Source organism: Plodia interpunctella, chromosome 6 (genome assembly GCF_027563975.2).
Source record: "Plodia interpunctella isolate USDA-ARS_2022_Savannah chromosome 6, ilPloInte3.2, whole genome shotgun sequence".
NCBI lineage: Eukaryota > Metazoa > Arthropoda > Insecta > Lepidoptera > Pyralidae > Plodia > Plodia interpunctella.
In genome coordinates, this window is record NC_071299.1 from 11395447 (window position 1) to 11683804 (window position 288358).

Here is a 288358-nt window from a genome sequence, read left to right on the forward strand (position 1 = left end):
TTCAAAATTGTTTATTTCGATCTAGATTAGTTGACGTCAAAACATTAGCTCTGCACCTTTAAGATCAACTTAAAAGCAAAAATTGCTGTTCAGTGTTCCATAATTGTGTATTGTTTACCCATTGAGCTTCTTTTTGGAAACTACAACATTGAATAAATTATGAAGTTATCATGTATACTAGGTTTTAATAGTAAGTGGTGTGGTTTTGATTGTAAGTGTTTAATTTTATATATCGTAAATTGTTTGTAACTAGTAAGACAGTAAGTCCAGTTGGAATGGAAGGCTATCAGGGAGTTGACATCAGACAGGCTGCTGGTTATTGAATCATATTCAAATCTTCAACATAAAATCTGGAGTTTGCGGCAACACGGCTTTGAATGTAACTGGGAACACCCGAAAGTGAAAGAAAAAGGAGAGGAAAAACCAAAAACAATAATACATGGAAGATATTTGAGAAGACTTTAGCCCGATAGTGGGAAGTTTCATAAATAACATGAGAAAATTTCAAACAGAAAGACAGTGCGTGTGTTAATGTTATATCTCCAAACCTAGTGTCACACATGGCATGCGTAGGAAGGAAGTGGCGATGGCAGATACCTACTGCGTTGTTGCATTTGCATCTGATTTGCATATGGGGTCAGATGCACCACTTTTATGCGTCACGGTGCACGAGCCCAACGGTTTTCGGGATGTCAGGTGGGACTGCACGCAGTTGGAGTTACTTGGGACCTTTGGAGTTAATTAAGAAATATATGATCTGAAAATCAGCGTTATCTCCAAGAAATCATTTAGGTTAATTGAAGCTGTGACGTTCCGTTGTCATTCTACTATTGCAAATTAATTATCTCACACTGAACTAAACATAATGTTGAAATGTACTATGTACGCAGAATATGCTCAAAGTGATAAGGTCGTCTTTTGCGCATATCATTTAATTTCTGTGCAATACTCGTGGAGAGTTTTGTATAAGTACAGCAATAAAATTATTTATTTTATTATCATCTACTCAAGATCCTCCTTAAATCTCATCACACTTCTTATACTAATGTACCTGCACCTTAGGCCATGACTGAAAATTAATGTATTGCCCTAATGGTAATAAACCTACTGAGCTGTGGCCGTTTTGGATTGCTGTAACACACATATTTACTTATTAGAATTGATGTCCGTTTCTATTACCTAAATGATTTTATTTTTAGATTTTTGTCTCCTGTATTTTTGTTACGTCTTAGATTTTGTTTACATCCTGATTATACATTTATTTACAATCAAAACATGTGCGTTAAAAATATTATTAGGAAGTGTAATTGTTTTGATAATATCTAATTAAGAATTTCCTGCTTTAAATTATCCGTGTTTGAGGTTTAATAAATACAGAAGGTTTATGAAAAAAAAACGCCCGGGAATCGAATGGTTTCTACTCGATATACTCTTTGTTGCGGAACGTTGGTTTGCATGTTTGTCTGTACGGATTTTTTATTATTAAAGTGTTAAGAATTTGTGAAAAAACTGAGCTATAAATTAAAAACACACCTGGTTAAGACTAATGTCCATTCTACGCGGTACTTAGGAATGTTTTTCCTCATTATATAGGTACATTCAATTTTATGTTCTAAGCATTGATGTGAAAAAAGCAATTGGCTTTTTTTATGTACCTTTACTGTAAATATTTTTAAATTAAATCCAAAGTAATTCAGAAATTAGACCATTACAGACACTTTTTCAAGTCTTTAAATTATACTTCTGATATTTCCCTCAAAGCTACAAACTACTGGCATTTCAGAACGACTAGGTAGTTCTGAACGAAATGCCAAAAGAAACTCATTTAAACAGTATTGGTCACTATCATGCCAAATGTGTTCACTATTCTTGTTAAAAGGTAAGTTCTGTATACTCTGCTCTGATTTGAGTTACCAAAGAGATCATAGTGTAATTTCAATGTCAGAAACGAATATTTTACAACACCCTAACGTGTGAGTCGATTTACCTTTCAACCCACAAAATAAAGAGCAGGTGACTTTGCATTCCCGATCGCCAGCTCGGCAGGTCAACAAAAAAAGTAAACATGTAGGCGAGTACAGGAAAACTGCACTACAACTAGTAAAGTGCGTAACGCGTACATTGCATTAGTATTGGCACTGCATTATGCATGCGGTATAATTGAAATGGACGGTGACAGGATCCTGACAAAAAAACAGACTTTGATTTGTGGTTATGTAATTGTTTTGCAATGAAAAAACAGCGGTTTACGTGTAACACCACTTGTCTCTTTTGTTATACTGTGTTTGATTCACAAGAGGTATTACATAGGTAACCCAATTTTAATAGTACATATGTATTCAAACCGATTATTATTATATATACTTTAAAAGAAATAAGGGTGTCTATTAGTTATAAAATACATAATAATCACCATCTGCAGCACTGCTGTGTATACCATGTAGACCTTTTTCTGTCTACGTCAATGACGTCTCATGATGCTGTAGGAAGAACTACGTCCAGACTGTGCCGCTCCCACCTGGCCCTGGCTAAAGAACCCAAGAAATGCTGGTTTAATGTCATCAAGGATGATATGCGTGCTAATAGTCTGACTGTGAATAGGTATGTCAACGACCATGCGAACTGGAGAAGAAAATATAGGAAAGCAGATCTGAGCTCCGACGCTCCACGGCTGAGAAGGAACCGGGAACACAAAGCTGTAGGAAAAACATTTAAATTAATCCTAAATCCTAATTACTTGTATTGTTTGCGTGCCAACATAGGTAAAATGTTTGAAATTGTTAATATATTATATATACTATATGTGGATTATTTCACAACTAAAATGAAGTGCCCTATAAAGGTGCTATGGGTATATAATTAGCATTTGTATGTTTTATGCTTAGTACTCTCCCCGGTTTCTTTCATAGCCATAAATCGACGGAGCTCAGGGTCCGCCAAACCAATCAACTTTTCAACACAATTTCTATTTGTTTCAATTTTACCTATTGCACTTTGTTTATTGTTGCTGTTATTATTATTCAAAATATTATATAAAACTCCTGAAATAAATATATTTTTTCCATAGCATTACTATAACTGCTAAATCCATGCAAATCGATCTTACTTTATACAAATTGGTATGCTATACTTCGTTGGATATCCGCTTAGATCTTTGTCTTCTCGCGTGTTTACTCTGTGCAGTCCGCATACTAGATACCAATCATTTATTTGTAATGAGTCAATTTTATTAATGACTGCTAACGAGACATGCAAATCGATCTGTAAGTATAAATTTTAAAGTTATAGGTAGTATTTTCACATCGTCAAGGAATGGCAAATACGTGGCAATGGTCTGACAAGTAGGGAAATGGAGACGAAAATGTAGGAAAGCAGACCCTGCACTCTAACGCTTAAAGGCTAAGGAAGACAACGAACTAGAAGAATATATATATATATAACTAGAAGAAAGAAGATTATTTCATCGCGTTAAAAAGTAGCTTATACCACTATATAACTCCTCAAAATCTCCACCAAAAATCACCTCAGTCCAATGTTCCATTTCGAAATAAGGACAAAAAATAAACACTTTCCAATTTTAAATATTGGTACAAATAAATGTAGGCTAAACTCTTCAAAGGTGACGTCAACCTTATGATCGGTGTAGATGTGCCGTTCAAATTATTATCTATTGTGTCTCGATTAATCGCGATCGACGGGTTAAGGTAAATAATTAAATTTATTCATTCAAAAATTACGATTCACAGAAATGACAGAGGCATATTGTCACACACTAGACTAGGCCTGTATCATGGCCTATTGCTGACATGTTTCACTGGCAAAAACTCCCCAATTCTGCAATTAATACAGGTAAACTTAAAGTTATTAAATAAATACATGCTATATCTGTTCCAAAAGCTCGCTGACCACATGTGGCGTGACGTCATAATTTACCCCACAGTTTAGGAGATCCGGAGCGTGGCCACATCCAATCGCACAGGACCCTCCCGGAAATGTTAGCGGCAAACGAGGGTGCTTATATGAAATGTTTTGTTTCAGTATATAATGTAATTAAGTTGGTTTGTCTTTAATTGACATTGCTATTTGTACTGGTGCTCTTGACGTATGGTCAAAGTATTTAGTGAATTATTATGTACAAAATGTAACAAAACTTATTAATGTTTTAAAGTTGTACTCTTGATAAATGAAAATAGGAAGAGCAATGTTACCATAGATAAAAGAGATATTATCTATGAATGTTACTAATTAATGTAAAGAAGAACTCCTAAAATATGATATCTTTTATTTTATAATAGGTAACCTTTATTGCACACAATAATAATCACAAAAGCACGACCTGCTACAAGCATTATCTCACAGTCAACCTTTGGGTCATCCAGATAATTTTTTATATTCATCTACAATTAGATGTTTTAATTTTGATTTCTGCTAAAACAGCCATTCAAAAGCTGTAATTACACGGACCATAACTGTCACAAATTCCACATTATCAGTAACACACGTCATTCAAACACATAATGGACGTTTTGTTAATCGGCAGACAAATATTTGGCAAGACAATAGTTGTGGGAGGCGAAACGCGGTTGCGTCACTAGTTTTATATTGTTTAAATTATAATACACACAGGTACCTATGTCTCTCATTATATTGCTCGTTGGCGAACTAACAGAACATACCGTTATAAGTTTTACAAAAAAGACATTTTTAAAACAAGCTTTTATTGTCGTCAATGTGATCTTATTGCAGTAACTGTTGAGGAGTTCCCTCGTGAAGGCCTTATCCTGGGTGTACCTTTTGATCATACATATCATATTACAATGTAAACTTAAACGTATACATAAAATTTCAGATCAATCGGTTGAACTTAACTGCTTCAACATTGAAATGCAAGATTTAACGCGAATAAACACAGTTATCCTCATTACATTGCAGTTCATACATACATTAAATTAAAAGCTTGTAATAAAATAATATCTAAAAGTTATTATAACCTGTAAACTTTTTAACTGCCTAGACACGGTCTGAACCACTAACCAACAGAATGCTGAAATGGTGAATGCTAAAAGATATTGGTGATCGGAAGATCATAAAAATCTTGATAAATACATTTCAGACAGAGCTGCGATCCTATGTCATTTATTAATTGAAATTATTATAAAAGTGAAGTTAAGTTGGAACATTCAATGATCCACAACAATGGTAAATAGTTTTCATTATCACTATAAAACCGAAATCTACTCCAATGCTACATCTATTATACTCGAATATAAAAAATTGATACAATAATCTATAAACTGAAAGTTTTAGAAAACTAATCGGTAAGTAATTTCACTCATTCTTGTCTGGGTGTGACGTTACTGCCAGTGCAGGATTGATATGGTAGTGGATAGATTTTTAAATGCCTAGCATAGTAGGACATCATTGACGGAAAGGTCATAGAGCCCCAGGAAGGTACAGAGCTAGTTATATGAAACAGATAAGGGCAAAAGTAAACGTGTCGTCGGGTCGTGTCGAGTAAGTAGTGGCAAAGAAAAAAAATAAATGAAAGGAACTCCACCGATTAATTAATGTCTAATTATGAGAACAGGTTTTGTGAGCTTACAATATTTATATTAAAAATACAAAATGATGGACTAAATAACTTTCATTCAGTCATTTATATAGAGTGTGTTATTGCTAACACTGGTGTCAGATTTTAGTCAAGTCGCCTGAAAGCCTCTGACATGACTTGTATAACTATATTCTGCCAACTAGAGGCAAGCAGTCGACACTGGACAGGCCGGCGCTTCAATAATTCAAGAAGTCACTTGAATAATAAAATAAAAAGTACGGTATTTGCTAGATGGAATGTCAATTGAATTATTTCTGTAATAATGTTTAACCTACATCAACTTGCGTTTAGCTCATTAAACGGAAGATTTAAGTATATAAAGCAGCGAATACGTTGTAAGGAGTAAAATTTGCAAGATCAATTGGCGATTCAAGCAAGAGTGTCTCATTATTCATACGCGTTGTCCGACGCATACATTTGGTTGCATTACGAGTTAAGCTCGTGTTTTGTTCTATTGAACATGTAATAATTTGTAGCTGATAAAGAATCTTATTAATGTTCACACATTAGATTTAGTGGCGTATTGAAAACTGTATTTTTATTATAGTGACTTTTATTGCAAACATTATCATTTCAACCGAGAGGCATAGCACATGTCAACTATGTGTTTTGATATAACTAGATTTACATACGTACTAATTTTATCTTCCACTGCAGTAGGAAAGCTTTAAATTTGTTTTTGAAATTAACATCGAAACCTGTGTATCAAAATGAATCAATATCTAGCAAACTTTGCAATTAAATAATTTTCTAGCGATGTTAACTGAGAGTGGTTATATAAGTTTTTAGTACTAGCTCTTGCCCGTATCTCTGCACGCCCTAGTCAATGGATATTTGAACAATTGTAAGGTAGTTATTTTTTCAAAATCCAGAAAAGATTACAATCCCAATCACAAAGTCCCACAACACCGGCAAGTACTCGTTCGTTAGCGAGGGGTCCCACTTATAAATATGCATGAGGAACGAAATAGCCATATGACGGCAAGTCATGGGAATCAGGGGACCTCATCTGATAAGGAATATCGGTTTGTTGCGGATGGAGTAGGCAGATAGCCGTAATGGCTCTAGTGCGGATTCTTGCTAGCGAAAGACTTGTTAATTATTTTTGCGAGAATTTCTTTTCACCATGACACAAGAACGAACTTTGTTAATAACAAAGGGATCGTTGCAGAATTGTGTGACGGCTTTCTCTCTCAAGTTTCAAATTGCATTCTTTACTATGACGCTCGAAAGCGCGTAGTCTGCTAAAAATAGCTAAAACTTAAAATTTTGAAGATTTGCGTTGACGACCAAAGCGAAATGTCGTCAAGCTAGTGCGGCCAGTCTGAATCACAGTCAAATCTTCATAATTTAAAGAATATATTTTTCTTGGAGTATGAACATCTTATCCATAAAATGTGTTATGACTAATCTAATTTTTTTTTATATCAAGTCCAAACAAATCGCTATAAATATTAGAGAACTATCTTCCATCTAACGCTACAGAAAAGTGACAATTCCGTTGGGATTACAATTGCTTATCAGAATCATACAACCTTGGTGGTAATCTTCAATGTCACTTTACTGTAATCAATCCTAGTTGTTTTGTAGGCACATTTCAAATTTGGTGGCGGCTTGGTTTCATATGAAATGCATTGACTTCTGTAATAACTTTACCTGTATCATCACATTTATCGCAAAAATCTAACAAAAATAATATGTTGACATGGTTAAATGTCAATTTTCTTTATCGAATAAAATATATTTGTGGGGATTTTCTATGAATCTGCTTCTCGTTTATCTATATTTAGTGTTTAATTACACTTAATGCTTATACTTAAGCCTTTTAAATTGTGATTTGTTTATGTATCATGTAAATAAATAAACTCGATGTAACTAAAAGGGTTAATAATTTTGATACTAGTAGCGCCATCTAGTGTCAGGTAGCTTAACATTATTGATTGATTTGTATAATTACATTTCTTGGGTATTTCATGTTTCTATTAATAATCTTGTATATTAAAAATGTTTCTGGAATCACTTGTCAGAGATTCTCAGGATTGGCGCTAATCAATTTTATTTGAATAAGTTTTTATTGACGAATTGAACACGGTAATTCATACTCATTGAATTACCATTGAATACTCATTGAATTGTTTGCTATTTTGTGATCTAGGTTAATAAGTATTAAACTAATCATTTTAAATTCTAAATAAATTATGCTACAAAAATCACACAACAAAAAACACAGTTTCGTGCCAATAAACGAAGTTACAAAAAATTGTAACACAGCTTTAAAAAAATACAGGATATAATTGAAACAAAACGGCGGGTGGACCGTTGGAAAAGTCAAAAAAAAAATTAAAAACAACGGTTTGAAAGGGGCGCATGTGCGTCTAATTTTATTCCGTCGGTTATGAAATGTATGCAAATGTATGCGGCACGATCGCGGTATCGTCGGCGGCCGATGTGGGCCGATACGTGTGGTTTTTTACCTACGCATTGTTGGGAGTATGTCACGGGGTGTAGTTATCGCTTTTCTAGTCACTTACAGGCATAAAGATACACTGGGTAACAGTTCTTTTATACCAGACAACCGGCATGTAGCCAGAGTGATGGTTAATGATCACCAGAGCCTACATCGGGTGACAGACATGTATCCAAATATTATCAAAAGTAGATAAACAAATACCTACATACAAATTTACAAGAATTATTAATATATGATTACGATATTATATGCTTTTTTACAAGCTTTTATTTAGTTTCAACTGTGCCGATGTTTGCCTGTCTGTCTGTTATCAAATCATCTTTGCAAAGTGAGAATTCTAGTCGTCCTGCAGAGTTCAAATTTCCCACATCGGTTTTTCTCTCTGACGACAATAAAAGCTTGTGGTAAAAATTACATTTATATTAAAAAAGTACATATTCTTTGAGTGTTCGCTGTAATAAAAAAAATAAGGCTCAGACTTTTCTAACAATTCTTTTCTCTTTGCACGTGCATTATTAAAATTAAAAATCTATCTTTATCTGCGAACTGTCAGCAACTTTTCAATTTAGACTCCTCCACCTGAATATATTATGAAGGCGAGAAAATTAATAAATGGGACTAAAAAAGCCGATCGGACGGACAGACAAACAGAAAGTTTTAAAAATTACAGTAATATATTCAAAATTAAAAATTTCTCGAGCGTCTTCGGCCTGTCAATTTGCGGAGTTTGGACTCGAAATGGAGGTAGGTAATTAATTGTGGAAGTTGGATGAGGCTCATCTCCGTAACTTTCTACATAAGTAATGTTTTACAAAATGCTTCCACATATATTTTTTACATAAAAATCAATGTTTACTTTGCTGTTCGAACATTAAAGTTTCGTTCGGGATTGCATTTTCAATCACTAAGTACCTACATTTTTTTATTTATGAATAAAGAATATTATTTCCTACGTTAACTAACCAATTTCTGATAAAATACTATATTTTATCTGACATATAAACTAACTGCTGGACATATAAACTAACTGCTGGACAAATCAACCTGAAGTGATTGACCATTATATACAACACTACATTTTTAACACTACCTATACGATATGTTACAGATAGATTATCAGATACTTTATCAGTACGCGGTAAAACAGGCATATAATTTATCCACTCTCATTTCCACGTTATTTTAATTATAACGACACTTTTTGTAAACTGTCTAAAGTGATATGATTTTAGACAAAAGACATTAATTACGAGTTTGTCTTGTAACATCAATTGGATATTTCAAGCAAAATCTATTTTAGAACACGATTAAAAAGGAATTAGGAAGCGTGGTAGAAATCGTCACTTGATGCGGCCACTCCCCGCCAGAGGTCGCCGGCACATTACCATATCTCGGCAATTAGAGCCTTTGATTCGAGGCTTCTTGGGACTACTGTAAGCTTTTTGTTAATTCTTCCTAATTTCTTTCAGGGTTGCCACCGCACAAAATGTTGTTTAGGACATTTTTAAATTTGTAAATAAGGATTAAATGGAAATCATTTATGTTCGATTACATAATTATAATTTACATAATCCAAAACATCGTGAAGTACATATTTAATATAATTAAAATTCTTCAAATTTGCAAGAGTGTTAAAAAAACTGAAAAACGTTTAGTTGGGGGAGAGAGATGGATATATGTAAATAATTAGCAATGTTTAACCCAAAAGAAAACTGGTAATTTTTTGCCATGACAATTTTCTAAATGGCACAGCGTTGCGCATCATTACTAGGATACCTAACCCCAAATATATTGGGATAAAGTACCAGGAACAAAGAGAGAGATAATTTTCTCAACACTGGCAACCCAAAGAGCAAAGAGTCGGTGAATTTCGCGCGCTTTTTGTGAAGAAATGCAAATGTACGACATTAGCGTGTGAGATAAGATTAGGTAGGATTATATACTTGAGACTGCAGCAATCGACCGTTCGGGGTGTTTAGTCACTGATTTATTGGAACAATCGAAGAATCACATGCTTACATTTTACGGACAGAAAAGACCTTGACAATGATTGTTCTTTTAATTGTGGAAACGATAACGATAATTATGTATTTTCACTTTTCTTTACCGACTTAGAAGATATTCATTACAAATTCCATTTCAATTTTTGAGCAAAGACATTCCTACTACAGAAATGTATTACTAATAATAATAATTACCCTATTTTCTCCTATCACCTATTTGTTAGCGTTTTATATTGTGCTACAAAGTTTAAAATGACATGTTTTTTATAACCTGAATTGAACTATCGTAATATGTTTGTCTTCTATTAGTGGACAGTGGTCCAATAATAGAAGTTATAAAAAATAAGAGCAATTCCCCTAAGAAGCTAATCTTGAGATGTGTCCATTTTGAATCATGTCTGTTCTACATACAAACGATAGAATAAAATTTCATCGGCACATCCACCCTGGAATATTTTATCAATATACCGTAGAAAAATGGCGCATTGATAAAATGAAAGGATGGCAATAACAATAAAACATAACGGGCATTGGAGTCCGAAGTCTTGGAGTAACGCTATAGAGAGGGCGCGTGAAGACAGGAGTGGCAACAAGTGTTTAATGTAATAAATAAATAAATAAATAAATAGGGACAAATGACACAGATTGAGTTAGCCCCAAAGTAAGTTCGAAACTTGTGTTATGAGATACTAACTCAACGATACTATATTCTACGAGGGCTGCTATTTATGTATCCGGAATAACAAAATTAAACAAACATATATTATTACATATGGTTTTATTGTTTCTCGAAGTATTCTCCGCGATGATCTATGCACTTCTGCATACGATGAAACCAATTTTCAAAGCACTTTTTCCATTCTGATTGAGGTATGTCCAAAACGTGTGTTTTGAACGCATCATCGGCCTCTTCGCGGCTCGAAAAACGTTGACCACGTAATTTATTTTTAATGTTTGGAAATAAATAAAAATCATTGGGTGCCAGGTCGGGGCTGTACGGCGGATGACCAGTCAATTCAATCTTTTGACCCTCCAAAAAATTATTTGTTTCAGCCGACTTGTGGCAGCTAGCATTGTCGTGATGAAGTATGATTCTGCGTTGTGGGTTGTTCTTTCGTATTTTTTCAAAGACTTCTGGCAAACAAATGGTGGTGTACCATTCAGAATTAACCGTCCTACTATTCTCTAGTGGCACTGTAGCTACATGTCCGTTGATACCAAAAAAACAAGCGACCATTTGCTTTAAAGTGCTTCTCGCACGAACAACTTTTGTTGGATTCGGTTCATCTTGAAAGACCCACACCGTTGACTGCTGTTTAGTTTCAGGGTCATAAGCATAGATCCAGGTTTCGTCACCTGTGTAGATATTATAAACAGCTTTTGACGTGCCACGGTTGTATTTTTTTATCATTTTCTTACACCAGTCGACACGAGCCTGTTTTTGATCTACGCTCAAGTTGTGCGGAATCCAACGCGAACAAATTTTTTTAACAATTAAATGTTCGTGTAATATCGCGTGTATACTCGTCATACTAATGCCCAGAGACGCCTCTATCTCGCGGTATGTAACATGACGATCTTGCATTACTAATTGTCGCACAGCATCAATTTTTTGTTGTACCACTACCGATTTAGGACGACCCTCCTTAATTTCATCCGTGAGCATAGACCGTCCACGTTGAAATTCCTTAAACCAATAATACACAGTGGTTTTCGATGGTGCTTCATCTCCATAAGTTAAAATCAGTTGTTCGATGCACTGTTTTTGAGTTAATCCACGCCGAAAATCATAATAAATCATCGCGCGAAAATGTTCACGAGTTAAATCCATGGCAATGAAGACAAGCTATTTTCAAAATTGGCGCCAATTGAAAAAAACAAATGACAGGGACATGAAAAATATTTATTCTCTAGCCGAAGAGTTCTATTTTCAAATGTTGTAATTACTTTTTAAATATTCTAGAATTATTGGCCAGTTCCGGATACATAAATAGCAGCCTATGTATAACATATACATATATAGATAAACATCCAAGACCCAGGTCAATCTGAAAAAGATCATTTTTCATGTTGACTTGAGCGGGATTCGAACCCGGGAGCTCCACTGTAGCAGTCCGGCATGATGACCATTAAGCCACGGAGGTCGCCGACATAAAATAAAATAATTTGAATCATGTAACATAGATCCATAAATACTAGGCCGAAACTTATCTGCACTTCGGGGTTTTGTCGTAACATAAAAAATATTTATTGAAATTATAAATTACGTATCATAACAATAATTAAGAGTCTTGGGGCATTTATTACTTAGTTATTTTCTAGAATAATATAAATCTCGCTACTACTTATATGGTCTGACTACTAAACTAATAAAAATTATTTACGTTTAGTTAGTAGGAGTGGAATATAATAATTATTATAAATCCATTAGTATCATTGAATAAATGACCCCTTTCAACCGACAATTTAGTTTCACATTACAATTTAAATTACATACCTACTTGACATTCATAACCGTTCTGTTATTTTGCGATACATAACGCGCTCTATGGCACCTGGAGAAATCTAAACAAACTCTATGGCTATCTATAAATTTAGTTTATTTTTCTCTCTGGCCAGCGTCCAGCAGGGTGCATATAAAGCGAGTGGGGGACCTCTAATTTGGGAACAAGACGGATCGCTCCAGCTTGTAATTCATCAAGTATTGACTCCTTTTGTTTACGCAACGTATTGTTGGAGTTTTATTGAGGAAACCCGAGGGATTGAGGTTTAGAATGCGCGGAAAAATGTTGAGGTAAACGATTTTAGGGCAGCTTGAGTCGTTACACGTTTAAAATATCCTAGGTTCACTTCCCTTGTCTGGAAATGATTCGGAAACCGGTTTTACTCCGGATCACTAATTATATGTATTTAAAGTTTCATCAAAATCTGTCCAGGGTAGTAGTCCTCAATCCGTGACAGACATACAGACTTTCGCATTTATAATAACAGTATGGAATCCAAAAAAGATAACATGTTTGTCTGGAACTTCCCCAAACTACATAAATGAATCTGAAAATCGATCGTCTAATATCAAAGAAGCCATGAATTATTCGCATACATTTGATCCACGCGCCTACAACATTACAAAACATTAAAATCGCTTTGACCGTCCATCCATAGGTCCGCTCTCATCCGTCGACGTGTAAATATTTTTCTTCTGAATCTCCCCCTCGGTACCTTAGTTTTTTATAAACTTAGGTAGATACTGTATTTTATTTTTCGTAGTATTAATATTTAGTATTTGAAATCAGTGTGACGGCTAGGAAATGATTTTTGACTCGTAGTAAGCTATTTTGTGCCACTGTTCACAAAATGGTTATTAAACATTTTTTGCTTTATACTTAAATTAGGCGACGCCGAGTAATGTGTGCTGTTTGTGATAAAACAATCACATTAGAAACATTTCTGAAATTATTGCATACATTTCTTAAAGTCTGTCTTGTCAGAAGGAAGTTGGATTTCCTTCTTCAACTGTGAAAATGAATCGAATGCAGAATCATTTCAAATGATACATAGCAAAGTTGTAGCTAAATTATTTATTTTGTTACATAAATTGTATAAACGTCCAAGACAGTGTTGTAAAGCATTTAACGACTGCAATCCCGAAGGCGAGTCACGGATTAAATTACAACAGCAACATTAACCGAGACGAAACCAGACCATTTTCCTTTATCAGCCCATTCTTTCTGCTAATCTCAAACTCGTGTTGCCAAATTTTCGTAAGAAAACCAGGCTCATTACCCCGGGTCATCAGTATGCATAATAAATGAGATAACCGCCATCTAGCGGTGAACGACGGAACTAAATAATGGCGTAGCAAAACTGAGAGATTGATTGCAAGCCCGCCGTGACGAATGACCGCGCAGTGAATTGAAATTTATACTCGTTGTTATTAAATTATGCTTATCTATAGATTTATCTCCTAATCAATCAGATATCTAAACAATAAATCTTTGATAGCGGCAAAAACATTTAGGAACAGACGTAATTAAGTCACAAATTTATCATAAAGACGACATAACCACGGCCATTACTTGAGACTTGCAACAATATCTCCCCAGACTTTCGTAAGGTTCAAATTTTCGTGCTGCATTTTCCGTCCTTATTACTTGAGCGTTAAAGTTAAATATCGCGCGAGTTGATTGTTGAATATAGTTGGTCGTTCTTTACATAAGGGGACAATAACTAACAGACGCGAAAGATGTCGCCAGCGTCGATTTATCACGGGTTACTTATGATAAGTGCCCTGTCCAAGTCAGAAGATGCGAAGATGCTTTTTACTGCTCACCTACGTTACTTTCGGGCCACGGAGCCAGCACAGAGCACGTTGATGGAGACCCCAAAAGATATATTTTATAATATATCTTACCGAAGCTGATATTTCATAATAGATCAAGGAATTGATTGGCTGGAAGAGTTGTGTGTTCGAGTCCCACAGGATTCTGATTGTTTTTATTGATAAGGACATCAATAAAAACAATCAGACTCCTGCTCCAGGCTGTTGCACCCTTAGAAATTTCGGAATAAAACGTACCTTATGTGATATTCCAGGTTATATTAAACCCGTGTTCCAAATTTCATCGAAATATATCCAGCAGAATGTGCGTGATTGAGAAACAAACATCAAATATGAAGTTTCATTAAAATTTTATTAAAATTTTAAAAACCAAAGAAAATTAATTACAGACGTCATCAAATTTAGAATCACGTTACTAAAAAATAAAATAAATAATATATTCCGATTATTCTATCAATGGTGCAAGATAAATTAAGAACCCTGAATAAACAAACTGTGGCGTAGGTTTCTACGCGCAACGCACAGATTAAAAAAATAGGTTTCCAAAACATGATGAAATTGTTACGTACTTTTTAGCACCTTCCATTAAAACTATAAACTTTTAACTACTAACTGAACAAATTTAGCACATCCAAAGCGACAGTTTCTGACCTCCCGGCCCTGCCAGACTATGTTAATGAGGAAGTTTTTGCCCACTGCCATTTGATACAGTGACTCTGACAGGCCCATGGGTTCGCTTGAGGAACTTGGAAACTGGAGTCCAAACAAGCTTGTTTTCTATTTTATGCTGATGCGGACTATTGCAAGACTGTCAATGTTTGGACGTAAATCTGTGGGCAGTTTCGATAAGATGAAAAAGCTGAGTCTATGTCACAAATTAGCTAATAAAAGATGTTTTGTAAATAAATAAAGAAAAAAAAGCTTCACTCGGCACAGAACAAATAACAAGTTATAAACACATTACAATTTTGTTATCTATAAATTAACAAACAATAATAAGGTAACAAAAATGTGCTGTGGCATGAACCACGACGCTGATTTTCGGCTGAGCCTTTAAAATAGAAATAAAACAAAAAATAAACATATATCAAAATAAAATATAGGAAATATAAAATTAAATATATATAATATATATGATAAGTGGCTAATAATTTTTGCTGTCTTTAGAAAGCTAAGAAATATTCAATGTCTCCGTGTAAACATACCGTACTCTCTCTCTCATATGAACTTTTTCCTGATTTCTTCTACAGCCATAAAGCGGAGCCCAGGATTTTCCAACGTTTGCTTCTACACTTCGCACGTACGACTTCTGCATCCTCCCATAGTTAATTGTATCTTACATGGTACCAATATTTGTGATTTGTATAAGAAATTCTATAGTACAAATCAGGTATATACACAATACTTATACAGTGATGGAGGCAGCACACTATATCTACGGATAGTAAGAATAGACGACTGTTACCTCAGGTTACAACTACAAAATTACTCTCACTACACATCACATAATGAATTCCTTACAAAAGACCTTTCAAGCCCGAAGAAAAGCCAATAAATTTGAGTACCTCGGCCATAAAACCCTGGACGTCACATAAAATTAATCACAAAGTACGTACGCGGTCGTACAATTACATTAGCGGCGATATAAATGTGGATGATAATGTGGGAGGAGACATTGCTCGGGGTCGCCGCATCTCAACGAGGCACATGTCGTTGTTCAACCTCTAAACTTGGTAACTAGCCTCTCTCTCTCTCTCTCGCTTTGTCTAGTTCTAGACTTGACAAAGTTATATACAATATCGACAAACTCCGTAGATGTCAATGCGAAAGAACGTACATTGCTTCTTTAACACAAGGGAAAATAAGCAATGTATTTATGTTGAAACCGTCAAAACCAAACTACCGATAGTGTAACTTGTGACTTCGATCATATCTCGCAGACTAGTGTAGGTAACACTTATATGTTTTTATAGAGATAAAATTGTATATGTAATTAATGTTGATGTCCATTTTTAATGTAATGACGCATTCAGGATATGGGCACCGAAAAAGAAAGAAAGAAACTAACTTTAACTGCGCAGAAATTATCCATTTGTACGCATTCAGAACAAACACTACATCATTATCTATGAAAAAAAAACTGTCATAAGACAACATGGTAAGTTCCAAAAAAAAAAACTAAAATGCTAGATGCCGAGTTCTCCGCCGGACGCCTCTGTCAACGAAAGCTGGAGTCCCGCTCTGAAGGCGGTAAGTGGCATGAATAATCATGAAAACCTCGGCTTTCATTACTCGGCTCTGTTTGAGCTCTAACCGCCGCACTTATACTGCGCCGGTCTTCAAAACAGAGAATTACATTACAAAGAAAATACTAAGTAATCTAAACCATAATCGTTTAGTTTCCGCCTTAGAATAGGACTGGACTATTCTATATCCTCCTGTGGATGTCTTACGAGGCGACTAAGTGACACTTCGCTTTGACAGATAGGTAACAATCACCTTCCCAAAGATATTTGACCTGAAGTTAATCTTCAAAATTTTAAAGTTTGTATTTTACGCTAAGTTTCGCGGCTTCACAGCCCCGTGTATCCGGGGCTGTAAAGCACGCAAAGATCAGAGAGGTAACTCATAGAATATTTCAACATTTTTTTTAACATGATTACACAATGTGTTCCCAGAAATGCGGAACATAAATTGTTCCTAAACCTCAAAGTATTTCTCACAAAGAAACCGCCGTATTATATCTTTGAGTAATTGGAGTTGGCAGGAAAGCCGAGGAGGCAGGATCGGGTACATATATACCGGAGATATATAACGCAGTACATAATGGCTGGGCGTGGTGCCGCCTCTCGGAAACTCCCTGTCAGGGATGCACGGAGGATTTCCACCAAAATAAAAGAAAATGTTTAATATTTTCTATTCTATTTTCGGCCAGAGAATTTTGTATCAAACAGATATGTATCAAAGTACGGAAACAATCATATTCCATATTCAAACTTAGATGTGGAAAGTTACTTGACGTCAAACAAAAAAGCAGGCGAAATCTATTATTCCCGTGGGAATAAAATAATATGTTAGAATCTCTTGCGTTATTTTCTCGGTGTAGCTACAATGTCTTATATTATCCCAAATTTCCCATTTGAGCAAATGTGAATTATTTTATTTTCGACAGTAATCGATTTTCGGATCGACTCGAATATGATTGAACGAAATTTCGTCAATCTTTGTTCCATCAAGTGAATATTTTTGATTCTTCGCAATAAAAATGCGTCTGGTACTTAGTTATAGATTTCAGTACTAATTAACCAAAGCGAAATTAAAGTTCAAAAACCAACGTCATTTAATATCAGCGCCAAAATCTCTATAAAACAAAAACCTTTGACAAACTTAAGCCAACAAGCCTCATACATATTCTCCGACATTAAAAGCGAGCTGCGACGACCCTGTCTTAACGACACCCCCCCGGAGCGGACACCCCCTCTCCACAAAATGTTGTAAAAGAAGGAAAATATCCACCCCCCCCCCCGAAGCCCAAGAAACACTCGAGAACGCAATTGTTCATGTATGAATTCACCACATTAGGAGTCAAGTAGGATAAAAACAGAAAGCTTTGAAAAATATAGCGAGCGATCGAGTGATACTCTTTGCAAGTCTCGAGTGAACCTTTTTATTTTGCAGGGTTGGAGATCGGATGCGGGAGTAAAGATTGATAAGTAGATAGGCTGATAAGGGATGCGGGGATTGGCGATGGAGCGATTGAAACATGTTCGGTCGGAAAACGGTCAGTGCGGCGGGATAATGCGGCCGCGGAATGTGTGTGTACGTATGTGCTCACCAACAGTTTAGGGTATACGAGGACCTAGGTACATACAATGGGGAAGTCTAAAATTTTGCACATTTTCACAGAATTAAAACGAGTTCAATAAAATCTTGAAGGCGTAGTGTAGTTATTTGAAAACAGACATTTATGATGACTTGAAGGCATATGAAACCAGAAATTTTGGTGACATGTAAATAAGTGAAAAATTATAATTAAATCAATGAAAAATTTTCGATGACAAAATAATGCACCTTTCTTCTTTTTTACCTGTAGATGGCGAATGTATAAAATACCCTCTTGATCCAATAGTTTATTTAATAGTTATTTCAGATAAACAGCTGACACTACATGTTAGGAGGACAGAAACATCAACAAGACAACTTTTCGTACTAGTTTCTATTAAGGTGACGTCGTACAATATCCGAGAACTTCATCTACCTTTATTAGGTACATATAATATTTCATTTCATCACGTCGTGATGAATTTTCGACAATTTGAATAACATACAGGCTTAGACTTTCCCTTGTTCCCTTCGCGAAAACTCCGCCGGTAAATATTAAAGAGCTTCCTTCACCTTCAAATCTCTCCGCTTATGCAACTCATTAACATTTTTGATTTTTCTTGAACAACTCCGTTTTGCGTTGAATTTATTTATTTAAACTTTACCACAGAAATGGGATATTTAAAAAAAATTGCAACATTATAAGTAAGTAACAGATTCTTTTGAATAAGTCCTCAAGATGGATAGTATAAAAAATAAAAAATTGCTTCTTTTTCGAATCTTAAAAATTGTCTATTTTAAAAATTTTACTTTTGCTTATTTGACTGATTAGAATTGGCGCAATTATATCGATATTGTAATTAACTAAATGGTGAATTAAATTAATCACGATGTCGATCTCCATATATTTTTTCTTCTCCAATCAACAAAGCAAACACTACGAGACAGACCTTCTTTGCACGACAAACAGGGTGATTCTCAAGTATGAAAAATGTCGCGGTGCATAAATATGCGGCTCGTAATGAAAGGAAAGAAGAGGTGTTAATGTTAATAAAACTTTGAGGGATTCCTCTTTTAATTAATACAATCAAAACAAACAGCAGGGCCGCTCAACGGCTTATGAACGACAGGGCCGGATTTGAAAATATATTTTGCGAAAGCTATTTATATTATTTACTACATTTATTCATATTATTTCATTATTGCTAGTTATTTTGATTTTATTTAATCTAGATACGCACTTTTCATCATTGTTTTTAGACAGTCATACCGTCGAATTCATTACAAGGAATCTTTTTTGAAACTAGAACATAAAGCCATATACACAAACATAGGGTACTTATTTTTATTCCGACAAAGATCACCCACGGTGCATCTGTGTTAAGCAAAGACTTCAAAACTTACAAGAATAACATAAATCTCTGACGTTAACGTATGTCATTCCAAGTTAAATAAAGAATTTTGAATTTGAAGAATACGGTCCTGTGTCGTCCCGTGGCCGCCCTTGAGTCTTCGCCGACCGCGGAATTTATTAAAAACCTCACCTATTAATCTGAGAGTAAACTCATTTCCATGCTAAACCCGCTCCGCACTCACCTTCAAGAAAAAGTTGTTAATTGGCGAGGAAATTAATAAGATATTCTAATTTACAACTTTTATTTACCTCCGGCTGTTTGCATGTTAGAAATAAAGATACATAGTTACTTACTTTATTTTTCTTGTGAATACCAAACTACTACACTTTATTGTGTAAATCCTGGAAATTATTATTATTTCTGAGTCATCAAAAATTTTATTACTTTTCTAATTTTATTAAATTTCCATTTCGAGCTGAAACTTGCACATACCTATTATTGCAATTCCGTGAAGATCGAACGAAATCTTTTACGTTCAATATTATTACCGATTCGTTTGTCGAATATACTAAAACCACAAAAATATTATCAATTCTTAACACGACCTAAAAAATAAACCGAGGCAAGAAATGGAATAAAATTCGCGTTTATTTGCCACCCACAAATTCCTAAAAGGGTTATCTAAAGATGAGGTAAAAATCTCTCAAGTGAAACATTGTTATTTCATCCTAACCCCTATATTAAACTAAAGGCTGTCTATGAATACAAAATACAGACAGTGGCTGAAATACTGCCATCAAAATGGCCGAAATTTACATGAAACATTTTAATAAAGCGGCACCTGCGGTTTTTTCTCACGAAAACGCGAAAGTTGAGTTTAATGGCTCTCCAACCCGTTATATTGTTTTGGGAACAGAAAAAGGACTTTTTATGACACTCTTTGTGGAAAATTGTGAGTTTTATGACAGGAACCTAAGGACACGTGGCATATGTCTATTTAGATATAGCTGAAAACGTATCTTGTATTTTTTATACAACTTCCATACCCTATTCCAATGGATGGAATTTCCGAAATTTTGTTCTTAATGCTCATTTACACCACCACAAGGCTTTTAGTTTTTAATATACCTAATAAAGCGACAAACAAGCAAGTATTGGCACTTATCATTCCAAAATATTCTTTTATTTCCACTATATGTTTAATAAAGTAAGTACCTGATTTAATTACATTACGATGTTTTCCTTCACCAGAAATAGGTGATGATATTAAAACTACTCATGATTCAGATTGGTATGCATACAGCTCAAGTAGGACAAGGCACGAGTAGGGTTTGAACGTGGGACCTTCAAAATACAAGCGAGCGCCCTAACCATTAGACCACCACCACGCCCGTGTTGTCTTCTCTGCCGGGTCTCGGCTGCTAAGCAATGTGCATAAATTTGTTGAAGTGGACTCGCACCGAGCGAAGTCTGAAGTGAGAACATGTAGAAAAGTGTTGTTTTTCCGCTTTCTAGTTTGATTGTCTGGCTTAATTAATTTCTATTGCTCTTGTCACCCGTCTGTACTTAATTTTGTGTTAATTGGACGCGTGGAAGATTTTTTTTATTGCCAGTGTGACGTGCGTGAGGAAATAAATAACACGTACTTATATAAATGTGAAAGTATGTTTCGTTATTTATCTTAATTTCTAGTCATTTCTAGTCATCAACAGAACATTGGATTGAGGTAATTTTGTTGTGAAGATAATTTTGAGAGTGACTTAAGTGATTTAAAAATATAATAATAGGCATTTTATTGTTACAAAATCTGTCAGTATATTACAAGGCATGAAGAGACAGTCAACTCCCCTATATGCACTAAGTATGTGCCAGAACAGCTTTTTTATTTTATAACGTAATATTGGGTAGCATCACATCAGGTTCGTCTCAACGCAGACCAAATCCGGGCTCAGACAGGTCGTGTGACGCATGACAAAACTTACTGAGATTTATAGTGTGTTTACAGATCCATCACGCATTTATCCCTTACGGGGTAGACAGAGCCAAGAGTCGTGAAACTCAAAGAACACATTTTATAGGTATATAGATAGGTAGATAGTTGGAATTGATACTAAAAAAGTGACTGTCTACTTTCCCAAACATTTATAGATCTAATTCTCATATTCCAAATATGAGATTAGAAGTTTACTTAAATGCAAACATGTACTATTAGCAAGCAAAGAGGCATACTGGTCACTTGATGAGAAGTGGTCACCACAGCTTATAGGTGTCTGCAATACCAGGGGTGACACACAATAAAAAAATATTTGTACGCTCTTTTTGTAGAACTGCAACAGTCCTACAGCCAAAGGCTCTTAAAATAAAACAGGCATCTTTAGATAAATAAAACTTTCAGGACATCCACTTCCATATTTCCCTCCATATTAATTTATTTTTAATAGATTCTAAGGTCATATCGATTATTTGTAAAATTGCGACATAATTTGGTTATATCTTTTGATCGTGTTGACTCATAAATTTCATATTTTTATAGCTTGGAAACACCGTAAACTCGAGTGTTAGATATATTATAAATGTTGTCTTAATACTTTTACGCAAACTTTAGAAAATGGTTTGAACAAAAGACGGACAGACAGTAACTCCATAAGGGTTCCGTGTTTACCTTTTGAGGCATGAAAACCTAAAAACCTTAGTTGCAGTTTTACAACTGATACAGAGGAAAATATATGCAGCTATGTATGCAGGCAAGTGTAAAAAGTTCCCTTCCCATATTCGGTGAGACACCTCATGTTCCCTTCCAAGGAAACTAAAGGGTTTCCCCATTGATTGATTGCTCAATTTATTTGCAAATACGGTATGAGGTAACCACTTACCATATCGTTTAGGAATACTATAACTATTCAGGTGTAAACAATGCCTACTCGCGGTAGTCGCGATGTAAAAACGCATCGTCTCCTTATTATAGTTAGTGACATTATTAAGTTAGAACATTCACATGACACGTTTTTAACATTTAATAATATAACATTTTTTCCTAAGTATACAATATTGAACCATTGAAATAAAAAAAATTAATTTAATTTAACTAATTATGATTAAATTTAAACTTTTTTGTTCTCATTACTTTACTTTTATATAATTTTGTCTTAATTCCTGTCCTATTTATATATCACGAGTGAGGATGTTTATTACATAATCATAAAAAAGAACGACGGAGATCGATGATATTTGGGACACGTGTAGAATATAACCTACACATTTATACAACAACAAACAAACAAACAACAACAACAATACAACCTTTTTATTCCGAGATTTCTATACGAGAGAGAAACATCAGGCCGTAGCTAATACTGTGTTATTGTGAATATGAACACAATATGATCAATTATGAAACTATAACCTATAATCCTGTATGTATCATAAATTGTCAAATCACATAAGATTCGTAGACAAAACTACAATTCATAACTATTGAACTAAAAAAAAATGTTATCTTATTTCATAAAAGAGCGCGGCGCAAAATGTGCACGATTTTGTTATATATTTTTATTCGATTTTGAGGTTATCTAGTAAATTCACTTGATCGCCTACTTTGGTTGGTATGATGTAAAACCTGTTATTCCAAACCACCGTAATCCCATTACTACGTCGTTCAACCTGGAGCATTCGCGGGAATGTCAAAACAAAATATTCAGTTATTATTCAAATTAATTCAGCGAGGTGCGGACTGTTTTTGTTTGTGGCTCCTGTGATCATCCCCGATTTTACGTTTTGATGTTTTGATAAGTGCACGAGATCAAAAGAATATGGGCTATTGATAATAATTGAGTGTTATTTAAATACATCATCACATAAATAATATCTAACTAAAAATGTCATAATATTGTGGATAAACTGTGTGGATTTTTGGTTATCAATTTATTTTCTTTGCCTGTTTTACTTTCAATCATGAATGTAATTTATATGAATGTACACATCTTATATAATGCAATACACATACTAAATTCTGGCATCAGAAATTCAGTTCTAAGAAATAAAATTTTGACATGAAGCTGATAAGGTAGGAATTTAAAAAAATAATGGTTGTACTTTTTATTACTGTGGTGATTGTCGACCTGAATATAGATAGATACACCACCGAACCTATTTTATATAATTGTGATGTACTTATATACCCAGCGCCATACAATTTAAAAGTTAAAAATAATAATTCATACATACATGATAATTCAGATTTCCCAACAAGTACCTTTATTTATTTGATTTTCCCATCCGAAACAGAAGTATTGACAACGTTAAGAAATTGGTTTCCCAAACATAACATGTCGCGGCTTGGTTTTCGTTTTCTTTGAGGATTTTTCTCAAGAATACGGTAACTGAGACACCACCCGCGCCTCATTAGTGCTGGCGGGCCGGATCCTCAAATTGTGCCTCCATTTACATACCACTGAAGAAATAAAAACAACAGTTCCATTCATTTTCTGGCGGAGGTTCTGTAGGTTCAAACACATAAAAAAATGGTTTTCGATAAAATGTAATTTTAAAATTGCTTCTGACGATTTATAACAATAAACACACGGTGAAATTTATATACGTACTTATAAAAATATTCCAATCCAAACATAACTTGTTGAGAAAACATCACGCAAGAAGGATCTTAACTTCGAGTAAAATTTCATTCATACTATATGGATATGGTATTCCACTAATTAAAGACTATGAATACGTTTCGTTCGATCAACATTATCAAAGAATATTCTCTTGTAAGTATTTGAACAAAAGAACGAATTATGTTAAAAAAATTCCACGCATTTATCGAGTAAAAGATGTGTTCTCGATGGTTCAACTATGTTTAATATCAGATTTGTTTACGCATCCCTAAAATTTAGAAAAAATAACTTCGCCAAGCATCTGCGAGACACAGTTTCAGTTCATTTAGCCACCAAAATGTATATAAAAAGTTAAGGCGCTTCCCTTCGAGTGTTCTTAAGGCGCACTTTGAATAAAGGCGGGCTATTCATTACTAGACTTTGTCTTTAAACGATTTCATGTTTACGTAATAATTGGAAGAATTTTCTTGATTCCTGATGATTTTTAAAATATCTGATCTAATTCTTAATTCTACAAATTCCATTTTAAAAACTAAATAAGAAATCGCAATTTCGTAAAATATTCAAATTATAAACTTAAATTTGACACCTCTAGAATTATTTTCGAAAATCTTTATCTCAAAATCTTTATAAAATAAGCTAAAAAGGATGAAATTGTTAAAAAGTCATCTTCAGTGGGCGGTTTATTTAATTTTTTGAATAATGCGAGTGTTATGGCCCGAAATATGGTTCATTTGGCGCAGAAACTTGTTCAAGTGCGTGAGGAAATCATATTCATATTTTTCCGCTTCACTGCTGAAATTTGAATAAAGACTGTATTCTCTGCATTAGCATGTTGTGGCTGTCTTTTAAATTGATCAAGTTTTATTATTTTTTGCCTACGTTTAAAACTTCTTTCGAGAGAATATTATTTTCGTGTAGCAATTTTTATTACGATTCGACAATCGTATTCGTTATATGTTTTTAATATTCGACTGCTAAAGAAAAAATCTCAGTCCGTCGATAAAAACAGAATATCGATGTTTGATTGGTCAGGTAACATTGAAAATTAGAAACCATTTAAGTGATACGAGTACGAATCTTGTAATAGCAATATAAGTATTTTATTCCATTTGGATCTAATGCGGTCATTGATTCGTCCTTTCTCATGAGAACGTTTTCCACGACTTTGCATTGTATAATTATGAATCTAATTAACCTTATCATCGTATTTATAGGCCTTATAATAAATGTTTCAAAAAGTAATTAAACTTCATTCAATAAATTATTTTCTTATTGTCCTAATGACTTTTATATTATTTGAAAAAATATTTTCACAAGCTAGATCTGTAAATGGCTTCTAGAACAATTTTCCAATCCAAATTCGCTGCCTCCGGCTGAAAAAACTTATATATTTACTTAACGAACCAACAAAAACGCGAACAAACATTTGCCGAGACGATTTAATTGAATAAAACGCTAAAACAACCTCCAAATCAAATGAAACAATATCCCGATTGGATCTGGGAGAATTTTTGCGCTCCTTATTCATAGAATTACTTATGCATGCAGCAGAGAAAATATTACAAGATTTTAATGAAAGAAATATTAATTTTGAGGTAAGTTTTCTCAGCGAGGGCGAAGTTTCAGTAAATACTGAGTTTTCGCCGCAAAATATGCTTTGCTAGATTTTGTGGCGGAGTAAGTTCATACAGCGCTTTTTGGAGTCGTGATTCGAAAAATATTAGAAGTGTTATGACCGAAAGCCTAGATTAAGAAAAGTTTTTTCAATGGTCGTGTTTAAATTGTAAACTTCTCTGAAAAGGAAATGTTATTAAATTGATAACACAAGATTTCACTTACCGGAGGAGTCAGTGTGCCATCTGCCGAAATGTCCAAGTTCCTGTAAACAAAATCCTACAATGTAATTAGGTTATTTACTTGTACATAAAGTGGTTGAATTTAAAGCAAACCATTTTTTATATTTCATTCCACATAAGTAAATAACACAATTCAGAAAAATTTGTTTAACGACAGGTATTTTTCCCGGAAAATGTTACATTTAATCGTCGATAAGTAATTACTAGGTTCTCGAAGTATGTAGTGTTTCGTCTTCCGCGTGGTTTGTCGATATTTGGGCAAGTTTCCCGGACATCCATCATCTCCATGGCAGGGGGCCGGTTATCGTGACTCTAATCATATACAGTCGGGATGAGGTGAGGGAAATAAACGGAGTTACTCAGGGAATGATCATATTTTTTGGCACTAATGTTTTGGTAGATTTCATAGTAATATTTACAAACAGCTTTAAATTATTATTCCTGTAACGAGGAGCCCCTATGCTATCCATCGCAGCGCACCATTTAGCTGCTAATATACCTCGATTATTTAATTGAAGAAAAAATACATAAACATTAGTCGTTATGCATGGCTAAGAATTTGACAAAAGTTACATTATAACAAAACACTACTATCAAATAATATAGGAAGCATTTTGTATATTTTTTGCAATTTTCATGAAAATTACAACAACATTGTGGCGTATGGTTCCGCCTTGAATGTAGTGCGAGGTGGTTACCTTAGATAGCTTGGCAACTGATAACCAATATTCCCAAAGAGGGTTAACGTCAAGCAGGCAGCGGTTTGTAAAATCACAGCTGAGTCAAAATATTAATGGTTTATTTTTTACCTTAACCCCAGGCTTTACGGCGTCACAGCCCCGAAAGAAACCATGAACACGCGATCATGAGAAAGTAAGAGGCATTAATTGTGACGTGGAAGGAAAACTTTTTTAACAGGAAAGGTAAAGGAAATCTGTAATTGACATTAGCTTGCGCGCAACGACATATTTATCCATCGTCACTGGAATCAAAGGCCGTGAAATCAAAGCATGACAAATTCGATCTTCTATTTCCTGTCTGCGAGTCTCATTTAACTGCGCTCCCTTCGCATACATTACGCTATTTGTTTTTGCTGCATTAACATTTTTATGACTCCAGAATCACTTACTTACAACAAATTAAATTGGATTACACACAGCTATATTCAACTCTATGTCTTATGGATAAAGTTGGAATTTGTTTGACGGTTCTCGAGCATGGGTAAGGAGCAATGTTAGGAAAATTGTAAATGAATGTACCTCTGCTTTTATTTATCGCGTGTAACTTAAGTTACAGCTTCATTTCATCGCTTGATAAAGTCACTCGCTTGAAAATGTCCTGGAATATGCTTTCGTTGTGTAAAAACATTCCTATGTTTCAAAATAAGTGTATTTTTTTTTAAAACAATTGGTATGACCAGACCAGCTTGAAGCTCATTTCAGGAAGTTGTTAAGACTGACTAAGATTGGACATAAGACCCCTGTCAGGAGTACTTTTTACACCTTACTCCTATTTGCAAGATCGGTAAAGTTACACATGAAATTTTGGAATTATTCATCGTAATCGTGTAGCTACGGGTTATCCTACTTTTCAACTCGAATGAATTTATTTAGATTATGTTTTGTTTATATTATTTACATATTCTTGTACGAGCATCCGGCAGTTAGATGGATCGACAATGTAAAATAAATTGTTGACATCAACTGGATAAGGATGGCCCAGGACAGAGATGAGACCTACCCAGCACTATGATGATTCCGTAAGCATTTTATAGGTATAGTTTTAAGTACTTATTTGTGTCGCACAACTTCTTCAACAGCTACATGGGATAAAATGCTTTCAGCATTATATTCAGCAGTTTATACAAGTACGTTTTTATTTATAACAATAAAGTTTAGGTAAAAAAATAAACAAGTTCTCTAAAAGCTAGCCAAAATGTTCGGGCAAAATAAACAACAAAATTCTCGTAAATTACAAAAGACAAAGCCACAAAGGCTGCATAAACAGCTCTAACAAATGCCCACAGAATTCAGTTTGAAAACCATTTAAGACCAAAAATCACATTGCGAAGTTGGGCCCAATCTTCACGCATACATTAAAGGTGTGAGGGACTAAAACAAAATCATTATTCAAATCTGTGAATAATGTTTTCAGGAGACAGAGTTCCGTGCATCGTTTTTGAATTTTAATACGTACTCTAACAAGTTTTACGTCAAAGGAGATCGGCGCGAGGCTGCGAACACTGAAGAGTTGGGCGGACAAAATGGTGCCGAGATTTTCAGACGAATCAATTTTATATATACTATCCAATCCTCATTCTCACAGAGGTCTTCTAGTACACATCAATCGATTTTTAACTCGTTGGCAAACGAATGCTTTTCCACATAAGTCATAAATCTGCGTGACTTATCCAAATCAAATCAGAAATTAGACCGTGCCAGGCAATTTTTCACGTCGTATTCTAAATTAATCATGTCCCTATCATGCCAGAAGTCCATACGTAAGTCCATAATTATTAAACCCATGCGTTGAACGAACAGAAAGAAGTTTTATAACAAACAAGTAACTCAGTATAACACGTACATTATCACCATACATAATTTTCCTTACTTATTATCAAGCGTCTGTACAGAAACGCTCAAAATCAAACGGATTTTCATGCGGTTTTCACCAATAGGTAGTGTAATTCTTGAGGAAGGTTCAGGTGTATAATAGGGTCTTACCCGGCAAAGCCGGGACGGGCCGCATTTACTACATATATATTTGATTTCGTTGAATTTAAATGGCCATGTCCCCTGAGCTGCCAAGTACACAATCAGGGATCTCTTTGCGTCCGATCAAAGGCACAGCGTAATCAAAGGACGGCAGTGTCCGGCCGTAATTAGCTCAATCTTCAGCGCACACTTGGAACTCGCCGGGGAGGGACGCGCTGAATTATTATATTTCATAGAAAAACTATATTTCAACGATGATATCTAATGAAGAATATGCGTAACTCACGGATGGATCGCCAAATTATTTTTAATAATAATAATTTTAAAATATCTGAGGAGAAAAAAAATACTTTAAAAAAGTATCCATTTTTTGGGAAGATCAAGACTTCTTGCTGTCTCTACGCCTCGCAAACATCTTAAACTTTAAACATTTTCTAATATCCTCTACATAGTAGGAACTTTCCTACCGCCGGCTAACTAAACAAATGAATAAGATGATATTTAAGCTAGTCAGATATATAAAATTCAATAAACTTCACCAAAATGTTCTAAAAATACGAAATACTGTTATTTCTCGCAGTCCTCGAGTGGAGCCACATTTTCCATTCGTTTGGAGTAAATTTATACAATTTCATGTAAAAGCATTATGTTAAGCGTTGGTCTTCCTTTTTCATTTGGACTGATGCTTCGCAATCGTAACGAGGGGAGCATACGGCTGATATCTACACAAACAAAGATGCATTCTAATCATGAGCTGGCAAACGTTTGGGAGAATAGAATATTGTAATTGTTGTTTCGCTAAGTGACTCCAACATCCCCGAACATTTGGCTCAGATTGATGGAGTACACGATGACAGGAAATAACTGTGTGGCTTTAGCGAGCGACTGGTCGACCTCGGCGGAATGAGCCCGGTATATCCGTAGATTAGGGAGGCAATATCGAGCAATGATACCGGAGATATCGGCGAAGAGGCAATCGCGCGCGGTCAGTCGGTCATTACTGCCCTCTAGTCTATGAAATATTTATGACAACTCCCATAATAACGCCGGCGACGATATCATTATACTTTGTGATAGGGGAGTCGGGCGGGGCGGAATTTCTGAACGCTCCTTACCATTGCTAAGTCGACGGCGACGCAACAAATATGCCGAACTTTTCAACGTCTTCCGAGCAGGTGAACGCAAACCTGACGAATTTTAAACTCCATTTCATATTTTGATTTCCGAACGAAGCGCTGCATTTGAAATCGGATTCATAACAAATTTGTTGAAAGTCGGTCCGGTGTGCGCAGACGCGGGGCCCCCGGATAGCCCATATTACTTGTTAATTAGGTCCATAATACGACTTGCAGATGAGCTAGGAGTTGTGAAGTTGAATACATAAAAAGCCCTTTTTCAGCGATCGCATGCATTGTCGGTGGCGTGAGCGGCGGAGGCTCGCAGCCATCGGGAGGCCAGCCTATATTGTATTTCGCACGTCCCACCAGCCACCAGAAGTTTGCCTGTTCATAAATAAACGCGAACGGTATTCAACAGCCCTTGGTGCTGTATGCATAACGAATTTGAAGGAGGCAAACTTGGAGGCTTTGCTGACTGGGATGGAGTATAAAATTCAGTAACAACATGCTGGAGGTTTTCATTCGACGACCTGCTCTCGGAGAAGACATAGCTCCGTCAACGTAATTAGTGGCAGTTAATGACGTGTCAACGCAATCAGTGATAATGTCTGTGGTACTGAGTGTTGTCTGTGATTAGTGCGAGTCGGGAAGTGAGATATTATGCAAATTAGTTTTAAATTCGCGGAAGGAAATTGTGAATGCAGTTTTGTTGTGCTACGTGAAATGGAGCGAAAGCGCGCCGGCGTTGGAGGCCGCCATCTTGAAGTTGCTGTCAACACCGTGTGAGTACCGTTGCCGCTAGGCGGCGTGCGTGTCGCATTTGTCTCAATAATATGGCGACTTTGAATATTTTTGCATGGAATCTGCACATCTTTTACGATCTCTCAATAGGATTTATTGTATTTTGATTTGTATATAAAGGAGTATCATATAAATTGAACACGATATAACTGTAATTTGTACCACTGCCTGCATGTGACTTTCATTGTCTACTGCTATGTAACATAATTAATTTGAGAAAAAAGGCGGAAACTATACAAATTTTCAATACACAAAAGTCGAAAGTTTTATCTAGTAGCTTGTACCAAGCTAGTGAATTGACATTAATTTCCTTGGACGATGGTAAAACCCCAGGTTTTTATGACACACCAGCGCAGAATTCCATAAGTGCAAAGCCTCTCATGAAACTACCCTCATAGATCCTAAGCGCAGTTAACATAATGAACAAATATGAACAATAAATATCCAACTGATATCCCTTAGGATTTCCTATTTCGATGTATAACTAGGTCAAAGAGTACGCAGATTACATAGGTTCCTCAACTGTCTAAGATGATATGGAGTTTTAATGTTTTTTTTTCCAATTTAGGTAACTAGTTGCTACCTTACCTAAGTATAGTAGGAACATACTAAGTACAAATTATACCTATCAAAATAACCTCTAAGTTGTCTTTGGACTTTTGCTCAGCGACTTGTCTATCAAATTCCACAAGGAAATGAACAACATCGCAATAGAACTATTAATTCACTTCAGTCATATCTACATAAAGTTAGCCCAGCTCCAACGTGTCTGGCAAATAATCCTCGCCTCTTAACCCTACGTCAAAAATCGGGAATGCAGTATTAAATCAGACATCTGAATTTTTCCACGCGCGGTCGCTCTCGACAGCGGGTCTACCGTTGACACGTCATTTTCCACACTGCTGAATGCGTTTTCAAATTTGGATATGTCAGAATATACGACAAATTTCTCCATGAACAGATTACCAACTCTATTCCCGAGCAGCAATGTAGTTTTTGGCTTAAATATATGAAGGCTGAAGTGGTTTTTCTGTGACATGTTGTTATGCTGTCTCAATGAGTGCATGTTGGAATTCGAAAGAGCGAAAATTTGTAGTAATGCTAGTATTGGACTGGACTGGATGTTGAGATGAAAATAAGGTGGAAATATTATATAGTTATGGAATGGAAGCGTCTGCTAGCCTAGTATAGGTATACTGTTGAGTTCTAGTAAAATTATTTGACAGAAATTTAGGAGCAATGACCACTATATACTACAAAATATTGTACAATTGTGTGGATTTTTAGCTTAAATCATTATCATCTTTATATATCAAGATTTGTTTTTGCTTCTCAAACTACCTTCACACAAACTATCAAAATCAACCGAAAACAGGTGATTGGGATGAAGTGACAATTATTCACAACCGTATAATGAATGACCCATAATAAATTGGAATGGCAAGAGAAAAAAATATTTTATAGTTATCAACAAAAAAAAACTTCGGATACATTTCCGTATGTATATCCTGTCCTGTATGTTTACGTTTCATGAAATAGTAAATGAAACCGATTCTCGTAATAAAGAGTTTTGTTAGTAATTTGAAATAAAATGAAACTGCCTTTTTATGTAATTGTATGAAATACCTCATCACCATTAAGTGGCAGTGTGAATTGGGTGCGCACTGCGCCAGCCGGGGGCGGATCCAGACATTTCGCTAGGCGGGGCCCAAACGTAAACTAATGGGTTTCCTTGATGATTTATGTAGTTGGTAGTTATTAATTGTAAGAAAAACTTCGTTTGCAAAGTTAAGGAAAGCTAACGATGGTCGAAAAGAAAGAGAGAAGACAATTTTTGTCAACTTAAAATTTTCTTTTCGCTTTAGTTTGGAATACAGGTTAGGTTAATATTTTTGGATAGGTCTTTATGATAGTTATGATAGATAATCATTTATATATAAGAAAACACAACATAAACAACTACCCGTGATTGTATCCATCACCCGCATTTACTTAATCGTATTAAGGTTCACTATATTTATCTGAATCGAAACATTTACACAAACCTTCCGATTTATAGGTACCTAATATTATTTTGCAAGTTTATTAATGCACAGTTCCTTCGAAAGAAACAAAAGTATATTTATAAGAAACTATGGTAAAATATTGCACAGTATCTAAAGATATAAATTAATTAACTTGTTGACTTTATACACATCTAAAATCATGATTATAATGGTGAATAATTAAGCAGCTTTACTTTATTTCTAATTAATTTAAGAAAATCACGGAAAAAGTAACTGGGTCAAAAGCTCGTAAAGGCTAGAACTTTCGTGTTTAGATTTGAGTGGAAATAAAAAGTGAAATATATGATTATGCACTTTTGGTCGCGAACTTTCACGCGAGCTTACAAATGTGTCGTGATAAGAAAGCTTACGTCATGTCATGACCTAATGTACTGTATGCACTTAGCAAAAGTTAATTTGTTTTTAATTGTTTAAATTGTAATAATTTAAAACTTGGAAGGATTTATATATGAAAATGTTAAGGTTGGTTTCATAGATCATGTGTGTGTGTGTGTGTGTATAACCAAATTTATTTTCTATGTTAATAGCAAAAATGTCTCTGTAACGTATTGGTCACCAACCATCCGATGTCTGAAGGTTGGAATCCCAGCGAATATATGTGCACGTTTCTGAGTTAGTCTATCGGACCAACGATATAATATAATTATTTAGTGTGGACCGTTGAGTATCGTCCATTACTTTCGACGGACAGCAACTCTCATCACTCTTTTCGAAGGGGTTTATTTTTAAACAAAGCACTTTTTGTTTTTTTCAAAATAACCAGGTAAGTATGTAATTATTATTTTCCGACGGTTAGGCCGGAATTTCCTATGCTCATTATAATAGTAGCATCGGCCCTGACATGAATCTACTTAATTCGACATTATACCTACCTAAAATACGCTATTTATTTTTTAATTAAAGCCTAGACTTTTCAAATAAAGTGGCTTTATGGAATGGCTAGGGAATGAATGGCTGGCTATGAAAAATTAGTTGCTTTATTTCTAACGTTTAGTGGTTGGCATAAATCTTTTGTCATATTAATTCTTCGTTATTAAATTTTACATTTTCGTTTATAGGTGTTGTAAAATTCTATGTCATGTTATTGTTCAGTTTTTATTAATACAGAAACCAGATGCCGAGATAATTGGACAGCGAAATGACTTTTTACTTTGGGGCCAACTCAATGTGTGATTTGTCCCTATATATTATCATAGATCGAACGTGACAGTCCAAAATACGTCCGCAGCTCAACGATGACAACAGAAAGATCAATTTTCGTAAAAATCATAGTGTACGGATCCGTGGGATCGAGCAACAACCTCGGTATTTGTTTTGCCTGTTCTCATCAAGGCGTGTATTCCTACGGTCAATCGTCAAGCAATAGTGATGTGCACTTGAATCGAACTATGACAGAATATGTTCGCAGTCTGTTATCACTTCATAGTATAAAACAAAGTCGCTTATATCTGTCCCTAACTTAGATCTTTAGAACTAAGCAACGGATTTTGATGTGTTTTTTTTAATAGATTTCTAAGGAAGGTTAAGTGCATAATGGTTTAACTGAATGAAACCCGGAACATATGAGAATGAAAGATAAATATTGAGATAAACTTTAAATTTTCTAATAAAATACTTAACCTGTCTAATGTTCCTTAAATGTTAAGAATATATTTTAGTTTTCGCTAATCATAAAAGAAAAAATATTAAACATCTATTTAAATCCTATAATGAACTCTGTCATGTAATCACGAAGCAAATTTCAATAATATTGATACTTATCGATATCGACGTTCGACCAATCGCGTCACTAGGCGGTAATGCGCAGTTGCGATTGCCTGCGCCCGCGGCGTCAGAATGCGCGCGCACGCTCTACGTCAATATCCCACGATCATTTGTATATAGGCGGTTCAATATATCCATTCTTTGATCATACTTATATGTAATTCGAAAGTCTGTCTACCAGGGTCTCACGGCTAAACCGCTGGGCAGATTTTGATAAAATTTGGAATAGATTCGTAGATGACCCGGAGTAAACATTATAGGCTATCGCGGAGCTGCGGGCATTATACTAGTTTTTTTTGACGTGACAACGTCTTAAATTAGGTTGCGGCTGGGAGTCACTTATGAAAAAGTGTAACGCCCGGTAACGTTACGATGAGTCACCGAACGAGAGAGAGGCCCGCCGAATGCCTTGCGTCTCTCTCCCACTCAACTATGATCGGTCTGCCGCGCGCGTAAAAAGACGTTGTCACGTAAAATCTTCGCCCGTAAAACCGACTTTACAGGCAACCATTTTTTTTTAATGCGACTATATCAGCAATATAATTTCTTGTGTATGTTTTCCAATATCTAATGACTGCACTTTTCTTATGTCAAAAACAATAATATATGTTATACTTGTACAGTTAGTGATGTCCAGTGACGTTATGCTTTTGGAGTCAAGATACAATAACTAAAAATGATTATAATAAATATACTTTTTGAATACAAAAAAAAAGTAGGTAAATGACAAAATGAATCCTGATAATCTAATGGTCCCAAATTCGAATCCTACTCGTGCCACATGACTTTGTATACCAATCTGACTCATATAAGTATAGTAATTTTTATCTGCCACCACTTACTTCCGGCGAAGTAAAACAACGTAAGGAAATCTGCATACTGGTTGATTATTAACTTGTGTGTGTGAAATGAAGAAGACAGTGGTTTATTATTAGTACTATATTATTAGACCACGACCCTCAGCCGTGAAGAATACGACTATGAAGATGTCTTGCAAATAGATTACAAATCAACATCACCCTATATGTACATGACTCGAGTCGTGCGGATCGGGAGCGAGTGTTTGCACAGCGGCGATTATCGACAAGTTATCGAGTATCGACCGCAATCACGACCGGCCATTGTGCAGAACGGCAACCACTGAGCTACTGCCACACTATTTATCTTCTATTACACGACGGTCCGAAAAAGGAGTGTCATGTTTTCAGGATTCATGTATGATACATAGATTAACAAAAAGAAAAAAATAATAATGTCACCTAAAAATACGATATGGCTAAAGAAAAACAAATGAAATGCTTACCCAGAATTTTTTTAACCCCTGTTCAATGTAACTAAAGGAACCAACTACATTTGTACTTACCTACTGAGGATTATATTTCGACGACCTCGGTGGAGCAGTGGTAAAGTTCTTGCCACTGAAGCGAGAGGTCCCGAGATCGATCCCCGATCGGGTCATGATGGAAAATGTTCTTTTTCCGATTGGCCCGGGTCTTGGATGTTTATCTATATATGTATTTGTTATAAAATATAATATCGTTGGGTTAGTACCCCTTAACACAAGTCTCGAACTTACTTTGGGGCAAACTCACTCTGTGTGATTTGTCGTAATATATTTATTTATTATTCAGGCGATGGGCTACCAACCTGTCACTAAGTATTTTAGAATCTCAATAAATAAATTGTACCTAAAGGTTCCCGAAGCCGACCGTGACATGATATAACGAATCGATAGCCTGCCTTTCAATGTTTAGTTTCTCTTTATGTTTTTCTATCTTCTTTGTTCCATACTTAGATACTATCTGCTTCTCATCTTTGCGTGTTTCCTGTTACATTTTGGAGCTGTGACGCCTCAAAGCCCAGGGTTCTTGTAAACAAATAACTATAACATTTTGAAGACTTTTTTATTCGGTTGTAGAAGCTATGCTAACTCTTTGAGAATGTTTTAGTTACCTATCAGCTAAGGGCATATGTCCTTTAATCGACGACATACGACATACACAGAGGGATATGGAGTGGTTCTATTCTGAGGCAGGACCACACGCCTCAAACTTTACTTAAAACATAATTTGCCAACAATTCATGACAAGAGGACAATAAAAATGTAAACATATCGCAGTGTCTCCCAGATAAAGGGCACATAAATCTACGCAGCCTCCTGGCACTTTAGCATTTTGTACTTTTTAACAACTCGCAGTTAAGGAAACCGCATTTTTATTCAAATACCCACTTTATTACTTAAAATATGTCCGTAGTCGGGACAAAAAACAGGAGGTGGGTGGAGATGAACCTTTTTCCGCTCTTTTCTCCCTTTTAGGGACCCGCAGTTTGAAAATAGAAGCGAAAAACCTAAATAAACAGAATACACGCGCGAGCAACTATTAGGATACACTTTAACCTTTGATCTGAGGATTCCCAGTCAGACGAAACGCTTTGTTTTGAATAAATTTATGAATAAAACATAGAAGCCTCTGAAAATTGGGAGTATTGGGGATTACAGGAAATAATGAAAGAAGTTGAAATAGATAGGTACGCCAAATAGGAAAATGTCTAATATTTATGAAAATACACATATTTCTTCTTTTTATATATTTCCTTTTTTAATTTTTGCAAAATTTTTACAGACAAAATTATGAATCGTACACTAAGTACCTACGAATTTAACTTTCCGTGATTCCTAAAGTATGTAGGTATAGCATAGATATAAAACACTATAAATATTAATTATATGATGTTTCCATAGTACTATCTATAAGCCAATTTATTTTATTATTTCATAATTATAATACCTACACGTAAGTAATATATTGCAGAATTCCAAAAACTGGCTTAAAGTTATTAACTTTCTACAATTGAATTCTAACCTATTTTCATACGTAACTTTGACATTCACAAGAATTTAAGTAATTTAATTTGTCCCAAATTGTATTTGAGTTTGGATTCGAACGAAAAAATGTTTAGTAGACAACATTAGCATTTGTTTGGTCCACGCGGGACGATTTCCCTGCGTACTCTTTTAAAGGGTAATTAGTGCACAATAAATGAAAAAACGGGACTTCTTTTTGAGAAACACGATTCGAAAATTTAACAAACAACTGAGTAACTTTATTTGACACAGCATTAGCATAGGTATTTAATGGTTAAGCTATTCAGGTACCTAAGTACCTATGGATTCCTGTTTAAATAGTAATACACCATTTATTTCACAAATGCGTTTAAATATAAAATAAATGTAACGTAACCGTATGGCTATATGCATTACCTATTTAAATTTACGGTTTACTTTGAAGCTCACGGTTTACTTTGAAATTGAGCTGATATTATGTATAGTATAATATTGATAATATAAAATCATTTACTAGATAATACGTGTATGTATTTTAACTGCCTAAAATGGAGGAAAGTGGCGGGAACTGAAGGAGGCCGTCACGAAATATTTGGTTATGCAAGCTTGAAAAGAAAAAGTAGATACCTGTGTTAGGTGGGAGAATAGAAATCAGGAAATATAATTTCCGCTGCATTCTCCTGTCAGAAGCCAACGACAGCTAGATAGAATAACGAAGGGCTTCGTCTAGCAGCGGGGCAAGTCGATGTTAAGAATGAGACAAGTATGAATTATAGGAAAAATTAAGAGTACATTTTATTTCAAACATATTTTTAACGCAACGTGAATTTATTCGAGTTTAGATTCACGGGGATCGTTTTTAAACCTGCAAGGCAAACATAGGAAGTTGATTGTTTTACACATGTTTTACAATTAGGTATAGCTACACTTTTAGAACCTCTAGGAAGAGAGGACGGCTGTCCTACCTAATCTAGGCAAATAACTACTAACATAATGATTGCTGAAGATAAAATACATATGTTAATTTTGATGAAATTATTAGAAAAACGGATATTATAATAACCTTGCTTATGTCGGCAGTTAATAAAATACAGCCATAAATGAAAATGAGACGAACTAATGAATTGTTAATATACTAATTTGTGCAATAAAGTATTGTTAATACGAGCTATTTTATATTTTATACTATTGTGCACGTATTTTTGTTTATTTTGAAATACTATTATATAAGGTAAGGTTGGGCTTGGCTCCGACGCTTAACGATGGAAGAAGCAACAGAAAAAACTCTCAGATGAGAGAGGCCAAGGCAAAGTTAGGTAAATGGTAAGTTCATTTCAACATAATAAATGTCAGCATTGATTCATTTTATCGAAACACGGGCTTACAAAGACGAACTCATTAAATTCTTTGTCCACACGTAGTGTTCATTACGAAAACCTTTTAGGTAACCACTCCAACCAATTATGTGCTTTGACAAAATCCCAGTAAGTACATAAGCTTGGCATAAAATCCAGAAAAGCTTCGCCCCGCCCACCCGACGGGGCGTGCCGCCCGCCCACCGACCCGCCCCACGTGATAGCCTTTTTCTCTGAATCTTATATAATATTTTCGAAGGGTGGTGGTGGTGGACATTTGTCTTTACAGGGTAGCTTCGTTTATTAAATCTAGGAGGCTCCAAGATGGCCGCTATGTACTCTATATATAGACTATACATAGGTTGGATGTTTTCCCGAGATTTATATACGAGTTTTACGGAGTTGGAATTGTTTTGAATATATTTAGAGGTAGATGGAGCGCGCCGTCTCACGCGGAGCGGCGGAGGTCGTGAAGTAGCACAACGTAGCATGGAAATCGTATGTCTAGCTTGGTGATACTGTGGCCAGTTCTAATATTGCTTTATCTTTTAAGTATCTACGTATTTTAGTAAAATACAATCAAATGGCGTAATAATATATTTGTTTTTTATTTGTATAACATTTTTACAAAAATAAAACAATAGTTAAATGTACCTAAATATGCACAACTTTTCTATCTCATCTTCGCTTGTTGCTCACGTTCGGGACTGTGACGCCGCAAAGCCCATAGCAGCATAAAAAAATACCTTTAATAATTTGAAAATTCAGTTGTGATTTTACAACCGGCCGCTTGCCTGGCGTCAACGCTCTTGGGAATGATATTGTTGCCTATCCGCTGCCAAGGTTAAGTGTCACTTAGTCGCCTTGTACGACATCTACAGGAGGATGTGGAATGGTCCTATTCGAGGGTGAAACCAAACGCCAAATCGATTTCTTCCCGGGCTCAGCGTCAGCCAAAATCGTAATCGAAAAGTACAGAAACAAAAAGTTAGGTAGGTACTTAAATGTAAAAATCTCGACACCGATGACGATGTTCAGCAGTGCATCATCAATTTATGCTGAAAAGAATTTTAGCTTAAATTGATGCTGCTGAAGGAAATTTCGAATTGAGAAATTAACTAGCACGGCACTGACCTGGAAGAATGGATGGCGCCGCGTGGCAGCTTGCTACCAAAGTCCACTTTGAACACTATCACAACACCACTATATCAGTCTGCTTTTAATTAAAGATTTTTTTCACAAAGCAACGAGGCTTCGACGCCATTGCTAGAATCGCGCGCGCAACCATTGTGGTTTTTGACAATAGGTGATAGCACGCGCGCGAAGCACCGAGATTCTAAATTCAAATCTAGGTGTAGAGAAATTGGCTATATTACGAATAGTTGATTCCCAAAGCACAGAGCAATCTAGATTGGGAATTATTGTACCATATTAAGATATCTTTTTTAAGTTTCTTTTATATACCATGGAACATTTATTACGCTGCTCGCCAATCGAGACACAGGCCCATGCCTAGTTCGATGGCGGGTTTGCTGAAAAATGTCTACCGGTGCTCTTATTTAATTTATTTTGTAATGTAATGTAAGAAACTGACAATAAATACTTTTTATTTATTTATTTATTTATTTAGTCAAATCAAAAACTTTTTTCCAATTTCAAAAACAATTGGGTGTAAAATAAAATCTATAAATTAATTCACTAATAGATAGATAGTCAAATGTCACTTTAATTGATCAATAATTTTATCTAGGTATAATTAAATTAACTGAAATGAAATTATTTTATTTATAATTTTAACTCCAATATTTGTGACGTCACTTGTCCCCACTGTATTGGTACATCGAAAAAAGTATCTGGTTTGACTTGATGGCAACTACCCAATATCACAATTTTGGAGTCAAATACAAAACGCATTCCTAATATTCTTTAATCAGAACAATAAACTAGTTAATTGCATTAATAATAAAACTGATGATTAATAGTGACATGTAATTATATTATTTGATTATTTGCTTATTTATTTTTACCGAGTCAAATAACCAAGTATATGGAGGAACTCGTATAGCGAGTGATTTGAGCAGCTTTCAGCAGAAATCATAATTAGGTACTTGTAGACAGGACAAATTTATTTATTTACTTAGAAGCATTGTCCCTTGCAAATCAATGTATAAGTACATCGTGTGCTGTACATATATTTGCACCATAAAGTGTGTATTTTAATAGACAAGACAGATTGATTTGTTGCATGGCTGATTTTATGGAATGGAAATTATATGATTATTTTTGAAAATTTAGATTATATAAATTGATACAATATTTTATTTTAAATAAATATTACACGCTTTTATTTAACTTGCAATGTAGGTATGTACGGATGAATGAGGGGACCTATATTGAGGTTTGTTCGGTTGGAATTTTGCAAATAATTTTTAAGTAAGTACTTGAGCAGAAATGTTTTAAGTATATAAGTACATTTGTTTAGTTTTGACAATGCGTTATTATGATACGCATGACCAGGTGGTGTTCCCAGGATTGGCTCCTAACGAGAGAATTCCTGAACGGTTTAGGTATAGCACTATCGTGTAATTTTACACGAGGCTTCGTATAGTGGACCTGGTTCAGCTCCCTACGATGGATCTCATCAACAGTTCACGGCCACGATATTTTGTCATGAGTTGTATTGAATGAAATAAAGATTCCTAACGAATTTGAAATTACCTTATTATTAAACGCACACTTCCATTCAATACTAATATAATACACGCGAGACTATCCGTCCGTTTGTCATGCTTTCACGACTAAACCGCTGCTGAGTCGATTTTGATGAAATTTGAAATATATTTAATTAACGCTCGGTGCGCAAACATAGGCTACCGCGGGCGTAGCCACGGTCAACAACTAGTATCACATAAACCTAATGTAACCGCCACGACAAATTCACTCTGCACTCCTTCGTAGCATTTTGTAACCATGAATTAATGAATTTACCTATTTATTAAAGTTCCGTAAGTTCCAAATCAAAAGTACTTAATAGATAATTAAATAAGTAGGTACATTTTTAGTTGCGCACTTTTTATAACCACGCGAGAGGCTATAAAAGGCAAGATGCGCACGCGCCCCGCGCACTCGGTCGACGAGCGGAGCGTGAGTATTTATTTTACATCTATTTGAGTTTCCTCCCAATTCGCCATCTTGTCATGCCGGCCACGTGCTTTCAGATAAACCTTATTCTTATTTTAATCAGCTTAAGTTAATTGATTTGTGATCTATACACATAATTACGATCTTTGGCTACAAATTTACTTGTCAAGATTCTATTTATCTTTTAATCTATTGTCCAAAAACATTGATGAAATGTTATGTGATGAAATTAAAGCGATATTACTTCTTTCACAGTGAGCCAGGGCTTCTGCGGACTCCGTGACCTGTAGCTGAATGGTAAGTTGATTTTTTATTACTTTACACCCCTCTTTTACCAGAGCGTCTTCCTCAATCGCGACGCGTCAGGTCTTCTTTCCTACCATCTTCTCTCTATTTCGCACGGCCATTTGCATTCTTAGTAATCAACTCATACGCATGTCCTCCTTGACAAAATCATTATTTGGGTAGTTTTCTGTCTGACCCGATGGGAACGGCCAAGCCACGTGGTTTTCCACGTGTTATGAAGGGGCACAGCCTTTGTAGCTGATAGGCAACAAGAAAGTGTCTCAGCCAATATCATTCTATTTGATTACAACTAACTTGAGAAATAGACATTTTTCAAATTTTCTAGAATTACTTTTTATTTTAACACCACACCCTAATCGTACGTATCCAAACAAATATTATAAACGGGTAAGTAAGTTTGTAATCCCATCCTTCTTGAAATTTTGCTACAATAATTTATAATAGGTACAGAATACCTTTCATTTCGGAAAAACTACTTTTCCCGTGGGAAATTCAAGCGGAGTACCGCAGGCAAAAGCTAGTTGTAAACATTGTAAACATGTATTGGAAATAAATCAGATTTGTGACTGTCCTATAAGAAGGTAAAGGACATAAGGAGGCTGCTCCACCGACAAGAACAAAGATTGGTAATGTTTGACAACAATGTTCGGTTTCTCTCCAGGCAGGCAGGCCTGCCCCCGGCGCAGGCCCCGGGTCGCCGGGTGCCGCGGGCGCCGGCGTCGCGCGACGCCGCCCGACCGCACCGCTGGCCGCGCCGCTGCCGATCCTCCCCAGGAGATTCGACCACGTAACGCGCACCTTCTTCACTTTATTGTAAGTAGATATACGTTCCGTATCCACAGCCGTCCTTACCTTCCTTCAAATTCTAAACACCTTGTCTTCATCAGACATATTAACTATTTTACTTCGCTCGGGTGGACCACCCTTACCTATCACTAACAAAAAAAATCGATAACAAACCATTCTATGACCTACTGAACATACTTACATTTAAAATTGAATCAATACCGGTAAAGCCGTTTCGATGATCTGTTCCAGGAGCGTTAAATTTGTTTAAAATCAAAAAATCAAAATCAAATCATTTATTCAGAAATTAGGCCTTCACAGGCACTTTTTCACGTCATAATCTAAATTAAATGATGTTTACCAAAGCTACAAACTACTAGCATTTCGGAACGACCACTGCTGAGAAGAAATGCCGAAAGAAACTCATTCAAACAGTGTTGGTCCCTATTATGCCAGAAGGGCTTGCCATTTTTTGTATATAAATTCATGTATAATTTTTTATCAGCAATATAACATTAAGTACATAATAAAGTACATGGTCAAAAGGTATACTGAAACATATTATGATTGTGATCAAGTGCTGATGAAAGGAAAATATATATATACTTATATATATACTATAATTATACTATAATTTAATAATTGAATTAAGAAATGAGGGATAGTACCTATAGGTACGTCGGCCAAAATGCCCTAGCTTTACTGGATATGTCTCTCATCTTATATATCTCTTGAGAGCCGCTACATTTAGTTAAAATGAGGACTTAATAATATACAATCATAAAGAAGCTATAAAAGCGACAAGCATTTATGCAAAATCTCATATATTTTTTAAAGAATTCTAATAATTAGTCGATAAAGTTGTTTTGAAATAATCAATATTGCTTATCTTTTGTTTCAGATTTTTTATGGGATTATGACAAATTTGTAGCGGCATTCGAAAATCATGTCGTGGCATTCCATTAATTGACTTTACCTACTATAGTTTAAGATGTGTTACACGTTCACCAATTTTGCAAGACAATTCCAATACTTTTCCGTACATTGGGATTCATTTTCCGATACTTTTCCACAGAGAGTGGGAGAACATTTTCTATGCTTGTCCTAGCGATTGTAAGTTAAGTTAAATTTTCAAATAAGTTTTTGTTTTTGTCAGCCAAGTCAGCAACTCCATTTGGTTAAGAGTGTTTGAATTTTTCATTAGATAATATAAGGTTTTTTACTCTTTTTATAAATTTTGTATACTTTTCACTTTTTTTTTCAATAAAAATGTTCTTTAACTTTACCCCATATCTCGTTTCATTTTAACCTATTTTTATAAATTCTTTTATGCCAAGAAATATTTCAGTTTCCAAAGTATAGAAATATAAGAAGTCAATTTTTCTCAAGCATTTGTTTTACCATTACCGTCTAGTATTATCAAATGAATAAATTTATTTGAAAATCAAAAGTTTATTTTAATGTAATCGTTGAACAGTAACTTTAGAGATTGTATATTATATAATTATATAGTAGGTACGTTATAGATACTTAGTAGTAAAGGAAATATTTTTTCGTAATTTAATTTAGAAATTGAATTTAAATTGGGAAAACATATTTCCCTTTACTTATCAAACACTATCGCTATTTTTATAGAAATATATCCAGATAAAGTAAATTCTTGGTTTAGACAGTAATATTTATTTGCATAGAATTATAAAAGGTATATAACTAAAAAGATGTTTCGCTAGATATCGAAATGATTGAATGAGTGAAATTTTATGTTAATTTTTTTCGGACAAAAACATCCAATATCAATTCAATATTCGAACCAACATATTTTTATTTAAGACTACAAGAGGTTTCATTTTCGTTAGTTATCTATGTTACTTATCTTATGTTATGTTACGTCACGAAATGATCAGTCTAAAATACCGAATCACATTTTACATCAAAATCTTCCCAAAGAGGTCGAATTGAATTCAATCTTCGCAATATGAAAACTAAGGTGTGCAAGTTCCTTGGAGAGTAGAGGAGCACTAAGATAATTTTCTGGAATTCCCATAGTAGTGAGAAGAAAGGGAATTTTGGCGCGATACGAGGTGCAAACTGCATGTAAACACTAAGAAAAACACCTTTTTGTATGTCTTACTAACATTATGAAGTTCTTTTTACTTCTTCTATCTGTGCCCATTCATTACTGAATGCCGGCCGTCAGCTCCTTAATTTTTTTCTTATCCAGAGCTGATCTGTTTGTTTGACTTTTGTATTGTTCTTTTAACTAACATTATTATGAATGTACCTAAGTATTTTCTAGAAGAAAGAAATGTTTTGATTTAAAGCCGCGAACAAAATCTAGTATTGTACAAAACAAACGAAACACCTGAATACTATGTCGCCACTGAGATGTAGCAGGCTGCGAGGGCGAGGGTAATTCTTTCAATTTCATCATGTTTATTTAAATGAGTGCTGCGTCGACGGCACGCTCGCCGCTTTAATATGTACGAGAACATTCTTATTATCTTGTACGGTGCGGGTGCCCATTACGGCACGAATCTGTAGAAACATTAAAAGTCGTGCGGTAAATTGTCCGTCACCATAAGTTTTTTTAGAATAGACATTTCCTATCTATAGAATAAGTTCCCTATGTAAGTTACTATTACTATTCTCCCACTTTCGGACCTATATAGGGAACCCTAGGAGTCCGTAATGTTTGGCATAATGATGTCATGTATTAAATTTTTTTCTTTATACTCAAACTATTGTGGTCACAGAAATTTTAATTTTATATCAGGTATACTTGCTTACCACAAAACTTTTAGTAAGTACCTAACTGTACCTAAGTGAAACATTACTAAGAAGCGTTACAGCAAGTTAACTCGAAATTTTATTCCCGCTTGAGATGACGCTTAATGAAAAGACCAACATAAAGTCAATTTAATTCCAATAAGACCTATCCTCGCTCAATGTATAAATCGATTTGTTTAATTTGAGCATATGTTATTTATCCTTAAAAAAACTGAGAAAATATATATTGTGTCCTACAGGACAGTGGAGCCGCGGCCCGCGCACTTCATTTTTCCAATTTCTTGGGGGCGACGCGTCGGGAAAAATCCTCTTTTGATTTATTTTTTAATTCACCATCTCATTTCAATTTATGCGCCGGTTGGCTTTGTAAAGGTATTTGTACCTGTCTAATGTTGTCTCCATGCTAATGCGGTCGTAATGGAGCTAAATTGAAATATGTTTTACACAGATGTGAGTTACGATTGAGTTTTTGGTCTTTACTTCTTCAGATTATGATTTGGCAACTCTGAACAGTTATTTTGTATGTAAATACTTGTGATTATATTCATATTATGGTTCACAATCTACGAGTAAGTAGATACGATAATAATTACTAGCGTTAAATAGCACGCAGATAAATTCTTAGGCCCTTAATTTTGCATAGGTACTTCAAAACTGGGTTCATAAGTATCTAACTATCTTAATGATTAATATAATGTGATTAAGAAATCATAAGCAAAATATCGATTATTATTATATTGTGTGACTAATTAAACAACAAAATTGAAGCCTTGGGCTCAAAAATCTGTGGTTGACATTAGAGTTATCAAGAACCCGATTTGGCGAACTTGACATTTCAAGATTTGGCTGTGGGTATACATATATTTGATTTACCTACAGGGTACATATGCCTACGCTAAAACTAAAGGAAACTAGGTTGGATTGTTACAACATTGCCCAAGTGTCGGCAGGGTTAACAAAAAGCGCCAGCTAAGTGCTCCCGGCTTTGATCCGTATTGACTCCGGGCGCATCTCGTTACTACAACACACGGAGGGGTTTCACGTTTTAAATGCGTACAAAAATAGTAAGGATTATTTATACTATTATTACTAAATAATTAAATACATATTTAATTTGTTTTACCTCTCTCGGGTCTGATGGAGTAATTTCTTTAGAAATAAGCAGCACCTATACACAAATACTGTAATAAATATTGTAAATAAAAATATTATTATAAAAATATCGGTTGTCGAATGTCACAGACGTCATCGTAGTACAGTCTGCCACAGAGAAAACTGACCCCTAAGAGATGGTGTTCAAATCGCGGGGGGTCAGATTTCTCTGTGGCAGACTGTACTTAACGCGGTTACGATAGATAGTTTTTTTTAATCAAAAGGCATTTTGTACTTTAAATTTCAGTTTCTTAAGAAAGAAACTTAAAACGATGACGTACCCAAAACGTCAGATTGGTATTTATTTTTTTATTTAGGTATTTATATAAGCTTTATTGCACTACATTACAATCTGAAATAGTAAAATAGGCATACGGTCAACCTTTGGGTCAAACAGAGAAGGCTATATTACCATGATTATTTCTTTTTATTTTTTATCATTAAAAATATGACTAAATAAAATGTTTGTGTAAAAAAACACCTCGTGTAATTTTCCTCCAGCTGCGAACGCCCAGTGTCCCTCGGAAAATATTCAAATGAGGATCATCTGTTACTTCGCAGGCTCAAACATCGCCGCCGGAATATCGTTTTTGATAATATTGCTACACTTTAGCAACTTTGTCGATGGGTTAAAATGCATTGGTTTTGATTTATTGCCGGATATTTTTATTAAAATACAATCAAAGTATTTATTTTAATACAATCAAATTGTGAACTTAGGTTCAGACGCTTTATGGCTGAGAAGAAACCAAAAAATAAAGATCTGTGAATGTCAGAGACAATCAATGGCAATCATAATATTATGCCCTGTATTTTCTTAATTCCTTAAAGTTACTGACTTCTGGCATAAACAATTTGCAGCATTATTCATCCATCCTGGGTACATCTTTTGCTATAGTAATCTTACAATACTTTCAAATGGTGATAGATATTTTCCCAACGGAAATAAGTATATAAATTTAAAATCAACAAAAAAATAATGTAAATCTTCGTTACAGATACCAAAAATCTTATTTTTCAACATTGTTACGTACCTACTTATTCGTCGGTAAACAAGCAATTATATCTCAATCTCCTCCACAGAAACGGCTTCATAATGCCCAAAACACTTACCCTCATCTCCATAAAGCTCGCAAAAAGCTCCGAAGTACCTGAACAAAAATAATCCATCTCTTCGAGAGCCTCTTGACATAGTTCCCAAGCCCCGCCCACCCGCCTACCCTGCGACACGCCCACCAAACTAGGGTTGCCAGGCAATTTATAAAATACAGAAATACAAAAATGGAAAACCATTTGACTGCGATATGACAATAATGAGTTTTGTTCTCAGCAGAAGCAGTACCGACATATGATCTCACCTTAATTTTACCTTACTTGTTTGTAAGCTATTTAGTAAAACGTAATGACAAGGCAATTACTATGGCCAGATACTGAAACTCTAAATTAATATCTAAATTACTATCTATGCACCAAGGATTGGCTTCCGTAGGAATTGTAAATTCGTGCTATTGGTAGGTAGCACAAAAATTATGTTCTACTAGGATACCAAGTGTTCTCGAATATTATTCACACAGTAAAAAAACATCAAAATTTTCGCCATTCACATATTTTTAAACTTGAACAAGAATTTTCCTGAAACATCAGTTAACAAAACATATTATCACCCAATCCGATATCATTCCGTCGTCAGACTGGACGAACCCAAAAGAACTCTCACCAAAAGTCACGCATATGTATTATCTAAACTTATTACTGAATTAACTTTAAATACATATAATACGATACCTAGACTACAATATATACTTAGCCAATACATTATATAAACATTTTGTCAGGCTGTGGCAACCCTACCGCCTTCTCTCCGGACCACTACTTTATTACTTGGCTCAAGTGCGGTTGGATTTATGTCTAGAGTTTGCTTTAGTTCTGTTTATATAGCTTTTTATTGTCGAAATACCTATTTCTCAGAGATGATTCCAATAGTTTACCTAGGACTACACACCGTAGTAACTACACACAATGCACTATGACCATAACTTGATAACTTTAAATAATCTAACCTTTCAGTGTTCCACGGTTATCTTTTTGTACCCCTGGTTCACCTGCACACCGACATGCTGTTACTTAGTTTATTACTAAAATAATACTTCAGTTTATTTCAGTAACTAGATTTTGCCCGCGGCTTCGCCCGCGTGAATTTAATTTCTTAGAAGTAATTAAATGAAATCTCAGTCATTATTTCATCGCGTATTCTACTTAATTATTATTTATCTCATCTTTAGTTCAATTTCCCGTTTCCCGCGCGTGTACCTGAACCTGTTCCTGTATCATAAACCAATATTTAGAAACAAATTTTATCACATCAAAATATTTTTATTAAGAGCCTGTATCATTATCTACAGTCAACAGCTCATACACCTATCGAAACCCATTGCAAACTCACTCAAATTACCACGTCATAAAGATTCAAGGAGTGTAACTTGACGGCCGACTGTACCACCCAAGTAGACCGTATTCTCCAGTCATGAAAACTGCTATAAAACCATTCGGCACAACATCCGCATACAATCCACCTGCGGCTGCCATCAAAACCGAAACAGCCGATAAAGCGGATCCACTCGAATCGTCGGAAACAATAGCCGAAGGAAATATCTTCGCAGGCCGTCCTCAAAGAGATATCAAAAAATACAGCGGACGCTCTCGACGCTTTATTAAGAATAAATTTAGGGCGGACGAGGCTGCTGGGCGTGGGGCGAGTTAGAAGCTGACAGCAACTCTTAAACTTATAGACAAAAGTCAAATTCTACTTAACATAGTACACAGATCTGGTGCACGTCTCTGGTGTGAGATTTATCATGATGATGAATCTCAGTTAAGCGCCGACTCCAAAGCGCAAACAACACCGCAGCTATTTTCTCGAAGAAAATCCATTTAAACAACAATATAGGTACAGTCGACCACATATGAAGTTACTCTCTACATTGTTCAAAATTGCAATGAATTTTGGACAAATATTATTTTGTTATTTTCCGAAAACATTTCCCTATCACACTTGTGATAGATACGTCCCTAAGCATTATCGTATATCACCCACATGAACGCCTTGGCAGTTGGTCATTTGCTTGAAAGATTAGATGATGATAAATCTATTGCAACGATTATCATATTATCTTCACCGTCTTCTTAAATGCGTTCACAACGTCGAAAGGGAAAAACATACCTACATTCAAATTAAAATAATTTTGGTCGTTTTGAATGCGCATCAAACTGTGGCAGCTGGTGGCAACTTTGTTTTAGGTAAATTGTTATAATCGCTTCCGCTTGTGACACCTCATCCATAGAGCGAGGTGCCTATCTTCAGACTAATGCATTTATGCAACAGCGCCGATCGATACGAGCGTAATTTGGAGAAATATTGTGAGAAACTTGCCTTTATTTTTTACTAGCGCTTCATTCGCTGATAGTTTTTCTGGAATGTTTGTCAGGATACTCGTTTATTTAGTACTTACCTGCTTTGGTGATTTATGTATACTTTTTCTTGTTTTCAATTGAACTGGAAAAGAAAATTATAAAAACAATTTAAAGCTATATTGGACATAGGTACGAAGGCTTAGGCTTATTAAGTGAATAACATACAATAATAATTCTTAACTAAAACCACAGATTACATAACACCCGAGCTAAAACTAAAACTTTAGTAGGTAAATGTTATATTGTAAACCCACATAGACATGTACCTAATTGGTGCTACTAATTACTTAAGGTACCTATAGCGTTTGTCGTATTTTTTTTGACGTCAATAGGTGATATATATTGAATAAAGAGTTTGAATTTGAAAATTTGAATTTGAAAAGTTTGTGGACACAGAAATTAGAAAATCCTTTCGTGGATTCGAATGCTTCAAGATACAGATGAAAGTCAATTTTAGTGTCCGTAACGCAATCTATAATAACCTCACAAACACGTGTCTGAAAACAAGCACAATTTTGATGAACTTAAAAACTGATAATCAATTGACAGATTCCATTTATTAAGTTTTTATTGGCGATATTCCCTTAGCTGTAACATAAATTCAGCACAATCGTTAGTAACTTTTATTTGTAACAATAAACAAAATCAATGCACCGCTGTGGGGCTGCAACTCAAACACGGGACTTTAACTACTTGGGACAAATCCGATTTGCGAAGACATTTGAATAAGACGCAGCCACTTTGGACACTTTTTGTCTTTTTACGAATACTTAAAAAACACTGGGAAAATAGTAGCTGTTTTTGTTTGGAGGAGATTCAAATATCTACATTGATACAGCTGAATTCGGAAAAAGGGAATTCTGTCTCCCCTACCCTATGACATGATTATCATAACGTGGTGAGCGGAAAAACATTGTAATTTCTTTGCATGTTTATTTGTCTGACAAAGTTGCCCTCAATGTGCAGTTTGAAGATAATATAATAATGTTCTTGATATTTTCAATATTTTATCTCATTAGAGAAGAACCAATTCTTTAATGGGTTCTTAATAGTATTCTACTCAACAAATTTCGTCAAAATCGGTCAAGAAGATTTTCTGAGATTTAGTAGCCAACATCCAAATTGTCGCATTTACTTATAATGTTAGTGTTAAGTATAGGTAGCATTGTTTCAAGTCAATAGTAACGTACCCACGTGTTACTAACACGTAACGACGTCATGGCAACGTATAATGTGTAGCTATAAAACACTTTCACATTACAGGAATATTACTGGTGGAAAGTTTTGACGAGCTAATTCTTTTCGAAAATCATAAACTAGTGAAATGGAGCCATATTTTAAGCTACTAAAAGCTTACAGTCTGTGTGGGATACGAAGAAATACAATACACTAAATAATTATTAACAAACAAAACCGTTGATAACTTCACGTCAAACGGAAAATTATCAAGGCATGAAAGAATTTTAATTTATGTCAACAACATATTATGTAACGTCACAACAGCATGCATTATGATGATTAGCTACACGTGCCCTGTCCCACATCACGTTACTTACAGTAATGAAAAGTACACCCAACAACAAAGTAGCGCAGTCACTTCCGTTGGTACAGAACAAGTAGCTGGCACTGCATGTTTGTTTGTTACAGTTACTCTATAAATATTTTTTTCTGGTGGCCTTAGAAAAAGACCTCTCCATATTCTCCGGCGATGTCGTACAAGGGGATTATAGGGGCTATAGGCAACAATAGCATTCAAAGTGGGTTGCCGACAGGTCGGTTGTAAGATTACAGGTTGTAAGATTATTAATCTTTTAAATGCGATCACAAGTTACCAGATTCTAAAATCTAAATCGCGATTTGAGCTCTTTATTCGACTAAGCAATTATATGTATTCGTGATTGATGTGACGGGCACATTGGAGCGACGAGAAAGCAATCGAGTAAACCCAACATCGTTACCATTGTGGCCGACATAAAAGCTGCGGCATTTGTCGCGCAACAAATGTTCCGCGACAATGCTTCTGTCGCGTCACCTTTATAGGCGATTACCTTTTCTTCAATACAACACCGAGCTACGAAAAATTAAATTGTTGACAAGGCGCCCGTTACGATTACTTATCAAGCCATATTTGTAAATTAATTCTACAGTACCTTATATTACGTATTACCTACATTTTATACTACGTCGCAATCCTGTTTTTGTTTACTACTAAGTACAAAATGCTGAGGTCTGGAATTCTCTCCCCGCGTCGATATTTCCCGAATTCTACAATTTAAGAATCTGTGAGGTAAGAGTGAGTAGGCATTTTTTAAGTTTCCCTCTAATTTTCATCAGATATAGATTGAGGTCAAACACACTCAAATTATTAATTAAAGAAAAACATCATTTAGCACTGGAAGTATATTATCTGTGCCTTTTCTTTCTTCTTCATAGTAGTATTCCTCATGGCTGAGGGTCGTGGTCGTTGCGTGGTGAAACACACACGAAGACTTTCTTGGCATTATTAATGGAGATTGCCTTCTCCATTTCACGTACTAGTTCATAATCAACCAGTGTGCAGGTTCCTGGCGATGTTTTCCTTAACCAGAAGGAAGCGACGGTCGATGAAAATTACTATACATAAGCCAGATTGGTATACAAACTCACGCGGCACAAGTAGGATTCGAACCTGGGGCCTTTCGTTTTTGCTCATCAAAAGTATTTCATTATCAGGATCACATGCCCTTACCACATCAATTTTTCCAACCTCAATATGACACCCGAAAACCGCCAAATCACGTCGATTAGTGCTCGATACCACAATCGTTGTGCACACAATGATCCTCGACTACGTTACACAACTAATACACCTGTCATTATACCCTCAGCCCTTGGACTATTTAAGGGAAATTTCGGAAAAGTGCGCGACAGTTTTTCATGGAAATCCGGTGGAAAATCATACTTGAAATTAATTTGCGCTTTTAAAATTCTAGTGAAATCTTAGGAAAAGATAGTACTTTAGTGAAAATCGAAATTTTATTGGTCATCTGTTTTCTGTTCCTAATTACCAAATATGGTGCTAAAGCAAAAAGTATAGAATAACCTATTTTAAGAATCAAAAAGCTTTCATTAAACTCAATAAAAACACTTTAAAATAGTGTGTGGTTTTAGTGAAAAAAAAGTAAAAATAAAAATAAACGGGCGTGCCAAGTAATTATTCTGACACCAGTGTTAGCAATTAACACACTCGAATAGAAACAAAGTACTTACCGAGTATTTCTGCTACATGATTGAATACCATTACCATATGGCGATAAAAATTTAAATATATAAAAAAATATATAAAAGTACCCAAACTAGCGTGATTAACCCTTATCTGAAATAATGGAAATCCAAACCGAGCCTTTAGACCTATCAACAAAATCCTCCCCAAACAAATACCTCAACATTATCGACTTGAAATTCCTGGCTGGCCTGAACAACCACTTGGTGAAGCTTTACGAGAGAACCAACTTGTCGTGTAAAAAGGAGGGGTTGTGTTTACCGCAGCGGATGAAGAACGTGCTGCCGTGCCAGGTCTGCTTGAAGACCTTCGACAGACCTTCGTTGTTGAAGAGGCATATGAGGACACATACCGGTAATTTGTTTGTGACAAGAAAAAAATCTGTGTCAATGTACCAAAGAAATAAGTCTTGACGGTCTCAGGAAATCTGTGCATGAAATTATCAGAAATTGCATACGTACTTATAGCTTTTAGCGCACTCACTCCTGCAAACGAAAAGCACATTTTAACTTTATTTTCAGTAATGGGTGAAAATTTTTAGGTAATCTTAGGTATAATGGATCTCTTATTTAAGAACATTACTTCTGATGCCCAGGCACCTATTATTATGGATTCAAATGTGACGTCACAACCTGCCTGAATTCGATCCTCCTTTGAAATGCTGATGTTATATTGCCTATTAACTTTCAAAGATTTTTAACCCTAACCACAGATTTATAGTACCTATTAATGATAGTGACGATGGTAAAAGTAAATTTTGAGTCGATACTGAATACAATAATAGTAGACACTAGTAATAGTACAAGGGAAGTTGAACACGCGAGGAAGAAAAGTAGGTACCTAACCTACCTTGACCTTTATTGCTTGTCGACGCTCTCCAGCGATATCAGAATTAGATGTACCGTTGACAACGATCAAGATATACCTTGACCTTTGACCAATTAAGGCTGTGTTGTTGCAGGAGAGAAGCCGCACATCTGCAGCGTGTGCAGCAAAGGCTTCAGCACGTCCAGCTCGCTGAACACCCACAGGAGGATACACACAGGTCTTAATATAATATACAAATAAATATATTAGGACAAATCACACAGGTTGAGCTAGCCCCAAAGTAAGTTCGAAACTTGTGTTATAGGATTCTAACTCAACGATACTATATTTTTATAACAAATACATGTATAGATAAACATCCAAGACCCGGGCCAATCAGAAAAAGAACATTTTCCATCATGACACGACCGGGGATCGAACCCGGGACCTCTCGGTTCAGAGGCAAGCACTTTAGCACTGCGCCACCGAGGTAGTGTTCTTCTTTTTGAGTGTGTTACTGCTAACACTGGTGCCTTTTATTAAAGTCGCCTAAAGGCATCTGACTTTAGTCTACTTACTTACTTATCAGTGGCTATCATTATAGGTATAAATTAATTCCTTTAGGTGTTCCGAAGTTGCGAATATTTTCTGTAATATGTAATGTATGTTTGACTGGGGAGAAGCAAGAAATATAAATATTGTTTCGGAATATAATGACCAACATGGTTACGTGTATGTATTCCCATTGTTGCAGGTGAAAAGCCTCACAAATGTCCTGAATGCGGCAAATGTTTCACCGCAAGCTCCAACCTCTACTACCATCGAATGACGCACACCAAGGTAGGAGAATTTTCATACAGTGATATCAATGTATTGCTCAAATAACAGAAGCTATGTTAAAATCGGGCGGATATTAATAAAAAATACTTACCGAGTATTTCTGCTACACGATTTAATAACATATGGCGATAAAAATTGGAATATATAAAAAAATATATAAAAGTACCGAAACTAGCGTGATCAACCCTTATCTTAAATAATGGAAATCCAAACCGAGCCTTTAGACCTATCAACAAAATCCTCCCCAAACAAATACCTCAACATTATCGACTTGAAATTCCTGGCTGGCCTGAACAGCCACTTAGTGAAACTTTACGAGAGAACCAACTTGTCGTGTAAAAAGGAGGGGTTGTGTTTACCGCAGCGGATGAAGAACGTGCTGCCGTGCCAGGTCTGCTTGAACACCTTCGACAGACCTTCGTTGTTGAAGAGGCATATGAGGACACTATGTTAAAATCGGGCGGATATTAATAAAAATGCTAAAATCTTAGTGGAAAGTCACGAAGGACATCTATTATTGATGTCAGTGACCATATCCCATCAGGTGGGCCGCATCTCTGTTTGCCGGTTTGAAAATAATTTCAGATTCTGTGTGCGTATCCAAGTAAAGATGTAATTCCGGCTACACATTATCGCCGTACTCGGCCAGATGCCGAAGCGAATGCACGAACATTGCGTACAGTTTGTACGAAATCTTTTATTTACCGCAAAGAAAAACCAGCGATGTATATCATGTGTTTGGTAACTTCCAGAACAAGCCGCACAAGTGCAGCTGGTGCCCGCGCTCGTTCCCGACGCCCGGCGAGCTGCGCGCGCACCTCGCGTCTCACCCCCCCTCCCCCTCCCCGTGCCCCTCCCACTCCGCCGCCCTGTGGCCCGCGGGGGGGAGGGCAGTGCGGGGGATATTCTCCACTACTTAGGTGCTCTACTATGAATACTAGAAGAAATAACAAAATAATAAACTCAAATACATTCTGATACCAGTGTTAGCAATAACACACTCGAGAAGAACTTGAAGATCTCTCTCTCTCATCTTTGCATGTACCCGGTTGCATTCAGGGCTGTGATGCGTTGTGCCGTTCTCGAAACTTTCCAGAATGCACGGGAACGGTCAGGAAATATTCTCGGAAATTACCGAGAACGTCGCTTCGATTTCCATGACAATGTATTATCACGATAAACATGACTTGACAGTGCATCCGAAATTGTTGTGGCTCCCGACGAGAGACTCCTCAATGGTTAACTGCACGGACATTATTTTTTCACGAGTTGAATGGTACAATATCTCCCTAACAACAAAGAAACATTTTGCGTCAAAAGTGATTTTTTTGTAAACTTTTCTTTTTTCTAGGTACTTAGCTGGCTGGCACCTTTGAAAAAATGGCAGCTCAACGAAAGCCCGAAATCTTATTAAGCCTTGTATACGAGCAATTAATAAATAAACCCATTCAAATATAATCTCTATTTATTGGTTACCCGAAGAGTAATTTTCGCCTACACTCGCCTTGGTTTTCTTCACTTCCATTATATATTCGTCTTCCATTTTCCGTTTCTCCACTCCATTCTCGTTCTTATTGACTTCACTGTGATTTTCTTCATGTTTATCTGTGAAATACGAAATTCAATTTAAACTACTTGACTACTTAAACTACTGAACCACTACTACTCTTTGAACTAGTTTTTGCCCGCGGCTTCGTCCGCATGAATTTAGTTGCATTTAATCATTGTCAATATCTCGTGTTTTAAGCAACGTATCGCGATGAAACCCATACCATATTTGATGTTTGACCACGCGATATACAACTATGAAAAATAAACACATGAAATTCCATCCAACAGTTTTTACGACCTTTCAATCCTCAGGCGGGGGTCTTAACCATTACATCACCACCGCTTCGCCGTTAAATGATGTTGCCTAGGGCCTTTCCACAGTACCCATTTATGTCAACATGACATTATGGAAGCGGTGGTGGTGTAATGGTCAAGACAGGCGGGCGCCTGTGGATCGAAAAGTCTCAGTTTCGTACCCTACTCGTGCCACATGGGTTTGTACCTCATTAGTACTTTACTTTATTGTGTACTTACATTGTTATATTACTGCTAAAAAATTATACATAAATTTATATTAAAAAAATGGTAAGCCCTTCTGGCATAATAGGGACCAACACTGTTTGAATGAGTTTCTTTCGGCATTTCTTCTCAGCAGTGGTCGTTCCGAAATGCTAGTAGTTTGTAGCTTTGGTAAACATCATTTAATTTAGAATATGACGTGAAAAAGTGCCTGTGAAGGCCTAATTTCTGAATAAATGATTTGATTTGGTTTAGTACTTTTCATTGATCACCACTTGCTTCCGGTGAAGGAAAACATTGTGAGGACACCTGCACACTGGTTGACAGTTTAGTTCCCTAGTGTGTACGCGACTACCTGCCACTAAACGGAGGTAAGTAGTAGTCACAGTAAGTAAAGTAGTAAGTAAACAAGTCATGTCAGATGAGTTAGCACCGATGGCAAGCCCCTCACCCCCGTGTCCGGCCGCCAAGTGGTAGTTGTTCTGCGCGGCCTGGCTGTCGCACGAGGTGTCCACCTTCAGCAGCTCCCGCAGCGCCATGGTGGCGTAGCAGCTCGCGGGCAGCGACATCGTCAGCAGCAGCGCTTTGTACTTGCCGTCTGAAAACGTACTTACATTTTAATGTTACGAGGTCATTTTGCGAAAGGGACAATTTGCGAAAGAGACATTATGCGATCAGGGGCACTTTGCAAAAGGGCATACTGCGAGAAATCGGGCTATTTCAAAACAAATGAAATCAGATATTTTTTTCTAAATGGCAAAATCAATAATGTATACAAATAATTAAACTTCTACATCAGTGATGTTGGAGTGACGTCACTATTTTAGAGTTACAGTAATTAGTAGTGTGCATTCTAAAAAAAATGTTTTGTCTTCTGTTAGTCCCAGTTTTTTAATGAGGTTCTTCTTCATAGTCGTATTTCTCATGACTGAGGGTGGTTGTCATTACATGGAATGAAATGCACGTAACAACTTTCTTGGCATTATTTATGGAGTGGTTTGCCATTGCCTTCTCCATTTCACAAACAAGTTAATAATCAACAAGTGTGCAGGTTTCCTCACAATGTTTTCCTTCACCAGAAGCATATGGCGTTAGATGAAAATTAGTATACATGAGTCAGATCGGTATACAAACTTGTGTGGCGCAAGTTGGACTCGAACTTGGGGCCTTTTAATTCACAGGCGGTCTTAACGATTGCACCACCGTCACTTAAAAAAATGTATGTGTATGCTAACTGATCCTAATTAATACTATAAATGCGAAAGTAAGTTTGTTACCTCTTCACGCTCTATCTACTCAACCAATCTTCTTAAAATTTTGCATACATGTAGTTCGAAGTATGTAACCTTTCATCCCGATATAGGAAAATCTCACAGGCGAAATCTAGTTTGAGAAGAAATGGAAAGGAGTGTAAAAATGAACGAACGAACCAGGTATGATACCGTGGAGCTGGCGCTGGTTGAGCTCGTCCCAGTCGGAGCGCAGCAGGTCGGCGCCGGCGTCGGAGTAGCGCACGGCGCGCCAGCGCAGCGCCGCAGCGCGCGCCGCCACCGCGCGGTACGCGCCCGACATGCTGTAGCTCCTGCGGCACGCCGTACCATGCTTCGTTTTGTCAATGTCATTTCTCATGATGTCCTTGTGTGTTTTTGAGGATAATTTAGATAAGCAACTGATTAAAACAGTTTTTTTTATTAAAAGGACATTATGAGAAAAGGACATTTTGAGAAAGGACATTGTGAGAATAGGACATTTTTGGCCAAGACGACTTGTTACTAACCCCATATTTAAGCCACATTTACACTCAGCCCTGTTGGGCAGGGAAGTGAGCATCCCAGTGGGCAGCACGAGTATGTAAACAGGTTACCCGCGCTGTCACTGCCGCTGCCGGCGCTCCCTCGATTGTGGGTTTTTCGCGCGGAAGTCAGAACGACTATACCACCACAGGAGTGGAGTAATGAAAAACAATTACATTTTTAGAACTTTATAACATTGAGCGGGAGATATAGGATGACTTATACTGAGCAGTCATAATGCTGTCGAACCAGCAATTCATTCAATCATTTCAATTCATTTGCAAGTTCATAAATAAAGAAGTAAGAGAGAGAGAGAGAGAATAAAAATAATAGAGAGAGAATAAAAATTCAGCCGCTACCACTTTGCCTGCCGCGGCCGGAAATATTTCCCTAAATACTTTTGCGGCAATAACGACGCGAGTGAGCATTTACATTCAGCCTTCATATTCTTATTCTCTCTTTCTCTTCTTTATTTATCGGCAACAGATGAATAAACGAATTGCTGTAGTCAGGTAACAAAAGGTAGCGTGGCACGTTCTATTTTGATCGAATTGCGGCGGCAACGAGCGAGAATATAAACACCCGCTCGTGTTCGCGCTGCCCGTGCTTTGAGTTCCGCGCGGACCACAACCGCAGCGGCAGTGACGTGAGCAGCGACAGCGCGAGTGACCTATTAACATACTCGTGCTGCCCTCTGGGGTGCTTACTTCCTTGCCCAATAGGGCTGAGTGTGTCCAATGTGGCATAAGGTTTGGGTAGGTACGATGGCGCACGTCATTGTTGTAACCTTTTTTGGTTCGATATTGTATAAAACCCTGGTTGTTAACTTTATCGTTCCAAATAAAAACATACTTATAAACGAATGGCGAACTTAATGCTAAAAACATTCAGGACAAACAAAAAATTATGTGAGTCTTTTTATGACGCAACGGAGCACTGTGTGCCCGGACGCTATGAGAAATATATATACTTTTTTGTGATTTTTTTAAATCTTATTATTATTTAAAACTAAGACGTCGTATCCTCTTCGACTCGTGAACATAATAAAAAGTGAAACATTTGCTTTTAAATACTCTCTCTCTCTCTCTCTCTCTCATCTGAACGTATTCCCTGTTGCAACCGTTGAGTGTCGGAGCCCAGGGTCCGCTTTTCTACTTTTGGGACTCCACTTCCCACTATTAGCACGCATATCATCCTTGATCAAACCAGTCTTAATAACATCAAAACAGTACTTCTTAGGTTTGCCGTCTGCCAGGGCCAGGCGGGATGGCATGGCCAGACATTTATTCCCTACGTAATTTGCCGGTCTGCGCAAAACGTAGCCGTACTTTCAAATACATAAATATAGTAAGTAAAAATCAAAACTCACTTTATTTTATGCCTCAACTCCAACGTCAGATCATCTTTCTTCAACTGTTCCTCATAGAAATCCCTCATATTCGGCGGATACTCGATATTGTACCCTGGCAACGGTAACACAATGTCGAAAATCGTATAACGCCCACTATCTATGTCCTCTTGCGTTAGAATTTTAACAGGAACTTTGTCTGTCTTACTGTCCTTGTCTGATTTATCTGTATTAGGTGTTGCTGTCGCGCTCTGGTCGTCTTTTTGTTCCGCTTCGTCGTCATCGCCGTCAGATTCCATTCCTCCTACTAGTTCCTCAGCAAACACTATAGTAACACAAACATGATTAGCATGTATCATTCAACATATCCTGAACCCGCAATCATTATTTTGAAAAACATTTTTATGATTATCTTCATCATCAGCAATCCAATGCCAAAAGAAACCCATTTAAACAGTTCTGGTCCCTATCGTGCCAGAACAACAACTTTTACTATTATACATTCTTAGTTTTAATTAGCCTGCTAGTAACTCTTCGACATGTAGTCTCAACTTCGCCGGTTGACTGTAAGGGATCCATACATCGGATATTTATCGCATATTTACCGCAGTTTAAATAAATATAAATATATAAATAAATAAATATATTAGGACAAATCACACAGATTGAGCTAGCCCCAAAGTAAGTTCGAGACTTGTGTTATGGGATACTAACTCAACGATACTATATTTTATAAATAGATACATATATAAATAGACATCCAAGACCCGGGCCAATCAGAAAAAGATCATTTTCCATCATGACCCGACCGGGGATCGAACCCGGGACCTCTCGGTTCAGTGGCAAGAACTTTACCGCTGCGCCACCGAGGTCGTCTAAACATCGCAGTTGCACATGAATCCTTCTTGTATTCATTTTAATTTGTTTACTTATAAACACTGGACCGATTTTGATGAAATTTGGTATGCATAATAGGGCATATTACGCAAAGCTCAACGAAGATGGCGCTACTAGGTACACAAACATTGTCAATTGAGGCAAAAAGCGCCATTTTCAATATTGTAGCAGATTTACGACCAAAAATACATTTTACGCAATCGTGCAATTACTATAGGTATTTTTGTTTTAAATCAACCGGCTATATATATGAAATGATTATAATGATGGGTGAAAGTTTGTACGAAAATCTTATTTGTTCAGATTTCTCAGTGGAATTTACTCGAGCGAAGCCGCGGCAAAAATAATAATACCTTCATTGGTGACCTTAGTAAGGGGCACCAGGTCTCCGGCCACAGGCTGTTTTCCAAACTTCTGGAGTCGTTCCGAAACAGCCTTGTTCCACACCAGCGACTGGTACGAGTGCAGGTACAGCAGCCGGGTGTTGCGGGATATCTGGTGTTACATCAAATTACAAATAGTTATCGTACAAATGGTGGATTTAACGCCACGTGGCATTCTGTCAGTGAACCGTAAGACCAAAAAGACTACTCCTTACTCTTATCAGTAAGGAGTAGTAAGAGTATAGGGATAAGATAATGGTTTATGTATTATTAGTAGTTCATGGCATTTTAAAGTTCTGTGCCTCAAAAGATAAAAACCCTTCCGGATTACTTCGTTCAATTGCCTGCCAAGGCCTTTTTCGCAGGAATGTTTTGAGGTCCCAAAACTCTTGAGAAAAAGGTAATATCAAGTATACATTTATATAAATAGATGAGCTCTTTATTGCACCATTTATTGAGGAATCATAAGTTCAGAGACAAATGTCTTTCCTCTTTTTTCATCTGGTCTAATCCTGGAGTCGCGGGTCACCGGGGTCCCGACTGTAATGCATAAAAGGCCAGGGCTCATTTGAAAAACAAAATCTAAAAGTTTTGTAGATTAAAAATGGGAGGAGAGGCACGGGAGGATATGGAGTGGATCTATTCTAGTGGTCCGACTCTGTTTCACACATCATTAAATAAGCCCTGTATTTTTTTCGATTTCTTCCTAAAAAGTCCAACACGAACTTTGTTGATGGTCTAAAAAAATGTTTAACACGAATCCAACCTGGACGCTCACAACCCATTTGCTTATAGAAGGTTAGGTTGCATATGTTGCCCAAACAAAAAAAAACCAACCTTATTTAAGGCTCCCAGCAGATCGTTAGGAGCCTTAGCCAAAGCCTTCAGCAGCCGCACTTCAATGTGCCGGCCGGCGCGCCGCGGCAGCGCGCGCGCGGCGCGCTGCGGCCCGCTGGAGCGATAGAGACGCAGCGCTTCCGATAGCTCGCCCTCTCGCTCTTCCAGGATGAGCTCGATTGCCTGCACATTAATAGGGTACCTAGTACAGTTTAATGTCATTCATACATTTGTTCGACGGCCTTGCTGAACCCAAAAGTGACCAATTCAAATTCATTTAGTCGCCCTCCGCAACGTGACAGCAGATGACTCCGTGATAGACATAATTTGAAATTCATACTGTCGCATATTTATAAACACGTTTTATAAACACGTACGTCTCTAAAGTTCCCCTGCAGCAGTTTCCTGCCGATGACGTAGGTGGGGGTGTCCCTCCGCACCCCGAACCGCTGCAGCCCGTAGTAGTTGACGAACCCGCGGTCGCGGAGCAGCGCGCACGCGTGCTCTATCACGGAGTCGTCTGCTGTCACGTTGCGGAGCGCGATTCGGAACCTGAAATGATAATATTATTTTAGCTCTTCATAATAATTCTTTGGTCCATAGAATAGAAATTAGACGCTGAGGGAGATTGGAAAACTCTCAAAGAGAGAAATCTCCTTGGAATATGAGTACTCCATATCGTTATATATTTCGTGGATGATAGACACCAACAGCATTTCCAAGGACGGTTGCCGTTAGGCAGGAGTGCGATTGTAAAATCACCGGCGAATCTTTAACATTCATAATTTTATTTACGCTGACTTTTGGCTTCGTGGCGATAAAATGTATCTATGTAAAATATGATATCAGTATGTCAAATGCCATCGACACGTATATTCATAGAAGCATGAGCGTACTCATTGGTTTCCTCTCAACATGCAAATGAACGGGTCCACCTTGTGGAGGCTGAACATGCTGCGTCAGCTCGCACATGGGTTTGACTGTGAAACATATGAATCACTGGTATTTTTTAAATTTTGCACTTTTAACAAATAACTAGGTACATAAATTATATATAATGGAACTTCGCAGGAACCTTTTTTATTTAATTTACTAATTTCACCCCGGGGCTGCACTCCCGTGGTGATTTCGAGATAAAAAAATACCCTATGTGTTATTGCAGATGATATTCTACCTGCGTACAGAAATTTTATAACAATCGGTCGAAGATTTTGCGTGAAAGAGTAACAAACATAAATACACATCCTCACAAACTTTCGCATTTATAATATGAAGAAGGATATGACTCACTGGTTGCCCCGCAGCATGCCGAGCTTGAGCGTGGCGTGGCCGAAGCTGTAGTTCCCGAGGCGGAGGCCGGGCGCGGACGCCGCGGCCGCGCGCCGCGGGTCCACCTTGCGCAGGCTGAACCACTGCGACGTCTTCGCGCGGCGGTCCTTCGTGCCCGCGTAGCCGATCATCGACGGCTTTATACTGACAAATATATCGTTCCAGTATACAAACCCCAAATAATGTTCCGTTGACTGACATGTGGCCGTCCAAATCAAAAGTTATGGTCTTTAAAGAGTAGAATACCAAAGGTTGGCTGGATGAGATTGCTTAGTAATAAGTCCGCCGTTTGTCCATATGTATAAACTAGCTACGCCCCGAGGCTTCGCTCCCGTGGGAATTTCGGGATAAAAAGTACCTCATGTGTTATTCCAGGTTATATTCCACTCTATGTACCAAATTTCATAACAATCCCTCCAGTGGAATTTGCGTGAAAGAGTAACAATATGTATGTGTGTATGTAGTTATGTACTACACACACATACATCCTCACAAAACTTAATTTATAATGAATAACGTTGTTAGTTACAAAATTAGCCATAGATCAAAGTTTTTTTGTATTATTGTTTATGTAATGTTCATTGATTTCTAATAAATAAATAAATAAATAAATAAATAAATAAACGTACTTGAGCCTCAGTCGCTCGGCTATCCTGACGGCGGCGTCCATCGTGTCACAGTTCTCCTTGTACACTATAAAGTAGAGGTATTCACCGGGCCAGTTCCACTTCACTCTGTTGTCTATGCGAACTGAAACAATAAACATTTTTAAAATTGAAACTAGTTTGGGCTTGTACTAGAGTCCACACTTATGAAAAGTCCCAGAACTATCTCTCTCTCATCTTCACGTAATGCAAGGTTTCATTCCGGGCTGCGACGCCACAAAGCCTGGGATAAATGTAAAAAATAAACATTAAATTTTGTAGATTCAGTATTTAGGCAGAAGGAGAAAGAAGAGAACCAAGAAGGAAAGATGCAATGTCAAGAACATAATAGCAGTTATTCTGCATTTCCTTACCTCCCTTACGATACCTTTCAAATCGCACAAACTTCTTGTCATCAACCGTGACAGTACTGCCCACTATAGCATCCGTGAAAGCCTTCTTTACAGCATCATGTATCTTGGTCCGTTGCTCTTTCGTCATGCCTGTCACGTCTATCTGAAACAATGAACATCAATACCACTTCATCAGGCAAATATCAATAATATTTGCCTGATCAAGTGGTGGCAAGGGAATATCATGATAAAATATACCCGCTATAAAATATAGGACTAAAAGATAACTCACTTCAACTTTCTCATCAGTGGGCTGGGCAGTCATAAGCAGTTTGTTGATGTTATCCCAGGTCTCTATTGGCAGGATCTCCAGATTGTACTTAGAGAACAGCTCCTCATCTTCATCCACAGAGTCTTCCTCAGGAGGCTCGGGTACTGTCAAGTCTGTCAGCTTGGCTACCTCACCTTTCTCATTGATTTCTGACACTTGGAAGTCTGAGTACCTTAAAAGAAAGGTACTTTAATTATTTGGCTAATTAATGTTTCAGTTTTTTTTTAAGATGATTAGAAAATATGATAACAAGAGATTGACTTTCAAAAGCATTTACTAAATAAAATAAATTTATCATAAACTACAGTTGTAATGGATGATTGTTTTCTGAAACAAATAAATACCATATAATTTTCACTATCACAAATTTGAATAACTAGTTGAATGCAAGTTCAATTATTCCATACTGTCTGTGGTTTGTTATGTATTGCTATACTGTTTGACCTAGAGTTAATAAGTTATACAACTAAATTAAGTAGTATGAATATGGATAGAATATCAATTACCTTGACTTTATGATTCCATTAAAACCTTTATGATCGCTCATATACTGGGTAACGGCTATTTCTTCTTCCGATAGCCTCTTCCCAGGCATGTCTCTGTTTGGTTTGCTTTTCCATGGCTGGTTGTTACGGGGCACTCCTTTGTGGCCGCCCCGAGAACGACCCCAGAATCCACCGCGCGAAGACGCCCGAAACTCCCCTTGATTCCAACCACCTCCCCGATTTACACTCCCCCAGGTACTCTTGCGAGCCCCAAATTTTCCTTGACCGGTATTCATCTAAAAATTTCTAACCTAACGACACGCAGACTCAAACTAGTATACTTAATTAAATGTGAACTTGAAATAAATTTAACTAAGAACTAATATATAAGATTTCACCAAATATAATAACTTTATTGAGAGAATTAATTGAAAATATACCTATTTAAAATTAAATTGCACATTTGCTTTTCCATAGAGCAATCGAGCAGCAGACAAACAAACAAATATGCAATGCACGTAAACCATATGTAAAGTAAACCAACCAAAGGCAGGCAACATTGACGTATGACATTGATATCTTCAATCTTAATTTTTTTATCATTCTTTCTTCAATAGGGAGTATAGAGAGATTACTGCACATTTATCCGGCCAGTGTACAGCATTGTATGTTAGGTACACAAAAGCTATGTCAATTCAAACGTTTATTTTAGAGTACTGTATTAATCCTTTCATTATGTAAGCATTCGTTTGTGAAAATATACAACAATGTAGCATGTTCGGGTGCCGAAATATTGGGAAAAAATCGTTTTCCATAAGATAAAAAAAACTTCGAAAACTATGGGATTCGCCTCACGCTGTAAAATTTTCGAGCCAGTAACTGTCGAATAGAAGCTCGGAACACTTCACATGTGGTGACTTATTAAAATATGGACTTCATACAGGTAAGATCTTTAGTCAAAATCAAGTTTATATCAGTTTATGACCACAGTTGACCAAATAATGCAGAACATAACCTAAAATAGTGTTATTATTTTTATGATAACCCACTAAATCCTTCGTTTTTCCTTTAAACTCGCATCACGATTGCGTAAAAGGTATTTTTGGTCGTAAATCTGCAACAATATTGAAAATTTGCAATGTTTGTTATCTTAGTTGTACCAGTAGCGCCATCTGGGCTGAACTTTGCGTAATATGCCCTATTGTGTAAAATGTAAAATTATAAGGTAGACAGGTAGGTGTTTTTACAGACATAAAAAACATTACATTTTTAACATGTACAGATATAAAAACATTATGTGGGTAGGGTAGACTTCGTTAGTACAGTCAACAGCATATCAAGTTAGCCTCACTGGCGCAGTAATAGCGGCGAGTTTGCAATGAATGATGTGATGTTGACTGTGCTAGACAAATAAAGTTAAAGACGTGTCAAGGTAAGGTATAGAGCTTGCATTGGCACTGGCCTGTTTCATACAAAGCAGTAAGATAGGTGTTGTAAAACCAGGCACACCATGAGAGACAAAATATATTAGCACTCTTTTCTTCTCGTTATAACTGCGTGTTCAACTGGGAGATATTTGGGATCATTGACATATCTTTACCAGCTGTTAAAACCTTTATTCCTCGATTCGTAAGACACCTACGGAAGGATTATGCAGTTACCCTATACTGATAGGGGACTACAATATATATTTAGAATAATTGTATTGGATGATAAATAAAGTTTGAATACGTAAATAAAAACACAAAAGTAAATTCTTGTAAATGACATGTAATTTTTAAATACTGTAAACAAGAGATCTGATATTAAATTCCTTTATAATAAGGTACATTTAGTTACATTATAAAATTTAAAAAAAAACATGTTTGAATAATACAAAAGATCTGAAATTGTTTAAACTATTATTTATTGCTAAATAATAATTCTTGATGCTGAGATAAAATCTATAAAATATTAGAGATTGCACCATACCTACCTCCTACAACATACTTAATTTAGAATCGTTAGAAATTATTATTTATTTAGTTAGATAGTCACTTATGAAAACTTTTATTATTTCATAAAATATGGAGAAAAATAAAGTTTTACGGTAAATAGAATGCTCCTATTATGAAACAGAATTTTAGATTACATTAAACTCTGTTACACAAAATTCACGTCAATCAAAAGTAGGTATTTGTTATGGTGCAAACTCAATAATCTTCCAGGTCCTTGACAGAACAATATCAAAGTTATGATTATAATTACATCATACCAAATATCGTGAAAACTAAATTCTGTAAGTAAAATAATTACAGCTTTCTATCAAAGACGACAAAGGCTCAGCGTAAAAGGAACATCATCTATACAATACCTAAAGTTGATCCAAAGTAATCCGATTTATAGAATCGACAGAAAAAGAAAATCTATAAAATCAAATGCAACACGGACTCGGGACTGACTGACTTTTTTCATACTACCATTTTTGCAAACAGGCACGCAGCCCACCTGATGGTAAGTGGTCACCACAACCTATCAACGCCTGAAATTTTGCATCAAAGTTTTTAAAATAATTAATGTGATTGTGCGATTTTGGTAATTCCACCCCTTTCAATTTGCATTTGTGTTTTGTGGTTCTTAAAACAAAAATATAAAAAAATAGCAACTCTTGAGTCGGTCAAAAATAATACAAATCGGATTACTAAAAACACGTAAAAACAATACACGTAGCTCAGTACTAGACTAAACTACAGCTATCTAAATTACATAAATCAAAAACTAATTTCACTCTGATATAGGAAATTAAGTCTAAAAATAGCAAGTCGAAAATATTCGCAACATTTGTCCGAAAATAAATGCATTAAATTAGATTACGTACGATTGAAATATAGCACGCTTAGCAATGTACCGTAAACAAAATTCATTAAAAATATCTTCATAATATAATCTCTAACCTAGACAGTTTTTGTAAAAAATGATTGGGAGATAGATAACATAAGGCTCGAAACTGATCGACAAATATTTTCATTATTTAATGTGTAAAACTAGTCATTGAAATTATTATCTAAATTTAGTAATTCAAATAATAACACGCGTTGGGCCAAGAATATTTTTTCCATTATTTTCTATGTTGCTAATGACCGTAATTACGCATTGAGCTGGTTAAGCTTAGAGCGGCCATAATGCTTAAAATGAGTCACAATCAGTTTACAATAAATACATAACAATAAAAATTAAAATTAAGAATATAGTTTCGTAAAATAGAACCAAAAGATTGCACAGAAAACAAACTTAAAGTAAGATTCGATCGAAGTCGACTACAACCATATAAATGTTACACTATTCAGTTATCACTATAGCCCCCGGGTGAACCATGCAAGATGTAAACGCTAGGTCAAAATTGTATAAGGCTTTTCACAACATTACTAAACGAACTTATTTCTTTTCTTATAAAATATGCATTCTTCATTTACAGTCGTCTTAATGCTAAGGTATATTGAAATTGAGTAGACTATGAGCATCGCCATATCGCACAGTTCGCAGAGGGGGCAAATTTGAGATTTAAATGTCACATTAGGTACAAAAAATCTACGTCAATACATGAAAAGGTTTTCGAGTGTTTGGCAGTGACGGACGTTCTTCGACAGTGGAGAAGTGTGTAACTTGAGATCATAAAAATCGAACACTTGAGGATTCGTATTGTTAAGAAGCCATTTGAATTATTCAAATGAGCGATTTAACGATTTCATGTTTAAATTTCGATTTCAAACAGGTAAAATTGGCAACAATAAAATATAGCAATGTACAAAATCTCCCACTTTGACGTCTAAATGCACATATTTGTTCATTGTTTTAAAAACATTTTTAAAATACACAACCATTACAAACTATTCACTCATTCACACAGCATTAAACATTGGAATTCAGATGTCACCTTGAACATCTTTAGCTCAGAATGGCAGTTGCCATTGCTTAAAAAGCATTGGCAAAATTAGGTATATCTTTATTTTTATCTACCTTTGTGTCTTGCGATTGGGCCTAAACTAGAACAATCAAGACAACAATATATTGAGCCTTTAATTACAACAAAATTGAGTCAAAGAATTTGAATAACATTTTGAATTTGCAAGAATTCTGATGTGAGAAAATATGATCTTAAATTTAAACATTAACAGCTGAAGCCAGAAAATACTGTGAAACGATACTGTATTCAATATATTTGACTAGTGATATATATAGATGTCACGTCTCCATATTATCAATACACATGTAAACAGCTTTAAAGCATTCTATCAATATCAACCGCCATACAAAAACCGTTTGTAAAAGCTTTAAATTACGAGCTTATCGAGCTGAGAGCACTTGTTTTATTATCACATATTTTGTTATCAGTCGAATGCAGAACTAATTTCTGCATTGGGTCTATGATTATTTTAGAATTGTCTTCGTTCCTAATATCCTTGTCTTTACTTGTTCGTTCGGGCGACGGCATTTTCTCGTCGGTCTCAGAGTCATCTGCTGACTTATTGTCAAAAACTGGGAAGAAATCATAATGTTTCCCGTTACTAACTGGTTTGTTGGATTTTTCATTTTTTGAACACTTCTGTTTTTTGGCATCATCTTCGCTGCTTATAGAAGATATGTTTCTTTTGGAGAACTCATCCCAGCCTTCCGTCGTCTTCCCGTGAACAGGATTCCAGTCTTTTCTAAATGAGCTTGATGGTTTTGTAGTTTCATTTTGTGAAAATTTCTGTTGTATATCGTTGATTTGATTGTGATTTTCCCTAGAGGAAACTATTTGTCCATAAACTGGAGTGCAATATGTCGTGTCTGAATTGGGATTTCTATTGTCTCTGCTTGGGTTTTGGCTGAGTTGACAGTTGTTCATTCCTGAGTCAAACTCAGACTTCTGGCCTGCATTGAGCAGGATTTGCTTTGAAGATTTCACTGTATTTTTCCTGTCACCTCCTCTGCTTGGAGAACCGTTGTCACTTGTCGACAATTTGTCATCTTCATTCATCTCATCACCACCGATACCATCAATATCGTAAACCTAGAAAGATTAGAATAAAAATGAAACTAGAAATTAAATGTAATAACTAAAAATTAATACAATACCGGGGGTTGGCAATTAACATTATTTTTTGCGATGGGTTACACATACATGACCGGCATATCATAGATATAGATTTTTCGATATACTACAACCTCGATAGTTTTCATTAAACAAAACACAAAACAAAGCACAAAAAACCTGTTTGATGGTTGTAGGATTTATCATCATATCATCCTTACAAGACATTTATAAACAATGGATTTCTAATAAAGTGTATGAAATGTGTGTTTAATTAATAATATTATAAGAATTCAATAATTTGTAAAATGTAACAACATCTTTTTGGAAGTTTGATGTCCCTGTCTTTTTTATGGCAGAAAACTGAAGAACGCGGCATGACACCTACTACTTATTTACTCGCGCAGTGGACTCGATCTAGCTAGGAATGCACGCTTGCGTGAATCACACATTAGTTCCCACTTGGTAGTCATACTAGCGCAGAGGCATCCCTGGAGTAAAAAGACTATCTTTGATCAGGACATTCTGACCTGAGTGAGTCCCTTCTCCAGGTCGCGGTGGAAGCGACATAGCCAAAGTAAAGTAGGTACCTTGTACATGACGTCCTGCGGCTGCCCGCGCTCGCGCTCGCGCTCGCGCTTGAGCTGCACCGCGAGCCACACGTCCTTGAGCTCCCCGGCGAGGTCGCGGTCGCGCAGCACGCGCGCGCGCCGCGCCAGCCGCAGCCCCGGGTTCATGGCCTCCACGAACTCGCACAGCAGGCTCACCAGCGCCTCGCGGTCCTACAAGTTAAACGCCATTTTTTTTGCCTATGGTGTTCTACTACAGGCCAAAGGCCTCCTATCCACTTCCCATTTATCCATTGCATACAACTTCTATCTGTCACACCCATCGTCCGACCATCTTTTTCGTGAGGAAGCCTGCACACTGACAGTTCAAATTCACTAGTGTATTAGTGTCTACTCACCACTAACTAGTTGTTAGCCGCGAACGTATACCATGTGAATACAATTTTTTTTTTTACATATAATATAATGTCAAAATATTTCAAAACACCTTTTTCAAAGTTACAGTCTTTTGGTTTCACACGGCAGCGCGTGCCCTGTTCAACAATATTAGGTATCTACCTACCTACATACATATAAAATAATTTGTTTAATTCCAAGATATTTCAAAATCTATATCCAATTTATATGCTGTAAAGGACAAAATTTATCTTCATGAAATTATCTTGATGATGAAATAACTTTTAATCATAAGGATTAATATGCTTCTGTAGTAATAATTGTCAAAATGCACCTTTTAATTGACATTATCTTTTTATATATAAAAGGCCTTACTTAAAAATAGCTGTCTGTAATACATCAAATATACCTATCTACAGTATACAATTACAGAAATTAATCTATTACACACTTCATAAAATCTTACCGTACGATTAGCAGCATTTTTTCCATTAGCTTTAAGTATGTCTGGGTTCACCATGACAGCAAACACAAGGAGTGGAGGCTTGTTGCTGTTTGGACCACATCCTTGGGGCACCTGGATAGGTCACATAAGATAAACATAGCAGGAAGGTAGCTAGCAATGAGATTTAATTCACATCTTTCATATATTTATAGTATTATATTTCATTTGCTCAGTGACATCACTATGTTCTGACTAGAATTCCACTAATCCTTTGCCTGATTAATAGTACTACCTATCTTAAAATATTTTTCCGCTAAACAACGGGAACTTAAGTAGGTAATGAAATATATACCTAATTTCTTAACAAAGATGTAATTTTTACCAAATTATTTCTTGTGGAAGTAAACACATCTTGACCCATAAACGACTAAACTCTCACCTGCATGCCTCCGTACAATGGTATGGGATCCGAGTACTGCTTAGGATTCGCTATTTTCTGCCACCCGAGAACATTTATATACAGTTTTTCTGAAGTATCCTTTATTGTGTCTTGAATGCACATATGGGGCTGAGGTGGATTCTTGAACTGACGAAAGGCCCTCGAGCCACGCACATACTGTATCGGAACTGTTCGTTCTTGAGAATTTTGGTTTTCCATAGCAATGTAGATGTAAACTAACAAACACTAGATTTATAACGCCGAACATTCACAATGAAAATCTCCATTCAGTAACCATTAATGACATTTCTATGAAAGTCTGACGTTTCAAGTTTATTGAACTCTACTGAGCCGCATCTAATCGCGCACTATTAGTACTCGAATCCGGACTTAAACTTATCTTTCAATGCAAGTTCAATACACAAACGGTTTATTTTAATCATATGTTTATTTTAGAATAAGCTCTCACTTTGTAATAATAACATACATCTTGTAAACCTATGAAAAAGAAATAAATAAATAAGCAAGTGGGTACCCGTGAATTTGTGCGAAAGACAAGGACAGACGAGAGAGAGAGAGAGAGAGGAGAGGAAAGAGACAAAAACAATTGGGTTGCTAGTATATTTTTTCCTACACGTATTTGAAAAGTTTAACCACATAATAATAAACTAATTTTTCCGTTAGTTTACTACACTTTCACTGAAATTGAACATGAAAATTAAAAAGAGTAAAATAAATTTATATTTTATGTAGGTAAGTACCTACCTAATTAGTTTGTGTCATTATCGAATCAGTTTTGTAGGTTCCTATCTATTGGTAATAAGAATAGTAGAAAATGTTTTCGAGTGTGCTGTGGTAGAAAACTTAAAAGTTGTACCAACAAGAGATAGATGGCAGCAGCGGTTTATACTATTTTCATGGATAGGTACTCCGACCTAGGTACTAATCACAGATTACTAATTAGTTACACGTAAATACTAATTCCATGTCCATTTTGTAATTTCGCTGTAATGTTATACTATGCTAAAAGTATTGACTTTGATTTTATGCTCCGTACCTTTTTAGGAACACTTCGTTCTCTGTCTGTCTATTCTGTCCGTCAATTAAACTTTGAGTCAACTGGCGCTTGACCGGTTCTTCTTATAATTTTCCTGAGAACATTTCCTCAAAAATAGTATTTGATAGAGTATGAGAATGCTAAAATAATGGTTGAGTTAATTAAACTAAACAGAGTGTACCATGAAAGAGTTTTTCAGAGTTTGATAATCATGTTTTTTTCGTGTCGTAGGTACCTACCAGTAACGTTTTTTAGTAAAGTTGCACCGTTCGTTGCGGTTTCGCTCAGATTAGGTAGTCAAAAAATAAAAAAGCTGGCGACATCTTGCATCGAAACCTGTGTTAGGTACCAATTTTTTCAATTGATTGATTGTGAGCTGTTACTAAATGATCTAATTAAAAAGTTGATTTTGGAAACGTTTGAGACGAATTGATATTCTTGAGATTTTCTGGTGTTACTTAATGTTTTCATCAGATTTATTAACTTTGCTTTGTTTACTTTTTATGTAGGTACGTACAGCTACTACCTGCGCCCCAATGTTTTCCAGGTTAGCTATGTGTTTTCCAGGTATTCTACCCGTGTGCCAAATTTCACAATAATCATACATCCTCACAAACTTTTGCATTTATAATATTAATAGGTACTTAGGTAGGAAAAGTAGGTTTCAATGAAGTTTTTTTATAGACTACCGAAATGCAGTTAATATTTTGACATAATTAAAAGTAACAGGTACCTAAGTTATATCTAAAAGGTACAATCTTTATCCTTGCATATTATATTACAAAGTCCTCTGCCGCGTCTGTCTGTCTATCTGTTCGCGATAAACTCAAAAACCGCTGCACGGATAATTCACTAATAGATAGTGTGTTTCCTGGGGAAGGTTTAGGTGAGTAATTTATTATATTTTTATCTGAGCGAAGACGGGACAGAGAAAGTAAAAAAAGAGAGTAGATGGTTCACTAGACAAAGTTTATTTTTATCGCATAAATTGCTCAAAATATGTACTTATACAAAAACTATTTGTGCTCTGTACGTACCTATTTAGGAAGGTGCATTAAGTATTGATTATAAAGTGCATAAACAGGTATCGTAATTTTATTTTGTTTTTTCTTTTGGGACCTACTTAAGTAGGTACACAATAAGTGAAACTAGGTGCTTCGATAGCTATTACATAGAAGGTTTGCGTTCAGGTATTTCTTCAAAATATTTTGTGCATTATTTCCGTAGTATCATGTAGTAACTGTAGGCTCCTTTGAGAATCTGAAAATGAAAATACCAGTTGAAATTTTAAATAGGTAAGTAGGTATCTACCTACCTAACCTAGTAATAACAAAAAATATTATTTATTTCGGAAGGGACATCGAAAATGTAATTTATTTTCCATCAGCATAAAAGGAAGTTTAGGCTCTTAGTTTTTGGTAACTACTAATACAAATTCCTCGTGCAGGTAGCGTAAGAAGGGGCTCAAGGGGGAGTTTAGTCGTCCGCCCAGAGCGCTGAATATAAAAGAGCGCCTAAAGTTGCCGAAAAGGGCGTGCAAGTGCCTGATACCCCTGTTTGTTTGTGGAACTGATCCATAGATTTAGGCAGAGTATGAAGGCGAAGCTCTCGATTTCATTAAATCAAAAAATAATGATGTTCTTAAAAAGTCATGGATGAATCCTACCGCCACAAAAGTTGATAAAGTAAGATTGGAGAATGGGCCAGCAGTAAAAACGTGGTTGAGTCCCAGTTGCCCAGACAGGAGCAGCATATTCCTTTGTTGGCGGTTGTCAGCGGTCCACCACTGGCTGCAGAACGGAGCATACTGGAGGTGCTCGCTCTTTAAAAAAGAAATCAAAATAGTTATTTATCGTTGCTTCCAAAATCAAAATCAAAATCAAAATCAAATCATTTATTCAGAAATTAGGCCTTCACAGGCACTTTTTCACGTCATAATCTAAATTAAATTATGTTTATCAAAGCTACAACTACTAGCATTTCGGAACGACCACTGCTGAGAAGAAATGCCGAAAGAAACTCATTCAAACAGTGTTGGTCCCTATTATGCCAGAAGGGCTTACCATTTTTTAAATATAAATTTATGTATAATTTTTTATCAGTAATATAACATGTAAGTACATAATAAAGTACATGGTCAAAAGGTATACTGAAACATATTATGATTGTGATCAAGTGCTGATGAAAGGAAAATATATATACTTATATATATATATGTATAATTAACCAAACAAAAAAAAAAAACTTTTAATAAAAGATCGAGCTGACCAGTTCCCCCGGCAGCACCCGTTCACGAGTTGACGCGTGAGTCAGCCATCGCGAAGCTCAACCACAATAGAGGGAACCTCCCGACCCGATCCACGACGCCGCTACCGGTTTGACCATTTGAATGTGCATGACATACTCGATCTCCATAATCTAACATAATAGATACCTATGTTACTTTCAGACACTTGAAGATCACAAATCGTATATGTTTTACAAGTAAATGTCAAAATATATGTAATAAACATGTCAAGAAAATATATAAATAATAATAAAAAAAAAAATTAAAATCAAGTGTGAGAGGTGGAAGTTTTAGGAAGGGTCCAAGGTTTTTTATCATTTAAATAGTCGCTAATCGTGTAATAAGCATTAGCCATTAAAGCATTTTTAATATATGATTTAAATTTTGGCATTGGCAAGTTAATAGCCTCTACAGGGAGTTTATTGAACAATTTTATACTTTGACCCACGAAAGACCTTCCTTCCAGTTCGTTCAATATCTCGCGTTGAACATTTAGGTAGGTATATATGCCAGAACCGTGTCTGACCGAAGGCCAAACCCGAACTTCGATTGGGCCCACATTGGGTCCATTGCCGCCGTCCGTGTTCATTGCTGAACATCGTATCTAATGTACCTGACCTACTTCTTTGTCGTCTTTCCTAATTTGTGGTGATCTTTGGCCTACTTCAGAATTTCAGGGACAGGTGGTACCTATTTCGAAGATTTTTAGCTGAATCGGTCCATTGTATTGTTTCCAGGTTCCGGCTATAAATTCCAAAGTAATTAAGTACCAGTGAGTACTTACTCTGATCATGACATCGTTGCTGTGCCAGCAGAACATGAACAGCTGCGCTACACCGAACATCAGGTATTCGGCCACAAGCATTTTTTGAACTAGATTCGTTGTTGACTGCAAAAAACACAAAAAAAATCCTCTATACATTTACATATAATCCTTTGAGTATCGACTATTTTGTTTATTTCATCTAATAGTATTTTTTCTTAAGAAATGTTGTAAATATTCTTACTGTTAGCTGGTAAGTGCTAGCGCAGAGCATAAGTGAGCACATTACCATGTAGATGAACATGACTGGAGATAGCATCGAATCCAACAGCTTCATGTGTCTGGAAACAAGGTAAGAGGAACCTAGAACATCTGGTGATAATGTGAATCTTCTATGTTGCACATGACACTACAAATACATGACAAATACGCTCTATGGTTAGTATGCCTGCCGCGGATGAGAATTGCCTGCATGAGATGAGATTGTTGAGATGGATTGTGGTGTGCCGAAACTTGCCAGAGTAAGGAATTAATATGTATATTATAGAGGAAGTATGAAAGTTGTTCCGGTAGAAAGTTAAGAGGGTAGAGGCTAAAACTCTTAAGAGGGTTTCCGTATGCGGACCTCCAAACTTCAATTCCAAGATGGCATCCCATGATGATGATGATGAGGCTAAAACGTTTTTGGCATGTAATGAGAAGGGAAGAGACACAAAGGTCATATGAATGTGGACGGAGAGGAAGACCGAAGAAAAGGTGGAAGGAGTGCGTTAGGAACGATATGAAAGTCTTAAAAGTTAATAAAAGTATGACAGAAAACAGAAAGTTATTGAAGGAAAATACACTATGCACCGATCCCATTTAATATGGGATTTGGTGAGGAGCAAGAAGTAGAATCTTAATGTTTCCATTTACTTGTAAGTCGAAATATATATTGGACTAGACATTTCCCGGGACTTCGCTCCCGTGGGAATTTTGAGATAAAATAAGGTTAGCAATTAGCAATCTTGGATAATGTATCTTTTTAATGGTGATAGAATTTTTAAAATCGGATCGTTTCGGAAATTACCCGCCTCAAACATACAAACAAAGCTTACATCTTTATAATAATAGTATAGATAACTTACTTCATATGCAAGGTGTGCATTTTATGTATTTCTTGAACGACTTTTCTAGCTTCGTAATCCGACACACCTTTCTCGTCCGAACCCAGCATTTGCTTGCATCTCTCTTGTAACAGCTCCAATTTTCCTCCAAAAAACACCATCAACACCACGATGATCGTGTCATAAGAACACATACTGCATGCCCCCCAAGCACACAACAAAATGTGCCAGACAACAACAGACCAACATGCAGGGGAGCTATACTTATCAACAGGCACCCAAGAGCTAAAAATATGAGGGAATACTTCTGTCCCATTACGTAACTCTTCTCTAAAAGTTTCCGAGGACAAATACCGCAGCAACGGTGTACCAATCGTGGTCAAAAATGTCATAAGTATCAGGACCCAATAGTAATATGTGACTTTGCGACAATACTTTGTGTATTTATCCAAAATTCTGCCTCTGATTTCATCTTTGGTGTCCCTTTCATATTTATCGGCTTCTGTTACGTATTCGAAAATTTGGACCCACTTATCTTGCCAAATCAGAAAAGTACACCCCTTCATGTAGCATATGGTACTTAACATGGATATCTTGAGATTTGTCAAAACCAAGTCAATATTCAGATCTAGTCACATATAACTCCATATATTGGGAGACGACGAAGAAACCTACTGTTTGAACTATGATTATGCTTACAATTCGTTTCAATTTATTTGACGGTAATATCAATCCAACTTTGTATAGAAGCCAATACCTAATTTGGAGCAATCAGTGGTCGTTCTGGATCTTCCAGACTATCGAGAAATGATTTGATCATTTTTGAATTCTTAAATATTATAGAGAGTTGTAGGTATTTTCAAGGTATTTTCCGACCTGGGTTCTACATTGTAATAATTCTGTTATAATGTACGAGTAGATACCTAATTTGTACTTTTATGCTGACTCCCACTTACTTATTTATTATGTAAAAATTTTTCATGCGAGGCGTTGACAGTTGTGCATTTTTAACAAGAGGCATGCTTAGGGTAACCACCACCCGCACTACAATATAATATCGTACTTACCATTGCTGATATACTTAGGTAAGTAGTTAAATATATCTTTTTAGGTATAAAAAGTTGGCAACCATTGCTTGCTATTGCTTTTATCAAGAAATTATATGGATGGCAATCGATAGATCGGCCACGGCAACCAATACCAATCTCAACTAATATTACAATCGCGGAAGTTAGTTTTGTTACTTCTTTACACTCAATCTACTCAACCAATATTCTTGAAATTTTGCACACATGTAGTTTGAAGTACGGAGAAGGACAAAGGCTTCATCCCACGGGCGAAAGCTAGTACATTGAGTAAGTACCTAGTTAACACAACCGAGATAGCTTCATTTTAACCGATTCGATCTCTTGATCGAACGTAGAACATAGACGTAGAATACAAAGCGCATGATAAAACGGTCGGACGATCTAGATGTATCATAAAGAAATGGGAGAAGTTGCACGCCACCACAGATATAAAAATATTACATTGAAGCACGCCACAGAGAAAAATGGCGAATAGAGGTCATAAAAGAGTAGGTAGAAGTAAAACAAAATACTTTTTTCAGATTTCACAGTTTTATTCACGACCATGGAATTAGTAAGTACTACGGTACTTACTAATATAATACTATAATACTAATAATAAAAAAAACAAGTTCAGGACAAAAATAAATGTTCACTACACATGCTCCTCGAGAACCTGCGAAATAAAAGGATTTTATCAAACTGGTAAAAGAAACAAGAGATAGCCCTAGGAGACTATTAGGTACAAAGTTTTCTAAAATATTTAAAAAAATAGCGAATGAGGATGTAGCAAATAGTGATTTCATCAACACGAAACCCGGTTGATAATCATTTTATTCCAGCTAGCTCAGCTATGCCTGACAGGTATAACTAACAACAGTACATACTCCTATACCATATTATTCGTATATCTTAATCTAGGTTTACACCTTAATCTAGTATTTATAAGGTATACAGGACCACTACATGTATACCTTACCGTATTTCCACTCCAGTGGAAAATATGATTCAAGTGTAGTCAGTTCTTTTTGAAAGGGGTGTGTCCATAAATTACCATTTTGAATCAAAATTCGTTGGTTAATGTAGGTTAATTTCACGACTGTTTGAGCGCGGCGTGTAGCGTTTCATTAGTGTCGCATTTTTTTTTTAAATAAAGAATCTTTTTTTTTTTATTAAACATTTATAAAGTTAACATTGTACCAGTACTTTACTTATTTATAAAATAGGATAATGAAATTGATTACTGTGTATGGTACAATTTAATAAACACTAATGATAGCCCACGGCGGCGTTCAAAACGCTCGTGAAATTCACCAGTAGCGTGATAACAAAGTATCGATGTTATAGTTCTGTCCGTTATCGATAGAATATATTTGTGTCTGTTCTGTCTGTTATCGATAGAATATATTTGCACTATTACGTGCACTATTCGAAAACATCGATTTTAATTTAATAATTAGTATTTTATTAATAATGTATTTATGTAATAATTATTATAATTTTATTATGTATATGCCATGTAGGTACTATGTAACTAATTTGTGCAATAAAGTATTTTTGTATCATTAGATACTTTAACGACCTCGGAGGCGCAGTAGTAAAGTCCTTGCCTCTGAACCGAGAGGTCCTGGGTTCGATCCCCGGTCGGGTAATAATGGAAAATGATATTTTTCCAATTGGCTCGGGTCTTGGATGTTTATCGTTGAGTTAGTATCCCATAACACAAGTCTCGAACTTATTTTGGGGCTAGTTCAATCTGTGTGATTTGTCCTAATATATTTATTTATTTTAAAACAAAGTGGCTTCCCGCTGTCTGTCTGTTTATGCTTAGACCTTAAAACTAAGGATTTTGACTTTATTTATATGTAACAAAGGATAACTATAACTATGGTAATCTTTTATTGTTGGCCTTGCATATTATAAAAAGAAGTCCTCTGCCGCGTCTGTCTGTCTGTTTGCGATAAACTCAAAAATGACTGCACGGATTTTCATGCTGTTTTCGCCAATAGATAGGGTTCCTGAGAAAGGTTTAGCCGGGACAGGCCGCTAGTAAATAAATAAATAAAATTGGACAATTTTAGGACTTATTACCTATTTATTTTTTTGCACCCACTGAATTGAATGGTTGTTAGTATAGGACAAATGCGAAAGTCTGTGTATGACACGCTTTCACGGCTAAACTGTTAGGCCCATTTTGATAAAATTTAAACTGAGGTCAAACAGCTAGTTTTATTTAAATTTCAACTCTATACTTCTAAGCGTTCTAGAGAAAAAGGGTTTTGAGATAAGATGGATTTAAACATACAGGCAGACAGATAGACGGAAAACTAGGTGAAAGTTTTTACCTTTTGGAGCACAGAAGCCATAAACGCAAACCTATTTATAATTACATAGTAAACGAGGAACCCTTAAGAAATAAAGCTCACCTTATATTCCACCTCTTCTATTTATGAGGGTACTAAGTACAGAGTTCCCTGTGAACTCGATACCAAATCTGCAAGGTTGTGATAACGTATTTTCTTTCGTCTCTGATTATGAATGTTCCCTCAATAATACAAATCGAATTGCAATCCATGGCAACATCGGTACTTCTAATAATATCAATTTTATTTCCAACATCCGCATATTTGAATGACCCCAAAAACTGATAGCATAGTTGTTCATCCGCGAGGATTGCTGCATCGTCTTGACCATTCAATAATGTATCTTCATTAACGTTTGCTTCTTTCGTACAATCTGTGAGTTCATCCCATTTATTTCCTGTTATAGCCATATTATTTACCTTTGCAACGCTTGCATTTTCAAGTGTAAACTTTCCAGATTTATTATCAGCGCTGAGCACAAGTTCAATAGATGTCACAATCAAAACAGCAGAAACTATATCTGTGGTTATGAAATGAGCAAGAATGCTTTCCTGATAGATCACACTGCTATTCATGATAAAGAAATGGGTCCAAACAACATTCCACCACAAAATTTGACAAAAATAGTGGAAGAAAAATGAATATTCCGCCTATTTATACTTTCAATAACATCGGAGTAGAGGGGCCCAATATCCCCGCCAACAAAATAACCCTTGTTTCAATTTCAAAATACACGTATTCTCGTGCTTTAAATCACTACTTTGAACACGTGACTAAAATTTTATGTATATATTTATGTTTTTCTAAATATTTAACTACAAAAATATAACCAATTTGCATACTTCAGAGTGTACCTTATCAAATAAAACGTCAAATTCATAGGAATCTTTAAGGATACGAAGCAGTTTGAGACAGATACTAGATGGTTTTTCATTACTCATTGATGTAAATAATCATGTGAATTCACAAATCTACGCTAAAATTCATCCATAAATATTAGATAATACTAATAATGTGAAGGAGGGTTTGTTTGTTTGTCCTTCCTTGAGCTATAAATGATTGTGACTTTTGCATTTTTTATCCGGCAATGCATTCACCAAAAGGTTGGGTCTTGTTACTTACCTAAGCCTATGATTGCTGATGAAACAAGCATGCCGAAGATGCTACAGACCTACGGGAAAACAATAACTTGAGTTTTAATAATCTTTTTGGGACCGTACTGCACCTTGACCTGACGTACGGGAGTTTATTTTATAATTGAATCAAACCGACACCATGGAACAAGAGAACTCTGAAAGACTTGCATCAAATCAGATCATCTGCATAAAGTCCCACAAGAACTTATTCAACTTAGACCGTTTAGAAATGGCCTGAACACTAAAGTGTGATTAAAATAAATTTTACCAAAATATATTATTTTGCAACATTATCGACAGAATTTTCCAAGTTATACCTCACTATTTGTCAAACACTTCCTATCATATCATTACGCGACACCTCAACCCGTCAATTTGGACGTCTCTATTAGTCTGTTTCGCTAACCGTGGGCGGGGTAGATCACACCCCGTGGCGGCGGGTGGTAAAAAAATAATGAAGCCATCATTTGGCGTAAAATGGACAGAATGATAAGGGACGTAATTATATGTTTGCATAAAATAAATAGGGAATGGATTTTATAGTTCGAGTTCCCGCTTCAAGGTTATCATTACGGCCTGTTTTGGCATTCCAGATGGATCCATTGAGAAAATCCTGATCTGAACGAAAGCTAAGAAACATTACGTCCGTACTGTATATACATATTAATTTTTATTTTCATTCTGAAAGAAAAGAACTAATCAAATACAATACCTATAACATTTTGTTTGTTCTTGGTTTTTTTTATTCCACTTCCCAACAACTGGACCTAATTAGATTAAGATTAACATAATCTGTAGGTATGTATGATACATTTATAAATACAGTTTCTCATGCTGTATGGCTTTGATTCTAAACATCAGTTGTCATTGTCAAAAGATAGGCTGAACTGACAAATGACAGACTTTTAATGACAGGTGCTTGCTGTGTGTGTTTTGTTTTGGTGTGTTTGTTTTCGTTACGTTGTTGTTGCAAATTTTAACTAGGTTTGATTGAAGAAATAGGTCTACAACAAATAAAGGGAACGACTATATATGTATATTGATTTTAATTCAAAATTTAATGATGGTGAACTGTGCTGTGGCGAGCTGTAAAAACACGTCGGCCAAAATAAGTAAAGACAGAGATGGGATTACTTTTCATCGGTAGGTAAATATAAACATACGCCAATTCATTATATTTTATCAAATAATGTATGTAATCTTTAATAAAAATATGCTTTAAATATTTATTCAATGTTTACCATTAATCTTTTATTCTCTTTTAGAATCATTAAAAAAATATCTTAAAATTGTTATCCTTTGGCCCTTTTTGTAACTAGATAGGTATTTACTTAACCTAACAAAACAGTTTGGATCTTTATCAGATTTCCCCGAGACACGGAAAGACGCCGCCAGTGGGAGGTGGCGGTGAACAGGGAACAGGAGTGGGCCGCCACCTCTTCCAGCACGGTCTGCTCCGAGCACTTCTTGGCCACAGACTTCTATCTCACTGACAATGGTTTGCGAAGGCTCATTATCAATGCTGTACCTGCCATCAATATTTCTGTGAGTACTTCACCTTTATTCTGAAATATTTTTTATAAGTATCAGTTTTATTTCAGTTTGTTTTAGTTTCATTTAGTTCCATGGTCTACCATACTGTATGATATGTTTAGTGACAAGATGATGATTATAATTTTTCAGTTTACTCCAGAGATACTAATGTTTTGACTTGCTTCATTTAAATGTAGTTTGTCTTATTAGGACAGTGAATTATTTGCATTATCTAACCTAAGCAAACCAAAGCCATTATTAACTCAATTCCTCAATATTTTCCAGGTGTGTCAGGTGCCAGAGCCGACAATATCGAAGCTGCCACCAATAGACATCAACCCAGCTGACACAGAGGAAGTCATCCAACTGAAGCACAAAGTGCGGAGGCTGGAGATCATTGCGGAGGATAGGAAGCGGCGGCTGAACCTCATGTGGCAGCGGAAAAAGAGGCTGCGGAAGAAACTGCACCGGATGAAGTGCTTGCTCAAACATTTGGTTGAAGTCAAAAAGGCTAAAGAAGTTGAAAGTTGATTTTAGTGTATTTGATAACATTCTTTTGGTTCAGAGAAATAATGCTTCACTATATAAAAGATTTTCTTAGATAGTGTTATAGTTTTACATAATATAAATTGTATTTACAACAAGAATTTGGTGGCCACAGTAATCTTTCTAGTAAATAGTGACAAACAACAATTTTGTGTATCATAATTTTCCTGTTGTATTTATCATTTATCTTTTTAGTCTTTAGTCGCCTAACTCTGTAAGATATTAAGTTGTTAAAGTGTTTTACTTTAAGTGTTTACTTTAACGTTTTATGAATGGGAAAGTTTATTTTGAATTGAAATTATTTTAGCATATTTATTGATTTAGACAGTACATGTGTACAGTAGGAGTAGCGTGTTGTTAAACACTTTAATAATTAAGCTAAATGAAGCATTTATTAGAAAATATTTTTATTTAATATGTTAATTTTCCGAGTTTAATTTTTCGATTGTTTCGGATCGTTTTTCAATGTTTGGGCCTAGTGGTGACCTTGAAGATCAATTATTTAACAAGTTACATGACGACCTCGGTGGCGCAGTGGTAAGGTTCTAGCGACTGAACCGAGAGGTCCCGGGTTCGATCCCCGGTCGGGTCATGATGGAAAATGATCTTTTTCTGATTGGCCCGGGTCTTGGATGTTTATCTATATATGTATTTGTTATAAAATATAGTATCGTTGAGTTAGTATCCCATAACACAAGTGTCGAACTTACTTTGGGGCTAGCTCAATCTGTGTGATTTGTCCTAATATATTTATTTATTTATTTATTTATTTATACAAAGATGATAAAAACGCTGCTATTGTGTGAATGATTTGTGTTTCAAATATAATGCATGGAATGTAATTTTTTGTTTAGCAGTTGTTGCATAAAAGTCAAAGACAAAGCATTTATTCAGAAATTAGACCCTTACATTTTATATTAGATAGTAATTTCTCAAGCTACAAACGACTGATATTTCGAAACGATCACAGCTAGAAGAAATGCTGACTAACTTTTGTGATGTCACTTGTGCCCACTGTCGTACAAGACCCATTTATAATGTTCTATTTTGGCAGTAAACAAACTATTTCTGAGAACATATTTGTTTTTTTATATGAACCAAATAAGTCCTTTGTTCACAATCACAAACAAGGAAAGCAATCCTAATATTAATCCTATCCAACAATATTATAATAAATGCGAAATTAAGTTTGTTACCTCTTCACGCTTTATCTGATCAATCAATCTTCATTCTTGAAATTTTCCATACATGTAGTTTGAAGTACGAGGAAGGATATGGGGTACATTTCATCTCGGAAAAATTATTCAGTTCCCGTAGGAAAAACACGCGGGCGAAGTCGCGCGCAAATGATATTTAGAGTATAAATGGAAGATTGAAATAAAATGTGGTTTAACTGTTCCAGTTAATTAAATCTATTTATCTAAAACTGCATCGCAGGTGCAATTAGGTTCTACCACATATTTTCTGATAAGACTCTTATCTGCAAACCTTAGTATATTTATTGCCGGTTCTCGATAGCATCCATTGATCGAAAGCTACGGTTTATTTAGATTTAGTATGCACGCGAACTCTTTGAAGTATTTGTAATCCATTGCGCGCGGAAAATCTAAGAAAATTAGCCGCAGGCGACACAACCCAGTAGTGTAATTCTACCTAAGCGAATAGTTCTATGTCAAAAAATGGCAGTCTGCGTGCGCGCAACGGAGGGGCATAACATTCTCCCTCCACTACCGTCAGTACCTTCGCTATCGACCGAAACTGTGCGCGTGTTCACGTTCCATTTACAAATTCGAAAATCGAATTCGAAATCTGTCAACCCGAAATATTTTTCTTATCTGCCATTAATTCTGTAATATCATAATTTTTTCTTAGCCTGTGTTACTTTTTAGTATTTGAATGCGTGAAATAGTGAAATTTCGATGCGTTTTCTAAATAATGTTGATGTGCATGTATGTCATTGAATGAAACGCTAGCGAGTTGCAATCGGCGAAAATGTGACTGTTAGACTTCGTACACAGTTTTAACGAAATGGCTGTTACAAACGATTTGTGAAATGTTTAAAATGCGGGAGATTTTAAGGATTTTATTTGTTGTATGGTTCGCTTTTCTCCTGGTGGTGAGGTGTGACAATGTGGATGTGCCGGACAGCCCGGAGGAGGCGAGGAACGAGGAGGTCGAGAGGATTGTTAAACCAAGCATTCTATCAGGTAGGATTTGTTATTTTTCTAGGTGAATCAGATGGGAGGGAATAAATATTGATGGATTGTTAACCTATCGCCCATGGGAAGATCAAATGTTTCTTCCACCCACTTATTAGAAAATGTAAAAATATTATTGTTTTTCATTTTTACTCCTTGGGAATGCTATTGTTGTCGATCAGCTGTTAAGGCTGTGTCCCTTGGTCGCCTCGTACGACGTTCACGAGATGTTATGGAGTGATTTTATTCAGAGGGAATCATACGCCCCAATTTTTATACAGCAGAATCAGATTTTTAAAAGATCTCTTTTTGACTACTTTTTCTTCTTCACAACGCTGGTCAGACCATCGACATTGACACGCATATCATCCTTGACGATATCAATCCAGCAACTGTTGGGTTTGCCCTTTCTGCCAGGGCCAGGCGGAAGTAGAAGGCAGGACCGGCATAGCCAAAATAAAAACTTATATTACATGGATTATAACTGTTTGGAAAAAAAGTTTGTGATACCAGGTACAAATATTTGCCCGTGCCGGGAATCGAACCGAGGACCCTGGACACCGGAATTTTGTGGTGTGGTGAAGCCACGGTTTTTAGATAAATACCTACCGTGGCTTCACTTTGTAATGACGGCAGATAGCTTCATTACGTTGTATAAAAGAAAATCACTACTGGCTGCCTGTCCCTATAGATATGCTGAGAATTTTAAAACTACGTAATGGATTTTTAACACCCGACGCAAAAAGAGGGGTGTTATTGGTTTGCCGCTAAGTGCGTCTGTCTGTCTAACAAATAAAATTGTGATGCGGATTTTTTTGAATCGATAGTGTGATTCCTGACGAAGGTTTAGGTTTTAGGTTACAACATTTACAATATTGCAGTCATCAGTTGGTATCAAATGGTTGAGATTATCTGTCATTGAAAAATATAATTATCATTGCCTATTGGTACCCTACGTGGCTATAACATACGATTTCGCTCCCGTGGGAAATTCCTATTCTTGGGTATCCACTCCCTGTATATCATCAGAACATTAAAAATTCAAAACACAATGCAATAAAAACTTTTAAAAAACAAAATACCGAATATTTTCATTCATATCTCTCCACTCAATCTCAGCCTGTCTTTACTGCGATATTCGAAACACAGGTATTGTTTTCAAACACTCTTATCAAGATAAATCGTCAGCTCACGGCTGCCTATAGCGTGACGTCTAACAAAAACTCGAATTTTAATGACGTTGTAATGTTCTTATGATTCACAAATTATTAAAATATTTAACGTTCATAAAGATTTATTGGGCATGGTTAACTAATATAATTCTTAAAATAAATTATAACATTAACCTAACATAGATATATTCGGCTACCATTCTGATCTGGGAGCTATGCTTGATGTTTTTCTTTCTGCGAAGATGGTAAAATTAGAATAAACTACAATTTATTTTACAATATTTATGTACCTATACAATAGTCTATAAACTGAAGATTCTTCTCATAGGTGACGGGCGGGACGAGCAGCATGTCACTAATTCAGAATCTTACTATCAAATCCAGCTGCACTTTTCTATCGGATTTCGCGTCTTTTAGCTTTGTCTACCCCGTCACGGATGAAGACGTCATACTGTCTACCCGATCATATTCCTAATATTATGATGCAAATTAATCAAATGGTTCTTCGAAACGTTTTGATATCTTTTTTTGTTCACCTAACGTCAGATATAATGTAGGTACAATCATTCATTCAAACGTATTTTTAGAGATATTCAAATGAGGTTGTAAGTTTTGTTTTTATTTGAGACCGAATAAAAAAGCTGTTAAATCGCTGAACATATTTACAAATGATGATAAGGCGCATAGTTTTGAAATGATCCCGTCGATGTAGCATGTTGAATCGAGTAAATTGCATCGTGATTAGACCCTTCTCAATTTGATAAAAAAGGAGACGAAAGAAAAATCCTCAATTAATCTTGCTGACTTTAAAAAAAAAGACAAAATATTTTTTTTTTACAATTATAAATGTAAGAATAAAGCTTCTTCTGGCTAATTTTTTCTAAATATCTAGTATATTCTACGGCTTTCCTTTTGCGGCTATGTAACAATAATTCATACACACTGAAGATAAACCTTCAGTGAGTGAAAATAAATATAAGTTATAGATTGAGACCGATTTTATATGAATTTATGAACCTTTTCAGGTTGCTTATCAACAAGTTCTGTCATCAATTCAAATTCCAACACAACCCCTAATAGTTCATGGACATGTTGTAGGTATGTGTAATATAAATAAAATCAAATTAGCTTATGTCTAGAAACAGTAATTTCTCTAATATATATATAGTCGTACCAAAACCAACAGTAATTGATATGGTGGAATATTGAAACTCAATTTTTGAAGCAGATATCTTCAACCAATTGGGATGAAATTTTGTATAAACTTTTAATTTAAGCATGACCAATGGTGCACCCAGGAACGGCTCCGACGAAGGAACGGTATACTGCACAGACATATTTTTTTGTCACTCATAATTTATTGAATGAATTATTATCTCTGACAACAATGAAAGCTTGTGTCAAAAATGTTATTTTTGTAAAAAACTTATTTTGAAAAAACCATTGATGAATTTTGGAAATGACGTCATAGTTTATATTTGTTATCAATATTTCGAATACCTCGCCCACTCACAGTTCTCAGAAATGAATCTTCATTTGAATGATTAGGTACCTAATTGGAGATTAGCTTATGATTTTACTTTTAAAAAAGTAAACATGAACGAATTAAGATTCGATTAATTTTATCTTATTTTATTTTATAATATTTTATTTATTTAAAAAAGGTAGTTCTAATTGTGAAATGTTTTTGAATGCTCCTTCGGCCATGACTCCATGAAAGTAAATAAATAATAAAATTCATACATTTACGTTATAAAAATTTCTGTGTCATAATACTCAAGTTATAGAAAATGCAAGAAAATACAATTTTCCGTGGAATCAAACAGCGACAGGATAATATGAGCCGCCATATAATCGAAACCACCGTCGGTAAAACCTATTTTACGATTCGCAGAACCATAAACCCTGCACTAGCCTGTGCTTACGCAACTGTCACTAGAAAGATGGTAATGCTCTTCGCATGGAATATGGATATGGCTTTATGAGTACTGGTATTACGTAATGATATCATTATGTGTGACATAATTATACTGATGCTTTATATATATATATGTATGTAGTATGTACCTATGTACTGTACGAGGCTGTATGTCATTTTTCAACTCAAAGGTTGAGAAGTTTGTAAATATTATTTTTCATTTCATTATTCAAGTCGTTATTAGTTATAGGCAGCAACGTTCAAATTAGAAAATGTGGTAATATTATTGTACATATTATTCATGATTTCTAATTATTTTAGCCGTAGCTTGCGTTTATTTATGTAAATCACACAATTAATTTACTCGTCATACAGATTTTGATCAAATTGCGTCTTAATAGGCTGTGTAATGGAGACCCTTCGCGTCAGCCGCAAAGAAAACAATGGGAACACAAAGGGATCAGATTCAGAGTTTCACACATGTTAGCGTTCGCAAACAGCTAAGAACAACAACGAACGACACGCATTGTTAACGAATTTCTATCGGGATTTTGCAACCGCATTATCTATGGTTAAGCCATAGACTTTGCGGTCATCGGATAATAAAAATCAGTTCATCACTTCATTTTCATTCATATAGCGACATTTAAATTTGCAACGGTCACACTCACTAATGCAGTTTTGACGATAGAGATCTCAGGCGCGGGAACATCTAACCTTGTACTGTTTGGGCATTTTTCGGCGTTCGTCTTTGGTCTATCAACTTTGGCAACAATGAGATGTCGTAATTTGGTAATCAATCATCTATTGTTGACTGATACTCTGGTAATATGAATAGGAAGAGTAACCTCGTCCAAGTCCGATACATCAATATTTCTATTCCTTTTGCAGAAATTTCGACATCAGTTTCCTATGGCACCCTTCGCGCCTCGTCTATAGGTCAATAACTATTTCTTTGACAGAATTTGTTGCTCAATGATTGACTATTTGTATCATTTTGGGACGTCGTTTGAATGATATTTCGAAAACTTTGAGTGTTTGCTTTTTATTGAATTGGTACTTGAATATATTGAGGATGTTTTTGTTAGACACAGATGCGCACAATAATGTTGATGCAATCGATGTTATTTAGTAATTCATCAATAATAAAAACAAGAAGCTTGTTTTGGTTTGGTTTTTTTAATAATACAAAGTCGCAGTAGTTGTTTTTTAATGTAAATGGAGTTTCTTCCCGTATGAGGAAAATATAGAGTAATTTCCTAGTTTTATGTTAATTCAAACTTTTCACGAAATCAAAAATTCTAACCTTTACAAGTTGTCTAAGCAGTATATATTCATCATTGTCTATCAGCCATACGCTTCCTGCAGTCGGTTCACAACAACACAATGCGTTTGCGCGTTTCCTGCGCATGCGCACAATGGCCCATGGGAGCGTTTTCACTGGCCTTTACTCAGCATTGATTATTGCCTATACTCAGTGTATTGACTATTGATACAGCCGTGCTGGCTTTGTTTGGAGCTGATTCAATAACGGATACAATGCTTTAGTTTCGCTCGTACGGATATATTCCTGATAAACAAGTTTAAGGACATAAGTGTGAAGAAAAATAGATATTTGGTATTGAATGTCAGCTTACTTATTAGAAAGATACAATTTTGTCCAGAACTCCGTCCCTATGTCCGTCCTTATGGAAAATTCCTAAAGGGAAACTGCATGAATAATTTCAGCTATCTATAAATCTAAAGTCAATATTTGACGATTCACTTTGTTTGACTTCATTATTGTTTGCCTTGCCCTCGATGTCTTTGATGACTCTTCTATTTGAGGAAATTTCTTCAATAATTCTCTTTAATAGTTGTGGCCAAAGAAGAAATGGCGCGACTATATTGATGCTTGCCTGCGAGCGAGACAGGTCGAGCGATATTCGGACAAGTTGAAGCAAATATTGGTATTTTCTCAGGGAGAACATTGTTTGAATAAATAGAATCCTTATTGATATCTAAATGTACTTCTCAGCCTCCAAACTAAAATCAAAATCAAATCATTTATTCAGAAATTAGACCTTCACAGGCAATTTTTCACGTCATATTCTAAATTAAATGATGTTTACCAAAGCTACAAACTACTAGCATTTCGGAACGACCACTGCTGAGAAGAAATGCCGAAAGAAACTCATTCAAACAGTGTTGGTCCCTAAACGTCTGCATTTGCCTGAATGCATGGTATGTCAATGAAACATACGCATTACACAGGCGTGCTGTTCACATGCTATTACAAACGATCTCGCGGGTTACCTGTGTCGTACGCACATTGCCGTTTTAAAACATTACTTCTATTGCGTAAACTTTGAGCACGCTTCAAAACCAATCTTCTCTCAAGCACTTAAAGTTTATATTACATCACAGTGCGTCGATCCAGTAGCTCAACTCAGAACCTTCAACATGTGCAAGTTATGGCTACTATATTATGTGTTCTATTACGTTAATATAGAGTTTAAATTGTAATGCCTCAGTTACAGTTACATGAGCATTGGCGCAATTAAGTTGGTAATGGCGAACGGTTTCAGTTACAATTTGCATTTGGTAATATCCTTTTGTAAATTGTAGTGGAGTAAAGACGTTTTAACGGACAATGTGACTAAGCATTTTTGTTAAATTAAAATATGCAATTACTTTTAGTTCCGTTCGGACAGGCGCATTTTAGGCCAAGATTATAAAGCCAAACGGTTGTAATGTTCTATTTATCTTCGATATGTCGGAGATATCTAGTTAAACATTTTGAATAAGTTTAATATAAAATCCAACCAATCTTGACCATTCTATCTGGTATTGCAATGGGAAAAAATATAGTTCGTCAAAACTTCCTTTGATTCACTTTTTTGATAGACTGTGAGTAATATCTTCCTAAACGTAGGACTGGTCCCCAGCAGAAGACGTATAGCAGTAATAAATTATTATTACATTTTAGTTGTTTCATGATGATGATTGATTTATAACTCGTCACGAAGCCGACTTGGTCTATGTCCGATCCGTCAAATGATCTAGCGCCGGTGCGGGCAAGACGCGGCTGTTACAGCTCCGTGATGTTTTACTATCTACAATTCTTCTTATGTCTACGCAATGGATTCGATCCGGTGTTTATATAAAGGTATTGTTTCCGGAAGTTTTAACATTTCGTTATTTTCTTTTCTCGCTTCGTGCTTCCTTGTCGTGATTGAAGTCCAGGATAAATCTAAAATATTTTATTTGATCTCGAACCCTTTTGAACCACAAGTTTGACCCAATCTTTAAAAAAGTGCTCGTTATATGTATACATATATTAGCAACGCGTAAAAATCATAGTACCACTTTAGTCAGTAAATAAGTCATGTATAACTATGATACCCAAGACGCAAAGAAGAACATTTTTTGTTTGGCTATATAAAATATCATAAGTGAATATCTTGGAATGTGATACGGTTCGGTAAAATTCCGAAACAAGTCGCAAATCTGGTTCCGATTTGAGCGACACGTTGTAGCGTGCGGAGCGACGCGGAACAGCGCAGCAGCGACGGCCGGCTGGAATACACTTCGCTTGCACGTGATATTTGTTCTCTAATTAATTAAAATTAATGCAATGTAAAACTTGTAGGACGTGTAGTTTACTTGTATAACTTCCCTGACAATAGCATTGTCTATTTTCGTAATAGGATTGCCTAATTTCTATAAGTGTCCTAATCAGTATCAAATGAAAAAAATATATTTATTTTGTTTCCACTATCATTAGTACATAGTGATACATGTACTCAACATGATAGTATAAAACCCTCTAGTGGCAATAGTTTCTTAACAAAAAACCAAATTTGGGAGTAGCTCAGTGAGCGTATTTTGTCTAGTTCCTCGTTAAAGGAAAGGAAGTACTCACATGCAGAAGTAAGCATTTACAAAAAGTAATAAACATCACGAACGAGGAACTTAAACTTAATACCAACATAATTTCTATTAGACAAAATTGTAGTCTTTTTTAAATAATCTACATTTATGTTGCGACAAATATCTGATCAAATCTAAATGCTATACGATTTTGTCATTCGACTCAATACACACCTTGAACTCAAACGACGTTTTTATAGTTTGAATAATAATGACCCAAGCGATATTTCGGATATAAAAGGGTTTTTAAATATTTGAGTGTGAACTCAGCCCGACCTGATGGAATGTTTATAATCGCCTACACGGGCACAACCTCAGCCTTGCTTAATATTTTGTTGTCGTCGAGTTGTGGGCGAGGAACTTGATGATAAATTTGAGCGTCTTTTATTGTCTTATTTTTAGTGCCGTCGGTAAATAACACGTGCTTAGATAAAATTAGTAATCTGTTTTAATTTAATACTCTACTCATAAAATAAAATATGATCAGTAGTTTCCGTTGACATAGTTATTGTAAATAGACGATCGATGTTCTGACAATTAGGGATGCCGACGACTGTGCGAAGTGGAGACGAAAAAGTAGGAAAGCGGACCCGGAGCTCCGGCGCTCAGTGTCTGAGGAAGAAACTTAGAAATCGCTCATATGAGTGTGAAAAATAGACGACATATCAAGTACGTTTTAGGCAACAGCCTCAATGCCAAAGCCACTTATTCTTGCGTAGTTTTGTGAACTTGAAATATCAATGAGGTCTAAAGTTTCCGTTTTATTGTCTTATTATTATCCAAAATTTATGTAAATCTTTCATTAAAACCGCGTGGTCGAGTGTGATGTACTTATTTGGTAAACAAAACAATATTGTTCGTAGTTGTTCGTAGTAAACATCACAATTCTTTTTTGCCTTCATTAAAACATATTTGTAGTTTTTTTTTGGAATCTCCTTAACCCGTAGTATATCAGACCAACGAAGATCTAACCTCCACTCCATTATAACGAGTTTTCAAAGCACATGAAAGCCTTTGACCAGCCCCTCAGAAGCGTTTCTTAGAAACAGTAAATTTTTCGTTTTTGTGGCAACAAAAACCAAAATGACAGATACCGAATAATGTCCTAAATCTAGAAATGGTATTGCCAAATCTCGCTCAGGTTTCGCGGTCGGTCAGCAGGCACAGGATCGTGTCGACCTGAAAGGCTCAGATTCGAGGTATCGTTTGTCTCCGAGACAACCGCAGCTTATAATCAAACTAGCAAAGAGTTGGACGCAAAACCGCAAATAAATAGGACACTTACAATTTAACATTCTAGAGCAAGATGTTGTCATTTGTTAGCTGTGTCATTAAAGAAAATGCATGCAATATCCTGCCAAAGGTTGGCAGGCTTAAGCATAAAGGTAATTTTAATCCCGAAATTCACGCGGGAGCGCGACTCTAGTTTAGAGAAAATAATGTATGAAAATAAAGTTGAACGAACATGAATTTGTGTCAAGTTTATATAAAAGACCGTATTAAATTTTATGTTTATAGATAAATAATTACAATAATGATTTTCCGTTAGTTAAAGTAATGCTTTAACTGTCAATTACCGGAGATTAACGCGGTTTCTATTCACAAATAATCTAACAAGGTTAATTATATAATTGAGGTCGTTAGCGTTATACTCGAGGTATTCAGTTTTGGACATATTCAGATTCTTAAATTCACACACAAAAGGTTTGATTTTGAGATTGACAAGTTAAATGGATATTTGATTTGAAGTGAAAATAAATTAATGAAAAATTAATTGACTTATTGAACTCTCAAGTTTACGAAGCATTTTGAAACGAATGATACGTACACAAAAATCGACTATACTCGTACATTATACATATTATTATATGTGCAAGTACAGCTTCACTCGGGTAAAACCATAATAAAATATTAGCCAATGTTACTCCTGAAGGTTTCATCTATCTTCATAGCAAATTTAATCAAAATCAGTCCAGTAGTTTTTGAGTTATTCATTATAGTAAAAACACATTTTTTTCTCCTATTTTAGTATTGACGTAGTAGTAATACTCGTTGATGTCTTTTGCAAGAAGGAACTAGCATCTTTTCATGATACACATAGTATATTATTAATATTATATCAAACATAAACTACATACAATTCATTTATCAACAAAACGTACGATCGTAGAGTATGTATTAAAACTTATATGTACTATAAAGTATGTAAAAGTAACCTCAAGCATTGCACGTGCCAACCCGTGGTGCTCTGTAGATCACTTCGAATATGCACAATACAGATAACATAACTATTATATATTATATTAGTCATAACATAACTATTTATAGTAGTACAGCCGTAGTACATCTTCATTTTCCTCTGACTCATTTGCCTTGATAATAAATAAATAAAGATAATAAATAAAGGTGAATTACTAGCACGCAGTATGTTGGGGCTTGGATCTTGAAAATCAAAGATTCTGCTTCTTGAATATACTGTGTAATCTCGTACTTCAAGGTTTACAAAATTGGAGTAGCGACGATATGTTGCGCTTGCGACGTGAAATCGAAAAATGTAAAATGAAGGAAACGGATACAGTGCAAAGACAACCGCGCGGAGTTGTCGTATCAAAAATAAAATATGTTTGCGGTCTATGGGTTTAAGACTAAAGCTACCCATCCACTAGTGCTCCAACACAGTACAAGTATTATACTAGATTATATAGGAATATTCCAGAAACCAGTACAACTCTAATTCTACTCAATAGTCATGCAAATCTATATCTTTCAATAAACAGACAAATGGTAATAAACTGTATTTAAAACAAAATTAAAACATTTTGTTGACAATTTGGACTAGGAATAGGATCTACCCTATATATCTGTCCTGGTTGTATTCTAGCCGTGTATTAAGTTTCGTCGAAATCCTACATACAATACTATAATATATAGATACATACAATATTTTTAATGGGATAAGAAGCGTAAGCGTAATAACGAATTCCTTTAAGTAACGTTTTGCCAACAATTTATTTAAACAATTACAACGTAAAGCCTCCGTTTGAAGCCTCTGTCTTCCGCCGTCGCAGCCTTGCTGATAACATCAGAATGTACCACAACCACACAACCTCTATAACGGAGAGATAAGGTTCTGTTTGCTGCGAAAAACTTCAGGTTAGCTATTCAAAAGGCAAGAGCGATGAGCTGCGTCTTACAACGTTTGTACTTATTCTGTAATTTAATTCAGAAAATTGCAACACAAGTCGGAGAGAAAACATTGTTTCATTATCTAGCTAGCTCTGGTCTGCGCATAATTGATATATCTGCGTATTTGTTTACAAATATAAATGGAATTTATAATGAAAACAGAAGACCCCAATCATATCTAAATTTGTAAAAAGAAATCCATAGTGATTTAGTTTTTATTCGTTCAATCCATTCAATACTTTTCCGCGTTATATTGAGTAATAATAGTATAATCTTTCCATGGGAATAATTCGGACACAAGAGGCTTAATTTTGGGCCAATATTTATGTTAATATTTTAATTTTTTATTGGGCAAATACTGCATTGACAAACTGTCATTTGGCAAAGACAAAGATTATTTATTTGCATAAACATGAGTTTACATTTTTGAATGTACGATAAATAAGCAACAAGTGTTAGCGAGATCCATCCTTCGATAAATGCAGTATTTGCCCAATAGAAAATTAAAATATTTACATAAATATTGGCCCAAAATTAAGCCTCTTTTGTGTCGTGTCCGAATTTTTCCCAAACCTTCCGGCCATTATCGAGTCAATTGTGATGAAAACAAATTGTTTGTTTTACCTCAATCGGTGGGTAACTGGCAACACAATGCCTGGCATTGGCGATACAATGCTCCCAACCTGGCCTTGTCCGAGTCTCCTAGCTTATGTAACTTTATGTTTAACAGTCGCGTTTGTTCAAAATTTAGGCTGAGAATGGCTAATGATAACTTTATCAATGACGTCTTTACTGAGATATCTTTACACAAATGAATTTTATTATTTTAGTGTAATTAGCCCTGCTTTGTAACTGTTTCTACTGTCTAGAAATCGAAGTCACAAAAATCTATAAAAATAAAATTGATGTTTTGTGTATATTCGATGTAAATTCAATGGGATTTTATTACTTACTCTATAGCTTTTCTTGGTTTGATTTGAGATTTACACAATACATTGGATGAATTATTTAGTTCATAAGTTAATCGATACAGTGCATTGACAGCTTGTTATTTGTGCAGTGAGTTGCAGGTGTTCTTTGCTTTTTTTTTTTACAGTTCAAAGGCTTTTAGGCACTTTGCAAAGATTACAGTAAATAACAATGATAAATGGACAATATTCAATCAACGGCGCACATTAAACTCTAAAGGTGGGTTGCATCAATCAACTTTGACGTAAACTTTAACATGCGCACCGCCTTCTTTTAGATAACATACTTACTTTTAGGTACTTTGCATTTTTCTGCCCAGGTTAAAGTTAACATCAAACATTGATTGACTAAGCTTTTGTCATGAGTCCTATGGTCACAAACAGAAACGAGTATAATTAATCTTGCGAACCACTCGATACGAAATCTAAACCGTATTGTTTAACCACCGGATACGAGTCAAGAGTAACCACAACAATATTCGGTTTACTTTTAGCACGCCGCATCGCGCACGTGTCATTGCGCACGTGACATTGCAGCACGTGCATCTAGCACTGACTAATAGCACTTCTATCCAGTATTTTTATAGAATAGTAGGTAAATAAGTTGGTAGACGGATGGTAAGCGAAGAGTCTAATGGTCAGAACACGAACATTCTAATGGTCAACTTTAAAAAAAAGTGAAGTCGTATACACACACATAATAAACATTACATGAGTACATCAATATTAATCCATACTAATATTATAAAGGGGACATATTTGTATTTTTGTTTGTAACGAATTAATTCAAATACTTCTAGGACGATTTTGATGGAATTTGGCACAGAAATAGGCGAAACCTTCAGGGGTGACATAGGCTACTTTTTATTATGGTTTTACCGGAGCGAAGGCGGGGCGAGCCGCTAGTATACATATATTCGGCTATATTAATGCATTTCGCTTCACGCTGGTGGAAAATCCGCCATCGACCAATATTTGCACGATTGCAGCGTGATGCACTATCATTTAACCTAGAAGTTACATAAATCGTGTCTTTCATTTTCGTTCACTAATTTAGATTTCTATAGAAATTCGTTTAAATTGTATATTGTCGCTTGTAGCGAATTTTCTGTCAACCTGTTCATCGTTGTTCTAAATCTTAATATCAACCATGGTCAATGACGCAACAGAAGTTTGCCTAAAACTGATTACCAATATATTATATATATTGCTATTACTATAAAAATGTCACAACATGATGTGTAATCTGTGCTATATTTCGTTATCTAGTAACATTATAAAATTTATAATTTCCATATTATTTTTGAAATGTACAGTTTTTAGTACACGTTTATTAAACAACAATTTTGTTGTATTTAAAATACCAATCGTAGCAGATATTAGTTACAAAATGCACGTAACTACCTACCTCATCAATCTGTTACGATTATGAAATATCCAAAGCGAAGACAATTAAATCACTTAGGTTTTTCCAACCTATTTCACTGACAATCGAATTTGCACTCAAATACGTTGCATTACAAATTATTTTATCAGCGACTCAAACCGGGAAATCTACACAGGCTCAACATAGAAAAATAGGATCAATTGCATTAAAAATAAGGTAGATTTTTCAATAGTAGATATATCTTCGTGTCACAGTACTAAATAGTTACGTATCAATTAGACTGCGCCAGCGCTTTTCCCGACTTTCTCGGCGCGAGGTGCGTGACTGTGCGTGGAAATAACAAACATACATCTGTCCTATTCCTTCGTATATGGTGATCCCTTTTCAAATGTTACATGGAAATATTTCATGGTATATATTTAACGAATATTATAAAAAACAAAAACTACGCTGATACATTCAGTATTTCGATGTAAATGTTATTTTTGTATTTATGTTACGTATCTTTTATGGGTATCATATTGTTGAGGTTTACTTAATAAAATTGCAAGAATGTAAAACGTAATATATAATCGTTTCAAAATTGTATTTTCGTACTCGAAATAATTTTACTTTTTTATATAAAGCTGCCTACTGTGTGGCATTACGTTTCTAGTAGCATAATAAATAAGGTGCTTTAGAATCCCATTCACGGATTCCTTGACACATTTTTGCAAACAAATTTATCGTTATTTTAGACATGTTTTTGGATCCTAGATCTGCACTCGTGCTGGTCGTGACGGCCGCCATCGAGCGGCGGTTGCCGTCAGACGTCACGTTTTTACGTGTGTTTCTGATGTGATTGATGCTTACCGTTTTTCTTGTTATTACTGGTTTTTGTAATATAAAAAATATTTTACATTTAATATGTTACAATGTCGATCGATTCAGGTGTAAATTAATTGTTTACGAAGTTTCTGGGCTAAAAAGTGTAGTTTATCCATTTTTGCGGAGTTCACATTGTTCACATAGTTATTATCACGAAATCACCACACGGGCAAAAGATCGGGACGCTGGCTAGTATATTTTCTGTTCTATGATTTCATTCTTCTTCTTATTCTTTCTATGTGGAAGGTCTCCGACTAAACTGGCGTTACTGGTCACATGAGATCGTCCCGAGTCCAGGACAGCAGGTGCTCCATAGTTTACCATTAGTCACCTTTAAGTATCACACAGAAAAAAAATTATAAGGTAAAAACTGTATGCCAATAATACCTCTGTTTTCTGAGAGAGAGTTAAATACTACTTCCTGATAAAGTTAATTCATGAGCTGCCTTCAAACATAATTGGCACGCGTTTTGCAGAAATAAAGTTTATCAGTCAAGAGGGTTAACTTTTAACATGGTGAAGGCCACAAGTCAAATTAAACTCTTGAGGTTTCGTAACTGCAAGACTACCGGGAGAAATAAACAACGCGGCGAGAACCACAGACGTGTAAGATTTTAAGAGAATAGACTAATCGTATAGATACTTTGTAATAATTGGAACTTGTGTTATTCTGTTCCTCTGATTAGCTCTTAGGATGAGTTTCACCGTCAACATTGACGTTAACTTTAACGTTCGCAGAAAAACGCAAAGTATGACCTTTTTATCTAACGTCAGCGCCAATTAAAATCAACGTCAAATTTGACGGTGCAGTCATTTTGTGAGTATGCAAACGCAGAGGAATGTTGTAAGTTTATAATTGGGAGCCCTTTGTCTATATTGAAATCAATTATCTTCTCAATAAAGTCTCTAAATATTAATAATAATAAATAAATTAATTTATTTGCCACTTAATTTCGCACTGACTGTCAAGTCTGTTACCCTAAATGTCCGTGCTAAGGACCTGTTCACATTGACGACATTCCTGCGACCGTCGGCTTCTCAACTTTCAAGCGCAGTGGTCGCGCATACCTCATAATACCTGTCTTTCGACAGACGTTTATCTTTACTCAAATTGGCCAAATTTGAACAGGTAAATTGTGATGAGAAGGGAGATGTTTCTTTGACATTCAAAGACATTAAGTGAAGATTTTATTGTATGATTTTACCTTCCATATTACTACAAAGACTTTATTTTAATTCTCAAAACTGTAACCTCGTACTAAGCTTCAAGCCATCTAAAACTTGACTGACTGTGCTTTCTAACTTGAGCTAAGTTTCTTACCACTTCCGGAGTTATGTGTTACATTATAATCCCGACACTACAGTAATTATGAAAGCAAATTGTGTTTTGTTTTATAAATCTGGTTTTAAATTAAAAAAGACACGTCACACTTGTTTTCTTATTAACGTAAAATATACTTTTTGGCATTTGGACAGTCATAAAAAGACATAAAAAGTAAGAAAGGCTTAGTTTTGTACCGTAAAAGGTTTTTACACTTTCGATTTAGTTTGTCAGCCAAAATAACAGGTTGGTTATATCATAGTTCATATCTATCACACAACTGTAGTTATATACTCTGTTTATTTACATAAGCTACCAGAACTGTTTATTTCTGTGAGTATGTGCAAAGAAACTTGTTTGACTAGGCGAGATGACACATGTAAAACAGTGCTTATAAAACACTCAAGGTAGAGGTGATTTTTAACGCCATTCATAATGACAAGAAAGGCTTATAAAAGAAGAACTGTAGTGAAAGACTAAAAAAAAATCTCATATTGTGGTGGTTCATTAGGTTCCATTTTGTATATCTTCTAAAGTGTCGTTGATTCATTTCAAATAGTAAAGTGAATGTTAAAAATGTTAAATTACTAATAAGTTTGAATAAAAGTTCCTTTTAATACTGTGTAATATGTGACTAAACTTTCATTCTAAATGTCAAGATATTCGCACATGTATCAGAAGTACATAATCCAACAGATAAAAGCTAAATCATATAAGATGAATCATGACTTGCAACGAGGCTCGGCGCCTCGGCCTGTGATAGTGGCGGTTAAGACCCACTCACAGTGGTCGGTCATTGGATGGGTGACCAAAATTATCTTGAGCTCTCCGTGCTTCGGAAAGCACGTAAAGCCGTTGGCCCCGGTTGTATTTGCAGTCGTTATAACCCGCCAATCCGCAATGGACCCACATAGGCGAAGAGCTACTAACCTGTCGATTTCTGAATCTGAGAGCCCGCAATACGTTGCCTTCGAGTTTCGTTACTCTGTCTACTCCGTAAGGGATTCTGGATGTAGGTATCATTTGCGCCGCGGTAGTATTGACCGATTCCTTGCCCTTGGTACATGAGGTAACTGTAGAAAACACCGGGGTATTGCGAAACAGACAAACAGACACAGTGCGTGCTGTGGCGTAATTTGCGCCAGTGCGTAAAATAATGCAACCAATAGGAGAGAATCAGTTTTTGATGAAACTTAAAGAAAATGATTTTTCACTGACATCACGTTACATTGCGACGCTTGACAACCGCATTGTAATTATTATTTCATTTAGTTTTTGTAGTTTCTCATGCTTTTTGTTATAATCATAAGCCGTTGGTGAATTTAATTTATTTTTTGCCATTTATTGGTTCAGCAATAATCTTACCTCGTTGTGGCGTTTTGGGAAATTAGTGACCTGATAAAAAGCAATCAAAAAGTTAGCAGAGCATGTAAATTGTTGGATACAGTGCTGAGAGCATTGGATAACTACAACCGAAGATTATAATATCGTGCGTGAAAATTAGGCTGTTACTTTCAACACAATTTAAAATTACAACTGATGTATATTGTTGGTATGTTATAAATACTGAACTATATTTTTGATATTCATGAACGAACAAGTCATGTTTCAAATACTGAGATAAAACCTTAAATTAATTGTTCCATCTAGAATCTCCGACGCATTATATATTCCCTAGCATGTGACGTATAATTGAACACAAAGAAATTTTAGCGTATGATTAACCTAAAAACCAGAGAAAGTTACAAGATCAGTAACCGACAGATTGCAGTGATGTGAACTACATTCCTCAATTGATCTGAGACATGCGAACTCATCACGAAACTGATAGCGGCCGCTGGATTATGAGCGACCTAGATCACTTTATACGACAGACTAATGAATGCTAACCACTTGTGAACCGATGGTCACAGGGAGAATGAAAGGCCGAGGACGAAAGGGTCGGATGAGAAGAGAGTGTTGGAACCAGAGATCGAGATGCGTTGAAAGAAATTATAGAAAACTATCGCTCAGCAGCGAGACATTCAATCAAAATAAAGAATTAACGATAAATTATGCAGCAATTATATTCGAATATATACAGAGCATTGCGAATCAGAAATGAAACTACATACTGCCTACCAGAAGTATAAACTGGTTAATACCAATTTTAATATTGATCTTAATTTGCATGCGCAATACAAACGCTATTTATTTATTTTAGGTCTTAAATAATATAAAATTAGAAACTACTGTACGATTATTTGAGTTATCGGAGCGTATTAATTAATTTAATTTTAGTAAACATACAATTTGTTTACTTATGAAATAGTACACTGACTACATAACAGTGATTCTTTTGAAGCAGACACAAATGGCGTCTTACTTTGAAATATTTATAATAGGCTTTTTAATTCCAACTGGACAAGGAGGATGTACCATGCACAACCTAACATGCGGGCCCATTGCGCATTGGTGGGCCTCAACGACTGCACATACATTTACCCATTCGAAAGCAAAGAACGAATGAATAATTATGAAAGGCAAAATGATGAACTTCTTTAATAAAATTATCAAATAATAAAGGCAAACCTCGCGCCGGGCATCGAAATGTAACAAATAAGATAATCTCACTGCTCAACTTTCTCCGAGGAAAGTAAAAGTGACGGCCGCGCTGCGCCCGCGCCGCCGCCGCCGTCACGACTCGAGCGTTTCGCTGCATTGTGTAGAGACCGGCTGTTGCTTCTGATGTCATTTGGTGTCCATTACATATACTGATTGATATGTAAAAGTGGCGCCTGCAGTGTCAATCTGAATAATTTAATACACGTATATATAAATGTCTATTATTACAATTTCTGTGCTTTGGTGTCAACTTACCGTGGAGAAATTATATTTCTACCATGCATAATAACAATTGCGATACATGCTTAACGCAGGCCGTTGAGTATTTTCTACTAGTATTTCAGAAGGTCTAAAAGAAGAGAGAAATTCGGATATAGTTCAACTGGACGTCTAGAATTTTCGGAAATAGCTCTCTTATCAGATTTTAAGACTACGGGCGTTATTATTTGTAGTTGAAAGAAACTTCTAAGTCGTATTGTTTTTATTAATCTTTAAGTTATATCAGATGAATATCAATCGTTCTGAAATGGAAATTATACGTTTCACCAGGGCTTCGATCAGTGCCTTACATCAATAACAAAAACAGCACAGCGAGGTGTCCTGTACACCTCTATAAGCCATGACCCATTTTACAGTACGACGTTATAGGTTGTCTCCATACAATTTGTGCATTGTCGACGGACGTCGACACGATGGGGCTCTTTACCGGTTATCTATGTGTGGACCATTAGTTTGACTTCACATGATGGACCGTGTCATTTAGAAAGTTATCCTTTGTAGACGACGTGGATGTGGATGGAAGTGGTTTGGATGAATTGAACGCATCGGTCTCAGAGAAGTGGGAAACAAATGAGTGATAGCTTTTTAACATTAATCTTGTAAATTAGTTTAGATAGAAACTGTCTACGTTTACTACATGATGTTAAAGCTATTTCAGAATAAAAGCCTAGTTTCAATATTAATTAAAATTCCTTGATTTTTTTCTAAAATGTCGTATTGAGGATTAACCCAAAATATAATTAAAATTTTCCTACAATAAATCTGAATCAAATAATAAATAATGTGTTAAAAATATCAATCGTCCCCCGCCATCCTCGCTTCGTGGCGCAATGTGTTTACTTTAGTTGACATTGTTGGATTCTCTGAATGCGTTCGTTGACGTAACTCCACTCCACTGCTGGTTCAGGGTTCGATTCTGAACACCTTTAGAAAATCGCTGGAATTGACACACATACGTGACTTTGCGGTTGACTTTTCAGAAATCAAACACAATGCGTTTTCCCCCTTTACGCGAATCTTTTAACGGGCTCAATGTCTTTTCCCATCAGCTCCATAAACATAATAAAGTGGAGGTTAATAAGTTAAGGTTAAATAAAGGTTCCATAAAAGATTTTGGATTAGCCATAAATCACGAGGCAGCTGATATGCTTAAAACCTCGCTACTTTGAGGAAACCATCCTATTTCTTGGCCAGACAGAAGTGATGTTGATCTAGTGGCTAAGATTGCCCGGCTGTGATCGAAAGGTCCAAGGTTCTAATCCTACTCGTATCACATTAATTGTTATACCAATTTGACTCATGTATAGTAGTTTTCATAAATCAGCACATGCTTCCGGTGAAGGAAAACATCGTGAGGAAACCAAAGAAAAGTGGAATGGGACACTTAATCTTGTAACCTTTTTGTTATTAATGAACTTATTTAATGAACCACATTATAATGTATTGTTTCTTTTTTCACAGGTAAACGTTTACATTCAATGAGCATGCAGGAAATATTTGTAAGTTTCATATTATTTTGTACTTTCTTTCTGTCTTTATATCTTTGTCTACATTTTACCTAAATAATACTTGTATTATTAGCGTCAGCGCTGTACTTCAGTACACCAGTATCGCATCCATCTTTGGGATCCTATTATTTGACAGAACACCACCCATACGTTCTTTAGTCATTATCTATCTGCTATCAATACTCGTATACAATACAATAAATAACTAGTACCTGCATATAGTTCTCATGATGTTGCAACATAAACTGCTATGCACGGCTTTGACCCTAAGTTCATGTTGAATTTCAATCCACTGTACTTATAATTAACTCCAAACAATTACTGTACCTTCTGAGGTCATCTAATAAGCGTCGATTTTAAATCTATAATTATATAGATTCTATTATTAGAAGGAAGCGTACTACAGAAGATTTTGTTGAATAATTGGTTGGTTATTATTTGGATTCGAACCTTGATCGTACTGTAACGGAACACCGAAATTTAACTGTCAAGAAGTGTAGTTAAAGTAATTGTTATTGATTAAGTAGATTTGAATCTATATCGTGATATCGTATCAAATCTATCATTTCTTGCGGCCCTAACTTGCTAATCGGAGGCGCTATCTGTAAGTACACTATAATGAAATATTTTCAATAATGTGATACCTTTAACGTTTAATATATTTTGTACATCAGGAAATTATTTACAAATTAATTAAAAGTTATTGGAATTCAAAACTGCGTCATGTCAGATTTAAAATTAAATTTCATTGATGTCAAATTATTATGCATTTTCGATATTTTCATCTCATCCCGTCTTTTGTCTTGCAAAAAATACAGATGAAACTTTTGCTCTCTTTGTTTGTCCATGAATATGGTTAAACAAAGCGTGTGTCCACACGACATGCGCGGGCGCTTGAAGCGTCGTATGTGTGAACTCATTGCATATTTGCTTTGCCATAATGTCGGCGCATCATAAAAAGATATGAACGTGACTCTGGCTCAATGCCTTGGAATATTTGCAGTTGCTTTGATTGCTGAGTAAATGTTTTTAATGTAAGGAATTGTATTCTTAATATCAAAAACATTTACTCATAGACAATTATTTTCTGGTTTGTTGTAGTAATGATGAGATTTTTGAAAATTGTACGTAAAAATAATGTAAGAATTCCATGTTTCCTACATACGTGATGTGTGATTTACAGCTTAAACCAATCTTCACCGAAACAATTTGACACTTTATCAAATAAGAAAGAGTGATGTATTCGAAGTGAAGGTCTTTTTCCGCAGTTGCCTCAAAATGTACAAATTAATCATATTTTAGGCACGTTATACGTATTGCTGGAAGTCCTAGGCTATTGTGTATGACCAATCGATTAATTAATCGATATTTCAGAAGCACAAAAATCGTGTTTTATTCATTGTTAAATGTAAAGGCCAATTGTACATCTTCATTGCATTTTCAATGAACTATGCACGATCTTAACTATTGGATGAAATATTTTATTTCGGAGAACAATATTTGAAACACTGTTTAAATATTATCCCTTTTATACATAAAAAAGTTTATTAATAAGGGAGATCATTAATCGGTTTGGATTTGAGAATTAGTATAATAACATATATATTTATTTAATAAATACGGAGAAAAATAATCATACAATTACCTAAATGTATCAAAAAATGTGTTCCGTTTTAAAACAGCTTAGAAATATGTATCGGGTTATCAACAATTAGAATTCTGTAGAGTTCACCTAATCTAAATGGTTTTTATTTGTCGAGATCTTTATAAATAATTGTGTGCATTTTTTGTTGCTTACTCACTTAACTGTTTTAGCTTCGAGAAGATTGTGAGAAGCAGGATGCCATAAATGAATATATTATATTAACTATGACGATCTCAACTAGGGTATGGCTTAAAGTTGAGAGTTCAAAATTAAAACACGGTTATTATAAATCACACTTGACTCAGCTGTCGCAGTTTGTAGGTCATATTGAAGTCGTGCATCGGCAGTTGTGTATGTACTTGTGCACAGAAAACAGCAAATCAAATTGCCCCAGATTGAACTTATTATGGTAACAATAAAGGTGAATTTGCCATGAATTTGCATATGTTTGTGTACTGTTTTTGTGTAGTAGGTAGTATTCGATGAGCGCCGTGTTTGTTTGAATGGTAAGTGAGGGCTGACATGTCATTTACTCAATTTGAAATCCTTACTACATAAACCTATCATTGAACTTAGATTTTGTAATTATAATAATAGTTTATTATATAAAATTCTTTACTTTGGATCACTCCATATTGAATTAAATAAGTATTACAAAACATAACACAAAACATGGTCCCTGACCAAAGCCACTCTATTTCAGTAAGTCCAAATGTTAGTCTTCTTCTTCTTCATAGTCGTTATTCCTCATGGCCGAGGATCGTGGTCATTACGTGGAATGAAACACACATAACAACTTTCTTGGCATTATTAAAGGAGTGGTTTGCCAGTGCCTTCTCCATTTCACACACAAGTTAATAATAATCAACCAGTATGCAGGTTTCCTCATGATGTTTTCCTTCACCGGAAGCAAGTGGTGGTCTATGAAAACTACTATATATGAGTCAGATTTGTATACAAACTCATGTGGCACGAGTAGGATTCGAAACTTTCGGACCTTAGGATTGGGACCTTTCGATCCACAAGCCAACTTTGTCACAGTCTTAACCATTACACCACCACCGCTTCAAAATGTTAGTCTAGTAATGAATATCTCATTACATTTTATTTATTAGCATTCCATGTTTCACATGGCAGTACATCTATAATTTATCACAAGTACCTCCCGGAACCTCACGCGGCAAAAACGAACCATACTAATTAAGTAATCCCGCCAAATTACATCTGACAGGTCACGACCGTACAGCCATATATTTTTTAATTTTTTTTAGTGCGCATACGCAGAAGACCGAAGATGAATCCGTGTTTGAATAAAATAACCCCAGGTATTTAATAGGCTTACAACATTTGATGAGCGGTTCTATGTGTTTAAAATTGATTTCAATATTTTTTGTTGACTGTTGTTTAATCATTATCTTATGTTAATGTATTAGGAATGGTTTATAGGTATCATTTAAGTTAATGAAGAGTCATTGTAGTACTAATAATACTTTTAGCATTAAAGTAGGTATTCCGTGGGATTAAAAGAAGGTAACAATTAAATAAAGTCCAGTGTACACGTTACTAATGTTTACTTAGAATTGTGAAAAATACATCAGCTTAAAATATAGTTTGCAATACCTACCAATTTACATTGCACGTTTTTTGTTATTGCCAAATAATTTATTTGTTCAACTGTTTTTTGCCCAGTAACATGATCAGTCGCCGCTCGTTGCATGTTTCAGCAAAGGTTTCTTCATTAGTTACAAACAAAAATTGCTTCGCAACTGAAACTGGGATTCCAGTTTCAGTTTCATTTTACGCTTTAGCTCATTATTCACAGCGTATAATTATTTTTTTATGTAACTTACCAAGATTCGCAATTTTCCGATATTTTTTCCCTCGGTCTCAGACGGTCCCATTTCGAAATACTTATAAATAATTTTGATATAAAAAGATAAAATTGAAATTATTTTCAGACGAATGATTAAAGTAAAACGCCGAGTCTAATCAAGACTCTGTCAAAATGCGTTGAAAATTGTAATGCAAATGAGATTTGCGCGGGTGTTGTCATTGAAATGATCGCTGGAAAATAGTTGACAAAGAAGAGCGACCACATTGGGAAACTGTCTGTAGCCTGCGAGTGGCCTTGAGCCGAGAGTTCATCATAAATTGATACCCACAACGATAGAACGGAGAAGATGTCATGTTTCTATCGGTGTTTGCATGAAAGTAGTAGCAATTAAACATCCTGTATTAACTAAACAGTTGTTATTTAAAGAACGTTTTAGTTTAATTACACAAACTGTGATTTAGAATACGTGTATAAGTTAAGTTTTGGCATTGAAAGTTTTGACAATTTTATACAAACTTCAAATAAACAATTAATATTTTGAACACGATCGTCATTAATAAAATTACCTGTTATTGAAAAAATTAAACATATCACGACAGATCGTGTCTTCTAAATTGTTTTCATCTTTGAACCAGTAATTATACAGGTTAGTTGGAACATAGCTTTGAAATTGATGTGATCTGAATATGATTTAATCATACTTAACAGTTTAAAGTCTAAAGCCAAATTAATATGCTATTAAAATGATTTGAATGAGAAAAAATATTCTATAGATTATGTACCACAATTTCATTTCCTTTATATTTTTTATTAAATTACTTTCAATAGTTCCTACAAGCAATTTGATATACTATTTGACAACTAAGTACAAGTTTAATGAAACTGTTTTATTTAGTTTGAGATAACGTTTCTATCATATTTTTTACGTTTCGTTATGATCATACTACTACTATTTTTTATCACTTCTAAGACTTTTTGTGCCCTTAGATCGTCGTAAATGCAGATGTAAAAATCATAAATAAACGTGTTCGTTATCGCGGAAATGGGTACCTACTGTAACGAATTTATAATTTTAGTATTGTTTGTTGTGTGCTGGTTATGTACCTGTTGATGTTTTGTATCGTTGTGATTTTTTTACGTTTTTCTAAAATGTTTAAGTTTCAAATAATTATATCGCTATGTTATGTGATCTTGGTTGCAATTAAAACATAATTTACATACGTACGCCATAAACGTTTGAACGGCATGTATGGAACACCGACAAGTTACTTCGTGGCCTCCAAACCTGTGTAACTGTTGAGCACACATCTCGTATACTTCCCACGTTTTGTGCAGTCGGGTAAAGACGACCTCTATCATAATATAATGTTTTAGCTGTAGATTATACTGTAGTCTCTGCTAATTTTCGCCCATTCCAAAACATTCATCTGAGCCCCGGTTTCTTCCTCAACCGTTTAGCGTTATAGTCTAGCTTTCCTACATTTTCTTCTCCGCTTGGTATGTTGTTCAGCAGATTTACTTAACAGAAGATTGGCACGCATATCCCCCTTGAATGGCATCACGTCAGCACTTTATGCACATTCTGCCAGGACCATGGAGTGAGGACCCCGGAATCGGCATAGTCAGATACATGTTCCCTACGTAATTGACCGATCTACTTTCTTAGGGTTTAAATCTTTTAATCTAATCATATAAATTTACCCAATTCAGAATCAATTCTTCTATAATGTGCAGATTTATAAACGACATTTAAATTTGTTTAAGACGTACGTGTTACGGACGGCTTACGTGTTTACAAATCTTTTAGTGAAATCAAACTTTTTGCACTAAACACTTAAATAATTACTTAAAATCACGCACTTCAGATAACATTGTGTTGCTATCTGTCCGTCTGTCTGAACGTCCATTATTCCGACTGACTTTTTGCTGTTTCCGTCTTTGACCATTGTATGATTATAATTATTGAGGTGCATGGAATGTGAGAATAACGATGCTTTGAAGCGATGCTGATAATTTTCTTTAAATAACTGGTATTTTTATTATTACAAGTTCATTGTAAGGGACAGAGACCGGTCGGTAAACCACCAAATGGCACTATTGTGTCACGGGAAAGCGATGGTTGAGGCTGGCACTACAAGACCGCAGGAAGTGGCGCCAAAAGGGAGACCTATACGCATTAATGACAACTACTTACTGAATGGAGGAAAAACATCAAATGTTTATGGTATTTAGATTTTTGAGGTCCAATTTAAGAAAATTTATGAATATATAACCCGGTATTATCATCGAAATAAAAGTTATGTTTGACAAATGAATGAGTAAAATTTCTAAGTACCTATTTCTTGCCAAAATGAAATAAAATTCTGAATTAAATAATAAAAATTCTCAATCCAGTATGGAATCTTCCCCAAACCGACCTCGGTACAAACAAAAAGCAGATATTAGTTTTTCCAGTCACAGTCTATTTGGCGTGAGCTGCAGTGTGGTGCCGTCACGTCTCCTCGGAAACAATCGCAGTTTTTACCATATTGACATTAGGTAATGGAGCCACTCATTGTTAAATGTATCAAATGATACCTACAGAGCCCACCTACCATTGTGTTAGATCACGTTCATGAGTTGCCATCCAAAAATTTAATGCCAATCTAATCTTACGCGTTTCTTGTTTATTTTCTAATCCTAATGTCAAACTTATTTGGAAATGCTGTTGAAGGAGTTTGTTTTACAGTTTAGGACAGCGCAGATACAAGTGAAAAACAAATTACGTTACAAACAACGTTAATCTTGTATTTTTTCTTGAAAATGAGAATCGTCTACAGTCTAAAACCTTATAACTAATGAATTTTAATATTTTAAATGAAGGACGAAAAGCTGTAAAGTTATAACTTCTGAATCTACACACATTTTATTCATAAATCAACACGGCTTATAATGCACCGCTAGATTTATCGAACGTGTCAGATGGAAAACTTACTTGATGGAGGACATAATGTCAACTCTTTGATAAAACTAAACATTGCCGTTGATCTCGTTTGATTCTTGATCTTTTCTTTCTTATCTTAGACATAGATTTGTCCTAACAAAGCCAGGATTGGATTTATAGACAGTAATGGTAATAGTTTTCACCCTCGTGTGATAGTTGACAGCTCCGAGATTACAATTATTACATAAGTAAAACAATAAGTTTTAAATAGAGCGTATTTTGTGACTGTGAAAATGTCACGTCTTGCGCTTTTTGTTAATGACTGCCCTTCACTATCATTATTGTTAAGTGGATTATCTTTTCTATAGTGGGATTTTTAAGACAAAACTTATCCCAAGAAAAGATGGTCATAGTCAAGTGACAAATATCTGTGGATCAATCATGAGTAATTTAATTATAACGTCTATTTAAAAAAATCTAAAATGGTTGTGGCATTAGTTTATGAGCCATGGCTACTCAAAGCTACAATAACTCACATTATAACTTTAATTCCTTGCTAATGAATGTTCGCCCACGTGGCTTGTCAAAGTGTTTGCTGGATTAAGTCATCGGTTTCGGTACACGCTGGCTATTGTTGTGTAAATAATGTCCAGATATTACATGACTGCAATCGAAGGGAATTTCGTTTTGACACGTTTAAGCCAATTCGACTGTCAACTGCCGAACCATGATGACTCTGCCTCTCTCTCTTTCTCTCGTGATGGAGATTCACTTTAGGTTCATTGAACGAGTCCAATAAGTATTGCATAATTAATTTAATCTATATATAGGGTTCTTACCGTCATATACCTATATATTCTATTGTAGCGTGCCATTAGTCCTGATGTCAAATTAATAATCATTTCATATGATAACCGTAAAGGTCATATCAGATGTCTGTCGACGACTTGAGTAAAATCTGACACTAATGTTAGTAAAGTGTGAAATACATTCGAAAAAAAAAACAAGATAATAAAACAATAAAACATTAATGTTGTTGTAGGTGATAAAGGTCGACTATAAGCCATGAGCATTTATTTATAACCTCAAACTGCAACGCCTTGCCATCGGTCAACCGGTTGCTATTTGTGACCGAACCTCGCATCTGATATGGAGGTTTATTGTCTGCCAATCAATCGAGTGATTGACAATCGATTATAATCGATTTGGACTAGATTAGACATCTTTATTTATGAGGAAGGGGCCTCAGTTCTCTATTTTCATTGTCATTACAATTTTTATATCTGTGTCTATTTTACATATTCTACAATGTTGCAAGCAGACAAATTTCCACCTCTTTGATAGCCATTGAAATAATAAATCCCTAGGGATACCGTGACGTAACAACCTCTTAACTTTCTCTCTCTTAACCTCTTGACGTAACAAAATCTTGTTGATAGCAGAATGAAACAAAAACTTGTTTTTTTATTACAACATTCTTCTATTGGTAAACCAGTAGGTTGTTGACGCATATCCAGTTAGTATTGTTATGCGTGAGTACGTACTAAGCACAAGTCCCTGCTTCGATCGGGTAAAACCATAAAAAAGTAGGCTATGTTACATCTAATACTAATATTAGTAATACACTTATAATATTATAAAGAGAGAAAAAAATATACTTTTGTTTGTTAAGAATAAACACAAATACTATAGGACTGATTTAAATAAAATTTGGCACAGATATAGAGGAACAGCAATAGTCTTTATAATATTATTAGTGTATTAATGTATTATAATATTTCATCAAAATCATCAAAAAAATATAACAGCTGTATGAGGAAGTTAAGTAAAAATATCGACAAATGGGTATATAATTTTTATATGTCATACGTCCCACTTCTAGGATATGCGACATCGGCGATTGGTCGCACATCGGCCGACAATCGATTTCAAATCGATATGTAGTCGGTTAGTCACGACACGTCCACACGACTCTTCCGCGTTCTTTTAAAATCGATTAATCAGATGATTTACTGATTGATTATTTTTTGCGACCTATTTAAGGTTCTTGCTTAGGGCAATGGCTACCATCTGCTGATCGTTAAATAAACCCACAACATACTTGTTCCAATATAAAATATTATTCAGGGACATAGCCAAAAGCTGCGTACCTCGAAGGTCACGTAGGCTGCATCGCCGGCTTGAATTGGTGGGATTGAGGTAGGTCGGTAGCTTATCGCATATGTTAAGAATCGCAATTCAGAAAAAATTAGTTAAATATTTACTAATATAGAACGCAACTTTTCAATGATCATTCCGAATACGACATGAAACACACATATCGATTTTCTTAGGCGTGTTAATGGAGTGGATGGACATTACCTAAAAATGATCAAATAATCTAATGTTCAATATAGTTAAATCAACATAAATGGTTGGTCCTCAAAGCAATGTTTTTTAATATTATCATCATTTAATTCAAGCGAGGTCTTGTTGGTGGAGTTAAATATTATAATTTTGCAAAAAGTCTTCATAATTCCATCTGTTCATCGCATTAATATAAAAGTCGTTGCATTGTCTGTCTGTCACGGCTGCTTACTGCCCGCTGGTGTGTGGCCAAAGACCTAAATACTTACCTTTTACTACCACACGAATCTGCTATTCTACAATAAAACGTATCATCTAAGTAGCAAAGCTTAATTTCAATTGTTGTAATTGTTACGTTTCATTTTGATCGCATATATTTAGTATTAGTTCATAATAAGGCTGTATTTGGCTTGAATTAATTAAAAAACGAGTTCCACTCAAACTATTTGTTTTCCTTATTTTTTGATTCGCAATTTCAACACTGTTAGTTTACGTGTTGGATATTTATTGTAGCTAAAATGTCGATAAGCTAATTGTGTGGTTCGTCTTAAGAACGAATACAAATTACGTGATTAATATATTATTTATAATAAAATAGTTTCTGTGTCAATTTACTTGATAAGTGTGTTGCGAAATATCCAGGTGTGTTGCGTTTAAATTATCACTGACAATAAAATAGTTCCAAAAAGTCGTGAAGTCACGTCAGATGCGTTGTTGCGGCGACTTCAATAGACCCTATACCTCATCTTTGTTTACAATCGAGGTAGATTGAGGTGAAACTCACTCAAGTTAGTAATAAAAAAAAAATATATGAAATTATATCAATTTTTGGAAATCACAAAGTGAATTTTTACAAAATCTGTTCCAGAAAATATGTAGTCATCAGTTCTCAGTAATGTACTTAACATGTACTTACGAGTATCATAGGAAAATCTTGCGTGAGTTTGTAAAGTTGCCCATAAAAGCCTCTACTCACACACATTGTTTACAATAATGCTCAGGTTTCTCACAAATGTCACATTATCATTAAACAATATCAAAGGGAGTCGTGTAGTGTGAGTGATACCCTCATTGTGCATTAGATGCCGCAGATCTGTTTAACATAATGATACCTACAGTATTTGTGATGGCTGTGATGAGGTGGTGAGTATAACAGTGATTATACTGTTTCTCTCTGTGTGAGTGTGACTATGGCTTGTGGTTTCTTTTGCCAGATATCATGTTGATTCAACTATTTGTATAGTTGCTGATAGTTGTTCTCTCAGATTTTGTAGCTCATTCGCAGGAATTCTGGGCAGCCTTCATAAATCAATTGTTAGCTTTAGGATTCGGCACCTATAAAAGGTATAAAAATAACCCTTTTCAGACAACAACGTGGAGTTTTTCAAAAAGGGCGCCAAAAGATTTATTCAGGGCCGGCAACGTGCGTGTGTAACCCCTGCGGCAAGGCTGCGGTAACCACTTCCCATCTCTACCGTTTGTTCAGTGGTATACAAATATTTCATTTTTGCGATTTCACAAGAAAACAAAATCTATATCAGCACGCGTGAATAAGTGACAAGTTTACGAGTTAGGATAGAATTTACTTCATTGTTTATTTAAAGGCTTCCTTGTGATGTAAGAGCAAATAACTAGTTAATCAAACATTGAATGTATCTAGTAACATAATCCTTTTAGATGTATGTAAGTGTATGTTAATATTTTTGTTCCTATACATGACAAAGTGATCGTCTGTCAGATTGACTGCCGGTAGTGTGCCCACAATCATATATCTAAATTATAACAATGTTATTACAATATGTTAATTGTTATTACTGAGTTATTGTTTTGTGTTTGAAAAGATTATTGTGCAAAAATAAATTATGATTAACATTGTTTTAAATTTACGCGACAATATAACGCTTATAAAACATAGACACAGAGCATCACGAATTAAATAAACTTTATATAAATGTATCTATCTAAAAATACGAGACGTACAAAAGTCAACTTGCAAATATATTATGAGAACGAAGTATATTTTTAAAATTATCTTTAAAGGAGTCTGCGATCGTTAAAAATTGAAGCAGAAAAAGACTTACTTCGTCAACTGATACATTACAGAAAAATACATTTTTAAGTTAGTTACCATAAACCAATCAACAGCTGTAAATAACTGCACACTGCACTTAATAAAGCAGTTAGTGAACAGATGATATTTGTTAGTCGGAGTTCGTCGGACGCGTGTTATGCATGTAAATCGTAGAGAAAGCTGTCTGTCTGTTACCTCACCTTGCAATTAGTTAGACCTAACACTGTTATGGAAATGAAGGGTACGGTAACTTATTACTCTGAACGCGGCGGGAGAAAACTTAAAAAAAAATTCTATCTATCTTCTCGTTCTTCCTCTCGACCAACTCTAATCTAACTCGCGCTTACATTCTCGACTGAGGTCTGACACGAACAGTCGTCTCAATCACTCGCCTTTATCCTTACAGTATGTGGTCAATGTAGAAAATAAATAACTTTGAATTTACAACGGGCCGGTCTTACGTCAACCTCCTTTCTGAACATTGTGGTTACCTTTCAGCTGAGGGATAACAAGTAACACAAGCTCAGGAATAAAGTAAAACTTTTGGAAATCTGTTGAGTGGGTCCGCAGATTATCACCTTCTGAAAGTAATTGAGACACAAAGAGCAACAAAAGATTTCGTGTAGTTTTGTTGGAAATATATAGAAAATAAATAAAAAATGCAGAGATTGCACCCGTTCGTGATCCAAGCCGGATTGCGCGAGATGCAAGTGGAATATTGTGTCGAAAACAACGCGTTTACGGTAACTGACCCTTGACGGAGGTCGCAGGCTATTGTGGGTTTTTATTGTATTTAATTGGATTAAGTCATCAAACAAAAAGTTGCAATCTTGAGCTGCAGCTGTTCTGATGGAATTGTTTTATACGAGTAGATCATAGGAATCACATATATAATATATTTTGGGACAACAATAATTCAACGCAGCTTTTCCTACAGCCTATTTTCCAAATTGCACGGTCTTCATCCTTAGTTATTTGATCATTATTTACTCGACGACATATAGACTTAGACATATAGTCACAAATTTTTGAATAGCAATCGGAAGCGGAATTACACTCAATGTCTATCAAATCTCTCTATGAGCCCTGCCTCTGTTGTTACGGCGCAGAACATTGCAGCTCCGTTGTTTTCTGTACACTTTCGTTTGTTTGTTTTGACACTGAAGTGCGTTGACGTCTTTCGTAACTTCATAAAAATTCTTCGTTGTTCTGTCTGAGTTGATCCCATAGTACCTACTAAATCCATGGTTGATCTGTCGACGGACGTAAAGATCAATGAGGCATGGCTCTAACAATAAATAATTATATAATTATTTATTAATCAAGATTGTGATTACAGTGTTGATTGTTTATTGTCGTGTATTACAAATAGTTTTCTATTTATCCCGAAAGTCCCACGAGAACAAATACTACAAAACACGAGTCCTACGAGAACAAATAATACAAAAGTAGTAGATAGAAATATGACTGTAATCTCATGAAGATCACAACGAAGCCCAAACAAGCGCTGGTTATGTAAATGGGTGAGATGAGCCCGAATATTAAATGTCCATTAGAGTTCAGGCGATGTCGAGAACAAAGATACAGATGTAAGAAATAATTGGCTGCTTTCACTGCCCGCCACCGGGACCATGGGAACCGTACGTGAGAAGTTTCCGAAATTAACTGTTATTAAGTATGAATGTGAGCTGAAAATAATAATACAATTTATTTTATTATATAGCGGCCCGTCCCGGCTTCACTCAGGTAAAACCTTATTAAATTTAAAACCTTATTAATACCTAAACCTTCCTCAGGAATCTAACTATTTATAAATAAAACCCGCATCAAAATCCGTTGCGAAAGATTTAAGCATAGATAGGGATATAGGGACAGAGAAAGCGACTTTGTTTTATACTATGTAGTGATAGTGATTGCATCTCGGGGTTCCGTTGCTCTAAGTATCATGATGATTAAGGATATCGGCCATTTTTCTATGTATTCCAGTGTTATTGCTTGTTAGATTTTATTAAAGTCGCCTAAAGCAATCTGACGACCACCGCGCCACGCCCTAAGTCATCCAATAAACACAGTAAAGGAACTTAATTGTAACTATCCATCCAAATGGTCCTTTCGGATTATATAACTTCCTTAGGTATACCAGTGAGCATGTTTCCTCACGAATGTTTCCGGTCGTTTCCTATCTGTATGATAACTTACAGATAACGCAAAATGTTATAAGCACTGATTGATTGAAAAACCTTCAAACATCAAAACTTTCGCGTCATAGTACTTTATTTTATAATTTACTAAATTTTAATATTCTTAAGATCATCAGCTGTCTGACCTACATCAAACAGAGATAATTTATTACTCATTATTTCATTATAATATTGTAAATATAAATATTAATACGGTATTTGGATATACTTGCTTGGTTTCCGACATGCACATCGCGCAAACGTTTACTATTTTTGATTGACATCTTGTTGTGTGTTGATTGGTATGTGAGATATAAATTGAATTATCTTCACGCGAAAGGTTAAGATCTTAATGTTAATCATGATTCTGTATATTACATAAGGTTTAATTACGCCTATGTTTGTTTTAATTACAGATTGTTTATGTGTAATTTGAAATTATAATTTACTTTTTTCTGTTGCAGGTACGAATAGCAAACATATCAGAGATTGTATATGACAATTATAAGGAAGTACTTACTTGAGGTAACTTTAATGAACTTGAATTCATTTATGCTTTGAATGTAACCTTACTAATCAATCAGGTAAAGCCATATGGATATTTCTTGAAAAACAAAAGAACATTGTATATTGAATATATTTTTAGCCATATTTATTCCGCGATTCTGAGATGTAACATTGCATTTAAAAGTTAATTAATGATAATAAAATTTTCTTTTTAGTACTCGTATTTTCATTATTGTAATGTGAATAGTTTACGCATTACTTCACACCCAGGTACAGGTTAGTTGTCATCAATAGCACCTCACGATTCTACAGTTGTTTCACAGCTTGGGAAAAGATTCCAGCAAGTTGCAAGATGGCCGGCAGTTTTCGTAACGAGCCGTTTTTGACAGCCGCATGAAGACAGAGCATTTACCAGTCATCCATTAACTTGTTTTATTTTCTTTAGTTCCAAAAGGTTATGAAATACGAGATTAGTAAGACATTAGCTTCTTAATTATATTGTTTGTTAAGAAATTTCTACACTTAATTACGTTGGGTAAACAAAACCTACCAGTACTTACATAAAGTGAAGCAATTTTTGGGACGGGGAAAGAAATACAGAAATTTCAAATAATATTGTCCGTATCTGGCGGATATATGTATTTTTTCTTGATGTTAGGAAATATGGAAAATATTGTAAAGTAGATACTTTAAGGAATCTTAATACTCAGGATCCTCCTTGATACTCGTAGCCGAAAATTATAAAATAAATTTGGACACATACAAGCTAGGAAAACCTATATGTACGAATAATTGTAGAATTGAAAATTCGTTATCTTTTTAATATAAATTAATATAAAATTTGTGGTAGTTTCAAAAGCGCAAATTCGTTTGTGACAAATGATCCACGAATGTACCGAAACCTTATGATATAATCGACCCATCGATCTATTGTTGAAGGCTGCGATCGAAAGGCGAAAATCGATAATATAATCGATTGTTTCATAACATTGCTGCAAATGTCGATAACCATCGGAAGACGAGCTGCGAAATCTTGACAGGCTTCGACAGGTGCCATTGTGGGTACCCTAAGAGGCAAGCTGTATTGTAACTGCTTGAATTATGTAGTGATGGATTGAAAAATTGATTTGTTAGATTGACTTGCTGTTTGTACTTACAGTTAGTGTCGAAATTTCGACAACCTTTTATTCAGTTTCGCCTCTCCCAGTACTTATCTAGATGATAATCAAATAACACGAACGTACCAATATGTAGGCAATTTAAAAAAAAAAAACAGCTTTTTGAATTAACATATTTTCAGAGTAATTTAATTATAACGAATTTAAAAGGTTCCAACGCAAATTATGTGCTGAAATATTCGTAAAGTAGAACAGTGAATGATGTTCGTTAGTGTTATTACCACCTAGAAATAAACACTAATAGATTTCATAATCTAAAGCGGGTATGCCTCAAGGTGGGACTTAGGGCCTTCGTCTTAACACTCCATACAAAGACAGGAGAATAAAATTACAAACAAACACATGAAAGGCTAATTGAAATGCGACTGTATCAATTAAAACCAGTTTAAGAGGTTCCGCCCATTGCTAGTGTGGCCATCACAGAATTTGAAATAAAGCAAATATAACTGTTGTGGACCTATCAACGAGTATCACTGTAACAACATAAAATTAAACAAAAATTAGATTCCATCGTGAATATGAAGATATCAACTGAGTAAAAAAATATCTAGTGGTTAAATCATCATTACGTCTACCTTACGAACCAGTGCAAATGCGCCGGTCAAACAATTGTTTATCTAGTGTGTATCGATTCTCCGCGATCGAGGGGCTATATAAAATCATCTCTAGTTCCATCATGGAATTATCGATGGCTAGGAAGTACCATGGCAATGAAAGTTCTTTGGATCTTCAGTCCAGTGCGGATTAGATCAGGCGCTACCACCGCTACATTACACTTCTATTGTCTTGTTATTGTAAATTCTGTGGTAGCTACTGTTCAATGCTGGTAACCTGATACAGATCGTAGTGTCAAGTAATATAACATTTTAGTCATTATGTATGTAGTTTATTGTTGAAAATCTCTGTATAGTTCCGAGTATGTTTAAACATTTTTTAAACTTGTTATCTATGGTGTATTTCGTTATTGAAATAAATAAATAAATATATTAGGACAAATCATATATATTAGGATATAGGCATAATATATTAGAATTGAGATGGCACCAAAGTAAGTTCGAGACTTGTGTTATGGGATACTAACTCAACGATACTATATTTTATATCAAATGCAAATATAGATAAACATCCAAGACCCGGGCCAATCAGAAAAAGATAAATTTCCATCATGATCCGACCGGGGATCAAACCCGGGACCTCTCGGTACAGTGGCAAGAACTTTACCACTGCGCTACTGAGGTCGTCAATAGTAGGTTTGTGGCATTAAAAGACATTTAATCTACAGATAAAATCAGTCAAACGATTCATTATTGTTAAAAATCAAACATCACAACGGTCGATTCGATACCGTAAAAATATACTCAGACATTCAGATTCAAACTACTGTTTATTATTTACGAATAACACATTAAAACGGATTCCATAGCGGATATCCGGACGTTTCTATCCGGTCTGAACGTATTTGTTTTCGGCACTCGGCACACGGATGATCGAAAATCCGCTTCAGTGCTTCCTCGTGAGCGTGTGAACGTTGGGAGGAAGTATATGAATGATGTCCCAAATCATTTTGCAATTATTTTCCTTTTACATCTTCGTATTCGTGTGGTTCTCTTCCGATGTGATGCTCCGAATGTCGGAGTTAAATTTTTCCCGATGTGCGACGCTCCCGTGTGCATTTTATACATAAAGTGTAACCTATTTCACAGTAATCACTGTTGGCCGCGGCTCCGCGCGCGTTATCCTATGTTTGACCTACTATATCTATACCAAATTTAATCATTGACGACCTCGGTGGCGTAGTGGTAAAGTGCTTGCCTCTGAACCGAGAGGTCCCGGGTTCGATCCTCGGTCGGGTCATGATGGAAAATGATGTTTTTTTCTGATTGGCCTGGATCTTGGATGTTTATCTATATGTGTATTTGTTATAATATATAGTTTTTAGTATCCCATAACACAAGTCTCGAACTTACTTTGGGGCTAGCTCAATCTGTGTGAGTTGTCCTAATATATTTATTTAACAAAATGGGTTTAGTCGTGTTAGCCCAGCGGTATAGCCGTGAAAGCGTGATATTAGCATTGATTTGGATTGATAATGAAATAATCATCAACATTCTCGTGTTCCTTTTCATTTAATACGTTTCTTTCGAACGACATGTTATGAAAGTTACAAAGTCTCAAATGAATTTTACTTGTCTTGTTTAATTAGCGAATGTCTCGTGCATGCGACAATAGCATACTGTGATAAAAATGAAATATGTATTAAACCTACATATAATCTCCGCATCGTTGAAAGTAAACCTTCCCAACAACTGTGACGGATGGGAAGAATCGATTTTACATCGATTGTGACGAAATCTACGTGCAACAGATTTTCGGTTAGGTAATGATTTTTAGAAACACCATCTTTATTCAGGTTTCGCCGAAGACATTTCTGTAAGGTTCAATTAGTTACAAGTGTAACATAATCGATATTGATTACAGCGTATATAATTAATTTACAGCTCTATTAATTCAGATTACATGGTGAACATTATTTAATTATACTTCTACTTAGCGCTTCATTATTAGATGAATAAGTACTTAATTTACTCAATAATGAAAAAAAGGAAGATCAATTTTGTAACCTCTGTCATAAAATATATTGTATGAAGTTTTAAAAATGTGTAAATGTGTGAAAATGTGATAACTTTATCGAATCATAGTAAACCTCTGCTAATGGAGTATATGCAACTTCTCCGCTCAACATACGTCATTTAAATTCAATAATAATAAATCATCACCGCAATTATTCGTACAAAGTTTTCTATTAAACTTTAATTTCAGAATTTCCAATAAGTACTCTTTAATCATATATTCTAAAATTATTAATGTAGCAACCAGGCAGGACCCACTCTAGTAACAAAAGTTAATTATACAATACCTCAAAATATAACATTGTGACATCAAATACAAATTATTTATTTATCCATTATAGTTTGATCTCTTTGTTATCTGAGGATTTTACTCGATATACTCAGAGCCCAAGGTCCGCTTTCCTACTTTTTGCACGGTGTTCGGCGTCCCTGGCAGACTAAATCACATATACAACTTGTTTTAGACTATTTGGTTACTTTGTTCCCTTGACGCTGATTAATATGGATGATTAATCTACATGGAAATATGCCGGAAAGGCTTACAATCATACAATATACTTCCAAATAGATATTTCAGTTAGATAACCGCCGAATAAGGGCATCGTAACGGTACTGTAAGGCGCGCGCGTGCCTGCCTGCAGTGGCGACCGGCACATCACAGTCCACTGTTATGATTCTGTTATGAGCGTTGTTTTATTTTACTGGCGACTGACTACGATTTTGTATTGCAGGTATTTCTAGTGTTGAAGAGTGTAGTTGTTGCCATAGAATTTCACCCTTCGTGGATGTTTTATTAGGCGATTGAATTCAATATATTTGTAATGTGAAATATCCTTGTAATACAGGTTGTCACGTCTGTACGAATGCGATAAACTCAAAAACTATTTTTTTTCTATGGTTTCCACTAGTAGGAAAGATTCGAGATCGATTTACCAGAACGAAGCCGGGACGGGCGGCTAGTGATATACAATTTATATAAATGATTGATGTCAAGCTCACACTGATATAAATATTTTTTATTGCTTTATCTATTTTCGTTATGTTTATAGTATTGAATATGTATAAGGTACTTGCTGAAGTTCCGTGTAATATTCCACACCAAAGCAACATTCCCGCCAGGAGCACGTTCCACGCTTCCCGCCATTAACATGCGCCATGCCGTTCCGAGGATGACGCGGCTGACGCAACCGTTACGTGCGGACGGACGAGTAATGATTTCTCTAGGACTGTTACAGGATAAACTATGTTTGGAGTGGTTATTGACGATACTGAGGTTACAGAAATTGGTAATGGTTGTCTTTTAGTAATCTTGGTGCTCTATGAAAACTACTATACATTAATCAGATAGGTTTTCAATACAAATTCATGTGGTATGGAGGTTATATTCCATGTATTCTTAATGAGTTCCGAGTCCAGAGTTGGATAACGGATCCTATTACGTGTTCTGTACTAATTCGCCGCTACGTGTTACGTGCCTACGATTTTTGTGCAAGTTAATGAGTTGACAGTTTATGTAATAGTTATAACTGTACTTAATGGACATCGAGCGTGGCGTTTAACGTGTTATAAATTATGTGCCTATAATGTGGTTAAATCAACCATCGCGCGCTGAATAATTTATGTCGAATCTCATTTTATAATAATTTACCCACAACTTTATAGATTATAAATTATCATATTCTGCATTTATATAGTTAATGTAGTGTTCAAATTATAAATACAATTATATAAAAAAATAGTATTAATTATAATAGCTGATTGATGATTTATTTCTATTGCAATATTTGCAATGGGAATAACATGTAAAGAAAGTGAAAGAGATCCATAAGAATAAAACTTTACTCCCGCGGGAACACGGGTTGAAACAAGAAAAAATAAAGAAGTAAATATATTTATTCAACCATCATCAATGCAACACGAACAAGTCTAAAATTATTAAAGAAATAATAAAATAAAGAATGATTATGTTGCAAAAGCAAATTATGCAATTTTCAAAGATGATTTAAAGTTTCCTTGCAAAGGGCTTTTAGCAAACGGCCATATTATGGCCCAATACCATCTAGTTCCAAACACAGAAATCAGATTCTCTTTCCAATACTCGTCGGCGAGCCGGCTGCCTTTGTAGAAGAACTTCTTCTTCATGGACTCATGCCAGGTCAGTCCTCTGATAACGTTCCGCAAATGATAATGGCACAGTGCGGCAGACCACACAAAAAGACCAACATTTGCTAGAAAAAATATCGTGTAAGTATCTTGTAGTCCTAGGCAGTCGTGCTTCACGAACATCCGCACCATCGGGTTCAGCATACGGCAGATCGCCAACAAGAAGCCGTAGTTATCAAACATCGCGCTGAGGTACAAATAGTTGTAATACCCTGAGTACAGCATGGAGACTGCCATATGGAACAAATATAGTATATAATACCGATGGTTTTGACGGCCGATGCAGCGGTGCAGGAAGAAACAATGATGGTCTCTCCTCTCTATGCAGATGTCACAAGTCTTGCAGTGCCAGGCGTCAGGTGGCCGCTTTAATTTGCAAACTTCACAGTAAATTCCTTGTGTGTTCCCTCTCTTCACGCTTGTATCAGTAAAAATGACCATGATCATGTTACCGGCGACGTTGACGAAGGAGAACGTGGACAACACTATGTGCAAAGCGTGTTTGAAGCTTCCCATGGAGTACCTCGCCACTATGTCCGGTCTGACCACTGCCATCTCGACCAAGAAAACAGTGGGTGTCAAGAAAACGATGACCCAGCATTGTACTTTCTCGAATGTAAGCCAGAAACCCATTATTATGCGCGTATTGAATTTTAGATATTGATTGACAGCTATACATGTGACAGAAGACTGATCTTAGATTTAGTATTATTTATCTTTGGTTTTTAATTAGAGCAAAGAGTTTATATATACATTCGTGTTTTTTTTCTCCATGTATTTTATTGATGGATTTAAAAAAGTAACCTAATATTGTAAATTAAAAACTGATCGATTCAGTATAGGTGACTTTATAATGGCGACTAATCCCAGACATTTTACGGCACTAGATCAGAAGTGTATCACAATGAGATATTCGCACGTCACTTGTCTCAATAAAATCTCGAAGATTTGATTGACGCGTTACTTTCATAACATTATCCCAATATTTATCATCAGTGACTCCGGTGCTTGAGAAACAAACAGCTTTTGTGTGTAGGGCACGACGCTGGCATTTACAGAGTGCAGTCGCTGTTACATTAACCTGCAAGATGTAAAATTGCCGGTATTACACTGCCGTATAAAGTTGTATAGAGAGTAACGTGACGCAGTTGATTGTACTTATCTAGCTGAAGCAAGATAAGCGAGGCCTCGTTTGGTTGTCATTATGATGTTGTACAAAGGTGACTTCGAAAGGCTTCTTTGGGTTCGAAATTAGTTGATAGAATTTTGTTGTAATGAAATAAACCTATGAAACTTCGGGGTCGGTTAAAAATAAATCTGTAACACATAGACATATTATCCAGAGTCATGAAAGTTACACGCATCCCAGTTTTCGGTATTTCCTTCCATCCCTTAATTATATCTATCTGGTCCTTGACCTTCCTCTTTTCCGGTAACCATATTGGTTGAAATCCATGCGGTCAATATGCACTTAAATATAATTTAAGAAGCGTAGAAGAGGTACAACATTGACTGTAAAAGGCGGTATGCGGCAAGATGCAGGTATTTTTGGAAATTTATCGGAGACTTCGAGGTTCTTGAACCGTGAGAGTTTATTAACATTTTAAAACCCTTTTGTGTGTTTTGTTAAGTTATTTTTTTTATTGAGTTTCTTTCATTATTAATTCATGAGATTTGTTTGCCAATATTCAGATTCTAAAATTCTAATCTCCACCCCTATTCTCCAGACCAGAGTCTGTTTAACCAATTTAAGTATCTCTAATCATCATTAGCATTCAGGGCACGTTTGCGGCGTCACAGCTCCGAATTAAAACCTAACTTAAACTATGAACTGACATGGCTTTTATTTTTGTTAATATTATAGTTCAGATAACAGTTGAACTTCAGGTAAACAAATAGGTACCTGCCTGTCTATATTCCTCGTCATTACACAATATGAGTATTCTCGCCGATTGTTCTCGCCTCGTTCCAAGAGACAGAAGGAACGGTATTGTAGTAACGGGCATTGTAGACGTTACAACATTACACGATCATTACGGTTAAACGGTTATGATCGATGGCACGACCTACTTACAGGTTGAAAAGAGCGTTTTACCAAGATCTTTAACCACTATTAAAGAACACGATAGTCAGAAGACGCCAGACACGCGCTGCAGAAAAAATATTTTCTTGACAATGCTATCACCTGATCTTTTCTAAGACGTTGATGCGTTTTTTGAGAAGTCTTTATCCCTCGTGTATGTGGTATGTAAAAGCCGTATTACAAGTACAATGTATAAACATCTTCGAAATGTAAATAATGATATTTCATAATTATAAAATGAACTTTGCTCTAATTTCTTCTGACATTTGTGGGTCAATAGTGTAAACTAATGTACTGGACGTAATTGTGGTTAATATTTTCAAAATGAGTTCAAATGTCGAAGTCTTTTAACATATTCATCATCATAAATAATGCTTCGTTGAGAATTGATTGAGGTCGTGCTAGCATCGTGGTCAACTGTCCTTCCTGTCGTAACACAATGTACTCGAGTTTCAGTTACGTGATGGAGTGATTAGCGCATGTTACCTAAGATTGTAAAAAGATCATTTTATCATAAATGAACACTTTATGTCTAAGGAAGTTTTATAAGAAAGTGCGATTGCCCTATTAATTTATTTACACATCACGATACTTTAACGAGAGCAAACCTACTTCTATGCCTATTTAGGTATAAACTATGCATTTTTTTAAAAGGTGGTGAGAGCTATCAATGCATAAAATACTCTTAACAAATAACACCGTGTGATAATACTTTGGATAGTATGTCCTTGATTGTACATTCAATTTTGACACAAAGTACATACTATTGTAGCATATTAGGCAATATATCTAATTGAACAAGAGCTATATTTTTGAAGAAAGTTACATAATATACTTAAAAGATATGGGTATATTTGGACAACGAGGTCATGATCTACGTGGTGATTTGCGGCCTATGTAATGAAGATTTTTTTTTACTGCAATGACTGATTATAATAGCAACCATAGGGTCAGATGTAATGTTTCATTATTTGATGCCATCTAGATTATATCAGTCAACCGCAGACATATAAACCTTTAACTAAGAATGAACAGTTCTATAGGTCGACAATAAAATCTGATATCAGTGTAAGCATTAACAAACTAGTGATAAAGTAAAATACAAAATTAGATAGTATACATTTTACTGTATTTTTTATTAATTTTGATCAATATTTAATGTACAAATATATTAAAAAATTCGATTCATGTCACGGGATAAAGAAAAAAATGTATATCTAAATAATATGCTGTAATAACTGTTAAATATATTCACTACTTAGATGGTCACTAGAAGTTTGTAGTTTTGGAAAATATTATTTAATTAAGAATATGACATGAAAAAGTGTCTGTGATAGCCTAATTTCTGAATAAATGATTTGATTTTATGTGTAGTATTCCCACCATATCTAAGTAGGGGTCTGAAGCTGTAGTTCGCACAATACTCCATAATTCTACGACAAGGGTACAGTGAAAGTGGGTGCAAGCGCACGCGATCCTGCCATAACTTGGCAGTCACGTAATGTTATGGGTTTTGGATATTGTTTCTGTTTGTGCGTGACAGAAAGCGGGGCAGAGGCCGGGGAGTCTGATAGGGGTACCTATTTATACTACAAATTGACGTCAACTTGGTGATCTAAATACTGGGCTTGGATTCGGAAAGTTGTCTACATATATTTAGTACCTAACTTATTTATTAAAAACTTTATTGCACACACTTACAAAAACAAACTTAGCGCCATATGTATACAATGTTTTACAACATTTCTGTAAATTATCAGAATTTTGAAACATATATTAAAATTACGTATTCTCAGACTATACGAAAGTAATACCTACTTTAGGTCTCAAAGGTTGGTTCTACAATATTTTGATAATGTTCCTGAAATTTTGACACTGTAGAAAAATATTATTTTGAATGGAAGAAACTTTGCGTGCATTTGAATCAATCTGTGGGAAGATATGTATGTAGTAAAGATGTGTGTCTATCAGTCATTCCGTCACGTTCTGTTGCGGCCCTTGTCACTAGCCGCTGCCACGAGCGATGGGCGAGGTAGTTGCGCAAGCCTCATCTTTCTTACCCAATTTGTATATTAAGTTAGTATTTCCTAAATAATTTTCTTTATTTATATAAGTTTATGTTTGTATGTGTATCCATAATAAATTAACAAAGACTATAATATGTTCTTATTATACTCACGAAAGTATTGTTCCAATTTACGCATTGTTTTTTTAATGTTTTGTTAGAGTAGGATAGTATGAGCAATCAATGTAGTAAATAAATTCTATTCAATTTCGATTCAATTTTAATGCGTGGAACGTTTCAATTGGTGGTAAAATAATATTTTAATGTTTTCCACATTATGTCATGATAACCACGCTCCACCGTTTCGTGAAAGAAGGAAAAACAAACTTTCACATTTATATTATTGGTATCATTGGATTTCGCTACAGAATATGTATGTTTACAGTATGTTTTGTACACTGTCAACAATAATTATGCCAAATTGATAGAAAATGAAATGAGGCGCGACAATATTATTAAATTTCTTATTAAAAGATCAACGCAATTTGCGTAATGAACAAGTAGAACATCGCGATTAGGTGCGAGAGCGTTTGGAAAACAAAGTGCAATATTGTTTGCTGATCAATTATGTTAGGAAATCTTGTCCAATTATCTTGTTAAAGATTTGGTTAATTTGATAAAGATTATGTGTTTGAGATGAAAGATAATTAAGCTTAAATAATTGCTTAATTAAGTTTAGTTACCGTCAAATCCAAGTTATGAAATGGATCAAGACATACTTTGTTATATCGAAAGTATTTCAAAACGATTAATCTAATACAAAGTAAAATCAAACACTAATTATGATTTTCTGTTTAGTATTCATCTACATTACATCTTTATTATTCGTAAAAAAAGATGATTGGCGCTCGAATAATTATTATGCATTGATCTGAGTTACAATAGGATGTCAGAATAATATTTCTGCTGTTGCTATTTAAAATAAAACTAGCGACTCGCCCCGGCTTCGCACGGATTCCATGTTATGAATGTTATAAACCTTCCTCTCGATTCTGACTATTAAAAAACTCTCACCAAAATCCGTCACGTATGTTTAAAGATGTAAACATATAGACAGACAGACAGTGGGAAGTGACTTTGTTTTATACTATGTAATTATATAATGATAATGATTATAGTCTTGTGGTTGAACAACAAGACACAAGTAGAATTGTACCCAGATTTTTCGATAAGTAATTCACTTAATCAATTGTTAGAACCATAATAAAAAGATAATTATGCTACGCGAATAGGCGCGGCTAATCAATGGGCTACTGTGTCTAATCGATTACCGGCTCGGTGACTCGATTCAACCGAGTATCGATATCCGACGATACTGCCCTCCAGTGACCTGTTTAATTTATTATTAATAGATGCCATCGTAAGCGGTATTTATTAAAGTTATTAAATTTTAAAGAGCACCTGTATCGTAAACTTGCAATATTCTTGTGTTTAGGATTACGGTGCTATTTTTAATGTACTCGTATGCATAAGCATATAAAAGTTTGCCTGTCTGTTACACAAAATAACTAAAACCAATATCAAAAATAGGCTAAAAAAGCTTTTCTCAAAAATCAATACAGATATAAATAAAAAGAACTTGTAGTATTACTCATGCGTCTGTCTGTCCGTCCGTCTGTCACAGCCAATTTGCCCGGAATCTACTGGACAAAATCGGGTAAAATTTGGTAAAACAGTGTAATGACCCAAAAACAGATGTGTAGAGTGAATAAATTAAGGCAAGGGTAATTTCCTGGGAGTAAATTAGGAAATTAAAAGAAATTGATATATCAAATGCCAAACCTTATTGTGACATATTTCAAATGAAGGCTTGTTATGAGGATCTCAAACCTATAAGAATTCTATAAATTGTACGGAAACTCTACAAGTTCAACTTGCACTTTATATTAGCTATGTATTTATGTAGAAGTCTTATGCTCATCCAAACATAGCCCGGCCGTCCAAACAGGCCCGAAAGATAGCACATTGATCAAAAATTATTTAGTTTGATTAATGCAAATCAATCTAATCGCGTTAGTTTTTAAAATAGGTGCTAAATACTTGATTCTCAGATAATTACTTTTGTTATGTATTAATTATACAAGAATAACGATTCAATACCGATCTGTATCGCCAAGTCAGAGGTCAGTAACTGAGCCGATACTGTTATTTTGTTATGTCGTTGTGTAATGTGGTACAACTTTCTTTAGATTATCTTAGGTCTTTTGAGGTCATCTTGATTGAAATTTTATTTGAACCCACTTTATTCATTAAATGTATTGTAATAGGTCACTTATTTTTGCGAATATTTGTTTATTACTTATCTAGTTTTATTACCTACCTAGGCAATGGCCGACCACTCCATTTCACGAGCTGATAAATGTATCAATATATCAAATAGTGCAGGTTTCCTTACTTTTGAATTCTTTCACAAACTGCTATTCATGAGTCAGACTTAGGTATACTCAAAAGCGTCTCAACCACTAGCCACCACCACGCCTAGGTATACTATTCACTAAAATCATTTCAGTTAATACACCTTCAGAAAATTATCTCGCTTTTAAGGTACTGACGACAAGATCACGAGCGATGTATTCAAGATGTACGAGTAGGTACAATCAGCTGAACGAATCCGTCATCGCACTCGACAGCAGTCAACGAAGAATTGGCACGACTATTAGTAAACAGTCAAGTTACGTCCAATCCATACGTCAAATACGTGACAAGAAGTTGAACTAGCTGGTAAGGAATGCGGAGGCGCGAGGCAGGTCGCGGGGGCAGCCGATGCAAAACTGAATCTTGCGCAACTATCGTGTATTATTGGGTGCATCGCCACGTGAAATGTTAGCTTGTAATCACAGAAATTGACGTAAGGTAGACAGAAGTGTTGTCTTTTATATTCCAAATTTCCAAATTTGACGCTCTCACGCTTGAACTAACTAAGGCATATTATTTTGACTGATTGAAAATTTAAATTCCAACAGAAATTTACTTAAGTTGTGGCCGCTAAAGATTATGTCGATAAAAATGTTTAGATATTGTGTTGGACAGAAAAGAGAAGGGAAGACATTTATTGGGACGAAATAGGTTGGGTGTATCTTCTCAAATATATTTTACATAAAATTTGTTCACTTATTTCAATTGAAATCTCTTGCAGTAGAAACACGAGGGGAGAAATTTGTCTTTATTTTCTCATATGTTACTGGTTTATTCCGAATTCTATGGTTGTATAGCAGATTATAACTGGAGTTCAGTCATGCCTCTAATATTTAGACTCTCAGCTCTGACCCGCGGTTCATCCTATAACTTTTCCCAGGCATACATTTTATGTTAAAACATGGTACTTACATAATTTTTATATGTTAAATGTAGGGTGTGTTGCACCGTGCAACTTTGACGTTAACTTTGAAATGCGCAGAAAAATGTCAGAATGCTAGCGGTGCGCTGGTTAAACTCGACGTCAAATTTGACGGTGCAACTCACCCGTAGTTACATAATTATATCAGATGGTTCCCTGAAAGGGATTTACTAGAAAGGAGTTTTTTTCTAGAGGAAAACTTTTGAACTGTAATTTATTTTAATTACTACCTATATTAAATGCCAAATTGTGTATCGTTACTCCTTCACTTTTCATGTACCAATTAAATCCACTTCTTAATTAGCTTGTGCTCGCAGCTTCGCGCGCTTTCCGAGCTGGACCCCCGTAGGGATGGAATTTTCAAAAAACCTTTCTTGGCGGAGGTCTCTTAGTCATAATCTACATTCCTGCAAAATGTAATTTTATTTGGCCTAATAGTTTTCGAGATTTCGTGATGAGTGAGTGATGTTTTTCACTTTTACATATATTTTTAAATTTTTAATAAAGTTACACAAATAAAAAGTGAGTCACCAATTTTCATGCCAGTTACATGGCCGGTCTCAAATGATCTCAACAGTTTGTAATGCAACCACACATTAGTATCTAATTCACACGATAACTTTTACATCCTCCGCAACGAGTTCTCTTATGGAGAGTTGAGTAACATCCTCTTTGAGAGTGAAAACTACCGGTCTCAAGTTCAGTTCCCAGTTTTAATTATGGCATATAACTAGCCAGTTTGGCTTCATAGCTACTTCGGTTGCATTCGATATCGTTGCAAGTTTATGGAGATGTGTAATCTTCTCTTATATGGGCTGTAAATGTTCTTCTGAACATTTTAAACGGACTTATATTATAATCCTTAGAGATAACGTTATATTTGTGGATTAGTGTGAAATTTTGCAAACATATTTTGTGATTATTTCACAATCAATATGTTTTTAAAGGAAGCAAGCTAAAGATATGATCTACTCTGTCTCTCATCTTCGCGTTTTCTCGGCTACATTCGGAATAGTGACGGCCCATAGCCCAGTGTTCGCGCAAAAAAAAACATACAATTTGGACTGGAATGTAATAAATTTTAATTTTTTCCGCAATAATAGTATGTACAAATAGTAGGGGTAGTTAAAAAATACTTAATTCATATTGCAATCGCTTTTTGACTTCATCAATTTCCATTTTCATCAACCTGTCACGATCTCCTGTATTAAAATGTTGTATTTACAAAATTAATCGCTGAAAACTGTGGACAATTGTTTGGCCAACAGATTATAGACAAACGGCCGGTAATTGTCGGCGAGCGTAATGAGCATATCTCGTGAACAAAAACCGCGGAACCGCTGCCGGAACTGAGGCTTCCTCGTTTCATATTAAATGTTAGTTTTTTATTTTAGTTAATGGATAAATAGCGAAGATCAGATGAAATCTTCCATAATTCGAAACGGCAAATTAGTGAAACGTGTCAAAAGCTAATTGTTGGATATTTTACTATTTATCATGTTCAAGTTATTTCTTAAACGAAAAGGTTGCGTGGAAGAAATTGCTCATATTAGGAGAATTTGTATAAACATTTTAGTGAAATATACTTTTGTACTTTGTATTATTACCAATATTTACATATCTATAAGTACCCATGTGAGCATGCCAAGACCATTCCCATTTTATACGAGTGTTACAGATCTCTCTCGTTTCCATTCAACTCACCGCACGTTCCAAACATCTGAACGAAACTAGTGATACAGTTGTCATTGGATGTAATAAAAAGAAGATAGAAATGAAAACTAATTTGAAAATTATTTATTTCACAATATGACGTGTTCTTGTTATTCTTCTTATCTTATCAGTACATTAATCTTCTCATTTCAAGTGTTGACGCGATGAACTGTTGTCATCTGTAAACAAAAATGATATTATTTATTCACAAATCAATTTATATGACTCATACGATTTTCATAGGGGAAACATAAAAGCTTATATCTTTGTGAGTGATTTGTAACATATTGTTATCAGTTTAAGTTTCAAATGTGTATCGATTTAAAGTTGTCCATACAAGCAATGTTTGCAACTCTACAGGTACATATTGTTTTCCTTATTTTTATTATTTTTTGATAGACCATTATGATTTATGGTGCAGTTTATACATTAACAGATCCGTATACATATAATATAACGTGACCGTCTACAGACAGACATATATTGTATTGTGTTGAATATCACTTAAACCGTTTTACCTACGCTTTTGCGACATGGTTATTTTTGGTCCCCGAACGAATTGATTTCACATAAGTATTTAAACAAACGTGTTTCTTTACACGGAATGTTGAATCATAACAAAACAATACCGCATATCCCGGCACGGATTGAGGGCACTTTCTCTCTCCGGGATTACTTTTACTCGAAGGACGACCACTTTCTACCTTACAAAACACGACTTACTAAAATAAACACTAAATGTTTGATTATAGGGTCTAAAATTTAATATCACGTGAGTTAGATTTGGAATTGAGCGTTATTATTATATGTAGACTGTCTGTTATGAAATGAATAGGTAATAAAAAACGGATATATCAGAACTTCGTTATGATAATGTTTTGTTTTTTCAATGTATTTATTTTTTAATTTAATAGTAAAGCTTGATCTTTGTGGTTTGTTTATTCTCCCACAATAATAATAAACAAAACTCTTGACAGCGCGGCTTCGGGGAGCACCTCATCATATCCCAATCCCAACTCATATTATAAATGAGAAAGTATGTTTGTTTGTTACCTCTTCACGCATTATCTACTGGACCAATTGTTATGAAATTTGGTGCACAGGTAGAAAATAACTTGAAATAATAAATATAGTACTTTTTATCCCGAACTTCCCACGAAGCGAAGCCCCCGGGCGCAGCTATTGCATTATAACTGAGAGCTAGTAATGAACACAATTATTCAAAGCTAGTGTATTTTTTGCGCGTATGTTATGATTAACGAGGTATCTAATTAATGCTCTAATTAGTTCGTATTTAAAGTGCGTGTAACCGGAATGCTGATGAATAACATTGATTTATTTCATTTCAGGTAACACACGGAACTTGTGTATATATATATTTGGTGGCTGTATGCGGTAAGTCTTTTATTCCGTAAAAGGCGATTTTTTGTAGTGTATAATTACCTAAATCTTTTTATAACTTAATTAGGGTATAATGTAACTTAGAAAAAGATTTGATAACTCTCAGATGAATTTAAAATATAGGTAAAATGGAGCATATATACCACTTCATGTAAAAATAAAAAAGATTGAAGTGGAATACTTTTAACAAAAGATGATACCGAAAAGTCACAGATTTGTAATTTTTAGAATAATTTAGTACTTCAATAATCCCCGACCATCGGAATCAGTATTATCCCCAAAATATTGAAAAAGGACAACATATTTTTGTAATTTATTATAGATTTTTTACTTGACTTATTAATTTCATTTCAATTATTACTATACGAGGTTCGCTTCATTGTTAATACATTAATTTCACCTGTTTTCAATTAAAATTACAAAATTACTTAATCAAAACATGTTTTAATTATATTAAAATTCAATCGATCGAAAACTTGAATTAATTTGAACGTCAGCATATCAACCAAGCCGAACTCATCGTAATTTCGCCTCTATTACTGCAGCATAGAGAACTCAAATGGTAGTTTGATATGTAGTTGTCTGTACATATAAAGAGATTGTAAACATAGTTAATTGCCCACTGTACTTAAGACGGCTACAAGAGAAAGCAAAATGGAAATAATAAATTAATTGGAAGTTATTGGTCGACATTAGTGGTCGCGGAGGAAACTGTTGATTGTTTTAGATTTGAGAAAATTGAAGAAAGTCGTCGTGGGTAATGGCTGCGGTTTGTTAGAATATGCTCTCACTAAACATCTTCACATCAAGATCTTATATGCGTTTTGTTAACCTCATACGGTCCGTGAGTTTTGTTAATTTTATTTTGGAATTAACATTTAATTAATTACAAAGGCGTCAAGGAATGATGAAAAGTGCCTATTTGTGATAATACATACAAAATGCATATTTGGTTTTTTCTTACTATTTAAGTCCCACTGCTGGGCAAAAGCATCCGCCAACTTCTTCTATATTAGGGATTATCACTACTTACAATAATAATAAAGAGACAAATTTATTTTATGTGTATATAATAGTAACTGTACCCCGGATTCTCTTGCGTGAAATTTTCAGAATGAAAGGCACTATTCTCATCTGCTTTTTAAAGAAATAACAGACATAATATCTTAAAAGATTGACGTCAAGGAAATTACTTGGGATATCATATCAAACGTAAATGTTAATACTCTCACCGTTCGAGCTGTCGCAGGCAACACGAAACGCGTATTAAAAATATCGGAGTGATATATAATAATACTTGATATATTTGAGCTCGGGACTGGTATTTCTGTAAAACTGTTACTGACGTACTCTGTATATAAACGCTATATCAGTACCAGTATTATAAAGAATGAAGAATGCGAAAGTCTGTCTATCACGTTTTCACGTCCAAACCGATGAGCCGATTTAGATGAATTGACCCGTGGCCAAACCGCGAGCGGAGCTGCGGTCAACAGTTAGTAGGAGATATTTAAGTAAATAATGTATTTATAAAATGATACATAACAAACAGTATTGCGTGTAGGTTAAGCAGGAGTCTTTCTTTATTATTTTTATCTATCTGTATGTCTATATCGTCAAGACTGGATGCAATTTGATGCTGTCTTTACAGAAAATAGTGAAGACCTGAGATAATAACAATAATTCGTACAGATGAAGTCGCATGCAAACGCCAGCATTTCGTAATTGGAAGCCCCCAGGCTTAACAATCTGCTTCACTTCATATTTGGGGTATTAAAAGGTCTTGTATGACAAGTACAATGTTGCCGAATGAATGATCGCAGGATTTAAAGTGCAATTAGTCATTGAGCGTTTACCGGCGGCATGTTGCAATAAGAATATATGCTGTTGCCGTTTTTGTGTAAGGTTTATGCTGGCAATGTGGACGCTTGTTAATGACTGGTTTGTATGTGACACGAAAGCTTTGTATACATGGTAAGAGAATGGTATAGTTCACGATCGAGTTCCAACTATACATATAATAAAATGTGATAGTATTATTAGCGGTGGAACTCAAACAGCTATTTTTTTAAAATATCAATAGTAATATTATTTATACGTATGTATCTTAGGTATCTCTCTTACCAAAATGATAGATATACTTATATTATTCAATTACACATAATTTTATATTTATATACATTAAAAATCATGAAAAAACTACTGTTTTACTACTATATAAAGTAAACTATCTTAAACATTATCGGTTGGTTAACAATTTTTTTACCTTTACCACTATAAATTTGAATGGCAACGCGTAAATAATACCCGGAAAGCGGTCTGCATCCCGCACTGGATTGGAGTGAGACATCTCCGAGCGACAGCATTGCTCCCGACTCCGAATCGCACTCTTTCCATTACCAATTTATATTTGTATATTTTCACTTGTGTTTTTAGCTGGTTTTGAATGTCGGTTTCATTCCATTAAGGGATGACATTTTCAAAATCTTTTTTCTTTGTATAAACCTACACTCCCGTTGTATACACACCCCAATCACCGAAATGAAGGACAACGCTGATAGAGACAGGAGGAGAAAGGGAAAATCAGAACGAAAAGAACTGACGGTTGGAGTTTTTGTCACACTACCTCTCTCTGTGACATTTGAATGTTACGGAAAATATGACATTTTTGAATAGGCAATAGAGAGTACATTGCGCGTTCATGGAAACAAAATGTTCTATTTCACTGTATTAGTTTCGATATCAAACTTATTATCAACATAATAAAGCAATCACAATAAATAAAGAAGTGTAATGTAGTTTATGACTTAACAAAAACGCGCAAGCCATTGGTACAATATAATGTCTTATGTACTCATTAAGTTACAATCATAACAGCATTAACGTTATATATTACGGGTCTTTTGTAAAGCAAAATCACGAGTAAAACAAATAAAATATTGTTGCACAATGCTTCAGTGCGCCAGTATACATTACGATCAAGACATAATAAAAATTAACCTCATTCGAAGTCGCTTACTAATAGATAATGACTGCCTACGATTATTGTCTTCTGGTTAACTTAATTTTGTACGGTCAACAGCTAGAACTTAATTTATATATTTCGCTTCTATCACCGGCAGGCACAGGTGGCGTGGCCACTTTGCATGCGGTCCACTATATTCGTCGTCATCAGTCTCTTCACGCGTTATTTTCTGCATCGTAGTGATGATGATGAAATACTTCACAGTTTAAGTATTTGCTATATTGTGATATTTTAATTTGAAATATTGTCAGTATTTAGTACATTTACTATTTTATACTGGATTATTATAATTGGATTTTCTGCAATAAATGATATTTATTTATTAAACATAAAGCACGCGTGCTTGTAATATTATAAGTAACACACAAACACTGTTAGCGCGCTAACAGTGTTTGTGTGTCTTAACTTATAAAATTTTAGAGTGAATAGACACCTTCAGTTTAGTGCGATTTATACATCAGTTAACAGCGAACACAATATTTGCCAACAATTCGCTGCTCTGGAAAATAGAAGAAACAGTAAATATAGGTTTTGTATGAGTTATCACAAAATATATACGAGAAAAATCAGGGATCAATATATACGAGACAAATCTCAGTCGTTTTACTGACGCATGATTCATAATATTATTTTGTAAATATTATAATAAATAAATATCATAATGAATATAAATTCATAAACACAAGTGCGTTTGTTAGGTATTATTTTTCTTTTATAAATCAAAGTTCGTCGGTTCGGCCTTGGACAAGTCCAATTTTCAACTTTCGGAACTATTTTTTTATTTTTCGTCAATAAAATTCACTTGTACTATATGCGTGCGAATTATCAACAATCTTGTTGCTTAGCTTGTTGGTAAGCTTGTCAGGAAGCTTTTTGTAGCAAAAAGCGTTTCAATACCATAGGAAAATTATTTATAAAAACTAATATTAAATTCTTATTACTATATAACAGATATGGAAGAAGGAAAACCTTATAGAAAATTGTCCAGCGAATTTTGAGATTAAACGTAACTCAACAGACATTAGCCTAATTTTAAGCATATTATGTTATTATTACCAGTAATAACAGCGCCACGAGGAAGAGTTTTGAACGATTACGATTACAAAAATATATAGCACGAAATATCACGTAACTCTGGTTGACCTCTCTGTGTTGGTCGGAGCGATTAATTTGAAATGGTTAAGAGAACATGCTGTTGGCTGTACCACGAAATGTCAATAATGGGAGTTGATGGTTGTGAGAAATCACGTATAATGAAAGTTATGATCTCAGCTTGAGGAAGTTTTCACTTTTGTTATGACAGTAAGGATTGTATTGGAGTAATTTATTGTAAACCATCTCATTGAGCGTTCCTCTCAATGGTTTTGTGATGAGAATCATATCATTACAATTAATAATTATTTAAAAATATGTGTTTCTTAATGTGATGTAATATCGACTTCGCTGTTTGATTGTAAAAGGTTCAATTTCTTTTAACGAGTCTAATAAGACTATAATATATTATTGTACTCCTATAAAAACTTTTCTACATTTACGTTTGCACTACTCAACGTTTCGTTTTCAAGACCACCAAGTCTTGGTTAATCCAAATCCAATTTCCAAGTTTTGCAACTCATCTATTTCTTATCAATTAATAATTACACTCTATTTGTGCGATCTGTCGAGCGATTTATCATCAATCTTGTTGCTCCACTTGTCACGAAAAGCGTTCCGTCGCACGCACGCCTTGCAATTTTTTTGAAGACGTTGACCTGCTATGGCGGTGATAAAAAGCGTTGTTTTTATAGACGCTACGTTTTGCTACTGACGTAAGAAGTTTTTTGATGATTTGTAAAATAGGCTTTGCTGGTTTGCTTTCCTTCCAATATGTGGTTATCTATAAAAATAATATTATTGTTTAGAAACTTAACGGAGGTTCGTTTTTATAACAATACCTACATTAAATTTGGTGAATGCTTAAAGCAATGAATTATTCGAATTTTAAAATATTGAACTTTTGAAGATAGGAATTGCAATTAGATAAGATTGAATAAAGAATAATTCACCGGAATATTGTATTGATAAATGGCTAAAGTATGCGAAAGTCTGGGTTCTTAGATTTAGTTCAGGTATCTCATATAATGAGACTGGTCTGGTCTGCCATTGATGGGCGCGGCACCTGTTATCCTTCTGCCATTCATGCGTGGAGGTTGAGAGCATATGGCGTGCGTGATCTGTATAGGTTGTCAGTAATATGTCCGTTTGGTAGTTTTTGCTTGAAATAGTATTGTTAGTACGGGGTCAGTTGCACCGGTCGCCTTTGACTTGACGTTATTGTTACCGCGCGCCGTCGTTTAGACAAATTGGCATATTACATACATATGTACATGCATAATACTTACTAAGCTACTTAGAATCAAATCCTATATATTAATGAAAAAGGTTTATTTTTTTTCTAGATCAGCACCTTTATTTGGGAGTTATTGTAAATTTTAATTTTCATAAATATCAGTGCACAAGCGCTTTAATAAGTTATTTATAAAAATCCAAGTGTTATAACAAATACTATCAAACAGGAATTGTAAAATTTAACATAGAATCGTAATAAAGTGTAGGTGTGGACTGATTTAAATTAAAACAAGAGTGAAATAAGGTCACTTGATCAATACCAGTTCTTGCGGCAATAAAGAACGCGCCGGCGGGTATTAGGAGTTAGCATTCAGTTCGGGGTGAATTAGATTACTTAGGTATTCATACATAATGTCGATTCTCCTTTGAGAATTTTGGTGGAACTTTAAAAAACATGCAACTACCATGGCTGAGAGAGTGTAACGTGAGATGAAATATTTTAATATTTTTTAGCGATAATTTGTCACTAACTTTACTATTAATAATAATAATAATTTGTTTATTTTGTAAGACATGACATGACATTTCACACACGAGATGATAAATTTATCAACCAAGTATGATATGATTTAGAAATACCTATTTATATCTATATTTTTAATTTATACTATCTTAATCAATATAAACATATTGTTTGCATAGAGAATCAGAGTTACACTCTAAGATTATCATAACGTTATTGTCTTTAAAGTTTAGGCGAATTTATCATTATTTTTGTGGTGTCGCAACCTACTTTGGGTCAAGCTCACAAGGAAAGATATCTTACGAAAACGTGTAACATTATATCGATTTAATATAATTTAAATAAGCAACATCATAAATAACGCACATTGAGAAATAACATGTGCTCATTATTAGAATAAATATGCTCTAGAACGGATGCAACGGAGGCCAAGCACTTTCTTGCACGTGTACACTCTACTGCACGTTAGGCTACACGATTTCATGGTAAATACGACGCTATTACACGCTTGAAAGGTCTGAGAAGGTCCCTGTACAGTTTATCGCTACTAGGAAATATTTGACATTAAAAAATTGTTCCAATACAATATATTGGACTAATCAAAGATACATTTCAAAAACTTTAAGTATGAACATGATCAAAATATTGGGATCACTGACATCAAGGTAGGTTAAGGAATGCATGAAATTCAATTGTAATAAATCAAGTCGGCGCACCATATTACCCAACACTTTAAACAATGTATTAATCTCAAATTGATGAGTTTTCGCAATATCCTAGTCCTCATAACAATGTTTTTGTGCGCTGACGCATTCCTAACTCGCAATTACCGACTATCAAATACTAATATAATTTTGTTGAGAATCCATCAAAATCACGCCCAGGCCGTCTTCGGTGCGAGTTTTTGTTTCACTCGATCGCAAAAACTTAATTTGAAGTCAAAAAAACATTGTTATATAACGTGTACCTAACGATGTAATAGCACGGAACTATGTTCATTATGAACACTCGTTTTTGTTACAAATATTTTATAATTTACTAAAAACCATTTTATCAAATTATCTAGATAAAATGGTAGCAAGCAAAAACTATTATTACGTAAAATATTACAACTTTGTAAAAACTAAGCATTTCTTGTAAACATAATTCCGCGGCGATGATAGCGTGCTATCTGCAATCGAAATGAGTGTATCGCCCATTTGTTAATGTTTTAAAATAACTGACCCAATGAACGTTGAAATAGCTGTCGTTATTTCATTATGGTAAATAATTTCGATGGCGCAATGCACTAACTAGATCTCTAGAATTTCAGATCGCGAGCCACGCTTCTCAGAAACTAGACTGTCTATCAAGCTAATAAGTCATATGGAGACCACGTTTTTAATGTTAAGGTTTACAAACATGTTTTATAGTGGTTTATTTACATTAAATTGGTTTAATCAAAAATTAAATAGTGGGCAAATGTTTTTAAATAAAAACTAAAGTTTAGTAGCCTGATTTTGAATCTGTTTTTGTGACTTTGTTACAACTTCTATTCCTAATATATTATGTGTGACTTATTGATTACTGATATTAGGTACGTGTATTTTTCTATGTCGCGTCTAAAGTATTCTATATGCCTTGGTCTATTCGTCTCGATGTCCTGTTTGCTAAATGAAGCCTTTGGTATTTTGTGCTACATTTAATGTAAATTGAGAATCGTGCGCAGAGACTTGTACTGCCTAATTTGGTAAATAAAATAAAGCTTTTGTGGAGTACTCGTATATTTAGTTGATTTTATTTAATAACACAGTAGTCGTGAGCCATGAAGTGGTTTCCCGAATTTTCACAAGACTTATTTAACTTGCAATGTATGTGTGTATGTATGTATGTGTGAGGTTAACTATGTTTGTTCAGGTGGAATCCTTGCAAATCAATTATGAATCTCTCTATAACTGGCCTTTTATCAACCAATCTTGACCATTGGATATATTATTGCAACGAGAAATATATGTCAAAAATATGTTATGTGTTCTTTATAGACAGATGATATAAATGATAATTAAAAATAAAATTTGGCACATAGGAACTAGGCAATAAATTTAATAAATTAATTTAGTATTTATTATTTAGTTTTAATGTGAAGATAAATCTTGTTCAACTGATATACTGATTATTTGATATATTTGTTGCAATATTGTTTACTCTTCCATCCAGGAGATAATACAAACTGCCCGATCGGATGACAATAGGATCGCAATCCGATCGGGCAGTTAGTCGAAGTAGTGATGGAATGAATGATATGATTTAGAAGAAGTTGCCCGCGGCAAAGCAATATATAAACCGAATCTTTTTTGGCAGTGCACTCACACAAAGCCACACTAATGACGTATTAATATGACTACAATCAATATGTTTCAGTATTGAAACGCATATAAGTGAGATAATCAATGCTACACTAAGCGCCCGATCTGTCAAACTGGAACGTGTCTAGTGGCCGTAATGACCATGTGTGACCTCGATACACTCCTTTCGCCGTGGAAACGTGTTAGCAAAGCGGAATTCGTTTTAACATTTCAAACTAAATTAATGAATATTCCGAGCTTTGATGTGAGAGTGTTATGTCTGAGAGTTAGTAAAAAATATAAATGAATATATCCTTGCAACAGTTATTTCTTAAACAGAAACTTTACTTATGTAAGTACGCTTGTAAATACCGTTACTTTTTATCATTAAATTTACCTTTGAAACTCAAGTTGGAAACTTTTTGACGTGATATTTTCATCGTCAACATTAATTATTGTCCGTGAGATGTTATTTATCAGCAGCGTTACAATTTGTATCCGCTTTGCTTCGGGGGCCGTCCGTTGCACCTTGCTCGAGTTTCTGATTTATGCGAGATACGGAGATATCGTAATTATTTATGGATTTAACTAGTGAATGGTGTAACTAAGTAAGCGCTTAAATTAGCTGCAACACAAGGATAGAGTTGTGTTGATCGACAAGGAACGATTCTATACAAACGTATAAGAAGGGTTCTTATTTTCAGGATTTCAGTATGATCTTTTCAAGATCTATTTTCTTTCTGGAGTGGATCAATTTTTCTTGAAGAAAATGAAAGAACTGATTTTGAAAAAAATACTTAAATGTCACAATGTTTTAAGTAAAAAATTTAATCGTTCTTTAGACCTCAAGCGTCACCTACACCATATGGCGTTACTCTGAGTTCGCCAGCACAAGACAGGATCAGTGCAGCCATCACGTGACGACACCATCTTAGGGAACACTAAGCGCCGGCGCAGCGTCGGGCGCGGGGTCTGTGGCTGTCATTCACTGTCGATGGTTTGTTTGTTGTATGAAATAACAATATAATGTTACTTATTATGATTTGCAAATAACTGACTGAGCGATAAATTACACAAGTAGGTGAAAGATGACAGCAAGGACTGTCACGTCGTAACATTCTTTTTTTTTGACGTTAGTACAAAATGTATACGCAAGAATAATACATGTATTTAAAAAAAAATGAAAACACTTTACACTAAATTAACAAGAACAAAACCTTGGATGTAATTAATACCCAGCAGAATTTTCTAATTCATAAAATAGAGAATTCGTGGTAAGACATTACTAGCGGGCCGACCCGGCTTCGCTCTTATAAAACCATAAAATAGCCCATGTTACTGAACATTTCGTCTATCTCTGTGCCAAATTTCATCAAAATCTGTCTATTAGTTTTTGGAGTTTATTAATTATAAATAAAAATTGTAATATTTTCTCTTTATAATATTAAGTATGCATGTCAGTGCATGATACTCTAAATACAACATAAATACTCATTGTGACTCTAAACAACCAAAATGCATTATAACCCTGTACCTAATTCAATTCACATCAATTCACGCTTGCTTTGGGAACTTCTTTATTTGAATAGAGAACGCAATGTCGCAGGCAATGTCACGTGGCGCGGAGACGCGCGTGCGCAAAAAAAATCCTTTAATCGAAACACAATTTCAATTCTACAGAACAACTAGATTTAAAATCTCATGAATCCGAATTAAGCAATTCAAAACAACAATATATGTAAGAACTAATACATAGTTCCCGGTGACATTGGCTCGCGCCCCGGCTCCGCTCCACATGCTGGTGACTCGGTTATACAACCAGTGTAACAGTTTGTAAGGCAATTCTGTAAAACAATGAATATATAGAAGTCAAGTTCATACTAATTTATTGGTTGCTATCAACGGCTATTGACGACTGCCGCTAGATAATGTTCATTGTAAAAGTCACATTACACAAGTGTTCGTTTATTTTAAACTTACAAAAAAAAAAATTAAAAAATTAATCAACTGATTAAGAGTGACAATGAAAATTTTTGATATTATATTAATTTGTTCATTTTAGTAGGCTGAAATAAATTATCCAGATTACTTACAAATAGTTGATGTTAAATCCGCAATAATATAGTGCCGACCCTGGGTTGACCGTGCTGGGTGGGATAAGGTCAAGAACAAGAAGAAGAAGTTGATGCTATATGCACCTGAGTTTCTATCTTCAACTAATATTACTAAACAGGCGAGGTGAAAACAGCCGTCTATAACAAACGACAATTTGCGACTACACCATTGAACGATGTTACTAGCGAACGTTACTACATTACATCACATGGACCACACAAAGCTTTGTCTCTGCACGTTGTTCTGTGCTCACGCCGCGCTTCGTAAGGTCGATTTATCGGGTCATTTAGCGGTTTTAGTAAATATTGCGATTAGTTTCGGGAATAATGGCGTGTGTTTTGTAATACTGTTATCGTATCATATTTGTTGTACTTTAGAGTAAATTATAATCTTAATACAATTAGCGTCATCTAGTGATTCGAGAGCGCAAACTTTTTATTTACCTTGCTAGTCTGTGGATCTTGTTTTGACAGTTCCGTTCCCGGGTGTACGTCCTGTCTTTTTATCTTGAAAATTGTTATCAGTTAAGTACTGCAGTTAAAATAAAGAAAACTAGTTTCTCAGTAGTACAAATTCTTTTATTTCAACATGGTAGCAGAGCGTAGTTATCAAGATAAATCAGTGTAAAAAGAATATACAGTAAAGATACGAAAAAATATGAGAACACGATTGAGGTTATAGACCGGCATTTTATTGGTAACAAATAAAAAAATGTGAAGAAAACTAGTTATCAAAGTAATAATCATAAAAATGGCTAAACAAGCAAGGATCGAAGATATAATTTTACCTATTTTTGATGGAGCAAACTATTCAAGTTGGAAATTAAGGTTAGTAACTTTATTGGAATACAAAGAATGTCATGAGGCAGCCATTTGCATAATGCCGGCGTCTGTTGAAAGTGAAAATGCGGAGAAGGAATGGAAAAAGAAAGATTTAAAAGCAAGGACCATTATAATGAGTACAATATCTGATAAACAACTAGAGTTTGTCAGCGAGTGTAAAACAGCATATGAAATGATACTTAAGTTCGACAAAATGTATTTAACGCAGTCTACAGCTATGCAAATAATATGTAGAGGAAAAATTGAAGAGATTAGACTTAATAATTATAACACAGTAGAAGATTTTTTTGTGGATTTTGAAAAAACAATAAATGATTTTAAGATGGTTGGAGGAAAGCTGGATGAACCTGAAAAGTTAAGATATTTGCTAAGAGCGTTACCACCAAGCTATAGTTACATTGGGGATTTCCTAGATGTTATTCCAGAAGAACAAAGAACAGTTGATTATGTACAGTCTAAAATAAAAGAGAAGAATATGACTACTACTGAACCAAACAATAAAAACAATGTGAGTACATTTGCTACAAAAACTAGAGCGCAATGTTTTGTCTGTGGAAAAACTGGCCATATTAAGAAGGACTGCTGGCATGCACCGAAAAATACCCAAAGACAACAAACTTACCAAGGAAGACATAATTTTAATTCAAGTCAGCGAGGACTGCAGAGAGGTCACAGCAGAGGTGGTTCCTACAGAGGTCGTGGCCGAGGCAGAGGTCAAGGTCTTTCCAGTGGTGAATTTTCAAAAAACTTTTCATCAGAATCGTGGACGGCTCAAGTGTGTAATTCAGAAATTAATCAGGTAACTGAAGATACTGATAAGAATCATTGTAATAACCATATTGAAATTAACTGGCTTTTGGATAGTGGTTGTACTGATCACCTAATAAACAATGAATCCTACTTTTTCAATTGCATAGATTTAAAAATTCCTGTTGATGTGAAACTGCCAGACGGAAAAATGTTAAAAGCAACTAAATTAGGTACTGTCAAGGTTTATTTTGAAAATTATTATAATGTCAAACATGTAGATTTAAAAAACGTTTATTTTGTCAAAGGTATAAAGCAGAATTTGTTAAGTTTTTCTAAGATAACTAAGTATTGCACAATAGTAGCTAAGAATGAAAATGCAAAAATTTATAATCAGTCTAGAGAATTAATTGTTGTTGCTAATAAATTAAACGATTTGTATTGGATTAAGAGTTACTTATCGAACATCTATAAAAATGAAACTTATGCACATTCAATTGAATTAACTCACAAAGAGAAATGGCATAGGGCACTTGGTCATGTGAACTTTCAATATTTAAATAAGTTGATAAATGATAAATTAGTAGATGGTTTGCCAGATAAGATTGAAAACACGGAAATGAAATGTTCAAATTGTATTAAAAGTAAAATGTCTAATGTACCTTTTCAAAATAATAGGAAAAAGACTACTGAAATTTTGGAATTAATTCATACCGATTTGAATGGTCCGCATAACACAACAGGATATGGCGGTGAAAAATATTTTTTAACATTTATTGATGACTATAGTAAATGTACAAGAATTTTCTGCATTAAAAGTAAATCTGAAACTGCTAATTGCTTTATAGAATTTGTAAATTTAGTAGAAAATAAATTTAATAAAAAAGTTAAGAAATTACAGTGTGATAATGGCAAGGAATATTTAAATAAGGATATATATGCTTTCATACAGCAAAAGGGTATAGAATTGTTACCATGCCCACCCTACGTCCATGAATTAAATGGAGTAGCGGAAAGATATAATAGATCTGCTATGGATATAGGTAGATGTTTAATGAGAGAAGCTAAAATTCATAGAAAATATTGGCCAGAAGTAATAAAAACAGCTGCATACTTAAAAAATCGAACAATTGCAAATACAGCTGAAAATAAAACTCCTTACGAAATATTTTTTGGAATAAAACCTAATGTAGGACATTTAAAAATTTATGGCAGTAGAGTTTTTGTCAGGGTTCCTGAAGTTTTAAGAAAAAGTAAATGGGATGATAAAGCCCAACTAGGAATTTTAGTGGGTTATAATGAAAATGGTTATAGAGTTTTATTAAATAACAGAATAATTAATGCCAGACATGTTCAGGTAGTAGAGGACAGTACTAATTTAATTTGTTTGGAAAAACTTGATGATCAAAGAATGAGTGATAATAATTTAGATACTAGTGTGACTTTAAGAAATATGTCAAATGACATTTTAAAAACCGATTATGAAAGTGATGAAAGTTTTCAAGATGCAGGTGAGATAAAATCTAATAATGAGGATGAGGAGGATAATAATGATAATTTAGATGATAATAGAGATAAAACTGTACCAGAAGAAGTACCTAAAAGAAAAAGAATCCCAGTGGCTAGGTATGGTAATCCAGTTACGCATTATATATATGTAAACTATGTTGATGCAAATGTACCAAATACATTTGAGGAAGCGATGAACTCCTATGATTATAAAAAATGGCAAGTAGCAATGAACTCTGAAATAAATAGCTTAAATAAGAATAATACTTGGAAAATAGTTGACAAGCCAAAAGATAAAAAAGTTTTAGATGTTAAGTGGGTTTTTAAAAAGAAGAGCAATAATGTGTATAAAGCTAGATTAGTTGTAAGAGGATTCCAGCAAAAGGAATTCATTGAAAATGTGTATTCACCAGTAGGAAAAATGCAAACATTGAAAATTTTATTGTCGTACAGTTGTAAAAATAATTTATTTATTGAACAAATGGATGTCGAGACAGCATTTTTAAATGGACATGTAAAATCAGAAGTATATGTTAAACAACCAGAAGGTTATGAAACTGGAGATAATAAAGTTTACAAGTTGCAAAAGGCTCTCTATGGTCTCAAAGAAAGTCCTAGAGTATGGTATGATTGTTTTGATAAATATATAAAAACATTGAGTTTTGTTAGAAGCAACTATGATTATTGTTTATACGTAAATAGTGCAAGCAAAGATCCAATATACATATTAATATTTGTTGATGACCTTTTAATTAGCTGTAAAGATAAAAATAAAATAGTAGAGATAAAAACTAGTTTAATGAAAAGATTTGCAATGAAAGATTTAGGTAAAATTAAAAGCTATATTGGCATAGATATTGATTATAGTGATGATAAAAAAGTGATGACACTAAATCAAACAAAATATATTGAATCTTTGGCTGCAAAATATGATTTAGAATATGCTAAGTTGTATGATACTCCTATGGAGACAAATTTAAAGTTGGAACAAGCTATAGAAGTAGATGAAAATATAAAGTATAGAAATTTGATAGGTGAATTATTGTATATTAGTACAGGCACACGGCCAGATGTGGCATACAGTGTTAATTATTTGAGTAGATTTCAAAATTGCTATAACCAAACACATTACAAATATGCATTAAGAGTTTTAAAGTATCTATATAAGACCAAAGATTTAAAGTTAACATACTATGATAATGTAGATACTGAAATATTAGACTGTATGGTAGATTCTGATTACGCAGGAGATAATGTGGATCGAAAGTCTACATCAGGCTATATAATAAGACTTTTTGGAAACTTAATTTTTTTGAAAACACATAAACAAAATACTGTAACTAAATGTTCAACTTTTGCAGAATATATTGCTATGTCAGAGGCTGTAACAGAAATACTTTTTATTAGAAACTTGCTAAGTGAATCATTTGATATTAAATTTTGTGTACCGATTAAGTTGTATGAAGATAATTCAGGTGCAATATCAATTGCTAAGTTTGGTAACTTTACCAAAAATTCAAAACACATTGAAGTGCAGTACCATTATATAAACGAGAACTATGAAAATAATATAATTGATATTGTAAAAATAGATACAAAATTTAACTTAGCAGACATATTAACTAAAAGTTTAGATAAAACAAAATTTTTCAAAAACAGATATGAGTTTAGGTTAATCTAGTATAATTAGTATATACTTACTTAAGATTTCAATAAATTGTTTATATAAAAGATTTAAGATTATAAATTTAAGGAGGCGTGTTGTACTTTAGAGTAAATTATAATCTTAATACAATTAGCGTCATCTAGTGATTCGAGAGCGCAAACTTTTTATTTACCTTGCTAGTCTGTGGATCTTGTTTTGACAGTTCCGTTCCCGGGTGTACGTCCTGTCTTTTTATCTTGAAAATTGTTATCAGTTAAGTACTGCAGTTAAAATAAAGAAAACTAGTTTCTCAGTAGTACAAATTCTTTTATTTCAACAATATTAGTTAAATTTTACGATCAATTCTTTCATAAGTATTTTTATATGAATTTTATAGCAAAGCTTTGGAACGTGAATAGTGGAACAGGTTATTTTAAATTAACTCTCAAAACTTAACACACTCACGAGTAATGGTTAAGAAAAAATATTTTTGTTGTATTATAGTTTCATAATCAAAATCAAATTATTTATTCAGAAATTAGGCCTTCACAGGCACTTTTTCACGTCATATTCTAAATTAAATGATGTTTACCAAAGCTACAAACTACTAGCATTTCGGAACGACCACTGCTGAGAAGAAATGCCGAAAGAAACTCATTCAAACAGTGTTGGTCCCTATTATGCCAGAAGGGCTTACCATTTTTTAAATATAAATTTATGTAGATCCATACAAAAGACATCAACGCGCTTGCATATTGTTACATAGCATTTCGAAGATTGGATGATGAAGTATATTATAATGACCTGACCGTATCCTTTACCAGGCAGCTGTATCTACTATAGTGAAGTCTACAAGTTGTTACCATGAGAAAGCCTTTAATTTCACTGAATTTGCATGTTTTTGAGAATTGATGTGCTATTTGCTTTCTGTTTTAATTCTTATTTTCGTTAATTTATAACTAAATACTTAGGCACTACAACAACACTTATAGTACAACTACGAGATTCTCTGTTATTCGAGTTTTATAGTCATTTTTCAACTCTGAAGCGTTTCGACGCGTCGGCCAAGGGTCCAGCTTTGCTTTTTTCTTTTCCACTTCGTTTGTTCTCCATTGGTTTGACAACTTAGGATATCAGAGAACGTATCTTCGATATCCTAAGTTGTCAAATCATTGGCATGCATACACGGGTACTGCAGAACTATAATAAGCATATGTCGCAAGTCTCGCGCGGTGTTAGACAATATATATTTGTCACAACCGTTGAATTGTCATTACCCAAGTGCTGACATCGAATGCTAAGCAGCTGTCGCCAGAGATTCGTATGTCTGTTTGTGTGTTCATCGCACCTCACCTGATCTAGGTATCAATGTACAATATGAAATCCTAATGATATGGGCTAACGATTTATATAATCATGTTTAATAATTTGAACATTTGTAAATACAAAAATACTCAATAACGCAATGGTCTTGGCAATCTCACGTTTTCAAAATAAATGTATAGGTACTTATCATTTTATTCATATTATTTTTATCTTGATGGTTTTTACTTTTTAATTAAAATAAAGTAATTAAATTACACAATTTTTCGCTGAGGGCTAAGAGAATGACTTCATTGTTAAAAATAATTTTTTTCTTTCTCTAGTCTCGATGTCATAAATGGTGTAATAAATACACACAAAAAAAATAAATTTTTATTCAAGTCGCCTAAAGGCATCTGACATGACTTTAACGATTACCTACCGCGTCTAGTGATAAGTAATCTAAAAAGACCTTGATAAATCAAATTAAAGTAAAAAAAATATCCACATATCCGAGCTCTTTATTACAGTCATTATCATCGCACGCCACACGCTAATTGCCCACTAATTCGCCAACAACTTGGCACCCAATAAAGGTACCACCGCGGGTCAGCGGTTGCCACAGAGCCCCGCGCGGCATGCTAAGCAGAAGGTGATGCGGCTCTTGCGAAACGAGATTGTTGCTAAACTGTTCTATTGTTACACTCAATGCTCATGGTGGCTTTAGGTGTGAATTAAACTTGGTTTGTGTTAACTACTGATTATTATAAGTTACTAGTGGCTTGTCCCGGTTTCGCTCGGATAAAACTATAATAACTTAAAACTTCCTCAGGAATTACACTATTTATTAAAAAAAACTAGCATTAAATATCATTGCGTAGTTTTAAAGATCTCATATATAAGACAGACAGACAGCGGGAGCGACTTTGTTTTGTACAAAAGTGATACTTGATTTTAACTTTCTACTTAAGTGTTAGATTTAAAACGCGGGAGAAAAAATTGTTAAAAATATTTTTTATGAAAAATATTTTTTTTATTTATGGTACATTAACTTCAATATTGGCATACAGCAATATTGTTTCTATTAAAATTAATATAAATAATAATAAAACAAAACCGATTTAGAATGCAAATATAAATACTAATCAAGGCAACAATACTAACTCACACAAGTCTACACAATATACAAGGCCAAACATAAAAAAATATTGATATAAATCTAATTGAATTAAATAAGAATATATTTTGGCAACTGCCTGTGATATTATAGTGCCGTAACAAGGTGTCAATGGTTACGGTAACCACCGGCCGGTTCACACAGAACAATTCGCAGCAGCTCGACCTTCACCCGCGAGAATCAAGGGTAATAAACAATTTACTATTAAATCTCATTTTGCGGCGGGATTTCAGATGTGTACAGAAGAACATTATGTCCTAAACGCCTGAAATAGATCTGGTCAAAAGCCATCTCTTTTTACGATATTATGTTTGCTGTTGAAACGATGGGTCCTTGGGGTCCTGAAGCAAGGCTATTTTTAAGAGAAATAACGACGCGCCTCGTGGAGGCAACAGGAGACTCGAGGGCTGGCAGCTTTTTTGCTCAGCGTGTAAGTCTCGCTATACAACGGGGCAACGCTGCCAGTATACTGGGCACGTCGCCTCCCTGTGGCGCGTTGGAAGATTATTTTTACTTGTAAAACGGCATTTTTGTTTTGAACTTGTGTTTTTTAAAGTTTGAATTATGTATTATAATCTAAAATGTTGGTATTGTCTATGAAAACATAATAATTATTCGGGCAAATAAGGTTCAGGTTTACATAAAATATACATTTATAGCCCATAGAGACTAATAACGTATTCTTAGTATTCTAGATAAAGTTGCATTAATAAATTATATAAATTAATAAACAGATAACACTAGTTTCTCTTTCATAATGATGGACATACTAAAAGCGTTTTTTAAATCAGTCAGTCCAAAAACTAACAACTAAATATATTTAATAGGCATTCATTGAATAAATAAAACAATTTACTCATATAACCCTTCACCCGTCAGAGTCAGCCCTGCAGTCAGGTGTAAGATGTGTCACGTCCCTGGCAGGCTCCGACATCACTGGCAGTGTTGTGGAGTTATCAATATTACTAATGCAAATTTTAGACGAAAATTAGCGATCTGGCACCGCTCAGTTCACGGTCTTTTATAAACCTTCGGGAATAAATAATAAGCATAGCTCTTGTACTGTCTAAGCTGAATTATGCGGATGTTGTTATTGGAAACTGTTTACTAGCTCGAACTAAAAAGTTAATCCAACGTGTGCAAAATTCATGTGCGAGATTTTGTTTTACCATCCCTCGTCGTACACACATATCCCCCTATCTGAACAGAAACGAACTCCTGAACATGAACTCCAGGCGCACGCTTCACTTTGCGGTTCTTCTGTTTGGCATTATTCAGAACAGGTGCCCATCCTATTTATTTCATAAATTGGTTTTCTCTGCCCGTGCTAGAAACCGAAATTGCCTTATTTTTCCAAGACACAGGACCGCTGCTTTCCGTGGCAGTTTTAGATACGCTGCAACCAAGTGTTGGAATAACATTCCTCCTCCCATTAGAAACTCTCTAACTGTAAAATGTTTTAAGAACAAGCTAAGGGAGCATATTCTGCATTTGCAAATTAATAACTAGTTGCAGCATTAACTGTATTTTGCGATATTACGAGTAAAAGGTGATTTGTTTTAAATTTAAGTCTAGTATAGTTATAAGTTGTGTAGTTGTGTATAAGTTGTGTATGTATATTGTTACCGGTATAAAGATTTAATTGTATAAGTATTGTGGAGTCTATATTTTATTTTTTATTACTTTATTATTTTTTTATTTTTTATTTTTTATTATTGATTGGTATTCGCGGAAGATCAGCGTCGTGGCCGTCAAGCGGCTCACGACACATGCTGAGCGAAGGCCGTTTTGGTTCATGCCCGGTAAATTAAACATGTGTCTGTAAAACTGTTAACCATGTAACCAAATAAACGATTTTTCTTTCTTTCTTTCTTTCTTTCTTTCTTTCTTTCTTTCATAAAAATTATAAGCCTGTCAAAGGATAATTACGAAATTTCTTTCGTGACACTATCTATAGCTTGCGAAATAATAATCATGTACTCTAACCACCAGTATTGTAATGTCAATGGCGAGAACATCAAATATGGCGCTCATTACACTCGGCCTTCGCTGTAGCGTGCCATCGATCATTGGTGATTGATCTGGGTGATCATTGAAATCATTTATATTAGCAATACTGTTTAATATTCATGATGCCGAAATTTACAAAAAAAAACAAACATAACCCTAGTCGGTTACGTTAAATTGAGAAATCTCTTACCTTCTACTGTAAGAAAGAAAGAAAAACTATTTATTAGGTACCACACATTCAGTACAACAATCTTACACTTATATATGAAAAGTGGAATATATACCAAATTGGTTTCCGCTCAGCATATGTCACGGTGTTAACCACGACATTAAAAAAAACATTAAAATTAACATAAATTGAAATAACGATACAAAATGTCCAAACTGTTTTTTTCATGAGTATCCTTATCATTTATTTGTTGAAAATTCACGAAATATAACTTTAAGAAGTCGTTGCAACCTCTGCCATTATCGAACAGTCGATATCAAAATAGACTTTAAATATCGCTCTCATGTATTATATAAAAGTTCTGTCTCAATGGTTTTAGTGTATATTTTCATGCTTAAGAACCATTTACTGAAATGCACAACTTTCTGATTGATTCTGTGCGTTAACACATTTAATAAGACTAAAATTACATGCATCCGTGATTAAAATCAATAATTTTTAACCATATGTAGTGTACACTGTTTTCTATCGAACGCCAATAAAACCAGTCAGAAAACTAGTTTGAAAGGTCCATATGAAAATGATTGGGCAATAAAAGTTAACTGCAAGTATCGTAAAACAGTGTTTTCTATTAATTTATTGCAAAATCAATAAAAAATCTGTTACTATAGCGGAGCAGTATACTATATAGGGGAAGGTGAGCGAGTTTCAAACGCTGACATAATATTGTTCTCTCATAAACATACAGTTTATAAGGTGGCAAAAATGTTCAGGAGGAATTTAACAATAAAATAAAATAGGTGTAACAATTTTGACATAGACATCTTCAGCTGAATTTTTGTGCGTGACGTGTTGTACCCACAGTCGGCTTCTCGTCGTAAGCCGATTCGGAAGCGAGTTTCTCAACAGTTTAAACATGTAGGACTATTGGAAATATCGTTTCGTATCAACTTTGACATTCTACTTATTTATTATTTATACTGATAGCGCTGACTGACAAATTAGCAATGTATAAGAACATGTGAACGACTTAGGTCGCCTCGCCGCGTTGCGTTGCGTTGCGTCGTATACTAATGAAGATTTGTGGGACGCCATACTTTGCGGCTTGCGATTTCTGATCGAAAGATGATCTGAATTTTAAATGGCTTACAGCTAATAAATCTGAGATCAAACTGGTGTTATAAAAACGATACTAAGATTTTTGAATCAATGAGTCTTCGCCTGATAGATTTCACGACTTAAAATCTGGACCGATTTAGATAAAATTTAGAATATATATTGTAATTAATAACCGGAGATCAAACATAGGCGCCGCAAGTAGAGCCGCTGGTAACAGCTACTATTGCAATAAGAAATACCAAATCATCATGTTATTGTATTTGCTGACTTTCGCCACACACTTTCATTTCCATACAGTAACCTAACAAAGGCGGGTCATGTTTTGTGTTTAACGTCGCGTCGCGTGATGTCTTCATAACACGCAGATTATAGAATGTTCAGATTGATAACTCGAGTAATGTATGTTCATCACTTGAAGACGAACAGAACGACTTATATTTTTATTGATTAATACCTACTTTCGGAGAAGAAATACATACTGGGCATAAACCATATCCGCACAGGCCTGTTCACGTGGGAATCGAAGGTAAGTTTGAATATTCTTTTCTTATGCACCTTTGTATACCCAAAACTTTGTATGCAAGTTAGGTCTCAATAGTTCTGTTATTATAAACAGAAAATATATTATTACAAATGTCGAAATAAATATTTTTTTTCTTATTTGTACCTGATAGTGATTTTATAAATGAAAGCATTATTTTCTGAACTCACGCTATTTTGCAACGCAGTCCGTTTGGTATGTAATGCTAATCGTTACATGTACTTGTTTATATGAAACTGGAGCGAGGTGCGTCATATTTGGTATACAGATATGGGTCTTCATATATTACACACACTGGTTTAAAATTCTAATTATATTTTGCATTTTATCTATTTGATATGAATTTTTTTATTGAATGCAAAACTTATAAAAATATGATGATGTTAATAAAACTATACCATAAAATATAAAAAATATTCTAAGAATGACAATAAACATAAAATGCATGTGTCATTCACACCGTACCTAATTAATTTATATAAAACCTATTGATATAGTACTCTGTGTCTCACTACATAATTAAATTATAAATTGCGTAATTACGTCTCCGTACGTGCGGTATGCTTCGAGCCCACGCTTCCCAGAATGTGCTGTGTGTGTATGTATGTAGCTCATTGTCTCGTGAATTAGCATGCTGTTAATGTTCATATGCGGAGAGACGAGGCATATTAATTCTGTTTCTTTTGTCAAGTTCATTTAGCACCGAGACGTAATATGATATTGCGATATTCGTGGGCGATAGGAATTTTTCAACAATCATTTAGTTTATTCATGAAATTTATTACGACTTTACGGTTATAAGCGGTGATAAAATTTTAATTTACGAATATAAATAAAATTTTAAATTAAAAATATGATAAATGTGTCGTTATTTGTTGATAAATGTGTTCGAAATTATATACATAAGTAGTCTCTTCGTCATAGTCGTATTCATTACGTGGAAGGAAACACACACAACAACTTTCATAGCATTATTAATGGAGTGGTTTGCCATTGCCTTCTTATTAACTTGTATGTGAAATGGTTCTCCATTTCACATACAAGTTAATAATAGTAAAGAATCAACCAGTGTGCAGGGTTCCTCACGATGTTTTCCTTCACCGAAAGCAAGTGGTGATCTATGAAAAGTACTATACATGAGCCAGATTGGTATACTAACTCGTGTGGTACGAGTAGGATTCGAACCTTTCGATCCACAGGCGGGCGTCTGAACCATTACACCACCGCCGCTTTTTCTTTTCTTTTCACATAAGTAGTAGCTTAATATTACAATTGTTGAATAAATTGTTAAATTTATTGTTTTTGATTGACGACCTCGGTGGCGCAGTGGTAAGGTTCTTGCCACTGAACCGAGAGGTCCCGGGTTTCGATCCCCGGTCGGGTCATGATGGAAAATGATCTTTTTCTGATTGGCCCGGGTCTTGGATGTTTATCTATATAATGTATTTGTTATAAAATATAGTATCGTTGAGTTAGTATCCCATAACACAAGTCTCGAACTTACTTTGGGGCTAGCTCAATCTGTGTAATTTGTCCTAATATATTTATTATTTATTTATTATTGTTTTGATCTCGTGCTGCAGGAAGGAAGGAGGAAGTAGTGTGCAGTGTCTCTTATTACCATTCTGCATTGTCATTTTAATTAATGAAATTAAATTCAATGAATTATGATTATTGTTTCAGGTAAATGTCACGCGCCGCAAACGAGTCGCTTATTGTCCAAATACGTAAGTACACATTATATAAGCTGGGGAAAGCTCACGGATATGAAAGCTGAGTTTATCTTTATGATCGCGAGAAGACTTAAACTTAAGTCCTTAAACCGTTCTAAGTGTTTGATCCGGACGTCTTAATTTATATCACGCGGTTAATAAAAAACATAGTGTTGATAACATATATAGGTATGTAGTGTAAATATATATACAGAGTAACACGTTGTTATCGAAACTATAAAATATATGTTAAATAAATATGGGTTCTGTGCAAATCACGTGATTACGTCTACGCATTTGTTTTGATTCCAATTTTCATATCGAGTCTACTCTAGCATTGCATCGATAACATGTCGATTTATTGAATAAATAAGATAAGATTTTACTTTCAGTGACTATTATTTCTTTTTTGCCATTAATGTCCCACTGCTGGGAAAAACCATTCCTAACTCTTTTATGTGCATTTTATCATACGCGTCTTTTATTTCCAAGTAGTTATAATTTCTTTCAAGTACTGTATTTTATCAATTCATATTCAGTACAAAATGAAGTTTATTACCTACGTAACAGCTTAAATACCTCGTAGCTAATGAATCGGTCGCATAATTTTCCGTAACATGTATTACAAGTGCGGCCGGTCCCACTTGTCCGCCCGTCCGTCACCTCGTAAGTTTCCATTCGTGGTTTATATAGACCATGAAATTCTATAGTAGTGTGTGCCACTTGTCCGTTCTTAAGTGATAATGTCGTTGTAAAAAATATTAAGTTTGGTACTTATTTTAATTATTTGCTATCCCATATAAATTGAAAGTTCAGCGTATCGGATTTATTATTGTAAACTAAAAAAGAGTGTATGTTCATTTTAAGCTACATTTTTATATAAAATATGACGACATAACGTTTATAAACGTCCATGTATAATATCTATTGATATAATTTTTTTATATGCAGTATAAATTTAATCGTGCTTAAATTACTAAACTTTGGAATACTTCGCTCTCTTGTTCTATCACCTAATAGTAAACACTAGTGTTTATGTAAATTAGACTGAAAGAAATAGCATAATTTTTGCATTTAGCGTTGTATTCGTGCAATAATATTTCAACTAAATGCCAAATTGTTCCGCTCGCTCACCAACGCCATTTAGTAGGAGTGAGGCAATGTAAATAACTCAGAAGGCGGTGTGCGGCTGTATTTGCCATTGCCATATTTTATCTATTTATTTATCTCTCCGCCTCGAGCCCTCGACGTGTGGACAAGGAGATATCTGTATATGGATATTTTACTAAGAAAAACTTATATTTTAAGAAAATTCATTACCATCCTTGATTTTACACATTACCAAATTTTTGTTTGCTTTTTTTATGCAATAAAGTTATATCAAACAAACGCATACACTGTATTTCATCTTAGCGTTTTCTCGGTTTGTTCCTCATCCACAAAGTAACGGAGTCCAAGATCCATTTAGATGCTATTCTTCTCTCAAGAATTAATATTATAGAATAGCACTAAAATTTTAGTCACCTTTTATTATAAGTAAAAAAAACCACCAGAGAAATAAAATAGGAAGTCTGATAAAACAAAATTATTTTTAAACTATCGTAATATTCATTTACTCCTACACAATAAAAGTAAAACATTAGTCAAAGATATTCGAATGTACACCAAGTAATATGTCAGAATCAGGGCGAGCCTCGCCCGCAGTCTCATTAATTTCACAATTTGCTAATGTTACTTGCTCTGCAACCAAACTTTGACTGCTGCAAATGAATTTTATGCTACTTATTAATGACAACTTATAACGCCCATTGCTATAATAGTAATGACATAGGATCGTTCACACGGTCCTGTTTAAATCGATCGATTGCAACATCAAACTTCAATGTTCTAACAGTTACTTTACAATCTATACTTATATTAGAAAGAAAAAGATTTGTATTTTTGTTTTTGGCGACTTTGATTGATGAAATTGACTTTTAGGAGTATCAATAAGTAGTCGCCGATGGCTGAGAGTTCAAAAATCGGTTCAGGTGTTTCGCTACTACGATGCCACAGACAGACATACAGATACATATACAACTCCCTTCCTATCGCCGGGGGTAAAAAACAACACAACCTTACACCCACGTAGAAAAAATAAACGCTACCGACAATTTGATTGATCCAATTTTTGCGTTCCTTTTGACAAATACCCAGCAATTAGTTGTCGGCCACAGACAATAAATTTGATTTATACCAGTTGTCTACTAAATGCTTCCTACTCTATGAGAAACTGACACCAAATTATAACGCAGTTAAATTCAAGGTGCGCTTGAATAACAACTTAATGTAATAATGGTTATTGTTATATTATACAGAGTAACTTGTATATAACAATCACTTGGGATCATATTTGCTTGACTAATATTTTTTCTAAAAAATACAGTATAATGATTCATGTTGTAATAATACTCAATAGCTCCAGCGTTAAAAAAATATTATCAAGTCACGTATCGCAATTTAAAAGAACTTTAGTGTATTTAAAAATCATTCCATATAGCATGCATGTTGGTTGGTGCACTCTGGAGTACGAGTACACTGTTTAAATGAGTTTCTTTCGGCATTTCTTCTGAGCAGTGGTCGTTCCGAAATGCTAGTAATTTTGTATCTTTGGTAAATATTAATTAATTCAGAATATGAAGTGAAAAAGTGTATGTGCCTTCACAGGCACATCTAATTTCTAAATAAATGATTTGATTTTGATTTCATAACCGGCAGGCGGTCGGTTGCGCGAAACAGTGCTTAATCTTCAAAATTTTGATAGTAAATTGTTTACGCTGAACCCGGGCATACGAAGATGAGAGAAAGAGACGTTCAGACTTGTATAACTTTATATTACAAAACAACAACAATATAACGTAGCTTTTATAAATGTTACAAATTCGCTTTATAAAATGACTCAAGTGATTAAAATTAATTACAGCACACAAAGCAAATCCTCCCACAATGCGTCACGATTAAAAAACAACGTACCCATGCACGAGCGGTATTGTATTTTTTGCTGCACCATAAAATTGATGTCAGGACCGTCGTAACGCTTCCTGGTGTCATACAATCATACAATTATATGCCACGGGAGAAATAAACAATTTGTATGTCTGTAAATATGCATAGTGTTTAGTACATCCGAGGTTGAAGCTATTTTCAGAACCCAATCGAGGCCATGGGGACATCCGAAAATAAGGTTACATAAAAACTTGTAATTTTAAATTGAATGCCCAATTTATCACTCGTATTATTAAAGATAATGGATACCTGCTGGTTTCGTTGCAATTTTCATGTTAAAAGTTGACATGAAGAGTTATGTGACTGTATAATTTAATTAGCTCTCGGTAAAAATAGATACTAGGTATTTATAGATTTATTTATTGTTTATAATGAAATAGATTGGTAATGGACAAAGTAAGAGTACTTAGTGTATGTTTTAGGAATTGGAAATAAAGTAAAAAAATATATAAAATATCGTGTTTGTATAACGTCAGTCTTTTTTGGGAATGCTGTTGTGGCCTATCGGCGGTCGAGGCTGGTTTCTTAGTCTAGGCCCTTAGTAACTTCGTACGATATTCAAGTGGAGTTATTGACTGGTCAGATTCTTGAACAAAAAAGAAACGCCCCACATACATACGTCCAGGTTTTTGCATATCAAGCTGTAGTCGCTTTTGAATGACTCTATTAAAACAAACCCCCTGAAAATCCGTTGCGTAGTTTTAAAGATACAGACAGATAGTGGGAAGCGAATTCGTTTTATACTACATATTTTATCATGTAATAATAATAATGTTGAAAAAACTGTATGTACAATAAATCAAAATGAACAGTATATTGAGCCAATCATACATTATGGGATGCTATAAAAAAGGTTCAAAGTCTTGAGATAATATACGCAATGATAATTAACGGAATGAAGTCACGTCCTTTTTTAGTTCTTCCATCCAATGGTCATTTATCGGGCATAAACTGTTCATCTCTGAACACTATACGAAAATTAACCATTATTGTTGTTACTATATCGCAGCCAATAATATATATTTATTTCCAAAAGGTCACTTGGAAGTGGCCGATTACAATAATGTATATCTGCGATCAAACCACTTATAACTAATGACACGTGTAGAATTGAACTTTACATGTATATTATATCACTTATTTATTACTTACAATTTTTTACACAGTTTCAAATGTGTAATTTTTGAAAGACTGTAATCATTTTGAGGTCATCCCGTCCAAATTAGTCGTAGATCAAAATGTGTAGAAGGAATTTCGCGCATGCTTAGCGATGTATGTAATTACATTGAAGTGAGTGTAATGATATGGTTCTGAAGTGACTGTGGCGAGCAAGCAATGCCAAACAACATAATAGTGAGAAAATAATGTTACTATGAGCCACTATTTGTAGTAGATTTTGTACTTAGAAGAAAAATAAAGGCGCGGATGTTCGAGTGTAAATAATTTCGAATAAGGACTAGTTGATTTTATAGTTACTATTAAGGCTTACGGAAGGATATAGGGTGGTCCTTTTCTAGGGCACAAACCACACATCCATGATTGGATTAAGATAGTATCAACCAAAATAAAAATTTTAGAAAAGATGTTTAAATAGAAACCTGGTTTTCTTGCCACTGACACAGTAGGCAGTCGTGAAACGTCATTGCCTTTGTTGAGTAAAATCTGACACCAGTGTTAGCAATTAACATATTTAAAAGAGGAATAAGAATACATATAACAGGATATCGTAGAAGTATTTACACTTTAGATATTATTTTGGTATAAGAATGAGGTAACGTTGGGCTCCCTGCACTTGCGAACTTCCATTGAAGCTGGCTGAAGCTGACCTTTACACCGACTACGGTTAAACAACAAAACAATCAGAGTGTCAGCCATCTTGGTTCACACCAATCACAGTACAGCAGTCTTGGAACCTGGGTATTGCCCACTTTAGATAACATTGCATTCTTGAATTGCGAAATAGATAATTTGTTTGTAGACAGTGGCGCGGGCGCGGGCGCAGTTTAAGAGCAGAGATGTGGTGATAGGAGTTTAAAGCCATTTGTATTCTAAACTTTTTTGCAGTAGTTATTTTTGACGCAAAGTACAATCTTTGTCGTCGAAGATTTTACTATTGTCATGTTGATATGTTCAACGCTTCACAAAAAAAAACATGTCTATGCAATGCAATAATGCAATAGTTGTACCATTACAATAAATCTAGGTTATATGAATAAGTAAATATTGAATTAATATTGAATTCAATGCAGAAAACCGTTGAGGAGATCCCTTGTTGAAAGCCGATCCCGGGTGCAACTTTACTGTATACTTTGTAGAGGATTATCAAGATATGGCAGATTTGAAGCTACTGAGGCAACAAAAATCTCGCCACGGGAATAGATTTGCGAAAAACCTGTATTTTCTTATAGGTCGCACTAAATGCGCTGAGTTCATTTCAAATCAATAACGATTAAAATTGACAGGAAGGTAGATTATGGCTAGAGACGTCCGCTGAGAATGGAATTTTTGATTTTTTCCCCCTAAGAGCGTGAAATAAGGATTGCAAGATTGTATGAAACTTCGTACATTTAAAAGTGTGCCCCATGAAATTTTAGATTTATATTTCCAAGCTATCCAAATCTATTGCCGTGGGATTTGCGATAAAAGACTGTCAATAAATGTTTTGAATTTTAATAATACTGTAAAAATCAGTAGATGGCGCAGTCATGCTTTTCCCATGGCCTGTAGTATGTTTGCGTGTGTCCAGTGCTCAAAATTTGTTTGTTTGGAAATTGGGGGAACAAGCAATATTCTATACAACAAAGTCCTGAAATAAATTTGAGATTTGTTCAATCCTATTTTAGTTTTTCGATCTCAACTAATATCCTAATCCTATCGTAACTAATATTATAAATACGAAAGTATGTTTGTTACCTCTTCACGCTCTATCTAACTCAACCAATCTTTTTGAAATGTTGCACACATATAGTTTGAAATATGGAAATATGGAGTACATAGGGTGCGTTTCATCCTGGAAATTAAATGTTACCGTGGGAAATTTACGCGGGAGAAGCCGCGGGCAAAAGCTAGTAAGTAATATAACTTGAACGATTTGAAACAGCACGACACGTACCAGACGGGACAGACTGGTTGAAACTCATCACAATCATATTTATTTATACATTTAAATTTTATTTGTAACTAAATATTGATAAGATTGATATAAATAAATTTTGGATATCAATAATAATATGTGATATTTGAAACTACTAACTAAACAGAGTTATAAATCAAATGGACACAAAAACTAAAATTTATAGCAACAATAAATAACAACTATCAAATACCAGAGCATAAATAATCGTATTTTTATCTCCATTCTCGAGACAAAAGATAATTGTAATTTGAATAAATTCATACAAATCAAAGTAATCTTAATCTCTGTCAAATCACAAGTGGTATCGCCACGAGGCGGTCCAAGCCCCATATATCACGGTACATGAGTTATTAGCATATAATTCATACAGTAAGATAATTCAGTATGGACGGGACCTTGCGCCGCATTAGCCGATGCCGAAACAAAGAGGTTCGGTTTTAAACATGCAAGTTGATTTGCATACTGGAGAGGGGCACGCGTGTTAGGCTGGCTACACGCTTGTGGATTTATTTTTAGGTTGGCTAAATTACTTTGATAAAATTTAATAGCAAAGGTATTTAGGCCTGCTAATTGATTTGATCTCTTATATTAAAAAAAAACACTCATAATGTAATTACATTTCGTATATATAGATAGACATACCTATTATAATATTATTAGCGTATTATAATAAATTAGCAAATTCTTTAGTTTTGTTCAAATAATGTTGATGTTCTGTTCAGTTCATCTTTATTGTCACTCTTAAAAATATTTCATTACCATCAAATAAATAACATCTCTTAATTCATTAAAACAAAGTTTTTTTTGTCGTATACGAGAAATTGTAGTATGTTATTATAATATAATATATGTTTATTCTATTGATATCACGGAAGCAAGATACTCAAAAGAATAAACATGAACATAAAGTGACAACAGTGCGGACAAGCATTACAAAGGTCCCATGCAATGCAAATAACTTTCAACCACAATGCAGATCAAAGAGTTGATTATTTGTTTATCTGGTCGACATTGACGACACGTCTGGTTGGCACTCCGCGACCTCCGGCGGACACTGTGGGAACACATCACGGTTATATTACTTTTGGCATTTATGGTCACCAGTACACCAGACTTCATTGTCGTGTAACTTTGGACCTGCAAGATTAATATTCGAAAATCGTATGGAGTTTCTGATGCATTTTTTAATATAAGTAATAAAATACTTGACAGTTTCAATATTTTAAAATTTTTATCTTCGGATGCAGCGACTAGTATAATTACGGTCAAACTTCACTTCAGGTAAGTTTGTTTAACCTTCAAATATACAAGACAAAACACAGATAATTCTGTGTTTTGTCTTACGGTTAATTGATAGAACGCCATATGGCATTAAAAGCACCATTTATACATTATTATTTATATTAGTGGGATAAAATAAATAAACAAAATTAAGAGTGATATTGTGTCGGACCAATATAATAGTGGGGATAAGGTAAAGGAGACGAATGACGTCGCCCATCGCAAGATTGGCAGACATAGTCAGAGGGATAGATCAAATAATTAATCTCATGTTAAATTCAATTATTTTGAGAGTCAATCACAAAGTATTGGTTCCCACGGACGACCTCGGAGCCGTCTCGCTAGATATAGGAAACCAGTTTGAATCAATGGCCTACATGTTGACAGTCATAGACGGTGTTCTTTGGTCAGAGAAATGTATGATCGATATAGGAAATCGTTATTATTGTATTTGTATCTAGATATATCGGACGAATAATATTATCTATTACATTTGGGTGCAATAAAAATACGACTTTAACATTGTATACGGATAATACTGTTATGTGGATAAAACAATATTTATATCAATTTATTAGTCTTATCAGTACAGTCTTATCATTATTATTATTAAGGCTGTGGCGCAACACACCCGCCGCACACTACAGTCTACTCAAATAGATAATACACAAATAAATAAATATTATCTATTTGAGTAGACTGTAGTATGCGGCAGGTGAGTTGCGCCACAGCCTTACCATGATCGATCAACAATAATCGATGTCCCCTTGAACCGAGATCTGCTGGAAATAATCTCCTGCATCCTGCGCCTGCGCTGAAACGAGCAGTTTCGGTAGTGTCAGGGTCTCATAAAAATGCTATCATTGTTGTTGCATTCTTGTTAGATTGATGAATGACCAGCATTCAGTTAACTAAATTATAGAGTAATTTTATACTGTTGACTACATAATTTATATTTATTTGATTTTCTAGATTATTGGCAATCGAAAATAAGAAACTTTTTCGGCCGAAAAAAATTCCACACATTTACAAAAGCTCGTTGGTATATAGCCATACATACATACCGGGTGCTTAAAGTATTGTAAGAGTTGTTAACAGTTAAATATTTCTAACATCATTTGACCGCAGAAACTAATTGCGTGCAAAAATAAAATCCGTGGGACCGTTTCTCAATACGCTGTAATTACAGTATTGTGTATTGTGCTTATGAGCATGATGACAACAAAATGTGCAAATGATCGCACACCGCATTCAGATGTCGTCGGTTAACGTAATGCTCGTCATTTTTTAAATGTTACATCGCTTCCTTGTTTTGCTCTGGAAGTAACTCTGATGGCTGAAGAAAATAATCCTAATTAACTTTCTCGATTAATTTTGCTTTTGGATGAGTCCGTGAGGAATATTAGTATCTAAATATTAATGCCATGTTTTAAAGGCTTCTAACTGTCAAAGAGGTTTGTACTTGGGAAGAAATATTAATACAATTACAAGACTTTTTATAACAAATATGACTAAAATAAGAGCAACAGTAATTAATTACTTGAAAAAATGGTTTTAGATTCACGATTGAAAGTAGCCTACTTGGATTCAGAACGCTTCTAATCTTTCATTTACATTGTGACCGTCCATTGGAGCCTCGCTCGTGTTATTGTTGTGAGGTCAGAGCACTTGAACTTGTGACCCTTGCTTGTCAAGTCGCTTAATTTGCCTAATAAGTTTATCGTAACATATTTTCAGGGCTACAGAGGAAACTATTGCTTATTTATATAGTTCAATTTAGTTACGCAGTACAACATTACAATGCAAGTAACTGACAAATTAATATTTAATAATTATTTCATTCTTTGTGTAACTTTGAGGGCTCTTGCCTCTGCCATTATTTATTATACCTGAATGATATTATGATAATATAATAAAAAAAAAAAATATTTTAAAAAACCTTTACTTTAGTAAAGGTTTTAAACCATAAAGTAGGTACAATGCGGTAATTAAAAGGCAAACATACCTTTCAAATCCGGCGAGTGGGGCCTTCAGCAAACGATCGTATATTACCAATCAGTATGTAAATATCTCGCAAAGGGCATGGCGAGGTTTCGAGGAGAATCACGACTGAGACGTATCCAGCGGGAGATTGATGAGTGAGACTGATGTCAGGGACGAAATTAAAAAGTACAAGATTGAAGTAAATTCTGGGAATTAAGCTCATTTTCATTTTATAATTAAAATAGTCTCAAAAAATCAATTTACAAACATAAAAATTTTTATATAAGACAAATTATTACAAATCAAAAAGTCCTTACAAGAAAGTGAAATACGTGGTAAATTTTCAAAAATTTTGTATTTATATAGTATAATATAGTTTAATCACCAATTTTAAAATGAATCGCTTAAGGATGAGATTAAGAGGAGCTCCCAGGATCCGAATTGTTTCTTCGCGCCTTCACCGGCGACACTGTTCATATCTGGCATGGGAAGACCATACTAACGGGTAGTTTGTTGTTATAATATTCGATATGATTGCCCTATACATACGTATATGGCAAAATTCCATCGAAACTAGAATAACTAAATAATTCAAATTACCTTATAACACTATCGCGAGTCGTGTGCAAAACTCATTATAATAATTTATTAGTCTATATTTGCGGATTGCCAAATAAGGTAAATATTAGATTGGATGACATATGTTTGTCTTGCCTATTGATACTAAGAAATACTTTGAGTCTGTTTCTTCTTGTTATTCTTATTATTATATGTCCTTATTTAGTTTTTGCAGCAGAAATTCCCTAATACAATATTATTGCGTTTCTTACTTTGTACATTATTGATATAATCTTTCATTTGAGACATTCTTCTTTTCATATATTTTCTTAAAGTCGCTTAAACACATTTGACTACCACCATTTAGCGCTAGAAGTCGTATACACATTACTGGTCAGCCAGTATACAGGTTTACTCAGGATATTTTCAGTTACCTTAACCATAGCACTAGTGCTATGGTTAAGAAAAGTAGTTTTTTCCTTGGCTCCCGACTGGCTGGCAAGTCTGCTGTTACCTCTGCATTATAAAAAGAAAACAGCCCCATTTGTTATTCAACATGCGTGTGCGCGCGGACGTCTAGTTGCGACGTGCGCGGGCGTCCTAATAGCTGGACTCTTTGTTCTGGGAACCTGATTGGATGCCGTTATTTTGATATTATATTGTCGTATTATAGAAAGAAAATTATTCTTAGTGTCATTGTATGAAGATGAATGAGTAGAAAGGCCAATGACAGGACAATTGCTGTAGCTAAATGAATATAATTTGTCTGTCGTTTCGACTTGAAAAGAAGAAGTAAAATTGTTTACAGACATAATAATACCTAAGTTGTCGAATCAAGATTGAAAGCAAGGACGTAATGAAACGAGAAAATGAGCTTTAGAAGCTTTGATGAAGAGATTTATTTTCTTTTTGCTTGTTAAAGATATTAAAAAAGTGCTTTAAAATTTGAATAAAATATTTGAACTGCATTTATAATATAATATAAGCATTATCTGAAAGATTAATGAATCCTCAACCACATCAATAGTCGTCTCTATTGTTCCACTTACAGCACAAATAAACAATTTATTTGCAAATAAAGTGAATAATGCAGGACCCACCGCCGCAGACGTACAAACAGGGACGTCTGGAAACGGATCTGCGACTGCGCAGTATTTTCTATTGCTAATTCATCGCTCCGTGTGGCCAGAAATGGCGAGTGTCCAAGAATAGGTCTGTGTGAAACTTGAGTAGGATTGAGGAAAATAATATCTTTAGAGCGCTTTTATGATGACATACTGTCTATGTAAAAGCAATATCTGGTAGATCTCCGTGTGGCACAACTTTTGAATTTACCGTTCACACTGATAGATCCGGTAGAAAGACAAAATTGTGCTGCTTGAAGTTTAATTAAAATGAACATGAAAACATTCATAATATCTCACAAATATTTAGTGACAAAGCCGTGGAGCGTGAAACTGAATGTGACGGCGACACACGAAATATATACCATAAAAGCAGGTGACATTTTATACGCAATGGTACGTGAATACGGCGGGCAGTGAGGGCGCAACACACCACAGGGTTATGAAACGTCCTTGATCAATACAATTTGTATACACTATAGTAGAGTTTGTGCCCTAGTCCGCTTCTATCTCATTTTCATAAAATCATTGAAAATTGAAACATTTAAATCCAGATCTAATTCATGGACTTTAGTTGCTATAGAACTTGTAAGGCTTGATTATCTTGGGGTTATCACTATCAGACAAAGACGCCCTCCGCATCTTTCTGTTTCTAAGTTTTTCTTATTTTAAACCACGCATTTTGATGCAGTTTTAACTGTTATTTAGACAATTTATGCCCGAAGGTTTAAAAGCAGTTGTGCGAAGCCGGGCAGGGTCGCAAATAGTCATATACATATTATAATATAACTATTACATTTCCACTAAAAGGAGATCAATTCGTACATCGGTACCTTCCTAGTTTTTGACATCCTACGCGAGGATTTGTGTTTTCCCAGAAGAATTCGATGCAGTAACGCCCCAAATCTAGGGTTCAGTGACATAGCGTAAAGAAACATAATTTTTTATGCTTTGGTTTGTTACAATTATTTGTCCTTCTTTTCTTGATCTCATTAAGAACGCTTTTGTCTATTTTATGTTATCGTAAAGTGACCTTGTCTCTAATACAAATCCATCTCAGCTATGCTAATAAATAATGTAGTGCAAATTCCTCGCTACCTCGTATTGCGCAACTGAATATTTGTAATAGCTATAATAAAATTTAATGCAAACCCGAAGTTGGTTGCAAATGTTGCAACATTCTTGCCGCCCAGTGCATCGTAAAATAATATGCAATTCGTTATACAACAGCAAATGACTTTTATAAAAGTGATTTAAAACTTTTACATACAGCTATAATAGCTCCCGGCGTAATGTAACTCAATTCTCTTTTTGGCATGTTGGTAATTTAAAATAATACAAACTCAGGTCATGGGTATTTTTCTGCAATATAGACTTTAGCAATGGCTTAATATACATATGTATGAAGCAAAGAAATTATAATTTCTGTTTGTTTAAATAAAAGTTATTGAGCTGATCTGAATGAGCGGGAAACTAAACAACAGATATAAGCTGTGACTACCAAAATTAAATCTTCTTGATATGACCCCACTGTTGTTCTAAATATTATGTTCTCGATTAATTTTGAGTACAAAATTCAGCATTTTGAATATGACCAGACGCTACTTAGCTTTGTGTATTTTTCCAACTTTATTTATTTCCGTTTTATTATCATTTTGTTTTAGCAAATGATATCACTTAACAAACAATAGCCGCTCGCTATGAAGGCGTTGTGCGCTCGTGATCGCCAATCGTGCGGCGCAAAGGGCGAGAGGGCACGCGGAGCGATGACTATGTTATTATAGTGCTTACGGCTGTAAAATCAGTCGCAGATTTCATTATATTGATGATTTAAATAAATATAGCAGTAACTCTAAGACCCTAACTAACGGCAAATTCAAGGCCAGAAATGATACCTTCACAGGCATTTTACACATTATGTTCCTTCTAAATTAAACAATATTTGTCGAAGCTATACATTACTAGCATTTCGGAACGACCACTGAGACGAAATGCCGAAAGAAGCACATTTAAACAGTGTAGGTCTCAATCTTGACAGAGGGGGCTTGCCATGGAAAGAGTAAACAGTAAAACACACAACATATATTGACCAGCAATCACTCTTAGACGCCGCATTAGAAGAGTCTACTCCAAGTAGAGATTGTATAAGGTCGGATGAAGAAGAAGTGACAAATGGTCCACGTGATGTTTCAAACAAACATTATTAATTATTATGAGCAATCATGTGAAGGAAAAAGTAAAAATATTTACCCACTGTGGGAATCGCTTCATAACTTCACACAGTGCGTATAACTTTTTAGTTGTATCTAAATACATTACATGAAGATTGTTTATATACAATGATATGACTCAAACAAATTATACAGGGTGGTTGTTCAGATACCCGCAATTTGTTTTATAATATTATGCTCAGAATATGCAATAACACAAATTTAAAAAGAATATGAGAAAACATTTTCGACTACCGTAAACATATTATTATAATTTACTGTATTTTCTGACGTTACATTGCATAGCTATGATAACACTGAGTTTCCATTATCGTGCAGTCAGTAGGTACTGAGTATCGTGCGGACTGACTAACAAATAACTTTTGTTTGAGGTCACCTCACCACCGATATTTGTGACGAATATCTTGCTATTTGCATCATATACACTATTGGTTATCTCCTTGTCGAATAAATTATGTTAAAGTTTCTTGTGTATTTGTTGCATGATCCAATTTAAGAACTATGAAGAATAATAAGAGCAGTTTGAATATGAAATACTATTGGAAGCAAAAAAAGAAATAAATTAATTACTATTTTTTTAAGCTAACAATAGGGACCCATGCCAGAATTATTTACCCAGAATTAGTATTTCCTAGAAGAAGATGTTTCTTCTTCTGGTATAACATAACTATAACTCTATGCATTTTTATGTATGAACTAATATTTTGGATACAATATCTTTATAATGTAACTGTCAAGTAGGAATCCTTCAAATAAGTTTATATCAATAATATCTTTTATTCAGAATAAAATTATTTACTCAACTTTATTTTGCTACAGACAGTATATGAGGTGGAAATTTGGATTCAGTAACAAACTTTCCATATCTTCCATCGTTTTTACCTGCAGCAAAGCAGCCCACGACAACTTCCTAGCGCCGGCCAGATACCGCGGAAGTATAAGTAATTGTGGTCATAAATAACGCTATTCACCTCGTTACTCTTAATAACGATATAACTGGAGTGTGAACTGGCGGTCGATAAGCTGCCAAGGTTCATACCCCACGGCTGTGTGAGGGCGTGGTGCTAATTACTAATTCATTTGTTTTTCAACACATTATATAATTACAATATTATACTTAAATATTTAAAAAAATACTTGATACAAGCCCGTAGATATGTGGATTGTTTTTAGATTATATAAAAATAGACAGTGAGCATCAATGTCATAATATCATTGATGGGATTGTATTTATTGCACAGAATACATTTTGTAAAAATACAACAATTGCACTTGTCGAAAAGCATTATTATTTCATTATTATTTTCAGCTTCCATCAACCCACTGCTGGGTTGAGGCCTCCTTTTGTCGCGCCACTTCCTACGGTCCTGTATTTTATATATCAGTTAACAAATATCACATATTGACATAATTTTTTTCAATAGGATCTAATTTGATTAAGAGACAAAGCACTTTTTCATTAACTGTAGGCTGTGCCTATGTACAGCAAATAATGTGCAGTATGACGCTGATTGGTCACTACGAATAAAAATCTTCAAGAAAAATCGTCTTTATTTCAAAACAAAGCTAAGGTTTTAAACTCTGCACGATATTAATTGAAAGCAGTAAATTGGACACAGTCTGTTTGCCGTTTATGTAATGTAATTACAATTACATTACAACGGTGAGCTGTTCGCAATTATTATTATTTTAGTTTCGTGGATAGCTTTCTGATACGAAGATAGATGCATGTTGGGCAATGCTTGTTGGTTAATCCTTTTATAACATGGACACAACTCGCATTTTCCTTGTTAGTTTTGGCAGTCATATTTTGTAGCAATTCTGTTTCTGATAGTTTCAATAAACAAATGTTATCCAATAGATGTGGTCATTTGTATTTTTTCAGTTTGTTTGTTTGTAGTGTTTCAGTCTATAAATCAAACAGTTTGACGAACAAAAGGCAAAAATATACCTTCTTTGAAACATACAACACGATTTTTTATTAACTAAATCTTCTAAATGCTATATTGTAGTGTAGACCACATTCGTATATTCCCAACTAATAGTCAGAACCTCACTAGATGCACGCTCTGTCTATAATGTTTTAGTATAGTTGCGCCGCCAGCAATTTGAGTGTAATGCCCGTCGCGTGGGTGATTCGTATAATTTGTGTAATTGCGGCGAGTTCGAACAATACGTATGCGCGGGTGATTGGCGACTTCTTTCTGAATAGTTCGTAGGTAAAAGTATTAATTTAAGTTAAAGTCATTACTTAATATTAGAAAACTATTTGGTAAATAAAAAAATATAATAAAGTTACTAGAATTTTGTTGGTCAAAACAATGTTGTTATATATGTCAAACCCATGGATTTGATATGACTTACATAATAATCGTATGACATAATATGTCAAAGTGCTACGCGGTAAATATTTTCACAAAGATCGCAGATCATAAGCGCCTGCATGTCATCATACCTAATTACCTAACGAGCAAAAGAAAAATTATTAATAAAGATAATGGACACAGATCCTGTAAAAACCACACGATACTCGATCATATTTAGTTAGCAATTAAGTTTATTTTGGTGTTACATCAGTGTAGCAATATGGATGCGTCCCCGTTGCCGGTCACTGCACGCTAAAGGCTGCAGGTACATTTAGTGATGGACCAAGATCTTAATTTGTCGATACTTTATCTAGGATAATACCTGATACTAATGGCGCGAACCATTGCAAGGATTTATGATAATAACAGCAAATGGCAATGAACAATCATCATGATCTTATACTATCCAATAAATTCTAAAATACGTTTCAAAGGTAATGATATTTTTTGTCACTCTGTAGAGTTTGGACATGCCTACTTTAGCTTTGAGATTTTGCAAGACTTTAGCTTTGAGAAATACGCTCAAAGCTAAAGTCTTGCGATTATTAAAAACATAACGGTATTGTTCCAAATGGGTTCATACGAGTGCGTAAAGAATACATTTCGTGTTATATAACCACTCGTGAAGCGGTGAAGCATGGATAGAAAACAACCAAATAAAATTTTATACATACCTACCTTACATGAATTGTTAGTTAAATATGATTTACTGGTTATGTGATTCACGTATGGAATCCCGTTTGACATTCGAAATGGTTTTACTCTTGTTTATGAAAGTGTATTAGTTATCGATAAATAGTTTATCGATCCTTTCCCATGCCTTTGCAACGGTGTACCGTGCGTAACAATTGTCCGGGCACCATAGTACTGGCTGCACATTGCACATAATGATGGCGTGACTCAATGAATTAATTGCAGCTATTATCTACAACGCATCCTTTAAAAGGTTATTGCCTTGTTCTGTGCAGCCGATAGTGGCATAGATTCCGAGCACGTAAGATTGCCATAATCCCGCACGTGCCGAGACCGCTATACAGCAAGCTCCATGATGTCCCGCTAATTGGAGACCCCTTGTATAGTCAGCATTGCATTACTTTTCACATTAATTTACTGTGCATGCCATAGTCGATCTTATAGGGAAAGGAGAGATAACACAAAACGTAAAAAAATTACGAGACTCTTAAAGGTCGAAATTTAGCCATTTATGTGTTATTCCGTTGAATTAATCAATTCAACATAATTCCAAGCAATGGCAAGGATTGATTTGTCTTCATAGTCGTATTCCTCATGGCTAAGGGCCGTGGTCATTACGTGGAATGAAACACACAACAACTTTCTTGGCATTATTCATGGAGTGGTTTGCCATTGCCTTCTCCATTTCACACACAAGTTAATAATAATCAACCGTTAGGTTTCCTCATATTGTTTCCCTTCACCGGAAGCAAGTGGTGGTCGATGAAAACTACTATATATGAGTCAGATTTGTATACAAACTCATGTGGCACGAGTAGGATCTTAACCATTACACCACCACCGCTTCATTGATTTACCATTGCTATATTTATTTGACAACTAGCGGCCCATCCCGACTTCGCTCGGGCCAAACCATAACAAATCACTACTAAACCTTCCTCAGGAATAACACATAATCTTATTGGTGAAACCCGTACAAAAATCCTTTTCTTTTTAATTTGTCAGGTCATGTCTTCTTATGATATGTAAGGATATATGTAAATATCTTAAGTGTATTTTAATTTTAACTTTCGTTTTCGATACCAACTCAAAGAAACACTATCCATTAGCTCAAATCTATCAACGTTTCATCAATTCTGTTCGCATCGAACATTAAGAAATCGATATCTAGACTTCCCGAATCAGCAAAAAGCCCTAATTGTTCACACTTGGTTCTCACACGTTTTCCCAGCCTCCGAGGTTTGGCAAAAACATGACTATCATTGTTCGCAGTTGGGCAAAGCCATACAATGCTCGCCCTGGATTCAGCTGACATTTCCTGAATTACTAGCGGTTTTGTCTGTCTCAATCTGTGGTATTCATCGGTTGAATTAGGTGCTTTCTGATACGATATAGTTATTATTTATACTATCCTATGCGATAATGTGGTGGGAATAGTATACTGGCATGTCATAATGGACGCGATTAAAGTAAGCAGTGGGTACTTTACTCACCTTTGGCTTAAAGTTTAGCTAAAACATTATACAAGTTGCTCTTACCCAGTTCTTCATTTATAAGGTATTTTTTTTATTTCATTAGGAAGATCCATATTTACTTGATCTATTACAAACAAGAGACACGATTGACACGCGATTAGCCGCTTCCAGCCAAGTTTACGATACTATTGGAACATAAATCGATACTCTCGAAGCTCGTACAGTCGCCGATATATTAAACTAATCTGAAATTTCAAATTCACCGCTTTTACCGTCTCGTTAATTGAATTTACAACTTCAACGTTTTAATAGTCACCACACCAAACCCTTAAGGGTGTGTTCGATTCCTGGTTCGAGCATATTTGTCTACAGTTTTGAAAGATTTATCTGTCAGTCGTTATTTTTCACGAGTATTTTATGTTTGTGTTCCCATCAGAGCCATTGCGTATTTTAAATAAATAAATGTGGATAAATCACACATTTTGATTGAGTTAACCTCAAAGTAGGTTCGAGCCTTGTACGGGATACTAATCCAACGATACTATATTGTATAACATATACATATAAACATCCATTAGGTCGTTGAGTGTTGTCCATTTATTTGTAATAAGACTGTACTCGGCAGTTACGAAACGTTTTCCCAGCGAGCCCTTCGCGAATGCAGCCCGGTTGCGTCACGCCGCCGGACTGCAGCCGATGCACAAGTGCATGGGGCAACCGATTTCATTCGCAGTCTAATGTGGAGCGACACAGCGTGGGAAAGTTATAGTGTAATTTTATGGTTGCCTAAACTGTTTAGAATATATTTCTAGTTTTCCAGAATATATTATTTATTTCGGCGTATGTATATTTAAAGATTTGGTGATATTATATCATCATTCTTATTTATCGAATTATTATCAGACGTATCAGGTACATGAGCTTGATTTCCTATGATGAAAAATAACGAGAGTCTAATTGTATCGTACGCATGCGTTTCCGATTGCGAAACACAAAAGCTTTTGCTAGCTTTTGTGACACTCAGAATCGCAGACGAATATTGTGGTCACAAGTACAAAATTAACTCGAGCTGGGAATCGAATCCAGGACGTTCAGATAGAGGTAGAGCGTGGCGATCACTACGCCACGGAGTTCGTCTTTATAGAAACACTGTCGCGACACAACGGCTGACAAGCAGTAATCATGCTATTCATTATCGTTTGGTTTACTGGTAGCATTGGATAATTATACAGTGGTGATTTTTTAAAAGATTTATATTCAAACCAGGATTAATCAATTTATAATCATATTACATGAATATTATTGACATCTCACGGCTCTGCACCGTTGAGGTTAACTTAAGTTACTTTCAGTTTTCATTAACGTACCTTCACTTGGTAAATCGGCTAAATGTTGTGATTTGCGTCGGCCACGGGCCCTTCACAGCCCGACATCGCAGAATGTTGCACAATTCAATTCTATTGGTTCGACTTTGATTTGCTGTGGAGCTGGCACGCGGTGGGAACTTCGGGATTTGTTGTTGGAAAATTGAAACGGAATTTAGGAAGAAATAATATGCACGAACAAATAGCACTGGATTTCGAAAACGTTTAATTGAGTACGTAAATGTAAATCTATTCTATCAACCCACATTCAATATGTGCCAAACTAAACCCTCTGTTTGTTGCGGAATTTCGTTCTCTCGAAAATTGATGTTGCTGACGAGACGTTGCACATGAAAATTGTGCAAAATATCTCATTTAAATCCACACAAACATTTGGTAAGTATTTTAGTAAATATATTTCACATGTTTGGTATGCCGTCTGTCTGTTTCACCAATAGATAGTGTAATAGTTACTAAATCTTGTAATATTATTGTAATCAAAATAATAACTAACACTCGCGTGTTTACTTGAGAGTTGTGTTCACCTGTAATTGGGTTGCATGCTAGCACATAACTTAATGTTACTTATACCTAAATAAATAAATAAATAAATAAAGTAATTCCTGAGAAAGGTTTGGGTGTATAATTTATTATATTTTTACACGAGCGACGCCGGGACGGGCAGCGGCCCGTCCCGGCGTCGCTCGGGTAAAAATATCTCTAAAAATAGTCTACTTATAAAATAACAAGTTTTTTTAAGCTAGCTGCTACTGTATATCATGCTGCAGTTAATTCAGTAAGCTGGCATCAAAATATCAAAAATACATCTGGTTTCGCAATGATCCAACCAAATACAATTAAACGATTTCTGTCACTATTATGACAATAATGACGATACAAACCTGTAATTAAAACAATTCATTATATAAATTAAATTGATTCTCGAAGACACAGAAACCTTGGCACAATAATTAAAATCTATAATTAAGTCCAGATTAATTAGAGGTGTTATAAGTGTGGTCGTTGAAAGTGTCCATCGGATTAGGAACATTAATTATTAGTAATTAAACACGGTTTGCAATCTGCTTTTGTTATATTCAAGGTCAATTGTTGTTTTAATTTACTTTTCTTAATTCGATATATATAATAAGTATATTGTAGTTATCTTGCAATTATAATCCCAACTAATATTATAAATGCGAAATTTTTATCAATGGCCCGGTACTTTCGGTATATAAATATGAGCAAATTTAATCCTACAAACTATCAATCTATGTCATGGAGTTACCGAATTATGTTTTCAGTATTCTTGTGTTTTTGTATTCGTCGAGGTAAAGTGTTAAATTATTTGAGTGTTGCGTTATTTTTACAAAAGTGTTTATTGCAACTGATGCCCTTGTGTTTTCTATTCTATATATCGCGATATCCGAAACTTTTGCAAGATAAACCATTGTCAAATTAGTTATTATTGTTAACATACAAATTTTATCGAAATCTATGGGAAAATATTAACGTATGTGTAAATAGAAATGCCCTTTACGCGTTAGCCAATCAGTGTCGTCATCAACTTTAACTATTATTTTGTCTTTTCTTGAGCAATCTTTGACATATTTCTTATCAATAAAATAAATGGGCAAAAGTCAAGGGTCCACACTGTGTATCGACTTTTAATTTAAAGACGAGGAAGTATTTCTTCAATCAATTCACGTACAATGAAGTGTTGGCAAACATTCTCTAGTGATAGAATTATCCACAGATACAATTATTAGTCGGAAGACAAGTCCTGACGCAGGCCGCATTACTACGATATATCGTGCCGCCCAGTAATGTTCTCTTGTTTTGACATCCGTCGACGAACAACACAGAAATCGTATGAAGATTCGACGTACGTCGACGCACGTTTATAACAAATCATATGGAAAACAACGTAACACAACGGAACGACACGACGCAAGTTAGCAATGGGGCCTGGCTCGAAGCTCTAACGGTCCTAGAATTCGTCACGGTGCGCCGCGGTGCTGTGACGCAACATCGCATAACGGAGTGCGGTTTGTGTCCAATCAGCATAAGGTGATGAGGGACCAGAGCTGGCATTTTATAAAATAATTCGTCTAGTAACATTACGAGTATTCGAGTACTTTAGTGTCCGACTATTCCGTTTCGGTCTTAAAATCCAGTTTTTATTCGAATTTAGTTGTAGTTACGGTTCTGGCAATAATTCTAATAAATCGGCTGAAGCTTTCGGTCGGATACGGCGTTACATATCAAGTATACCACTATTTAATTGAAGATATCTACAAATCATTCATTGTATATAAATACGATATATAGAAAAAAATGCACAAAGGCTTAAAATCTTTCAAACTAAAATCTTCTTGTCGAGTCGGAATGGCCATGAAATTATGTCTTTTACGTTAAATTAATACCTAGGCTTGGAACTCTCATCTGTGCTCTCGTCATTTCACTTTTGGACTGTATGGATTCATTGAACACACGCTTGCCCAATAGCAGTTATGAAAGCATTAACGAAAATACCAAAAGGATTTTAAGAGTTTAATGTTGTAGAAAGTTTATTCTCAAAATGACAAATTGAGAACATAATTTTACACAACGCAGTATACGAGCACTCATAATGTATAAAAATGTATACCTATACGGCAAATAGATCAGCCCTCAGCCATCATCATGAGTACAAAATGGCTGGAACCTTAACGGACATAAGGCATTAGTTTAAACTTTTAAAATAAAGCTTAAATTAATTACCTATTTCCCTTATTCCCTTGGCTTATGATATCAAATATATTATGATATCAAAACAAGACATGAGAAAACAATTTCTTTTTCGAGTTTATTTTATTGTTGACGTAAAAAGTAAAGTTTTCTACCTAATTAATGTCCTCAAAAGAGCTTGTATAGAGTAGATTGCATTTAAAATTATTATTTGATAAAAAAAACAGAGGTGATAATTAATTGTGGGATTTTGATGTGTTTCGTAAATTAGTTACTTTAAAAAGCAAATATAATGTTTTGAATATGAAAAGTTACATCCTTTGCCCACCCACCGCTACTGTAAATTAAAGATGACGTATATTTTGTCAAAGGTATAAAATACGTCACATTAATTTATAATATAAATAGTATAATACCTTTTTAATAGACCAATTAAACACTAACAGATATCAGTCAGTAGCCTAATGAGCCCTCAAGATTGTGAGTGCGTCCGCTACTCTGATTGCATTGCGACTCAACCGAGATACTGCTAGCAACTTATCATTAGTGCCATGCAAATCAGTCAGTGACATGCAAAACTGGACTATGACATTAAGGACAGAAGGTTGCTATTTTATACTTGTGATGATCCTATATCTGAATGTTCATGCACTGGCTTGGTAAAAGTAAAACATGTGAAATATCTCGGAATTATGTTGGATCAGAGACTGTCTTGGTTTATACATATTGAGCTTATTATGAATAGAACTCTTACTCAATCGATTCTGTCCTACTGCCTGATAATCTGGTGTGGGGCTATTAAAACAAAATTCATTGAATTAGAACGAGCGCGTTAAGGGTGATGCTTTTTAAACCATTCAGATTTTCCACTGATATCTTATACTCCGAAGCGCAGGTTCTGTCTGTTAGAAAGCTTTACATCCTTCTGACTGTATTGAAAAAGCATAAACTTGTACTCTACGATCCTGCTAGGTTGTCGGGAAGAAGGAGATTAATCAACGCTGCCCCCGCGGCCCGAGTAAATTCTGTATTTGCTAAGAGACAGTTTCTGAATCAATCATCCCATTTATATAACCTGATAGATAGAGATGTGGGCATATATACTCAAACTTCGTACTCCTGTAAATCCATTGTTACTGATTGGCTACAAACTAAAGGTTATGATGAGATAGAAGGTATGGTACACCGGTCCAGTAATTAATAAAGATGTTAATCAGTGGTGGCCACTAATTCATAGTGGTCACTGAACCCAAGATATGTTCGTAGGGCTGATGTGAACTAAGTAATAGTTTAAATTTGTATTTTCTTATTTGATTTTGTTACATGTTTGAGAAACAAGAATAACTTTGTAATAAATTTTGTATTTGTATTTTATGTTGATATTGTATTAGGTTAATGAGAAAAAGAGCGAGGTTTTCTAACGCAAGCATATTTTTGCTTAAAAGAAAATCTCAATGTATATATAATAATATTAATTTTAATTTTTTTAATTTTATTCCATGAGATTTATTCATAACGGTGCTCTCTGTGCGACAAGTGAAAAAAATAATGCATAATAGTTACAAAAAATAAATAATATGTGTAAAAATGTTTTATTTACTTTACTTATCCTTTTCAATAGCGTTAATATTTTTAGGTAAGCCTGTTTTTTGACACTTTCTACAGATTGATATTTTAAATCAACAGCAAATCCCCAACTACGTTTCGGATTGTTAATATAACAACAAACGCCTTTGTAACTTTAATCTATGGCGATGTATTGTTTTAGTTAGTGGGTGAAGGTCGGAGCTACTCCATTACATGCAATGATGGCTGGTCATCAGCGGTTACTGCGCGAGACTTGAGAAATTTAATAATAGTGCATTCGATTGAAACTGATGCGATGACGGGGTAATGATGGGGTTTCTATAGTTTCATTTCAATATTGATACACATCAGTACTTAGATCACGCTGAGCTGTTAAAAAAAACTTGAATCTTTGTTACGATCTTTCAAGTCACTTTTGTTCACGTAAGTCTTGCAGGCTTTGGCTTGACTAGTTCCCACCAGATGAGATCTAGTCACCACAGCCAGGCTACTTTATGACCTAGGGATTTTGCCACATGCCTGCGGTGGCATTATAAAATGTCTTTGTCTCTCTACAGACAACTATACGTAATCGCATTTCTCAAAAGACAATCTCTATTTTCAGGAGTCCGCCGCGCGTCCCCGGCCAGCAACACGAGCACCGCCCGCGACTCGCACCTACTGTCTGTGCTGGCTGCCAGGAGAAAACAGCTAAAGAGCGGACATGCTGCCATACTGAGCGCGCTCCCAGCGCTGGCTCAAGCTGCTAGGAAGTACGTACCTTTTTTATTTTTTCTCATTTTAATAAATCATTCGTATGTAGCTTTGTAGGAAATCCATGTTTCATGAAATGTGGTCTGTAAAACTCACGTTTTTCCATAGGTATCCATAGATATTATAAAGAGAGAAAAAAAATTTTTTGCTTTGATCTTTAATTCTATTTTTGTTTAAAACGAATAAACCCAAAAACTAAAGAACCCTTTTTTGAAATTTATTATGGAGATAGATTATATCTTCAGGTCAGTAACAACCAATTATTTCGATATTAGTCGGATGAAGTTTGCTGTTCGAAGTTTATAAATATATATAGGCAATGTTTCTCGTATTTTCCCTATGGGAACAGCACTTTCAAATTCAAATCATTTATTCAGAAATTAGACCTTCACAGGCACTTTTTCTCGTCAATTTTTATATTTCTAGTTATTTCTCACAAGCTACAAACTACTGGCATTTCGGAACGACCACTGCTGAGAAGAAATGCCGAAAGAAACTCATTTGAACAGTGTTGGTCCCTACCATGCCAGATACGTACCACAGAACCACATAAGTAGCTGATATAATAGATTAATTGGAACGGCATAATACTAGTTTCAATCATTATTTTCTTTGTTACTGTTTACTGTATTCATGTTTATTCTTCATCGTTTTCAGGGGCAACACAACCTTCGCAAAGATAGAAATTCGAGATGCAAACAACGTGACTGTGAAAAGATTGACGTTTGAAGCGACTCCTCCAAATAAACTATATTCTGCTGACAAAGACAGACAAGATGTCAGGCCACACATCTTTGTGCCCAAGTCCTTTCAGGAAAACAGGAGTAGGCTAGCATTCGACAATAAAAGACGAGACCACTTAAATGCTAATAAAAACACTCCTGATAGAATGACAGACAGTTCAGTAGTCTACGTCCCACCTGAAAAATTAGAAGGATTAGATAAAGAAGTAGAGTTAGACCCAGAGGAAGAGTTTCAAGTGGATGAATCAAATCATGGCCTATATTTGCTTAATTATTCTGACACAGAAAACGTCACTCAAAGTCCAGTCTTAAATAAAACGACAACTACAATTGTTAACGATATAAAACAAAATACCACAGTTAAAATTGAATCTACAACTTTACCCATGAATACCACGAATCCAAATATAACAGAAGAATTACAAAAAGAAAAAGAACAACAAAAAGAAAGCAATGAAGATAAATCAGAAACAAACACTATTGCTAATAGTACAGACTCTAAAAGTACGCAATTAGTGAACATTGAGAATGAAAAAGAAAAAGAAAATAACACGGTATTTATGTCTGATGAAATAATTAATCATTTTAGACATCTAGAATCAGAGTTAACTGTAGAGGAGATGGCGCCATTTATTTACTTTGGACAGAAACTTGGAGGTCAGGTCAGCGATAATTTAACAAACTCTCCTTCATTATCAGCTTCCACAAAATCAGTTAATTTCATAGCAGCTCCATTAGAAAAAAGAAAATTCAATTCTAGATATTCAGCGACAGAAAAATACAAGAATACAAGTGTAGATGAAGAAGAAGTTAATGAAGAAATGGATGTATCTGTTGTTAAAAATACCATAGAAAAAAATAAAATAAGGAACACTGTAAAAGGACCTGCCCCTGCGCGTCATGTAGGTTTAGTAAATGCATATAGGAAATACTCTAGTTCTACGCCAGCTACTACTAAGTCACCAACTATTGCACAACTTAATGTTACTGAGCAAATCATTTTTAATGTCACCCCAATTACTGTAGATAAAAATAAAGAGAATAATCAAACAAATGTTACTAGTACGAATAAAGAATCTTTAAATATCACAAATAAAACGAATTCTACTACAACTGTGAAGGATAATCCTTATAAGTTTAATATTACTTCTGTTCCAAGAAATTACACAAGAAGTTACTTTAATTTGCGCAGAAGGCCTACTCGAGTCACAGCTTCCTCCACAGCTGAAAACATTGTACCGACTCTTGTTAATACTACTACAGAAAAAACATCAACATCTGTTTATACAGCCGTGGTTACCTCTGTTTCTATAACGTCCTCTATGAAAGCCAAAAATATTACTGATGGATTGGATGTAGATAATAGTACTATTCCAGAAGTAAAAGAATATGAACTTAATAGTACTATTCCTAAAGCAATTCTTTTAAATGAGACGGAGACATCAACAGTGACTTCCTCGACTTATAGACCATACAAGCACAGAATTAGAATAAGAACTACAACTACAGAAAGCAGTATGAACTCAAATCCAAGTTCTTCACCCATAGTTTTACAACCATCTAATCCTCCCACCAGTGAAATGCCAACAACTTCTCGTATATCCGAAAGATTGGCTAGTTTATTACGACAAAATGTTTATGAGACTTTGGCGAATGGTAGTACAGTAAGGCCGAAAAATATACTACGAAGGCGACGTCCAACCACTACATCCACCACATCTACAACAACTACTCCAGAGCCACCATCTTCATTTTATATATCGAGCGAATCGCCAATTACATTACCTACACAAGGAACTTCTAGCAATATTCCTCCAGTAACAACAGAAGCAATACATTCTGATGTAACTCAAAGTGTTTCAACATTTAAACCATTCGTAGTAACTTCCAAAACTTCATCACAGTCTAAATCAAAACCTGTATTGGTTGCAACAAGCGCACCTTCAACTAATATTAGTGAATCAAATAATACTTCTGCAAATGTAACTAAGGATAGCGAGGAAGAAGGTACTGTAACAAAGAACGAAGAAGTAGTCATAGAAGCTGAAAAGAATTACACTGCATCATATGTGTTGGCCGGGTTGGGATTCCTGCCTGTTGGAGCTATTATAGCTTTTGTTTTAAGAAACGTTCTTAATAAGAAAACCAAAGAAATTGATACGGAGTACGAGGGATACTTCGACGATGGTGAGATCAAGAAAGAGTCCCCGATTACACCGGTCGCACGACCACCAATGCCACCGCCGACCAAACCTGACCAAAAATGGGAATTTCCAAGAAATAAGCTAAGGCTGCAGACGTTGCTGGGTCAAGGAAACTTTGGCCAGGTAAATTATTTTGTGAGTCTCGCGTTCCCAAGATTACATATTTTGAAATAACCGAATTATGTTAACAATTACATGTTTACAATAAAAAAGAAATACTTAATATTCCATAAATAATTTATTTCGTGCCTGGATTTCCGTAATTTCCATTTCGCTATTTATAGGTATGGAAAGCTGAAGCAGATGATTTAAACGGGCACGATGGTTTGACGCGTCTGGTAGCCGTCAAGACGATTAAGGAAACCGCATCTCAGAAGGAGAAACAGGAGCTTCTGCACGAGATCTACATCATGCAAAAAATCGGAACCCATCCCAATGTGGTTACCATTTTGGCATGCTGTACAGAACAAGGTTTGTTAAATGTTTTTATTGAAAAATACCTGCGGATGGGCTTTTCTCCTATGGGAACGAAGTACCCCATAGGAATAATGTAGCTTCTTACTGTTGAATTTCGGAAATTGGTTGAGTAGTTCCGGTACTCCGGATAAAGTTCTTGTCCAATCATCTCACTGGCCACTTTATAATTGATTAGATGAAGATTTCAAGATTTCACTTTATATTCTAAAGCATAATGTATGTGAGCTTGAAACGTGAAGAGTGTTATTGAAGTCAGGTTAAGATTAAGAAAAAAATATAATGATGTATTATGTTTGTAGAGCCCTATCTCCTAATAATGGAGTACGTGATGTGCGGCAAACTGCTGACGTACCTGCGTGAGCGCCGCTCGCGGCCCGACCGCTTCAGCGGCAGCGGCGCGCTCACCTCCCGCGACCTCACCGTCTTCGCCTACTGCGTCGCTAGGGGCATGGACTACATCGCTTCCAAAGGGGTCCGAGATATTTAAATAAATAAATGCACAAATGCACAACAAACTAATTGACAGAGCATTAAACTTATATCATAAGTCCCATACCTTATGAGTGTATTGTACGCGTTTCTGTGTTAGTGTCTGCAGATAAATGTTTGTGTCAGGATAGAACAAAGCGATGCCTTAAATTTCGGGAGCGCACTTAGGTTCACTATGCCACAACAGTTTGTGTTGGAGCATCTTTGAAAAAAAGCAACGAATTAATTATATGATACGATTTTTGTAAAGTCTGGTTAAAATTTAATAAAGGACATCTCTATTTTATCCTAAGACACGATGAATGATATCCCTATAGCTGAGAGATTATTGACTTGCAACAGTTAGCTCATAACATTTTCCCGTTGGGCGAAAAGGCTGTGGTGAAGTTTGTTGCGTCGCTTTCTTTACCTGCTATTTGGAAGTCGGCGGTGGCTTAGTTTTAAGTAAATTTTTGACGTTAGTAAGTGATGTCCTGAGTAAATAATTTTAAATTTAAGATCGTGCACCGCGACCTGGCAGCGCGCAACGTGCTGGTGGACCACAACAAGCTGTGCAAGATCGCGGACTTCGGCATGTCGCGAGCCGCCGGCGCCGCGGCCCGCGCCGCGCGCTCGGCGCTGCCCGTGCGCTGGATGGCGCCCGAGGCGCTGCTCTACAACGTCTACAGCCACCACACCGACGTGTGGGCCTTCGGCATTCTGCTGTGGGAGATTGTTACTTTAGGTCAGTGGATAAACTCACTCAGTATGATTACGATTAAAATCCGTTTCGGAACACCAGTAAACTTTATTTGCAGCACTACTCTTCAGATGTCCGAATCTTCAAAGTCCATGAACCTTATTCATTCTCATATTTTCTTCTTTTTCAAATCTTGTGTTCAGTAATCTTGACTCCAGAATCTTCCTCCAAATCTTTAACTGTAACTGGTAATTGCAGGTTCGACGCCGTACGCGGCGATGTCGGGCCGCGAGGTGCTGTCGGCGGTGACGGAGGGCTACCGGCTGGAGCGGCCGGCGCACTGCAAGCCGCAGCTGTACCGCGCCATGCACGCGTGCTGGCACGCCGACCCCTCGCAGCGGCCCTCCTTCGCCGCGCTCAAGGCCCAGCTCGCCGAACTCCTCGACAACGAGCCCTCGGAAGGAAACTACGTAGACCTGGACTCGTTCTATCAAGAGTCTTCAGTCTACAGCGATCCGTCGGCGATCATCAACGACGATGAAGGGTTGTCCGCGGAGTATGATCGTGAAAGGCGGTGTTTTAGGGAGTAAGTATATAGGAGATAATATTTACTCCTTCGATAATGGTGGGAGTAACGCTCGTGGTATGACTTTTTCCATATCTCTATAAGAAAGATCTGTAAAAAAAAGACCCACCTTTATATTTAATGACTAGCTTGAACCAGCTATATCATAAGTTATAATTTCAAATTGGAGTAGGTAATGTGTAATTGCAAAAAACTGCATTTTTTAAATTGTACAATTTCATTAAAAGCCATTAAGATTATCATTTCCGAAAATTACTCTGAATGAAAAGACAGACAGATTAATATAAAAAACATACAATTATAAAAAACAGATAATTTATTTATTTCTATATATTTGTCTCGTTCTGTCAGGAGTATAAGTAGCCACTAAGATGGCTAAAATATGGTTCGTTTGTTTGAATTACTCCATTGCATAATAAAACACAAAGACACAAGAACAGAAAAAGCACTTGCAGCGGACTTATCCCATGGAAGTATTTCCTATTTACGGGTTAAAAGTATAATATTTTGCGCACCGGGAACGTATAGTCATGGCAAAACGAACACAATAACCAATATGCACTTCACCTCCCGTCGCAGCCTGGGTAACAAAGGCGGGTCGCAGTTCGAGAGCCGGCCGTTCGCGTTCAGCAAGCCGGCCGGCGCGCCGCGCCGCGCGCTGTTCTCCGACGGCGAGTTCAACGACCGCGCCTTCTCCGACAACAGCTTCCCCGACAAAACCTTCCCCGACACGAACTTCGCCGAAAGAAAAGACGGGAAACTCTCGACCTCCAGTTTCCACAGAGAAAGGGAGCGCGAGAATCCCCTCGTCAGTAGAAATAGCTTTAACGGGTTCCCGAGGATCGGCACCAGAGACGGCCACTTCCAGTTGATCCCCGACGGGAGGAACAACAGGGTTTCGGAATTCGAATGTGACATTTAAATTGTCGATTGACTGATTTTATTGATATTTGACTACGTAGTCTATCAATACGATTTTTGATTCAAAAATTGTTATAAATTTTCTCAAAAGTAATGAAGGCCAAGTTTGTTGATTTAATTTTTATTTTAGACAATTGTGAGTTTCATAGTGTCTGAAAATAATTCCACATACATTGAACGTGTTATAGGCTCTATATAAATTTGCCAATTATATGCACTGAAAGATATTATATTTTTTTGCACAAGTGTGGACATGACATTAAGATTAATCGATTTCAGATTAATTTAAATTTAACTTACAGTAGGTATCGATGTTTGTAAATATTCGTTAATTTATAACAGTATTGCGTGTTGCGGTGTAGTCTAGAGAATGATCTGTAAATAGTATAGTTTGTGTAGGTAATGAACTGTTTATCGTAATCACGTATCCAGAATAATAATAATTGTTCATCTATTTCGAGGTAATATTTCTTGTGCTTCCAAACTGAGAAAATGTATTTTTTATAACTTAAATTTGTAAGCATCTTCCAAAGATATTTTTGTATATTTTGTCAATTTTACAAATGTGTGAATGGTTTTAATTACAATTATTAGATTATTTTATCAAAATTTATTCTTTGAATTCTGTTGCAGTTTTTACTATCTCAAAAAAAGTGGAAAATCGAATTAAAATAAAAAAATATAAGATCATTTACTAAAATATTTTTTATTCAGTCATGTTTCATATTGTCTCTTTCTAAATTAATTACAAAATAGAGACATGAGCTTTGATGATATCTTAGAATAAAACTATTTTTAAACTTTCAGACGTTTCAAATTGTTTGCTTCTTCTAGGATGGGGGGTTAAAATCTCGTAATAACATACGTATGTTAGTGTATTTATTATTGGATCGCAGTGGTGCTACGGTTGTTAATGTAAATATCATAGTCTATTCACGTTGCTTCCCATCTCGTCTCAGTTCAATATTACTTTCTAGTCTTATGAATTGTATTATAGCATTGAGTAGCTTTCGTAAGGTTGAAAGATTTATTTTATTATGAAATAAAGTAATGTATGAAAAATTTCTTTTAATTTTTATTTCGAAACCTACATCTCATTGCCTACATTTAAATTCCACATCAATTTAATAAAATATCGTGGAGTACAAAGTATTAGAGAAATTGAAAATGATTTTTGAAATTTAGAGTTATGGTCTTGAAATAACAGCGCTCTGTAACACTCGGTTTGGAAATAAATTAAAGTAGAAAAAGCATTTATGTCAGAAATCAGACGGGGGGATCTTCACGGGCTTTTTTGTACGTCAAATTCTAAATTATATAGTATTTCTTAAAAAACTCCATTCTACATTTTGGAAGGACTACTAACTGGTTTGATTCCCAGCGTAAGCAAATATTTATACCTAGGATCATCAATATTTGTCTGCGGTTCTGGATGTGTTATGCGAGTTGTGCTCGCGATGTAAGTGTGTAATTACTTCTTAGTGTGTTGTTCATGTACTCATATAAACAATGTTGTTTCCTTTTAAGCCACAAGATCTTACCATTATTGTTTTTTAATTTTTTTTCTAGTAAGGTAGTACAACGTACAAAGTACTTATAGTAAAAAATGCATATAAAAACATGTTATGATTGTGATTGAGTAGATAAAATATATTAAACACAAATAACCAATCAAAATATATGATAAACAATATGACAATTGCGCTGATTGATTCCCCGGCAGCACCCGTTACTAATTAGTTACTAATTTCTCCTAATGAAACGGCCTGATATTAAAATGCTTGTTGCCTGTTACAATAAAATATAGATTTTAAAATTAAATTCAATTAAAATACTAAAAAAGTAACAATCTCGGCATTTTTTTAAATGTCGTTGTATTTTTCCTTGATTTTGAAAAATATGTACAATGTGCAGGCCGGATTATTTTTTTATTAAAAACTTACTTAAACTTGCGTTTGCTTTCAATAAGTTGCAAATAAAATTGCGTTGGATAAAACCCTTTCATAAAGTTAGTTAATTCTCACATAAGTGATTTTGTATGTATTATGAAAGATTCTTCGTTGCCACAAAAATTTAATCATCATTCCAATAGAAACATCCTGCAATGATGCAACGACTAATTTGATAGCGAACGCCGCCAATCTCAACAATGACAACTGCACATCAACTGCACTTTCGTTCAACCACTAACGACCGCCTCTACAGGAGGTTTGTATTCACAGGGGTTTCTGTTGTTTATCACTATGTATATGCGAGATAGTGATAAATACAACAAAACTCCACTTCAGCAGAGAATTTTGGACCTTTCACGGTTTTTCACCATAGACGAATAAGTAAGTATATTTCTTCTAATTTCATTATTCCATAATTGCTTCACAAGCTAAAATTACAATATTATACAAAAATAAGGTTAGTAATCACAACAAATATAGTAATTATAATATCTAAAACCAATGAATAAACCCAAAGGGTAAGATATCAAAGGAAATATTGCTTGGCCACGATTCATTGTTGTTTGGGACAAACTTGTAAGCAATTGTCACAATGTCGTCGTGACTGATGAAACGAAAATGAAGTTAGCTTGTAAAAAGGGTTGCATGGTGTTGAATAAGACTCCCAGCGTTCGCTTCACGAACAGCCTGTAGACGTCCACGAGTACCACGAAGCACGAACAATACGCCATCAGAAAGAAAGTGACATCGTATCGGCAAACCGCAGGATTTCAATATTAAACGTATTCCTTCTATTGCGAGATTTCCATAGTATGTCTGTCTGTATCTGTATTGTGAAACAAACTGCATCGAAAAAACCTTATTGCTAAATTACAAGTTCCTGATATATTAACATTATGCATATTATAATAAAGTATTTATTGTTTATCAAAATTAAACGTGTATACAAAATTTTAACTCGGTTGTAGATATCTGCTTCAAAATTGAGTTGCAAGATTCAAATTCATTTGCAAATTAAATAAAAGCTTGTACCTAACAAGCTATATCTTTAGTTATCATTCGGCGACTTGGGTATATTCTAATACTGATAATAGTAAAAATGTACTCCATTGGCCTTTTTAAATAAGAAACTATATATAAATCTAAAGTTATTACAAAATTGCAGAATGGCTCTTAAGACAGTCGAGATATTACTTCTAAGCATTGAAAGTAGTTTTTGCTTTACTTGGTCGCGAAGAGATGAAAATAGAAAATAGTGACATCAATTGAATAATGGCAATATTAAAGTCACAGAACACAAAAGATCAATGGCAATGAGAGTGCAGAACAAAGACACGACAAAGAAGCAGCAATTAAAGCGCACTTGATCGGCCAACGGTGTCTCCGCTCTGGTTGGCTGCCGGTCGATAGCGAGCCTGGGAACTAACTGTAGCGTATGCACCAGTGGCCAGGAATCTGGAGTCACTTGCGGCTACAATAAGGAATCTATCATTGCAGAGGGAACTCCTATTGCGATGAGCGAGAAAAGGCCCGACATACAATTTTGGAAAAAGATGGCAGATGATGACTATAATTACTAGCCGTGTTTACTGTACAAGATTATTGATTACGATTACATTATTTTGCATTGTCATTAAGTAACATGAAAGTTTTTGTTACAAAAACTTAATTTACCACATCACGATATAGTACCCACTTTTCTGTGTCATTAGTTATAGATAGATGCATTTAAAAAAACAAACAATATATTTTTTATTCTAAATACACTCAATAGATGATTCTGACATCTATTAAAAGATATGCATGATATGACACATTTTATAACAATAAATTATTTAGTTAGTCAATATAACACATCATCAATAGAAATTCCTACACAGACTAGTTGTAACGGCATTCATAAAACTGCCGACGTAATACGACCTCCATCGATTGAGCTTTCGTAACAATTCGATAACACTGTTGAACTGTGAAAGCATCTCTACGCTTATTTAAAAAACTGAATAATCATCTACGCAAAATCGAACAAATTTAACTTTCAAACCGACTTCGAATCCTACAACTCTAAGAGTGAATAAATAAAGTTGATTTTTCTGCTAGAGCATAATATTAACGAGTAATTAAATTTGGTTGATTGAAGGTATTGTCGAATGCGTTATTTACGCAATACCTTTAACGACACAATCCATTGTATTAACACTGATAACTGGATGACTTATCAGAATCGCTCGGATCAGCGGTGACCCTAAGCCGGTGAAAGTTGGCAGTTCCGGCATTATCTGACACCTGTAAATATGAGATGAGAACGAATCGCGCGTGTGGGGAAGCGCGTCATTCCACCGCGGCCCGAGGAAAGCGACGCGCGCGCAACATCGCCCGACAAAAAACTTCAATTAACATGTGAATATGTTCAGTGCGTTACGTGCAGATAATAACTAATTTTTTAATAATGACAATTTAGAAACAACAAAAAATGGCAGTGAAACTTTTGATACTGTTAGTAGTTTTAGTTGTAGCCCAGGAGGAGTTGAAAGACTTTGAGTTTTCGGATAAAGATGAGGTGATGATAGCGCAGGAATCGAGACACTATCAGACAATAGTGAAGCCGCCGGTGAGGATAATAAAGCCGACAGGGGTGACGAACTCGCATAGACCTCAATACAATTTGGATTCTTTCGAGGAGGATATTTTGGAAGAAATGACGACGAAGAGGAGTTTGAGTTACAAGCCGTCGTACAAGCTGCGGTCTAAGGAAGGGATGATAAAGGAGGCGGTTCTGAGAGCGCTGGAGCGGAAGGACCACGTGGGCAAGTTCGCGCAGATCGTGCCCATCATCAGGGCGATGTCGGGTTCGCAGCGCGTGGCGCTGGCGTCGCTGGTCGCCAGCCAGGTCTCCACGCCGCCCGGACGGGCACCTCTTAATTTGTCACAGGTGAGGAATTCAACTTCAAAAATCATCTTAAAGTGCAAGAACCTCTATTGTCAATATTTGGGGTAGACGTCAAGTGATGTCGGATACCTTTAGACAAGTTAAGATTAATCTCACTCCAATCGTTAACCAATTAAGAAAAGGCTAAAGAAGAATACTAACAAACCGAGATAATCAGGTAATAAAGATATACCTAACAAAGTATACAACTCTAAACCAGCTATTATTTCTAAAAAAAAATTAAAACATTTGGTAATGTCATCGCTGTAAAACTATGAATTAAGAAAAATGTAATTATCTTATCATCACATAGGTCCAGGTCGATCCAGACCGTTCATAATGGTCAAATATTTGAACCTTGGGTTTAAATGGGAACCTTAAATACTCGATTATTTTTATTATTAGGATTACATCACATATAACATTTCACAAAATGTTTTCAGCGTGTGGTGAATGAAAGAAATAAAATTAATGAGTTCGTGGTCTCAATCAGCGCTGTGAATCAATCCAATCTATAAGATAATAAGATAACGGACGGGAGTAGTTCTTACGTAAATTAAGTAATTAGATTTGTTATAAATTACAAATTTTATAAGTCATTCGAAGCTTCGCGTAATCTGTGGTAGTCACCTTTTGATTTATTATTTATTTATTTAAACAGCAACATACATTGTCAGTGTAACATTCAACTATGGCATTAAAATTTATAGATGTCCTTTGGTATTTTCATACAAAATATATATAAACTTCGCTATAAGCTGTTCACTATTAAATAAAAAGTGTATATCACTTTTTATTTTATAGTGAACAGCTTATAACATACAATTACTGTACCATTATTTTCACAGGTAAAAACAAACTGACTACTTTCACATGAAGGTTTTGTTTTACTGTTATGGTAACGAATTCTTTTCAGTTTTCAAATATTTATAATAGCTCCGATTGTTTGTACATTAATCGTGTTATATCAATATTGAGATGAGCTTGAAGTCAATAGAACCTGTTCGTATGACACACATTTCCTAATGCTAAGGCTTTACGTACGCAAGGCTGCCGAAATTAAACAGTGTAGTTGTCAGGGATCTCGGTGCCTCCTCATATAAAATGTATCACTTGTTGACTCATCAGTCCTGATAAGCACAATAATTATTATATTATTAGAATCTTTACGCTAACTCATATTTCGTAGTCGAGTATATTACATATTTTTATATATTGAAATAAGCTTTATCAAAAGCTAGCTATTCACAAAAGTATTAAAATGTAAGAAAATCTATGTCATTGTTATTTTTCTGATACAAATAAAGTAATTTTTACATTATGAATGAGGCTGCTCTTGCCTCTAGTAATACAAACATGAATACTATTAAGATAACAATGAATTAAGCAATTGTTTTATAACGTGTAGGTAGTTAGTAGAATTTTCACCTAATTTGAATTGAAATCACACTTCGTAACAAGGTTTTATTTAATTTCTCATGGACGGTTGCTTCGTTTAATCAAAAAATATTGTTTTAACTGAGTATTACTCAATACTGTAATTGGCTACTTAAATACATATTGAAAAATAGCTTCGTTGACTGCACAAGGATTTTAATATAATTTTCTAAAAAAAATATGTCATTTTTTTCGAAAATGGTACTTCTAAATTACACAAGTAATTGCTCAAGGGGTTAATTTCGACAAGCCAGCTACCACTGATTTCAGAGTGTTTCCCAACAACTGGCACACTCCACCTGAGCAGTGAGCACTGGCTGACACAGTCTAATCGGTTTTACGCTATTTCACGTCTAGAACGAGCTGTACAAAAACCTAGACGTCAGGCATTTGTTGTAACTTGTCGTGCGTGAACTTTGTCAAAACTGCAATCGATTAGAATGCAAGTTGATTCAGCAACATTGTTATCAACGAGAATAAGATATTTAAGTATATACGAAAAGTACTTGGTATTTTTTAATAAGTCGCATTTCTCATAACGCCTCTGACTAACACTACTAAAACTAAGTTTGACTCGTCATGGTTATAGTCATTTTCCGATTCAGTTCAGTTAATATATTTTTAAATTATGCTTTATATAATTATTACACGAATTACAATAATAAATTATCCGAAAGTATTATTAACTTGACCTAACAAGAAAAGATATTTCTAAAGTTTTTGCGCACGATTTCAGCATTAATTGACTAATTATAAGTTTCAATTAAAATTGCGTCGAATCTAATCATACAAAACGCGTGTAAATACACTTGAGGGCAAAAAAACGGCCGCGTTGCTCATCCCGCTCTCTTCTCTAATGACTTACTGTTCAGCGCTTGATCGTCGAACAATGCCATGTGGCGTTTGAAACTTTTCTAAATGCTTCATTCAACTTTTACTGACGCTTATTGGAAATCAAATGCCATTTATGGTAGAAGTTAAATATCTATGTCTGTAATATGAAAATAATTCGAGTTATGACTAAAAATTAATAAATCTTTATAGTTATTATAGTTTTGTATAATAATATGCAAATTCATTTACGTATCATTGTAAAATTCACTTAAATTATGGTTACATGTGATAAGAAATGTTTTTTTTTTTTACCGTGCATCTATTCTATAACATTTTTACTTTTTCCACCTAATTTGATACTGTGACAATCGTACTGTTGCATCATACAGGGTCACTGGTATCTAACGCATAACCTTCCAAAGGCGCATACGGTACATAAAGACTAACATCGTTTGTTCTACTTACAACTTTTGTTTAAACGTAATAAATACAAAAAAAATCCTTTTTTTCAGTTTTAATGTCGTTTCTACATAACGCTACTGTACTGTCTCGTGTTGCTTGGCTATTACATAAAGTTAAGATGTATAGAATTGCAAATTAGATTTTATTTTTTTTATATGAAAAAAAAAACTTCATGAAAAGTCGTAGAAAAAAAGTTGCTTGTTTTGTTTTGATATACCCAAGTAGTCTTTAAGAGGTTTTGCGTTTAATACCTGTAACGCTGTATAAAGTTTTATTGGATTGCAGCGTCGTTAGTGACCGTCCAGAATGCAAGTGTTTTCTGACAGGAGGCAAGATCATGTAAGAATTTTATCAATTTGGAGAGGTCCACCACATTGACCACAAATCTCTTACGAAATCCATGATAAATTACATTATTAATCAATGTAGTTAGATAAAACTCTTCCGTAGCTCACTGACAGACACCGCACTGCCGAAGTCGAAAATACTGGACGTAGAAATTTAGTTTATAGGTAGGTTCTTTGGAGATTGTACTTATATAAAACTAGCGATCAGCCCCGGCTTCGCACGGGTGTAATATTATGCATATTACATAAATAAAAACCTACCTCTTGAATCACTCTATCTATTAAAAAACCGCATCGAAATCCGTTGTGTAGTTTTAAAGATATAAGCATACATGACAGATAGCGGGAAGCGACTTAGTTTTGTACTATGTACTAACAAGAGAATATTTCACGAAATATCGACTGGGAAAAATTAAATTTTGGCGTGTATTCAATGTAGCGACAAGACACTAGACACTATGTATTAACGTCTGTCTGGTGGGTCGTGGCAAAGGCCTGTGGCCCAACGATAGAGACGTTTAAATTGATGATGATCATCGTCAGTCTTCACCGGATATCTATTTAACAACTAAATGTTGTCGTTTCCACCGAATTATTCGATTTCCCTATATTTCCACAGGTTTCCCGTTCACACAGACAATTGCGTACTAATCGCAAAGCACAGAGCAAAAAACTGTAATTGTGAGAACTAATTCTATCGCGTGTCGTAAATGGAGCATTTTTGTTGGCCGCCAGTGTACGCACTTTCGTCAGTTTCCAAATAATTTCGTGCGCAAATATAAGTTATTTGTTATGAGATCAAATTTGGGATAAATATTTACATATACCTATTATAAGGCGGCATTCAGATGTTTCAAATTGAAGATTTATTTCTTTTTATGTATTGTATGAAGATTTTTATGTATGCACGAGTTTCTTTCATTAGATAATACAAACAGAAATATCTTTATTTAGGTACCACACCTTAATCTGTGTATGGTTCAATTTAAAATATCATTTTTGTTACTTAGTATATAGTAGTCTTGAGAAAGAAGTAAATTGAAACCACATACTCTCTGGCACGCCGCCGAGCGCGCCGCGCCTCATTGCTCGCTCAGTATGTATACCAGCTGAATATTTACTGAATATTCCACCGGGGTGGAGCGGTTTCTAAAGTAAAATCATCGTAACAAGGCCATGCCGACCATGGTCACTATTATAATCCTCTAATTAGATAGGTTGAGAACGATTGAAAGTTTGGAGTTTGGCATATTTCTGTTACCTTGACGATTTGACGACCTCAGTGGCGCAGTGGTAAAGTGCTTGCCTCTGAACCGAGAGGTCACGGTTTCGATCCCCGGTCGGGTCATGATAGAAAATGATCTTTTTCTGATATTGGCCCGGATCTTGGATGTTTATCTATATATGTATATGTTATAATATATGGTATCGTTGAGTTAGTATCCCATAACACAAGTCTCGAACTTACTTTGGGGTTAGCTCAGTCTGTGTGTTTTGTCCTTATATATTTATTATTTGGCGATATCCTCAGATATAAGGATTCACAGAAACTAGACTAAGTATGAAATATTACTATTCTATAGCAATAATAATTTCAATCATTCAATTTACAGAATAATTCTAAATTGCTATTTTCAAACATGTTGTTCACGTATGAAAACTATTAGTAATTTTAATTTTACTAGGGCAATAAAGTATAAAAAGTGAAATTACCTAATGACTTGCAACGTGCTGTAGAAACAATGAACTAGATAAATGAACTGCTCCGTCATATGACTGGGCATTACCAGCAGTGAAAACTTTTTTTACTTTCACGTTATGTTTATATAGTGATAAGGTATAGGTAGTATATAGAGGGTATAATAATCTGCGAGCTACAAGAATATCATGATATGTTACAAGAATATATGATACATGGTAATTTATAATATCCCATTGCTGTAGCGGTCACTCACGGGTCGCAGCGTGCGGAAGAGACGAGCGAGCATACGTGTCGAAAATATATTTTATTTGGCATATCTTGCGCGAGCACTCGCGTCGCCGAATGTTTGTTTCATTTGCGGGGTAGTATGCAACTTCATATCGAGTTTCAAAAAGAAATTAGCATTATTAATCTTGGTGATATTATAGAATATGACTTACGTATCATACAAATTCTGAAATTGTACATAAAATGATTTTTCTAAACACAAATTGTAGCTATAAGATTTTGTTTAAATTCGATACGTAATTTCAATTATTATTAAGTTTAAAAAAATCTTTATCGTCTTTGTTTGTTTTCTTAAGTAGTTGTCGGCTTGATCTTTGAATATTAAATGTATCTTGATCACGATAGTTTTGTCAGCTCAATATTTAGTGTTCAACAAACTGATATCAAGCGTCATTCGCCATGGCTACGGAACCCTAAACGTATCGCGTGTCGATCATAGCAAGGAAATCAATAACGTGCTCGGCCCACGCGTGTCCCTCCTGCTGGTATTCGATTATTGAAGATAAAACACTGTCGTATATTATGTTCAGTAGCGGCACATGTAAATTTGTAGCTTGTAATGTGTCAGCTCCACGCGGGGAGTAAAGAAAATACATAAATGTGAACCGATCAGTTGCATTCAGTTGTCTGTAGTAGCGAGGTTTAATAGTGCACGGTGCGATTCCGTTGTGCTCCATTGTGTTTATAGGTTTTGACATTGACGTGCGTTGACGTACGTCAAAACTTCAATCAGCTTAAGTTACCTGTATATACAGATTTTTTTTTCAACAAATTGTAATAATAGTTTAGACTACAACGAATGTAACGAATGTATTAAAAGAACATCAGCCCTATATTGATATACAATAAATTATTCGTGTCCTACTCATTTAATTTCTACGTTTTTCTACGTAGATCCGTAGACGGAGGTCAACGTAACGGAGGACGCTGAAGCGAAACGTAGCAATGGGCATCAATAAGATTCATAAGCAAAGTCCATGGAGTATAATTACATTTCATCTTTAAGATACATCTTTTCGAACTGACTATTTTTGTTTCATCTGAAGTCAGATAAAAAAGCGCAATTGAATAATGTTTATAAAGCGAAGAGAAATAATTTCACGCATTTACTTTTTCAATTTATATTAACTCATCTCATTTTTCTCGATCGCGGAGAATTGAGACACAACAGATAAACAATCGTTTGACCGGCGCATTTGCATCGGTTCGTAAGGTGAAGTGATTTCAATAATTTAGGTCAGAATAGTTGTAGGCTATAACGAAGTTATACGAGTATTTTATCCCCAAAGGCGCAAATCAAGTTGTTGTACTTTGGAAGGAGAAATACGAGGGATTTACTTTCTTTTCGGCGCAAGAGCGACCACTTTCGCTGTTTATGGTATTTTAACTGGATTTAACGCTATTGCGTCACTCGAGATGGATTCACACAGCGCGGGCGCAGGCAGAGCGGCTATAATTGGTGCCTTACTTTTTAAACTATCACGCTTGACCGGTCAAAAGTCACGTATGTTCTGTGTGAAACATCGTTTTATATAAGTTCACAGTGGATAATTGTGCAAGACTAAAATTATTTCTGACTAGCTTTCGCCCAACGGCTTATAATGACAATGATGAAGAATGAATCACTTAGGATGCGTGCGCCAGCCTCAATTATTATTCTAAGATATCAAAAGGGCAACAGTTAAATGTTATAAAAGTAAATTCATATCATATTCATCATTCACTAATATATCATTCTATTGACAATCAACAATTAGATAAAATAATAAAAACTCATAAGCAATAGATAAAGTTTAAATTCAGATTTGCAATATAATTCAGTTGAATTTGTTTCAATGTTTGTGTATTATGGAGTGGTTCCCACTTGGTTGTGTATATTTCTTGATTATAGTTTCTTCAGTGCTTATAGTGACTGTTTTCAAATTTGTGGACAAATATTAAAGTTCTGTTGATCTTCATACTCTCGACATTGGCGTGTTGTCTACTTGACAATATTTAACGAACAATACACTACTTAACCTTTGATAGAACCTTCTGCTCCGACTCCATAATGTGTGTTAAGGTTAAACATTAATCTGTGCAATTATTGTTTGACAAACAATACTTATATTATATAATCTGGTAATAATTCATCCAATGATCTAACCTCAAGTCAAACGTAACAAAACAGTAACTGTAAATAATATAGTTTCCGAGATATGCACAAAGTAGGACTAGGTTTTCTCATCACCTTCGTTCACAATAGAGACATTATCTCATTGTGAATAGACTTTATGATCATTATTACAAATACGTGCAAAAATTTTAATTAATTTGTGTAATCATAATAATGTTTGGTATTAATTTTCAAAGTTTAATTTAAATATTTCAACGTCTTTAAGTAGGTATATAAGATATAAGTAGGTATATAAGATACTTAATGTATTATCAATACATAGTAAATAAATAATGCTAAATTTATATTTTTGCAGGTGAGATCAATGTTCGGTAACAACGTGAACACGACTACAGACTTAATGCTACCAATACTGCTAGACATGGCAAACCTGATCAGACGAGCGACAGGTCCAGGCAAGGAGTTGAGGGAAGTCAGGAACACACAAGCACCACAAGCACAGCTACTAAGACGATCGTTCATAGAAGACCCAGCACTAGATGATGAACCGTTTGACATTGGCGTCGAGGAAAATACAACCAAGGGACCGCTCACACTCGCGCAAAGATTCAGAAGTCGCATACCTAACAGAGGCATCACAAAAGTTAACACACAACAGAAAACTGCTGAAAATAGAACAGATACACAAGACGCTAAACTTGATATGAAACAGGGTGATAAAGACCATAATCATACGACACATGACACACAAGGGGATGTGAGTAACATTATTCTCGACAGAATAACCATAGATACAACTAGTTACTCTATCCCTAATCTCGATTTTTTGCTATTTCTTGTTACAATTTCAACGTTCTTCTTAAGAACTAACAAAACAACAGATTTTCATTCTACTTAATCACGATCACATATTACTGAATCTAGAATTTCAACACTAACCGTACCTACATCATTATATTTTCTTCATATCATATGACACAATGTCCTGCAGATCAAATTGTTACTTAAAGTTATCGACATTCAATTTAGAATTACGTTTCCAGAAAAACATCTCAAAAACATTCACAGCCAGTACTTCAGAAAGCTCCAGCATATTCAGGGCCAAAGCGAACTCATCTCGGACTGAGAACGGAACCCTGGACCTCACCGCCGACTCCACCAATCAGACCCTCGCGCAGGACCTGCCGGTCGCGGAGAAACTGAGATCGCTCAACAGATATATTGATAGAAAAGGTAAGCACTGGTTTCATTTTAGGAATATTATGTATAACTTCGTCAGCGTACTGTTGTTACTTCGGACAGCATAATTATATTATTTGTAATTAATGCTGTTCAGGCCAGATTACTAATTTCTAGGACCTCAGCTTGTTTACTTCTATAAAGATTATGAAAACTAATGTTACTTCTTGCGTTATCCACCAATCGCGTTTGGGTCTATCTGATATTTTATCTATCTATCGAGCAAATTGTTGCCTACGAGGAATAGATAACCACACAATCTTTTTTCAATTCCAGGCAATCTGATTCGGCGAGGCAGCTATCCCCCGAAGTTCCCCGCGCGCCGCACCACCACCGCCGAGCCCACTGTGTCCCCTGTCTCCCCGCTCCGCCGCCGGCCGGCCCCCGCTAGGAAACTCCCCGCGTCTGCCAGCGAAATAGCCAAGTGTGAGCTGTTCACCAACACCTTGTGTCTCCACGCTGATGACTATCCAACGTGAGTATCTAAATATGAATAATCTGCTTACAATGGATTAAAGCTGGTGAAATTTGAATGACCATCGCGCCACGCTACTTATTTCACTACAATTTCTTCATCAACAGGTAATCATGCTCACGACAACCCTTTAAAATATCATAAATTTTGGTGAGTAGCAAATTCAATGCAAACTTCAGGGCTTGAAGCTACTCCGCACCGAGGCGCCGTGACCATTTCATATTTTTAAGAATATAAGTGAAAAAAATATACACTTGTTATTTTTCTATACATATAAAGTGAAAATTTTACTACAAACAAGAGGTTCCCAAGCTTTCAATCCGAATTGGCGTAAATAATGTGACTTTCAAAACAGTTACAATAGAATAATTTCAATAGTAATTTAAATAATGTTATAATACAAAATGATAGACGAAATATGAAAACAAGTTTGAGAGACATAATTCAATACATACTTATATAATAAAAATTAAATTATAGTGACTAACCAGATCGAAGTGAAGAAGGAACTTTTCTACATTTTCCAAATAGTATTTACAACTTACGTATACGTATGTTAACCTTGTGTACTTAGAAATTGCTAGTGTCTACTGCTGTATAGGACATTAATGGGTGATTACGCGAGTGAGGGCGCGGTCAAGTGCTGAGCTGAGAACGGTCATGGCTCAGCAGCTGGAAGCGAAAGTGATTGCCACAGGTATTAACAGTACAATGTAAGACGAGATGGACAGTCACTCTGAGACACCTATTTAGAAAGATATTTTGTTACACATTAATCATATTTCCGCATCCATAGATAACAATAAGTCGAAACGACTAAACTGCTTTCTTTGAATTAAATTGTGCCCTAAAGAGTTTACAAACAAACAAACAAACGATGACAAAAAAAATATATAAGTATAATTTAGTAAGTAGCAGAAATCGTACGATCGACTCAATAAATAGCTAATAATATTGATAATTTTACAATTATACACTAAACGTTAGCATTAAATTTGCCATTCGTGTAAATGTACGTCATGTGAGATAATGAAAATAAATGCAAACAAAAAACAAAACTAAAAAGGAAAGTAATTAAAAAACGATGAACATAACCTTATTTAACTGCAGTTTTAATAAATTTCCTGGACTATTCTATTGTCACGTTTAGAACTCAGATTACAAACAGTGCGTCATGTTCTAGGTAAGTGGTCCAGAGAAAAGCTAACCTGTGCCCTTGGCCGCTCGCTCTCAATAGTCTACATGTCTTGTCGTACACCAGGCCGTGTTTCTCATGAAGGAGTGGTGACACTATTGCAATGTCCCACATTTTTCATGATGAAATTATTAGCCTATTGTGGTTGCTAAATGTCACGTTCTCAATCTTGCGTTACTAATATTATTACTATTAGCTAATATATTATTATATATCTATCAAATTAATTTATGTATTTATTTTTTTCGCACGATGACGGCGATTTTGTGTTAATTTTTTATTTAAATTAATGTAGTATTTATTATTTTAGTTGTAATTTTTAATTTTAACTTATAGTACATATGTTGTAAATAAAATTTTATGTACCAATTAGTAGCTTTTACAGAATGAATGCGTATCAAAATTGCTGAATTACTAATAATTTTTTAAATAAAAACTCAATAAAGAATACAAAAACCTCCCTCTGTAGTCGCTGGTATCATCTCATCTTCTAGAAAAGAGATGACAATTTCCAAACGGCTGAACGTCCATTTTCCAAACATAGCTAAGAACTCTGGATTAAATTCTCTTTCAAATTAAATAAACTAGACCAAAATCAGTTCCGTTTGGCTACAACAAGGCTATGGACAGACATACAGTACTGATACACTGTGTACTTACAACTCCCTGTTCTGTTGTCGTCGGGGGTTAAAAATAAAGATCTTGATCAAAAAAAGTACTGTAAAAAGTAAGTCAGCCACAAGAAACCCTACTTTCTATAATGTCCTAAATTATGTTAATGATACCGCAAAGTCAAGAACGTTTTATAGTAGCTAATTTATTAACAGAACATAGGAACGTGCCAAGCGGCAAGAGGTTAGCGTTGCATACTACTAGAAAAATATTAAGTCTGAGAAGAAAACTGATTCACATCAATCAACAAAAAATAGTAGCCTCTCCAATAGTTACATTGTTTGTAACAGAAAATGTTGGTAAATAAAAATACGAAGAAATGTTGAGAAGGTTTTCTTACAATTTCAGAGATGCTATAGTCCAATCTATAAGGAGAAACAAAGCCGCAGCCGGCGCCTTACTGGCTGACTTCAAGGATCCGGGCGACGGCGCCGTGGACGGGATCACGCCGGCGCAGGAGGCCAAGTATACGGCGGAACACTACCTAGTGTCCAACAGGTGAGCGTTGATACAGTACCATTAAGTAATGATGACTATAACATGGTACAAAATGAAGGCCTGTAAGGGCGGGGGCGAAATAAATTGAAAAGAAGTGAAGAGACCGAACCATCCATTACTAGAAGATAGATACGAGAAGGCGAGAACAAACTAAGTAGAACATTCGATTTTATAGCGATAGCACACGAGACATGCAGAAAACTATTGCCTATATATATCCCAAACTTTTTGCTTTATTTTTTCAACTTAATATATCAATTCATCGTTGTGTGTTCTACAAATAATCTCTCAATTTGGTGAGATACTCATTATCTTTAGAATCAAACTGGTATTAAGAACTTGTCAAGTAAACGGCCAGATTTTAAATACTTTACATCTGCCTATCAATGTCAATTTGATTGCAATTTTTTAGTTTCATTCAAAGTGGTTCGTACTTACTTCTGGTAAGGTTTTTCGTGGCCAAGAAGCTTTACTCTCTCTTTAAAATCTCAAGTAGTGTACTGGTACCATAGACCTTACTATTATTGCTCAGCGACCTAAGTTTGACCTTCCGATACTCGATCCTTCCACCCTTTAGATCCAAAGTTGATATTTCCAGACGCGGCGACACAGCGAACCGCGACTTCGCGGGCGCGGGCGAAGCCGGCTTCATGTGCCCCAGCACCGTCAAGTACGCGCGGCCGCAGCGCGCGCGCGCCACCTCCGGCCAGTGGAAGTACATCGTCAACACGGGCGAGCACACTCAGACACTAAGGCTGGAAAAATGTTTGTGAGTATCTTATCGGTGATAATAATGAGCAGACGACAGAAACTGATTATTTTTCTAATTAATATTACATATTAAAAGTATACTCTACATAAAAGTTGAAAGCAATTGACAAAAAGAACGGACGGGAACAAAATATATTTATTTTAAGGATCTTCAATTATTCTTTTTGTAATTTTATGTCAAGTAATAAAATAAAAATGGAATCAAAGTATTATACAAAAATTACATATAATGCCTTCTTTAAACCACGAGGTCCGTCTAGACGCACTATTATCGAAATAAGTAAAATTCATCAAATTCTTGATTTGATATAAACCTGAAAAAAAAGGTCACTACTTCAGTTACAAGCTATATAAGCCAATTCAATTTATTTCAGAAAACCAAAAGATTCTTGCACTTATCTGACGGACAACTTCAAGTCGAAATGTGTGCAAGTGTATAACTACCACCGGCTGCTCACCTGGGACCAGCAGAACGGACTTCACATGGATATCTTTAAGGTACTTCCACGTTTCGAACGGAGACAAAGACAAGATGTCTTTGTCACGAGACAAAAAAAAATAGCTCATTTTTTAAACTATCGCATATATTATTAGCGGCCAGTCCCGGCTTCGCTCGAGTAAAACCATAATAATACACCTAAAACTTCCTCTTGAATTACTCTATCTATTAAAAGCCGTTGCATAGTTTTTAAATATTTAAATATTAATAAATATTAATTAGCTTCCAGATGTCTAGCTGGAAGGGAATTTGTTTTTACTATGTAGTAATAATATTGTGTTTCAGGTACCTACATGCTGTTCCTGCCACATCGAAGGTTATAGCGTTTCTTTCCCACCACTGGGCCACAGAGTTCACGAAACGTCTTCAGAACACTTCCCCGGAGAAGACTTATCTGCTGAACATGGAAATCATGCCTTTGAAGCTGTACAGTCCTCGGTCCATCGACCGACTATCAGTAAAAACCCACCATTTACATCCCTGAATAAACAGTTAGAATCCTTCCCACCATTCTCTGATAGCCACAATTTAATTTCGGGAATACCTTTTGGTAGTTCCAAACTAAACGAAAACGATGAAATTAGTACAGGAAACTTACCATCATCTAATCCTATGGATTCATACGGAAATACTTACTTTCCCGATTCTTTCAATCAAGCTAGCTCCGTAAGAAATGTGAAGAGGCCACTCCCGCCGCGCAGTGCAATAGGAACGGGTAATTTCGATACAGCCACGCTGCCAAGTTATTTAGAACCGCCTACTCCATCTGGATCTTCGTCTTTTGTTTCTTTTGTTAAAGAAACGCCTAGTAAATACAAACCTAGTGGCAGTCAATTCAAAAGAGGGCCAATTCGACCAAGTCGAAGGCCACTTAGAAAAAAAATATCAGGAGGACCTGATGACTTAGTGTCATCAGGCACTTCAGCAGTCGAATCAATGACTGGTACAAACTTAGAATCCATGGAAGACTACAATGATGATGAAGATCAGGAAATTGGACAAGTCACCGTCAATATCCCACCGAAGCGTGCGACTATAGCACCTAAATTACAGGCGGTAACTACAGAACGAACCACATCTTATAGACCCCAAGATCAAAGCAATATAGTAAATGAAAATTTTACATCGAATGGCAAAAGAGTAAACTATAATTACCATCCTATAATAGATTATTTCGGAGCAGAAGAAAAAGAAGGTGAAAATGAATCTATTGATCGCGAAGATAGTGTTTCAACATATATTCCTGTACAGGAATCTGAATGGAAGCCGATCAACCACCCAGCCTCTAGAAACATGCAAGCAACTCATACCGGCCGAAAAAAGACTATAAATTAAGAGTAATTAAATTAAATTATATAATTATGATTTGATTTGAAGTATGAATGTGAGTATGTTAAAATTATTCTGTCTAAATAACAATTCTACTAGATATTTAGAGCAACAATTATCATGAACATAAACGAAACCCAAAGGAAATTGCAATGTAAATTATTATTACTTAAATTAATTTATTTTAAATTATTATCATTTTTTAATTACTAATAGATATTGATTCTGATTTAGCTCAAATATATTAAATGTTAGTATTAAATATAAGTAGATTTTGTAAGTATGAAAAAGACTTGCCAAGGAAATAAAATATTATATTGAACAATCGTTCTTATTTCCATTTAACAAAGCGTGACAATCTGAGGTGCTGACGTTGACCAACAGTTATCTAAACTAAAACGGACATGTTTCTTGTCGCAATACCACTCTCAACTTCAATTAAAATCAAGTGTAGTACTTAGAAAATGGACAAATCGTTTTCGATAAACGGTAATGAAAGTGAAAGCTGCTTTTTGTAAGGGTTCATTGCTCGCCACAGCCGCAATGTAGAACAGTCGATGGTCGCCAATATAAACAAATGCCAATTATGAAATGTAATAATTTTATAACCCAGATAATAATTGAACCGGAAAGAAGAATTGATAAGAAGTAGCAATATTTACTATGCAAGTTACGCTAATTTCAAGTCGTAATGAGTAACTAATTAGTTTTTAAGTAACTGCAGTGATTAGTATAACAGCAACAATCGGTGATTTGAATTTGCGACACAAAATAAACAAAGTATTTTTACGAAATAATGATACTATTATGTAAATAAAATGTAAATTTATTTAAGAGTCAAATATTAAATAATTATAAGTATAAAAGTTTTATGTACAAAACAAATTTAATCTATCACAGAAGTTTCGTAATTTTGTATAACACATGTTCATCTAATACATGGTAACTTAGTTCTACTACTAGTTTGGACAATACCAAATACACTTCGTGGCACTTTCTAATGTTATAGCAAGTTAAAAAATATATTAAAGATTCTTACTATACTACACACTATTCAAAACAAAATAATTTAATTTCAATCGAATCAATCTACGTAATAGTACATGCGTTTGCTTGGATCCAAAATGTAGGCAGGCGTAGTAGTAAGTATAGGAGCTGCTTGGACAAAACTATTTAATAGCACAGCAGCAGTAGCTTCCTTCAAGGGCTTTCCTCTATTTATTGAACTTTCTTTGCTAGCTTTAAGCCTTGTTTCTTCATTATTACCTTGAACTAATTTAGCACTTCTATAATTTCCACCATGCATTGGACGTCCCCCGCGACTCCCTTTACTGTACGATCCAGAACTTCCTCCATAAGAACCACTGCTAGAATCATCATCATCATCTTTGTCATTATCGTCTAACTCCGTCAGTCTCTCACTTTTCTTATTACTACGGCTTCTAGTTTCTTGAATTGATTTTAAATTACCTCCGTGCCTTGCTCTTGGCATTATCTCTGTTGTTTCAACGAGTTCTATTAATTTTGCATTCTTACCATCCGCTCGCCTAAAATGAGTACCTTTATTATTAGATTTCAAGTTGCCTCCATGCATTCTAGGAGGCAGTGAATCGAATTCAATTGATTTTTTATATTCAGTTTGTGAAGTTTCTGCGTCATCCTCATTTTCATCTAATTCATCTTTAGTTTCAATTTTTAAGTTTTCACCATGCAAAGGACCTACAGAACTCGTTTTTTCCAATAAATCCGTCAATTTAGCACTTCTATAATTTCCTCCATGTTTTGGACCAGTCGTTAAATCTAAATTTTGTTTAAACACTTCTACATCTTTCAGTTTATTTATATTTGTTGCCAAGTTTTCATCTTTGTATAGTTCTAATAGATCCAAATTATTTTTAGGCGTTTTATTAGTCGCTTTTCTAGGTATTTCTTTAACGATTTCAACTTCTTTAATATCCTGCTTGAATTGAGTTATATGAGGGGCCGACTTATTTACCGGTAGTTCCTTGTGAATTTCAATTTTTTTCTTTGATACTGTAGGTTTAATATTAGGATTACCTATGTTATAGTTTATTTGCGTTGTTGATAAAGGTGCATCAGTTGTCTTAACTAAAGTACGTTTTGTCGGTTCAGTAGTTGTAACTATTGTTGATTGCTCATCTTCAGTATCCTCCTCATTTGAGTCATCATCGGTTTCGTCTTCGTTATCATCTTCGTCGTCTTCATCATCTTCACCACTACTACTATCATTGTCATCATAATCTTCTTCACTAGATGCGGTTTGAGGATTTTTATTCCTTTTTTGCAATTCTTCTTTTTCATACAAAGGAATGTACTCATTCATGTCATGTTTAATCCCAATCAAAGCATCAACTTCTTCCTTTCTCATATCATCTTCAACGTCTCCATCATTATTTTCATCATCACCGTATTTTTTAGTATCTGTGACTAATGTACTTTTAGTAATTTTCTTCTTCTTCTCTTTATATTTAGAAAGTTCTATGTCATCGACGCTTTCATCGTTTTTATAATTTTTCGACTTTCCTTCTGTATCAATGTGAATTTTTTTGTGTTCTGGAGGAGGGGTCGATCTGAATCTTGTTACTAATTTTAGTTTATGTTTTGGGGTTATTATTTCTTGGTCTACAGGAGGGATTTCCGTAGTCGTGGTAGTTCTTATTTTCTTTCTAAAAATCGGTTTTAATGTAGTAGTAGTTGTTGTCGAAGTAGTTGTAGTTTTTACAGTATGATCTTCATCTGCGGAATCTTCTTCGTCATCATCTTCATAGTCATATTCCTCATCATGATCTTCTGCATCTGTCACATTTTCTGTAGGCTGTTTACTCGTAAAATCACTTGACGAAGTCGTAGCGTATGTTCTTTGAACATTATTTGAAGCGGCTACTGATTCATTATCTAAGGTTCTTGATGTAAAGTTTTTATTATAATCATCATTTTTAATATGAGCCTCAAAGTCTTGTTTTGACATTGCTTTCTTGTTTGTTACTGGCGTATATTCTGATTTGTGATTTAATGCTCTTAGTTCATATCTTGGTTCACCTCTACGTTTATCGACATTAATATCAATGAATTTTGTATCAGGTAACTCGGTGTTTTCTCTTGCGTTTTTAGAATGTACTCTGTCATTTTTACCTATATCTTTATACCTGCGAATCGAAGTACTGTTCCATTTTAAAACATCTTTTTCCGGTTTTGTGACCTTATCTACAACTCGGCTGGATTGCAATTGCTTTATAAGTGGACTAATATTACTCGTTGTAGTGGTTTTTTTAGATTCTTGTACTTGTCCATCTCTTATTATTTTATAAGGTTCATACATAAAGGGCGCCGCTCGTTTTGTTCGAACAGGATTTTGAGTAACATCTTCCTTTTTCGTAAAAGACTCGTAAATAATTGTTTCATTAGTGTTTTTATCTAATTCTGGGGGTTTTAATGTTGTTATACTTCGTGTATTTTCTATAATATCCGTATATATATTAGACGGTACAGACAACTCACTGCGATTTAAATAAATATTTGACTGAGTTTGCAAAGATTGCAATAAATCTCTGTCCTCATTTTTAATTGTATCTATTAAATCATATTTCTTTCTATGCATTTTGCTAATCAAATCAAAAATATCATTATAATTTTTATTTTTCAGTTCATCAGTTTCATTTTCTTGTTTGTTCGACTTTCGAAGAGTATAATCTTTTGTTAGTTTAAAGGATAAAAGATTAGGAGCTGTAACTGGTTCTGGATTAGATATAATTTCTTCTTTGAAAAATGGGCTATCTAACGGATTTTCACCAAAATACTTAGCTTTAAAACAATCAATTTTATCACCAAGTCCATTGAGTCGGGGTTGTTCTTCAACTTTATCTTCTTTTTCATCTTCGTTATCTAATTTGTCGTTGTCATCTTTGCTGTCGGGATGTCCTTTCGTTTTCAGCTTTTTAGGGATTGCGTCAACCTTTTCATCAACTTCTGGGCATACTATTGGTGACCTTGAATCGTAGAATTCAGTTCCACCTTTTGACTTTTTTGGTATTAGTTTCAGATTTTCAGCATACCTCAGTGGAGAATCTCTGTGAATGGATGTAATATTTTTAAAATAATATGGATACTTACGCTTAATATCATCTTTGCTAAGAATCTTGTCTTTTACTATTTCTAAAATCTCATCTTCAGTAAGTAACGTTGAATTAAGATCAATATCAGGTACTTTAAAATTAACCTCTCTTTTGTCTACGTCATGATCAGTATGATTGGTGGTAATATCAGACTTTTCAATTAACTCGTTTTGTCTTTTATTTCTGTGACTATTGTCATCAGACTCCGGTTTGTCTCTGTAAGCATCCTCCGCATTTTCAGATTGCTCATGCTCAACTTCTGTATATTGCTCTGAATCTGTTTCTTTCTCAAGGTCTTTATCGTTGCTGCTCCATTTTTTCCCATGCGACAGCTGATTTATATATGCAGATCTGTTTTCATCATCGTGATTGGTGTTTACAGACGGTATTTTGTATTTTCCACTACTAATTTCATTTTCTTTAAGGAAACCACCATGCGCTTCATGATCAGATGCATGTTTTTGCTCGCCTGCATGGTCATAAGCAGAATCCTCATATCCTTCTTCTGTATAAACAGTTTGTCCTTTAGTTATTTTAACAGCTTCTTTTAATCGTGGTGCATTACGAATTTCTTCATAAGTATCCGCATCTTCAAATGCAGCGGCTTTTGGCACATGTTTGGTTGTCTCAGTTTTTCTTACTTGAGCAAAACTTTTGATGGGCACAAATTCGTCATCTTCATCACTAGAATGTTCATCATTTGCTTGTAGTTCTAGTTTTTGGGACACGAGTGGACGATTTTTATATACAGCTTGATTAATCGATTCATCTAAATTATTTCTTAATTGAACATAGTTTTGTCTTCCCCTTTCATATATGTCGTATCCATCAGAGGGCTGCTCAATTTCTTCTGTCAGAGGCACTTGCGGATATTCATTATGTTCATCGTCGTATGTTAGAGCATGATGCTGTCGTAATTTTTGCAAGTGGTTTTTCAAAGGTTGATAGTGGGCTGGTCTTATTTTGACAAAATTTTGATTCCATGGATGTCTAAATCGATGATTCAAAATTTGATCGCGGTTAGGATATTTTGGAAGAGGTCTATAATAGATCGGTCGTCTTTGTGGTCTATGTGTTTCATACTTTACCGGAATATTTTTTTGCGGTACTTTTTTTCTATCAATTTCTTCAGGAGTATCTAGATATTCATCATTTTCAACTTCTGGTTTCCCGGCTTCTTTTTCATAATTTTGAAGACGTTTACTAGTATCGCGCAAATCGTTTCGTATTTTATCTAACACTGGATCTTTGTATATTTCTTGTAAAGCTGGTTCTTCTGCTTTATACGGATGATATACGTCATAATTTGAAACTGTTGGTGTTATTTGACTATTATAGTTATATTTATTTTTGGTGTATTTCTGTAATGGAACAAATATATCTCTATTTTGATCTTGTATTCGATGTTTTCCTAGATCTGGCTTTTCTTGTCCAGTATATGGCCTCACAGGATAGGCTTTGTAGTGGCTTGCGGGTGAAGGCACACCGTGGAAATTGGCTATATCGATGGCAAATTGTGGTTTTTTTGCTGTGTATTGAAAATATTCAACGGGTACAAGCTCCTGCTTTAGGATATTGGGTTTGAACACATCCACTGAGAACTCTTCATCATGAAATCCATTGTTTTTCACTTCACTGTCACCTTCGCTCCACACCACCGGGACTTTGATGGTCACACATATTGCACTGCACTGTAGGAGTATGAGAAAGGTCGCGAGGGCTGTTGTCATGAGCATTGTTCTGACATCACGATCGCGCGAAGTGTAGCGGGTGACTGAGCCGGGCGGGAGGGCGGTCTAGGCTTTTATCTCCTCGGTTGGACGTCGCGCCCCGGTTGCTACTAGCGGCCAATCGCTTTGTTTTGAGCGTTTGGTACAAGTAACAAAATGTAGCGATATAATAACTACGGTTAACTAAGTAATAAATTTGACGGAAAACTTTTATTGTTAGTGTTTTTAAGTACATTTTATAACAAAAATAAAACTGTTACTCATGAAAAATATCATGAGTGACAAGAAAATTGAAAAATGCTTTTTTTAATCCAGAGGGCAAGCAAACAGGCATACGGCCCACGTAATGGCTAGTAGTTATCACAGCGTATGGGCAACATAATACACACAGAAGTAATAGAAACAAATATGAACAAGAGAGATCGCTACATAAAATGCTTGGTGAAATAAAAAAAAAAACGATATATTTTTTTTAATATAATTTACACAGAAAAATATTTCGAATAAACTACCATAAAAAGTGTTACCTGATCAATTAATAAATGGGTTAGTGCCGGACATTTCAAAAAAAAAATTATTTTAATTAAAAGTTAAATCTCATCAGCAGCTAACTTAAGCCGAAGGTCAAGCGACAGAGAAATTGAGAAAAAAATGCGTGTAATTGTAACGATTACCAAAACAGATAAGCAGGTGAAGGAACAAAAGACTTAGCCGGATATTAGGCTACGTGTGAAAGCCAAACATTAGCTAACTTGTGACAAGTATTATGGATAGCTCGTGAGTGGAATTATTTATTCATTAACATTTATTAAAATAGCAGCCTCGGCTGAGAAATTGAAGAAGTTACATGACAAAATACATTTAACATATTAGAATAAATATATAGGCACAAATCACATAATTATACTTGTGTTAATAAAAATAATTATTGTGGAATCTTTATTTCTTATCAGATAAAAATAATTTAATAAATTAAATTATTTTTGATATACTTTAAATTTTAAAACACCAATTGTACGCGATTTTTCAAAATATATTACAATTCTAAGAGAATCTACGGTTGCTTATAAACTTTAAGCTTAAGTTGCTTATAAATATTAGGGAAATTTTTATTCTGAAATGTCAACGACTACTGCCATTTGTCAAAAATGCCATTTGTATTTTTTTTCGCAATGAATATGCTCACAAATCTATAGAAAACTGTAAGCAAGATTTGTAAGACAATTTGTAATTCGATTTTGTATCTTGATGAAAGATATAGAATGTAAAAGACGATTACAATTTATTTTTTTAAAATCGTAGGTGAACTTGCACGTAGGTATAAATAAATAAATTTAATAACTAATTGAATAAGTTTTTATCCTACTAGTAATATTAATCTGAAAGTTTGGATGTGAGTGAGGCTGAGTGAGGGAAATTTGTTACTCAATCTCGCAAAATGTATTGAATGGATCCCCATGAATTATAGTACCCACATGTAGTCGACTGGAATAGTATATCATTGTACTTTTCATTTCAAAATTATTACAAGAGCAACTAGTAAAATCTATTTCTGTTCTCATCTAGGCTTTACTCAAATAATATCATTGGGCATTTCCGAAAACGTATCAACATAAACACTAACATTTTAAAGTGGACATGAACAGATTTAATAGACGAATATGTATATTATAATCGTTATAGTCCGATAAATATATCGATTATAACATCTGTCGCTGTCCTAATTTTTGAATGATAAACAAATTAAATCACGTACGCAAAATGTTATTAGAATTTAAGATTTCGTATTAGTCTGACGAAAATTGATAACGATTCGAATAGATGTGTTTATGCAACAAGTCGAGGGACATTCCTTTATGTAATTTGATTGCAATCACTTCAAATAGACCGCTTGATGTAATAAACTTTAGCAAGTCTTTTTTTCCACGAGAAAAGTGTCATGATCTCTGGCTGTGGTCAACAGTCGGGCGAATCATGAGCGGGCACTGACATCACAATACCTCTCTCGTCATGACATGACCGACCCTATTACAACCTCGGAGTGGGTTTCATGAGAGATCAAAAGGCTAGCAGCAGTTTCTATTGCTTTATCCATAACTTTTTTATTTGTTTTAAGAGCAATATCATACGGAAGCGATTGATCAGAACGTGAACTAAATACAACACGTGAATTAAATACGTAACCGTAGCACCCGGCTACGTATGTACGGCGCTGAGACTGAATTACTGATTTTATTATACAACTCATTCTCAACAGCGCAAATACACGGGTGGAGTTTATTACTAGTTGTGTACCCGCGGCTTCGCCCGCGTGTAATTCCCTTGGGTACAATTTTTTTCTCCGTAATGGGTCGGATATTGGAATAAAATATCAATACGCACACCGCCATCTAGTGGTGTGTTGTTATTTGTTTTTATTGCAAAGTTACAAAAGGTAGTATTTCACTTGACGATAGTTCGTAAATCTTGTGGGATTAATCTTAATCCTGGATGAAACGTACCCTCTGTCCAAATGCCATGGTAATGGTACTTATTCCTGGATGACAGGATTACATACACTTACGAAAATGCAAGAAGATTATTTTAACGGAAGAACATGAACACTGTGTCCTTCTCCTTACTTTTTTATTAGTTGACTTTGTAAACCACTCGTACTTATTTCGAATTGCCCGTGGCTTCGTCAGCGTAGATTTACCTTCCACAAAAAGAATCGAAACAACATTTTAGACATTCTTTTTATTACATACAACCTTAAGTTTAAAGATCTTTAATAGAAATTGGAAATGTAGATTTGTTCACTAAAGGGAAGACAGTGCAGAAACAATATGTTAAATCTGTAACAATATAAGTTTTTACGTGATCTGACCTGACATCACACAGTAGGACAATATATTTTAATTACTTTATAGAAATAAAAAAAGTATTAAAGACTTTTACTAGCAATTTTTACCTTTTGCTCATTTTCTTGTTCTGATGAACAAGGTTACAAAAATGTATAAATATAATTTAAAAACCTAAATAGCAATTTAAGTTAATATAAAAATAATGTGCAATGATGGATGTTGTATTATATTGTACCTACATTCGCGTAGTGAGTTCCTATCCTCATTTAATAGGCTAACGCAACACATCGTGTGATTTTGCGGACGTCCGCTGAAGTTTTTGTTTTAATTACTCTGTTATTGATTTGCATTCGATGTACACTGGGTCTTTTCTTTGTTTAATTTCCTGTTCAAAACCTTATTATTACTTATGAACATGTTTAAATCTTTATTAAATAGATCTTCATCCACAACACGAGTGATAATCTTGCAACAGAGTAGAGACAACAGTGGTCACCTTTATTTCACCTGAGGCTGATTTCTATCTCCTAGTTTTAAAACTTTTTTTTTTCTGTCTAGTCACCAACTGCATTTACAAATACTATGTTTCACAAACTCAAGAGATTATTTCATGGCAGTATTTGCCACTTGTCGGTGCATTCGACGCGCTCTCGTTTTCAGAGACCCGTTGGTGGTAGGTAAGGACGAGACAATTATTGTGAACATGATAGCCAATTAATAAACAAAATTAATAGCCGAAAATTGGGATTTACTGCGGGCAGGGGACAAAATCGGAAGATATCTAAAACACGTTTGGACATTTTTTCATAAAGGAAAACTTACAGAAGAAAAAACATGGTCAAAATTAAATACATTTATTAAATAAAAATATTTTTAATGTTGAATGAATCTTTATTTGTTTTTTAAATTCACCCTATTCAAAAAAAAAAACATAATAGCTATTGATTTAACAAAATATAAATCCCCAGTTGAGCCAATATAAACATATGCAAATACATGTAACGTACGGAACTCTTCGTTTGAAATCAACCTTTTTTGAGAAGTTCTATCGAGCTGATTTGCATCGCAAGTTTCAGGCTCATGTCGCAACCCCGCGGCGAGGCGCACTCGAAACCAAAGGAGTCAAGGAAACTACTTTAAGTACTACTAAAAGTATTTGGTATTACAAAGTTTAAATTAATTTCTAAATTAATACAACAATCGGTAAATGCGAATTTGTATTTATACTATTTTTTTCAGTCTTCTTTTCACTGCCTTATAGAAGTAACATTTTCAAAATACAATTCAATACAATCACAAATTTCAAGTTTCATTATATACTTGCACATTCCGGGATAAAAGTGTTTTTGATACGATATACATATGTATGTCAGTATTTTTTTGATCCTATGAATATTTTAACTCTATGACAACATTTTCATTATAACATAAAACCAATCAGTCTTTTTGAAACCAATAGTCAATATAGGTAGTTGAGCGGATCCTACGCAGCTGTGAACCTCATAGCACGACCACCCAAGGTCCCGGCCCATTAGCGGCCGCAGGTGATATATACCGCGCATGCGCAGGCGCCGCCACTTCGCGGGGGACCGCCGACATGGCCGCGCAGGTCAGTCTGTCATTTGTTTATCATCATCTCATTCACTAAAACAATTCCTATAGAACTTCGTGATTCTTGCAAGCAGTCTGAGACTCGAGTCTGGCAGGGAATGCAAAAGCTTACTAAACTTGCAAATATCTGTAGGTCATTTAAATAACAATATCATTTTAGGTACAATCCTCTCTACCTTTGCTTGATTTGGACAACGCAAGTAAATTCCAATACTCTATGTTGCCAACGTACATATTCTTCCATTCGCATCTTTCTATCTACCCATCTTAATTAGTTAAAAATAAATAAAATATACTTCATATATTGAGATGACATTGTTTTTCTATTTAATAAGTTAAAAAAATATTGAACAAAAACAGAGCAGGAAATTTCTGTCGATGGCCTGAACTTTATGTGCATGTTTAAACTTATCTAACGAAACTACACAAGTACTCCTAAGTCTAGGGTTACTCTATAAAATTGTATGCCAAAGCTCAACAAACGCACAACAACGAGCTTTTACGATCAGTTTGTACATTGTATGCAACTGCTCTTTACATACACAAGATGCAGGTTAAACTTGCTTGTTTCCAGGTGAAAGAAACAGTTATAGCGACAATATTATAATTTTTATTTTTATTTTATATGAGTGCTATGCAACTATTTTTTAATTGAAGTCAACGCAATTGTCACACGCTGCCTAATTTTAATTTTCTTCGAAATAACCAAATATTTTTTCCCTCGAGGAGAGGATAGCATCTGAAATATTCTATGGTAAAAACCATCAGTCCTAATAATAACCTTCAACCTACCCTTCAACCTTCTTTAGAAATTCAACTGATTACTTCAAAATGATTGTGTGTTTTTATATTCTGTGGCCACAACGCACGCACGTGTCTCGTAAGATCAAGTTCACGAATTCAAGTTCGGTTGATTGCAAGACTCGTTACTCACTTGAGCTTGTAACTTTATCACATCTATAAAAATCTTCAAAGTAGTTTTCAACACACATATTACAAAAATGACCTAAGTGTCTCATTTGTAACTATATTCTGTCAATAAAAGAAATTATCCCCCGATATTTATCTCTAATAACTCAATCAATATTAAAAGGGTCGCGATCGGACAACCCCACAGAAAATAAAATTGACGATAAATACTAAATTACACAGTTTGGGAGACGAAATTACAGTGTTCATTGAGGGGAGCTGCGGTTAACTACTATTATTTTAACCAGTTGTTTGTAAATTGAACACTGCAGTGGTAGAAATTGGTTTTTTATTTTTCATTTTGCCAGATGGTCTAAACTTTTGCCTAAAATCGTCTCTACTATTAAACTATGTTCAAATATAGTATTTTTATAATAGCTCGTTGCTGGTCTAGAATATTTTTTTATTTTATTAAAAAAAAAGACAAGTATAGTTTGTACGTAAAATAGACTCATCCCATCGCGGTAATGTTATAACGCTTATCTGTAGAATATAAAATAACTTTAAAAATAAAAACGATATGTTTAATCGAACCACACTTGTTTCAAGGTTAGCTAAACGTGTGCACTAGATCTTGATATCACATTGTCTGTGACCTTAGAAAGGGGACAGTCATTATCATTACAAACATACCGACATGCCTATTAGTAAGAACATATTATAACAAATACATTGTGAACTAATAACAGCAATCATGTCGTTGCAATACCGATTAATGGGATTTTAATTGTTAGGCTTAATACTGACAAGTAAACGCACGGTCAAATAGGAGGGGGAGATTTTGATAATGTACATCTTATAAACGCTATGTTTAAGGTTTATTTGCCGCCGCTTCTTCTCGCCTGTGCTCTGGAAGTCGGCAGTACACTTGGTTTACTGACAAGGGTATATCACTCTAAGCTAACTTGAATAAATAATTTTAAATCTGAATGAATAGCTGAAGATTTGGTCTTTGATTATCAGGATACCTGTTTTATATAATATAATCAGGAAATATTATTAGGAACACTTATTGAGAGAAAAGTTTAATTAAAGGTAAAACTTTTCTTGTTTTAAAAATATTAACTTTGATATATTTCATTAGTTTTTTTTGTGGGAGTATTAGAGTCTGCATACGACACATAGAAACAACGAAAATATGAAATCCAAGGAATAAGTGGGTGACACACGTATATAGGTGCATATTAGCTAAATTTATCTTCAATATTACTTTTGCGGAGTCTCAAGGTTTTTCCTTGGTGTGTCTGAGTGTGTGTAGGCTCTTGTCAAACCGCTAATATTAATTGTTATTCTGTGACTCAATATTACCGCATTAAAAAAACATCACAAACATTTAATTACCATGTTGTGAATATAACTATTTTTAACCGACTTCAAAAAAGTAGAAGGTTATATCTTCGGGTGTATATTTTTGTTTTGTTTGAAAGGTTATAGTCGTCGTGTGGCGCCATTTTTTGAGAATTTATATTCATTCAAAAATTGCAAATAAATTAAATGAAATAATTAGTTTTCTTAAAAATTGAACCGACTTCCTTGACATTTAAAATCATGAAATAAGTAACAGCATGTGTTACCCGCTGTGTGCGATTCAAAAAGGAGAATTATAAACAAAATTACAACTGTAATACGATTTTGGATACCGAGAGAAGAACAAGGAAGATTAGAGTTCGAGAGAAGAGAAGAGAAGAGCAATGAAATGAATTGAATCCGCGATTTATTTCTTCAACTGTTTCATTCTAGTTGGGCTGGCTGCTGCTACCGCTGCTCCTGCTGACGGCGGCCGCTCGGCCCGACAGCGCCGGCTCCGCGCCGCTGCCGGGGCCGGGGCTCTCGTATGGTTGGTTTCATGTTTGTTCAATTACTAAAATAACGTCATGTAGAACAAAAACGAATCATAAAGCTAAGACCATGCTAAGTCGAGGAGAGACAAGTTTATTCGTTAGACAAATTAAAAAACCTCGCTACAACTTTTGAACGGCTGAACCGATTTACATGAAACATGGCTAAAAACACTTGGGATAAAATTATCTATGACAAAAAATCGGTTCATCCGTTTGGGAGCTACGATGCCACAGACAGATACACAGACAGACATGTTAAACTTATAACACCCCCCTTTTGCATCGAGGGTTAAAAATAGGAATGCGGACACTGGGTTCCGACGACCTGTGGCTATGGATATGAAAGACACAGTGAAAAGAACACGTAAAAAAAACATGTTAAAATTCAGAACCAATGTTAACATAAACGTTCACGGGTCTGCTTGCTCTCCATCAGCCATGACTGCCATCCATCGCATGCATTGCTTAGTTCTTCTTAGCGTTGATACAAAGCTTACATCGTAACTAAGCAATGAGTCGAAAAACAGTAAATCCTAGCGCATGTGTGTAATCCTGGCGAAAGAAACTTGATATTTAATTTCTGCAGCATCTTTTTAGTATAACATGAATCCTGTTATTCCAGATGACTACAGGTAGAACTCATACCAAACGTGTCACACTTTCAGGAGGTATCCCATACGGCAGTGTAAGCGGCAATGTGGCCGAATTCTTCAATCGCCAGGCGTCACCTGGCGGCCGCGCGCAGCAACTGGCACCATACCCCGAGGTTGACTTCGCACCTATCGAACAGTATCTGTGATAGATGTCGCTACTAGTTCTAGAATTTTCGTTTTATGCCGGCCACACTCTATCTTACGCTGACGCGAATGAACGAACATTGTAGTTTGTAGGAGAGCTTTTATTTACCGCAAGACAATACCAGCAATGTATTCCGAATACGCCAAAGTTTGGCGAACTGTTTGCCGATAGTGTAAAACCGGTATTATACTTTTCCATGAAATTTAAATTGTTGAAGAGAAGAATGAAGACATTAAATTCCACCGCTTATGCCACCGCAAAACATCTACACAGAAGTAAAGTAAAGTATTTTTAGAATAAATCTTTAGTAATAGGATTGGAAGAAATAAATAAACGTTTTTTTAGTTACGGTTTATTTTTCAATTCAATGAATCAAACTTCAGGCTTTTTTGAAGTAATCAAACGATAAATATATGGACAATGGATTAGTAACACGACCAGTCCAGGGGATCTCCCCTTGAATGAAGAAGTAGTCCCTTTGAAGGTAGCTCCAAGCAAGCCTAACAAAGCACATCCAGTACTAATATTGTTCTATCTCGTGAGAAATGCTGCAATGGAGTTTCGCTACTTTTTCTTCTCTTGCTTTATAAACGAAAGCAAATTTTTCAATTGTCTTACACTTCCTTATTATCATATCTGCCATATTTTCGAACGTCATCTAAGATGTAACAAAAGCACCACCAATTATTTCGTCGATTCAATCAATACCTATTATTGCGGCCCGAAAAAACTCATTCAAATAGTTATACAATGCACACGCGCACGCCATTTGTTTCGTGCCAGTAATCGGCGACAATGTACCCCTACTTTTAAATTAATTGCCCAGAGTACGATCAAATACAATAACTGGCTAAAAACATAATCCCGCTGTTTAGTAGTTGAGTACCGCGCTGCCTTTGTCTCCTGTTCCCACGACATTACACACTAGGTCATTGCAGGGCCTATTTTTTTAAAGCCTGTATTGTTATCATGTCATGTTTGTGAGGTCTGCTATGAGGCAATGCTTGATACGGACGGATGACATGAAATATGGATGTCACCGCAATCACAGGTCAACAAACTTGTTACCAAATCGGGATCAATATTTGGGAGTGTTAGAAATTAAAGTTAAATATTGATATATATAAGGGCCTCTCGAAATATTTTGTTGTATGTTTATACCGTTTTAAAAAGAGAGTTTAAATATCATAAAAATATACAACAATTTTAATTGTTTTCATTGATTCATAGTCTATTTTTATAAACATTATAATTATGATACACAATCACAATTCAATTTTTATTGTTTGAATTTAATTTATAACTATTGCGTCTTATTACAGCAATTACAGTTCCACTATACACAACAATAACCTGTGTCAATAAAATACCTAATTGCGTCAAAGTAGAGTCTATTTTCAAACTCAAAACCACATACGATGATTCAAGTAAAAATGTTAATTGAGAAGCGGGATAAAAACGTGTCATCAATGACACAGCGCGGTTCCGCTCGGCGCGCCAGAGACGGTAATGGTGGGTTGGTGCCGGCGGCAAGTGGGTCATTGCACAAAACTCCGGCGCAATGGGGACGTCGGACTTGGAGAGTTGTCACTGCTTATAATGACAACTAAATGAGGTTTGAGAGACAAGGAGACAACGGATTGGTACATATCGGCGACTTTAGGGAAACTGACACGCATTAAGTATATGGTTTCTGATTTCATAAAGCCATTTTTTTTTTCATTTTATAAGGCACTAGAAATATAAAAGACGAGAGAGCTATTGAAAAAATTGTCGTGTAGAAAATAACAGTAATAACTCGAGTTATTTAAGGTTTCAGGGCTCAAACATTGGGAAGAATGTTTTTTGTTGAATATTATTATCTTTTCTAATAAGAGAAGTAACGAAGTCAATTGTCTAAGCACATTGCAGATTCATCTGATGTACATTTTAACAAAGCTAGGGCTGGAAACATTTTTATAGACTTTTTCGTGAAACATATTGCAGATACGCGAAACAAAACATATTGCGAAACGTGTTGACGTAGCGTTTTACTAACAGGCTTATTAATATTGTCGTTACTATTAAAAATTAGAACAAAGGAATTGTTAAATTTTTATCCATCCATTAAAGACCTAAAACTCAACTATTTTAGTATAAAATGAGGTGGTTGGCGTACAAACAAAACCGTCAGACAACAATAAGGATTACGATTGTTATGACACGAGCAACGGCAGCCGAGGCGGGCCCGTAGCGAATACTACAACACCGCGGTTAAGCACGCTATTAACGGAGTTACTGTAGTGTTTCTCATCTGAGACTAGAGTAGGTTCTACTGTTGAAATAAGAGTGTTCGCAAGTTACGTTGTCAGACCATAGACATGCAGCAGTACCTTTTGCGTCTTTCCTTTCTAAGAGGATCAAGCATCAGCAAGTCTTAGTACAATGGAGTACCTACTAATTCCATGCAAGCATCTCAAATTTATTAATAGCAAAGCTCTATGCTTTATTTAAAATTTTGTACTTTCATTTATCCCGTCAGATAAACATACTGTATTCTATTTCATTCATAATTTTATTTCTAAATCTTTATATTCCTACCTTAGTTATTGTCTCCTCTAACGGTCATCGCTTTCGATACAGTAAAAACACAAGTTTTATTTATTACGCTACTGAATTGGTTGCTACGCCCTAATAGACACACTATAACCTTGACCAGTATTACATCAAAATTGTTTGCGTGCTACTTCGCTGAAAGTAATGTATCATTGCAGTAGAATTGCAAATTATGGGTTTAATTTTGTCAGATTTCATATTAATCGGTCAATACTTTATTTGTTCCTTACAAAATGTACAATGATCTCTTGGCCTCACACCAGGATTCTATGTGTCGCGGACCAGTCTGTAAGATTACATTTTTGGATAACAAAACTGCCATCAATATTGATCTACTTTACAAAACATGTAAGAGATTCATATGATCAATGAATCTTCCAAGAGGTATTTCATGGCGAGAAGATCCCAACGAATGTGTCACTCTCAATGAAGATAGTATAATGGTGGCTATTACCTACATAATATCACGCGCAATAAAATATGTCTCGTAAACATTTCACGTGTGATACACATACTGGGCGATGTAATAAGGTGGTATGGAGATAGACCTCGTGGGAATTATATTCAAATAAAGCCATAAATATCTTTAATGTCTGCCCAAATGTCGCGTATTGCATATTCTGAGTGTGTCGTTTCTATTCCTAGTCCGGCGATAACTTTTGGTTATTTCATTAGTGAGTAATTGATAAAGCTTAATCAACAGAATAAATACTAGATGTCCCTGTAGCAGAATAGATCACAAGATTGTGGTGTAGGAAAACATAAATTCACTAGTGTGTATCCGATTACTTACAGTTAACAGACTCGAAAAGAAAGAAGAACAAATACCATTTGCTATATTGTTGGAAGAAAAAGAAACCCATAATATTACAATAACGTAAGCTATCACGAGCTCTAATCCCTCATAACATTTTCATATTCGTGACACACTACTGCCGAAATTCCCAACTGATCAGCCATGCCGGCCATGCGCGGACATTTTTGCGAGTCGCCACTGTAGGTACACTGCTAACAACTATCGCCACCCATTCATTTGGTTATTATCAACTGAGTTCTTTTTCTCGCGGTTAGCCCGCGTTGAAATCGCATATGAATCACAGAAAATTCAAAGTTCTTTCAAAGTTTGATTTATATTGTCTGCTTAGTTTAACTTGTCAATATTATAGTGTCGGATGGCCATATCGCCAAGTCAATATTTAGCAGGCCGGGAAAATGCTCAGTTGAAAGAGAATTATTTAAATATTCAGTCCAAGACGTGACAGAAAAAAAAGTTGAATTTTAATATCAAATGACTATTTTACTAGAGCAATAATAAGCCATATATTTTGAAGATTTAGGGTTTCTAGAGTTTTACGTTAGAATTACCAGCTTGGGTTTGGAAGCTAATTAATTAATTAATTTACAAACTACCAAATCAATGAATAGTCGTCTTTACTCGTTACACAATAGGACAGTGATCGTCAGATGTCGAACCAAGGACAGGCAGTCCGTTAGTCGCTGACAATAAGAAGAGAATGATATCATATCACCTGTTTGATGACGGCGGAAACTCGAGCCGTTTCGGGAATGAGAATGAGATTATTGTGCCCTACACATCACATCTACTTCTTCATTACTACTCAAATCCGACTAGCACACGTTAGGTATTAGTAGACGAATTCTAGTTTTTCTCACTTGTCTGAGAAGTCAATTTGTTAAGTACGAAGTATCTCTTTATTATTTATTATTATAATTATTATTTTTGTAATTTGTTACACACAAAAGTTTATTAGTTTTAAAAGGACATACTGTGAGCTGTTTAGTCTATATTATAGCACAGCACCAGGCCGAGAGGGACTGTAGTACTACCTAACGTTATAGTTCAATCTGGAATTTATTCACCAGACCGATTTTCGAAAAAAATATGTCTTATTTGAAACATATTTTTGGACATAAAAATCGGTGTAGACTGAATTGTAATTCTTCGCACAGACTACTTTTATACTATAATAAATACTTTGTGTGTTATTTGTCTGTAAATTGGTGGGAACTTCGCAAATTTAACCACTAACTAGCGTTTTCAATGACACACTTAATGGTGACTCTGTCACCGCCTCCGGAAGGAAGGACGTGTACTTGAAAACAGCTAATATGTCCGGCCCAGGTCGTGACACGGTCACAGGAGGAGCGGTCTTCATTCGCGGTTTTCCAAATCACAGGAAAATATTTCAGTAGTAAATCGATACCCAATTATTTAAAAGCGTACATTGAACCTCCGATTTTCATTGAATTATTGAGTTTCCGACTACATATCACGATGTAACAATTTAATTGCATCTTTATTTATAAGTTAAGTTACATTATAAATAAGGGTAAATTGACCGGTTGGAGCGATTTTAATAAATTATATTTTTTAGATATTTCTTGAAGTTTGGAAATGAAATATTTGGTATATTCCTATTTGATTAAGATTTTTCATATAGTTATACTGCAACTATTTAAACATCATTGAAGATTATTTTAAAAAGCAACATGAATGTCATATATTTTTGGATATTCATGAGTAATGTAGGAACCGCTCCTTTCACCATGTGCGCGGCCGACGGCGCAGAATCTGTCAAAACATCAATTTGCGGACGGAGCTGAACCAAGTAATTGTTACATTCGGACATAATCCGACGCGAGTCACGGCGACTGCTCATTGTTTAGATTGGATATCGTTATAATGACTGGTAACCGTCATAAATCAACAGGAATTTATTGAGGAAGGACTTTTTATAACTTTAAACTATGTATCAGACAACGTGAGAAACAGTAAGCTAAACGCTTGCGCACAAGATTGTAGATGCCAAAGTCAAATTAATATTTTATATAGAAGTTAAAGTCCGGAAATCTTACATTCTTAGACTTATTTTTAGGTTGTCTTGTAAAAAATTAACACCAATTATTTAATTTTACACTTTGGCATTAAGAATTTAAGACTAGATTTATGTTCCATTCAAAAATAATATGGAAAAAAATTGCAAAATAATGGATCCATACAAAAATAGAAGTACCTAATTAGCGTTGGTTTGATGAAGTCGTCATCCATCTCATTTCCATGGCGAAGGTAAAATAATTACGTCTGCAGCGTTCTCCACAGGCGTGACATCTAATTTCCTTTCATTAGTAGACATTCTATCAAAAAACAAAATGTAAAAAATCCCAGTTGGTAATTAGTTGAAGGGCTAACATATTCCAAAACTAATGCCTTAGTTTAGAACTAACTTGCCTGAATAATTTTCAGATGGATGATTTTACTAATCAATATACCAAAATTGTATAATCCACACCGGATTATTAAAAAAAGTTTAGTAGCCAAAAACTAGTGTAAGAGAAAATAAATTGATTAATAGTCTTGAATGCAAAATAATAATATCTGATCATTCGTAACTCCTCATACTTTAATACTTTAAAACACTCAAGTCGGTGACACAAGCTCGTGTCATGTAAATATTTTCAACTATTAATTATGCATTATATATGTCAGATTAGTCGTAATTAAGTACTTAATTTATAATTTAATATATATAATAATAAATACCAAATGAAATGAAAAGTAAAATGAAAGGTTTACTTCTCTATACGCAAATATTACAAGAATACAGAAATCGATGTTATTATTCGTCCCACTCATTACATTGATGTTAATTAAGTGTTCATAAATCATTTAGCGTAAAATTAGGTGATAATTAGCAGGCGCCGACGAGTTGTTACCTTCGAGTGGATCGATGGCTGTTTGAGGGACGATTGATTTATACACCATGTTTGAAACATGTTTATCCCAATTAATCTGTAAATAAATCACGCTTATCTATTTTTGCACCTTTTTATATTGATTTATTTATAAACACAAGGACATAAACCCCAAGCCGATTGCCAGTGGAAGATCTAGAAGACGAATTCATCAGTCAATGTTACATTCATTGTTACCCTTATATCTTTACATATTATATAATAAAGTCCTTTGCCCCTTCTGTCTGTCTGGTCGCGATAAACTCAAAAATTATACTGCACGGATTTCAAGTGGTTTTTACCAATTGATGGTGTGATTTCTGAGAAAGGTGTATAATTTATTGGTATTATCTGAGCAAAGCCGGGACGAGCCGCTAGTAAAGATGTATAAAAATGTGCATTGATTGAAACTTGTTAAGATATATGTTTAATTTATTTAAAAAATATTATCCTCACTTTTTATTTCTAAAAAAGGGAAACGTTTAATTCTAAATCGCTATAAACTTGTGAGACAGGGAACAAGTACACTTGATAATTCCCACCAGCAAATGGGTTAAGCACCTTGATAATTATATATGTGATACTGGTCCCAGTCGCAATAAAAAAATGCTAAATAAGGGAGTATATTTTCCTTCATTGCCTTGTACCGTCGACAGCGTGTGAAATGGTTCTGCATAAATAGATTGGCTGAAGTAATAGCGGCGAATTTGCGATGAATTAGTATATGTATGTGATGATGACTGTACATTGCGCCTTATGAAAATGACGATTATGATGCCGTGTAAGTAGGTGTGGTAAGATCAGTTTGATACCCTTGGTTCATTCGCTTCAAACAATATTTTAAACAAAGTACATATTGCATCCTGCATCCCACACACGAGAATATATTTCGTTTTTTTATAAATTCCAACTAATCTTAATATACTTTAAATTAAACAATAGCATTAATTAAGTATTCATTTTTACTCACGATACTATAATTTCTCACTACTCATTAAGGGCTGGAATTTCCAAAAATATTATTGTAGATACATGCCTAAATGTTCTTTCTTTTGTTGATTTCTTCTTGTAATGATAATGTAATAAGTAAAAGTAATAAAAATATTATTAATATATAATAGTCCAATATATTTTTATTCCCTTAAAGAAAATTAACGTCATAATATAAGCGAAAATATTTGGTTTAAATAAAAATAATTAATATGTAATTCTTACAAAATATTTTAATTAAATACATGAAACTAAAAATCCGTTTAAGATTGTTCTTAATGAATTGACCTACAAATAAGATCAAATTAAGACTTTCAAATTAAGTTTTAGAGTATTTGCGTGGTTCTTAGTGTTATGTTACTCAGCAAAGTAGGAGCATCTTCCCTCATGACATAATGGATCGCCCCCAAGCCCTGATAAGGTCAATGGCACGCAGCAACAATGGCGAAGGAAGCGGCCAGTCAGCCGTGGCAGTCTAGGACGCGCGGAGGGGATATAAGCCGAAGGTAGCCACTCGGGAGACCAGTACTGCACCTTGGATCTGGCGACATGCACGGGAAAGTAAGTCCTAGACCTGACTCGCAATTTCCATTTTACAATATTTAATATTCGCGTGTAGAGTAGTTTGACGTTGAATTTGTGTTTGTGGGTGTAATTCTGATTGATAAGTCTATTTTTATTTTGTTTTTTTCGCATTAACAATGTGTAAATATTACGCAAAAATCATAATAAAAAAATGTAATGTGAGTGGTGAGGTAACACAGATAACAATGCGCATCTCGTAAAGTTTCAGATCGCAAATATTGCCAAAAAAAACATAACAATTTTATGAGGTGTGTTTCTTTATACACATCTCATAACATGGACAGTTGAAGTTATAAAAATTTACAAAGTGCGGTAAAATAAATTCAGGAATCTATATTGGAATATACAGTAGAGACTCGATATTCAAGAAATAAACGAAAAATATATAAAATATGTTGAGTATCCGCTGAAAGATACGATACATAATATAATGTGCTTGAAAAAGAAAATGTATCGCCAAAAATAAAGAAAATACGAAAGTGTAATTTTTTGAAAATGTTCTATTCATCTTTCAAACTGTTTTCACTAATCTTCATGCTAGTTCTTTAAACATACCAGCGTAATATTGTTAGCCTCTGAAGTAATGTAGTCGTGGATTATATTGTAATGCAATATTGAAACTATTTTATAAACATTTATTCTAGTAAACGTACGTGAGATCTCGTTGCGTGATCAATGAAGATCAGATTTTTGCATACAACATCAGTCGATATTTCATAAAAAATAATTCACTGAGACTCGTTCATTAAGTAAACATTTTCGATGAAAATTATGCAATTATGCAACTGATTAAAAAGTTGTATTTCACACGACTAAAAAAGGAAAATTAAATAGTACTTGGTATTCTAATACAGATATTTATACTCGTAGGTACAAATTATTCTGGATGCGTGTCGTGTTCAATTCCATGTTCGAGAGAACTACTCGCTTGACACGACGGCGGCAAGGAAGTGGCCGATATTATACATTATTTTTACATTTTTTTAAATTTGTCCGCTGTTTATTTAACTAATCATAATATACCTATAACTTTGATTGCTATGCTTTGATTCGTATGGCAATTTAATCGGCACGTTAATCTGACCCGGGCTAATGCATGAAATTAAATGAATGTTAAAATTTTGCCGTTGACTCTGAAACTGACGGTAAGTAATAAGTAAGATTAGACCGCCGCCGTCAGTTTTTTGGTTAGACCCAAAATTTTAACGTCAGTATATATAAGTCCCTTTTTGATCAATATGCAAAACTTTATGCCATATAAATTTAAATCACATATATGACAAATAAAACGGCCATGGAGAAAAAGAAAATAGTTGGGCTTACTTTCGAGTCGTCGCGTCGGTCTAAATCTAAACCCTTTCTATCTTTCTTTTTTCTTTCTATAATTCTATTAAACTTTTAAAATAATTTATTCCAGGTTGATGTTGGGTCGAATAGGTTTCCTCTAGCGACCGCTCTTGGGTATCACGATAAAAAAAAATGTTATTTGCGACAGCGTGAATTTTTGTACAAGAACAGTTTTACTAGAACCGTATTCGTAAATTTGATATTTAGTAGATAAAACGTGAAATATAGCAAACAAATAAACAAACTGAATGCTATTTTTCAGGTTATTTTCATCACAGTCGCGTGTGTGCTGGCGCTCGCGCTGGCTGCGCCTGCGCCGGCCGAGAAACCTGACGTGGAAGTAGAGAAGGACCTCGCGGCCGGCGACAAGGGGGACCTGAAAACTGCGGCGTCCCACTGGGGGGGGCACTACGGCGGCTGGGGCGGGTGGGGCTACGGTGGCTACCCCTACTACGGTAGCTGGGGCGGTTGGGGCTGGCCTAGCTACGGCTACGGCGGCGGCTACGGCTACTGGCCCTACGGCGGCTACTACGGACACGGCTACGGCGGCTACGGGTGGTGGTAGACCGAAATAAAGTAACAATGACATGCCAGTATTAATGTAAGAGAAAGGTTAATTCGAAGCGTCGTGTTTCACTCCACTTCCCTCTATCCTTTGTGAGAGACTGAGATTTTTCATTTCTTTATACGCTATGTTCTCCTTTTTAAATGCTGACTTTTAGTTTCTTGTGAGTCATACTCTGTATAATTTATTATATTTGTCTATTCATAGTGGGTGTTTTATATAAAAGGGTTATGCATATATAGTAAGTGTGAGTTGTATTTTAAAATAAAACTTTTCGTTCTAACCTCAATCGAACACTGCCACTTGTATTTCCGCCCCGACATGAGTTAACCTTTATGACCAACGAATTTGAGCCTCAAGATTAATTTATGTCTTGCCTTTACGTGTGTATCATATGTATATTGCTATGTAAGATTGAATAAATAGTTAATTAAGGAAGCTACGTATTTTATTCACGTATCCACGCATATTACTTGGAAATGTCTTTGAAGGTGTCAAATTTACTGTTACTAAAGGGCGATGACTTTAGTACAATGTGCAAAATGAAATAATTTATTGTTTAAATGAAACGCCTAACGAATTTGTCTAAGTTGTAAATAAATAAATAAATATACGCCAACAAACACTCTAAATTAAGGAAATTCTAAAGTAAATTATCTTTATAGGTAGGTAGGTAAGGAAATTTTAAAGTAAATTATCGTTATAGGTGTATTTTGTGACCTTTCAAAAGCTTTTGACTGTGTCGACCACAACATACTGAAAAATAAGCTTAAATTCTATGGTGTCACTGGAGCGGCCCTTGATGTACTATCTTCTTACTTAGACAATAGAACTCAGAAAGTAGAAATTAATAGAGCAGCCTCTAACAGCGCTCCTGTGCACATGGGCGTGCCTCAAGGCTCCATTATTGGTCCTTTTCTATTTCTAGTTTATATAAATGATCTTCCTTGTCTTGCCCAACAATTGTGTGATGTAATTTTATTTGCTGACGACACGTCACTACTGTTTAAAGTTGATAGAAAAAGTAGAAATTATAACAATGTAAGCAACATTATGTCACTTGTGCTTGAATGGTTTACAACTAATAACCTGGCTTTAAACACAGACAAGACCAAGTGTATTAAGTTCTCTCTTTCAAACGCACCCCAACTTGATATTCCTTTAGTAGTTAATGGTAAAGTATTAGAATGGGTACACAGTGCCAAGTTCTTGGGCATTACTGTGGATAGTAAGTTTAAGTGGGATAAACATATTGAAATCACGGCCAAAAAACTTAGTTCGGCAGCTTTTGCAGTGAGAAGGATCAGACAGTGTACAAACATCGAAACAGCTAGGCTCGTGTATTACAGCTACTTTCATAGCATAATGTCCTACGGATTATTGTTATGGGGTAATGCAGCTGACATAGGAAAAATTTTTGTTTTACAGAAACGAGCAATTCGTTTTATTTATGGGCTTAAGCCACGGGATTCCTTGCGAGAATTATTCAAATCGATAAATATTATGACTGTTGCATCTCAGTACATCTTCGACGTACTTATTTTTGTTAAATCTAACTTACACCTGTATAAAACATTGAGCGATGTTAACAGTGTAGTCACTCGTAATAGGCATAAACTTTGTATGAACAGATTCCGACTTAAAAAGGTTAGGCGGTCTTTCGTGGGTCAAAGTGTTAAATTGTTCAATAAACTCCCTGTAGAGGCTATTAACTTGCCAATGCCAAAATTTAAATCATATATTAAAAATGCTTTAATGGCTAATGCTTATTACACGATTAGCGACTATTTAAATGATAAAAAACCTTGGACCCTTCCTAAAACTTCCACCTCTCACACTTGATTTTAATTTTTTTTTATTTTTTATTATTATTTATATATTTTCTTGACATGTTTATTACATATATTTTGACATTTATTGTAAAACATATACGTGATTTGTGATCTCCAAGTGTCTGAAAGTAACATAGGTATCTATTATGTTAGATTATGGAGATCGAATATGTCATGCACATTCAAATGGTCAAACCGGTAGCGGCATCGTGGATCGGGTCGGGAGGTTCCCTCTATTGTGGTTGAGCTTCGCGATGTCACTCTGTCACAATGTCACTCACGCGTCAACTCGTGAACGGGTGCTGCCGGGGGAACTGGTCAGCTCGATCTTTTATTAAAAGTTTTTTTTTGTTTGGTTAATTATACATATATATATAAGTATATATATATTTTCCTTTCATCAGCACTTGATCACAATCATAATATGTTTCAGTATACCTTTTGACCATGTACTTTATTATGTACTTAATGTTATATTACTGATAAAAAATTATAACAAAAAAATTATACATAAATTTATATATAAAAAATGGTAAGCCCTTCTGGCATAATAGGGACCAACACTGTTTGAATGAGTTTCTTTCGGCATTTCTTCTCAGCAGTGGTCGTTCCGAAATGCTAGTAGTTTGTAGCTTAGTATCATTTAATTTAGATTATGACGTGAAAAAGTGCCTGTGAAGGCCTAATTTCTGAATAAATGATTTGATTTTGATTTTGATTTTGATTCTGAAGGTCCGTGCACACCGAATGTATAATTATACTTGCACAATAGTACTGCATAAGTACGTACTGCAATACGCATTAGGTGTGCCAGGGCCATTAATTTTTTAAACAAACATAAAATGCAGTTCTAATGGCCTAATCATGATTATTTAAAATCTATTATTTCTGGTTCTTGCACTGCTTTTCATTAAGTGTTCTTATTGAAACATTTACAGCAACAATGTTTCATCTGTCGTTTTAAACCCAAACCGAGTGACGATTCCCATATTTTTCATTAACACATTACAATGAATCAGCGGATCAATCAATTATGTGAACTTACATATTCCATCCGTCCACCGTAGGACGTGATCGCAAAATTAAAGTACTTGCGTACTGTTTAAATATCAATTTTGATAAGATTGGCACCAGGATAGGCACCAGGATAGACAAGGGGAAAGTCCGCGTGCCAACAATGTATTTACTTTGTGACAAGACTAACGAGTCAACCGCAATACCGAGGTTTCAGAACATGGAGGAAGATCTAAGAGACTGAGTATAGCATCCAATACAGTATGTGGGAGAGAAATAGCTAGCTACATGGCGCACTGCATTAAACACAACATTGGAAAAAATTGCAAAGAAGAAGAAACTACTTAAGTACAATCACGAAATAAAAATACTCACAAAATAGAGACTATAAAATATTTCGTGCGCTTGTAGGAATAATAGAATTACAAAAAATTAAAACAAACTGAAGTGCTCAGTGAGATCGATAGCGTTAAAAGAAGTAAACAAGTAGTTATTGATGAGATAAAGAATTCATCCCGAAAGGTTACAGCCCCGACGGCATTGCGGGCAGTTAAGCGCAGTGTCGGTTAATCCGTGAAGGTCGCGGGGCCGCGCCCGCCACAAGTCCAACTAGAAATAAACAGATATAGAGGGCCGGTGACCACCTCTCTTTTACTCTTATTCTCCAAGTCTCGGTATAACTTATGGTTGTGATACAGGTTAATCTTAGAAATGAATCCTTGGATCTTGAAGATAATTAAAACAATTGAACAACAATAGGATCACGTCAGATCGGACCGCGCGGGAATTGATAGGTTATAGATTGAATTTTACGTGCACTCTGGGCTTCAGGGCATCAAATTCAAATTCAAAATTCAAAAATTTAGAATTTGAATTTGTAATTTTACGACCGACTGCCAAGGGTTAACTTCTTTGGAAACGTTGTTGTTAACTATCAGCTGTCAAGTAATGTTGTCCAATATCCACGGGAAGAAATGGAGAGTCCGGTGATAACCATTTCCACCGCTTGCTGTGAAAATAGACCTTGATTATGATTTACTCCTTTCCAAAGATTAAGCTCAAGCACATTTGCCGCGGAGAGATGTCAAAACAACGTAGCACAACTCAACCACGGGGCCGCAAGATTAGTATGTGAAATAATAGTAGATTAGCAGCCAAGGGCTGTAAGGCATCAATTGCACCCCGAGATAGCGACGAGCGCAGCGCGGGCGCCTGTAGTCCGAGGGTGCAATTGATGCTTACACACGAGCTTACTGCTCTGCTTTACATTTCGATTGTGAGGCGAATAGAAAAACACCGGCATTAGAAGAATAAAACATTTTATTACCTAGTTAAAATTTATAAGTTTTCTATTCCCGCCTTTTGTCATTAAAAAGAACCAAGTAAAGAACTTTTTAATTTTTTTTTCAAGAACGAAATTGAGCTTCGCCGTTCGATATTTAAAATTGATGACTATTATACTCAACGAAGACAACGCTGAATTGCGAAGCGACCTCTTTGGTCATTGGGCTGATGCATGATGTCTATTGCCAGTATGATGTGAAGTGTTTTTTTTATTACTTACCGCCCTAGGGCCGCTTTTCTAGCTCCATTATTACCCTAGAGCGCTAATTGGTGTGTACAAGCCCCATTTGGGGGTAATAAGGACCTACTTACCGAACATGAGCGGTGTAAAATAAAATGTTACACTGTAGTCAGCGCATCTCCCAGACCTGAAGGTTGGCTTGTTGAAGGGTGCGATTTATAGTTACTAATATATTTATTATTTATATTTATTTATATTTATTACATATAGCCATCTAAATCTTCTTATTATACGTTCACGTTGTGATGAATAATTATTTATTACATAAAAAACATATGCATTTTTAATATTTTACCCAAATAAGTTTCACAGAATATTGAATCAACAGAACATACATACATACATACAACCTTATTAAAATCGACCGTTAAATAGTTTCACCAGGATAAATTAAAATAGAATTAATTAATATAAATTTCAAATAGAATTAACTCATATTCCTACCTCGAGACTCTGTCAATTCCCCGAGGAATAAGGACGTGATTAATATTTTTATACCATCTCTCATACAAAAGACTTCAACGACAAGCCAAAGCATCGCGTTGATGTCTTTCACAGCAACGGCCGCCTGCTGGTGCTGGGACGCTGGCGACATCTATAAGTTTCCATATGAACTAAGGATGAGTTAGGGAGACAATTAATCCCTGCTACAGGCACTTGCTGAAGTGAAGAACCTTCCTCCTTGTATGCCCATATGCTGGTTATCTAAATTTTTTTACTGCGGAAGGATAAACCGTAAACGTCATAAATTTCGGTATGGATGGATCTGGACAGGAAAACTATGTTTGTATTATGTTTATTGTACAAAGAACAAAATCATGTTGTATGAGAGTGAAGACTATTGCAAGCTGCATAACTAATATAATTTTTTTTGGGTATTTATTGTACAAGTCAATTCTTAAGTATGTGACTAGTTGATGTGAGTGTAAAACAGAATCTTTTGGTGCACCTGCCGAGTAAAAAATAGCAAAGACTTATTTATGAAATTACTATTTTTTGTTGAACAGGCGCTTGTGTTTCGAGGTAATTTTCTGTTTTATTTTTTAAACGCTTATTTTGATTGCATTTAACATCACCTACTTTATTGTACACTAGCTTTTGCCCGCGGCTTCGCCCGCGTGAATTTCATAGTAAATCTCGGTCATTCTTTAAGAAAAATTAAAATGAGAGTATTTTTACCAATTTTCAGCTTTTTATCTTGAAAATTTTATTCAGTCTCATATAATCTTTCATCCCCCTTTTTAAGGGGTTGAGGGTTAATTTTCAGAAAAATCTGAAACACATATTCAATAATTTGTTGTAAACAACTTAAATCCAAATTTTCAAATTACTAACTTCAACTTTCATATTTCGTGTAGAACTTTCATATAAAAAGTTTGGACCGTCAGTCGGTCGGTCGGTCGGTCGATACCTATTCACTATTCTTACATATTAAAAATAAACAGACCTCCGTTTGCATCTGTCTGTACGGTTCTCAGCATAAGATCTATTGGTTCATCATAAACAAATACTTTATCTATTGGTGAACATCGTACAAAAACCCACCGGTGGTTTTTCATGGATTATTCTAAGGAAGGTAACTAGAAAACAAGGGGTGCTAGTGTCTGTGTATATATGTGTGTATATTGTATTGAATTGGTTCGAATGACATCAATCTAATTTGGGAATATTTTGTCACATGTGTGTCGTGAGCAATCCTGCAAACAGTATCGGGTCCGCGCGGCGGCGAGCGGCGGTTGCCCAACAAGACCTTGCTTCCGGAAAGGTCGAGTTGACCTCTGGCCCAAACTCATCTTAATGACAACAATCATTGATTTCATTCTAATTTTTCATATTATAATTACTCAAGTGTCAAATTCCTATTGGTGTAAAAATATTTAAGACACAGATACTTACCTTGTATGATAACATTAGTTGTTAATTTTGCAGTTTTAAAATATTTAATTTTCATGCCAAAGTGGACTTTTATAGATCTAATCAATGTGATTGCAACTCTTACAACGAGGATATTAAATCCAAAGCTATTCAATAAAGCAGTAATTTGTCTTCCAACAATTGCACCACAATGTCTTAAAGCACTCTAGCAAAGCTTTGTAGAGGAGACAGAGACTTCAGAGAAGAGTTATTTTTTCTAACAATATTTGTGTTTAGTTATATTACACATTAGTTTTGTAATTTAAAAAATGTATTAATTTTCTATTTCTACACCCACCTTGTTCAAGTATATGTTGCAAATAATCATGAATTATGACAAAAATTAAGTTAATTTTTTAATAACATTTTGCTAATTATTTAAAGTCAATATTTATGGATTTTAGTCAGGTTGACAGAAAGCCTATGACAATGTTTTTATTATAAGTTTGTATCATAGTACTTCAATAGTAGTGCCTATTACAGTAAACAGTGCGGAAAGAAGTACAGGTAATTTGGCTGTAAAAATAAAAATAAATGAATTATTTTTATAAGACGAAGCTTGGTCTCCGTATCCTCTGTGCGGCGCCGGCGGTCAATAAAATCCATATTACATCAACGCACGATCCATTGACATTTACGTTACACTGAACGTCTCCGGCCGTCGCCTTGACTCGCGGCTCTGATTTCATTCTAATTGAACTTTTATACGAGACGAGATCGATAAAGCTTGATATTTGGGAGATTGTCTCTACAGGGAGTCCTCCAAATAGGCAAAACCTTGCAGAAATCATATCAAATACTTAGATTATAAATGACGATCTCCTAGGTGAAGATGGAGTAACCGTCTTCTATCTGGAGATCTAGGCGTCATATAAAATGAACAATATTGTTTTTTGTATATTTCCACAGGTTCTTCGAAACTGGGTTAATAAATCACCTGGAGCTAGTAACGTACATAAGAACATTACAAATTTTCACACCGCAAACACAAGTCGGATACTCCTTAGATAATTCACGAAACGAACGTGTAGATATGCACTACAGTGCACTGAGATAAGACGCCAAAGTTAGAGCCACTCTCGCGGTGCATTCGGAAACGTATCGGTGGCTTCAGCTGATTGTACGGCGTGATTTTAGCTGTAAGGTAACTGCATATAGCCGGGTTGTTGTCAGCGGGGACAGGAGGGATAGCTGTGGCGTACGCAAGTACTATTCATTGTACTGTATTATGAACACACAGTCAAATATGAATATATCTGAAACGATTGCGTCAGGAAAAAAGAGGAGATTTATATTATAGATTTATATACCCTTAAAAACGTGTAAAATACTTTAGTTCATCCTATATTTATATAGCCAGCTGTAAGTTAGCACAAAGTTAGCATTCGAATAGGTATTACTTAAATGATCGTCATGCGGAGGGTACGTCTCACTCTCGCCGTCACGCCAAACACATCGCGCTATTTGGTGGTGGGAAAATTTCATGTTTTCAAAGTTTTCGCCCAAATGAATATAAACAAACAGCCACATTCAATATATACTCGTAAATATATAAAACTATACCGATTTTTATGGTAGGGTTATTTAAAAAATGTCCTTGTGTAATTGTCTCAATATATGAAGATGAACTTTTAACACTCACAAAAACACACGCTCAGACAAGCATTGCGAACGACTTAATTTAAATAACTTGATTATTTAGATTGGAATCAAACTAGTGTTTCTCGTCATTGGATACCAATTTGGTTTAGAATCTCAATGTCAGTTGTGAGTTGATGTCCCATTGATATCATAACTCTCGCTCGTTGCAAAATCAATGTATGCAAAAAATTTGCAAACATCTCGGGTGCGGGCACTGAATTAGTAGCGATTGAAGCATCTTGTACCGAGAATTTCAGCAATTTCTTTCTCTTTTCCTCGTCGCAAAGGATAAATTAAGTCATTCGGAATTTTAATTTGTTTATTAAAATAAGTAAAATTAATCTTGAATTAAAGTTTAAGGAAATGCGAATAATTCGTATTAATTCAGATGTTTATTATCCATTTTATCAACTTTGCTGTTTCGTGCAAAAGTTTAATGGCTGCAATCCAACAATGTTACGCAATTAGCCGCAGCTACTGATCCTTGATAGCTTCATTTTAAGCGATGCGTTGATTGAGGAGTGAAGACAAGTACCCGTGTAGAGCCGACGGGAATCGATTAACAATGACAATCTATCCTACATAGTGCAAAAATTAAAGCCAATATTTAAACAATGTATTATTAATCAAATGTCTAACAGACATACGGAAATGCCCGTAGTGAATTTCTCTCTCTTTGCCTATACCATTTCATTTGAGATCGGCTCTTCTCATCATTCTTCGCCATATTTATACTTGATGATATTACTCCGATAAAAATTTTGAATATGGTGTCTGCATCCCAAAATACATATATAGGTGTTCTATTAATTTAGTTTATAAACTTTTATCGACAATTCAAAAACCACCTGTCTGATACATCCTGTTCTAGTAACCTTACAATCACCCGGCGCGGCCGGTGCGGCGACGCGGCCGGTGCGGCGGTGCGGCGGTGCGGCCGGCGCCGGAACCGTTCAGTCGGAACCCGTAACGCCGTGAATCTTCGACCTATTTCGTAACCGCCATTTGCATACCGGCTTTCATTAAATGAAACATATTTCAAGGCTGTTGGTTATGGCAGGTGTTCGGATGGTGTTCTAGAATCGATTTAAGAGATTTATTTCCTAGACGTAGCAGCAAACAGGACATTATGAATATTTCAAAATAATCTATACTATGGATATTTCGAGATGTGGAAAAAAGACAATTATATTGATTTATTTTTCATTCTACGTTAATCCCCATCAAAGAGCACTTGATGTTCCACTCAGAGTCATTGATCGTTTATTGTAGTGCTTTTATAATCATCGATGTTTTGTAATATTTGTCATTTATTGAACTTTAAATTATTTAGATTCAAACTAGATTACAAGTCCTTTGTTGTGTTGTATGTGCATATTGTGTAGTAACAGTTGTAATCTGTTGAGTTAATATAATTCTACCTACTATTTGTAAAAATACTAAATAAATACATGTTTAACTTGTGAATTACGTATCAAAATTTACGTGCTTACATTTTAGGTTGAATTTTATGTCGTATAAAATCAAAATACTTATTTTCACTTTGCAGAATAGAATTATCATCTAAGTCATGAAGAAGGCCAGCGACTTTAGAACAAAAAAATTAAATGGCTTTATCTCTTATTTAAATAAAGATTTTATTTTAATATTGAATAAAAAAAAGATAATTTATTTATTTCGTCAATAAATTTCTGTGTATTTTAGTAGTAATAATTCCATATTAATATTAGTAATAATTATTGAATATTATTTACTTATTGAAGCAATACACTAAAATTGATCCTCAAAATGATGTAGAAAACATTAAATTCTGGCGTAGATCAGACACCTATTAGTGTTAATATAACAATATATTGTTGAGGAGTATAATAGAAGGAAGAGAAAGATTATATGAAGGGACTGAGACAGTGTAAAATGAGATGTTATATAAGATACACCCTCGGATCCACAGACATCGCTCTATTTATTAATAATATTAATAATAAAACGTCCATATAATAACACTAAATTTATCGAAGTGATGAGAGAATGAAGGATTAGATAACAGATACCATGTTGGGACAACTAAGTTGGGATCTCGCCCATAATTTGACGTCGTCGTAATACAGAGGGTCGCAGTCGGCACGAGACAGAACGATCGCCGATATAAATATTGATCATAAACCAAAATTTCCGCATTCCGTGGCATCTTCGCGGCCCCGGTGACATTGAGACACTTTAGTTACGTGTTTGCGATTCGCATAATAATCATAATATATGTGATAATGCGGCCGAATGTGAAACTCAATGTTCAGGCCTAGTAGCTTTGACCTTTGGAATAATTGATTTTTTGTTAAATTGTTATTTCAGTATTAAGAAATCTTATTTAAGACAAGTTTCTTTTCTTTTCTACGTGAGCACAAACTACTTTTTTGTCGAGAAGAAAGCCTATTGTCCTTTTGCAGAGATCGAATCTACTAAAAATATAAATTCAGTAATGAGATCCATATATAAAAATCATAACATTCGTAAATAAATAAACATAATAAAAATATTCATCACTTAACAAACAAACTTGTAAATTTTATATCCAGCGATTGCATATTTCTTAATGTATAATTATTAAATTAATAGATGTTATTTTACTGTTCAATGAAAAAGATGTCAGTCTGTCTGTACGAGCAATGTCACAAACCCGAGCACTCCAATAACACTGCGACGTCTCCAAGGTTTTTCCTTACTAACACTAAAATAACGGTATAAAAAAATATATTTTGAACAAACACCATTTTCGGGTAGTCAATGCTAATTTACGACTGAAAACTAAACGCTGAAATGGCAATAACTCGGAACGTGACAATTTTATTGTAATTGATGATGATTGAGCGACCTTGAAGCATTTTGATATGATTATTCAAAATATGTAAATCTTTTGTTATAAATAAATGAATAACCCTTTCCCTACAGAGGCCTGAAAACCGCATTTTTCGCCGCATTTTTTCGACATTGAAATTCTTCTTTTTCTTATTTAAGAGCTATGCTCTTATCGGTGGAGTTTACGCCATATTGAAATATCTAATTAATTTTTTTTTAACTTATTAGTTTATCTGGAAGATAAAGTCCTTTAGTTTTTTAATCAGTCAGTAAAACAGTCCTAGGATAGACACAATTATTTTAAAGTTAGAAAAATTCTATTTAATTAATTCTTTGTCTAACTTTGTCGTGACTAACTGTTCTACTGGGGGTGACAAATGTAATGTTCCAAGATCCAAACTACGGGAATCTTTGAAATAAATAAATACATATTTCAGTATACATAATTTTGCAACTAACTAGATAGCATTACAATTCATCCAGTATCTTATTGACACGGAAATTATCACTTAACTTTTCAGTACCACTAAAACCGGTGTCTTTGCCACCGTATCGCTTAAACCGAAACGTTCAGTGGTGCTCTTGGGAATTAAAAATAGGCGTTCGCAGGTCACGCTCACGCTTGACATTACAAAACCTCCGACCCGCGCTGTGCGGCGACCCTGCTTCCAAAATATGCACATATATAATTCTATCAGTGCGTTCTATTGCTAATAATTTTGAAGAAATATCAAATTTAGTAACCTAGATCATGTTATTATTCTAATACGAGCTAGAATTAGGCATGACCTTCCAAATTCGGATTACAAAATCATTATAGAATCTACAGACTTTTATTTTTCTCGAATATCATGCGATTGTTAGAATGTCCTTATAGCATCTGTGACCCGACTGCAACGTCTACCAGCTGCCTACAATCGCCGCTAAATCAAGCAACCCCTGTCGCAACCCGCATGTTTACGAGTAATTCATATCTCTGTCTGTTGCACACAAGACTATTTTGTATATTTTACTACTACTTGCAATAAATTATGTCTAGAAACATAATATTCCAAAAATATCACATACTTAACATACATTCTTCTCTCTGCTGAAATAAAACACTAAAGACGACCAAGAAGGAAACGACCTGTCATCCCAAGTACCGCTGGAGTGATGGTGTGCTAATAAACTTGGATGTCCTCTAAAATCCGACTGTTAGGAAATGGCTCAGAATAGAAAAGAGTGGAAAATTCTAGTATCGGAGGCCAACATATTAATGGAGTGGTTGAGCCAACGAAGTTAGTATGTAAGCATAAGCAGCTTGGAGTAGCGCGCGTATACCTTGGTATACTATGCCGTTCCGTATGTGCTTTACCTTAATTCTAGTTATTTATTATTACTATAAATCATTCAGAAACCAAGAGTGATAGTCGTACCCAGTTCAAAGAAACGGTCTTGGATAATTGAACTGCCATTGATTTGACAATCATTGCACTGGACAAATGGACAGCAACCGCTTCAAACCTTCCTTCTAAAGCAGACACACTTAGTGGTTACAACTTGGAATACTATGCTGATCGATATGTGGCTATAAACTAAAACTATTGTGGTTGATCTCAAAGATGTGACACATGGGTGAAGTTCTTAGTACTGACGAGGAATTTCTGCAAAGCATTTAGTTAGGCATCCGGCCAGGATGCCGCGACCGTCACGGGTTGAGTGGTCCCCCTTATATGGATATAGCTTGTTTTATTGGAATTATAACGAGAATTACGTAGCGATGCTCTTTTTATTAGTTCTGATTAGTTCACTGCAATTAATACGATATTGTGGCTTTGATTGAAATCACTTAATGTAAAGAAAAGTATTATATTTTGTAACAAATGGAGAGCCTTACAAAATTTTTAAATTAACATAATGTTGCGTAAATCGCGTCGGGCCGCCCGTACCACTCGTACAGTTGAAATAGTGCTCACTTCCCCAATTTCCCGTAAAATCACGAAATCACTTCCTTAATAAGTATAACGTGTGGTGCTCCTACAACAGTACTTGTACATTTCTCAAATTGATTACTTTTAATTCAATTATATTCTAATAATTCTAATGATGTTTTCCATTAATCTAGTAATTAATCAACTTATTATTTAAACATTTAACTGTGAAACAAAATTACTACATTTGGCATTTGGATTATTAAAACATTAAGCTGTAAAAACAGCTTATGGACTGAAGAGTCAAAACTATTGCATTTTTTTATTAATATTCATAATTTGATTTATGAATTGCTGGAACTCGACTTCTATCTGTTTTATATAACACGCAGATAACTATTTTGACCCAGAGCAATGCCATATTTGGTGAAGATTTGAATTTGATTAATTTTCTAAAAGTTCAAGATTACTATCAATTTACTTGATTTCCTTGTTGTTGAGTTAAGTAGGTAGGAGAATTGATGAGTTGATAATAAACTATCATGCTGATAACCAATACCAAGAATCTTATACAATTGAGAAATATTTATAATAGTAAACATTTGTTTCACTTCAGCTACACAATTAATATATTTTTTTAATTTTTTGAATTTAAATTTTCACCTATTCAATATATAGTACGATTCCTGAGGAAGGAACTAAAGGGCTATGAAGATTTTGGCAAAGAAGATTTCATTCAGTGTAACTCATCGTTACAACAAATTGAACATCAAACATAATTTGTGAATGGAGATTAGGAATTGAACAAAGAAGTTAATGGTGCGATTTCTCGCAATAATATTAATACTCATTATGAAATAACTAAATCCTTGGTTACGAATCTCTTGTGAGCCCATGCAGAGAATGTCAAATGATGGATTTAGAAATATTTACGCACCTACGAGCGAATTAACATAATTTATTGCTGTACCTTAGTTCTCGAGTTCTCGTGACAAGTTTTTTTGTGTAAATATATATGGATGACCTAAACATAAAGGGCTCTGTAGAGTTTGCAGTGTTGTAAGTGTTATTGCCCTAGTCCACACGGTCGCATCGCATTCTTGTGTAGCAAAATATTTTGTTTAACCATTAGTGGATATAATATGGCTGCTATTTATTTTTTCTAAATAAAAATAAACATACGTTTACAAAATAAGCATTAGCTATTTTTGACCTGTATTACTCAACTAGAATTCCCGAACAAACACGTTTTATAAATGTTTTTAAATCGAATATATTTGTAATTTTGTTTTTATTAGCCTATTGTATCTGATACGATACGGTAAAAATATATATATGGCAGGTCAAACACTGACTTTTGATTTTAAAAAATATTACTATAAATATTTTTATACATTTTGTACATCATCCATCAAGCAAGTAGTTAATATTTCTTTTTGAAGCTTTCAGTCTTCCTTATTATTGATCTCAATCACAGCTCAGCAGCACAAAGAGGCAATGAAAAAAAAAGTAGCAGGAGTAAACCCAAACAAAATAAAGCCAATCTTAGACTCCCAAGCTTTACGAGAAAGAACCAAAAAAATGCACAGAGAGACTCTAGTCTCTCTAAAAAATTAAAAATATCCATAAAGCTACTAGTATTCCGGACCGACCACTGCTTAAAAGAAATGCCAAAATAAAATAATTTAAACAATGTTGAGCCCAATCATGTTATTATATTGTACTAGCCGCGTATCTCCGCGTTATTCCCGCGGATTCGTCCGCGTGAAAATGAAGTAACATCTAATTCTGTTATCGTGTATTCTGTAAGACTGGTAAGCATATATGATTTAAATTCGTATTTTTGCAATCAAATGTGTTTAGTTCAATTTCCCGTTTCCCGTTACGTGGCTGTGTACCAAAACTTGTCCAATTCCACTTTCTGCAATGTTACCTACATCCCGTACCGTTACCTGCATATTGTCCCATCACGTTTTTCGCAATGTGTCCCGCCCCGTATTCCACTACTTGCCTTGCTCATTTTCCACTACGCTTCTCCGTTCCATTTCACGTCTCCCACTCCCGCTTCTTGCATCGTGTGCCGTCCTATAGGACGGCATGACATGTTACGTCCCGCTTTTTTATTAAACACAAAGGTAAATCAAACATTTTATGAGTCTCTCTTCAAAAATGGAAATGCAATTTTCAAAATGATAATAGTAAATAATGCATTATTAAGATTTGTTATTCTCCTCAACTAACATTTCAAGTTATTTTCATAAAAAAAAATACGATATTCACATTTTTCATGACAACACAGACCGGAGTCGCCATTGCGTTTGTTTCCCAATCGGCGCCATTAAAATATCATTTTATTCGGTCCGCAAACTCCACAGTGTCAGACAGACAAAAGAACATCTTCGTTCAATATATACAAAACAGTACAAAAGGTGTAACGTGACAAAAATGCGGTCAAGTTCGACCCTGGCCGAAATTATGGATGTAGCGGTTACATTCAGTTTTGGAAATTCTCCACCACTGCAGCTGCTCGCCATACTCTTATTAGAAGAAACCATTCCTCCACAAATTATAACCATGATTATCACAGATGTATCTTGAAGAAATTCAACGTTCGAGTGTTCGACTATATTTGAACGGGGTTCTTGAACTACATACATGCCAATACCAAATTTCATTAAAATCAGTCCAGCGATTCAGCCGTGAAAGCTGAATAGACAGACTTAAGTGATCAATTCAACTATTAGAATAATATTGTAACTAAATCAGTACAATCGCAATCTTATGCTAAATAACTTGATGTTTCCTAGACGGTCCAAACTACGGAATTAATTCGTTAAGCATCATTTTATGCAGCTTCTTAGTACTCGTTATAAAACACATACATATTAATATTACGTATTGAAAATATAATGAAGCCCAAAAACAATAAAATCTAAGAGCAAATGGCTGAAACTAGTTCTATCAACATATCTGAATGGCAATAAACGAGAACGGATCGCCCATCCTTCTCTGTTGTAACACTAGATAGCCAACAAGTCAGTCATAAGGAAACCAAAGCTCCTATTTAGCATCTCATCAAGATCAAAATATAATTAAAAATTGTAATAAACCCGTGATGCTTTTGTTTCATGTTCTAAATTTAAAAACTTCTCTTGTTATAATAGAAAAAAAATACTAGATAACAAATAATTATACATAAAATATTAAATAGGGCTTCTTTGCATCTAAAGGTAACAAAGACTGATGATACTATTTACACTATTTCTAACATGTACATTTTATAGTAATAATACAATACTACTAGTAAGGCTATCTGTCATTCCCGTACAGTCGACATAAATATGATTATATCCAATTTCATTGCGTGTTCGTCGCTATTTCCGTGGCACAGACGGCCATGCAGGGTAATTTGACTTGCGGTTGACAAGAAATCTGATAAATTAAACCTGACGGAGCCTCTATACCCTGGATAGCTTGTGAATTGCTTATGTAGGTGGACACTAAATCAAGGTTTTCCGAAAAATAGTAAAATTAAATTGTAGTTGGCGTTGAAGTGTAGATAGAGACACGTAACACCGTAATATACTCGTATTAGTCGATCTACATCGTCAACATCGACAATAGCCCAACGTTTAACATTTATTAAAAACGATCACATAGTTTAAAGGTTATCAAATAAATTAAGATTACTGATGAGTTCAGTTTATAAATATATGCATATCATATCACATATCTATAGTGCTCATACATAAATAAATATTTATTTGAATAAATAAATTTTATACAGTTATTAATATAAGTTACTTTAGTTGAATATACAAAAAGGTTACGGCTGTAAAATAAAAGAAGATAATGGAAGCTTTAATTGACAGCGAAGTATTAATACCTGCAATAAAATTGTATTATTATAAAAACAGTATGATTTTAAATTATTATTAACTCACTTATGCACGTGCGCTTACCTGAAACAAGAAACAAAAATATGCCTAAGTAAATTACAAAACTGTATGAGCGAACCACGACAGAAAAGTCTAAATCGAATCGTGCTGGTCGAGAGAGCAGCTGGCTCCTTTAGGCTCGTAGTGGGTTGGGGAAGGTCACTTTTTTCTTTTTAATACTAGTTTTAAGGGATCTAGAAAGAAAGCAAACCTTGTACCTTTGGTATTTAAAGTTCGGATAATTGTCTAAAACCGCTGGGCGGATTTTAATACATATACACTGTTAGGACGTGGACAGAGGTACAGAGGAATGTAGATACTGTTAAAAATGGACCTCGGGAGAAATTTGATTATTCATCAGATTTGTTATAACGTATTTTATTGTCATGGAATCCTTGTGCCGCCCACGCAGATCACAGCTCACAGCGGGCGCATGAAACATAAACGAACTTGAGAGTTTTTGAAATTCAAGATGAACAGGCATCATTGTAACTTGCGTTTAAGTTGAAAGTAACTGTTTTTGTAAAAGAAGCAGACACTGCAATGGCTTTATTTATCCTTCTGCCAATACGGTATTTGCAGTCGCTTTTTGGATCGACTCAGCTGCAGCGTGCCTTCCACTCGGTAATGCAGTCTCAGGGAAGCTGAACAATTCAGAAGTTTGTTATGAGTATATTACATTATACGCATTTATTTAATTTACAAAGTATGTATAACTATTTGCTCGGGTGAAATCTTGCGACTCCATTTTAAGAGCTAAGTTTTGTACACACGTAATTTGGTGTAGTTGACAATGCATACTCGTAATTATGATACGAATTATCTGATAGTGCACCTAGAATCGGATTCCGACGAGGGAATTCCACGGTCGGGAAACTGTACACGTGGTTTTAGTTCCAATGGATTGCCATTGAAACTAGCGTATTTAACTATAGCGTTATTGTAATTAGCAAGATGGCTCGCAGCGAGAGATCTCCTCAACAATGTACTGTATAGACGTTTTTTTGTAAAATAAGTATCAGTTAAAGAAGTTAAGCTACATAAGCCACTCAATTTCGTTTATATAAGCTCCTTATAAATCGATTCTACAACGCCGCCCGAGCGGAGGCGGCGTGGTAGCGCGAGGATACCTTGCTGAATACAGCACGTGCAACTTTATACACGACATTATTAAGAGCTACATTGTTTTAGCCAATAAATATCATAATGATGAAAATCAGAAATAGCTATACTACAATCTCACAGGATTTACGGTTAGATATTCCAAATGTTTTGAAACTTTGTAAGTGTCACGGAAATAAATAATGCATGAGAATGGAAGGCCGACCAGTGTCCTTAGCACTTGAAAATTTCAAGGATGACCTTGAATCTCCAGGACTCTGCGCGGCGCGTAGCTCGTATATATTGTATGGTGATGCGCCCGCGCCGACCAAACGATACGGACCTCGCGGCGAACCGGCCGCTCGTGTGTGAATATGTGTTTGTGTTAGCAGTGCAGGAAATATGGTGAGGAATATTTATTTATTAGCTATAAGTGTTTGAGATGGAGGTGAGAGATACATTTATAAAATAAATTGGAGTGTGAATGCTTACATCTTCAGCATCGTGTAGTGAAATATTCGGTTCCCGAAGATCCGAACGAAACTAACAGTTTTCTGAAAATTTACTTCTGTTACAGCTGTAGATTTTATTTCATGAAATATTTTTAGTTTTCATATTTACGTAAATACAGACTTGAACTTTTCACAACTTTGAAATCGATATCGTAAATGAATCGGTTACTTTTTTTTACTTTCGCGTTTCATTATTAATTACTTAGTGAAGCCACACGGCTTCAAGCATATTTATAAAATGTTCGTGCGCGTTTAATTTTTTAAGTAATTAATAATATATAGTTTTTAAATTTTTAATATTTTTACTACTAATCAGTAAAATATTACGTTTATCAATTGAACATGAATGTTTTCAAGAAAACTATCTATATTAATAAGAGTTACGTTGAAAATGTACATAATACAGAAAATTCACTTGTTTTTAGCGATTTGTATCGCAACGATTTCAGAACTCACTGTAACATGTTAAAGTATAATATAATTTAAGCCAGCGGTCACGATCTCCAACATTTTGCACATGGGCAGCTAAGTGATTCTCATTCAGTTTTGATATCAAGTTAAATACAAATGAATTGTAGATCGTAATCGTCAGATATATTATTACTTGTATAAAAACAGCACACCATTAAAATTGCAGGGGCATGTCCAAATGAGGCTCATTCTCACTAAATTACTATGATTTTAGAAGGGTACTTAAATAATTGCGTACTGTATGAGCTTTGAGTACTCTATTTTCATCTTACTTATCCAGATCTTGTTGTCCAAATCGGTATTGCTTTAGGTCGGAATTGGTCACGATTCTAAGACGACAGAAGAATTGTACCTGTGTACAGGCTTGATAGATTTCTTCTTGTTTTGAAAAATCATATATTAAGCGCTTTTTGAAGCCAATGAATTGCATGCACATGCATATACATACATGTGTACAAACAGGCGCAGGCGCAGGTCACTGCAACACCCGCGACCTTGTTGCGTCACGGCGTGTCATCTCAGCGCTACATCGACTGACACGTGAAATATCTTTCTTTGCCGTCCCCGTCCGTCCCCGTCCGTCCCCGTTCGTCCTGTATCGGTTGGGTTACTGAGTCAATTGACCATTACAATGCAGCACAGTTTCTATAGACTTTATGAGAAAAGTGTGAAGTGAAAACAGAAAAACGAAACTGGCAACAATATTAACTCGTAATAACTTCATAGAGAACGAAATTAGGAGAACAATATGACCTGTTTGATAGGTGACGTGAACAACTTTTAAAATTATTACAAGAAAACTTACTATCTAAGCTTACAAGAAACACATATTACAATTTAAATTCTAAATATTGCAATTTGAATTGAGGACACAAGCCATTTATTCAAAAATATCTTAAAAAGTTAACTTTTGACGATTGCAACAACTGAACCACCATATATTTCTGACATATAAACCTTTTCGTCCTAGACTCTCTGCAAATTGATGAAACAAACAAAAACCAGGAAGACTTGCGACATTGACACACTTCTCAATGGCCACATTTGTGAAGCGCACGACCTGCGCCCGCGCCGCGAGATGCTATCACAACTCATTACGACAGAAACTTTAAGAGAATCCTAATTAACACCCAGATATTAGCGCCACTTTAGATACTAAATGTAAATCGAATGGCACTGATATAAAATAATATGCCACACTAAAAAAAGAGATGAGGAAAATAAATAGAAATTCGATTATATATAAACGTGAATGTAATCGAGTCGTATGATAAATATTACAAGCGAATCAAAGTGAATATGTTAAAGGAAAATATATCAACGAGCGAACGACCATTGTAATAATAGTACGCTATAGAGACCAAAATATCGCAATTAACATTTTATTTAAGTTTTTAGCTTTTTTTCCTTCAGTGACCTTTTCAAGATGCCATTAGCTTTAGTTTAGGAATTGAGATTCATCTCATGATAAGGATGTCGAGAATCATGTTGTACATAATACAGAACAAACTTCAACAAAGATCCGAGAGTTGATTTTACATAAAATAAATAGTATCAATTTGTCAGAGTACAGCACACAGGGCTCATGTAATCCTCCGCGCGGATTACCGCAGGTTATGCAAGGCGTCGCGAGAATATCGACAATGCGCGACATTGACCCGGCGAACTGCTTGCCTGCTCGGCGAGTGCGCGCGGCGGCGGCTCGGCATCACTTCCTTTTCAAAGAGAAAGATAAGAAAGAACTAGAAACAGACCGAAACTATATAATCCACAATACAATATATACCAAAAACTCACTTGTTTTGAACCCGATTAAATCCAAAGGATTTTGGCCCTTTGGTCCAGGTCGCAAAGATTAAAGAGTGTAATCCTGTCATATCCATGCTCGGCACGTCTATTGACTGGGTAGAGGAAGCAAAAAATTTGGGTGTGGTTCTGGATAGCCAGCTACGGTTCGAAAACCATGTACTTAATGTCGTCAGAAGCTGCTTCTTTCGTCTTAGGGTGCTTTATAAAGTCCGTAGCCTGTTAACTGAGGATGTTCGTATCAGATTATGCGAATCGCTGATATTGTCTGTGTTAAATAACGGTGACATTGTATACGGCCCGCGTCGGTACTGTTTCAACGTTGCCCCTCGTAGCCACCTTTCAGCACTTAAACAACGCATCAATCCTAAATATGGAATCGCGCAGACGGCTTCATATGGCTACTATATTATTCGGTGTAGTTAAATTTAAGAAACCCGAATGTCTGTTTCTATAACTTACATTTACCCGCACTCAAAATCAATTTTTCGGCCGCCACTGTCAGTACCTCCACACAAAACTGTGACTTTTAGGGGCAGCTTCCGTTTCCAGGCGACAAAATGTTGGAATGATATACCACCGCCAATTAGACTCTGTGCCACAATCAATTCATTCAAGCAACAATTAAAGTCTCATTTATTAAATATCCAAAAACGGAACAATCCAACAAGTCGCCTGTAACTGTCGTTGTCTCGAAATCCTTAATTAACGGACCATTACTGTATCTATTGCTATAACTGTATATATTATATTAGCGTTTGTAGAATCAAATAAACAGTTTATTTATTTCACTATCTACTTATCTAGTATCGTAGTGTGTCATAATATCCCAATATATTTATTTTATTTTTATTTTTTTTGCTCCTAGAGTAATAACATCACTGAGTTGTGGCCTGTTTAGATTACTGCAGCACACACACCCACAATCACTTTTTGTACTTACCCGCATTTTGTTTTTTTTTTGTATTTTTTTTATCTTAATTTTCTTTTTTAGTTATTATGTGTGTGTCTGTAGTTTGTTGAATAAACTTATTTCTATTCTATTCTAATATCAAACTACGCTATTTATTTCATGGCTTGGAATTAATTAAAAACACATTTATCCCATTTAACGCACCCGAGTAAAATATAAATGAACTTGAATAATTAATGGTAACATTGACCTGGAAAAGTAGGTATAACGGATGTCTCACTCGTTTCGTAGAATATTGTGACAGTTCTAGGTTCTAAACTTCCTTTTTTCCCAAACTCATTCATTAAACGAACCTTGACACATAGTTCGAGTCGGAATTTTTAATTTAAAGAAAAAACATGTTAAAACTCATCTTCCAAAAACATTCAAGGAAAAGCAACGAACTAGTAACTAGATAATACAAATGTTTGACCATCACCCAATGATTAGGTGATGGTCAAACATTACTTTGGTACTTTGATGGAATAAATCCATTGCAATAGGTCCTGATCCAATGAATTTTTAATGAACGTCCAATAGGATATATTCCGTGAGACCGTGACATGCTATCGTACTACATGTAGTTCTGCAGCCTGGTGGTCGAGTGACCGATGCTGAATGCCGGAGGTTGGCGCTCGGACGCCGCGCCGTGCTCTTGTGAAACTGCATCGGGAATATCGACACGCAACCAAACTGCACTATCACAATGCCCAATAATTAAATAAAGAAAGTGAACCTTGACAAAAAAACTCAAAAACTTTGGTAATATAGCAAATTTTGTATTTCTAGTTTTTAGTTCAAATGGGGCAAATTCAAAATGCTTTATTCAATTTAGGATGATCGTTACTTACTTACGTCAAAAAATTACTGCCGACTGCTAAAGCGAGTAAAGAACTATAAAAATACCTCTAATACCTAAGTTTTGAATAAATCACTTTGTAGGTGCTAAAACGGACATCCTTATTGGAATACAATCTGAAGTAGAATGTTTGAATGCGAGCGTGAAGTAGCTCACTCTCCTCCGGCGCCAGGCAACAATAGAACGAATAATTGTTCCGAGATAAATCGCAATCTATCCTTGATATTACCTAGTATGGGTAATTGGTCAAAATTTAATCCTAGATCTCAAATATTTGATAATTATTATACCATGTTTTTTTGCATTTATAACAAACAAATTATGGCTTATATCTGCATTGGGCTGCCGAGGGGATAAAAACTTTGTAAAATCCCATTTTCAAAGTCATCTTTGCAGATTTGATTTCACAAACTTTTTGTGATTTGCATCAAAATATGCTTAAGTGGTTTAATTATTTACATTATAAAGTAAAATTGGTACTTTGTTGAATATTCGAACCGGAATGACCAGCCGCGTCTGCCCGGCGCTGCGCGCGCGCTGGTGTCAAGGGCGGCGACGCTGCGAAGGGTTCTTGTCGTAAACACGACCTACTGGACTAAAAATAGTCCGGGGGACGGATTTCGAAAAATATGTCTTTTTCGATATCGATAAACTCTGTATGAGTACAGCCTACTTTTGCTAGTACGTTTTGGGGCTGCTGCGGAATTTTGAGATATAAAATAATTTTGTGTCAAACCAATCCAATATCCATACCAGTTTGAATCTTGTACATTAAGTGGCCTTTCCGCTTTTATTACATACTGCTCTGTCTTTTTGCCAATTATTATGAAATTGGTTTTAGTTAATTTAGTTACAAAAGGCAAATAGTAAAATTTTCTACATCTAATACTTAGGCTGTAATTTTAAGTCGTAGTTTGTTGGACAAACCATAAGTTACAGTTACCGATCGCAGGCGCATTGTGTCAATGAGCAATGATTCAGTTCTGTACTCATTAGGACATCTGTGTTAAGGCTGCGAGTTCGGAGTGCGCGCCGCTGATAGTGATGGGCTGGCGAGACTCGGTGTTGTGAGGACTCTTCAGACTCGTGTTGGCCAAAAGACTCGATTGTCGTTGACTTATCTGAACTTCGAGTAGTGGCCTATAGTGTAAAATATCAACCATGTATCTACTATACGGCTTATTTATTAGTCACTTGTATGTTAATTACATTGAAAACTATCGGATTAGAACTTAGAATGAGAATTAAGACTCTGAGTTGTTTAATAAAATGACCAAGCGCAGTAGATGTCGAGCGAGAATAAATGTAGAGTAGATTTTTATCTTTCGATTTTAAAGACTCGTGAGACTGTAACCTCCGACTATAACGACACTAGCGACACTCGGTTACAACAAGCCAATCAGTGTCCACATGCCTACTCACAAAAGTACAATGGGTACGATTAATTACCATTTTAAAACATGGAAAAGTGCTTCTTGTGAAGTATGTGCTTCCAATCCTTACAAGCAGCAGTATTCTTTGTCAAATAGCTGCAATAAATATTGCATTATTTATTATTGGCTGTTTGAGCCGATTGTATAAAATAATAATATTAATTTATTAGGGTTTCAAAGACCCATTTTTACCCACTTGGAGAAGGCGATAGACAGGGTGCAAGATAAATCATATAAAATATAATAAATAGGTATGTAATTTACATACAAAAAGTTCATTTTGTAAGTGTTAAGTGAATAAGTATATATACTACCATATTGCTATATGGTAGTCCTCGAAAACAGTCACGTCTTGAAAGGTAAACAGTAACTACAAAATTGTGCAAAACTGTTAATATTGATTGTAAGATTTGTAAGCAATCATGCGCTATTGTGTAGCTCTAGAAGGAATTTGAAGGAATACCATTCGTCAAAATCGAATAGATTTCACAAATTGACGTAATGTATATTTGATACCTTCTGTTTGGAAAATGTTAAATTAAAAATGATAGACGACGCTTCAATACATACGGGAAGCAGAATCGTTTCACCGGTACCATGGTCCCGGCGCTTAGCTTCCGTAGGAAAACCTAGATAAAGAGTTCCCTAGGTCATTCAGAAATAATTGTAGCTATCTCCTGATGAAAGAACTTTCTCTATATACAAATTCACAAACACTTACCCTTGATAATATTAGTCTTCTTAGTTAATATTAGAGTAGGAGAGGAGTCGGCGAACCTCACGCCGTACTCCATCATGTAATGTAAACTCAAAATGCGAAAAGTTTGTCAAAGCTGTTTGTTCGGAAGATGATGTCAATTTTGTTTCCTGCAAGAGAGCATCGCGTTTTAGGTAAGTTTATTGCGCAAGCGCAGTGTCGGTGGTGACTTGTGACGGGAAATTGGTTCCAGTTAACTAGCACATTGCACAAACGTGTGCCATATTCCTTTGAACATAACGTAATATGCGAAGAGAAAAACTGACGTCCATTTGCACAAATATATTGTCCTGAAAACTAATTATCCAAACATTGTTAACCGTATGAAGTATGCATAAGTATCCTAATGAAAAGAAATAAGCTATTCTTATAAAGTCCTTATAATATTTAGATAGATGCACCTATTTCAAATGGTCGCTTTAAAGAATCATTATTTCTTCACTCCGAGACCAGCGGATGATAATACCTCACAATAAATGATCTCGTATCACACGCGACAATAGCAGCGCCGAGCAGGTGACACAACCTGACTGCGAACACAATGAGATGCGCACGCGCAGATAGGTTTGTGTGCCCATTCGCGTGTAACACAGAATGTCAGCAACATAATTATGATCAAATACTTGAACTTAATAAAAACTCCCTCAAAAATTAGTATTCAGGGTATAGTAGTTTTTTTCTTTTGACGTAAAAACGAAAAAGGTATTTTATAAAATAGATCTACAAACTCAGAGCGTTACTTTCCTTAAACGGTTACATGCAAGAAAAGTAAAAAATATGTTCAAGATGTCAACATAAAATATTTATTAAATATTTTATGTTGTAATTAATTATATTAAATTTACATTTTACGGTGTTGAATTGGTATTTACAAAAATATAATAATTTACATACGCGTACCCTACACGTGAGTTTGGATATTATTGGAAATATTTCCGATAGCGACATGAGTAGCAAACAACTAAATAATTACCCAATGTGATTTTAACAATATGACATCACAAAAGCGTGTGACTGTGGGGATAAAGGATATTCACAGAGTAGATGATAATTGTAGGTACAGATGAAAACAATCACAGAATAATTCGATCCATTATTTATTCCAAAACATAAAAACACAACTCTTCTCTATATTGAGACACTCGTTCGAGAACAGACCAATTTGTTTGTTCAAAACACTCATGTCGAGTAGATTGCCTTTAAATGTTGCAAGTACCTAACTAACACGAGTAGCGACCAGCAAATTTATTATGAAACATTAACTGAGAGCACAATCTTAAACTGACTTTTACCAGAGGACAAAACGGGAACGAGAATTTAGAAGAGGTCAAGCGTGGCCTTTGCCTTAAATGGGCTGCCCAAACATTCCTAAAGTTCATGCAAATGAAGCAATTTAAACTTTATGAAATTATGATAAAGTCAATTTAACTTGTTTTTATGATTCACGTGCATTCCAAACCAGTGAGTGCCCACTCACCAAAGAAAGTCTGCCAGCCCCCAGCCTCGACTCGGTCTGGTGTTCGGAGCGCATCCTCTGAACACGTAATCCAACTAATAAATCTTCATCTCACCCACATTTTTTAATCGTATTTTTATTCGCAACCTTATATGTAGGGTTCATTTATATTTGGACATTAAACACTATTAGGCAACGAGTAATTATTTCTAATCTTTATTCTACTCAGACCTAATCTATTCAGCAAAATGATTCTAAACAGATAATGTCTATTTTAATGCTGGTATTAAAGTCAAGATGCTTTTAGTCTAGAATTATTTTTGCAAGTTTAATTTTATGTTCCATCCTGTTTCAATTTATAATTTTGCATTAATGTTTCTATCTCTAGGCGGTGTTTTGTGATGACATGACCATCAAACGTTGCTTATTTATGCCAATCTATGCAGCAAACAAAACATGCACCCAACAATAAAGTGTCAATGTGATTCCCTTCTACACCAGGATGTCCATGAAGAACCTCGAATTATATCACTTGTCGCTATCAAAATATTTATGTAAAACGCTACCCACTGAGATTTAACTTCTTCATCTAACCTCGATTTTAACCTTATTACCAATCTATAAGGTCTATTCTTGCAATACTCCTTTAAAGATATATGCAAATCAATTTATGAAGATTTCAATGTCACTCAATGTTTAAAAATTAAACAAATATGTCAAAGGTTGCCAAGTGGTCGAGTACGGAAGAAAATCAATTTGTGATAAATTATATCAAACTCTATTCCTCTGATTTAGAATTTAAAATTGCTCTGTAACGTATTTAAATGCGTCCCACGCGTGCTAAGTTAAATGGTTAAAAAATTAATTTAATTGAATACATACTTAATGTATTTTTAAACTTGAACTTTGAGGTGCTTCATTTATTAAATTCGTATAAGCGGGAAATAATAATGTTAGGTTCTTATGCAAATTGCAATAAAGATTATATTCATCATCATCTCAAAACTATTTGTTAGTAGATAACAAAGGCTTACATTGTTCACTACTGCAATGTAGAACAAGACACTATATACAGAGATTTATTTTAAGTGTAAAAATATTATCCAATTTAACCACTAACAATTGTGGGATAGGATTAGATAATATTTTTCTGTATAATATAATTGTGTGTATAATAATGATAGGTCGGTGATTATGCTCCTACATAGACTAGAGACACAGCTGGTATTAAACAGGAATGTAAAATGTATGTCCAAACATATCTTGTAATAATAAGCAATATCTCTCTCTCATCTTCGCATGTCCCGCCGGTCGTTCGGAGCTGTGACGCCACGAAGCTCGGAGTCGGCGTACAAATAATCTTTAAGTTTTGAAGATTCGCCTGTGATTTTACAACCGCCTGTATGACATCAACCCTACTTGGAAATAATTTTGTTATAATACAACTTCTAATGACATTTCAATTAATAAGAAAGGGAAATGTAAATAACATCTCCGATATAAAATTATTCAAATTGATCTCATTAACACATCATCTTATTAACCACTTTTTTCGCTTCACACACCATATCCCAGCTCTCAGATGTCAAGGTCATCTTCTAAAGACTGGTTTAGACGTGACTAGTTCTCACTAGCACGCCAGTGCAGTACTGGCGCAGTACTGGAAAATTGACTACTTTTGGAAACATTTTTGTGTTAGTCGTTAGAGTACCCATTCGTGCCCGTGTTTGTGTTTTTTTATTTATGCATAAATTCAGTCATTCAGTTGAAAATCTGTCTGATGGGATAAATGTCAAATCAATAGAAATAACCCTCCTACCGGCGTGGCCTCGGCCTACACGCGGGTCTTCCAAACATCTGACATTTTCCAAACTCGTTTCGATAACGTAATTAATGGTAACTTGTAACATCTCACATAAACTACCAGCGAACCAGTCCCGATAAATAATTAATTGGATTTTAAATAAAAATACGTAATCACATTTTTGATAAAAACCAAATATTCATAAAAGTCAACATAAGTATTTAAACAAATCCAAAAATTATAAATACTGGCGATAAAGAAAATATTGATAACTTTACAATAGTGATAACATTACAAACTCTAACTATAGTTAGACACAAAGAACTTAAAATTATTTTGTTAATTGTAAACATAAAGTTTAAAAGTGTCTAATGATGCAAATTAATTTACAGATACGATCAATGCGTGAGTAGGAAATCCTATTTGTAGTGACACGTAATGAAAAAATAGTTCTTGCTTAGAATTGTATACAAAATACCAAATATGTACAAATAAATCTGAATACATTAAAAATGAATATAAAGACGCATATATGACCTTGACCTTGAAATGTTTAAGCTGTCCAAACTGCACATTTTAATGAGATGTATTTGCCGCTGCTGAATATAGTTTATGTGGTTTGTCATAAATTTTTTCTAAAGTAGAATAATACAATTTTATATTCCCCTTTTTTTAACTTGTTTTATATGATTATGTAATTTGATGATTTATATGATTATGAAAATTTAAATTGTAAAATTCATCGCTACAAATGCCTCAGGCATCGCAATGTTTGCAATTCACAAAGCTGCTTTGCGTAGCTATCTATCAAACGTGCTTGTGTTAGGTCATTGTCATGCAACACGTGTGAAAAGTTCAAATTGAAATCTAATCATCTTAAAATCAATAAACTTGCACGTAGAAATGAAGATATACTTTGACCTTTGATGTTCCGGGTTACCTGCGGGGACCGTACTGTTACAGTCCACGAACATTTTTGTAGTGTTTAAATGAAAGTACTGAATTTGATGACATTGCACCACGTTATTCTATTAACATTACAAGTGATCGCCATTCAATAGACTGAGTTGATGATACGAGCGCGAGTGGCGTTGTCGTCCCACGGGCCACCCCCACGCGTGGACGACGGGAGTCGTGGTCGCGACTGGCGACGATGCCACTTATAGAAGTCGGATTTCGATCAACTCTGACTACTTGTAAACTTGTATTGCTTAGCATACTCAATCGAGTAAAGTATTCAAATTCATTCTGGTATTTGATATTTTTTCGTTTTGGATTTATTGTTATTATCGCCATATACGGTTTTCACAGCAATTATTTCATTTTTAATTTATTAATAAAATAAATGAAAATGTCTGGGTTTCAGGTTTTTTTAATTACTCCAAAGATCAAGTTGACTACTACTAACAATTTTTATTTTGCATAATCAATAAGCACACTGAGCTGCTGAAATGCCTCGTAAATGTTTGGTGGTATAATACAAGTATTTTAATGCGTTATGCAAAGTAATGTGTAAATTGGTAGGTACGTACCATTAATTAGTCAATTAATTAAATAAAAATAATAATAATTTTATTTCGTGCTAGCTGATCTGACCTGCGACCTGCGACTTAGTTCGCGTGGCTGAAAAATTTTTGGTAAGGAGTCAAAATTATTAGTTTAATTGTACAGACAAATGTAACGATAAATTGGGGCAAAAATACATTTTTTGTATGTATGTATGTTTGTTTGTTTGTAACGCTATAACTTTTAAACCGTTTGTCTGATTTTGATAAAATTTAAAAGGTATGTAGGATCTTTGAATGTTTAAGTTCATGTGTCACCTCTTTACTTTTTATCTGCTGAAACAATCTTTTTTGGAATTTAGCATAAATGTATTTTGAATTCGGGGATGGACATAATATAGCTTTCATTCCGCAAACTTTAATTGATATCGCGGGAAATTCACGCGGATGTAATGGAGCCCCGGGGTAAAGCCAGCAGTTTATAATCTCATACCGTTATATCGTATGTTGACAGTACGACTGTGCACACGAATAACGAATGAAGCCCGCAAATAACGTGACTGATTAAACAATACAAATAACTTGAAAATACCGATGACATGGCCATCATGGTCATACTCGTCAACATACATACAGGTGTCTTTATTAGCGATGATAAAAATATGGATAAATTATTGATGATACAAAACTTCTACATAACTACGCAAGTATAGTGTAGATAATAACTTCCTACGCGCATGTATTGAATTTACCAAGCCTTCCTCATCAAGGCTTGAAAATGTCATGTCGCAAATAGTTTTAATAAGTATTATAACACATTAGAAATCGTAACAAGAAAATATGTGGTTTTACTAGTTGAAGCCTCCTTGAATTTTAAAATGTTAATTTTACGCTATATTAATAATTCAAGAGCAGGATATGATATAATCTGTGGAAATTATTAAATTAATCTCAGGTTGTTACGATTTATCTCGGCAATTAAACGACGCAAAAAATGCTTTGAAGAATGTCGCTGGTATATTGCTATGCTATAATTCGTATTTAATTTTTATTATTTTTGAAATAAAGAAGAAACAAATAAGTAATAGCAGTCAAGAAATCAATGACGGATAGAACCCTCGATGTCAATGCATAAGTCGTTTCCTAACCTATCAGATAAGATAAACTAAAGTTAGCTTAGGCTAAGGTCAATAGTTATTACACGTCCATCAAAGGAGCGCCGCATTTCACGAAGGCTTACATTCGCAAAATCTCGTGTTTCATAATTTAATTTTACATGTTCGATGAGGTAACGTCCGCCAGACATCGTGGAAGTCCACTCTCATGGGTTTATAGCCGCCGTATAACCTCATGCAGCTTCAGCATTAACAGGTTATCTCGCGAGACGATCTCGTGGCTGCGGGCTCACGGCGAGTATACATTCTGATTCTGGCATTATCTAAGGTGTCTCCTGGTGTTGTAATTATGGAATCAAATGTAAAAAATTATTACCTAGACTCCAGACTCAACTAGAGTCTGGGGACCAACTTATAATTTACTTTGTAAAGGCAAGTCAGAAATCTGGGTTATACCACCAATACCAGTTGAGAGTACTAATCGCTAATTAGGTATAATGATACCAATCAGAAAACAATTCATTATCACAATTTCTTAACGCATTATGTAAATTTCTACTAACTTGTTAGATTTACATTACTAAATTAAATGGAGTGACCTCTCAATTAGTAACACAAGAATAAGTATCAATCATATCTTAAATTATGAACTTTAAATCTGTGCAATCTTTTAAAGATCCATTGTTATTAGTACCATTAAAAAATAAATGGCCAAATCCTGTTGTTCAATACTCAGAAATGGTCCTTACATATAAGGCGCGGGCCGTGTTTGGTTAACACGACTGCAATTACTTAACAAGACAAGACGCATGCGCGCACAATCATCGTCACTCAAACCCCTTGTTAACGAAGGACTGACTATTTTGCAAGCATTTGCCAACACCACAATGTAACGACAGACCATAATTTAATATTAATCATTTGGACTTTAATGGCTGCCTACTGGCCGAGTGTTCTAAGAGCGGCAAGATAACTGAGGGGCGAGGACTCTCGAACACTGCTTCTATCTCTTGCCTACTGTTAATGATTTCATTAGACTAATGTCCAATTAGTTACCTATAATTAAAAAGTGTAGGAAATTCGATTTAAAAATCCTCCATAATTTGCTAGGTTCTATTTTATTCGGATACCTTGTAAAAAATAATATTGTACAAGAGATTTAGCCACATGATTTGACTACTTAACAAATATATAAACTCATACACTCATCATTTTCTTTGCATTTATTATGATTTATACCCAATATATTCAATACTAGCTTTTTCCCGCGGCTTCACCCGCGTGAATTTCATAGCAAAATCTCAGTAATTTTTTAATGCGTACCTACTCTGTAAGATTGGTAGACATATATGATTGAAATTCGCATTTTTTCTCATCTTTAGTTCAATTTTCTGTTTCCCACTGCGTGTTTCGTCCCGCAAATTTGCCCAATCCGGCTTTCTGCTATGTAATGTAGATATCCCGTACGTTTTTTGCAATGTGTCCCGTCCTGTTTCCCACTATGTGTCTTCCCATTTCCCGCTCCTACTCCCACTCCCGCTTTCTGCAACGCGTCTTTCGCAATGGAAATTAAAATACCATTATTATTTTGTATATTTATATTTTATGTCATTTGCGCTTCCAGAAAAGTCCCATTTTCCATGACGTTTTACGTCCCGGTTTTTTATTAACCACAAACGTCAATTAATCATTTTTTGTATTTACTATAAAATGTCTTATAGATAATTATAAAAGATAAATAATATTGTATCGCGGACTTTTTTTATGGATCCACTAAAACCTATATTTTAGTAGTGCATTGTGTGCATGTATAATCAATGCTGTGCCGGCGCACGCGCGTAAAGATTTGCGATAGCGCTTTTTTTGGGATATCTTTATAAATGTTGATTGATCTGGCTGAAGACTAATTTATTTCAAAACTATTATCTTTATGTTCTAAACTATAACAAATTGAAATTGAAAATTCTAATTATATCTATATTAAGACTTTAATTGATAAAAACAATTTTTTATATTCTGTTTACACCTTTCTACAAAATTTTAAAGTAAATCGGCTCCGTGGTTTGTTATTTTAATTTTCCTACAGGACCCCCTCGTTTTCCGGGATGAAATGTCTATAAGATGTTAACCCGGGATTCCGAGGCATTTTTGATTCAAATTAGTTTTTCAATTATCCTACGGGAACCTGACCATTTACCGGAATGAAATGTATCTAAGATGTTAACCCGGTATATAAGGTACCTACATACTAAGTTTCAAGCAAATCGGTCCAATAGATTTCGTGTGATGCGCGTTCAGACAGACAGACAGACAAAAATTTCCAAAACTATATTTTCGTCATCTATATCAGTAACTAAGTAGAATTTTAAAAAAATATCCAATCTACAAATTTGGCCTTTCTTAAATTTTATTATATGTATTGATGTATTGATACTGAGTTTCAGATCTTTATCAATACAATACTTCTACACAATAAACGTCTCTGCAGCAAATTATTCTTAAACTATTGAGAGACATCAGACTGAGGAAGTTGTAACAAATTAATACAAAAGGCTATTTGTACTTAAAAAATCGAAATATCTCGAAATATTTTTGTGCAACAAACTTTATGTCTAAATATTTACACGCGATTTCTTTGATTTCAGCCTGAAAATAATTGTTTCATAATTTTTTTATTCAAAGGATCGGTAATTATTAGATGTGGACTCTTAAAACATGAGGAGCTCAAAAAAGGTCAGTCAATACGAAATTTTTCATAACTTCGTATAATTAATGTCGGGTGGCGCGTGCTTTATCGATTTTCAATGTGCAAAACGTGCCTTGACATTAACTCATCAAGTTTCTGAAATACCTACACAATAGACTAGTAGACTAAGACTTTGTTTGAGATTGTTACATATTCCCACAGGAAAAACCATATACTTTAACTGGTTGTAAATTAAATTTAATAACAACAGGTCTCCCTAACTTCCTTCAAAAAATGAAAGAGAGAAAGAAGCTGAAAGAGAAGAAAGCTGTAAAATAGAATTACAAATATAAATGGTCATACCTATAACAGTATCGTACTTTCCTCAAGTGGGAGGTTCACTGTATTGTTCCACAGTACTTGACCCGTCACCTCAGATTTAGAGGTGAATGAAAAATTACATGAATCTGTTACCTCAGGGACGACAGCTTGACCTGTGCACCTGGGTGCGAGTCGGAGCGCGCGTGCGCTAACATAAATACATGGCTGATGAGGAGATCAACATACCGGTGGTGGCTCGATTACCACAGATATAACTCATGTCACACGAACATGTCTGACATGATCACTCCATTCCATCAGTCATACAGACAAAAATTACAGCTCGGATAAGTCATATTTGTCAGTTGCTGGAAGTGAGAGTATCTAGCAATGGACTTTAATAAGCTTTAATAAATTATAACATATTTTATGTTGAGATCCTAGATGTATTCGCAGAAACTATTACTAATAGCGCTTGCGTCCTTCGTACAACACTAATTTTCTATTACTCAGTAGTATATTTTCTGTATCCGATTATTATGATCAGTTTTGAAAAGAAGATGCGATACCAAATCGAAACCAAACAAATACCTACATAAGGGGAGTTAGTGTCTATTTGACATTTGAAATAAACATCCTATGTATCAGTGTAATTACGCTTTGAGTAATAAATATTGAAAGAAAGCCAAATATCAAATCTATTAGCAAATGTATGACGCAACACTCACGAACTCTTAACATATCTTGTAGCAATTACATCAAATGTCTCGATGCGCGAATATTTTACTTTCCTCTTCAACCGCGGACAAGCTGCAGGGTTGGCACATTATAACATTTTTTGATTGTATGTATTGAGAAAAATTAAAGGAATGGGTGGACGAATTAAGGATAATTATTTGAACGAAGTAAATCCAATAATAGAATAGTATATTGAAGAATATGTAAAAGGCGAATGTGTCACAGCCACATGACACTGCGATTGCGGTGGGAAATATGATGTAGGTACCTAATAGTAATGGTATTGTTTAACTTATTCATATACAATGCAAATTTCAATGGTGTAAATTTAAGTTACATAAAAATAAAATATAGCTACTTTACCCATACTAAAATTACATATAAATTGGGTACATAGTTTATTCAGTTTACAAATTAATTAATAGTTATCAACTGTAATCTAATAGATTAAATAAATTATAATAATATTTTTAATGCCAACCAAGTACAAATGTAATATTAACAGTAATATTAATTGATTACCTTAAAAAAAAACAAGATAAAAAGAAAAAATAATAAAATTTTGTGAACCCTAGTACAGGCGGGCCAGCAGCGGGTCGGCAGCTCGCGGGCGACCTTGACCCCGTGACCGGGCTACTGCAGCCCGACCCGAGTTCACATTGCAACAGTTCACTGCCACTTGAATTGTAGCCGAGTGCATTATAAACTTAAAGGGTTATATTCAAACTGGCAATATTAAATCCATTGAAATTAAACATTTAGCTTTATACGGAAGGTACTTTGTATATCAAATCGAACTTTTGTATATCAACGAAATGCCAACATTTCAATAGGTTGAATGTATGTATGTATGTATTCAAATTTAAAAAAAAATAATTTGAATACATTCGGAGCTGTAACGTCCCGAAGCCCAGGGTTCGCGTAAAAAATCAGCCATTCAAGGAAGATTTGGTTATGCTTTTACAACCGGCTGCCTGCCTGACGTCAACCCTGATTGGGGATGCTATTGTTGCCTATCAACTGTTATATGTGTCCCTTACGCATCTCGGACGACATCCTCGTAGGAGCATTTGGAATGTTCGTATTCTGGGGCGGGACCTCACGCCAATCATCTGCTCTCTATCACTAGCTCGATGTAAAGCGATGTGACGCGACGGTACCCAAGCTCAAGCTCAAATACATTCTTGATTTTTAAGGTCCGATGTAAACAAGAAGCTCTTGTCATGTCCGTCCGGCGCTGTCTTAGCTCAGAGAGATTAGTACAAGAAAGCTGTGATGAGACAGATTTACTCGTATTACGTTACTTTTATTTTATTATTTTTATTTTATTTTTTTGCTTTATTTTAATATTAATTGTGTCATGTTAATCTCTTTTAATTTATATCCATATCGAGTGTGTTCTATAAAAATATGTTTTATTAGCTTTTATTAGCGATCAATATTTTCCCTAAAATGTTCCCTAAGATTAACAGCGTCTCAATACAAATATACAACAACTTTAACAAATCTTCATATGTAGATTTTATATAGATAACTAAAGATCATGCCACTTTTAAATAAGCAAAGTATAAAGAGAAAAAGAAAAGAATGAGTGCAAAGCCAAATATCTATAAAATCTCTGCCATCTCTATTGACTCTGATGGTTCGCGGACCGCACGCAGTGCTGGTGCGGTGGTGGAGAGCCGCTGCAGACAATGCCTCACTTGCTTCAATGCATATCTTGGCCGGATTCGTGCACCTTGGGAGATCTTATGAAGGGAGAATATAATGCGCTGGTCGTTAAGCTTTAAGCAACAGATATAATGTTGCACGTTGCAATTAGAACGGTCGACTCGACGAAAAAGAAGAAAAAGCTCTTCATTCTTGCATTTGTCCTCTGTTGAGGTGTTTCTATGCTAATGTCTTTTGTTCACTCAAAGCAAACAAATAATAAATATATAACTGTTACTCGTTATCTTTAATTTATATCACATTAGTATAAGTGTGTCAAGTGGAGTCCCGCATGGCGAGCAGTCTAGCGGTGAAGTATGTGTTATTTGTCTGAAACACAAAACAGTTTCCATAAAACTTGCATCTAATTACGAAACGTTTGAAGATGTTTAACATTGGCTGTCAAACTCAATGACGAATTTATTGCGGTTGTGCAACAAACTAACTCGATTCGAGTCACTTCGATTATTAAAAAAAACAGGAAAATCTATGAATATTCAATATTATGGAAATTTTGTTGATCTTAGAATTCTCTTAGACATGACTAGAACGAGCTCGAGACTTGACTTCAGCTATGATATGATTTACTTTAATATGCTTTTATTAATAAAAATAAATGCATATGGAACCATTTTCGGACAAAACATAATATTCTGCTGTATCGCAACAGTACCCGGAAATCTACATTGAAGTCGGATCCCCAGCGCATGTTTTGCCCTACATAATCAACAAAAAATTATAATATTAAAAAAATATCACTTCACTACACATTTTTATTTGTACAAGACCCGGGTCGCTGCAAGGGACTGGCATTCGCAATTTTAGTTTGCTAGAAAAACGAATGTGTTATCCAAAGAGTGTGGAAAGTCAGTTTTGTGTACGTTATTTTTTTTGAATCATTCCAAAAATCTTTCACTGAAGATTCTAAACACCAATATTATAAAAAGAAAATGTTTGTACTCTACCGATTTTCAAAATTTGTTTACCAGTAGAAAGCTACATTATTCCTGAATGACATATGGTATTTTTTATCTCGATATTAGATTCGATTCGATTTCGATTCTCGATAGAGCCCCAGAACGCAGCTCAAATTCAAATTCAAAATTATTTATTCAATATAGGATGATATACATCACTCATTGACGTAAAAAAATACTTAAACTAAGTCTACTGCCGACTTCCAAAGCGCAGGTGAAGACAAACTTCACCGCGGCCTTTTCTCCAAAGACGTCAATTAACAAATGTAGGTCTTGTACATATATAAAAAATTAAGAGGACGAATCCACATCATTATATAAAAAATTAAAATTTAAATAAATAAATAAAACATTGATAATATTTTCAATAAAATTATTGAATATTGTCAAAAAAATGTATATAATATATATAAAACGAAATGTACAAAACCTACGTAATCATGTCTTAAATTAGCTAGTAATTATAACTCAAACAGCTATTGTAATCACCTAATTTCTATCGTCGCCTTCGCAGTAATCCCATTGGATGACTACGCGCAGGCCAGTCCGTATTAGCCAGTCTTCCGAAGAGGTTACTTTCAGCGCCTTCGTCATGTTTTCTATCACCGCCCCTATATTATCGCAATCATTTCCGCAAAGAAGTTATTTAAGTTCAGAATATTAGTCATTGATCATCTAAGGTCGCGGATGGCGCGGATGGATGAAGTTATTGATTTTTAAATTTTGACCTCATATTTGTTAATCTCAATACTTATAATGAGTTAAGAAATCGATGCCTAAAATGTATATAGGTATTTTACATAATATTACGACAAAGAAAACCAGTTTTTCCAAAAGCGGCCACAATCGTTACATCTTCCCGATAATGTCAAGGGTCGCGGCGCCGACGCAGCGGGCTCGCGCTGACATTTCTGGATCGCTTCAATTTATTAGTACATTTCCGGAACTTTAATAATACTGTATATTTACATACAAATAGCTTATTTATTTTAAAAAATAGCAATTAACATTTAAAAGTGAATCTGAATCTATTAACTTTCATCGAAATGCTAGTCGAGGAAATTGTAAAACTTATTCTTAAGGGAAAACAATTTTAATATACTGATAGATAGTATATACTTATACTTTAATAAATCATATTTTTTCAGTGTGACGAAAATAATATACTTAAGTCATTAATATCACAATAAACAACTAATAGGTACAACGAACGACTTAAATAGCTATATTAGCCAATCAGTATTAGCCGGTTTTAAATGGAACAATTATAACCTAAATTAATCGAGCTTAGAAATAAAAATAGACTCATATAATAAACATTATCTTATAAAAAACTAGCTGTTGCCCAGATTCAAGTAAAACAGAGGTGATTTTTGTTGTTACCCCTCACCAAAATTCATCTGTGTTTGATCGGAAAGAAGCTGAAATTATGATAATAATATAATTACATCACAATTTTTAGAGAACAAAAATTTTAACCTAATAAGATAATATTAATATGTGTGTATGGTTCGTTTGTAATCTCCAGTGGAATACTTTTGCAATCATTCATATGATTGATATGGATTCTGTAGAGCTAAATCGTGATTCTGATTGATTGTGCTACTATGGGCCTAGGGACAGCCCTTACCGATGGCACAGAGGGTCAAAGATCAAAGTTTGGTGACCGCACGCCGCCAGAGATCGTAAAGTATTCGATGATGTTCGGAATTAGGCAGCTATTATAAGTAAAATATTAGCTAGAAGCGAGACTTTGATTATTAGAGGTTATTCTTACAAAATAAATAATAGTGCAGTTTTGTTGTAGCATGGATAAGTTTATTTTTTACGTAAAACAGTGTTGTCAGGAAGGAACATAACAATGATGAAGAAATACAGTGTTAAGCAAGTTTTCCATACAAAAGTTATTTGTAAAACTACAATATCACAAGTGAGCTGGCCTGAGCAACAGTCAATGTCGCCTCAGGACCTAACGGCATATTGCAACAGTAGGCGACTGCGGGCGGGCGATACAATCTGATGCGGAGCGAATCAATGAGACGCGCCGTGGTAAGCGTCGACGTGTTGCTAGCAATATACAGACAATACGTCACAGAGAATGTTTGAAACATAATACTTAATTTTCGATATTATAATAAGTCAAAGATTCAATCGATCTTCTCGGCCATCAGTGCCATCAATCGGTTTTATAGTAAACTTTACAACCAGAATATAGTAAAGTTATTAATAGAGACTTATACATGTACAATGCGCCACTGTGTGTTATTGTGACAAAAGTAAATGAATTATCTATCTCAATACACCTGCTAGTATGGAAAAAGGAAAAAAACATTTAACCTTTGTGTTTATTTTACAAATTAGTCATTGACATGACAGTTCACATAACTGCAAACCACATAGTGAAGTAAGACAAAGACATTAAAGGACACAATGATCTATGGCTTGGAGCCAGGCAGTGAATTGCTGTAATAATTATGTTGACGTAATGTAAGTTTTAGATTTCTACTGAATTTAATGAACAATAATATAAAGTGATGATATAATTGACAATACAGTGTACTGACCGACTATGATGTTTATAACCTTCTCCCGCACTAGGACGCCCAAGGACGAACCAGACGCTTGGCAAGGCAATGCAAATTCGCTTCAACTACACCCGCATTAAGCTCAAACCTGTTTGAGAATTTTCTCCTGAGAAAATTATAACTTTACAATTTATATACGCCCACGATGGCGCCTTCGCAACGCGTAGGTTTCAACGCAAAATAGTAATTTCTGAGATATTTATGTTATATTTTATGTCCATTTTGCCGTTAACAAAAATAATTTGCTCCTTAACATAGATGTGGAAAACATTACAACAGAGATTGAGTTTCTAGTCCTACAACTGTTCCGATAATAAATAAAATTAAATAATCAAAAGAAATAAAGCGTAATCAGTTTCAGATCCGTTGCATTTATAAGTTATTGCAGAGCAGAGTTATAAGAAAAGCAGAATTATGTGAGAACTGGTAATGAAGACCATAGATCGCTTACGTAGAATGAGCTTTATATTCGAAGGCGCGCGAACCAATTTGGAAGCTCTTTCCGACAGCTTCATTTGAGTTGGAATTCCTAATCTTCAGGTCCAAGATCATGTAGACGGGTAGAGAATGCGATCCTGAAGAAATTGATGAAACTCCTCAAATATTGCAGGCACGCTTGGCTCTGGGATATTAGATACCTACCAATGCTTTTGGAATGCTTGCTCAAGGATCAGACCTTATTGATCTTAATTTCACGGTTTTCATGTAAGGCAACAAATACAAAATAAGAAGAGCTATTATAGTCTAATATCACGAGAATAATATCTACATTGTATTAAATTCAGGACTGGTATGATCTACTTTCGCTATTGACTATTGCTACTGTAGTTAATTTTCTAAGTCGCAATATGGGTCTAATTTGTATACCTTGGTCAATTATGCCACAATCGGAAACCGGAATACCTTGAGCTTCTTCAAATTATTTGCTACGGCAAGCGTTATGACCATGGCAATAAAGCTCAATTCGGTGTTACTTTCATACTTAGGAAACAGCATATAATTATAATGTATTTGACATCTGTCCGTGCCCACATCGTCGGTGTCACAGGTTCGGATTCGTTTAAACAGTGATTTATTTACATAGTAATTAATTGACAAATTGTTCATAACATAGGTACCTTGTATCTAGTGACGCCGCTGCGCTGGATCATACCTTCGCATAAGAATAATAACTTATTAGATACCTACCAATTATGTTTTCTAGGCCTGATCATTGCAAACCCAACTAAGTTTATTTGTTTGTTTATTAACCTCTTCACGCATTATCTACTGGACCGATTGTTATGAAATTTGGTACAGAGGTAGAAAATAACCTAACCTAACCTGAAATAACACATAGGATACTTTTTCGCAGCAAGTATTAGATAATATTGTAATGCTTGTCACTTTATTGTGTGAACTTCACACAATGTATCATTTTCTAACTAGTGTAATTATGAAGACACTTTGTATTATTTATCATATTGTTTATTTGCGAATTAGTTATGTATTACAAGGATCTTAAAATTTAAGACTACTAATTATGAGAATATACCATAAATCGAATTATCCGTTGAAGTAAATGCCACCATTTAAAATGTTACGCGTATTTGCCTGCTTCAAAGCGAAAGGTAACATAATCTCCATTCTATGAAATATAACGGTAATAATTTTATACTTGCTTTACTAAGCAAGTATAGTTTGATAATAATATTTTTGACATGAAACTGTATATATATATAACGTTGTATAAATATATTTTTTATTAATTGGTTGATGAATATAAAATTATGAAATCTAATATTGTAGCATTAAATTATATCTAAACATATTAATAAAACATATTTGTCATTAATGTGCGCATACACAGACCTTGATATTAGACGATGTCCTTTACAAAAATAATAATTTATTACTGGCAGGGATCGAAATAATCAATTAATATCTTAAATATCAGATCATCAATGTAATAAATTTTAAAAATTGTTTAAAAAATGACGGGAGACAGTCGACCCACAGAAGTAGAATTAATTGTTATAAGTAAACATTTTTATGTAAATGTTAGGAAACAGGCCTTGACATGGCTGTGCGTGCTGCCTGGAACTCTGTACCTGAATGTTGCTCTCTTTGCAATAGTCGTTATTGTTCAACTTTAGTTTTGCTTACCATCACACAAAAACAAAATGTAGATATTGTATTGTTTTTGTGTGATTTTGTTTTTGCAAAACTAAAATCCCTTTATTTATGAAAAATATATAAATATATCACCGCTTGTGAGCGATGACTTAAAAATTAAATTAAAACGTTAAAATCCTAGTAGTCCTCCACAAAAACCGTAATAAATATTACAATATTGATCAAACATAGGTACATCAATAAGCAATGAAGCAGTTATAATCCCAGCATTTGTTTGTTGACAGAGGCTGTTACTGCAACTGGGGGTGGTGCTGCTGGCGGCGGTGGGCTGCTTGGCGCAGCGCGCGCCCCGCGCCATCCAGGGCTACTCCAACAGAAACTACGCCGTGCTCGGCGACCCCATCCAAACGCCACTCAACGAGGACGGCTACTTCTACCCGCGGCCGAGCATCCCTTTTCCGCCGCCGTCCCCGCCTAGTCAGCGTCCGCCGCCGCCCCCTCCGGTCATATATGAGAGACCCACACCGCCGCCGCCCCCCCCTCCAACGATAGGTTACATATATACTCCTCCGACAACCAGGGCGCCTACTTACAGCACCTTATTAAACAGCTATGCCACAGCCACGACTGGTTATGTCTACAACCCGCCCAAAATAACCTTTACTTTGCCGCCGACGACGACTCCACGACCGACTCCCCCGCCTACTATCCGATACACTACTGGATCTACTATCAGACCCGTCACAATAACTACACCGAGGCCAACTCCTCCTCCCACAACTGGGTACACTTATACTACCCCTAGGATCACTTTCACGTATCCGCCTACCACCACTCCTAGACCGACCCCTCCACCAACTATAAGGTACACGACAGGATCGACATATGCACCAGTAACGAGAACTACTCCTGCGCCAACTGGCTACACTTATACCACGCCTAGAATACCTTTTACATATCCAACAACCAGGCCGACTCCCCCGCCAACCATTAGATACACAACAGGATCCACAATTAGATCAGTCACAAGGACCACACCTAGACCGACTCCTTCCCCAACAACAGGCTATACATACACCACCCCAAAAGTAACATTCACATACCCAACACCACCACCTACCCCCAGACCCACCCCTCCCCCAACAATCAGATATACCACAGGTTCCACGATCAGACCAGTAACTAGAACAACGCCTAGAAATATTCCTACCACTGGCTATACTTACCCTACTCCTAAAATAACTTTCACATATCCAACTCAACCACCTACGATTAGATATACATCAGGATCTACAATCAGAGAAGTGACTCGCACGACGCCGAGGCCAACCCCGCCGCGCACCACTGGATACACGTACACAACTCCGAGGACAACTTTCACTTATCCAACAACGCCCAGGCCCACCCCTCCCCCTACGATCAGATATACAACAGGTTCCACAATCAGGCCTGTTACAAGAACCACGCCTAGGCCCACTCCACCTCCTGTTACAGGCTATACCTACCCTACTCCCAGAGTAACTTTCACATACCCAACAACTACTAGGCCACCGCCAACGACTCCGAGGCTTACTCCGTATACCTACTCAACACCCGCCATCACTTATTTACCGGTCACAACGACTACTCCACGACCGACACCTCCGCGAACAACAGGGTATACTTACCCTACTCCTAGAGTTACCTTTACCCTACCCCCTACTACAAGACCCCCTCCTCCTCCGACTATTAGATATACTACAGGGTCTACATATAGGCCTGTAACCCAAACGACTACACAGCCGACGGTACGCTACACATATCCTACTCCTAGGGTAACTTTCACGTTACCAACGATTAGGATTACTACACCACGCCCAACGCCACCTCCGACTCAACCTAACACCTATTTACCGCCAACTAGAGCCACGCCTCCACCATATATTCCTCCGAGGATCACTACTCTCAGGCCGACGCCACCGCCGACTCAGCCCAACACTTACCTTCCACCAACAAGAGCAACTCCTCCTCCTTTCATACCGCCAAGAACAACTCCAAGACCGATTCCACCTCCAAAGCAACCAAGTACCTACCTGCCTCCGACTTCTAAAGTGACTTTCCCACCTTATATTCCACCCAGGACAACTCCAAGGCCGACGCCACCCCCAACACAACCTAACACATATTTACCACCTACTAGGGCAACACCTCCTCCCTATACTCCTCCCCGTTATACACCACCTCCCTACGTACCTCCTCGAACTACTCCCCGACCGACCCCTCCCCCCACTCAACCAAACACTTATCTCCCTCCAACATCCAGGGTTACCTTCCCCCCTTACGTTCCCCCCAGGACAACTCCAAGACCAACACCACCACCAACACAACCTAATACATATTTGCCACCAACCAGGGCCACACCTCCTCCCTACACACCTCCTCGATACACACCACCTCCCTACGTACCTCCTAGAACTACTCCCAGACCAACACTTCCACCGACTCAACCCAACACTTACCTTCCTCCAACAACCAGGATTACATTCCCCCCTTACGTTCCGCCTAGGACAACCCCAAAACCAACCCCTCCCCCTACTATACGCACTACGCCCAGGCCTATCACGACCACTACCAGACGGACTCCTCCTCCGACATTCAGGACAAATCCTCCAACCTACCTACCACCAGTTACCACCCCGAGACCGACCCTCCCCACAACTGGCTACACATACCCCGTGCCGAAGATCACCTTCACAATTCCGACAGTCAGGCCCACGCCACCATCAACCTATATCCCTCCCGTCACTGTCAGGAGAACACCCCCTCCCACAACCAGACCTCCGCCCACTTATTTACCCCCAGTACAATCGTCAGCCATCTACATTCCAGTGACTAGAACAACCACCCCGCGCCCGGTGATAAGAACCAACCCCCCTACCACTAGACCCCCCTTCGTCCCCAACCAAGGCTATTTCTACGACAAACCTCTAGTACCTTTTGTCTTCTAATTTAGAAATAATTATTCTAAGTTGCCATAATTGTGATACCAAACTGTACTTAATGTTAGTACACAAGTCGCAGGTTTATATTTTAAGTTTGTTATAACTGTATGTATAAATAATTTTATATATGTATAGGATTATTCGAGGTTACCGTGATTCTAGTGATTTAATAATCTTAATGCGAAAATACTCAAAAATGTACGAAAACGACACTGCCTGAACTAATGTTACTTGTATAAAAATATAAATGAAAATGTTTACTTTTTATTAAAAAGTATAAAATGTTTTATTGTATTTTCACTGCCTCCCTTTTTCTTGGCCCTTTTCACTATATATAATAGATAAAAATACACTATTACTTTGACGACCTCGGTGGCGCAGCGGTAAAGTTCTTGCCACTGAACCGAGAGGTCCCGGGTTCGATCCCCGGTCGGGTCATGATGGAAAATGATCTTTTTCTGATTGGCCCGGGTCTTGGATGTCGATTTATATATGTATCTATTTATAAAATATAGTATCGTTGAGTTAGTATCCCATAACACAAGTCTCGAACTTACTTTGGGGCTAGCTCAATCTGTGTGATTTGTCCTAATATATTTATTTATTTATTTATTTATTTACTTACAAAAACTGAATTTATTCGAATCGAAAAAAGCATAAACATAAATTTGTAAAATTTACACAGAAAATATAAAAACCATATTCCCAAATTCTTAACAAAAGTTAAATAAGATATATGAATGTTTATGTTACTGTAAAAGCCCGTATACAGGTAAATCTTAGGTTTTTTCTGAAAATCTTAGGATTTACCGGCATGGGTTGGTAAATGTAAGGATTTATAAATAATCGGGCTTTTGCCATTAGAATTTAGTATATGCTAGGTTTTGTTACTGACGGCTGGTAAATGTTGGTTTTGGGAATAAAACTATGAATAATTCTTATTAACCATTTATTTTCAGTCAAACCCTTACATATTTTTATGTAGGTATTATAATTATGAGAGTAATTAATTAACTAAGTAATTAGTCAAATCCTTACCTATTATTAATTATTTTCATTTCGTAAGTATTGTTATTTATAAATGTTTTTATATTTTAAAGGTAAAGTTATTACCTTACCTTTAAAATACTTTTTAAATAGTAAAAAAAAAAACAAAAGTAAAATTATTTTCTCAACATTTACCGTGCCTTTGATGTATCCTTATGATATGTAATCTTAAGATTTACCAAGTGAATGGTGGTAAAATTTAGAATCTCAAAATTGTTCGGACTTTTACGATTAAGAGCTGGTGAATCTTGGGTTTTACTGGAATATCTAAGGATTTACCGTACTTTTACAGTAACATTTACATTACAAAATTCATATATCTGTGGTACTAATATATGGATTTGCAAGCGAGATGATATCGGCACGGAAACCAACAACTTCGCGTGTGCATATTTATTGAGACTGTGGTTTTATGGAGAAATTAAGAAAATTATACATTGTGAGGCATCCTGCGGTCTCTGTTTTTGCCACTAAAATAAGTAATTAAGTTCTTATTTGTGATCTGTAGTATCGGCAGAACAAGATTATAATGAAACTAATATTTATTAGTTTTAGGGAGGGATGGGAAGGAAGTTGAAAGCCATCAAATTTTCTATCAATGGTGAGATATAGAATGTCATCAGAAGTCAATATTATCCCGTCATCCGCATCTTTTAATTCAAATTCAAAACATTTATTCAGAAATTAGACCTTCACAGGCACTTTTTCTCGTCAATTTTTATATTTATAGTTATTTCTCACAAGCTAACGACCACTGCTGAGAAGAAATGCCGAAAGAAACTCATTTGAACAGTGTCATTTTGAAATGCTATTTGTTTATTAGTTTTAAAAAATATTAACGAATTAAGAATATGACAATAAAAAGTGACTATGAAGGTATATTTTCTGAATAAATGCTTTTTCTCTGAATACGTAAATTCTCAAAAATTTATTACTTCGTAATATTTCTGGGAACCTATACCGCTCGACAGCCTCTGCTGACTGCGACTTACTTTAGATCGATGATAATCTCAGCTTTACATCTGGAACACATCCATCCATCAAGCCTATATCCAATCTCACTGCTATTACTGCTACATAGAGGTACATTTGGCTTGACATGAGGTTGTTTAAACACGTGGACCCAGAGCGCGTGAAAACGACCGAAATAGTTGAGATTGGCTTGATGAGCTACTCCGCTGACTACTGATTCTAATGTTCTTGGAAAAGAAAGTAGGGCTTCTTGATGGTATAGGGAGATAAACTACTAAATTTTGACGACAGTTCAAATTTCTGTGGGTGCTTATAGGAAATGTCTATTTAAAAATATATATTAATCTAAAAAAGCATAATTTGTGCACATAATAAAAGTAAAATACAAAAATTAAAGAAATTAAAAAGTAACTTAAAGGAATGCTTTACGCATTCCTTGCCTTGCCTCAAGGGAAAAATTTTGACAACGTAATTTTCAGCAGAATTAAACTTATCCCACGACATCGAATTGTTACAATTTAACCCATCGTTCAGATTTCACTGTTTAGTGAAAAAAACGTGGAATTCACAATATTCTCGCTTTCTTTGTAGCAGGAAGATAACATTCCGTGCGCGCCGTTTGTCAAACTGTCAATGAATAATATTTATGAGTCCACGCACACGTTCCACCAAGCGCGAGTCGTATATTTACTGCCACAAGCTGATCGATACGATCAATTCTTCAGAAGTGAAGTTTAATGCGTATCTGTAATTGTACATTACGACAAATACATATTTATTGACAAGCAAATGCACGTTGTCAATATCTCTACAATTATCACCGAAGGAGTACTATTAATTACTCGATTTGAATATTTACAGTGTACACGATACGTGTAATCAATCAATGTATTCAATTGTAATACCACAATGTGATATGTGCAAATATTGATTAGTTGCCAATGCAGAGAAAAGATAACGTCCAGCTTTACACATCGAAACGTTTAAGAGGTCGGAGTAACTGCTTGGTTAATTCACTACTACACCATTCTACAAATTTCTCAAATACAATAACGTTTTCACTATAACTATAACACAAGAAGAAATACGGATACGCTTTTCTGTTACATCAGAACATTAAATAGCAAACCATATCAACAATAGCGTAGAGAGTTACCTACGAACCGGTAATTACTGAGCATTACTCATCGTAAAAGCCAGCAACTGTACTTCTTTCTTTATAGCACTTTGGAACCTCAACAATAATGCCGATGATTTGGACGAAAAATAACGCGAAAATGTATGCAGACCGTCAGTGCTCACAAGTGAACGCGATGGCCTAAATCTGATGCGTTTTATGTATTACTTGCAATAATCTAGCAATGTAGCAATAGCATAACTCTCTCTCGTATCTGCATGTCCCCGGTTGTGCTCGGGGTTGTGAAGCCTGGGATCGATTTTACCAACGGCCGCCTGCCTGACGCCAACCCTCCTTGGGAATGCTACTATTGCCTATTAGCCTATCTAGACTGTGCGTCCCTTAATCGCCTCCACGGGAGGATATGGAGTGGTCCTATTCTAGGGCGTGTGGTTCCACGCCACTAGCATAACACCAATAGGAACTGTTGCATAACATAATATTAATACGTTAAATATTATATGTATAGATCGTTTATGAAAGGAAAGAGCAGCAAAATCAATCCTCCCGTGTTCATTTATTCAAGGGTTCATTTAAATTAACGAATAGATGATGATGAATGACTGGCTTCATTGGAAGAAAAAGAAGCTACGAGGCGATCTTTGCGAGACGCCAATGTCAAGTAAGCTCCTAAATAAATTGTGATGATTTTCTGTAAAACAAGTACAGAGGCTTGCCAGGGCTTACTGCAGGGACGTTAATTTCTTAATCTAAATAAAAATATCTGGCAAATACCTAACTCTGATATAAGCGCATAAATTTTTACAAAACCTAAAATTGTTTCTTAGTAAATTGATAAATTATAATCAAATCTAAACATATATTTCTATTATGTGAGATAGTATGCGGCTTAATGACATATAAAGGAAAAGTGTCATAAAAATGTACACTTGGCCTCACAACTATTACTTAACCTATGACTCGTACAGTAGCACGAGCGAAACTCGCGCGTCAGAAGTTGTTGTACGGTGCGCTCTCTGCGGAGCATCAGTGTCGTGCACTTCAAATACACATTACTCAATGTTCAAACTTGAAGTATGGAATGAGTAAAGAGTAGAGGCTAACCTCTACTCTTTACTCTTTCGATACTTAAAACACCTAAGTCTTTTAAGTAAGGTATTATCAGGGTTAGGTATCATAAGTGTTTGCCATTATATAATGAATTACAAGACAGAAAAAACTAGGATATCTTCACACTCTTCATAGGTTCCAATGAGTTCAATCATGAAGTTGACATCGAACGACTAAGCATAAAAATCTTTATCGAACAACTCAGACTTCATACAAAATACATAGTTTCTATTATATGAATGAATCTAATCACGTCGAGAGTGTAAAATCAACGTTAGTGCAATGGTTTCTCTCGTAGAATATTTCGAAGCGGCCATCGGTTGCACACGCTCCAGTGCCCTGCGTCCGCGCTATACTCGTACAAGCCAGTGATGGGCTCGCGTCGATCTTCATTTTGGTTTGGTGGGTTGTAATTATAATTAACACTGGTTTCAAATATTATCCAAATCACCAGAACTGAATTTAACCTAACTACTACACACTAAGATTGAGTTGGTTGGATTTACTCATGATATTTTTTTATCGAATGCAGGCGATAGTTAAAATTTAATTAACAAAATTGAAAACATAGGATTTTTGATGATGATGACATTAATGGTGTGAAAACTCATCGCATCCATTAGAACTTATCCGATAAAGTGAAAAGTGTGTATTAAAAAAAGCGAGAAAAATAAAAAACGCCTTTTCGAGACCAACCTACTCTAGCGGTATATCAAATTTGGCATGAACTCTGATTAATAATTTATATTCCGAAACTATGGTCACAAAAGACACTTAAACTAGACTTGGTAATTCTATCGTCGTCGATAAAACAAAATTTCATCGACACCAAAATGAAAGGAACTGTCGCGTCACTAGTAAACAACGACGATCTCAAAGGAAAACATATTGTCAAAGAAAGAATCCGTCGGCCCCGCGCGGACGCATCGCGCTCATGCACAGCAGTGATGTGACTTGGACCATATAATCCACTACAAAACAATTCTTGGATTGGGTCAAAGTGGAGTCTGGATTTTCCATTGTCCAAAATGTCGAGTAATGACTCGATGAGTAGCTCTCGACTGAGTCAGTTCGGGCTGTACCGCACGATCGATGCGCGTACGGAGGAGTTCCTGAAGCTGTCGCGGCGCAGACAGATCCGCCAGGGCTGCGCCTGTGCTGCCATATCCAGCGCCGTCACCGTCACCGTCGTCGTGGTGAGTTACAGCTCAACAAGCCCACTAACGATGCAATCTGTTGCAATATTGGAAACGGAAACAGAAACTTATGATGTGCTTTTATACAAAAGATCTTTCATGATGTGCTTTTACGAGGGCTGCTATTTATGTATCCGGAACTGGCCAATAATTCTAGAATATTTAAAAAGTAATTACAACATTTGAAAATAGAACTCTTCGGCTAGAGAATAAATATTTTTCATGTCCCTGTCATTTGTTTTTTTCAATTGGCGCCAATTTTCAAAATAGCTTGTCTTCATTGCCATGGATTTAACTCGTGAACATTTTCGCGCGATGATTTATTATGATTTTCGGCGTGGATTAACTCAAAAACAGTGCATCGAACAACTGATTTTAACTTTTGGAGATGAAGCACCATCGAAAACCACTGTGTATTATTGGTTTAAGGAATTTCAACGTGGACGGTCTATGCTCACGGATGAAATTAAGGAGGGTCGTCCTAAATCGGTAGTGGTACAACAAAATATTGATGCTGTGCGACAATTAGTAATGCAAGATCGTCATGTTACATACCGCGAGATAGAGGCGTCTCTGGGCATTAGTATGACGAGTATACACGCGATATTACACGAACATTTAATTGTTAAAAAAATTTGTTCGCGTTGGATTCCGCACAACTTGAGCGTAGATCAAAAACAGGCTCGTGTCGACTGGTGTAAGAAAATGATAAAAAAATACAACCGTGGCACGTCAAAAGCTGTTTATAATATCTACACAGGTGACGAAACCTGGATCTATGCTTATGACCCTGAAACTAAACAGCAGTCAACGGTGTGGGTCTTTCAAGATGAACCGAATCCAACAAAAGTTGTTCGTGCGAGAAGCACTTTAAAGCAAATGGTCGCTTGTTTTTTTGGTATCAACGGACATGTAGCTACAGTGCCACTAGAGAATAGTAGGACGGTTAATTTTGAATAGTACACCACCATTTGTTTGCCAGAAGTCTTTGAAAAAATACGAAAGAACAACCCACAACGCAGAATCATACTTCATCACGACAATGCTAGTTGCCACAAGTCGGCTGAAACAAATAATTTTTTGGAGGGTCAAAAGATTGAATTGACGGGTCATCCGCCGTACAGCCCCGACCTGGCACCCAATGATTTTTATTTATTTCCAAACATTAAAAATAAATTACGTGGTCAACGTTTTTCGAGCCGCGAAGAGGCCGTTGATGCGTTCAAAACACACGTTTTGGACATACCTCAATCAGAATGGAAAAAGTGCTTTGAAAATTGGTTTCATCGTATGCAGAAGTGCATAGATCATCGCGGAGAATACTTCGAGAAACAATAAAACCATATGTAATAATATATGTTTGTTTAATTTTGTTATTCCGGATACATAAATAGCAGCCCTCGTACATACAAAAGATTATTTTATGTTTTATACAAAGTCATACCACAGATTGCATCTTAAGTAGAGCTTATATACTTAACAGAAGTTATTCGAAATTCTTTGTTTATATGACTATGTGTGTTTGTCTTTATAATCCCGAAAGATTCCTGAACACCGCATGTTATGACTGTTGTGACTCCTGCAACAACTAAACGCTGATCTCACTCTCACTCAATCAACAAATCTACATTTCAAGTAAAAACATGCTGCAAGTATATGTCAACTTTTACTGCGTTTTACGTCGTTTGCATAGCGTTTCAGAACAGTGTTCGAAACTTTAATTGATAAATATAAGAATATTAGCGTTTGCCCGCGGCTTCGCCCGCTTCATTTTAATAGATAAATCTCAGTAATTTTTTTATCGCGTATTCTGTAAGACTGGTATACATACTTGTATACATGTATACATGATTCAAATTCGTATTTTTTCTTATCTTTAGTTCAATTTCCTGTTTCCCGCTACGTGTCTCGTCCCGCAACTTGTCCGATCCCGCTTCCTGCTATGTAGGTATCCTGCACCGTCTCCTACATATTGTGCCATCACGTTTTTGCAATGTCTCCCGCCCCGTTTCCCGTTACGACTCCCACTCCCGCTTTCTGCAACGCGTACCGTCTTATTTTCCATGACGTGTTACGTCCCGTTTTTTTATTAATCACAAACGTAAATTAAACATTTTATGGGTTTCTCTTCAAAAATGAAGCAATTTTCAAAATATAGATATGCATTATCTATATTTTGAAAATTGCTTCTCTATAATCTATAAGTGGGTTGCCCCACACAACTTTGACAATTTAACCTGCGCAAAAAAACACAAAGTACGCCAGGTTGTCTAAAAGACGTCGGCGGCGGTGCATAACCTTATATGTTTTTGACAATAACTTTTAAGGATATAAACATGCATGTATGAAACGTCACTCTCGTGACTTTCTTGACAATGTCAACAAAAGCCGGGCGTGCGCATACCGACGTAATAACTCATTATTACACACTATGTTCTAACCGACCATTACGCATTTACTTCTAGTAAACATTAAACGTTAATTGAATACTTTATTATCGGGCTAATTATTTGCGGAAGATTGTCATTACGAAATGTTATGTTTCATGTGGGGATAATTAGAGAGCTTTAGAGTGATACATGCGACTTTAAACGAGTCTGTCGATTTAGATATGTGGGAAATTAGGGATAAAAAGTACCGTGTACAAGAAGTATCGTAATAATTTTTAATATCAAATTTTATCATACAAAGTTTTAACCCCTTATTTGGACCCTTATAGGGTAAATTCAATAAACCATGAGACACGTGTAGAATTAAATATTTTTAAGAGTCTGAACATTACTACTTACTTACTACTAAAGAATATTTTTAAGATTTAAATTTTTATAAAAATCGGCGCCGATTTAAATATTTCCATACAAACTTTAAACCCTTATTTCACTCCTTCAGAATTAAAATTTCTCAAAATTCCTTCTTAGTGGATGTTTATAATATGAAAATAAACATCTATCCAAATTTCACGTTTCTACCATCAGCGGTTACGGCTGCGTGTACGTCTATACCTCAGTCAGCGGGAATTTCGCCGTTTATATTATATAGATTTTACAGTCATACTACTAGATATAATCTTATTAAAAAAACGGAAAAAAATAATTCTTTTCTATGTTTCATATAAATAGACACGGGGTTATTTTGTTGTTCTAATGGAATGGGTATTATGCGTAGTATTGTGCGTAAGAATGTTTGTCAAGTACATGCCGCACGTGGCGTTGGTCGGCAAACAACGCGGCAGACATGCAGAAAGATCCCAATCAAATATTCAAGTTTTCCTTCATCGGAAGCAAGTGGTGGTCGATAAAAACTACTATATATGAGTCAGATTTGTATACAAACTCATATGGCACGAGTAGGATTCGAACCTAGGACCTTTTGATCCACAGGACCTTCTTAACCATTACACCACCACCGCTTCAACCTTATACCTGTTTGAAAAACCCAGAGCAGCGGGTGCAGGAGGTGCACTCCGCCTACGCGACCTCCCCGCGGCTGCAACAAACTATGGTAAAACGAATTGTGTTGGTTTGATCGAGTCGAAAAGAAGAAGAAGAGGATTATAAACTGTCATTCAGATATCACAACGATATGTGAAGCGTAAATAGAATCGGCATATTTTTTGTCAGTTTGTTAACATTATATGAAACCAGCACGAATGTGTGATGTGACGTCACGGTCTACTAACACGCACATTATCAACACCACTGCAAAAAAAGAAAGCGTTTTCATCACTTCTCAACGTTTGTTTACGATTGCCTCCAGTTTCAAAATTTTTTCATACTTATTTGTATAATGTTAGGAAAAAATATTAAACATCGTGAAATTTGTGATGCGTAAAAATAGTCTCATTGAGAAAATTATTACCTACTAGCGAATAATTAACTCAAATGTTGCATTTTATGGTTTAATAACTGCAAGACCGGGCCATAAAGATGGCAGATTAAGGCAATGGATAGTCTACTCTACTACTAGTTCAGCGTCAGCTGTTAACTTTTTATTGGCAATTCCAATATATAAAGCAATCAACTCAAATGGATATTAAATGTCGAAAGGAGAAATTGTATACTTATGATTTTACTGCTTACATTATATATTATAGTCATTAAAGGACATCATTTTTGCTATAAATTATTGCTAATTGCAAAATAACATTTGCTATTTTCAAACTTCAAAAAAATCTACTTTTCATTATATTATTATGTTCACGATGAATTAATGAATGAATGATACATAATTTATTTGTATTAAAAGCGGTACAAAAGCAGTTGTTCACTGTTCATCATAAATACGTGGCTGGCTACCGAATTACTGCCCTTTACTGCACTTGGTCTGTAAATAAAAAATAAAATGCGCACTAATTAGAAGTCTCTGTAAGCGAAACCATAGCGCGATCTAACAGTTGACGCCATCTACTGACAGCCTAATAAATTAAACCGCAATTCCGCCCACGGTTCTTCTCTTTATCTGGCCATCAAAGCAGACTCAACTCTGTGTATGAATATTGTCTCTTGCAACATAATCAATTTCGATAATTCAAAATTGATAACGTTGCCTCAAGAAGACAAAAAAGTTGGCAAACAATATTTTCTTCTCTTCCACAAATGTTAGTAGGGCCGTTCTCCTAGTAATATTAAGACGAGCCGCAGATTTCCGCAAGCGTATCATTAGACATTACCGCCATTTGCATATAAATATTCACATGACGTTTTCTCTCTACAAATGGAAATTGCTGCGCGATCACCATTCACTACGCTGATCTGACTTGAGATAAAAAGATTTGATCAATAATGCGCTCAAATTATCATAGGCGGCTCCGAAATTAATGGAGCGAATGAATAATATTAGCGAAAATCATTGTTTTTTGATCGCGCTACAGCAGCGAGGAATCTTCATAAGGATGCGGTATGCCTTATTATATTGCACCCTTATGGTGCTGAAGGAGGACTTCTGGGTCAGGGATTGTTATTGTACCAAGACTCATATTTGTGGATAAGGAGAACGATAATTACTGAGTATTATTCGTAAAATAGTTATCCATAGTCGTATAAAAATTATAAATACATATATAGGTTAAGTGACACATATTGAGTTCGAGACTTGAATTATGAAACACACATACTTCGTCGCGTGACCGGTAAGGTCTCATTCATGGCTGTGACGATCAAAAGCACTGATTAGGTGCAAAGAACTAAACCTAAATTTGGAAGAATTTATAAACAATCACCTGTATGATCCCTTTAAAAAAATTAATATCAAATAAATTAATCATCATAAAATTTCTATTAGGTAACTTGATTATATAAATTACTTAATTATATATGTTTTAATGTGTCGATGTAATTTCTCCTTTTACATGGTAAGAAACTCAAGGTAGGTAAAGAAAAATAGCTTTCTCAACAACGCACTTTGTGTTCCTGTGCTAACTTGTGTTTGTGCATATTTACTGTAAGTATTTCTGTACATAAGTATATGTCTGTGATGTGAACGATATCGATGAATGTCCAGTGAGATGGATTATATTTTGCAGTGCGTCGTGTTCCTGTACGGGTATGGCGTGGGCGTGCTGTCGCCACCGCGCGCCTCATGGCTCGACCTCAGGAACGACTCCGACCCCACGCTCTTCGAGGACAAGCTGCAGAGCACCGTGCATCTCGACCGCGCCGCCATCAAACTCCTCCCCATCTTCTTCGACAAACTCTTACAACATGACAGCTCTAGTCCTAAATACGAAACAAAATCTTCCACAGAGTACACTTTTGAAAAGGACGTATTTGCAGGAACGAACATTTTGGCTAAAATTCCTAACTCTAGATTGTTTGCGATTCAGTATAAAACATATCCCATCGTTTATATCCACAGTCCTAGAAATACTGACAATTATTCAAAATTAAGAAAAACGAGAGAGTATGAAAGAATAATGAGTTATGTCGACAAAATGATCAACGAAAAAGTAAATTTTGCATCTAGTCGTTTTGTGCGAAATAAGCCCAATATTGAATCTCAAAATCTGATAGAAAATATAATAACAACACCTTTACCACATAAATCTCTTGTTACAAAAAAGCCTAAAACTATATCGAAACATTATACTTATAAACATCATCTTCCAAATGTAAATAATACTCAAACAAGAACAAGCTATAAAAATAAGAATTGTAAATGTACATTAGAATTTGGGATTCTTATAGATAAACTAATAAAATGCTTTCAAAAACTATCTCAAGAATTCATGGAACGACCTTGTAATAACATAACAGAACGAAAAATAGAAAAAAATTGTATTCACAATACTAACAAATCAGTCACGACACCAAAATCTAAAACTCAAAATGTAAGACTGAAACCAATTACTATAGTACCCAAGAGGCACAAAGAAATGATCACGTCAACTGAAAC

General features: G+C 35.2%; 12 protein-coding genes, 1 long non-coding RNA gene and 1 pseudogene across 19 annotated transcripts in view; 9 read left to right on the forward strand and 5 right to left on the reverse strand.

Annotated features, from left to right (window-relative positions):
- The first annotated feature begins 30667 nt into the window (after positions 1-30667).
- Positions 30668-44253, forward strand: LOC128670715 (uncharacterized). 2 transcript variants are annotated; one of them, XR_008404788.1, is made up of 4 exons: positions 30668-30686; positions 42132-42173; positions 42844-42995; positions 43870-44253. It is a non-coding gene; the product is annotated as an uncharacterized LOC128670715 (long non-coding RNA). The 2 variants fall into 2 exon arrangements; XR_008404787.1 differs by lacking the exon at positions 30668-30686 and adding an exon at positions 41852-41879.
- A 9488-nt stretch (positions 44254-53741) lies between these two features.
- Positions 53742-56296, forward strand: LOC128670940 (zinc finger protein 182-like). Its single transcript, XM_053746970.1, has 4 exons — positions 53742-53994; positions 54602-54685; positions 55202-55287; positions 56040-56296. The coding sequence occupies exons 1-4, from the start codon at positions 53742-53744 to the stop codon at positions 56205-56207; spliced, it is 591 nt and encodes a 196-aa protein (XP_053602945.1). The 3' UTR covers positions 56208-56296.
- A 438-nt stretch (positions 56297-56734) lies between these two features.
- Positions 56735-66298, reverse strand: Pus7 (Pseudouridine synthase 7). Its single transcript, XM_053746400.1, has 12 exons — positions 65779-66298; positions 65234-65444; positions 64963-65104; positions 64574-64694; positions 63906-64088; positions 62993-63167; positions 62616-62798; positions 61749-61890; positions 60520-60823; positions 58788-58939; positions 57809-57955; positions 56735-56892 (listed from the first exon to the last, which is right to left on the reverse strand). Exons 1-12 carry the CDS (start codon positions 66051-66053, stop codon positions 56753-56755), a joined length of 2175 nt encoding a protein of 724 aa, XP_053602375.1. The 5' UTR covers positions 66054-66298; the 3' UTR covers positions 56735-56752.
- A 1209-nt stretch (positions 66299-67507) lies between these two features.
- On the reverse strand, positions 67508-73222 carry LOC128670609 (uncharacterized protein). The gene is made up of 4 exons (XM_053746401.2): positions 72660-73222; positions 72242-72352; positions 71401-71592; positions 67508-70789 (listed from the first exon to the last, which is right to left on the reverse strand). The coding sequence occupies exons 1-4, from the start codon at positions 72876-72878 to the stop codon at positions 70073-70075; spliced, it is 1239 nt and encodes a 412-aa protein (XP_053602376.1). The 5' UTR covers positions 72879-73222; the 3' UTR covers positions 67508-70072.
- Positions 73223-74672: 1450 nt separating this feature from the next.
- Positions 74673-78535, reverse strand: LOC128670610 (odorant receptor 49b-like; annotated as a pseudogene).
- Positions 78536-83350: 4815 nt separating this feature from the next.
- Positions 83351-85594, forward strand: LOC128670990 (THAP domain-containing protein 2-like). Of its 2 annotated transcripts, none has more exons than XM_053747047.2 (3): positions 83351-83581; positions 83803-83983; positions 84257-85594. In XM_053747047.2, exons 1-3 carry the CDS (start codon positions 83499-83501, stop codon positions 84500-84502), a joined length of 510 nt encoding a protein of 169 aa, XP_053603022.1. In that variant the 5' UTR covers positions 83351-83498; the 3' UTR covers positions 84503-85594. The 2 variants fall into 2 exon arrangements, with proteins under 2 accessions (XP_053603022.1, XP_053603024.1); XM_053747049.2 differs by having other exon boundaries at positions 83356-83585.
- Positions 85595-86236: 642 nt separating this feature from the next.
- Positions 86237-190491, forward strand: LOC128670563 (dual specificity protein kinase splB-like). The gene is made up of 8 exons (XM_053746325.1): positions 86237-86724; positions 183179-183326; positions 183985-186397; positions 186559-186745; positions 187051-187223; positions 187739-187964; positions 188178-188505; positions 189085-190491. The coding sequence occupies exons 1-8, from the start codon at positions 86571-86573 to the stop codon at positions 189425-189427; spliced, it is 3972 nt and encodes a 1323-aa protein (XP_053602300.1). The 5' UTR covers positions 86237-86570; the 3' UTR covers positions 189428-190491.
- On the reverse strand, positions 125027-125999 carry LOC128670564 (probable palmitoyltransferase ZDHHC24). Its single transcript, XM_053746326.2, has one exon. It carries the CDS (start codon positions 125945-125947, stop codon positions 125132-125134), a length of 816 nt encoding a protein of 271 aa, XP_053602301.1. The 5' UTR covers positions 125948-125999; the 3' UTR covers positions 125027-125131.
- A 3215-nt stretch (positions 190492-193706) lies between the features above and the next one.
- Positions 193707-208490, forward strand: LOC128670979 (neurotrophin 1-like). 4 transcript variants are annotated; one of them, XM_053747033.1, is made up of 8 exons: positions 193707-194310; positions 201849-202250; positions 202537-202726; positions 203009-203207; positions 205423-205572; positions 206171-206341; positions 206718-206841; positions 207128-208490. In XM_053747033.1, exons 1-8 carry the CDS (start codon positions 193852-193854, stop codon positions 208175-208177), a joined length of 2745 nt encoding a protein of 914 aa, XP_053603008.1. In that variant the 5' UTR covers positions 193707-193851; the 3' UTR covers positions 208178-208490. The 4 variants fall into 4 exon arrangements, with proteins under 4 accessions (XP_053603008.1, XP_053603009.1, XP_053603010.1 ...); XM_053747035.1 differs by lacking the exon at positions 193707-194310 and adding an exon at positions 200644-200755; XM_053747036.2 differs by lacking the exon at positions 193707-194310 and adding an exon at positions 200715-200836.
- A 523-nt stretch (positions 208491-209013) lies between these two features.
- Positions 209014-214066, reverse strand: LOC128670983 (MATH and LRR domain-containing protein PFE0570w-like). Its single transcript, XM_053747041.1, has one exon. The coding sequence runs from the start codon at positions 214038-214040 to the stop codon at positions 209256-209258; it is 4785 nt and encodes a 1594-aa protein (XP_053603016.1). The 5' UTR covers positions 214041-214066; the 3' UTR covers positions 209014-209255.
- A 4371-nt stretch (positions 214067-218437) lies between these two features.
- Positions 218438-222444, forward strand: LOC128671002 (uncharacterized). The gene is made up of 3 exons (XM_053747066.2): positions 218438-218486; positions 221198-221294; positions 221964-222444. The coding sequence occupies exons 1-3, from the start codon at positions 218475-218477 to the stop codon at positions 222095-222097; spliced, it is 243 nt and encodes an 80-aa protein (XP_053603041.1). The 5' UTR covers positions 218438-218474; the 3' UTR covers positions 222098-222444.
- Positions 222445-229883: 7439 nt separating this feature from the next.
- On the forward strand, positions 229884-232369 carry LOC128670612 (keratin-associated protein 19-2-like). The gene is made up of 2 exons (XM_053746403.1): positions 229884-229995; positions 231629-232369. The coding sequence occupies exons 1-2, from the start codon at positions 229984-229986 to the stop codon at positions 231929-231931; spliced, it is 315 nt and encodes a 104-aa protein (XP_053602378.1). The 5' UTR covers positions 229884-229983; the 3' UTR covers positions 231932-232369.
- Positions 232370-250036: 17667 nt separating this feature from the next.
- LOC128670740 (uncharacterized protein) lies at positions 250037-276791 on the forward strand. Its single transcript, XM_053746689.2, has 2 exons — positions 250037-250127; positions 273809-276791. The coding sequence occupies exons 1-2, from the start codon at positions 250125-250127 to the stop codon at positions 276509-276511; spliced, it is 2706 nt and encodes a 901-aa protein (XP_053602664.1). The 5' UTR covers positions 250037-250124; the 3' UTR covers positions 276512-276791.
- Positions 276792-281674: 4883 nt separating this feature from the next.
- Positions 281675-288358, forward strand: part of LOC128670965 (uncharacterized) — a 12260-nt gene continuing 5576 nt past the window's right edge. The window contains exons 1-2 of one of the 2 annotated variants that reach the window (XM_053747007.1): positions 281675-281968; positions 287490-288358. The exon at positions 287490-288358 is cut by the window's right edge and continues 2967 nt beyond it. In XM_053747007.1, the coding sequence (XP_053602982.1) occupies positions 281801-281968; positions 287490-288358 (1037 nt within the window). In that variant the 5' untranslated portion in view covers positions 281675-281800. The remainder of the gene's footprint in view (positions 281969-287489) is intronic. The other variant, XM_053747008.2, reaches the window with a different exon arrangement.

Bases quoted from the DNA above. Each gene is read 5' to 3' on its own strand.
- LOC128670940 (XM_053746970.1), top strand. From the start codon at position 53,742: ATGGAAATCCAAACCGAGCCTTTAGACCTATCAACAAAATCCTCCCCA. The intron at 53,995-54,601 runs GTAATTTGTTTG...GTGTTGTTGCAG, and splicing joins GCATATGAGGACACATACCG to GAGAGAAGCCGCACATCTGC. The intron at 54,686-55,201 runs GTCTTAATATAA...CCATTGTTGCAG, and splicing joins CCACAGGAGGATACACACAG to GTGAAAAGCCTCACAAATGT.
- LOC128670983 (XM_053747041.1), bottom strand. From the start codon at position 214,040: ATGCTCATGACAACAGCCCTCGCGACCTTTCTCATACTCCTACAGTGC.
- LOC128670609 (XM_053746401.2), bottom strand. From the start codon at position 72,878: ATGGAAAACCAAAATTCTCAAGAACGAACAGTTCCGATACAGTATGTG. The intron at 72,353-72,659 runs GTGAGAGTTTAG...TGACCTATCCAG, and splicing joins CATTGTACGGAGGCATGCAG to GTGCCCCAAGGATGTGGTCC. The intron at 70,790-71,400 runs GTACCTACTTTA...TAATCTTTCTAG, and splicing joins CGCAGGACGTCATGTACAAG to GTTTACGATATTGATGGTAT.
- LOC128670979 (XM_053747033.1), top strand. From the start codon at position 193,852: ATGGCAGTGAAACTTTTGATACTGTTAGTAGTTTTAGTTGTAGCCCAG. The intron at 194,311-201,848 runs GTGAGGAATTCA...ATATTTTTGCAG, and splicing joins CACCTCTTAATTTGTCACAG to GTGAGATCAATGTTCGGTAA. The intron at 206,342-206,717 runs GTGAGTATCTTA...AATTTATTTCAG, and splicing joins CTAAGGCTGGAAAAATGTTT to AAAACCAAAAGATTCTTGCA.
- LOC128670563 (XM_053746325.1), top strand. From the start codon at position 86,571: ATGTTTAAAATGCGGGAGATTTTAAGGATTTTATTTGTTGTATGGTTC. The intron at 186,398-186,558 runs GTAAATTATTTT...CGCTATTTATAG, and splicing joins GTCAAGGAAACTTTGGCCAG to GTATGGAAAGCTGAAGCAGA. The intron at 187,224-187,738 runs GTCCGAGATATT...TTTAAATTTAAG, and splicing joins ACTACATCGCTTCCAAAGGG to ATCGTGCACCGCGACCTGGC.
- LOC128670564 (XM_053746326.2), bottom strand. From the start codon at position 125,947: ATGGGTTTCTGGCTTACATTCGAGAAAGTACAATGCTGGGTCATCGTT.
- LOC128671002 (XM_053747066.2), top strand. The intron at 221,295-221,963 runs GTTGGTTTCATG...TCACACTTTCAG, and splicing joins GGGGCCGGGGCTCTCGTATG to GAGGTATCCCATACGGCAGT.
- LOC128670990 (XM_053747047.2), top strand. From the start codon at position 83,499: ATGATGGTGAACTGTGCTGTGGCGAGCTGTAAAAACACGTCGGCCAAA. The intron at 83,582-83,802 runs GTAGGTAAATAT...GATCTTTATCAG, and splicing joins GATGGGATTACTTTTCATCG to ATTTCCCCGAGACACGGAAA. The intron at 83,984-84,256 runs GTGAGTACTTCA...AATATTTTCCAG, and splicing joins TACCTGCCATCAATATTTCT to GTGTGTCAGGTGCCAGAGCC.
- Pus7 (XM_053746400.1), bottom strand. From the start codon at position 66,053: ATGAATACCGGTCAAGGAAAATTTGGGGCTCGCAAGAGTACCTGGGGG. The intron at 65,105-65,233 runs GTGAGTTATCTT...TCATTGTTTCAG, and splicing joins CCACTGATGAGAAAGTTGAA to ATAGACGTGACAGGCATGAC. The intron at 58,940-60,519 runs GTGAGTTTTGAT...GGCGTGCCGCAG, and splicing joins GAGTTGAGGCATAAAATAAA to GAGCTACAGCATGTCGGGCG.